This window comes from Lemur catta, chromosome 6 (genome assembly GCF_020740605.2).
Source record: "Lemur catta isolate mLemCat1 chromosome 6, mLemCat1.pri, whole genome shotgun sequence".
Lineage (NCBI taxonomy): Eukaryota > Metazoa > Chordata > Mammalia > Primates > Lemuridae > Lemur > Lemur catta.
In genome coordinates this window covers 75,654,896-75,943,253 of record NC_059133.1, presented here as the reverse complement: position 1 = coordinate 75,943,253, position 288,358 = coordinate 75,654,896, and the positions used below count along the sequence as shown (strand labels likewise).

General features: G+C 38.4%; 4 protein-coding genes, 1 non-coding gene and 1 pseudogene across 10 annotated transcripts; 5 read left to right on the top strand and 1 right to left on the bottom strand.

The window, feature by feature from the left end:
• Positions 1-3,671: 3,671 nt before the first annotated feature.
• On the top strand, positions 3,672-6,228 carry RFPL4B (ret finger protein like 4B). The gene has a single exon (XM_045554154.1). The coding sequence runs from the start codon at positions 4,315-4,317 to the stop codon at positions 5,125-5,127; it is 813 nt and encodes a 270-aa protein (XP_045410110.1). The 5' UTR covers positions 3,672-4,314; the 3' UTR covers positions 5,128-6,228.
• Positions 6,229-44,998: 38,770 nt separating this feature from the next.
• LOC123640905 lies at positions 44,999-45,051 on the top strand (annotated as a pseudogene).
• A 13,762-nt stretch (positions 45,052-58,813) lies between these two features.
• Positions 58,814-134,745, top strand: STK38L (serine/threonine kinase 38 like). Of its 3 annotated transcripts, XM_045554151.1 has the most exons (16): positions 58,909-58,995; positions 71,357-71,437; positions 81,247-81,356; positions 106,165-106,309; positions 109,800-109,851; positions 115,936-116,058; positions 116,303-116,386; positions 122,603-122,726; positions 124,338-124,492; positions 124,856-124,958; positions 125,149-125,210; positions 127,037-127,154; positions 127,595-127,718; positions 128,721-128,816; positions 130,869-130,960; positions 131,068-134,745. In XM_045554151.1, the coding sequence occupies exons 4-16, from the start codon at positions 106,176-106,178 to the stop codon at positions 131,193-131,195; spliced, it is 1,395 nt and encodes a 464-aa protein (XP_045410107.1). In that variant the 5' UTR covers positions 58,909-58,995; positions 71,357-71,437; positions 81,247-81,356; positions 106,165-106,175; the 3' UTR covers positions 131,196-134,745. The 3 variants fall into 3 exon arrangements, with proteins under 3 accessions (XP_045410106.1, XP_045410107.1, XP_045410109.1); XM_045554153.1 differs by lacking the exon at positions 71,357-71,437 and having other exon boundaries at positions 58,916-58,995; XM_045554150.1 differs by lacking the exons at positions 71,357-71,437; positions 81,247-81,356 and having other exon boundaries at positions 58,814-58,995; positions 131,068-133,879.
• A 5,897-nt stretch (positions 134,746-140,642) lies between these two features.
• On the top strand, positions 140,643-218,603 carry ARNTL2 (aryl hydrocarbon receptor nuclear translocator like 2). 4 transcript variants are annotated; one of them, XM_045554146.1, is made up of 17 exons: positions 140,756-140,813; positions 166,182-166,332; positions 167,962-168,063; positions 173,127-173,168; positions 175,871-176,028; positions 179,510-179,589; positions 181,090-181,182; positions 183,255-183,372; positions 184,193-184,336; positions 195,181-195,421; positions 195,883-195,989; positions 196,152-196,302; positions 197,600-197,658; positions 198,444-198,552; positions 210,356-210,434; positions 212,306-212,414; positions 215,695-218,603. In XM_045554146.1, exons 1-17 carry the CDS (start codon positions 140,783-140,785, stop codon positions 215,829-215,831), a joined length of 1,911 nt encoding a protein of 636 aa, XP_045410102.1. In that variant the 5' UTR covers positions 140,756-140,782; the 3' UTR covers positions 215,832-218,603. The 4 variants fall into 4 exon arrangements, with proteins under 4 accessions (XP_045410105.1, XP_045410102.1, XP_045410104.1 ...); XM_045554148.1 differs by lacking the exon at positions 167,962-168,063; XM_045554147.1 differs by lacking the exon at positions 173,127-173,168.
• Positions 191,920-192,103, bottom strand: LOC123640926. Its single transcript, XR_006736154.1, has one exon. It is a non-coding gene; the product is annotated as a small Cajal body-specific RNA 16 (non-coding RNA).
• A 43,164-nt stretch (positions 218,604-261,767) lies between the features above and the next one.
• Positions 261,768-286,479, top strand: SMCO2 (single-pass membrane protein with coiled-coil domains 2). Its single transcript, XM_045554145.1, has 8 exons — positions 261,768-261,901; positions 263,809-263,908; positions 265,873-266,009; positions 267,345-267,494; positions 274,446-274,533; positions 278,951-279,007; positions 280,044-280,222; positions 286,217-286,479. The coding sequence occupies exons 1-8, from the start codon at positions 261,768-261,770 to the stop codon at positions 286,413-286,415; spliced, it is 1,044 nt and encodes a 347-aa protein (XP_045410101.1). The 3' UTR covers positions 286,416-286,479.
• The last annotated feature ends 1,879 nt before the right edge of the window (positions 286,480-288,358 follow it).

Sequence of the window (288,358 nt, the reverse complement as noted above, 5' to 3'; positions counted from 1 at the left end):
ACATTTATCACTTCTATGGGTGAAGTGCTCATGAGTCTGGTATCTTTGAAAAATGGCACATGGCCAGGCACAGTGGCTCACGCCTGTAATCCTAGCACTCTGGGAGGCTGAGGCAGCCGGATCGTTTGAGTTCAGGAGTTCGAGACCAGCCTGAGCAAGAGCCAGACCCCATCTCTACTAAAAATAGAAAGAAATTAGCTGTACAACTAAAAATATATAGAAAAAATTAGCCAGGCATGGTGGCACATGCCTGTAGTCCCAGCTACTTGGGAGGCTGAGGCAGAAGGATTGCTTGAGCCCAAGAGTTTGAGGTTGCTGTGAGCTAGGTTGATGCCACGGCACTCTAGCCGGGGGAACAGAGTGAGACTCTGTCTCAAAAAAAAGAAAAGAAAAGAAAAGAAAAGAAAATTGGCACGAATTTCCTTAGAACAGAGCCCCTCCCTACATCTGATTATTCACTTTAGTTCTTTAAGTTTGGGTAGAACTTTTGTTCAGGGCTTACTTAGAAATCTAGAATGAGAAGTTATTTGTCTCAAAGCCAAGAGATGTATATATGGGGGTGGATATGTATATGTGTTTTTTTGTTTCTGAGCCACACTGTCTAGGAGAAAACAAAGCACAAACTTTAAGGGGACCTTATTATGAACAAAGTACTGTGCGAGATCCTTCACCAAGGTGCCATTCCTTGATCCCCAAAGCACCTGCATCCCATCTCACCTGGTGGAAACGTGTCAGTCCTTAATCTTGAAGAAAGCCTGGTCAGAGTAGCAGAAGTTGCTTTGATTCAACACTCCTTTGAATAGTGGGGAATCGGGTCCAAAGTCTCTGGAAGCCCGGCCTTCTGTGGGCTGTGTTGGGAATTGCAGCCATTCTCAGCTGCACAGCTTGTGGCTGCTTGTTAGCCTTTTCTCACAGAACATCCCACCCTTTAATACGTCCAGGGACTTTTACTACCTCACCAATTTAGATGTCCCTCAGATCCACATCTAGTAGCTGCCATGCCTACACACCACCCCATCATATTAGCTTCCTATTGCTGCTATAGGAAATTATCACAAACCTGGCAGCTTAAAACAACACAAACTTATTCTTTTGTAGTTCTGCAGGCTAGAAGTCCAAAACTGGTTTCGCTTAATTGGGTGACTTAACTGAGTTAAGTCAAACTGTTGGCAGGGTGCTTCCCTGCCTCTTCCAGCTTCTAGAGCTGTATTGCTTGCATTTTTTTTTGGCTCATGGACCTTTCCTCCATCTTCAAAGCCAGCAATGTAGCATCATGTTCAAATCTCAGTCTCTCTCTCTTTCCATCTTCACATCGCCTTCTCCCTTAGAAGAAACCTTCTGATTATATAGAACTCACTTGGACAATCCAGGACTGTCTCCCCATCTCAATATCCCCAACCTAATCACATCTGCCAAATTCCTTTCACCAGATATCCAAGTCACAGGTTCCAGAGTTTAGGACATGGGCCTGTGAATGTCCTTGGTCAGTGTGGAGGGCACCGTTCATCCCATCTGATGTTGGCGAGCTGCTGCATTAAACATGCCAGTGCCTCTCCAGAATACTTTGTAATATGTTAACACATATGTCAGGCGTGATTTTTACCCTGCAGGAATAGGACATGAGAGCTGGCAGTAGAACACTGGGGCAGGCTCTAGAGTCAGACTATCTGGATTTCAATCTGGGGCTCTATATCTTAACCACTTAGAAGCTATGTGACCGACCGAGGGAAAGTGACTTGTCCTCTCTAAATCTCAGTTTTCTCACCTATAAGACGACATCTGTTTCCCAGGGTTATTGTGAAGGTTAAATGAGATAGTGCTTGTGAAATGATGAGCACAGTATGTGATATATAGAAAAATATGCAATAATGATTAGCTCTTATGACTGGGATTAGTCTCCCTTCCTTCCTTTTGGATAAAAGCAAGAGGCTTAGAAATATTAACTGATTGATCTTAGCGTCAGCCTCTCAGCCTCAGAAGCTCTAGACAAGGCAAAACCCCGAGTGAGACACTGGACCTGTTTGGACCCAGTTGAGAGATCGCCTTCATCTCCCAGCCCAAATGCTGCTGCTGTCACCTTGCTGCCATTGCAATTGTCACTGCCACTGCAGTCCTCCACGCATTCTAGAAGGACCTCGGAAGCACTGTGCCTCCATTTCTCCTCCAGCCTCCTGAACCGATGCCTTGACGTCCCTGGTGCTTGTGTTCACACACAGGTCCTTGCCAGTGTCTTGCTGCGCTCCCCATACAGGCCCTCAAACCTCATCTCGGAACACACTTGCTGCAGTCACTATTTTTTTTTTTTTTTTTTTTGAGACAGAGTCTCACTCTGTTGCCTGGGCTAGAGTGAATGCCGTGGCATCAGCCTAGCTCACAGCAACCTCAAACTCCTGGGCTTAAGCGATCCTACTGCCTCAGCCTCCCAAGTAGCTGGGACTACAGGCATGCGCCACCATGCCCAGCTAATTTTTTTCTATATATATTTTTAGTTGGCCAGATAATTTCTTTCTATTTTTAGTAGAGACAGGGTCTCGTTCAGGCTGGTCTCGAATTCCTGACCTCGAGCGATCCACCTGCCTCGGCCTCCCAGAGGGCTAGGATTACAGGCGTGAGCCACCGCGCCCGGCCATGCAGTCACTATTTTGATGTATGGTTCACTGCTATAAATCTCATTGCTACTGCCTACTGGCTTTGGATGTCTAATTTGAATTTCAGGATTAACACCTCCAAGATGGAACTTTTGAATACTCCACCCCACCAGCTTCTTCCTAAGTGATGCTCATTCATCTCTATGAACGGCATCACCATTCTCCCCTGTCGCTCAGAACAAACACTGCAGTGATTCATCTTTCTCCCACACCTGTGTCCAATTGCACAACAAGACTTACAACTTCTCTCTTCAAATCTAATTTCTTCCCACTACCTCCACTGGTGCCAGTCTAAGGCACCATCACTCACATTTGTAGTATTGCTTCTTAACAACTCTTTCTACTTTCTCTCTTTCCCTTATAGTGCTTCTACAACATAAGTTAGATAATGTCACTTCACCATTCAACCCTCTCCATTGGCTTACCATGACTCTTAAACAAAAGCCAAAGTGTTTATTATGGCGTATAAGGCTCTGCGTGACCTGGCCTCTGCCTAATTCTCACTTCCTGCCATTTTTTTCTTTCTCATACCTCTTGAACCACACTGGCCTTCTTGTTGTTTCAGGAACACCACAAAAATGCTGCCTCAGGACCTCTGCATATGCTGTTGCCTTTGCCTAGAATATTCCTAGATAGCCACATGGTTTGTATCCTCACTCCATTCAGGTCTTTGTCAAATGTCATCTCCTCATAGAGGTCTTTCCTTACCACCCTAAGTAAAAAAAAGCATTCTCATCACTTTAATTTCTTTACAGTGCTTATTATTACATGACATTGTATTATATACTGTGTTGTTTATTATCTGTCACTCCCACCAGATGAAAGCTCCATGTTTACCATTGTATTTTCAGCACTTAAAAAAAGCATTTGGAGAGTAAAAATGGTATGTCCACCATCTTTCTTATCCTGTCCAGGAACTACCCCCAAGAGTAGAATTGCTGAGTCGAAGGACATAAAAATTGTTTTAGATCCTGACACAGTCCATAATTGTATCAGAGCTATTAACACCATTGATTGCATTAGCCCAGATTGGACTAGCTTTCAATAGTACATTTTTGTATTTGATCTCTAACACATTTTGCTTTTTAAAGTTGAGTCCTGAAATTAGAGAATTTTGTTCAGATGGCAGTAGATTTGCTTGTTTAATTCAAAGCGTTACTGTGAAATTTTGAATTCTGTAATATGAAATTTTAATGACATAATTGTGCTTGGATGGGTGGGGGTAATTAAGTTTAATTGATTGGATTTAAGTAGCACAATCTTTGGGGTGGAGCCTATGACCCTGACTGGGTGGAGACTGTGTCCCAGGCACTATAAAAGGCAGAGTATCTGAGCACGAGCTCAGAGGAGATCGGGTCACGAGCGGAAGAGTTGCAGACTTTGGACCTTCCATACCTGCACTGGAAGTCTCCAAGTCAAGCTGACCTACAAAGAAATACTGATTAGGGTGGAGACTGCCCTCCCAGATCCTATTAAAGACCCAACTGGGCTCAGCTCCCACAAGGAGAAGCTTTGTCACAGCCAACACATCTCTAGAAGTCTGCAGACAAGACACATCCCGATTACTGAAGAGCAGATTGTGTACTGAGGGATTCCAAGAGCTTCCAGAAGCTAATAAAAGATCATTTCAGCTCAGTTCACTGCCAAGGAGTGACCCTCAGGGACCATGGCCAAAAGTCTGCGAGAAAAGGCGACCTGTCCAGTTTGCCTGGATTTTTTCTCCAATCCTATTTCTCTCTCTTGTGCACACGTTTTCTGCTTTTATTGCATCCTAAATTGGGTGTCAAAAAGGGATGATTCAAAACTGACCTGTCCCTTGTGTCGAGGATCATCGGAGAAACCTCCCGTGGAAGAATGGCAAATCAGAATATTAACACTTCTCATCAAGCAGCACGGGCCCCTGCTGGAGCTAAGTCTGCAGGTCAGCAGTGAGCTCCAGTGGTTCCGGGAAGATATGACCCTGGATGCAGCCACCGCCAACTCCCTTCTTGTCATCTCCGATGATCGAAGGAGTGTCCAGTGTGCAAAGACCCATCATGACATGATGGAAGACCCCAGGCAATTCACCTACCTGACCTGTGTCCTGGGTATGTCCTGCTTCTCCTCTGGCCGACATTACTGGGAGGTTGAAGTGGGAGAGGTGAAGGAGTGGTCTCTGGGTGTCTGCAAGGAGTCGGTTGACAGAAAGAGGAAGAGCAATTTGTCCTCTAAACATGGCTTCTGGACCATCAGCATGAAGGCGGGAGCAATCCATGCTAACTCCATCCCAGAAAGGAGAATTCCCGCAAGCCCTGGCCTTCAGCGTGTGGGAATTTTCCTGGATGTTGAGATGGAAGAAATCAAATTTTTTGATGTTGGAAATGATGCCCTCATTTATACATACTGTCCTCTCTCCTCTTTGGAGCGTTTTAGTCCCTTCTTCTTTCTTGAGCTGCCAGGAGAAAGTGACAGCAGTGCTGCCCTGAGAATCTGCCCTTGAGAAGCTGAGCCCTTCCTAGAGGTTTCTAAGAAGTGAAGAGACCTTTGGCCTGAAAAAGGTCAGAATGCTTAAGGAAGAGACAGTGTGCTGTCGTGCAAAGATTTAGTAAATATTTTTAAAGTAGATTTTATAGACTTAGTAGCAACAATTGTATAGATTTGTTTGGGGTAAATTTTGTAGACTTTGTAGCTAAATAACTATGGGATTATGGGGGATGTTATTAAGAACTTCAAGCCTCAGTTTTCTAGTCTCTAAGTGGGGATAATTATATCTCTCAGCCAAATAGCTGTGTTGAGTAGAGGCAATACTGTACTAATATTTGTAGTAAATAACAAATGGAGAATAGTAGTTTGTAAGTTAATGAGATACTAGATTTTGTGGATGGAAACAATATCTTTTTTATTTCATGCTGTTTTCTATACAATTCCTGATAATGATAGCTGTCTGTGGAGAAAGAAGAATCAAACAGAACATTTGTGAGATGTTTTGATATGACGTAAAATTTCAGAGAGAGACAAATATGTCCTGAGGAAAACTAAGTTTCTCATTTTTATTTTCTCTGAAACACAGTTTCTTGAAAGACCAAGAACTTTGGCTAAGATATATTGTTAGTTGTGATTCATATACTAATGGAAATTATCCTTTGCCTATTTCAATAATTGACCTATTGTGTAGTTGTCAAAATGGTAGGGTATACATGATAGGCAAAAAGATGCCAATAGGCCTAATCAGAGAATGTCAAATTTATAAAATAGCAAAAGATTCAGAAACTTCTGGAGTCAATTATGTAAAAGAGGAAATAACTGTTTTGAAGACTGGATCCCTGAACTTCTGCCCACCAGGTGCAGTTTCACTTGCAAAACCCCCTGCACCTTCTGAGATGAAAGGATATCTCCCAGCAAGCCCAAACTTCTTGATTTGTAAGAATTACAAACTTTGTAATTTGTAAGAATTTTTATCAACTATGTTAACTCATTAACATGTATTCATCTAAAATTGTTCTTAAAGTTGCTTTTGGATTTATTATTTGTAGAATTTACATTTTCTTGCAATAAAATCTATAAAATGTCAAAAAAAAGCATTTGTTTCATAGTTGGCACTTGATATATATATTTTTAGTCAAAAAATTTTTAAATAAAAAAACTGCTTTCTGTGTGCTAGGCAGTGTTCTACATGCTTTATAAGTATTAATTATCTCAATTTTCCTAATAGCTTTATTATCTCTTTTTATTTATTTGTTTGTATTTTTGAGATAAGATCTTGCTCTTTCTCCAGGGCTAGAGTGCAATGGCGTCATCATCAAAGCTCACTGCAACCTCCAACTCTTAGGCTCGAGCAATCCTGTTGCCTCAGCCTCCCAAGTAACTGGGACAACAGGTGAGCACCACTAAGCTGGCTAATTTTTCTATTTTTTGTGGAGATGGGGTCTTGCTTGGGCTGGTCTCAAACTCCTGGCCTCAAGCGATCCTCCCCACATGGCTTCCCATGGTGTTAGGATTACAGGTGTGAACCACTATACCCAGCCTGTTATCTTTATTTTAAAGACGAGGGACAGCTCCCCTTCCAAACAGCTGGATCTGAAAGCTCCCATTGTTACACGATCACCTTTATAAGTATGCAGAGCATCATACAACAGGATCTCTTGTGAATATATCTGTCTATTCCCACCTACACGTGCTTTCCTTGGGGAAGATAACTTGGAGGATTGTGTAAGCTCCGCTGCTTCTGTGTTTGTAAGATTCTCCCAATAAACTGTATTTTGCATTTATACCATGTGGCACTAGTGGGGTGTTCATACCCCCTTTGCACAACAGTTAGATATTTCTGTATTGGATTTCCCATGTCATTCAAAAAGAAAGCATGACCCCAAACCAATAAACCATGCCATGAGGGCAATTATTGTCTTTATTTTCAGTCCACTGATACCTTGTGTCTCCTGCTCTGTGCCTTAGCCTCTAACTGGCATTCTACTTCTTGCAAGAGTAACCTGGTTAACACACCCCTTGGCTGGATTGCAAGACCACCTGTATCTGAGCAGACCTTGCTAAATCTCTAACTGCTTTGCTTCCCATCTGGGCTCCAGGGGGCACTAACTTCAACAGATGTTTGGAGGAAAAGTTAAAAATCTCCTTTCTGAGAGATCAACACATCTGAATGAGATACTGATATTCTTGCCCTTCCCATATATGCCAGCACCTCTCTTTTTGAAAATAACTTCTGCTAGTTCTAAGCCATTTGGTTTGTTTGGTTTTGTTCTCCTCACCCTCTTAGGATCATACTTAAAATTCTTTATTTTTACTTGCTATAAAAATATGGGTCAAAGAATTCCACATTCCAGTTTTTTCCCATCATCTCTTACATTTATTTGCTTCATGGGTGTGGGCCAGTTTGGGTTTGTTTGTTTTTTTCCCCCAAACACTAAGTCCTTTTAGAGGTGATGATATCATCTGTTGGTTTTTTTTTTGAACAGTTTATTTGGTATTTCTTAGAACCACTTAAAATTTCCTATTGGAGAAGATTTTGTCCTGCTGAAATTCTATTTGCAAAATTTTTCCCATTAGTTTAAAAATACACATATACACACAAGAGAGTCTTTCTCTTCTACCATCCAGCCTTCTTTCAGTTGTTTGTTAGCTTTGGCTTCGGAGGCATTCTAGGGCGGAAGACCTTCCAGCTCTGCCCTGCTGATTGGGATGTTCATGCTACAAGGGAAAAAGTCCTAGGAGATTAGCAACTGCATAGAGCTCAGCTGTAATGTGTGTGGTACGAAGTCAGGGGGTCCGAACAGAGGTGGCTGCTGCACTGGCATGTGGGTAGGGCTCTCCGTCTCCAGGAGGTTCTTCCGAGGTGGTTGTCTGCTACATCTGCAGTGCTGCGGGAGAGTGGAAGCAGGAGTAGGCAGGAAGGGGCAGTAACAGGGAAGCAGGACAGTTAGCAACCCAGATCCAGCCCCGGCCCAAGTGGCAATGGGATCTTTTACTTTTCTACCTTTCTTTTCTGTTTCCTCTCTCTACTCCTCACCTTTCCTCTTCTTGAACCTCACACTGTCTTATTAGCTCTCTTGTTTTATGTAGAAGAAAGTGCTGGTACAAAAATACACTATTCAAAGACCAGAATGTACAATTGCAACAGAAAATCTGGTGCTATTTGGGGAAAATGTAGCAGTATGGCAGAGCTGCCTTGTTGGGCTTTGCTGTGCAGGGCAGGTCATGACTGTGGTCTGCATTCCTTCTCCATATGCTAGTCCTGCCCATTGGGAGGAAGTAAGAGGCAGAGGAGGTGAGAAATACTGCTGGGATGTAAGTCTAGATGTTGCAGAGTCCATCTCTGCTTTCCCAAGCCTCTTCCGTAGGTAGGTCCTGGTTCTTTCTTTTCTTAATATTACACACCTATTATGTGCCAAGTGTTGTGCTAGAGATAGAGTGGTAGTCAATGTAAAAACAACCTTGCCCTCACGCACCAGCAAGGAACAAAAGGCATTGAAGTAAATATAAGTGTGATGAGCGTTACCCAAAAGCATATTAAGGAAACCATGGACACACGGTGAGGGAGCCCATCTGATTCCCTTTACCTGTAGGCTCAGCCCTGCCTGTGATATCAGTTCTTGATGACTCTTAGAATCAGACTTGCCAACAATGACCTAGAAAGCCCTGGGCATCCATGTAGACCCACCAGATACAGCCTTCCCTAGTTACCTACCATGTTAGCCAGGTAAGCCTAGGCTTTGATCTCAGTTCCATTGTCCTACACTCTTTGTTGGTATTTGGACACTTTCACTCTGCCTAGTCCTTGCCAAGTCCCTTCCTATAAGACCAAGTCCTTTCTTTCATATCTTTAGCCACTAACTGGGCTCTGCTAGTCCTGGCTGCTCTCTGTCCCCCTGACTCTGATTCCAGCCTGCCACTGGAACTCCCACTGTCACGCCCCACCCTCCACACTGGGCCAACCTGCCCCAACCACACCCAGAGTTGACCCTCAGTCCTTATTCTTTTGACTCTTGGTTTTTCCCTCCCCTATTTCATTTTGCTGTGACCCAACAGCCTTTGTGGCTAAGTCTGAGTTGTGATATTGTTACTCACTGTTCCCTGGGCTCGTTGGCAAGTGAATATCTATTGATTTGTTCTTTCTCTCTTGCACACAGTGTACGTATTGACTATTCATTCAGCAAATATTTCCCGAGAGCCCACCATGCACCAGGCACTATTCTGAGTACTAAGGAAATACCAGTGAACAAAACAAAGATTCCTGAACTTCTAAACATGCCCATTCTATGTGTACTCTCTGCGAATGCAGAGCTTGAAAATCAAATGTACTCTGAAGTGAGATCAGTGGGGCTCTCTACTCAAGACACAATGTATGATACAAGACACAATGTACTTCCAAACCTCCAAATTTCCCCAGATGAAGGGCCCAGGTATTGCCTTAATTCCACGCCTCTCACTTCCTCCACTGAAAATGAATCTCCATGTGGATCATTTCCAAACCACCCTGCTGAAAGCATGACATCAGCTCACAAATTGCTGCATCAAGTTAATAAACTACAACTGATAAATGAGTTTCAGGCTTGGAAATCAAATAATTGCTCTTTGAGACTTGCAGACCAGACAACACAAATTGCTCATCGCTGACACAAAGATTCCAAGCTAAGTTTAGCTAAGTTTTCTCATTTCAGAGACTTTAACCACGCTATTTTAGGGAATACAAATCTGACTTTTGCTCTGATTAAAGCCTGTAATAATAACATACATCACTGCTGGATAAATAGTCCTTTATCTGTCCTTCCAACAGTAACTGTAATCTGGTGGCAAACACACAAATACACACACACACACACACACACACACACACACACGTATGTGGGGCTTATAGTCCTGAGCATATGTGTAGTTGTCCTTGCAGTTTCTTTAGCTATTCTCTTCCTGGTTTCAGAGTTCATCTATTGGCTATGATTATTACTGAGCAAACAAATATTCCCTATCGAGAGTAATTACTATGAAGCAGAATTTTTAAATCGTGCCCTGGGACCGAACACTTTCCTTGGGCCTTGGGACAGATGTTGCCCCGCACGCTGGCTGAGTAGCAGAAGAGCTGAGGCTGGGATGGTCTCCCTGCTGCTGCCAGCAAGCACGGGAAGGTGCCAGTGACGTGAGGCAGTGCAGGGCAGACATCAGATAGGTGGAGTGAGGGACTGGCCATGTGGTGTGATGTGAGAGATTCCCAAAAAAGGTCCTGGACTGAGAAAGTCCTTCCTCTCTGCTACAGACAGGGGCTGTGACTACTGAGACGAATGTGAGGTCAGCGTCACACTCCGCCTCCTAGCCTGTGTCTGCCCACGTCTCATTCAACAGGATGTAAATCCAGGGAGGAGGACTCTGTCCTCAGGCCCCTGGCTACTGGTGTGGAGCGAAGCGATTTCATGGGCTATCCTGGGTCACAGGCTGATGTCTCTAACCTCCATGGATGGAATCTGCCTTCCTTTATTCCATCTTGCTTTTCCAAACATTTAGCAGTGCCTTCTAAGAGCAAGGTGCCACATTAGACCCTGAGAGCACAAAGCCAAATAATATGTATGTCCCTTCTGTCAAGGATTTGATGAGATTTTTTTTAAAGAAACACTTAAAAAGAGAGGCAGACAAAGAAGATCTTTGTAGTGATGGCATAGGTCTGTATTTTTTTTTTTTTTTTTTGAGATAGGGTCTCACTCTGTCACCCAGGCTGAAGTGCAGTGGCATAATCATAGCTCACTGTAATGTCAAAATTTTAGGCTCAAGCAATCCTCCTGCCTCAGCCTCCCAAGTAGCTGGGACTACAGGCATGCACCATCATGTCCAGTTAGTTTTAAAGTTTTTTTTTGTAGAGATGGGGATCTCACTATGTTGCCCAGGCTGGTCTTGAACTCTTGGCCTCAAGCGATCCTCCCACCTTGGCCTCACAAAGTGCTGGGATTATAGGCATGAACCACTGCACTCGGCCAATAAAAAGATTTTTAAAAGGATGTAAGAGTTGGTGCTCTCATTTCCATGTTTTACCCAAGAAGATAGGCTAAGGAAAATTTAATGACTTGGTCAGAGTGACAGAACTGAGTGTGTGCATTAAGCAAATGCATATTTGTGTCTGGAGTTCAGGGGAGAAATAGCTGGGCTGTTTCTATAGATCTAGGAGTCATCAGCCTTGGCAGGATAATTAAAGGTGTGGAAGTGGATGAGGCCACTGGGGAAGAATGTTGGAGAGCTCAGAACAGGTGTCCCTGAAGACATGAATAAAGAGACTGAAAGGGCATGGCCAGAAGGAAAGGAGGAAAATCAAAAGAATAGCTATCCTGGAAGCTCAGGGGAGAAACTTATCTGCAGAGTCAAATGCTGCTGAGAAGGCAAGAGAGATAAGGACCGGTGTCCTCTGACTTCTGCCACAAGGAAGTCTCTGTGACCCTGGCAAGGCGCAGTTACTGCACAGCAGTGGGAAACGGAGTAGAGAAGAGAGACTGGAGGCCACGTGTATAAGATGCTCTTTCAATAAACTACTGTGGTGTGAAGAAGAGGAGGGAGACAGGACAGTAGATGGAGTGGGAGGGGGATTCTAGGGAGGGCGGTTTGTTTTATGGTGGGAGGGAGGAGGCAGGAGAGACAGAGGTTGAACATACCGTGGAGAAGCTGGCCAAGCAGAGGGAGGACGGGATCGAGACTAGGCAGATGCTTGTCCTTAGATGGGGCAGGAATACTGCTTGTATTGGAGAGGGGAGAAGGGAGAAGTGGTGGGTATGGACGTGGGTGGGATGTTAGTGTCGTTGGCAGAAACTTGGCAAGTTCCTTTCTGAGATCTTCAATGTTACTCTGTGAACTAGGAGGGAAGGTCACCTGCTGAGAGTGAGGGAACAACAAAGAGCATCCAGGTTGGCAGGGACTGGAGGAATTTTGAAACAGTTGTAGAGAGGGAGGTGAAGGTGACAAGGGTACACAGTAGGGGTGCTGGGCCATTCTCAGGGCTGTGGCATATGCTGTTGGTGCCCCACCCATATCCCTTGGCACTCACAGTTCCGGAACAAATGCACTGATAGCTTTTCAGTGCAAGCACCTACAACTTGGCCTGAGAGTGTTCTCTGGCTGGGCGCTTCTGTGACCTACGCACAAGGCAGCCTGAAATGAAAGGGAGTTAATGTCACTGGGCGCAGTCCCCAACCAATGACAGAGAGCAATGAGTGTACCAGCTCACAGGAGGGGATCTGTGGGTCACTCAGTTCCCAGTGCCACTGAGTGCCCTCTGCCTGTAGTGGTGATGTGCTCATTATCACCCCTGCGTTGCTTCCCTTCTCCTCCCTCTCTTCCCTGTTCCCCTCCCCTTCCCTCCTCTCTCCCTAATCCCTCTTTTACTTGGGATTATTTCCAAAGAAACCACTTGCATTCAAATCCCTGTCTCAGGCTCTGCCTTTGTGGGAACTGAACCCAAGACAAGCACCCAGGTGCAATTAGCAAATCTCAATCGATAGCAGTACCGATCTGCCAGGATGAGATTCTCTAGCAGTGCTTAGTAGCCTGGGTGTGAAACAAACAAACAAACAAAAACCCAAAAAGGTAGGAGATTTTACAGCAGGTATAATGAGAATAATGAGGTAAAGATATTTAAGATGTTGGCAGGAGAACGTCTGAAATGGCCGATTATTACGTCTTAGATGAATGGGGAAGGTGGTGGATTAGAGGACCTGAAGCAGAAGGAGAACAATGTATTATGACAGCTGAGCAGGCCACTTGAGAGGATAGGAGAATGTGGTCAGAGAAAAGGAGATCTGATTTTGTAATTTTAAAGGTGAGGTAATTCGTGCATACTATGGCCGTGAATTTGTGACTGTGGAGTAGCAATCTGCTGTATTTTATTGTAAATCAAAAGTTCAAAAATTCCTGAGAATGGAAATTGGATGGTTTGTTCACACAGATACTCAAGGCACCTTGGATGACAGTGGTTTGGAAGACTATGACCAAGTGCCAGACTCTATGATTAATAAGGGTAGCATTATCAGACATTCTGCTGATGAGGAAGACTAACAGTTGATATAATTGAATGGATGGGCCTCAGGAATCAATAATTGAAGCTGGCTTTCTGCATGGATATAGATTTACATTGTTCTTTTAAAGGGCTGCGTAGTATTCCACAGATTCTTGGACCACAATTTACTTAGCCAGCCCCTCCTGAGGGACATTAAAGTTGTTTCCTATTTTTCAAAATTATAAACAAAGTGTGACTACATCTTTTCAAATTTGTGTATTATCTCCTTGGAGTAAAGTCCAATAAGTAGAATCGTTCCACTGAGGAGTATGCAGATCTTAGGTTTTGATACTTCATGTCTGAAAGCCTTTTGGAAAAGTTGTGCCATTTTACATACCCACAGAAAAAGCACAGAGTGTATGTTTCTCCCAACCTTGTCAATGTGTGAGTTTGATCAATCTTTAGAAATCTTTGCCAGCCTGATAGGTGAAAATTATTTCATTATTATTTTAATTTGCCTTTCTATTAGTGAACCATTTTTCCATATGTTTATTGGTCATTTGCATTTTTAATTTACCTGTTTGTGACTTTTGCCCATTTTCTTCTATTAGATTTTTTATTTTTCTTGTTTTATGCAAGCTTTTTTATTATTGTGGATATTAACACTTTGCCTTGCATAGTGTTGTTAATATGTCCCTTAGTTTGTCATTTGTCTTTCAGCCTTGTATATATATTTTTTGGCCACACAGTTTTCAATTGGTTGTACTCAAAATTTATTTATCATTTTCCCCTATATTCTTTTACTTTTATATTTAAAAGTATTTACATTTAAATCTTTGGCCTCTCTACAATTTATTTAGATACAATGAGGTAAGGATCTAATATTTTCTCTCTATTTACTAGCCAATTTTCCCAACATTTTTGAATGATCCCTCCTTTTCTTCAGTGAGTTGAATGCTACTTTTTATCACATAGTCACATAACTAGTGCCCAGTTCTCCCTGACTCCTCCACCCTCTGCAATCCTGGAGCTGGATCTAGCCTTTGAGACCCGCCCAGCCCCTAGTTCATCAGCAGCCAGGGGGGCTGGAGCGGAGTCCCAGACGGAGTCCGGGAAGCAGGGGGAGAGGGTGGGATGGATGCAGCGTTGCAGCAGCACTCGGGGAGCAAGGCTCTGACTCACACAGTGACTGGAACATTCATGGGCGGCTCCTTCGAAGTACAAAAATAAACGGGGATTTAAACAGCAAAGTGGCAGACTGCCTGGGCATTTATTCCCTGAACTGCAGTGCTAGGATGATGGCTCTCCTAGTCTGGCCATGCCAGGTGCTGGCACGATGGCCACTTGCAGCAAACCCCCTGATCACAGCACCAGGCTTTGGGTGGGGGGGTGGCGGAGGTACTGATCTCCAGGGGAAGCACAAGGCGCGTCCAGATCCCAGTGCCTGTGCAGACCACACTCCTGACCATTCCCCCTACCTCTGTGCCTGTTTCAGGCGACCATTGCCTTTCTTTTGGACACCCACCCTAAATACACTGATTCCTCCCTCTTTTAAGACAGTGGAGGTGTCGCTTCTCTTCTAAGAGTGGCTAGTCTACAAGTTTGAATGTAACCTTCTAAATCTTCACATTACTTTTTCTAAGGATAGCTTCTTTAAATCCTCACACAACCATACTCTTCAAAAGAGGGTTATTTTTGGTGTTTCAAAGGTTAAAAGAAAGGACACCAAAAAATTTTTTTATCTCTATCAAGGCATCCTGTTACATAAATTCTTGAGCAAAAAATAATGATGATGATTTTTTTTATTGGTAGAAACTTAACCACGCATTCTCTTCACTGTTGCTCTTTCTGTCATTCCAAGAACCTCCGTGATGCCAGTGCTGCTTCTGCTGGTGCTCAGCCAGGGGAGTTTGCTGCTGGGGTCTCCACTCCCTGAGATGCCTCTGTTGCTCCAATACCCAGAGGGGCTTGTCCATCCCTAGAGTCCTTTGAATTCAGCCGTTGTTGCTGTTCCTGCCATTGTCTTCAATTACCAAGCCCAGCCCACCATGTTTGCCTCACTTTTCCTAATGCTGGAAGTCCTTACTTCTGGAGATGGGCAGCCTGCCTACTCTACCTCGCTCTGGGTAGGCCAGGGCTGCTGTAGATGCTTGTGCAGTTTGGGCCTTGCACAACAGTTCCTGGCTGAGGGGCAGGTGGAGGCTAAAGTTCAGTGCTTAGCCCAGGTGTCCTGGCAGGGTGCTAGGGAGGTGAGTGGGTGCTGGGTCCATCTCAAGGGGTGGGGTACAGTTTTCTAATTTGCACAAAGGTCCTGTATGGGTTGGCAGCAGTCCTGGGGCACGGCTTGGAGAAACCACAAGGCAGCCCAGGGTTTTAGCCTTTTGTATTAGGAAAACAGACCAGACCTCTCACAGGATTTACTGGGAGGGTCCATTCCAGGTGTTACACATCTTAGGTGCTTCTTGGGAGTTTCTCTCAATGCCTTCTGTTAATGAAAAAAAGCCAAACTCTGTAAAATAATTTTAAGATTTATTCTGAGCCAAATTTGAGGACCATGACCCAGAGCCATGCCCAAGAAGCCTTGAGCAAGTGGACCCACTGGCTGGGTTACAGTTTGGTTTTATACATTTCAGGGAGACAGGGGTTACAAGTAAAGTCATAAATCAATACGTGGGAGGCATATATTGCTGAAAAAGTGGGACATCTCTAAGGGGGGGGCGGCTTACAGGTTATAGGTGGATTTAAAGATTCTTTGATTTGTAATTGGTTAAAGACATGAAACTTTTTCTAAAGCCTTGGAATGTTTTAAGATAAGGAGCTGTTAAACAGAGCCAAGCCACCTGGGCATAGATTTGTTGTGTAAATTGAGGACCTGCAGGTTTGTCTCGAATACCCTTAGGCCTGTTAATGGGTTACAAAGGTCTCCAAGGAGGGAGCAGGATATGATGAGGCACGTCTGACCTCCCTCCTCCTGGCAGGCAATTTAGTTTTAGGATATTGCCTTGGCCAAGAGGGGGTCCATTCAGTCAGCCAGTGGGCGGTGAGCCTTAAGATTTTATTTTAGTTCACAGTTCTGATGGGAAGCCTTTTGTCACTCACTGTACTTCAAATGAGTGTGAACAGTTACTTCTTGCCATTAGCTGGGAGGCACCTGTGCTGCCATGATGAACGTCTGTCCTCTGAGGTGAAGGTATCGCTCTATGTTAGCCCTCTTTTTCGTCTTTCCGGAATCTTAAAATGTTTTTTTGTAAATAGGATAGCCCATGCCCTCAAAAAGAGGGCAGAGAACATCTATGGAATTATCAATCCAGTTCTTTCTAGCCTCCTCTCCTAGGAGCTGTCTCTCCCCAACACGTTCTCTCACGTCCTGCCCCCACAGCTATGTCGGGTGTGGGGTGGGGTGGGGGAGGGTGGGCTGACATTTTTGTATATGCCCCTGTCTCCTGTTAGGTTTGATCCAACCCGGGCCCAAAGTTTTTCCCTGGAATTTTTCTAATTAAAATTAAAAGGGACTGTCCCTCTCTAAGAGTAAAGCTGTAAGATAAAAAAAAAAAGAAGAAGTAGTTGTGTGTGGTTAGGTTTCCTTCCTGGTGGAGAATTGTTGATGTACAATGAACAAGAATGAGGGTGGCATGTCAAGAGAAGCAGAGATTCCACATGGAGGAGGAGACAGCCCTGGCGGCCATCCAGTCCTTGGTTCCCATTGTTCCTGGGCCCCAGCTGCAACCCAAGTTCCCCCATCATTTGGTTATTCAGGTTCTTCTTGGGATTTTGTGAACCAGCAACCTCCACTCCCCAGCCCCCTTTCATTAGCCTAATTCAATCTATGTTTCTATCACTTTGCCACCAAGAACACCACTTTATACAAACGCAAATAAAGGACCGTAGGGATGCTTTGTTTTTCTAGTTAGACCCCACTGGGCCTAACTATAAATATCACTTCACATAGGTAAAAAACAAAGGTCTATTGGATCTTCTGTCAGTTGGATTGCTAAATAGGATTTACTTACCTCCTAAGTTTTGCAGTAAAGGGAACAATAGTTAGGGAAATAAGTCCAGAAAGGTATTCTGGTTCACAATAATGCTAATTTCCTGAGAAATTTGCTAGACTTCAGACAAGGCATTTTCTTTCTCTAGAGAATTGTTTTGTTTTGTTTTGTTTTTAAACAACAGAGTGCTATTGTATGGTGGGCATTCTTGAGATGACTTCCTTTCTGTACAGTATATGAGCAAATTAAATAGGTATGTAAGGAGGATAAACAGTATTGAAAACGTGTATGTGTGAAGCACAGTATGAAGAATCTCTGGTGAGGTTTTGTCCATGATTTAACAAGGTCAATGTTATTATAAACCTATTTTTCATGTTTGCCTTAATGACCTTCATTCAGTCATTTATCAATATCTACTTTGTGAAAACTCTATGGAAGCAACAGGGTTGAACAAAAGAGTGTCTCACCACAGGATGTTTATAACGCTGTCTGGAAGTACATTTGTAAAAAAAATGAATACAAGGCCAATTGAAATGGATGCTGTAACAGGGAGAATGAAGTATTCCGGCAGCATTGGGGCAGGAGAGACTAATTCCAGCTGGGGTGGAATACAAATGGTTCTCGATGTGGTAGATTCACATTAACCAAGCTCAGGGAAATTAGCTACAAATCTGCAATGGCAGGTTATTAGTTTTCAAAGACAACTGTTTCTGACAAGGGTCTAAATAGTTCTTTGGTTGTACCTGAGCTTACTATAGCACCCTTAAATTGACACCTGACACTTCCCAAACTGAGATTCTATTTTACGATGAATATTTTTCCAAATACTTCACAATTACAAGGCTTACAGATTTTATAAGGCAAGAGAAAAGGCAGTGAGTGGCTTAATGGATTCATTCCAAAGGACAAATTTCTTTTTTCATTAAAAATGAACAAGGGTTGGCAAACTTTTTCCGTAAAGGGCCAGATAGTAAATATTTTCGGCTTTGTGGGCTGTATGATCTGTCACAACTACTCAACACTTCTATTTTAGATTGAAAGCAGCCACAGGCAACACATAAATCAGGGGTGGGGAACCGACAGCCTTAGGGCCACTTGTGGCCTTGTAGATGCGTAAGTGAAGCCTTTTGACTAAATCCAAATTTTACAGAACAAATCCTTTTATTTTATTAATACATTTTTGTTCATCTTTTATATTTTTATTTTTTTAAGTGAACATATTTAAAATACCAAAGAATAAAATAAATTTCAATGAAATAACCCTCCCAGATTGACCAGCACAATTAGAACATTAGTAAGCCATAAGGGTTAAACTGATGATGGCTGCTAAGCTCATGATTTAGTTCTAACTTCCCCAAACTGACTGGCACCACTACCAGAAGAGGCTGATTGGTGAGAGTTTGTGGAGGTGGAGTACACCAGTCTGTTATCAGCTTTTGAGAATGGTGCACTGTGTTTCTGTTTGAAGTGGAATTTGTGAACAGTTGCACAGCTCGACAGTACTTTTTAATTCTGTCTGCTTAACAGCCCATGATGTCAAAGAAGACCAAGAGACCGCTGAAGGAATTCTCTTTAATGAGGATTGGGAATTGCAATATTATCTTGTTTCTGCTAAAGATAAGATGATTTGCATGTTTTGTGATACTGCAATATCAACATTAAAGAAAGTCAGTGCTCATCAGCATTATAACACTCATAAGGACCACAAATATTTTAAATTAGAGGGAGAGGCATGAAAGGTTACAGAAATTAAAAGATGAAAAGCAAAGACAATTCTTTCCAGTGGCAATAAGACCCAGAAATAATGCCACTGAAGCAACTTACAAAGTAGCTTATATACTCAGGAAAAAAGGGAAGCCATTCAGTGATGTAGAAATTGTGAAAGAATGCATTGTCAAAGTTGTAAGATGTTTGGACCCCAATAACGTTTCAAAGTACAAACAACTATCTCTTTCAAGGAGAATCATAATGATTGGCAGCATGAATTATCCTTTAACTTAACAGAATAACTTCATGCAATACTTTGACAGGAAAATATATATTATTCAATCGCTTTAGATGAATCAACTGATACTACTGACTCTGTGCAGGTTTTATGTTTCCTTTGGGGCATAACAGAAGATTTTCTTTGCTATAAAGAGTTATTCACTTTAGGCACTCTTGCAAACAGAACCTGGCGAATACATATCTTCAGAAACTTTCAAGATCAATGTCATGAAGTTGGACTGAATTTGGTAAATTTAGTGAATGTGTGTACAGTTGGTGCACCTTCTATGACAAGAAAACATGAAGGGTTTAGTGCATAGATTAAAAGTATAAACAGATCCAGATGCTCTCATTTCTTTTCACTGTATCTTACATGAGCAAAATCTCTGTGCTAAAGCTACTATTTTAAGTGACACTTTGCAACAAATTATAAGTACGCTAACTATATTCCTGCAAATGGAACACAGCATCGTCAGTTTTGTAACATGCTGAAGTCCAATGATGAGGTATTCAGTGTGGATTTGCCCTATCATTCTAAAGTGCATTGGCTATCACAGGGCAGGTGTTAGTTAAAATTTTATCTCTGTGAGAGCAGATAGTTAAATTTTATGAAGAAAAGAATCAGCAGTGTGAATTATTGAAAGAAGATTTCTACAGGAATGCAGCATTTCTTTGTGATATCATGTCAAATCAAAACGACTTAAATATTTCTTTGCAAGGTAAAATTAAGTCTATATATGGTATATGGCCAAAAAACAAGCATTTCGAAAAAAACTATCTTTTTTTCAAAATACTTCTTTGAAATGAAATTTCAGATGAACATTTTCGCCAGTTAGCAAAGATCATGATGAGCAGGATGATATATGTGAATCATTTGAAGAATACACAGCTGTTATAGACCTATTAATTGGAGAATACAATGAAAGGCTCACTGACATTGAGAATCATGACATCACACTCAAATTAGCATTTCAGCCTCACCTAGTTGATACCACCAAGGCAGCTAAGGAACTCCAGATGGAATTGATTGAGCTCTTAGTAGATGACATTTTGAAGTTTGTTTGATGCTAAGAAGGATACAATTGAAATATGGAAAAATGCAGTAGAATACCCACACCTTCAGCAACATGCCCAAAAAATGCTTTCTTGATTTTCAACTGCTTGCTTATTGCTGCGAATTTCCATTCTCCTACCTAACCCAAATCAAGACATCCTTAAAGTCACAAATGACTGATACCCATCTAGAGGATCAGCTGAAACTGCAGACCTCCATGCTGCAACCAAATATTCAAACACTTTCCAACAAAAGCAGACACAACAAAGTCATTAAAAAGTTAGTTAACTTTAAAATTAACAAACAGTTTTCATTTTTTGAAATTTATTAAGTACATAGTAGTTAGATTTTTACAAAATAATATACATTTTTAAGTATATCTAATTGAAATTTCTTGAATGCAGCCTTATTTGATTACAGCTAAATTAATGTGGTCTTCCAACATGAAAAGTTTCCCTACCCCTGACTTAAATGATGAACATGGCTGTATTCCAATAAAACTTTATTTATAAAAACAGGTAGAGGGCTACATTTGGCTTAAGAACTGTAGTTTGCCAATCTTTGACTTAAAGAGGGGAGGGGTTAGGAGCATTTAATAAAGAGAGCCTAGTAGCACCATGTTGTGTATTGTGGAGAGAGAGAAAGATACAAATGACATAGTCTGAAGTCCAGTACAATGGAAAAAATCTATAATCAAATAACCAGAATACAGGGTGAAATGAGTGTCTTAAGAGAGGAACAGGTAATTCTGGCTTAGAAAATCCAGAAGGCATAGTATCTGCTCCCTTGGAGAAAGGGAAGCGATTGTAGGAAGCAGGAAACATGTAAGGAAATGAACATGATATTGGGGCATGAGAGCACAGAGGACAGTTCAAAGCAAAGTTTGATAGATAGTTATGGGCCCACACCTTGTTTTCTGTCTTTGCCTTTCTCTGAATCCCTAGCTCCTTAACCAGAACCACAAGGACATTCCCCTCCTGAGAGCCTGCAGAAGGTCATTCCCAGCAAGACCCCAGGAACTGGGAATTGCCAGTTGAGATCATCTTGAAATGCAGTCTAGCAAGACCAATGCAAATAGTAAGACTGAACTCTCCCACTTTGTACTTTTATTCCAAGTGGACCTAAATGCCTTTTGTAGCCTAAAGTAACCAGAGTGAAAAAGACCCTGCACTGACATCCTCCCAGTGTCACCGATAGCTCATAAGTACCCTTGCCCCCAATAAGGACTTTTGCCCTTAGTGAAGATGAGAGGTACAGTGTAAGAAGTCTAGTCATTGCCAGGTGAGGCTATATAGCTCACATGATAGCCCCGGAGGCAGGAGGGCTCTGGATTCTCTAGGCAGGGTTCCGTATGGTGCTAAGAGTTTCTATTCCAGTAATCTCAGAGGCCAGTCTACACCAAAACAAAGGTTGGCTTTCTCTTATAATATGAAATAATTAAAGAAATGTAAATGAAAACAAACAAACGTGAAATAATTTTAACCATGAGATTAACAAAGATTAAACATTTTTTAAATGATCAGAGTTAGTAAAGTTATGGGGAATATACATTCTCATTTCCTTCTGATGAGAACATTAATCGAAACAACCTTTCTCAGGTGCAATTAGTACTTTGTATGAAATACCTTTTGATTAGGCATTTTTATTTTTAGAAAGTTATTCTAAAGAATGATTGGACAGGTTGAGCAAGGTGGCTCATGTCTGTAATCTCAGCACTTTGGGAGGCCGAGGTGGGAGGATCACTTGAGGTCAGGAGTTTGAGACTGGCCTGAGCAACACAGTTAAGACCTGTCTCTACAAAAAGTAAAAATTAGCCGGGCATGGTGGCATGCTCCTATAGTCCCAGCTGTTCAGGAGGCTGAGGCAGGAGAGTTGCTGGAGCTCAGGAGTTTGAGGTTGCAGTGTGCTATGATGCTGCTGCTATATTCTATCCTGGGCAACAGAGCAAGACCTGTCTCAAAAAAAAGAATAATTGAACAAACATACACAATATGATGATGTTGACTGCAGCATTTTTTATATAGAACAACATAAATGCTTATTTAAATAAACAATAGACTTATTTAAATAAATTATGGTACATCCAGATGATGTATATCAGTCCAGCAATAAAATTAATATTTTAGATAATATCTAATAGCATAGGAAGTATAATATACTGAATGTTTAAATAGTTTACAAAATAGTGTTATAGTATCATGATTTTATTACAAAATATAGTATGTATTTTATATAGATATTTATTTTTAAAGGATTGTATAAACATATATATATATTTCAATAAGGGATTGGAAAATAAATTGTGGTACATCCATACAGTGGAGAATTATGTGGCTATTAAAGAATGAGGTTGATCTACATGCTGATGGCAAAGATGTTCATGATATATTATTAAATTTAAAAAGGTTATGTAGGCCGGGCAAGGTGGCTCACGCCTGTAATCCTAGCACTCTGGGAGGCAGGTGGATCGCTCGAGGTCAGGAGTTCGAGACCAGCCTCAGCAAGAGCAAGACCCTGTCTCTACTAAAAAAAAAAAAAATAGAAAGAAATTAGCTGGACAACTAAAAATATACACAGAAAAAATTAGCCGGGCATGGTGGCACATGCCTGTAGTCCTAGCTACTCAGGAGGCTGAGGCAGGAGGATCGCTTAAGCCCAGGGGTTTGAGGTTGCTGTGAGCTAGGCTGATGCCATGGCACTCACTGTAGCCTGGGCACCAGAGCGAGACTCTGTCTCAAAAAATAAAATAAAATAAAAATAAAAATAAAATAAAAATGTTATGTAGTAATATACATAGTATAATCTCATTTGTATTTTTTTTTAAAGTTTATGTATGTATTAAGAAGTCTTTACAGGCCGGGCGCGGTGGCTCACGCCTGTAATCCTAGCACTCTGGGAAGCCGAGGCGGGCGGATCATTTGAGATCAGGAGTTCGAGACCAGCCTGAGCAAGAGCGAGACCCTGTCTCTACTAAAAAAAAAAAAAAAATAGAAAGAAATTAGCTGGACAACTAAAAATATATATAGAAAAAATTAGCCGGGCATGATGGCGCATGCCTGTAGTCCCAGCTAGTTGGGAGGCTGAGGCAGAAGGATTGCTTGAGCCCAGGAGTTTGAGGTTGCTGTGAGCTAGGCTGATGCCACGGCACTCTAGCCTGGGCAACAGAGTGAGACTCTGTCTCAAAAAAAAAAAAAAAAGAAGTCTTTACAGATATACTCCCAGCTAATATCTGTAGTTATACCTTGGGTCAGGAAAGAAGATATATCTAATGCTGTTTATCCAAATGTTGCATAACAACAAAATGTGGTGGCTTAAAGCAATAATATTCATTTATTAACACTCCCTGTTTATGTGGATCAGGGATTTGGGAGCTACTCAGCTGACTCCGGGATTCCCATGAAATTATAGTCAGACTGTGGCTAGGGCTGGGGAAGGGTTGTTCATTCACACTTCTGGTGCCTGGGTTGAGAAGGCTTGAATAGCTGGGGCTCCTGGGAATCTCTCTCTATCCCTATGTGGTCTTGCTATGTGGTCTCTTCAGCATGGAGGTTTCAAAGTAGTTGGACTTCTGACATGGCAACTCAGGGCTCCAAAGACACATGTCCAGAGAGAGAAAACCAAGCAGAAGCCATATTGCCTTTTATGACCTAGGCTTGGAAGTCACTTCTGCCACAATCTGTTGGTCAAAGCCTGTAAAGATCTGCCCAGGTCCAAGAGGAGGGAATATAGTCCCCACCTCTTGATGGAAGAGTGTCATCGCATTAGAAGTGTAAATAAGATAGGATGTACATTGGTGCAAACTTCTTTGGAAAATACAATCTCTGCCAGTATATTTTATGTACTTTATATTGTTTTAATTTTTACAGTGAACATGTATTATTTTGGAATGAGCAAAAACAATGTAAAATTACTTCAGTTTAAAAATCTATAAAATTAAAAAGGAATAAAATATTTCTTGCAACCTACCAAAGTGGAGAGATTTTAAGATCATATTACATTCCATCTATACTGTAGTATAGCGTTTTAAGTTGGAGCAACTACTCTATTGAAAGTAGAGGAGATAATATACCTTATAATTATCACAAAGGGATCTATTTCAAAGCAGCCCCCATTAAAGCTGCAAGTGTATTATGATGGCCTAATTTATGAATTAGCAGTTTTATTTATTTTCCAGCATTGTTATAGGCTATTTTAAATTTTAAAGTCAAGTAGCATTGGAGAAATGGTCTTAATTCTATACAAAAATGATATCACACAAAGTTTTAGAACAAGTAAATGATTTCTAATGTGACAGCCATACCAACAAGCAAAACTTACTTTAGCAGGATTTCGGGAGTACTAGGAAACTGGCTGCCCCAGAGAGTTTCTCTAACAACTGAGACCCAGAGTTCTACCCACAGTTTTGTTTCTTGATCTTAAATCTTCCTACTTTCTAAATTAAAAAAAAAAAAAAAACTCCATGAAAAAGTAGCACTTTAAGCTTCATTGGTAGTTTACAGCGGGGCAAACTGATTTCTGATCCTTGCAGGTGAGAAGGTTCTGAAGACCAAATATAACCTTTGCCTGGTTCATTGACCAGGGCCCACTCTGTTGGTCATTATTCCTGATTCAGTATAACTGCTGTTTTGCTATGCTGTCCTGTTTATTCTAAGGAGATAAATTCTCATGCATTATCAGTAGTTTTCCCCTTTATGTTTTAATACTCAGTAAAGTAATTCAATCACAGGGTTAAAAAAATCAAATGATACAAAATGATTTATATTGAGAAACAACAGTTTCCTGCCCTATTTCACCAAAATCCATAGCAACCTTTTAAAATAACAGGCATATTCAACTATTTATGCTTTGTCAATGTTTAACATGGTCTATTGACTTCCTATTACAACGAATGACAATATGGTTTGCTATCCCCCACCTTCCCCAATTTCCCCTCTGCTCTCCTTTTAATATAATTATATCACCATTTTTGTTCCCATACTGGTCACCTTAAAATTAATTATTAAAACAGAGCTAAGTGCCACAAAAGCAGTAAGATAGGAGACATTTTACATAAGGAAAAGGACCCAAAGCTTTAGGGTATAATGTTAAAGTGAGAAATTATATTAGAATTCCATTTTCTTGCCGGGTGAAGTGGCAGCTGACGCCTGTAGTCCCAGCTACTTGGGAGGCTGAGGCAGGAGGATCCTTGACCCCTGGAGTTCTGGGCTGTAGTGCACTATGCCAGTCGGGTCTCCACACTAAGGTTGGCATCAATAAGGTGACCTCTAGGGAATGGGGGACCACCAGGTTGCCTAATATGGGGTGAACCAGCCCAGATTGGAAACAGAGCAGGTCAAAACTCTGTGGGGATCAGTAGCAGGATCGCACCTGTGAATAGCCACTCCACTCCAGCCTGGGCAGCGTAGCATGACCTGTCTCTTAAGAAAATAATAATAATAATAAATCCAAGAACCTGTGGGAAGCCCCCACAAGCCATCACAGCCTGCACCATCACTGTGGCTGTCCCAGCAGCCACTGTTCTAAAGCAGGTGATTCCCACGGGTTGGTTCATCCAGACACTTCTGAGAACTTCTGGTCTAGGGTCAGGCCACATATCTCCACGGAGTGATAACTTCACCTTGTCTTGTACCTTCCACAGCTCACTTGAATGTTTCTCATTTGCAGATGTTACCCTGGAATTATATGGGGGAGGGGATTCCAGGAAATAGAATTCTTGGCTTCTGTTCTCCATTACAGAACAGCAAGGCAATGATGCTGACAACAGGCAATCCTCAGTCTGCACTAAGCTTTTGTGTTTTATTTTTGAAAAAGTCTTTCTTGTTTTAAAACTCTGTATATTGAAACTGGGTCACTCACATGTTGCTGATGAGATTGTAAAACAGTATTATCACTATGGAAATTTGCTTGGCAATTCCTTAAAAAACTAAACATGCAACTATCACATGACCCATTGCATTTCTGGGCATTTACCCCAGAGAAGTGAAAACTTATATTCACACAAAAACCTCTACACAAGTGTTCATAGTGCCTTTTTAAAAAATTATTTTATTTTTTTTAATTGACAAATGATAGTTGTATATATTTTTGGGGTACATAGTGCTATTTCGATACATATGATGTATGTTGATCAGATACAGGTAATTAGCATATCTATCATTATGGTAATTAGCATAGCCATCACCTCAAATATTTATTATTTCTTTGTGTTAGGAACATTCAATATTCTCCTTCCAGCTATCTAAACTATATATTACTGTTAACTATAGGTATCCTACAGTGGTATAGAACACTAGAACTTATTCTTCCTATCTAGGATTTTGTATCCTTTAACAAACCTTTCCTTATCCCTCCCTTCACCCCATAGCAGCTTTATTCACAATAAACTGTAGTACACTCATACCATGGAACACTGCTAAGCCATAAACAGGAATGGAATATTAATACATGCAACAACTTTGATGGATTATCAGGGAATTATGTTGTGTGAAAAAGGCCAATCTCAAAAGGTTACATACTACATGATTCCATTTATACAATATTACTAAAGTGACAAAATTCTAGAGCTGGAGGACAGATTAGTAGTTGCTAGGAATTAGGGCAGGTGGCATAGGGAGGGTGGCATCTGGGGCTGTAATGGGTAAGCACGAGGGATCCTTGTGATAGAACTGTTCTGTGTCTTGTCTGTGGTGGTGGAAACACAAATCTACACATGTGATAAAATTGCAAGGAACTAAATACACATACACACAAAAATGAGTACCTGTAAAGCTGGTGAAATCTGAATGAAGTTGATGGATTGCACCAGTATCCATTTTCTGGCTGTGATAGTGTACTGTGGTGATGTAAGATGTTATCATTGGGGGAAACTGGATAAAAAATATACAAAATCTCTCTGTATTATTTCTTACAACTGCAGGTGAACCTACAATCATCTCAAAATAAAAAATTAAAATAAGAAGTCTAGGTAACTCTGGGATATAGAACCTTGAGTACTGGATTTGAAGAAGGGATTTCAGCACTGAGCAGGAGGTGAGGCTAAATAAATCAATGCCAAGATTTTGTCCAACTCTTAAGATTCTTTTATTTCTTTTTTTCTTTTCTTCTCTCGTCTTCCTTTTTTCTCCCTTCCTTTTCATAATTCTTTCCATTCTCTACATATCAAGATAAGTCTTTGACTTCCCGCTGGAATCTGTTGCTGTTGCTTTATTGATAAAAACCAAAAGTGCCTCAGTTTGGCCCCAAGACCCTCCATAGTCTACTCTCTGCTTAAGACTCTAGTCTGAAAGCCCACAGTTCTTTGCAGTTCAGAAAACCAAACACTGGATGCTATTCTGCTTTCTACCCCCAAACCCCATCCCCAGCTGTGCTCTGTTGTGACTTGCCTTTTTCCAGAAGATTCCATGATGGTCCTGATTTCACTTGCTCTACTTTCAACTACCTTTGTTGAATTACTCAGCCAGCTGCCCAGGCATAAATCGAAAAGTGGCACAAAACATACCTGACAAGAACTGGAAATTTGGTGCCGGTAAATGTAGATTTATATACATGCATCTCCTTATTTCGTAAGTGGAAAAATTGAAATTAATCCGAATCTTATTTTTATGTATATAATAATCCATTATTTTGAATTTAAACATGTAAGAGGAAAGTTCATTATTAATAATCCCTCACTGACTTCTAAGGAAAATGGATCCTAATTAACTAGGGAGAGGATCAATCTAAAGGCCTTTGGCATACTGGCCTAAGTAGTAACAAACGGCTGTTGTGCAAGCTTGGAACGAGAGGCTGATACAGAGCTAAAGTATTTGGCATAAGAGAGACTCTGGGAGGGAGGAGGAGAGAGACCCAGGGAGGTAGGGATAGCTGTCAGGAAGACTTAAGGCTAGAGAGAGAAAATGGATTTAAGGTCAACGTTAGAGATTTTAAAAGAGGAGATGTAGCTAATGAACTTTCTTTTTCCTTTTCTTCTAAATGAAAAGCTGTTCACTATTGCCCAGTGGACTTTTCAGAAAAAATTTAACTTGAATCACTAACATTATTGTCCAGTGGAGCTTTGTTTTGGGGGAGTTTAAAGAAGAGGATGGAATAACAGTTAAAAACATGAAGAAACAAAGCATACAAAAGAAGGTCAATTTAGCCCTTCAATTGCAAAAAACAAAACGTTAAGGAAATATATTTAAGATAATAGTTTGAAGAAGCACTGAATGAGGAGTTTATCTAGTGCTCATAGTTATTATACCTTAATACAATCCCAACAGTACTTTTTACTATCTGTACATTGCTGTGATGTTTTACGTTTCCCACGCTGAATCTGGCTGAGGAATGACGAATTTTCAGGGATGGCACAGTTATTTCTGTTAATCAGTAGTTTATGTGGTTTTGAGAACATTTTAATTGTACTTTGCCCTTTTTATTTGATAAAAATGAATAGAAAACAGTAAACTGAGAGTGCTGATACCTGTGAGAAGTATAGATCCATTAAGTTAATATAACTGAGAAACTAGATCTAGGAAATAGAAGCTCCAACATAAGAAAATGGCAAAATGAAGTCCCTGGTTGTCAGCCTGTGCCTAAAGACCAGCCAAGATTGGAGGAGGGGTCTGGGGGCTGCAGAATGAGGTTCTTCAGGAAAAAAGTGTATTTGATTGAATAACCGATATGTTTGGCATTTGGAAAATAACAATTGCTAGAAGTACAGTAAATTGATAGGAAAAATTAAGGATTATGAACTTGAAAATTAAACCAATGTAAAAATGAGGCAGTGGTTAACTCTAGGAAAAATAAAGAGATATAAAACAAAAAACTCATAACGAGAATCATAATACATCACTTATTTCAACAGTAAACAATAATCACATAGTTATAATAATACTTAACCCCAAAATTGTGACCTAACTCTATTGAGTGAATGAAATTGTGGAAGTAGAGTTAGAGCTTTATCTTTCATAAAAAGAAATCAATAGATTTCTAAAATTGGTAAATCAAGAAATAGAAATATAAGCATACTATTTAGAGATATGCCAAAAGAAATAAATAAAAAATGAAGAGTTGACTGTTATGACATGTTTTGGGGATTGGTGAATGGTGAAGCAGGAACTGCTATTTTTCATTATAAGCCTTTTTTCACTATTTGATTATTTTTAACTGTACATGTATTGTTTAGATAAAAATTCAATTAACTCATTAAACTAATTTTTTTTGAGACATGGTCTCACTCTGTTGTCAGGGATAGAGTGCAGTGGTGTCATCATAGCTCACTGCAACCTCACACTCCTGGCCTCAAGTGATCATCCTGCCTCAGCCTCCCAAGTAGCTGGGACTACAGGCTTGTGCCATCACACTCAGCTCATTTTTTCTATTTTTTGTAGAGACAGCATCTTGCTCTTGCTCAGGCTGGTCTCCAACTCCTGACCTCAAATGATCCTCCCACCTTGGCCTCCCAGAGTGCTAAGACTACAGGGGTGAGCCACTGCGCCCAGCCGAAACAATAATATTTTTTAAAAGTAGGGACTGCCTCCATCTTTCACCTATGTTTTAAATAGTGTAAGCTATCACATGCTTTGTGACATGTATAATAAAATATATGGTTTTGACAGGTATCTTAACTGCAGTTCTGAGGATAACGCCAGGAGGCAGGGAGTGGATATTTCAAGACCTACCAGTGAGGAGGTGTGTAGGACAGCAGCCTACCTGTCGACAGCTAATTTTCATTTCTGCTACTGCCTGAGGACTTTTGCCCTTCTGTCTGACTCTGGCCGTTCAGTTTGTATACTTCTGTTAGCTTCAAAGTCCAGCCTTTTTTTCAGTCCAGGCTACTTTGGCTTAGCTCTATGAAAGTCTATATCCTTCCTTGTTCAGTCTAAGCTAAGTTTACCTTCTCATCTTTCTGGAAACCTGTTCTGCTTTCCAAATTTTCTTTTAAACTCTACTTCAACAACAACAACAACATACTTTCTTTACTAATGCATCCAACAAGCATTTTTGAAGCCAGTCAAATCCTATGGCACACCTGGAGACAAAGAAGAATATACAGTTCCATTCTAGCAAAGGAAACGATGTTTCATAACTTAATGTTTGGGTTTCTTTTAGGGGATTAGCGTGCCACTAACCCTCTTCTAGAAATGTACATGAAAAGATAACTAGGCAAATGGAAAGGATACAAACTTAATCCAGGCGGTAGCCACACATGCGCCACAATGTAAGGCTGTGATAAACTGCAGTGTTAGAGACTGAATTTTGAGTCTGGCAGAGGCTGCCGTGGGGATTCCCACTTTACACTCTGGTTAGTAGATCTTGGCACCTGTGTATTCAGCATGCTGCTATGAAGACACACGCAGGGCCTGCACAACACAACCTGAGTCCACTTAGGTGCTCACGTACGCTTGCCACTCCTCCAGGGAGTGAAATAGAGCCTGGGACCTGGCCTCCAAAGTGAATGAGAGGACAAGACAGTCACGGGCACTGACCTTTAGCCTTCAATATAGGTCTGATGGAAACCACCAGTGAAACTGGCCTGATGAATGTCCCCAACTCTAAACAGTCATCTCAGTCACTTCTAGGAGGAGGAACATAAAAAGGGGCAAATGGAGAGAGGGCAGGTAGGAGAGGTTCCCTCTTCTTTGGGCTAACACATGAGGAACAGGTAAAAGAAGGTCCTCCCTTCTACAGTCTTCCTTACTCATACGTCTTCCTTACTCATATGTCTTCCTTCTTCTTTTCTTAAAAAGAAGCACAAGAAATAGAAGTGGCTCAGTGTTCAACTGGATCATAATTAAACACACTTGCTGTTATTCATTCACATATGCAAATACTAATGCATCATATGTGTTAATCATAAATACGGCCACTCATAAAATGCACACATCAGGGAGAATTGACCTCAGCATTTGGGGCCTAGTGTTCTGGGCCTCATAATCACATCACATAATCCCACTGGATAGTTTAGAGGATTGAATGAGCTAAAAATCGATAAAGTATGTATTAATAGCACAGTGCCTGGCATGCAGACAGCCTTAGTTGTTATTGTTGTTTTATTATTAGTTTACATTTGTATAGCATATTATAGTAATTATCTTATTTGATTTTCACAACACCCTGTGAAGGAAGTAAGACAAGTCGTACTACCCCCTTTACAGATGACAGATGAAGTTACTAGTACACTAAGTCTACAATTCAGATTTTCTTTCTTTTTTTTTTTTTTTTAATAGATGGGCTCTTGTTCTGTCACCAGCTAGAATGCAATGGCTTGATCATAGCTTGCTGTAACCTCAAACTCCTGGGCTCAAGTAATCCTGCCTCAGCCTCCCAAGCAGCTGGGACTACAGGCACACACCACCATGCCCAGGTAATTTTTTTTTGTTTTTTTAGAGATAGGATCTTGCTATGTTGCACAGGCTGGTCTCAAACTCCTGGTCTCAAGAAGTCCTCCTGCTTTGGCCTCCTAAGTTTCCGGGAATACAGGTGTGAGCCACCATGCCTGGCTCCAATTCAGATTTTCTGATTTCTAATTCAAAAAACTCTTTTTCCTACCCCATGAGTGGGTAGCTGCCTGGTTTCCCTTATTCAGTAATTTAAAGGTTGGGTGTCTCCTTTCTCATTGGGAAGTCCCAGATGATAACAAGGTAGAAACTTGGAATTCTTCTACTCTACTAGAAAAAGAATCTCTTTGCTTAAATTACATATTTTGTTTTGTAGTTTCCTGGGCAAATCAACACATGTATTATACAATTCATAAATATTTGCCTTGCGCCTTGTACAAAAAAAATTCACATGCTGATTGTTTTATTCTTTGTGAGTTAAACCATTACGGGACAAGGAGAAGGGGGTGAACTGGCTGTCACGCCCAATTGCTTTACTACAGGGGGTCGATTTAGCCCACTTGGCTGGATAGGTAAGTATTACTTCCCCCTCCTCTTCTTAAGCACATCTTTTATCTTTATCTTTTATCTATATAAAATGTGTATAATATGTATAAAAACATAGATAAAATGTGTATATATGTATGTGTGTATATACACACCTAGATAAATAATTGGATCATGCTTTGCACACCCCTCTGTAACCTGCAACTTTTGCATAACAACATATCATGAATATTTTTCTAGGTCCTATGAATTAGTTAGGTTTGCATTCCACTGTAAAACTTGACATATTGAGGCTTAAACAAGTAAGGGGGTTATTTGTTGCACAAAATAAGAAATCCAGAGGTAGCCAGTCAAGGCTGGTATGATCTCTCCACAATGCCTTCCAGGACTCAGGCATCTTGCCGGTGTCTATTCTGCTATCCTTAGTATGTGGTTTTAGACCTTGTGCTTGTTACCTCATTGTCACAAGATGGCTGCTCCACCCCTTAAAATGCATCTGTATTCCAGGTAAAAAGAAGGGAAAATGCAAACAGCAAAAAGGTACATGTCAGCAGAGACTGCTTCCAATTAAAGAGCTTTCCTAGAATCCCACCCAACAACTCCACTTATATCTCACCGGCCAGAACTGTGTTACACGGCTGCCAAAGCCACAACAACAGCTGGGTGTCACCAGCTGTGTTTTTCAGGAAGCAGATGCTTGAGATAGAGTGAGACGTGCAAAAGGTTTAATGGGGAGTAACACCTGTGAAAGCAGCAGGAAGCAGAATTGGACAAGGGGAGCCATCATTCCTTGCTGCAGACCTGACAAAGTCTCTGCCTGCTCAATGTGCAGCTCCAAAGATAGGCAAAGACCGCCTATCAGGGGAGTCCTGTGTGGGGTGGAAACAGGTAGGCCTTTGTACTTGCATCTTCCTTGGTTATTGGCTGGGGGCTGCCCCTAGAAAAACATGACCTCAGCTTGAAAGTTGCCAGGAGTCAAACACTGGAGGCTGTCAGCTAACTACACTCAGCACAGTGGGTGACAAGGGGATCTGAGTGGCACATCTCTATATATGCCACCCTGGGAAATGTGATTTTTAAGTTGGGCACATTGCTACCCCAAAGAAATTTGGAGTTCTGTTAGTCAAGAAGAGAAAGGCTATTGTGTGGGCCACTGTCCTATCTGACACCCTTTGCTGTACTTCCTACTCAGGAGATAAGAGCAGTCTTGCCAGGGAGAGGGGGACTGTCCTCTGTAATGCAAATGAGATAAAAGGAAAAAAAAAGAGAAAGGGGAACTGTTTGTTGACAAGCTATTAGCAGTTGTGTCCCATGGTGGAAGCTTGTCAAGAAGCAGAAATGTCACCTTCAGTAGAGAGCACCCTGGCAGTCCATCTTCCCATGCCATCAAGTTGCCTGTCACGTTGGGTAATTCAGAGAGAAATGGGGCGAGCTCACAAGTGAAATGGTGGACACAGGTAATGGTAGAAATAAATGAACAAGAGTGTTGCTTTTCATCCTTGCTCCTAAATATTGTACTTCTCTAGAAGTCACTGGCATAATTAAGGTTTTCCCCCTTGGGCTTACACAGATTTGGCTTGTTGACATTTGGTTTGTAAACTGGGGAGAGACCAATTATTCCATCCTCTTTTCTGACGTTGGATAACGCAGAGGCTCTTTGGGTGATGCAAAATCTCATTCCAAAAGGGAGTTCTCCAAGGAAAACTGAAACAAATGGAGTAAGCGATTTAGGTTTGGTCATGTAGGATGTTTATGGTTCTCTATTTTGCTGAAGTAGTTTCCTCTAATCTGAATATTACTAACACCACTGAGAAAAGTTCCCCATCTCTAGCAGGAATGCATTTAGCTTTCCACAAATACATTCAGGAGTAATTATGAAGTTTAGAAAGGATAACCTGGATCTCTCCCTGGGCTGATATCTGGGCCTGTACTTCCAGCATGGCGCTGGCTGGCTGTTTAATTCTGAAAGGGTCAGTGGTGTGCACACAAATAAAGCCTCAAAATATGGAAATACAACATAATGGACAATACATTTGGGTCTTAGCTAATTTTAAAAAACTGGTGAATAATTTATTCTCCTAATTAGTTTCTTTAAAGTCTAACCAAAGTTTGCTATTTACCAGTAATTAGGACCTCCATTCCAGCTCCTTTTCTCACAGAGAGAAATAGCATGATCAGTTTTAAATGGGCAGTGATGAATTAAAGTTTTTTCAATAATGTTTTTAATTTTAAAAAAGATATAGTCATTGTAGAAAATAGAGAAAAGTACCAGAATGATTCAAATGACTTCTAATTTCACCAAATAGAAGTAACCAACATTATAAAGTATATTCTTTCAATCATTCATAATATTTATACATTATGTTTTATATAGATCAAATATGTATAATATGTGTAAAATGTGTATGAAAGGTATATGTACGTATTAATACAAGTTTTTTGTGTACACCCACACTCACATGTAAATAATTAATGGGGAGCATACTGTTGTTATGCCTAACAAGATCCCTTGAACATTTTTTCACATGATTAAGTTTTCCTCTACAACACAGTTTTCAAGGGCCGTGCAGTATTCTATTGAATCCACGTAGCTATTTATTCAACAAATCCCTTATTATTGAACATTTCAATTCTTTCTGGATTTTGATTGTTATCAAAAATTCTGTGAGTCATCACGCTGTAACTCTCTCACACCCCTGATTATTTCCTAAGGGTAAATACTGGAAGAAGAGGATGAACATTGTATTTTGATATCACTTGTTTCTGCCTGCCCAGAATCCCTTCCCTTTTTCAGATGCTAGAACTGGCCTCCCGCCCTACTCTCCCATTTCCTTTTAGGAATTGTCTCTCTCTCACCTGGTGGGACTTTTCATCCATGCTGGGATCAGAGTGTCTTGTCTCCTACCACCCTAGACACAGTGCCTGGTTCAGGAGCGGGGCCAATCAGTCTGATAATGATTTCTGGATAAAAAGATCTCTTTCCTTTTGGAATTCTTAAGTTGTACCAAAGATCATTTAAGATTGGGACCAACGAGGGCCATCTTGATGCCAACACAGAAGAAAGCAGAGCTGGGCTATGGAGCGACAAACGTAAATATCATGTTGGGGGACATGATTTGAGCTCCTGGTTCCAGCAATATGCTCTCTCCTGGATTTATCCAACTACTTGACCTAATAGATTTACCTTTTTACTTAAACTAATCTGAGCTGGCTTTCTGTCTTTGGCAACCAAGGCTCTTGACTAATACAGATATTTTTAAGGTTTTGATACACATTTCAAATTACCTCCCAGAACAATATTGCCAAATGTACTTGTAGAAATGTGGAATTTTAAATTGAATTAATGTTGATATTGCTGCAATGGGTCAGTGTAGAAGTACAGTATAAATCAATTTTGTCTCTTCTTTTCATATCCCCATACCCTTCTGACAACAGCAAAACATCCAGGCCGGGCGCGGTGGCTCACGCCTGTAATCCTAGAACTCTGGGAGGCTGAGGCGGGCTGATCGTTTGAGCTCAGGAGTTCGAGACCAGCCTGAGCAAGAGCGAGACCCCGTCTCTACTAAAAATAGAAAAAAAATTAGCCGGACAATTAAAATTATATAGAAAAAATTAGCCGGGCATGGAGGCGCATGCCTGTAGTCCCAGCTACTCAGGAGGCTGAGGCAGAAGGATCGCTTAAACCCAGGTGTTTGAGGTTGCTCTGAGTGAGGTAGGCTGATGCCATGGCAGTCTAGCCCAGGCAACAGAGTGAGACTCTGTCTCAAAAAAAAAAGCCAGTTAGATCAGTTGGTTATATTTGTTGTAACTTTGTCTTTCTAAAGGAAAGGAAAACACTTCATTAGCAGCAGCCCCTGTAAGATAAATACTTTTGAGATGCACACGTGCACTAGTGGTCAGCTGAAATTTCTCAGGTCAGTCTGGGTAGCCTGGTGCTGTTTCCTGAAAGTGAGTGGTTTGTTTTACTCACCCTTTCATATGCCTCCCAAAATGTTTTCTGGGTCATACAATTACAAACAAACAAAACTGAAGAGAGAAGATGAGCTTCAGAAAAATGGGAACCAATCACTACATTTCCTGTTCTTCGGCTTGTGGAAGTGAATTACTGAGAGAGTCTATTTCTACTTTGAGTTTTTATTGATTCAAAAAATAAGTTTCTCCCTATACTGACCGAACCAATGTTGAACGCACATTTGTAGGATATTTGCTTGCAGGGGCTGCTCAACTTGGCCCAGGCCTGCTGGGAGGTTGGACGTGGAGGGTAGGATAAGGCAACAGAGATATCCCCCCACCCCCAATTGCTACGCTGAAGGGATATCTCTCTAGACACAAGCTGCACAGCCAGAGTAGGAAAAGAGCAAAGTTGAGGACCATCCAGCTCTCCATTAGAAATTTTGGAAGCATTGTCCAGAGCCCTGAGAATGAAAAGACATCTCCAACCATCCCTGGCTGTTTGGGCAAAGAAAACACTGGGTAGGGTGGGAATGGGGGAGCAATAGGCAAGAATCAGATACAAAAAAATGGAAAATTGGTAAAGAAATTACCTTTTACACCACTCTGTCTCCCTTCCACTGGCCACCCCTTCCAGGTGCCTTGACCTGAACGTAAACTTTGTCTGAATTCTAGCTCTGCTCAATTCAGTCTGGGGAATCAGAGGAAAAACTGTCTCTGTTGACAACCCCCTCCCCCGGGGCCCCGTTACCCTACCTCTGCTGCTCCAACCACAATAATGGAAACAAAACACTGGTGTAATAAAACTTTAAAAGCTGTCTATTTAGAATATCTGAATCAACAAATTAAACTCCTGGAACTAGTGCAGGATATAAGGTCAATATATAAAAGGCAATTGCTTTCTTATATTCCAGCAATGAACAAGTGAAATTTGAAATAAAAAACACAATACCATTTACATTAGCACCCCCGACAATGAAATAGTCAGGCATAAAACTAACAATACATGCACAAGCTCTACATACTAAAAACTATAAAACTCTGATGAAAGAAAAAAATCTAAATGAGTGGAGAGATATTTCATGTTCATGGGTAGGAAGACTTAATATGCTCAAAATGTCAGTTCTTCCTAACTTGATCTACAGAGTCAATCCAATCCAACCAAAATCCCAGAAATACATTTTGTGAATCCGAACAAACTGATTCTAAAGTTTATAGGAAGAGGCAAAAGACCCAGAATAACCAACACTAACATTGAGGAAGAACAAAGTTGGAGGACTGACACTATCTCACTTCAAGACTTACTATATAAGCGACAGCAATCAAAACAGTATGATATTAGTGTAAGAATAGACAAATAGATGAATGGAACAGAATAGGAAGGTCAGATGTAACTCACATAAATATAATCAACTGATTTTTGACAAAGGAGCAAAGGCAATAAAATAGAGAAAAGATTACCTTTTCAAGAAATGGTGCTGGAACAACTGGACATCCACATGTAAAAAAAATTAACCTAGACGCAGACCTTACACTCTTCACAGAAATTAATTCATAATGGATCATAGATCTAAATGTAAAATGCAAAACTAAAAAACTCCTAGACAAAAGCATAGGAAAAAATCTTGAGTATGGCAATGACTTTTAAAATACAACACTAAAATCATGATCCATGAAATAAATAATTGATAAGCTAGACATCATTAAAATTAAAAACTTCTGGCTGGGCGTGGTGGCTCAGGCCTGTAATCCTAGCACTCTGGGAGGCCGAGGCGGGAGGATCGCTCAAGGTCAGGAGTTCGAGACCAGCCTGAGCAAGAGTGAGACCCCGTCTCTACTAAAAAATAGAAAGAAATTATCTGGATAACTAAAAATATATAGAAAAAATTAGCCGGGCATGGTGGTGCATGCCTGTAGTCCCAGCTACTTGGGAGGCTGAGGCAGAAGGATTGCTTGAGCCCAGGAGTTTGAGGTTGCTATGAGCTAGGTAGATGCCATGGCACTCTAGCCCGGGCAACAGAGCGAGACCCTGTCTCAAAAAACAAACAAAAAAAAAAATTAAAAACTTCAGCTCTGCAAGGGAATGAGAAGACAAGCTACAAATGGGAGAAAATATTTGCAAAAGATATATCTGATAAAGGACTGTTATCCAAAACATACAAAGAACTCTTAAAACTCAACAATTAGAAAATGAACAATCTGGTTAAAAAATGAGTGAAAGACCTTAACAGACACCTTGCCAAAGAAAATATACAGATGACACATAAGCATGTGAAAAGATGCTCAAAATCGTATGTCATTAGGAAAATGCAAACAGTGAGATACCACTGCACACCTATTAGAGTGGCTAAAATACAAAACACAGACAAAACCAATGCTGATGAGAATGTGGAGTAGTAACAGGAACATTCATTCATTGTTAGTGGGAATGCAAAGTGGTACAGCCACTTTGGAAGACAATTTGGCAGTTTCTCAGAAAATTAATCATACTCTTGTGTTCTAATTGTGTTCCTTGGTATTTACCTAAATGAGGTGAAAAGTTATGTCCACACAAAAACCTATACATGAATGTTAACAAGACCTTTATTCATAATTGCCAAGTCTTGGAAACAATTAAGTTGTCCTTCAGAAGATGAATGGATAAACTCTGGTACATCCAAACAATGGAATATTGTTCAGTGGTAAAAGAAATGAGCTATCAAGCCATGAAAAGACATGGAGGGACCTTAAATGCATATTACCAAGTGAAAAAAGACAATCTGAAAGGCTACATACTGTGTGATTCCAACTATGTGAAGTTCTGGAAAAGTAAAAAATTATGGAGATGCAATGAAGATCAGTGGTTGCCAGGGATGGGGGGTGAGGTGAGGTGAGGGAGGTAGGCCTGACTAGGCGGAGCACAAAGGATTCAAGGCAGTGAAACTATTTTGTATGATACTATAATGGTGGACACATGTCATCACACATTTTTCAAAACCCATGGAATGAACAACACCAAGAGTGAACTTAATGTAAACTATGGACTTTGGGTGATGGTGATATGTCAGTAAGGCTCGTCAATTGTAACAAACATGTCACTCTGGTGCTAAATGTCAATAATGGGGGAGGCTGTGCTTGTATGAGGGTACAGTGTATATGGGAATTCTCTGTACTTTCTGCTCAGTTTTGCTGTGAACCCAAAACTGCTCTAAAAAATAAAGCCTATTAAAAATGTATTAACTAGAAAAATACATAAGTGATGAGTCAGAGAGAGGGATAAAAGCATTGAGTAGCAGAGCCTAGTTTTCAACAATACTGCCCTATTAAGAAAAAGTTTGTTTTCTTCCCCGGCATTTCCCATTCCGCACTCCATCCCTGTGTTTACCCTTTTAAGCATTCAGTCACTTTGTTTTTCTCCATGTGCTCATTTTATCAAAGTATGATCTCATATTAGTATTTCCATATTTTAGGATGGATACACTTTACAGCCCAGACCATAGACCACCCATGCTGAGATAGTCACAGAGTAATGGGCTCATCTCAAGCTGAGCACAGTCCTGTGTCTAGTTCCTGTTTGCTCCCAAACTTTCCTATCCCCTCCCCTCCTTCCTTTCTATTCCCAGCTCACAGGAACTCTGGATTTAGAACCCTGGGGCCCATGATAGAGTGGCCATGCTGGGTTACACTGGTTTGCTCTGGCCAGTGCCAGTTCCAAGCCTCTGAGTTTCTTTTGCCTTCACCAACTCCCAGACATTCAAGCCTGGTCTTTTTGGTAGGAATGGGACTTCAAGGGAGATGTCAAATACTTCTTTTTACCCATCAGTTACATTCCACTTCAGAGGGCTTGACCAACTCCCAGGGTGAGTTGCTTTTGTAGAGTTTTTCAGTGGACATGTCATAGGTTACCAGTGGCTATGAGATGTAGATGGCTTTAAATTTTCATAGACTTTAAAAAATTTTAAACCATTTAAGAACTAATAACAATTTTACACATTTGAATTGGATACCCATATGCAGAAGAAAGACTGTGGATCCCTACCTGTCACCATAAACAAAAATTAACTCAAAATGGAAAAAACTTACACGTAAGATCTGAAACCATAAAAATTCTAGAAAAAAATGTAAGGAAAACTCTTCTGAACATAGGGCTAAGCAAAGAATTTATGACTAAGACCCCAAAAGCAAATGCAACAAAAAAAAAAATAAACAAATGGGGCTTGGCCAGGTGCGGTGGCTCACACCTGTAATCCTAGCACTCTGGGAGGCCGAGGCGGGTGGATTGCTTGAGGTCAGGAGTTCGGGACCAGCCTGAGCAAGAGTGAGACCCCGTCTCTACTGAAAATAGAAAGAAATTATCTGGCCAACTAAAAATATATGTAGAAAAAATTAACCGGGCATGGTGGCGCATGCCTGTAGTCCCAGCTACTCGGGAGGCTGAGGCAGTAGGATCGCTTAAGCCCAGGAGTTTGAGGTTGCTGTGAGCTGGGCTGACGCCACAGCCCTCACTCTAGCCCAGGCAACAGAGCAAGACTCTGTCTCAAAAAAACAAAAAAAACCAAAAAAACAAATAGGGCTTAATTAAACTAAAAAGCTTCTGCATAGCAAAAGAGTAAATAGACAACCTACAGAATGGGAGAAAATATTTGTAAACTATACATCCAACAAAGGACTAAAATCCAGAATCTATAAGGAATTCAAACAACTCAGCAAGAAAAAAACAAAAACAAACAACCCCATTAAAAAGTGAACAAATGACATGAACACACATTTTTCAAAAGAAGATATACAAATGGTCAAGAAACATATGAAGAGGTGCTCAACATCACTAATTATCAGAGAAATGCAAATTAAAATCACAATGAGATACCATGTCACTCCAATCATATTGGCCATTATTAAAAAGTCAAAAAACAATAGATGTTGGCATGTGGTGAAAAGGGAATGTTTATATACTGCTGGTAGGAATGTAAATTAGAATAGCCTCTATGGAAATCAGTGTGGAGATTTCTTAAAGAACTAAAATTAGATCTACCATTTGATCCTGCAATCCCAATACTGGGTATCTACCCAAAGGAAAAGGAATCATTATATCAAAAAGATACCTGCACTCATATGTATATCACAGCACAATTCACAATGACAAAGTTATGGAATTAACTAAGTGCCCATTGACCAATGAGTAGATAAAGACCATGGGGTGTGTGGTATACACACACACACACACACACATATATACATATACATACACACACACTATGGAATACTACTCAGCCATAAAAAAAGAACAATTTTTTTTTTTTTTTGCAGCAACTTGGTTGTAACTGGAGACCATAATCCTAAGTGAAGTAACTCAGGAATGGAACAGAAAACTAAATACTGCATGTTCTCACTTATAAGTGAGAGCTGACTACGGCTATGTGTGGTCATGCAAAATAGTGTAACAGACATCACAGACTCTGAAGGGAAGAAGGGAGGAGTGGAGGAGGGGATGGAAATTACCCATTGGGAGTACATTATTTGGGTGATGGGTACACTAAAAGCCCAGACTTCACCACTATGCAATTTATCCATAAAACAAAAGTCCACTTGTACCCCCTAAATTCATTGAAATTTTAAAAATTTTACACATCTGAAATTATTTTTGTATTTTTATAGATAATTATATCATACAAAAAAATACTAATAGGTTTTCACCAAGCCTCATATGATCTCTCCCAAATGCCTTCCAGGTTACACATGGTGTATGATGAATTGAATGACTAGCCTGAAAATCAGTACACCTGAGTTTAATCTCAGTTATTCAACAGTGTGTGACGTTATTCACATTACTTAACTCCTTCAGATCTTCCTCACATATATAAAAAGGGAAAGGGATTAGATGATAAGTCCCTGCTAGCTTTAAAATTTTCTGATTTCTTTATGTTAAATGCAAAAATAGATGGTGATTGTTTAAGCCAGCCCAGTTTCCTCATGTATCATGTTTCTCTCAAAGTGAAACTTGAAAAAGCTTCCTATAAAAGGGCACATTTCACATTTCATCAACTCCCAAAGCAGATTGTCTGTGGATCAGAAACTCTCATCTTGAACTGGGGCAAGTCCTCACTTGTACACATGTTCTTTCCACTCAAACGCAGACACTGTTCTTGTGGAAACAGTAGAGGAGGTCAGCCAGCCAGAGGCCTCATTCCGAGGGAATTGAAAGGTCTCCCAAGGCAACCACTCCCAAAAGCTGGTTAAGTTTCTCTGAGCTGCTTCCTGCCCAAACAAACAGCCCCTCCCAAACCCTTGAGGCTGAACTGGTTCAGGGACCACCCTTTGGGATTCAAGTCTACTGCCGTGGCCAGGGAGCCTAGAACAAAAATAAATGTGAGAAACACGGTCCTTGGGGTTTTAACTCCATGGCAGACCCAAAAACAACATGGTTTTCTTAGTCTGGTAATAAATACGCAGAGCCTGCGCCAAACCTGGAACACATTCCCTGGTCTATCCTGGTTTCAACGTGTCACTGTGAGACAGACAGGAATAGGACGGGCCATAGGGAGACAGGAGCCAAGACTATTTGTTAAAGTCTGGTTCTTGGCCAAACTGTGCCATGGTTTGTTTTAGAGTCCTCATACTTAGTTAGCTTTTGAATGATCTTCTCACTTCCCTTTTGGATGCTTTCTAATCTCCTGGCAAACCAGCCCCTCCCCCATCTCAGCTGCCTAACCAGGATGTCTTTGTGTTCAGATAAGGATCAAGGTTAGAAAAGATTTGATTAATTTGAACAAGTTAAAATGGAATGGAAGAGGGAAATAAAAAAGAATTTAACATGTCATTCTTCTCAAGAGAAATCTTATTTCATATGGGATTCTAAAAGATTATAAAGCCCTCAACAAACTCTCTAATAATGGAATTTCATACCTGCAGGAGAGAGAAATTTGGATGAAACACTTTTCTGTTAACTTCTAATCATCTCATGCTTTATTAGTTAAAGAAACAGGAATTTCATGCCAACCCTGTGCAGTCACTGTTCTATGTTAAGAATACTGACTTATTTACTCCTTAAAGCCATATGAGGCAGGTACTTTCATTATCCTCATTTTACAGGTACAATGGTATTTATTGATTTACATTAAACTAAAATGCTTTTGAAGTCAAACTAATATGTCTGCTATTAAAAAAATGTAAAGGCCCAAGTTCTCACGACAATTAATAGTTCTCTCCCCTCTCTTTATATCTCTGGCTCCTTCTCAGAACTCTGGGCCAGAACTTATAATTCTCGTGGTTACCTCCATTTTTCTAAATAATATGCTCATACTGATGTTTTTGATTGATTGATCAATTTCATACATTACCTATTGACTTCCTGCTATGATTATTGAGAATTTAGAATTTAGTTCCCTTCTAACACTATACTCACCTTTCTTGTTTCTTGCAAGCATATTTAACTAAATATTTTTAGTTTTATCTATTGCTTACTTTTGAAATTTTGAATAATTAAACTTCTATTTCTTGTTCTATTAACCTTATAGATATTTTGATCTCCCAACTCCCTGCTTTGTTCCTGCCTCACCCTTCTCCTTACTGTCTATATAAACATGAACTCTATCTTGCTTTTATTATATGAAGTAAAAGTCAATGAAAATTATTTATATTATTGTGTCGAGTTAAATATTTTTCAGTGGAGGGCCACGTAATATGCTACAATTAAAATTGATTTTCTTGAGCCTTTTTTCCTATAGTTTGAAATGGCCTATGATTTTTTCTTTCATTCTTTGCCTTGATCCTTAACAGATTCTATCATTCTAATTATGCCTTCTAGCCCATGAAGTCCCCCTTTTCCTCCTCCTTGCTTCACTGTCCTGCTTACTTCATTCTCTTGCTCAAAACCCTCTGATGACATGTTGTCCCAGCCAACATGGCAGAGAAGGCCCCTGTTTAATTCTTGGATATCATCTCCTACCACTTGTGTCACTCACACCATTCCTGCCATAGCTGGTGTTTCTTCCCACTCTTGAAACACACAAAGCTCATTTCTACAGCTGGGCCTTGTACTTACTGCTTCCTCTTCCTGAAATACACTTCTCCCAGTGTTTCCTATGGCCCAGTTCCTCATTTCACTCAGGCCTCAGCACAAGTGTCGCCCCTGGAGGCTTTCCTTGGCCACCCTACCTGAACAAGCACACCTCTCCTTGTTTTATTTTCCATCATGGCATTTATCACTACATATGATTAGCTTGCAGACAGCCTTATTTACTTCTTTTCTATCTCAGGCATTGCAATGTAAGCATTATGGTGTCTTTGTTGTTCTCTGCTGTATCCCCAGCACCCAGAAGAGAGCCTGGCATGTAGTAGGTGCACAGTAAATATTTGCTGAAAAAATGAAGGCATTTCTCTCTTAAACCTGCTGAATAGATGCCATACTGGTACTTCCCTTCATTGCTCTCCTTGATTGGACCCATGGATTTCCAATTTCTCCATTTTGCTGGAGAATATATTCAAATGCCTTTCTAAGAAAGGATGCTTTGGGAGTAAAATTTCCAAACCCTTACATATTTGAAAATGTCTTTGATGGTGATCTGTGTGTGTGTGTGTGTGTGTGTGTGTGTGTGTTTAAATTTTCTTTCTAGAAGCTTTTAGGGTTTTATCTTAAAACATTCTCAGTGATGCATCTAGGTTCATTATTTATTTCCTTCCTCCCTTCCTTCCTTCCTCCCTTCCTTCCTTCCTTCCTTCCTTCCTTCCTTCCTTCCTCCCTTTCTAACTTCCTTCCTTCCCTCATCCTGCTCTGCAGTCAACAGGCATTTTAAATTTGAAGACAGCTTGTTTCTCCATTTAGCTTTTCTATTATTTTGCTGTTCTTTCTTTCTGAATGTCAGTTTTGACTTTCTGGAATGATCCCTTATGTCTTAATTTTCTCTCCTATTTTTCACTTTAACGTCTTTTTATTCCATGTTTTACAAGATTTCCTTGTTTTATCTTCTAAGATTTTAAATATTTTTTGGCAGTTGTATTTTTAAATTCCAAGAATGAGATTTGCTCTCTGACTTTTCCAAAGCATCCTGTTCACAGTAGAGAAACACAATGTGCAGTGTTAACAGCTCTTTTAGAATTTGTCTAGGAGGTTTTCCAGTTTTCCCATGGGGGGAAGAAAAAAAGAAAAGAAACACAACGTGCATTAGTTTGCTAGAGCTTCCATAACCCAGTACCACAGACTAGGTGGCTTACTCAATAGAAATTTATTTTGTCACAATTCTGGAGACTAGAAATCTGAGGTCAAGTTCCTGGCAGGGTTGGTTTCTTCTGGGGCCTCTCTCCTTAGTTTGCAGATGGCCATCTTCTCATTATGTCTTCACATCATCTTTTCTCTGGACACATTTGTGTGCTAATCTCTTCTTATAGACACCAGTCAAATTGGATAAGGGCCCATTTTAACTTAATTACCTCTTTCAAGACCCTATCTCCAAATTGTCACATTCTGAGGTACTGGGAATTAGGACTTCAATTCAGCCTGTAACACAGTGTCATCTCAATTTCTCTGAGTGTCTTATATGCATTTTTTAAAAAGTTCTATCTTATTCCATGCATTAGTTGTTTTCTCCAGAGTCATCTTTGTAATTTATTTATCTTCATTTTTCACTTTCATCAAATGCCTGGTTCTCTATTCATATCTAAGAATGAGACAATAGAAAGTTTAACTGTGTATATGGGTGGGATTTGCTGACTGGCAGACTCCACTCCAGGAGCCAGCCATTACACCAGTGGGCCCCAAATTCCTCAATGTTAGGGGAAACACTGCAGAAGTCTAACACCTTCACTGGCTGCCCTTGTTCTCTTTCTATTAAAAAAAGTCCTTCATTTTGTGATCAAAGAGTAAGGTTGCCAGATTTAGAGAAAAAAAAATGGATACTCAGTTAAATTTGAATTTCAGACAAATAAATCATTTTCCAGTACTATAACCATGTTCCATGCAATACTTGGGACACACTTAACACTAAGAAACAATTCCTCATGTATCTGGAATTCAAATTTAACTGGGCATCCTGTATTTTATCTGGCCACCCTACCACAAGGGTGACATGGGTAGGGGGTAAGGGCCTGGCTGCTTGACATTCTGCCTGGTGGATGGAATAGGAGAGTAAGGACAGTGATGGTTCCATTTATAGACCTTCAAATAATCATGGATTTCCATCTCACTTCCTAAGCCCATGACCCCATGACAACAGAACTCTCAAGTTCTGGCCAGGCACTCTGGTCTACTTCCTCTCAGGCCATAGCCCCTCTGCATGTGTGAGATAAATTAGGTCATTAAATATGAAATGTCCGATATCCAATCAAAAGTGTAGTTTATTGTATCTCAAACAAGAAGCAGTACAATTAATCAAAGTATGTGCCTAAACTATCAACAAAGTTTTGCCATCTTAATGGTAGCTTGTTTATGCCAGCAGCAAAGAAGCCTGGAGAGTGAGTGGCCATGAAATTGCAAGAGGTGTTTTCCACAGCTTGTTGAGAATTGAATAGTTTTCCTTGCAAGACGTGGTCCAAAGCCTGGAAAAACTGGTGGTCAGTTGGTGCAAGGTCTGGTGAATACGGTGGATGACAGAGAGCTTCTAAGACCAGCCTCTATAGTTAGAGCAGTGTTATATGTGCAACATGTGGTCAAGCATTGTCTTGCAAGAGGATTGGCCTGTCTCTATTGACTAATCTCGGCTGCTTAATCTCAAGCATACTCATCATTTCATCCAATTGGTTGCAGTAGACATCAGCTGTAATCAAATGACCAAGTTTCATGAAGCTGTAGTGGATAATACCAGGGCCTACCAAATAGATACCATTAGCTTTTTTTGATGAACATTCAGTTTTGGACTGGAGTTTTGGCATTTCATCTTTATTCAACCATTGTGCCCAATGCTTGCAATTGTCAGAAAGAATCCATTTTTCATCACATATAACAATATGGTGTAGAAATGGTTCACCTTCATGTTGTGACAACAAAAAAAGGCAAGCTTTAAGAGGATTTCTCTTTTGAGCTTGTTTAATTCATGCAGAACCCATCTATCCAGGTTCTTTATCTTGCCAATTTGTTTCAAATGGTCCAATATTGTTGGAATAGTAACGTCAAACCTTGCTGCTAATTCACGCATAGGTTGAGATGGATTCACTTCCACTGTAGCTTTCAGCTCATCATTGTCCACCTTGGTCTCAGGTCGCCCACACGGCTCAATTTCAAGATTAAAATCACCAGAACAGAATCTCTCAAACCATTGACATGCTGTGAATTCATTAGCCACATCCTTCCCAAACACTTTGTTGATAGTTCGAGCTGTCTGCACTGCATTCGTTCCACGACAGAGCTCATATTTGAAAGTAACATGAATTTTCGACTTATCCATGGTTTCACAAAAATTGCTCTAAAAAAATTTGAAAGATAATCACAAGCCAAACCATGTATTTGAAAGAATGAGGATGTGCCTTCACAATAAATATAAAACAAGAAGTGTCAAAATGAAATGTCAGAGATATCAACTGTCAAACTTAGTACTTAAGGAAATTGGACATTTCATACTTAATGACTATATATATATTTGGCTTTTGTCTCCAGAGTCTGTTATTCTTCACAACATCTCTGAGAATTCTATTGTTTTTTGACATTTTACATTTTTCCTAGTGAACCTTCCCATTATGACGCTTCAAGCCTCTTACAACTTTAATAACTTCTATTTTTTAGTATTATGAATTTTAAAACTGGACTCACAAGAGGCTAGGAACAACATGTAATTCTGTTTTGTTCCACTATTTACATAGTCACTTCTTAAAAAAAATCAAGCTAAAATATTGGGTGGAGAATGCAAAACTCCACGTAAACTGACCCAAGTCTCATAGAACAAACTGAGAATTTAAGTTCACAAATCCAGTGGGCCAGTCTATAATTCATTGCTTATCTAATGGAGTCTCTGACTTTCATAGTAAATTTTTATTACTTTAACTTGAAATAAAAGCAGGAGGTATACTTAGGGTAACCAACTGTTCTAATTTCCCTGGAATTGAGAAAATTCCCAGGAGACAGGATTTTCAGTGCTAAATCTAACAAAGTCCCAGGCAAGCTGGGAGGAGTTAGTCACCCTATGTATACTACAAATGTAAAAATAAGTAAATAAAGAGATTAGACCTAATCCTAATGCTCAAAATTTTTTCTAATGTATTTTATATCCCATATAATAACACATAAACATTATATATGTGTTTATATGTATACATTTATCCATCTATCCTTTTAATTTTTCTTTACTGGAAACATCTTTAAAATGAGAATAATATGCAGCATTCTCACAGGAGTATTTGAATCACTTAATTAACGCTTATAAATTGTTTTGAGGTCCTTTGATGAAAGCACTGATTGTAAAGGTTTATAACAATATTATTCTCATTGTATACAGAGGAACGCAGCAGGATTCAAAGCACCTTACTGAGTGAACATAGATTATCATGTTATCTAAGTATCATTACTTAGATACTGTGATCCCCATGGAGGTTCACTGAATAATATTTACATAATATGGAACTAGTTCACAACAAATATTTTTTAAAAAAATATCAAAAATGGGATGTAAGTGATCCAGAGCTTTTGGACCTAAAGAACAAAATGCATAGGCAGGATGGAGGTAGTTGCCCAAGCCTGAAACAAGTAGGGTCACATGGCTTTTGTAAAAAGTTATAAGAAAGGGCCATTTTAGAAAATAGGATCTCTTCTCCTTGCAGGCATTCTAGGTAAATGTATTTTTCTGTGAGGTGTAATTAGTCCTAGTTACTGAAAATTTCATGTTCTCCATTGACAGATACTGAAATTTTTTCTAGGACAAAATTAGGAATATCTGAGATACAATTAAATAATATCATTTAAATGGAACATTTTACCTTTTTATGCTTATATACTGCTGTGTGTATTTCTTAAGAGCATAGATATTCTCTTGCATAACCACAGAATAATTATCAAAACCAGAAAATGTATGTTACTATTATCTAATTTACAGATTTTAATCATATTTTGCCAACTGTCCCAATTATGTCCTTTATAGCAAATAATAGTAATAAAAGTCTGGTCAAGGATTTAATTGGGGAGTAAATGCTGCATTTAGTTGTCTCATCTCTCTAGTTGTTTAAAGTTGGGAACAGTTTCTCAGTTTGTCTTTGCTTTTCATGACGCTTACTTTTTGCACAGTAGAGGCTGGTTAATTTGTAGACTATCCCTCACTTTGTGTTTGTTTCTTCATGATTATGTTGAGGGTAAGCAAAGTACCACAGAAGTGATGTGAATTTCGTATAGCACATCAGGAGGCAAAATGGAACAGTTTTAAAGAGCAGTGTTCGTGACTGTTTTATTGGGTCATGTATTATAATAAGCCTAGGATGGAGGATGAAGCTTTCAGTGGGCTGGAAGCGGATGCTGTGACGCACCACCCAAATCCACCTTTTAGGACTGCGGCTGTCACTACCACAGCTGCTTGGAAGTGTTGGCTTCCCTCTGCCAAGTGAGCTGTCTCTCCCAAATTTGACAGCTGGTTGAGATTGGGGTACAAATGCCTGGCTCAGTGCCTCAACTGAAACAACTCCCAGGAGCCATCCTGTCCCCAGTTCTCCCCATGGGACAAGCTGAAGCCTCTGCTGCAAGCGCTGTTACAACTCAACCTCCCCTCCCTCCGCCTGACCCTGCTGCCTCCTCTCCTCACCTGAGCTGTTCCAGAGGGCTTTCCCCAGTGCGTCTCCTGCATATTAATCGCAGAGTTTCAGGGTCTTTTTCCCAAGAAAACTGACCTAGGACTGGGCTATTTGTGAGTGGATCTCTTGATAAGCATTTCAAGGATTAAAATGGGTCTATTTGTAAACATTTTAAATATATTATAATTAATTATTATGGAAGTATGTATGTTAATCCTTTTTTAAGAATTTTACACCACCATAATTCCGCCATAGAAATTGCTGTAATCTGAGAGCAACAACACAAAGATGTTAACAAGAGTTTATGTCTACATAGCTCAGGATAGTCAGAGCTTGATACTTAGTTTTGCACATCTAGAAATTTATGTTTGTCATAAGTGAATAAATTCAAAGAAACCAATACAGAGGAAAGGTAATCTAACTGAGAAAAAAAGTATGTGGCAATTTAATATAAATTTGTGGGAATTTGTAATGAGAAATATAATTGCCGAGCAAACCAAAAATTTCTGTTGGCTAACTGGCACACTCTTACCCTGTAAGAAAATCTACATGGGAAGTCAAATCAGAAATTTACTTGATGAATAAGATGACTTATCTGACTTTACTTTTTTTTTCATTTTAGCATATTACAGGGGTACAAATGTTTAGGTTACATATATTGCCTTTGCCCCACCCACGCCAGAGCTTCAAGCGTGTCCATCCCCCAGATGGTGCATACCGCATCCATTAGGTCTGTATATACCCATCCCCTCCTTCCCCCTGACCTTGCCAACACCTAGTGAATGTTACTATATGTGTACATAGGTGTTGATCAGTTAATACCAATTTGATGGTGAGTACATGTGGTGCATGTTTTTCCATTTTTGTGATACTTCACTTAGTAGAATGGGCTCTAGCTCTATCCAGGATACTACAAGAGATGGTAGATCACCATTGTTTTTTGTGGCTGAGTAGAACTCCGTGGTATACATATACCACATTTTCTTAATCCACTCATGTATTGATGGGCACTTGGGTTGTTTCCACATCTTTTCAATTATGAATTGTGCTGCTATAAACATTTGAGTGCAGATGTCTTTTTTAATAGAATGTCTTTTTTTCCTTTGGGTAGATGCCCAGTAATGGGATTGTTGGATCAAATGGTAGTTCTACTTTTAACTCTTTGAGGTTATCTCCATATTACTTTCCACAGAGGTTGCACTAGTTTGCAGTCCCACCAGCAGTGTATGAGTGTTCCTATCTCCCCACATCCACCCCAACATTTATTGTTATGGGACTTTTTGATAAAAGCCATTCTCACTGGAGATAAGTGATATCTCATTATGGTTTTGATTTTGCATTTCCCTGATGATTAGAGATATTGAGCATTTTTTCATATGTTTTTTGGCCATTAGTCTGTCTTCTTTCGAAAAGTTTCTGTTCATGTCCTTTTCCACTTTTTAATGGGGTTTGATTTTTTTCTTGCTGATTTTCCTGAGTTCTATATAGATTCTGATTATCAGCTCTTTATCGGATGTGTAGCATGCAAATATTTTCTCCCATTCTGTAGGTTGTCTGTTTGCTTGTATGATAGTTTCCTTGGCTATGCAATATCTGACTTTAATTTATCCAATTTATCATCATCTAATAACCTTTGTAAAATTCAGTCCTGGTGGGACATACCTACAAGTAGATCAGATATTCATTTCTGCTTACCAAGGTACTCTTGCCCCAGATGGTTTACGATATACATCTTAACACTTGTAAAACTCAGCCTCCTAATGGTCCGTTAGTATCCACTCTGTAGTTCTCCAAACTAGTGTCAGAATATTTTTTTTCAAATGTAAATTTGACCATGACACCTCTCTGCTTAAAACCTTGCAAAAGCTTCCTGCTGCTATTATGTGAAGATAAGTCTTAGCCAGACAAAGTGGCACACACCTGTGATCCCAGCTATTCAAGAGGCAGAGGCAGGAGGATCACTTGAGGTCAGGAGTTCAAGGCTGTAGTGTGCTGATTGCACCTGTGAATAGCCCCTGCTCCACTGTGCTATGCTATTCACCATAGCAAGACCCTGTCTCTAAAACAAAACAAAACAAAACAAAACTTCACCTTGCCTACAAGACTCTGTGTGGTCGAATCAGAGAAAAAAAAAATCAATTCTTTGAAAGCCCTATTTGGGTAACTTCCTCCAGGAAACCAAATCAACAAAAAAATGCATGAGGCTAACCCTCTGAAAGCAGCAACCTGAGTCCTGGGAACGTTGGAGAATGTAGCAGAATGAGAAGCAGATTCAGTAACTTCTCCCCCACAACCTCTATCTCTAGGTTTATAAAATCATTGAGCAAAAAGAAAATTATCAGCACAGCAACCACTGACACTAGTAATGATCTTGCCTTCCCCAGACCCTACTAGAATTCTCTACGTTTAAACAAACCACAGGTTTTGTGACTTGCCTTCCTACACAGCTTTGTCCTCAACCTTAGCCCCAGAGCTGAAAGGAAGAAGAGGAACTTAGATTGCATGCCTGTGAAGTGGCCTATCTCCTTTAGTTCTCACATTAGCTCTGTCAGATGGAGAAAGGGTCTTCCTTATCTAGATATTCATTATCCAAGTCCCCATCCTTATAAGATTGTGCAAGCAAGCAAAAGTCATCAAAACATGAAAATACTTACTAATGAATTGACCTATCATAAGATGAATCTCCACACAAACTTCCTTTCTGTTTAACACTACGGTCTATCCCTAACTTCAATGCCAAGGTCTTAGTCTCTCTTTCTTTGGCAAATTAAAAATGTGGGCAAAACCTAATGTGAGCACATATGTGGGGAAACAGGAATTTTCTTGTACTGCTTGTTGGTAGCATGGAAATTAGTGTAACCTCTGGATGGTAGTTTGAAAATAGGCTTGGAAATGTAAAACATGCATTGGAAATGTAAAATGTGTAATTTTCCCTAAAGTTCATATTGTCTAGGGGGAAGAGATAACTGAGGAGGAAGTTTATCTGTTGTAACATAGTGGACACTGTTAACACTGTTGCAAATAGTGGTTTAAAATAGAAAAAATATGAAAGTCAAAAGATCTTAGGAAACATTTTTTCAAGAGCAACCCTCTATGTAATTGTGACTCTCTACATAATTGAGGGATGTCGATCCATAATATCATAAGAAAATTTATGCCAAAAAGTCCCTGATGTGATTCAGACTTTTTTGCAGTCTAAGTACTACAGGGCTGCAATTGTAACCTAAATTTTAAAAAATAAATTCATTTTCATAATTTTAAGTTTTATTTTTTAAGTGTCTTTCCCCAACACCTCCATCATTCTTTCCATATTTACTATAAAATACTGTAACAATTATGCTCTGATAATAAATTATCCCCAATACAGAAAAGTAAATGGAGGTTTAGAGAGTTTAAGAAACGTGCCTGAGACCATAAGACGAAGGATTCAGCCCTTAGTCCAAAAGTGGACTTCAATGTGATCATCTTTCCATTATATAATGTGACCCTCTGTTAGTAAGGACCCTCTGCCCTGCCTGCCCCCTTGGTCTGTCCTGCGTCTGCCTCTAAGGCGGGACAGTTTACTTCAGACAATGGAAAACAGATCTGTTAGTTGTCCCTGCATCTGACTTTCCCTCCAGGCTCAGACCACAGTAGAAGTGTCTACCAGCCCCCAGGAGTATGACTTAAGACATTCCCCTCTGGCCTATTCGTCTAGTCCCAGGAATTTCAACATCTAAAAAATAGAAATAAATAGGTAAAGCAGATAGCTGTTAGGGTAGGACTTGCGCTTAGGGTCACTGAATAGTGTGGCTCTAAGGAAAGGAAAAAAATCTCTGCTCCAAAAGATGGGAGGTATGAAAAGGAAATTTCCCTTTAAATCCTCTTAGTTTATAGATTTTCTGAGATCTGACACCCTCTCTGAAGAGGTAATTGTAACAATTCAAATGGACTTTGCTTTTTAAAGGTATAATAATTCTAAGTGCTAGAATCACAGAAAATGAACAAATAAAACAAGGTGACTAAAATAATTTTCCAAGATGTATGGAAATTATTTTATCTTTTTTGGAGCTGCCCACATTAATCATGCACGTGTTTGTATAAGTTGAATTTTACTTTTGTAAAGAAAAGCAGTCTTTTGAAAGTCTTCTTTCTCTTACTTGAGAAAATGAAAGTTTTGGACTCAATCCTAAAATTAGGAATGAGAAAGTGAGACTTAAGAAAGAGATGTTTTTTAGTTTTAAAAAGGAAAAGTCTTCTTAAAATCTTATCATAATCTTGGTAGTGAACTTTTAATGTCAATTACAATCATTTTCAGGAGACCAAAGACAGTAAACAGAAATTTATTTTTTTTTTAATTTGAAATTTAAAAAGTTTAAATCATATCAAATATAGCATATATTATCACAAAATATTATAGTGTCTTACATTTTGCTTTTGTAAAGAGCTTAACTGTCAGTTTTTCATTAAGAAAAGGGGGAAAATCATATAATATCTAGCCTTTGGACAGTTTTTTCACATATGCGATATCTGGTAGTCATTTGTACTATGGCCAAATACTTCTGGTTTTTCTCCTTTCTAGCACACACAAAGATTGTATCTCCTGCCTCTTTTTTAAAAAAATCACCAGACCGTCTTCTGCAAATCTTGTATGGGGCCATGTGATTTCTTCTGACCAATGGGTTGTGAGCAAAAGTCTCAATTTGGGGTCTTGTCTTTTCCTTCTGGCATAGAGATTAGCAGTGTTCAACATGATATTGATATTTTACAAGTAAGAAAATAGGGTTTTAGAGAACTTTTCTGGTCTGTGCAAAGTTATACAGCTGGTAGCAGAACCAGGTCCTTAAAATACAAATCCCATGTGGTTCTTTGTTGCCTTTGCAGAGTAATAAACATAATGCACAGAGAGAGTTATACAATGTATTTTTCACCTTGCCTTTATGCTTTCCTTCAGGCTTCTGATTTATGTAGTTATCTTTCACTTTTGGGGAGAAATAACCTAAATCTTGGGATGCTTTAAACCCTATGATAAATAGTTTGCAGTTCAGTCAAGTCAGTTAAAAATTAAAGCAGGAATCAATTAGAAGTAACCATTTGCAGGTTTATAAAGTGCTTTGCAGAAGACAGTCTGGTGATAGTTTTGAATGGATTGCCATGTGTACGATTAAATGGTCCACTGAAAGCCCTCTACAACTTACAGAATATAGAGTTTATTTCAAACAAACTCAAGTGCATTTAGTTGTCTGCTCTGGGCCAGAGCTCCTTTGAAAATCACAGCTATGAGAAGAGGAGCCCGGAGTCAAGCACTCTTAGTGTCAAACTGGAAAGGCCCATTCAATTTTTTTATCCCACCAACTTTACATTTTTTTCCATAGTAAAAAAATTAATAGGTTTCCATCAGGACAGCCTTCCAGGAGCACTGAAAAGCATCTATTCTCTCTCTCCTTTTTAAATCTACCGGTATAATACTGTACATAATAATTTTTTATGCTTTTAAAAATCTCCATATTTGTAGTTACATCCGTATTATTCCTACTGTATGTATCTTTTCTTTATCCCCCTGGATTAGGTTGCCAAAGTTTTTCCTATTTCCTTAACTCTTCCAGACAATCACCTTTTGGTTATTAGCCAAACTGTTTTTTTGTAGTTCAAAAAATTAATTTCTAAATTGATTAATCATTAATTTCTGCCTTTATCTATAAAAATATATTTGAAATTGTTAATCAGAACAGAATTTACATACATTTGATAAAGAGAGGTATATATGGGAATGACTGATTATATATTTGATTTACATTACTTGGTACACGTAAGGGCCATCAACCCCCTTCTGTTCTAATTTTTATATCCTTCTGCTTTCTTTGGATTTATTTTGTTTTCTTTCTTACGTTTCCTGAGTTGAAAGCTTGCTTCATCTATTTTTCATTTTTGTGTTCTAAAACAATAAATTAGCCTCTGAATACTGCTTTGGCTTTATCCCATAGTTGCAAGATTGTATATATAGAAAATCAGCTTTATTTATTCCATGAAAGTGTTTTATTAAAAGCTTTCCTTCTCTTATTACCTACTACAGCCACTTGGCATTCACTGGTTACTTACTATGTGGTAGCCCAAAGAGAGTGAAAGAAATACTAAAGAGGCCCTCTGGTCAAGGAGCTAACAATTTCACATGGTGAAAACAAAAATCAGATGCACTGAGTGATGAAAAGGTTTTCACCATGATTTTTTCACTCTTTCTGCCCTACAATTTTAGCTAATCTACCTATAATACATGTAGCATAGACTTGGAGAAAAGGGAATAAGTGGAGGAAGGGGATAAAAATTCATATTCGACTGTAGGTTATAGTTTAGCAATGGCCCTCATGTATATCTATTATCTGGGTTTATTATCTGAGCTTTAATTCTGTCTAAGACTGTTGGTGGTGTTTTGGAAGTCCCTACAAATGATCTGTTATTCAGGCCAGGCGTTCTTAGCCTGGGTCTGTGAACTTATATATACATATAAAATATGTATACTTACTTTTTAACATGTATTATACATATGTTTATTTTTTTTATTAAACCTAAAGTGAAAATTAGCATTTCTCCTGTTACGAATATAGGCAGCAAACCACAGTAATATTAGCAATACCTGTGACTTTGTCCTCAATAGTAATCACACATATTTTTCTACCCCATTAAGGTTGTTGCAGGTATCTCAAAATATCATTTATGTGTATCACTATTGCAAGATTATTTAGGTCTTGATCTTGTTATTTAATGCATTAATGAAGATGCAAATGTATAACTGTTTCAGTTGTCTATGGCTGTGTAACAAATTACCCCAAAAGTAAGTGGCTTAAAACAACAAATATTTATTGTCTCACAGTTTCTCTGGGCCAGGAATCTGGGCTTGGCCGAGCTGGGTCTGCTGGCTCAGGGTCTGGTTTCACAAGGGTGCAGTGTAAGAGTCAGGTGGGGCTGCAGTCATCTCAAGGCTCAACTGGAAGACAGTCTGCTTCTGAGCTCACTCATGTGGCTGTTGGCAGGATTCAGTTCCTCACAAGTTGTTGGACTGAGGGCCCTGTTGGAGTGACGGCTGTTGACCGGAGATCTCTCTCAGTTCCTTGCCATGTGGGCCTCTCCATCAGGCAGGTCACAACAAAGCAGCTGGCTCCCACCAAAGTGAGCAAGAGAGGACAAGCAAGATGGAAGCCAGAACCTTTTTGTAACCTAATCATGGAAATGACACCCCATCACTTTTGCTTAGTTTTTGAACCAAGTTACTAGACAGGGGAATTCCTCAAGGCAGGAATACCAGAAGGTGAGAATCACTGGGAGCCATCATATATGCTACCTACCACATAATTATATCACAAATTCACTTTTTAGTGTTTTGATTATATTAATATAATCAATTTCCTTTGTAAATCTAGGTAGTTTATTCTATGCATTTAAGAATGCTATTTTGAAAAGGGATTCACAGACTTCACCAATCTTTCAAAAGAGTACATAGTCTCATTTGTTTTAGTTGAGGTACCTTCAACAACCTCCTGGGGGAATTTGTTTACGATAATCTCAACAGAAACTATAGGTCAAAGCTTTGGCCTACCCCATATTAACCTTGACTGATTCTTTATACTAGTTCTTATTACCCTAAGTCATGAAAAAAGCATGGCACTTTTGAAAACATAAATTTGCTATAGAACAAATTATAAACTCTTCTCAATCCTACCCACTTGAAGTGATATGTGTATGTGCAGTACAGGGTGTGTGTCAAGCTTGTTTGTTTACAATTAAACCTCTTATGCATGTATATGACAACTGTTATTCCAGCCTCAAAATGACTTATGTAAGTGGAGCTCATCTCCCCAAGAATATACTAATTACCAGGCTAGTGCTTTTCCCACTACTAAGCTATGTATGAAAAAGCATAAAGTGTAAGAAAAGAGAGGGAAACAGTGTCATGATTCTTTCCTAAGTCTGCACATGTGACACCTGCTCTCCAAAAACCTAAAGATAATGGTTGGCATTTCTAAATGATGTTTTCTGCAAGCACAGTACCAGCCCCATATATTGTCTTACTGGCCTGAAAGTTTAGGGTATTTTATAAAACCTATGATATTCCCACTGAGGATAAATTTGTCAATAATAATTGGGAGTGATTCTCTTTTATTTATTTATTTATTTATTTTTGAGACATAGTCTCACTTTGTTGCCCGGGCTACAGTGAGTGCCGTGGCATCAGCCTAGCTCAGCCTCCCGAGTAGCTGGGACTACAGGCATGTGCCACCATGCCCGGCTAATTTTTTCTATATAGATTTTTAGCTGTCCAAATCATTTCTTTCTATTTTTGGTAGAGATGGGGTCTCACTCTTGCTCAGGCTGGTCTTGAACTCCTGACCTCGGTCTCACTCTTGCTCAGGCTGGTCTCGAACTCCTGACCTCGAGCGATCCACCCGCCTCAGCCTCCCAGAGTGCTAGGATTACAGGCGTGAGCCACCGTGCCCGGCCAAAGGGAGTGATTCTCTTAAGTGGCTTGCTCAAAGGCCAGTCTTATCCCCAAATGCAAATTGCATCATCTTCCCAAAGCCATCCCTTCTAAGTCATCCTACAGGGAGGTGATTTTGCACATAATTCTCAGATCCTAATGACAAAGATGCCCAGTACTGTCAGTTATTTTAGATTTTCCAGGAAAACCCAAACAAGTGTTTTGTGGCCTTTCTAAATCCTAGCTCCTGTCAAGTCTCTAGAGTCCAGTCATGGTGAAACGAAGAGTCAAGGAAATTGGGTGGCTTCTAGTTCCCACGGCCACTGACTAAGCAACTTGATCAGCCCATCCATCTTTGTTGACCACAGTTTCCTAATCTGCAGAATTTGTGGATGCGTGATTCTTTCTAAGCCCCCTTCCATTTCTAACATTCTTTGCATTGCATTGTGAAGTAGTGAGAAAAACTCTGATGACATTTAGGATGTGTGACATTTAGGATGTTGCAACACACTGGGCCATTCTCAAAGGAGGCCTGAACCAGTGTTGAGCAAACAGGGCAGTGAGGTGAGGCAGGTGAGAGAGGGAGAGGGGCAACAACCCAGCCAACTCCCTGAACCAGTCAGGACTTCACCGGGCGGAGGTGGGTGGGGCTGGAGCTGGGGCCGGCGTTGACGACAGAAGGCTACTTCCGGCTGTGGTGCGTATGACGTCAAGGCGAGTCGGGCCGGCCCAGCCACCAAGAAGCCGAGGAGGGAGGGCTCGCGAGAGTTCAGGGAGGCCGCCCCGAGATTCCGGCGCGGCCGCGGGTCCCACCTCCCGGGGGCGGGGCGAGGGCGGAGCGGGGAGAAGGGAGCGGACGGGCGCCAGGCCGGCTGCGGTCCGTGCGGAGGCTGAGCCGGCCGCGGGCGCGACCGGAGGCAGGTGAGTGCGCGGATGCGGCGCTCGGCTGGGGGTCCCGGGCTCGCGGCACCAGCCCCAACTCTGCGAGCAGGGGCAGGGGGAGATCTTAGGTGTGTTTGGGTGTCCAGGGGAAGCTGGGCTAATTTCGGGGCTGGAAACGTCTCCGGTGAAGCTGCGGCGACGGCCTTGGCCCTCTAATTCCCCGGGGTACTACTGGCCCCGTGTGTCCGGAGAGGTGGCTTGGAGCCCGGGGAGGAATCTTTGTCCTTCCCTGCGCCTTTCCCCGTCCACTCCTCGGCCCCGAGCACCCTGCTCCGGGTCCCTGCCTGGGCTCCATAAACAATAACAAATGTCGCGATCCTCTCCTGGTAGCCCCTGCTCTCCTGTCCCGTGCCCTCCAGCCGATGTCACCGAGAGGGAGGATTCCAGGCATGGCTCTTCAATTGTGGGGGCTGTTTTGTGTACCATTCCTAAAAACTGATGCGTCAGATTGCTAAACATTTCTCTGAGAGACACAGTAAAGCCTCCCAGCTCCCAGAAGCCACGGAGTGTTCAAAAGCAGCCTCAAAATCTGTCCCTACCATTGAAACAGCAGACCCTTCCCTGCAACCTCATTTTCTCCCACTCCTCTTTTCACTTTTAGTATCGGGGACAAACGAGTGCTGGTTTGGTACGGGAATAGGAAAGATTATACCCGATTTAGCAGGGTGCGTTTCACCTTTAAAAAGTTGCCAGTTTGACAGCAAACTTTATTTTCAAAACCAGTGGCCTCCCGTTTATTGGTGCAATTTTTTTGTTTTGTGGAATCGCTTTTCGAGTTCTAAGTTTGGAGGAATGATATAAAAAGAAATGGGAGGCGAGGGGAGGGCTAGTGTTGCTGGAAGTGGTGGCTTGTCCAAAAGTGTGATGCTGTTGTTCCTTAGTTGATAAAATGCAGAACCAACACTCTTGACTATTTCACATAACTTGTGGTAAGTTTTGATAGAAGCCACTTACTTGGAAATGGCCTTAGTGTTAGCTTTGTTACTGCTAAAATCTGAAAGAACAACTTTAAGTGTTTTAAGTTATGCCTCTTGGTTGTAAAAGGAGGACTGATTGAGCGAGAACTGGTTTTTTTTTGTGGCGGGGGGGGGGGCGGGGCGAAGGGGCTTAAATTTGACAGGTTTCCCTACTTTAAGGTAGGGTCTATTGTTTTTAAGTCCAGTTTTGCTTACTCAATGCAGATCTTTGAAAGTTCTTTGTCTCAATCGTATATGTATATAGGATCCTGGAAACCTCTTTGAATTCTGGCCTTTCTCTCTAAGCCTCAGGATATGTAAAACAATTAAGTTTATTATACTGTCTCCCCAGTGGGAGAGAGGTATTGTATGTGAATTAACTAACTACTCTCAAGACTATTTGAGGGGAGAGAAATTAGTCCAAAATATGATGTTAAATTATGACATTTTCATAATTTCATTGCATAGGTTCATCAAAGTACTTTTATTTGAGAACTCCTGATCTCAAAAAAGGTACAATGAATTAAAATAATTTTCGATTTGACTTCACTTACCTTTGTTTTCTTCTTGGTAAGATGGCTGATAATGTTTCCCATTTGGTTGGGATGTGTTTAGAATAAGAAGCAAAGCTGGGTGTAGTTTTTGTATGTTTTTGAAAGCCCTGCCATTGGGAATGAAAAAATTAGGCTTAGAAAAGCCACATTAAATAGGAGCGATTCTTCTCTAGACTTTTGGTTTTGAGTTTGTTTTAAAATAAGTCAAAGAATAGAGACTAAGATTATTTGTGCAAAAAAATAGGTGTCCCCGGTAGTTTTTACTCTAAAAATTAAATTTCTAAAGATAGGATGCTGTAAGGACAAAGGAAAAATTGTACTTTCTAGAAAACGATAACAAAGCAGTGGACTCAATTCAGCTGTTTGTTTTCAGAAAAGTTTTGCTTTTTCAAAGTAAGGGCAGCATCATGTTAGCGAAGTTGGGTAACATACTTTAGAAAGTGTTTTCCCAGTGATCCGGGATACGTTGGAGGCTTTTTTTTTTCCCTTGTGGCACTTTTTTAAGAGGGGAAAAAGAGGACACAAATCAAGCCAGAAAAATTTGCATCTCAATATAATGTTAAAATGATTTTATTTTGCACAAATTAGTGTAGGGTGAATCAAGCAAGTATATTGTCATCTAGGATCATATTAAAATCAGCAGATGGGCAAGTTATGATTAGGTTAGACTTGACATATGCAGAAATTATGATACTGTACTTTTATATTAAAACACCGTGGTCTTTTTGAATGAGATAATGAAAGCAAGTTTTTAAGACATTTAAAGATTTAAAAGATATCTTTGGTCAGTAGCTAAAAAACATTAAGTGAATCCTCCTTTTCTCCCCTCTTTCATCCCCTAAATTTTTGTCTGAATCTTAAGAGAATATTTAGCAAGATATGACCAGTACTTGGGTGCATTGGTTACATAAGCCTTCTGTTTCCAGGTACAGGTTTGCTAATTGACAGGGTGTTATTGTTCAGAATCTTTAGAGGAAGGGAAGTGAAAAGCAACAATGTTTGCTGCCCTGTACTCTGTCCTCAAGGAGATGTAATCTAATGGGAGGGAAATGTACTCGCCCAAATAACTGTCATACAAAATGCATTTTATGAGGAAGCAAAAGAGGGAGGGATCAAATCCTGCTAGACCAATTAAGGAAGACTGAGAAGGAGAAGGCATTTGTGTAGATGGTTTGGGTGATCTAGTCATATGATAATGATAATAAGCAAACGCTTTATACAGTGCTGCCTGCTTGCTGCTAAATCCTTTACATGTACCTGGGTTTAATTCTCATAACAACTGTATGGAGTAGGTATTTTTATTATCCCAATTTGGCAGCTGGAGTAACTGAGGTATCAAGGTTAGATAGCTAGTCAGTGGTTGAAGCAGGATTTCATCGTGGATGTTCTGGCTTGTACCTGTATTGCTGTTCTTAACCACTATCCTTATTTTCTCTCCCATTCGTGATGGTCTTTCTCGGGTTTACAGTTTCAAAGAATTGATTTGGGCAAATACATTTCTATGGCATCTAAATTTTGGGATCAGTTTTCTAGAAAGAGTTACAAAATAATGAAAACCCTGGTAAAAGTTATTTTGGCATGTTAGATATTTTAATTTATTTTTGGTATAAATTAAATGTAACTGTTGAGTGGGACTTTTGATAATTTTGCTTTATTACTTGTAAGTGCCCATAAGGATTTAGAAGTGAGCAGTTATATCTGTATTAACTCCTTTGCCTAATGGAATGATTGTGTATTTTGTCCTGTATTTTTTTTTTTTTTTTTAAAGACAGAGTCTTCTTATGTTGCCCAGGCTGGACTTGAACTCGTGGGCTCCATCAATCCTCCCACCTCAGCCTCCTGAGTAACTGGGACTATAAACGTGTGCCAGTGTGCCTGGCTTTGTCCTGTCATTTTTAAAACCACTTGGCACTGGGTATTTTTTGGATTGAATTATGAAGTTGGAATGTAGTTAATGATTGAATGTCAGTCCCACCCCTTTTCGTTTTTATTTCCACAAACAGCCATGCTTATAATGGCAGAAACAATGTTTTGAATAGAGTGTTGTACATGTATAAAATGAGAGAAATTCCATCCCTGATATTTTATGTTAGGGCAACTTTGAAAGTTCTTTGGGATTGTGAAACAAAAGATGCTATAGAAATTGACTGTGCCAGGTATAGACCTACTCAACACTCTAAATTATTGTTAAAAGAATGGTCCAGCTGGTTTTATTTATGAAGTTTCAGGTATAGTCCACATTTGTTATTGGTTATCTAAGAATTGGAACCCCAGTAGATTCAATTGGATTTAAAGGTTAGAAAAAAGTCTATGTAGGCAGAGAATACAGAAGGTGAGCATAGGTACTGCCTGCCCTTTCCTAACTGTCTAGCAAGATCTTCAGCTCTTTTGTCAGTGCCCTTGATTAAACCATACTCTAAGCAGAGCTCCAGAGTCATAGTCTTTGTGAACAAATATAATAAGTGTCCCCTCATTAACTGAGCAGGTGGGTTCTAAAAATCCCCTATAGTAAGACAATTTATGGTTGATGAGATTAAAGCCTAATGGGAAAAGAAGCAGAACTAAAGCCAGGATTTAAAGCACATATATTTACATTATTAAAAGAAGACAAAGATAGCAAAACAAATAAAAACCAAAAAAAAGTGTTTTTTGTTTTTTATTTTTAACAAATTAGTAGTGGTGGTAGACATGCCATTTCCATTTACCATCCCCTGATTGACAAAATCCTCAGGATCTTCAGCCCATAATTTCTTGGAGATGCTCAGATATCAACGTTGCTTTGTTATATAAAGTTTACAAGGTCCTCTAAGTACAGGTTTGGTTTTGAAATTGTTCTTAGTAAAAAGGAACGTGAGTTGGTCCATCAAAGGGAGACCAGACATACTCTTACCTCCTTGCTGATAGAACTCTTTTCCCACGATAGACCAGTTTTGTCTACGTTGAAAATCCACTGAGGCAGGTAGCGTCCCTCTTAGATGATCTCTGCACAGATCTTAGTTTGGAAGACCTTAGTGGTTACAGGTCCTATGGTGACCTGACCATTCACATTGAATATTGCAGGCCTCCAGCATTGGCAGTCCTCTGTGGCTTGTGATGGTAGCACTTGTACTATGCTTAGCTTTTAAATTCTTGAACAAGCTCCTTGCCTTCTCCTGAGTTAATACTAGTCCAGTTGGCAACCCAAATTCATGTTGGTTTTCTGGCCAACATCAATGGAAGGTTTCCTGTTTTCCCTGTTTTTTGCTGATTCTCATTGATTTCACAGGTATAGAATTTTCACATAAATCTCTGATCTCGTATGCACAGGTAGCAGTCATTGTTTTTTTACCTTTTTAAATTATTTACTATCTCTTCATCTGATTCAGGAGGGAATTTTATTCCTCTTTTTCCTACTTCTTTGAACACTTTTACTACTTTTGCAGTTTCTGAATAGGATTGAGTTAATAATGTTTAACACCTCAAATCAACTACAAATACAACACACTTCCCCAGAATAAAGAACAAGATAGCAGAAACTAAAATGACTGTGCGTAATTGCTAATACCATCTATTTTTGGCATGCAGAGTTGCTGTGCCTTTGCTATGGAGTCTAGCTTTCATTCTGTCTTTGAAAGTTTAGAAAATTGAGTTTGGGACAAAGAAGCTTCTGTGCACATTAATAAGCACTTTTTTTTGGTCTGGTTCTCCGATTACTATTCTGCTTTTATGAGTATAGTAATAGTTATTGCTGTTCTGCTTTTATGACTTGGAGATTTTGACTACAGTTCTCTAGATTCCTCAGCAATCCTGGAGACACAGTAATTTATACTTTTAATATGAAAAATACTTTGTGTAATCTATATTTCTCAAACTTCATCTCCCAATGGTAAAATATAGATTTAGCTCTCTGAATTTTATCTTTCCCTCTTATGGGTTCTTGGTTCCTTTTTTATGCCTGAATGTCACCCGTCAGGGTATAGGTCTAATAATTTTATCAATAGCAGTAACCATTTATCACTTACTGTGTACCAGACATAGTGCCAGGTACTTTATTTATATTGTCTCATTTAATCCCCACAGCAACCCTATGAATTATTATCTGTACCTACACATGAGGAAACTGGAGCTTAGAGAGGTGAAGTGACTTGCCCAGGGTCATATGGATAGATAGGAAGTGGTGGGGAAGTTAGAAATTGATCCCTAAGACTCAGGTTTGGTTTCTCTTGTATTGCATTATTTTATTATAAAAACTTCTCCTTTTCTCTTTAATATACTTCCCTCTTCTGGTCCCACGCGAGCTTTCTTCCCTTTCCTTCCCCCTTTTTTTTGTAATTTACCCTTTATGAGTTATTTATAATTTTGCATGTCAAACATAAATTCACTTGGGAAAAGTATACAGAAATAATTCAGGTATATTCAGATTTCCTATAGAGGGGGATTTGCTTTTAGCACTTATTTTAAGAAAATACTAGGAGCACCTTGTATTTGTGTTGTGCTTTCTAGTTTTATGAAGCATTTTTACACATTTTCTTACTTAATCCACATAGCAATCATGTAGTATAGGCACTTTATTTAACACATGGTCTTCCTGGGAAATTAAAAGCTACTACAGTTAGAGTGTTTACTAAGGGACTCTACAAAATTAGTTGATGAAACAAGGTTCTTGCCCTCAGCAGTTGTAATGCTGAAATAAACGGTATAATCCAATGTTCTGACTTCATTCAAGCTAATTAGAGCAGGTAAATATCATTATAGCACAGCATTTTCTTAAAACGTGTTATAGTTTTGAGCCTTGAGTTTTGTTTTGTTTTGTGAAAATTAAGAAGTTGAAATTTTAGTTCTGCATTTTTAATCTTGAAATGTTAAAGTCCTCAATTCTTAGTTAAGTTGCCATCTACCTCATCCTGCACTCAACTGCTTGCATTCTAACTAAAACAATTATGATGAAGGAGTGGGTGGAGGGAGGACAGATAGGAAAAGTGAAATTAAGAAATTGGGAATCCTAACAAGCGGTTGATGAGGTATCTTACGGTTAGCACTGCTGTAGGAAATTGGACGTGAACCTTACAGAATGGATAAGCTGCAGGCACTATTCACTTACGGAAAGTTGTATTATTTGATAGATCAGAGAGCTTATTTAATGATCCATTTTTGAAATATTATCGTATACTGGTAACTTGTTTTATCAAATTTAATTTTTACTAGCTGTGTTCATTTTTACTTAGTTAGGCATTTGCCCACTGACTTGCTCCCACTATGGAAGTGCCATACCATGTTTGCCCGCATGACTTTTCTGTATTTGTCAGCAGAGACTGGTTGCCTGGTTTATAGTGCTATGGAGTTGCCCTTTGTTGTGTTTTTACAATAGAGATCTGTTTCATTTGGACATTTTCAAATCTGGTTGAGGATGTTCTCCATATGTCTACTCTTGTCTAGCCAAGCAGAATAGACTTTTTCTATTTTTGTGGCTAGAGTGGAAAAATTTTAGTACTTCATTACGTATATTTGACCCATTGATATTCTTAATACTGGCAAAATGCTAAAGGAATCACAGACTCGTAATGTTTTTGTGAGGTTACTCATCATAATTCAACATTTATCAACTATTTGCAGGGCACTGTGTTAGGTACCATGGAAAAATAGAGATGGGTAAGATGTATTGCCCTTCCATTTAGAAAAGTTTGATCCAGTAAGAGGTATAATGTATGGGTACAAATAACTGTAATTCAAATAGAAGGTGATAAGCCCATAACAGGGCACTGTGAGAGCAGAGGAATGAGAGATTCCTAATCTCCCCTGGCTGGGGAGATTAGGAAAGCTTCCTATACGAAGTGAAATATGAATTGACCATTTAAGAGTGAAGGACATGCTAGGCAGAGGGATTAGCATAAATTGGGTATATCTCTAAAGCACCTGATAAATTATATGTTAATTATCTAGTTCTCTCTCTGCCCTATTGGATTCGAGCCCATTGAGCTCAGAGAATAGGTGGTTTTCGGCTTTTCATTCTCTGCATCATCACCGGCTCAGCTTGGTACATTTAATCAGAGTTGTACTTTAGAAACATTCTAGTGGCAGTAGTGTATATGGAATGGATTAAAGGGAAGAGAGACCAGAAATGGGAAGACCAATGAAGAGATTAATTTACATATTCTAAGAGATAGATAGTGAAGTTCTAAACTAGGTGAGATTGGAAAGGAGAGACTTGGGTGGATGGGTGTTGCCCCTTCATGTTGAGACCTAGGGAGCTCTTTCTCTGTGAGTTGCATATGAGACACATACAGTGTACCAGGAGATGTAGAGATGGGAAAACGTGGTTCTCTCGCAGAAAGCCGGCAGGTGACCACAGGGCTCCGTGCACTGGTATAGAAATAACTGCAATTGGGTGTAGCTGCTATAATGAAAGAGCAGTGAGAGGTGCGCCTCAGGGAAAGGAGCACCTGTTTGGGAGAGTGAGAGAAGCTTTCCAGGGGGGTGGGAGTGTTTGGTGAAGGGTGAGTAGGAGTTTTTCAGGCCAGCAGGCTACAGGAAGATGTTATCACATAGTGACGTCAGGGACTGAAGCACGTTCAGGGTGCCACAAGAACCTGGGTTGTTTTAGTGTTGGGACATGAGGCTGGATAGGATCAATGAACTTTTTCCTTGCTGTGCTTTTTGATGTTTATTTTATCCAGCTTGGCACTCTGAGCTTTTGTAAGGAAAAGTTTCTGTTGCCTCTTACAGCCCAGTGGAAACTCCTCTGCTCTGGTGCCTCCCACTCCCAGCTTGCAAGGGTAGTGCCAGTGATAAGTTGTCTCTCACTTCCATTTTGTGAAATTAAACAGTAAAAGTAATGATACCATCAGCTAGAGAGATAAAGAAAAATAAATCCACTAAAAACCTTTTCTTTGAGTGCCTAGAGCCGCTAGTATTGTCATATAAAGAGAATACTGCATCAAAACATACTTCAAGCGCACTTGATTGAGGAAGGAGGTTGTGGTAGGAACATCATTATTTACCTTTCCTGGGGAGTTTTATGGAACCCTTAAAAATTTCCCAGGATTATAATACCTAGTGTTGAAGTCTTTTTATTCTGGTTCTAGCCTTGATTTTTCCCCATCTACTCTACATTAACCCTTATTATATTTTAAAATAATAAAATTTAATGATTTAGCATGACTCTAAACTTCAAATGGTGCCAAACATTGTCTCTAGTCCCGGCCCACTGTCCTTTGTTGATCATTCAGAGACCTGTAATCTACACTGGACTGCTAGAGCTAAAAAGCACCACAGGTTTCTTTTTCACATAGGTTTACTTTCTGCAGAGGTTATCTTTTCTGTCCTGTGGATTAGGCCACTAAGACAGAATGTAGTTAAGTTGTTTTCTGAGGACAACCAGTTAATGATAGTCTCCAATTAGAATTATATCCATTGTATTTCCAGGCCAAGGTTTGGCAGCTGTGTTGGCTTTAGTGCCATTACGGGTAGTAGTAAAAGTTTATAGGCACTCCCAGGAGGAAAGTGAAAGACAAGAAAAGGAAAAGGAAAAGCAGGTTTGCAGAGAGATAGGAGAGGCATGGGGTGGGGGCAGAAAAAAAAAGTACATATGTTTAAAAGAGGTCAAGTACCTCTCACACCTGCTCCAGGTGCCACTTGGTGGGATCAGTGCCATACCTCAGGATTAAGTTGAGCTGCCAGCAGTCCTGTCTAAAAATACACTGGGTGTATTGTTATGCCAAAAATGGCAGTTTGTTTTAATCAACATTTCTGGCTTTAATGAAAAGAACTGTGTATGTACCTGTGTCTCTTTATTTTTAGAATTGAGCAGAAATGGAAACAGAAGCCAACATAGTTTAAATATTAGTGAAAAATTATAGACACATTTCTGAAATGTAGTAAAAGATTTAAGATTTAAATCCATAGATTATGTATAGCCTCAGTCAGGCAGAAGGTGGAAGCAAGTGAAGGGCAAAATAAGTAGGAACATGTGTTTGAGTTTTCACTAGTAGTAAAACTGCATTCTCCTACTAATCAACAGTATAACCTGACCCACGGAAGGAAAAATAGGGTAAGAAATTAGATCTAGAGCCCGTGCTTTCCTGTTCAAGAAAACCAAGTACTCTTTCTCTTTCAGAAAACATTATCAAGCAACAAAAAAAATTTCTTCTTTAGGATTTAAAAAAATTATTGGTCTAACAAAGCCACAAAATGAAAATACGTATGATTTTAGTTTTTCTGTAATGGTGGTAAAAAGTTATTTCTCAGAGTGTAAGAAATGCTGTATTGAAGTTTTTGATTCATTTTTGGAGTTGAAAGATGCTGTAGGGGTCACCTAGACCAATTCTCTGCGGTGAATTACCTCTACATCATCTCCAACAAGTGGATGTTTAGTCTTTGCCTTAAACTTTAAGTTCCTTGCCTATAAACAAGAAACTTAACAGATCACAGTATAGCTAACTTTTGCTCCTTTCAACGGTTGGTATTCTCCAGGCCTCTGCCCGCGGCCCTCTTTCCCTTTCACCCCACACACTGTGGGCCTGGGTGCTCTCATGTGCTCTGATACCTTCAGTGACCACTCTGCCATGGTGGCTCCAAACCTGTGCGTCTTGCTCAGGCCTCTCTCCCAAGCTTGAGGCTTCGTTGTCCATCTGTGTCCTAGGTATCACCGCCGTGGTGTGTTCCACAGATAACTTGGATCCAGCAACTTGCCCAGGGCTGACTTTATCTTCTCCCTTCCCGATACCTTTCTCGTGCTCCTTGCCTCTCTCAGTGCGTGATGTTATTCTCTATTTGGTTGCCTAAGCCATAAGCCTGGAAGTCTCCCTCGACTCCTTGTTTATCACTCAAGTCCAGTCATTTCTTAAGGCCCCCTTACTGCCTCTTGAACTCTGTCTTTGCTCGTTCTCCAGTGCCAGAATGTTCATTCAGGCACCAGACTACTGAACCACCCAACCCTCCCTGCCACCAGTATGCCCTCTTTCAATCTGTCTTCCATGTGGCTGCCACAAGGCTCTCCCAAAACATAAATTTGATCACATAACTCCCACCTTTGCAATTTCCAGTAATTCCCTGTGGTGTCCTCCAGACTCCGTGGCATGGCATAGGAATTCCTTTATGAAGCAGTGCCTTTTTAGCTTTCCAGCCTTATCTTCCGCCATTCCCAATGCTCACCCCTCTGATCATACTGAACCACTAGCCTTCTCTTACCTTGGGTCTCACTCTACTTTGTGGAATGCCTTTTCTACACTTTTTGGGTAATTCCTGTGCTTTTTTTAGTATTCCGCTTAGGCATTTCTTCTTTCAGGAGGCCTTTCTTGAACTCTCACCTCCTGTCAGTGTTAGGTGCCTCTCTGTTGGCTCTCCTGCAGTGACTGGTACATATTTCTTTTGTGGTTTTTTAATTTTAATACCTTAAACCACAATAATAGATAACACTGTTGAGCATTTACTATGTGCCAGGCGTGGAACAGTGTTAATTGGAAAGTTCTTCCTTATGTAAAACTTTCCACTGGTTCTTATCACAGAATTAGAGATAATTTCATACCATCGCAAGAGTGATATTTGAAGATGGCTATCTTATATCTTGTCTGTTTCCGGCTAAGCAGCTTCATTTAATTTGTTAAAAAATCATGGATTCCAGATCTTTTGCCCTCCTAGTCACTCCCATCTGCGTGTTTCATTTTTTTAGTTTTCTCACTTAAAATGCGTGGTTCAGTTTTAGATCAAATAGAGTTATCATAAAGAAAGGCAAGGCTTCTCAGATCGGTAGAGCCTTGGGTACAGATTGTCATTTTTAAGGTATAGACCTCATTTTTTCAAGTCCGTAGCTGTGAATTTTTTTCTTTGTGTCTAGAAGTCATCAGAATTATGAGAATTTACTTAAATTTAGAAAGTGACAGAGAGACTGACATAAAAAACAGAATGTCCATTAGTGAATTTATTAATTTAACTGTGAATAGAGTGGAAGCTTGCAATTTACTGAGCACACTCTCACCACTATGGGAGAATGTACGTGAAAGCCAGTCATTCTAATCAAACAGGTGATCTTAATGGGGAGCGTCACTAAGCCAGGATAACTGGTGGAGCCTCTTTAGGAGGATGCACCTGCCCAGCGCTGCTCTGGATGTGGTCAGCTTCCTTTCACCTCAGACAGTGTTGGGGGCAGGCAGGCAAAGTCTTGCTTGTTAAACTCCTGCTTCCCCTGCAACCCCAGGTTAATGGGACCCCCTTCTGTTAACAGTCTTTTCTTTAGCCAGCAGAAAACAACAGTTGACAAGGTTTCTGCCTTCTTACTTCCTGTTCCAATCCTGCCTCCCAGAAACTGTACCCTGCTCACTTTTGATTGGACTTGAGTATCCCCAGATCGTTTCAGTCACATGTTTTCTTGGAATTACTTACGTTGATGGCTAATTTCTACCACTCCATTTGATTCATGCTGGAGTTCCTCCCAGAGGGTGACTTAATTTTCAAATTATGAGGGCATTTACTTTGCCCCTTTGTATGACGACAGGGCATTGCCAAGTGTTGAACGCTTCTCCAGGTATGAGGCAACCAGTACATTACAGAGCGTGGGATTCATCTTCCTTGTTCCTGCCCTTGTATGTCTATCAACTCAGACTAAGATGAAGATTGTGTAAATTGGGGGGGCAGCTATTTCATACTTTTAATTTATGTCAGACTTTTATTCAATGAAAATCTTTAGTTGTTCTTTATGTATGTAACAGTTTGTCACAATGTATACATAGCATTTGATTTTTTTGAGCCCAAATATCCTTTACATTTTCTCGATTAAATTTCATTTATTAAAGTTAATCTTCTGTTAAAATTGTTTTGGTTTCTAAATGCTGCCCTACTTTTCGTGTTTCTCCCCAGGTTCCAATCATCCCTACATTTTAATAAGGATGTTGTCAAAAGCTTTATCCAGATCGTTGGTCACAGTATTGCCTAAGTCCAGTGAGTCTTACAGAACTTATTTATGAGCATTCTGAGTTTTGTTGTTTAATCAATTATAAATACATCTGTAATTCAGCCCTTATCTCCCTTCCTCCCTGAAAGTCCTGGAGAGTGGAGCTTGTGAAAAAATACCTTTCAGAGAGTCACATAGATTTGTCCTGTAGCTTTGCCAAAGAAACAGTTACTTGGCAAGGCTTGTGTCTGCTGAACCCATGCTGATTCTCAGTGATCACCCAACTCGGTCTATTCAAAAACTGTTTTGTAATCGTTCTAGAATTTTCTTCAGGCTGAATGACAAACACAGCAGCTAAGACTTTGTAACATTCATATTCTTTTGTAATGTTCATGTTTTTTCTCCATTTTGAAAGACGAGTTGTTTATCTCTTGTCCTTCAGCAGAGCTCTCTGGTCTTCTTAATTTGTCAAAGAGTACTTACAGCATTCAGCAAAATTCACATGCAAGTCCATGATATGCACCTCGCCAAGTCAGAAAATTTGCAGCACCTCGAGGGCAGCACTCTCATGGCTTTCTCACCTGCCCTGGGCCTCAGCCCTTTTGTCCCAACACTCCAGTTTTGGCCATCATTCTTGCAGGCTGAGAAGAGAGGCAGGGCTTGAGTGGTGGGCTGCACACTGAACCTGAGAGTTCTCTCTTTTTTTTTGAGACAGAGTCTCGCTCTGTCACCCTGGCCAGAGTGCCGTGGCGTCAGCCTAGCTCACAGCAACCTCAAACTCCTGGGCTCAAGCGATCCTTCTGCCTCAGCCTCCCGAGTAGCTGGGACTACAGGCATGTGCCACCATGCCTGGCTAATTTTTTTCTATATATATTTTTAGATGTCCATATAACTTCTTTCTATTTTTAGTAGAGACAGGGTCTCGCTCTTGCTCAGGCTGGTCTCGAACTCCTGACCTCGGGCGATCCTCCCGTCCCGGCCTCCCAGAGTGCTAGGATTACAGGTGTGAGCCACCACACCCGGCCAAGAGTTCTCTTTATAAAACAGCGGTGGTACCTGCCTCTCAAAGATATTGTAAAATAGACATATGTAAAAGGTCTTTGTAAACTGTAAGGTGGTATTCAAGTATAAGATTTTTAAAACGCAAAATAGAAGTGAAGGTTTTCTTTCTTTCCCCCGTCACGTATTAACTATACCATTTACCTTAATCACCTTACCCCCTAGGCCTTTTATAAATTTCCTCTTCTAGACATAAATTCAAAAATCCCTTTTGTAACCCTTCATGATTTTCTTACAATCAGTTCATTGTGGGCATTTTACTTCCGGATATCATCCTGTGTTTCTTTTATAGGCATCCGTGTTATGTGTCCCTCTTATCTTTTTCTGTGTCTTTTAAAATCTAAGTTCATTGAAGGGTTCTTTGTACAGCCAGTCTATTCAGACTCTTCCCATTTTCTGTCATTAATATCCTTGCAATTTATAGAGAATTCTATTTCTTAGACCAAACCATTTCAAATTTTAATCTTTTCTATGTGACTAGAAGAAATAGGAGCAATACTGTTTGGTTATACCTTTCTTCTCCATGTTTTTCTGACTCATTCTCTTTCTTTAATTGTCTGTCTCCTGCTTTCATTCTTCTTTCCTGGCTTCTTCCTGTGATATAACTTTGAGAATTATTTATTCTAAAGCCCAGAGTTTAAATCTGGTATTTTATCAAATCATGTACGGATATAGAATGTTTCCCAGGTTATTCTTTTAAATTCGTTTTCAGTTTATGATTTACTTTCAACAGAGTTTAAAATGGACACTGTCTTCAGAGCAGTAATCGTGTTTCCTAGTTCCTTTGTATTTTCCTCACAACAGCTAGTAAAATGTAGATATTTCACACAAGCATTTAGTATAAGAGAGTCTAATAAGTGTGAATTCTTACAGATATAATTAATTCATGAGTAACCCAAAGTCCTTACAGTCTCTACAGGGTCCTGCACATTCTGGCACCTGTTCCTCTCTCTTGCCACCCCCCCTCACTCTGCCCTTACCATAGCAAACTCTCTGCTGTTTCTTACAGCACACTCCTCAGGGCCTTTGCACTTACTGTTCCCCCGTATGGTACCTTCCCCCCAGGTTTCTAAATCACTGTTTTTCACCTCATTCAAACTTCCTTCTTAATGAAACCTCTCCTGATGACCTTATTTAAAATTCTAGTGCCTCTCCTAGCCCCTGTACTTTCTCTCCAGCCCTTCTCCCCACTACTATGTAAGCTCTGTAAGGGCAAAGTTTCTTGTGTCACCTGTGTATTTATATAGTGCCAAGAACAGTACCTGGCACAGAGTGGATGCTCAGTAAATATTTGTTGAATTAATTAATCAAAGCTAGCTTAACTAGACTTCTGTTCTTGAGAGCTTCCTAAAACAGATGACTCATCTTTCTTTTTTGAGTCTCAGGCAGGATTTACTTTTCTTTTCTCTGAACATTTTGTAATTTGTGTTCCCTAATGTGTCCCACATTTCCATTCCCAGCTATTGTAACAAACGTCAAAATTGTAAGGTTAATTGCTCTCAGATTTTCTAGCAATTCCATTTATCAGCTTATTTCTTCCCAGTGGTCACATTCATGCCCAGAATATTTCTTTTCCTATTTGAAAGATGGAAGATTAGCAAGGCATTTAATAGATGTGTTGGTTTTAGCTGTGGGAGAATTCTAGCAGATATCCCAAAAGTTGAAGTCCCCATCACAACTCTCTGTCAGCTTCAGTTTCTAGAATATCAGCAATTCTTTGTGCTTCTGCGTCCCTGCCATTCCTCCATTCCAGTTTAGAGTCCCATCTATCAAATCTCAGTGATGCTTCATGCTATCATATTAACTTATTTGTAAAGTGTCAATTTTCTTTCTTTGTTTAATACTCATATTCTGGGTATGGGGTTTTCAGGGACCTAAGACCACATTGTGGGTAAAACGCTTCCCATTTGTTTTTTTGCAGCAAGTAATTTCCTTAACCATTCTCATTACTGCAATTTTTTTTTCAGAGCATGCCCAGCTTCTTTCATTGTTACAGTAATATCTGAACTTTTTCCATTTTCAGCTGAAAGTCCACTTGATCAATGAATCAAAATTACATAGTGATTAGAAAATGCTCGAGATCCACCATTTTAACTGTATGACCTGGAAAAAATTAAATGATTTAAGCCCTCTAAACTTGTTTTTGTGTCTGTAATGGGGAGTGAGAAGCAGTAAAGGAATACCTGCTTCCTGGGGCATTAATCCCTTTTTCAGAATTAAATGATAATGAAGAACATGATGATAACCTTTTATGTAGAGTTTACTATTTGCCAGACATAGTTTTAAAAGCCTTACATATATTAACATACAATATATATGGTATACAGTGAGTTTATTATCGTGCTTGGCACATGGAAGCAGTTAGTAAATGTTAGTTTTTATTAGCAGCAACAGCAACAGTAGCAAATCTCTGGGTTAACATATTCTTTCCTTAGTTTTTGCAAGATATACCTCTTCTTCAGCAAAGAGTCTGTAACAGATACCTGTATGCTAAGGTATGAGCTGACCTTTATGTACCATTTATACCATTCTTTAACACTATTTACTTGCTAGAAGAAACCACACAATTGGAGCCCAGACAATAATAATATCTTTGTGGAGAACCCAGCCATTCTGCATTGAAATTGAATACAAATTGTGTCTTTTTTTTTTTTTTTTTTTGAGACAGAGTCTCACTCTGTTGCCCAGGCTAGAATGCCATGGCGTCAGCCCAGCTCACAGCAACCTCAAACTCATGGGCTCCCAAGTAGCTGGAACTACAGGCATGCGCCACCATGCCCAGCTAACTTTTTCTATATATATTTTTAGCTGTCCAGATCATTTCTTTCTATTTTTTTTTTTTTTTTTTGAGACAGAGTCTCGCTCTGTTGCCCAGGGTAGAGTGAGTGCCGTGGCGTCAGCCTAGCTCACAGCAACCTCAAACTCCTGGGCTCAAGCGATCCTACTGCCTCAGCCTCCCAAGTAGCTGGGACTACAGGCATGCGCCACCATGCCCGGCTAATTTTTTCTATATATATTTTTAGTTGGCCAGATAATTTCTTTCTATTTTTTAGTAGAGACGAGGTCTCACTCTTGCTCAGGCTGGTCTCGAACTCCTGACCTCGAGCGATCCGCCCGCCTCGGCCTCCCAGAGTGCTAGGATTATAGGCGTGAGCCACCGTACCCGGCCACAAATTGTGTCTTTAAAGTAAAATTTCAACTTTAAGAAATAGAAATGTTGTTGAAAAGTAGTTTTCATAATTTACATTTGGTAAATTACATATATTTCCATTGATTCAATACAGAATGGTAAAATACCTCATTAGAAGGGAGAAAACACTATAGAAATTTTGCTACGTGTTGATAGGTTATACATTCTAAAACATTACATTTTCCATGGAAGAAAACTCATAAAATTATTAAATAGTTACTTTCTGAAGTAGCTCATAACTTTAGAATAATACGGATAAGCATATTTGAAGTACACTCAGAATAAAACAAAATATTTGTTATATTTTTGACAGGACACTTTGTGTCTCTCTCACCTTGTGTTTAGAAAAGGTCAGATAGTAAAAGATAATGTATGTGGAAAGACTTTTGAAGACTCTAAAGTAGCGATCCCCAATCTTTTTGGCACCAGGGACCATTTTCATGGAAGACAATTTTTCTATGGACCAGGGAGTGGAGGCATGGTTTCGGGATGATTCAAGAGTATTACATTTATTGTGTACTTTATTTCTATTATTATTACATTGTAATACATAATGAAATAATTATACAACTCATCATAGGTTGGGGACCCCTGCTATAAAGAACTTTGTAAACATGGGGCACTACTACTATATGTATGAAAATATTGCTTATGGATTGGCGGTTACCATCAATTACCTAATAGCAGCAGTATGGCACCGCTTGAATTAAACTGAGACTCAGTGAGATTTGGTGATTTCTGTAATGTCATCTTATGAATAACAGGACTGTATTCAGGTATTTGGTTTTGTTATTTGGTTCTCTTAGGCAATTTCTCCAGTCAAAGCACTCTTTTAAAAGACGGAGTGCCTCTTCTCAGGGAGGTGGGAAGGTGTTTGAGATCTTTCATTATTATCCCCTTGGGAGATACTTTGAGACTCTCAAGAACTCTGTCTCTATTATCCCTGGTATGGGGCTTAGAGACCCCTCATTAGTCCAGTTTTGTACCTAAAGGGCCTTCATAATGTGCTTAAAGAGTCCCTTGTTACATCCCTTAGGATGGTGCTTGGCCAAATTGCTATGTACATGTTGAAGGGAGGCTAGAGCTGAAGTTGGTCACTTTCTGCTGGATCAGTCCACGAGATCTGAGTACTTTCTGTGTGCTCTGCATCGTGCTAAATACTTTGGGGAACAGAATAAGGTATGGCTCTTGCCTTCAAGGAGTATGGAATTTAATAGAAGATGACAACATACACGACTGTAAATCTGTCTACATGAGATTTTGCAATTAAATGCTTAATTGTGAGATTTGTAATAAGTGCTAGACAAATTCTGAAAAGTGAAACATAGATGAGGTTGCAGAAATCATGAAAAGCTTAGCAGAGGAGGAAACATTCATCAGGTTCTTTAAATACAAGTAGAGGAGAAAGGAAGGACCATTTTTAAGTTTAGATATTCCAAGGCTTGGCGGTGAGGTTGATTATGGCGTGTCTCTTGGTTGATTAGGGAGGAAACTGGTGAGTAGTGGAAAATAAAGTTAAGTAGTTAGGGTGGGGCCAAATTATGGGGTTTAATGAAGCCAGGCATAGAAGTTTAGATTGAAGTGGTAGAAAAGAGAAGGCTTTAGAAGTTTTTGAGCCAAGGAATGACATCATCTAAGTTTTACATAAGGAGCAGTGATTTAGAGATGGGAGAGAATGGCATCAGGAAGAACTGCTCCAACGCTGGTACAGTAATGTTGCTGTTATAATTCATGTGATGAGGGCCTGGGCTGATGTGCTGAGGAAGTGAGAATGAAGAGTAAGGTGGAATGAAAGAAATTTTGACATTTTGTTAACGAACTCGAAATGGGAAAGGGAGAGATGAATTAAGGCTGCTTTCCAAGCTTTCTAACTGGAAGAAAGGTTAATGCCATGGACAGAAAAGGGGTTACTGGAAAACTGGCTGTGGGGGAAATGTTATGCTTTTACTTTTGGGCATAATTAAATACAGTTAGTCTTTCATATTTATGGGGTTCTGCGTCTGTGGATTCAACCAACTGCAGATCAAAATTATTGGGGGGAAAAACAATTAAAAAAATAATACAACCAAGGCATGGTGGTTCATGCCTGTAATCCCAGCACTTTGGGAGGCCAAGGTGGGAGGATCACTTGAGGCCAGGAGTTCAAGGCTGCAGTGAACTATGACGATGCCATTGCACTCCAGTCTAGGTAACTGAGTGAGACCCTGTCTCAAAAAAAAAAAAAAAAAAAAAAGAAAGAAAGGAAGAAAACAATAAAAAAAATACATATGAAAAATAATCCAGTATAACAACTGTTTACATTGCCTTAGGTATTATAAGTAATCTAGAGATGATTTAAACTGTATGGAAAGATGTGTGAAGGTTATGTGCAAATACCACACCATTGTATATCAGGGACTTGAAAATCTGTGGATTTTGGTATCTAAGGGCCATCCTGGAGCCAATCCCCCAAGGATGCTTGGGATGATTGTATAAGTTGTCTGTAAGATGTTTAAGTTGAAATGTTTAGCAGATAGCTAGAAATATGAGACTGGCTGTTGGATGAAAAACAAAGGGCTAAGAAACTCAGGTGTGTTAGCCTTTTTGATTATCTCTTCAAGCCATGGGAAAGGAGCCCTGTGTGAGTTAAAAACTGGCATTCATGCATAGCTTCTAACTGATAAATCTGAAGAGTTCTTAGTATGCATGTTGACTGAAATTACTTTTTAAAAATTATTCATTTATTTATTTGACTGAAATTACTTTTGAAGTAATTTTTCCTCTAGTAAGAAAAGGCATGCAATGCTATTTTAGGAAATTGGAAAATGCAAAAAGGTATAATGGGGAAAAAAGGGCAATTTCTGTACTACTTCAATCAATAAGACTTGACTAAAGATTTGACTTTCCTTCTGCTCTTTTTCTTATGCATATAAAGAGAGAGGAAATATATACATATATTTATATATGTATGTGTATGGGATCATGCACTATGTACAGTTTTATAGCTTGCTTTTTCATTTAACATTGCATCATGATAATTTTCCCCAGCTGATGAATTACTGCTTGCAAATACTATTCTTAAAGGGCTGGCATTTTTTTCTTTTCTTTTTTTTCATCATTTGGACTTACCATTATTTAATTACCATTCTATTGTTGAACATTTAGATTACTTGCAAAATTTTTTAATCTTATTAATATTATAGTACACTTCTGTAAAATATATACTCTCCACCTGCTACTTAGATATGACCTCCCTGAAAGCACAGACCTCTGTATCCCTAGTACCCAGAAGACTATCTGGACATAGTAGCTGCTTAATTTAAAAAAAAATTGATTGAATGAAAGGAGACTATTAAATGTTCAATTTCTCTTATTTTTTTTATTCTGATTCCCTGTGTACCCAGGAATCTCTAGTTATGATTTGGCTGTGCATATAAGTCTGGCTGTAATGAAAGTATTGGCTGTTTATGGCCATAGACAGGCATTCCTATTTCTGTCACAGTTATATTTGTCACTTTGTATTTAATAATAAATCTGTATTCTGATTTTTGTTGAAGCTTGGTTAGTTTTGTTTGCTTCTTAACAATGGAACTACCTTATTCATGCTGATAAAAATCCAATTTCTGAACCAGTAAGGCTGAGGGTTGGGCCTAGGTTGTTGTGAATGGCCAAGGTAATAGATGCTACCTTGTCAAGAGCCCTCTGAAGAGGACAGTCCTCTGGCCTTCACCAGGGAGAAACTCCTGCCAATACCACATTTTTCCGTTTGAATCCCTGTGATACCTGAAGTGACAGATGTTTGACTTTTTCAAATAATATTTTAACATATTTCAAGATGCAAAGGCATTGTGTCTGACTACTTTTTTCTTAAAAATATATTTCATTTCCACTCAGAAGTTAGTTTCCAAGAGAAGTAAGCATGTTCAAAGGCTTATGATAGTGGTCTAGAGAAGCTTTTAAAATAAATGTGCAGTATTTATATACTTTCTTTCAAAGAGCATTTTCATTTTATTTTCCTATGGTAATAAAAGCACATTATGAAGAAGTTTCACGTCAAGTTCACAAAAATTCCTAATTTTATTAGGGAAAGACTGATGGAAAAGCTGAGAGATACAGTTTGAAACACAAATTTCTGTGCTGGAAGCTTCTATTGACCTCAACCTCAATTGACCTTCTGTCAGTCTACTATGACCCTAAAAGTTGTAGAAATTTTTATATTCCACCTAGATCTTTTATGTTGCATTTTATGCCTAAACCGTTCCCCCCCTTCCCAGGGAAATCTCAGAAAAGCTGTGTCCCTGTTCATAAAACACAGTGATTGTTCACTTAGTTCCTAAAGAGTTCTATTTGGTTATGGGGTTTAATCCCATCTGTCCAGGGCTTAGGTTGGACAGGTCAGCTACTCAGGGTTAGGATATCTGTGTACCCTTTATCGGAGTATCCATCTCCGGCTTTCACCTCATTCTTGAAGGCAATATTCTGTCTGGTATGGCTTGTGTTGTAAAATGTTTCCCAAATTGTGTTATATGAAACACAAATCCTAGAAGAATCAGTGTGTAACTTGCCATGTAAAAAAGATTCCAGAGTTGAAGGCTTGGGAAATTCTCTTCCTTTTTTAGGAGATTTAGTTGTTTAGTATTTTCCAAACATATTTTACTGCTAGAACCTGTTTTCCCTCAGACATATTTAAGAAAAAAATGTTTTGTAGAACATACTTGGACAAATAATGGTTTATATCATTACTTTTTGTTGATTTTTGCTTATGAATTCATTTGACTTAAAGTTTCAGTTGCAGGTTTTTTAAAATTTGTTTTTATTTATTTTTTATTTTTTTAAGAGACAGGGTCTCACTCTATCACCCAGGCTGGAGTGCAGTGGCTCAATCATAGGTCACTGTAACCTTGAATTCCTGGGCTCAAGTAATCCTCCTGCCTCAGCCTCCCAAAGTGGTGGGATTACAGGCATGAGCCACTGTGTCTGGCCTCTGTTGCAGGCTTTAAGTTTTTCTTATATCCTTTTTTCTAAAATAGTTACTTTCCTAGTCTGAAATCCATACATTGTTTCAATGATGAATTGGTTATGTAGACTTGCCCACAATTCATCTAAAGGAAATAAATGTTAATTTTTTTTATTTTGAAGTGTGTCATAAGTGAGAATATAAAGTGTATCTGTACAATGTAAAGAAAAATAGTGAAACACCTAAGTATCTACCACAGAGGTGAAGCAGCAGAACTTCACCAGTATCCCAGAGCTCCCTGTGTGCCCTTCTCAAAGCGTCTCCTACCCGCCCCCTCCTCCCAGTGGCAACTATGTATATACTGTCTTTAATTTTATGATAAACGTTCCCTTGTTTTATATATAGTTTCACCACCTAGGAATGTATCTCATTCAGTCAATATTATTTTTTAGGTTTGTGTGCTTTTGAACTTTATATAAATGGAAACATAACAGTAGGTATTCTTCTGTGACTTGCTTTTTTTTCAAGATTATGTTTCTGAGATTCATCCATGTAGTGGTACATTGTTCATTTTCACCACTGTGCAGTTTCAGTTATATGAATATACCACAATATTTTTTATTCCACTTCTGTTGATGGTTTTGTATTGTTTCCTATTTTTTTGTCCATAGGAACAGTGCTCCAGTGAACATTGTTACACACTGTCTCCTATTCCACGTGTGCAGGAGTATTTTCACAGTGTATGCCTAGGAGTGGAATTGCTTGGTCATTGAGTGTGTGTGTGAGTAGCATCAAACTGTTCTCCAAAGCAGTTGGTCCAATTTATACCTTCACCAGCAGTGAATAGTTGTTCTTCTTCAACAAAACTAGACATTGACAGTCTTTTAGGTGTTTGCCAATCTAGAGCATGAAATAGTATCTCTTTGGGGTTTTAATTTTAATTTCCCTGATTATAGTTGTAGTTGAGCATCTTTCATTATGTTTATGGGCCATTTGTGTTTTCTGTGAAATTCCTATATGGGTTTTTTGCCCATTTTAAATTTTGTTTATGTTTTTCTTATTGATTCATAGGAATTCTTAGTGCATGTAAGATACATGTATATTATTTAGAACAGTACCTGAAACATAGGAAGAACTAAATAAGAATAGCTATTATTATTATAATACCATTGTTGTATATAATTGTTTTTATGTATTGCAAGTATCTTCTGCTAGTTTGTGGCTTATTTTTCATTCTATGATGATGATTTTTTAACTTAGTATTTTATTATGTAGAAATTAGGTTTCATACACAATCTTGAATACTCTACATATTAATAACCATGACATATTCATGGTGCATATGTTATATTTCATAACCCATAACTTTCAATCTTCATTACCATTTTTTGCTACTGCTGCTATTTCTTTCTTTTTTTAAACCCCAGGAAAAAGTTAACCCATTTAATCCCCTTTATATAATTTTATTTTCTGTGTTGAAGCCTAGTTGTGGATACATCTGTCTCTCCAAATGAACAGTTGCCTATAAGAGATCCAAATAAATCTTAAACTGTAATTTAGTTAGGTCTTTATGATGTTAAATAACAGGCTTAGTTGTTTGGAATATGTAACTTGCCGACCAAACTGTCAATGTATTACTTAGCTTAGCACTTCAAGATCCTAATTATCTTTTCATAGATTTTTCCACATACTGGAAGGGTGGCAAGAGGGACATGTTAGCAGTATAATTATAAAGATAACAACAGTGATGATAGGTAGCAGTGATAATGATAATAATAGTTTCTTCAGATTGACCACTTACCATAAGTCAGGTACTACCCTCAGTGCATTACATGTATTAACTCACAAAAATCCTTTTGATTGATTAAAAAAAAAAAAAAACCCATCAGCTTAGACAGCTGTAGTAACTTGTGTTAGATCACACAGCTAGCAGGAATGGAATTAGAGATTCAAACTCAGGCAGTCTAGTTGTAGAGTCTTAGAAATAAATTCATTGATATTTATCAACTTGGTATATGAAGAAATATTAATTCTGTTTTAATTTTAAGAGAATAATTCGCCTAAAACTCTGTTTTTTAAATGTGAGGGCGAGAATATGGGAAAACACATTTTCAGTGTGGTAGGTGGGATCTAGTACTTTTACAGTAGGAGCAAAACGTGGAGCTGGAGTTGCCTGCTGGATGCATGTAGTAGATCAGGCTTCCATTATGATCAGTTTTGAATCTCCCTGAGTGGATGATGGCCTGTGGAAGATTTCAGGAAATTCATAGCCTTTCATTCAATCCCCCACATGCCATATGCAAATATTTGGAGGGTGGTCACTGGAGAATGGTTTTAAAAATACCACAGAGGGCTCTAACTGGTTTTTGAGCTTGGATAGTTACTGTCCAGTTGAGATACAGCCATCCTAAAAGACAGCAACATAGGAAACCCTCATAACTATTTGGGAAATAATTAAACATATTTGGGATAGTGTCCACTTATTAGCTTTCGGTGAAAAGTATTTTCCTCCTTCAAATCTTTTTTTTTTCCAATGTAAAACATTTTCATTGGTTGATAAAGCAGTTTTCTTTAGATTGCTGTTACTGCATTAGCTGTAGGCTGCTTTCAGATAATAGTTTTTAGTCAGCTGTGATTTATTTCTTTAGTTATAGATTAAGACTTATGTGAATTAAGGTCAATGCATTTACTCTAAAAATTATGGGATTAAATGGCTAAGTGAAAAGAATGAAACACACTCTGGCCTGCTGTCCATTCAGTTTTGAGTAGAATTAGCACAGACTTAGAATGACCATGTATAGGAAAGATAGCACTGAGGTGACCTACTGTAGGGTACTATGCTGGTGACTCAGCTAGGGTGTGTATATTAGTGGAAAAGTTTTTAAAATTTTGCTATGGGATTTAATATTATGCTTTTTCCTCTCTTGCTTTCCCATCAAGGAAGGGCTTGGAAGGCAGCTCTTTTCCCTCCTTTGTATGGTCATAACAAGGGATTGCAAATTAATTAGCTGCATTCAAGGCATCACACAGACTGAATTCCATATTTGTCTTGGAGGGAAGTCCAGACTTGTGTCTGGGGTGAGTGCATCTGTCCTTTGTGAAACTGGGTACAACTTCCGTGTATTCATGGTGGGATCATCTTGTCGACAGCCAAGTGCCTTAAAAGATGCAAGTCCCTCAGAAGAAATGAGCCCCCCAGTTTGTTTTTAATGTTCCTTTCACAGCCCCCCTCCCCCAACACACACAATACACCAGAGAAATGTTGCACCTGCTTGCTACTTGGCAAGAGATTCTGTGAGGATTAATTGTAGACATTGTTTTCTATGTGGGTTGGGGACAGAAAATTGCTCTTTAACATTTCCCCAAGTCTCTGATAAGTACTGAAAACTTTGACAGTTAAATGTGGACTGTAAAAGAAACACATAAAGAAATATAGGGAAAACAAAAGTAAACCCATAGATTAGATCGTTAAAATGCATTGTTTTCTAAAGTAGTTTCTTTTATGATTTGACTTAAAGATGGCCTTGATTGTGGCAAAAAGAAACTTTGTTGATTTTTTTTTCTAACATCCTCATGACCTTTATGCTATGTTGACACTAAGCCCTTTTGTGTTTGATTTTCTTTTCTTCTGTATTATATACGTGTATCTTTTTCTTTTAAGCAAAGGTGTGGATTTTCTACTTGGCTGATCCCTGTGGGTGGTTAAGATCTGTTTTGTGGAGCAGGTCCAGCATTAGAGGCAGAGTAGGAGGGGTCCTGGGCTGGGAGCCTAATAGTGGCTCTACTTCTAAATGTGTGACCTTAGCCAAGGCTTGCCAACTTCCTGAGCCTTAGCTTTTTTTATCTTTAAAATAGGGATAATAATGCCTGTCCACCTACACATAGTTTGGGAGAGGCAGTACTGCCTACTGGTGAAGGGTCCTTGTTTTGGTTTTATAACACTGAGTAAGATGCACATCTTCTCTAAGCCCCAGTTTTTTCCTGCTGCAAAATGGCAGTAGCATTAAGTACCACTTCTTTGGGCTCATGTGAGGATCAAAATCAAGTGAGATGATGTATATAAAGTGTTAAGCATATTACCTGGCACATAATTAGTGTTTGGTTAATTATTGTGAATTGCATATTATAATTATTGTCTACTTTCCTGCTCCAGCAATTCATGTATTAATAAAACATGGACCACATCATTTCCAGGCTTAAAAATCTTTAAAATGGCTTCCTTATCATTTTGCAAGATTCCTTCCACATTCCTTGGCATCACATCATGGTCCTTCTCAATCTGATGCCTACTTTCCTGTCCAGTCTCATCTCTTGCCACTTTCTCTCTCCCTCCTTCCTACAACATTATTTATAATTCCCAGCTCTCCCATACTGTGAATGCCTTTTGGTATTTTCAACTCCATGATCCCTGTCATCATACTTATATTGTACTATTGTCATTTGTTTATGCGTCTGTCTTCCATGATTAGACTGGATCTTAAAGGCAGAGATTTTATGTCATTTAACTTTGTATTCTACTTATATGTGACACTGCCTGGCACATAGTAGTCATTCTTTAGATGTTTGTCAAATAAATAAATAAATGAGGGATTAAAGTTACTCCTGTGTGGTCACAGTGTATCATTAGTAATATTTGCAGTTCTTACTGTATTATACAACTATCTATAAGCCAGTTCTATAAATCCAATAATCATGTTACAGCTTAAAGGGAACTTAGCTATCTCATCCAACCCATTCATTTTTTTCAATGGAGAAGCTCAAATCAAAAGAGATTGAGTCACTTGGACAAGGGCACACAGCTACTAGTGGTAGCGTCAGGACTAACCCTGGCTGCCTGATCCTTTTGCCATGAATAGGCCGAACAAATTGAAATGTGTGCAAGATTTTTCATGTGATGATAGTTAAATCATTTATTTTAGCTTTGGGATAATTTTTTAAAACTTTATTATGGAAAAATTTAAATGTATGCAGAAGTAAAAGAGTGTAATGTATTCCCATGTACACATCACCAGTTTCAGCAGTGGTCATCCATGACCAGTCTTGTTTCATCTAAACCCACACCTACTGCCCTCTGTATTATATTGCAGTAAATCCTTGATGTTATATTATTTTATCTGGAAATATTAATCTTTTAGTATGTATTAGATATGTTTTTAATCTTATAAATATGTGTCTTTCTGGTATCCTGGGAAGTCATGATAATTCAAATGAAATAGTGAAGCCCCATTGAAGATACAACTGCAGACAACTGGCAGCCTCTCTTGCTGGCCGCCTGTCCCTGCGCTTTCTCCTCCCTCTAGGCAGCTGTTCCCTGGACCACCCCTTCCACTGAGTCCATCTCCCTGAACTTCCTTTTGTTCATATGCCCTGGAGAGAGTTGTGCTTTGTTATTTAAACTCTGCAAGATGGAGATGTAAGAAAGAAAAGATGGTGATGATATTAATAAGGAGAGTAGACACTAGTTAGTAAAAAGCAAGGTATTCTATTTATATATAAAGCTAAGTAGCTTTAAAAAAATTATCCATAAGAAACCTTTAAGATTTATTGGAATCTTTGTCATTTTTTTTCTCAAAATGACAGTATAAACTTATAATTGAATTATTACAAACACACATACAGTTACAGAAAAAAATAATAAGGCCATACTTGCCTCTGATTTTATTTAAGTAACAAAACATTCCAGATAGAGTTGAGATGCCTTGGTAATCCTTCCCTTTCCTCTCTCCCCAGAAATAACCATTATTCTGGATTTAGAATATTTATTGTTCCAGTACCTTTTATAAAACATTTTTACCTCTTTCGTTTGATCTTCACAACTCTTAAGGTATGTAGGGAACTATATAGAGTATTTATTTCACTTCTAAAAATGTACAACCCACCAAATTATCCCAATTTCACTTAATACAAAGCAATAAGGTGTGAAGTGCAATAGTATTTTATGATTTACAACATATCTCATTAGAGTCCTGAGGCGTCTTTATGAAAACTACACACCCTGCTGTGTTCCTCTGTTTAATGTAAGGTACTAGTAATTACCTTTAGAAAGTATAAACAGAGTAACAGGACTGGAAATAACCTCAGAAGGTTAAATAGTCTTAACTCCCTTATTTTAGCAAACCTGCCTTAAAACTAACTCACAGGTAAGTTTTCTGTTCATTTTCAAAGAAAATACTTGAGAAAGGAAGGTCTACCCTCTCTGAGTAATATTTTCTGGCATGACATATTGGTGAAGAAATCATGGAGATGTCTTGCTTTGCATTATCTTATAATGCTTTAAAAATTAAATAATAGAGTTTGCATATAATTAAAAATTTTTAAAGCAAGTTTCCACCTTAATTCCTCCTTATCAATTTTCCCAGCTATGTTTAGCAGTATTTTTTTGTCCCTTGGAAGGAGATATACTGTGTTCATCCTGTTTATTCAACTAACCCCCCCACCTTTTTAAAAAAGAACCAAATGTAATGCTGGTAAAAATTTCTGACTCAGTAATTTTAGAAAGAACTACCTCTTTCCGCAAAAGATGAGCCCACATACTAGGTCTTCCAAGTGAACCAGTAAATTTCCATGATGTCAGGAAACTGGGTGGAGTCTTTATGAATGCAAGTCCTACGGAATAGAGAATTTTTCGGGTCGTGTATAGGGAGAGTAGGATCAGGTTCTGAAACATCTGCATGTAGCCACAAAGCATTGGGGATTTCCCATTGGGTTAGTCTGGTGCTGGCTACAGTTTATGCTTATGATTTGGAATAACTACTGCAAGAAAAATGAGAGACACTTGCTCATAGGATCTCTGCCTTTTTATTAGAATGCCACATGGATAGCCCAGCCTTGATTTATAAACCAAGTTGGGATCATCACTATTTCTCTTCGCATTGCCTTCTAAATAGCTGTCACTAAATTTTAATTACCACCAAGCTTTTAGTTAATCTAGAGCTGAGCTACCTAAGTTTTAGTTTTTATTGGGCACTGTAGCCCACACTGATTTTTCCCTGTTCTGAAGTCCTGCTTATACCAGCAAGGCCCACTCAGGCCAATTGTTTATGCACTAATTGTTTATATGAGTTAGTCTTACCTTTTTCCAATAATATTATAGGATCTTATCATATTCATATCTCTTACTATTTGGGCCTCTTCCTACTAGCATAGTGCCTGGTACATTGGCAGGTAATAATCCTGTAATTATTTCATCAGCCTTACCTAAAGCCAGTGGGACTGTTAACTTAGTTGGTTTCTTCTGTTTTTTTTTTTTTTCCTTCTTTGGTTATCCTGAAAGCCTAAATATATCTTGCAAACACTAATAGGTTTATTGAATATCTTTTGTTTTCTATAATGAATAATACTGTATGTTTGGCTGCAACTTTTTTTGAGGGAACTTTTAAAAACTTAACCTTCAGTTTGGATGCTTGTGCCCTGGCTGGCAGGAATACCTTGGCAAAGGAACAGAAATCAGGCCCTGAAAGTGAAATCAGCCAAGGCTGGAAAAGAGGCTTTTCCTCTTTTCAAAAGATGATACCAGATCAAAATCCCAGCAGAATTTTTAATTGAACTTTAAAAGCAGATCCTAAAATTCATATGAAAATGTAAAAATTTTGGGGGGAATACAGGAAAAAGGGAAGGGGCTTGCCCAACTAGATGTCAAAATACAGACTGTCCTCAACAATTTTTTGACTTTACCATGGATGGGTTTATTGGGACATAACCTTATCGTAAGTTGAGGAGCTCCTCTCAATTTCTGCTGAATGCATATCATTTCTCACCATCATAAACTTGAAAAATCACAAGTTTGGGACTGTCTGCTGTGTTGCCAGCAGTAAATGCAATTTTGACTTAAACCACATTATTAGGATGTAGCTCAATCATAAGTCAAGGAGCGTCTGTATATTATACAGCTATGAAAATGGTTTGGTTTAGCTGTGACAATAAATGAATAAATAGATTAAAGGAACAGAATCTCAAAATGGACTGTTTATAGTGCAAAAGTTCTGTAGTTGCTCACACTCATACTTCTAAGTCTTAGTGCATATATTCTTTCCCTTATTTGTTAAAAATGTTCGCTACATTGTTAAGTTTGACTCTCTTTAGTTTTGTGAAATCTTGGGGTGGTTGTTTTCCACAGTTTTATAATGGAAAGAGATGAGACAAATACAATTTATTATAAAGAACTTGATGCTTTCAGGTACAATGTACTCAATAAAGGGAGGCTTATTCATTTAAAAGTAAAGGTCTGATGAGAGACCATGTAGTTAAGGGGTTCTGTAGGCTGTTGTAAGAGGCAGACCAGCTTCCATTTACTGGCTGTATGTCTTGGAACTGGTGACTTAACTAAGCTTCAGTTTCCTTTCTTGTAAATGGGAAATACCTACTTCATGCAATTGTTCAAAGATCTAAGAACATCATGTGTGTTAAACGTTTAGCACTGTACCTGACGTAGAAGTGTGTGATAGCAGTTACCTACAGTTATTATTTTCATTAAAAAGACCTTTAAAAACACTGTGAAGGGTTTCTGTTTTTAAATTCTCAGATATGTAGCAGTCATGAAGATTTCAGAAAGGCAACTTTATTGTCAAATCAGTTTCACGGTTTTCTCATGGAATTAATTCTTTTCAGCAAAATGGACTCAAAGTTTAAGAACTTTTGATTATGCAATGAAAGAGAATCAAAGGAAATCATTACTGGTTCCAGCTACCTTTTTCTTATTCTCTGTGAGAATTTGAGCAAGTTACTTGCTGCAGTGAAGTTCTTCATTTTTATAGAATATGGTAAAAGTAATTGCATTCGGTTTGAATTTCAGTGGGAGAGAATTGCGTTAGATGTAAGAACTTTCTGATTGTAAGGCTGCCAAGCAGATAAGAGGGACTCCTTTGTCACCACTAGGAGACTGAGCCAGAGGAACTTTTTCTTTTTGGCCTCCTGAGGCTATTTTAGGGCTCCTGGGAACCCATCTAGCTGCAGCTTAAACCTGGACTTCAACTCTTGACTCCCTGCTGATGACATCTTTGCCAGGCTTCTGGCTGCCGTCCAATATTGGTTAATCTTCCTGCTCATACAATAAAGCATTCTGATACTTTTTTCCCTATTTAGATAAGTGAATGAGGACAGCATAGGATAGACAATACATTTTTAAAATAATCTGAAATAATTGCGCATATTCCCAACAGAGATTTTTAAACTCCTTTTAAAAGCTTATAGAAAGAAGAAAGGCTTATAGAGTTGTTGGGGCAAGAGGGCAGTTTAGGTGGGTGGAGGGTTAACACAGCCTTTTTTCTGTTGGAAGGATAGACAAGTTAATCCTTTTAGGTTTCTTTAAAACCAGAAATTGTATTAACACAATCATTTAAGATTTACCAAGAATAAATAAGGTGATCATGTAAGAAAAGACCAGTAATTCTCTTGAGTTGCCTTTAGGAAGTTACAGATATATTTTTGGCTTTAGCTTTGTTTGACTGAGTCTGGTCATGAGGAGTGGGCTTGGTGGCTAGAGCAATAGCTGTGGACTGAGGCAGGGTTCACATCCCAGCCCTGCCACTTTCCGGTTGAAAGGCTGCTGGCAGGTAACTCAACCTCCCTGAGCCTCAGTTTTTCATTTCTGAGATGGAGAAATAGCACCTACCTCCTATGGTTGTTGCGAAGGTTAATGAGATAATACCTGCAGTACCCTCTAGCATAGAGAAGGTGCTTAGTAAATAGTAGCCGTGATGATAACAGTGACGATAATGACAACGATAAGGACACTGCTTAGTTGATTTTCAGAGATTCATTATCTAAGCTGGGAAGTTTTTTGTTGAAGAGTGAATTGGCTTTGTTCTAAAAAAGAAATTATATATGCTGGTTCAAATAAATAACAACATCTTAATGTCACATCTGAATAATAGAAAATCTTAGTCTGGACAACTGTTTCTATTTACACTTACATTTTCAACCTTTGAGTTATATGACAATATTTTTTGTTTGATCCCGTTGATTTATAGGAAAGTGCCAGTTTCTAATGTAATAGCTGTAGTTCTTGCTTGAGCTAAAACACACTCTGCTTTTTTCTTAAGTCGTATAAGTGGAAATTATTTAAATACTGGCATTGTGATATGATTTCAGCGACTTAAAATGGGCTGTGATATATTGTTCAAGTATAGTCTGAATCTCTTAAAGAGTAAATTTTTCACTAGAAAATTAGGCAAAAGACTCAAATCAGGCAGCTTACAAAAGAAGAAATAATTATTTGAAATATATAAAAATATGCTTACTTCATTGTAATCAAAGGAATGTACAAGCAAAACTAAGATGTTCTTTTTAACCTGTCAGATTGGCAAAGATTAAAAAGCTGGACTGTGCCCAGTGTTGGCTGTCTCATGTAATTAAGGATGGTCAATTGGTACTATCTCTGGAAAGCAATCTGGCAGTGCGTATCGAAATTTCAGTTGTGAATATTCTTTGACTCAGCAGTGGCACATCTGGAAGTATATAGTAAGAGAAAGAGAGCACAGTCTGTGATCCAGTATGTTTATTGTGGCATTGCTAAAAATTACCTCCTCCTTAATGGAAACCATCTAAAACATCTGTTAGTGGACATTGGTTTAAAACTATGGCACTATAGAAGGTGCAGTATGCCATGATGACTTAGTTTCAGAGGAACTTAAATTCAAATCTTGGCTCCACCATGTCTAGCTGTATGATCTTGGGGAAGTAACTTAATTTAGCTAAGTCTCACTTTCCTATTCTTTAAATAGGAATAATAATATTATAGCACACACTTTTAGGGTTAGCATTAGTATTAAGTGAGATGATACTCATAAAGCACAGTGTCGAGCACAGAACAACTCACTATATTTTAGAAAGTATTATCAGTATATGTTCCTTATAAAGCATGAAGTGGATCTATTTTTATTAATATCAAAGGAAAGGTGTCTGCAAGATTGTAATGGAGAAAGCAAATTACAGAACAGTTTATATGAGTCCATTTATATTAACACTGTATGTGTGTGTGTTTATAGATGCATTAAAGCTTTGGAAGGATGTAGCAATAGTTAACATTTAATGAGTACCTTATTTAGTTTCAGGCACTATTCTAAGGGCTTTAACACATATCTATTAGTCACTTTATTAAAATTAATTAATATGTTTTACATGCTTGGAACAATGCCTACACTTTGTAAAGCACTCAATAAACATTACTAAATAATTTTTATACGATATCTTTATCTCTATTTTGTAGATAAGGACACCTGAGAGATTTCACAGTTTGTAAGTGGCAGAGCCAGAATTTAAATCCAGGGAGTCTAACTCTAGTCTCTCACTCAACAGTTAAAACTGGGTATTATGGGAGGTAGGATTGTGAAGTCATTTGACTTTGCAATTGATAAACTTCTGGATATTGTCACATTTTTACATGAAACATTTTACTTTTGTATATAGGAAAAAATATTTCCAGTTTAAAATGGAAAAAGTGCATTTTTATATTTTAGAAATATTTTTTTCTTCTGTTATTGAATACTTCTGGCAAATTCTAGAGATCTGAATATATGTATACCTAGGTTTGCCCTCATGCTCAGGTGCCTTTGGCAGGGAGTGCTCATGACCCCATACCGTGTATAAGATTTCAAGAACCTTACCATGGGGCACGTGATTATAGACAGAGCTAGGGTTCTGAGCTAAATCTACATCACTTAATGAGGACCAACTTCTGCAATCAAAATTGAATTCAAATTCTGTGATTCTAACAATCTTACCCCTTGGTGAACTAAATTTTCAATCTTAGATCTGTAGTAGAGTCTAGAAAAATGCTAAACAGAATTGAACTCATAAGCTGATTTATGGGAGGGTTTGCCAGTGTACTTACTTGAATTACAGGATATCCTTGATGACAATGAACTATACAATTTACTTTTCATTCCATTTTAAGTTTTTTTCCTCTCCTATATTTGTTTTCCAAATAATCCAGAATTGTGTTCTAAAGATCATAAGTCAATAAATATGGTCCAGTTCAATGCTTAGGGTAATGAGCTATTCAGGCATTAATGGTAAAACTCATTAGTGCTTTAAAATTTTTTTCCTCCCTTCAAGTTTTGTGTATTCTGGTGTCTTAATAAAGTAGATACCTTCTGGATTTTCTCATGGTTGTAGAAGTCAAATGGCCTGTTTATTTAACACAGTATCTGCATCTGATGAGTCACATGGTATGTCTGCTTTTAGTTGGGAACAGTTTTCTTTGGTCCCTTGTGATGGTCAGAAGTCTCTAGGGAGAGTTTAAATGGCTCAAAATAACTAAAAGTAACTCATAGCTACTTCGGTATTAAAATTGTAAACTTGGTGATATCATGTTTTAATTTTAGTCTTATCTAATTTTTAACCCCCCAAAGGACTGCCACTTTTGGCTCTTAAGTTGTTAAATTAGTATGATCTTTTTCAGAGGGTGGTTTTCATTTGAAAAGGAACAGCAAACAAAATAACACAGTAACTTTAAAATTAGGAACTATAAAGCTAGGCATGGTAGCTCATGCCTGTAATCCCAGCACTTTGAGAGGGCGAGCTGGGAGGATCACTTGCGACTAGGAGTTCGAGACCAGTCTGGGCAACATAGTGAGATCCCTATTTCTACAAATAGAAAACTTAAAAAAAATTAGCAGGGTGTGGTGGCACACACCTGTAGTCCTACCAACTCAAGACGCTAAGGCAGGAGGATCGCTTGAGCCCAAGAGTTTGAGATTGCAGTGAGTTATGATCGCATCATTGCACTCCAGCCTGGGCAACAGAGTAAGACCCTGTCTCCAAAAATAAAAAATAAAACATATTGGTACTATTGAAAAATGCATGTCTCTATCGAAGCTCTTCAGTGATGTAGAAGCATAGAAGCTTTGAATGTTTTGAATGAATGGGAAAATTAAAATATGAGTTCCTATTTGAAATGAAAGTCCTGTGCTAAAAGGAAGTACAAGATTGGACTAAAAAAACTCTTTAAAATTCCCCTCATTAATCTTCTTGTTTGTCTTTAGTGTTGTTCCGTGACATCCAACACTTTTTGCTGTTCTTCATAATCTTCCACTAAACCAGAACAGAGAATTTGGTTTATAGGAGAAAATGCAAGTACAGTAGTACCTGAAAAACCACCTCTTTCTACTGAGCAGTGCAAGTCGATTCCCTTTTACTGCCCTCACCTCCAGCACCCTCCCAGGATCACTCTTAAATACTTTGTAATGATCATAAATATGATTGTTTTCTCATTATGGAAAATTTGGAAAATTCAAAAAGTGCTAAGGTATAAAAATCATCTATAATTTCACACTGTTCTCGTGCCATAATTTCCCCTCCCCTTTTTTTAATATAGTTGAGTTCATATTGTACTTGAAGATAGAACTTTGTATCCTGCTTATTTACTGAACATTATTTCTCATGTTGTTAAAATTTGGGGGGAAATTTTCTTCAGTGTTCTTGTCTATTTTAAATAATACTTTGATTAAACTTTATATATCTTTGCTGCAATTTTGATTATTTCCTTAGGATAGATTCCTGAAGTTGGAATTATGATGTATGTCAAAAGATAAAAAGTATATTTATGGTTCTTGATATAAAAGACCATATTCTCTTTTAGGAAGGGTTACATCCCTACCAGTTAACACAAACACAGATGGCACATGAGAAAAGCATCTGATGACAAACTGGACCCCATTAAGAGGGTGTTTTCCCCCTTAATTGTTGTTACTTTGATATAGGGAACATATTGCTTTATTTTAAAGTTTCCATGTCTTTGATTTACTAGTAAAATTGAATATTTTTCGTATGTTTTAAGCTATTTTATTATCAATTAGTGTTATTTATTTATTATTAGGGCCTTATTTTCTCCTTACAGCTTTAATATAAAGAAAACTATGTATGAGCTTACATATATTAGAAATATATATTTTTTAAATATATGCTTTTATGTATACTTATAATATACACTATTATTTTGCAGTGTTTTCCCCCAAATTACTATATTTTAATCTTGTTTGATATACAGTACATATATGTATATTCCAAACGTTTGCATAATAAAACCTATTTTTCATTGTGGTGATTTCTTTTTAAGATAGTACTTTGCTTTCCAAAGATCCAGTAGTTATTCATATGTATTTTCTTATAATTTTTTTTGATTTATGGAACTTTGTCAACATCTTAAAATTTTTTAGGTTAATTTTCTTTTTACTTTTCCCTCCTTTCCTTTCTGTCTTCCTTCCTTCCTTTTTTGATGTTCACCTTTTTGAACCGTTTGGAATTTATTTTGCCTTTTGAAGTGAAATGAACATCTGACTTAATTTTTTTTTGAAGTACATACATACCCACTTGTTCCAGTTCCATTAATTTAATAATTCTTCCCTCTCCCTAGGTTTTCTCATAAAAGGCCAACACTTTTTAAAATCAAGGTTATTCTTAATGTATTTTATGATTATCATTCTTCATCTCCTCCTTGCTACTTTTGTTAACAGGATTATTTTTCATTTCTAAATTTATATCTTTAAAATTAACATTTTAAAGCATAAATTTTAAACTCTAAATTTTACTGTTTATTTAAAAAATAATTTGTTTTAATTTTCACTGACCCATATTCATTGTAACAGAAGTGAAAAATATAGAAGAAAACTTATGATAGTGGGTTACTGGATGTGACTGGAAGCATGGCTCAGCTGGCAAGGAAAAGGGAAGGATAGATCCTTCTTTGTTCATCTCGTTCATCCAGACCCCCAGTTCAGCGCCATAGGTTAAATCTGGTGGCCCAGAATTCTTAGATCTGCAGTCCCCAAACCCTGCGGACTGGTATAGTTAGCAGCCTGTTAGGGACTGGCCTCAGAGCTCTGCCACCTACCCCCACAACTCTGTGGAAAAATTGTCTTCCATGAAACTTAGGAACCAGGCTGCACAGCACAGGGTGAGCTGCAGGCAAAGACTGAAGCTTCATCTGTATTTACAGCTGTATTCACGGCCTGAGCTCTGCCTCACACCACCCTCCACCCACCCCTACCTGTGGAAAAATTGTCTTCCATGAAACTGGTCCCTGGTGTCAAAAAGTTTAGGGACTGCTGCTCTAGATCACTAATCTCTCTCTCTCTCTCTCTCTCTCTCTCTCTCTCTCTCTCTCATACTCTCTAAAATTTTTCTAGGCTACTAATCTCACATTTACAAATTCTATAAATTTCTAGATATATAAATTTTATATATAAATTAAATATGAAAAAAGATATGTCAATATATATTTAAATAGGAATAAAATAAAGATATGTCAACTTATATATAAATTAATGTTTTTTCCCTGTTGTTTTTGTTGTTTTATTTTACCTCTGAATATTTCCTCCTTTACAAATAACTTTGAAATACTCACTTTGGTTCCCCCCATTCCCCATCTCCTTTCCCCTATACTATATGACCCCTTCTTGCAAGTGGTGACTTTTTTTCTCTTTTAGCCTAATGAAGGCAAGTATGTTTCTGTATTTGCTCATGTGTGCATCAGTAAATAGAAGTTCATTTAAAGTTCTTTTAGGGATGCCTCTACTATCTAAAAATTGGTGTTGATTTTTTTCCCATTGAGGCGCCAAATTATAAATATTTGAAGTTGTTTGGAATTTCAGCTAAGGTAGTTTATTTTTTTTTAAGTTAACTATGACTTGATAGATTCAGCTGAACATCTTTTGCAGACAAATCGAATGCATTACCAAATAGGAGTATAGCAATAGAACAATTTCAATTTTGTAAATATTATAAGAAGAGAAATATTCTTTCTGAATATTTTTGAGAAAAATAGGATGATACCTTACCTAAACATTAAGATGTATAAATAGGCCAGTTTTTAGATAAAATTACTGCTTTGGAATGTTTATCTCCTAGTTTAATTGTTTATATTTGGTTCATAAGCACTTTCCCTTCCCATTGCAAGTTAAAAAAAATACTCAGTTTCAGAGGGATTTTTGGTAATTATTTGGATCAACATACTTAGGTAGTCTACCATTAATGGCATTACTATAGCCAAATAAGCTTTTGGGAACTCAACCGTTGAACTATATTTTTGTCAGTAGGAAAAGTATCAATTTCTAAAACAATTTTGAAAATAAAAATGATAATGTTAGCTTCAGCACCACTGTGCCATCATCACCAAGCTTTATGACTCACAAAAAGAGCAAAGGACAAGTGTGTCTGTTTATGAAATTCGTTCCTCTGGGCCAGCGAACAGGGCAATACACCAAATGGAGAGGGCCGTGCTAACTAAAAACAAAAACAAAAGCACTTAATACCAAACACAGTAAAGAGGTTATAAGTAAATTGGCTGTGTTGCCTCATGAGAATCACTCTGTTTTGTGAGGGAAGTGGTTAGTTTTTTCTTCACTGAAATACTTGATTCTACCCAGAGTTCCACCCCCAAATCCCTGCTGACTTCTAGTAAGGCTTTTTATCAAGAGTTTCTTTTATTTTTTTTTTACTTGAAGTGTTTCTGTTTTGGAAACTGATACATACTTTTTGATACATATCTCTCCTCTGTCCATTAAGAGCAATCTAATTTGTCAAATCAAGTAGGTTTAAGACTAGGAGAGAGAGGGAATATCTATGAAAGACTACATTTACAAACTAATTTACTAGGAGCCCAAGGCAGGAGGGATGAGGAGGAAGGTTGAACAGAGAAGAGAACATTTTTATCATTTGATAAAAGCCAGGGGATATTTTAGAAATATTTTTCACTTATTTTATTTATTGATTTATCAAACACATGACATATCTCAACGCCAGGCACTGTTTGTAAGTCCTTTTACCAACACTAATTTTCATAATTCACATTAAGTCTTATAGTAACATAACAAGCACACACACAGGTTGGCCATTATTATCTTTATTTAGCAGGAGGCTGAAGAACAGAAAGTAAGTAATTTGCTTCATGTCACACGGGTAGTGAGTGGCTGGGCCAGAATTCAAGCCCAGGCAATCTGGCCTTTTGTCCTGTGCTCTGCTGCCATTGAAGCAGCTCAGCAGCCCTGTCGGGCTGGCATTCGTTATTTTAGAGTGGACCCTGAGGCGGGCTAAGTCACTCAGACAAGGATCAGCCTTAACCTTATTTTCTTTCCCCAAGTTAACTCTTCTTCTACTTTTTATCTTTATTGACGGTATCATCATTTACCCACTCATCCAAATCTGAAACGCAGAAGTCTTTCCAGCTGAGTGTCTGAGCCCTTTTTTCCATCTCTTTTCCTGTCTTAATTTGGGCCCTCATTATTCTGCACTATTCTGTAATCTCCAGTGGTAAAGGAACCAGGCAGGTAATAAAATGAGTGAAGGCTGGACGTGAGGAGTAGAAAGTTAGTGTCCTGGCAGACACGGTGTTGTACGGGCTACCCGGCTGTTCTGCCTCAGCTGTCTATTTCCAGGCAGGAATGTGAGCTCATTGTTGACAGATTGGATTTTTCAAGAGGAACCAGAAATCTGGACTTTTATGTGAAATCTTCCATTTTCTAAATGATAGCACAAGCCAAACGAAATATGGCTGCAGGCTAGCAGTTTGTAAGCCCTGAGTATTCATTATTGAGGCCTCCTAACCAGATTTACTGCCTTTAGTCTGATCTGTACTTTCAGCCTTTTGGCCACCTTCCCTGTGCTGGCATAATCTATCCCTAAGTGCAAATCAGATAGGATTTTAGAGCTGGTTAGGAGGATTAAATGCATTAAAACACGTAACATTCTTAGAAAAGTTCTTGGTACTTGCGTAAATACTCAATAAATGTTCTGCATTGGCTGTTATTCACTTAATTAAAACCCTTGAATGATTCCCATTTATGCTCAGGATAATTTTTTAACATGGCAAAAAAAACTTTCTATCTTTATTTTCTGCCATTCAACCAAATATGCTCAACCGATCTGTACACTCAGGTGTGTCAGTCTGTTTCATGCCTTGCAGCTCTTCCTCTCTGCTGAGTCCATCTGACTGGTGAACTCTTACTACAGCCCCTCCCCTCCAAGAGAAGTTCGGGCATCTCCTCCTCTATTAAACCTCTGACTACACTTCTCTTGAACTGATTTCACCCTACTTTGTGTCTTCATAAGATTGTGAACTCCCTAAGGGCAGAAACTGTTTTATCAATCTTCATGTTCTCAGTACTTCATACAGTGCTAGCACATAGTATCTATCTGCAATAAATGTTGGTTGAAAATAATACAACTAGTGAAAGGTAATTCTGGGACTTGAACTCTCACCTGACTATGAATTTCTTTTTTTTTTATTTCTGAATATTACAGGGGTACAAACACTTTGGTTACATGAATTACTTTTATACAGTTTGAGTCAAAGTTATAAGTGTGTCCATCACCCAGATAGTGTGCATTGTACCCGTTAGGTATGAATTTACCCATCTTCTCCTCCTGACTATGAATTTCTTGCTCTTAGGACTATACCTCAAAGAAGAAGGAGGCTATGACTGCTCTATCATTAGGGACCCAGCATATACAGTATCCAATCTGAGGACTTGTAGCCTAGGGCATTATGGTTGCAACTGATGATGAATTTAGGAGAATTTTTATACTGCAAGGCAATACAGTAGCATTAAGGATACTCTTTCCTCTGAAATATAGTATGTGAAAATGAAGGTGGAATCACCAGTAAAATAGTTTGTTTTATAGTCAGGTGAAGCAGTTCTGTTTTTCTTCTTTAGAAGTTTGATGGCAAATGGTTAGAGACACCACATCTATTTATAAATGGCCTGAGTGCCAGATTTGTTATCTCCTTTCCCCAGGCTTGATAAACTAAAGAATGTTGGACTTAACGATTGGTAGTGTCTCCATTAATGAATAGGGCAGTCTGGAGAAAACACACGTGAACAGGAAATTCAAGGGCACCTAGTGTTGTTTTTATCAGTCCAGGAATTTTAGACTTGCAAATTGTATCCTGTTCTTTTTCTGGTTAAGAAAGGTCTTTAATAAAAGACAAAGAATAGTTTTAAATCCATTAGAGGAATAAATTTGCAGTATAATAAGCGCTAGTCTAAATCATTCTTTGTAATAATTTGATCACTTCTTAGTTTTGTATAGCTTAAATTTTTAAAAGCCTATTTGTGTCTGATGAGAAGGAAATAATTTTTTGTTTTGTTTTTAAAGCTAATCTCTGAAAAGATACTATTTAATCATGACTAAGGGTAGAATTTTTGGCTTTTTCTGCAATGTATTTCTTAATAAGATTTGTTTCTAAAGGTTAATACCTTTACCAAATGATTATTTTTTAACCAAAATGAAATTATTATATATGAAATCCATGTATAATTTAAAGTCCATTACATTTGAGTTGAGTTATTCACCATCATTTACAGAATGCCTACTGTGGTGCTCAGCCCTTTGCGAGGTACCATAATGCTTTTATTACAAAGATGACAGAATTTTCTCTGGTTTTTTGTTTGTTTGTTTGTTTTTTTGTTTTTGAGACAGAGTGTTGCTTTGTTGCCCAGGCTAGAGTGAGTGCCATGGCGTCAGCCTAGCTCACAGCAACCTCAAACTCCTGGGCTTAAGCGATCCTACTGCCTCAGCCTCCCGAGTAGCTGGGACTACAGGCATGCGCCACCATGCCCGGCTAATTTTTTCTATATATATTTTAGTTGGCCAGCTAATTTGTTTCTATTTTTAGTAGAGATGGGGTCTCGCTCTTGCTCAGGCTGGTCTCGAACTCTTGACCTTGAGCGATCCACCCGCCTTGGCCTCCCAGAGTGCTAGGATTATAGGCGTGAGCCACCGTGCCCCGCCGTGATTGGTTTTTAAATAAGGCATACACGTATGTGTAACTAGAATGGAAAGAGCATAGTAATTACGATTAAATTATGTAGTATCTAAAAGTAAGTTTTCATTACTTGACATCCACTTCTGGATTTTGGAGTAAAACTCATTATATCTTCTTATGATGGAAGAAACCTTATCTTCTGTTTATACCTATTTATTTACTTATTTATTTATGTTTTGAGCTAGAGTCCCACTGTGTCACCGAGGCTGGAATGCAGTGACCTCATCACAGTTGACTGCAACCTCAAACTTCTAGGCTCAAGAGATCCTTCTGTCTCAGTCTCCCAAGTAGCTGGGACTACACGCACACAGCACAACACTGGCTAATTTTTCTATTTTTAGTAGAGACCGGGTCTCGCTGTTGCTTAGGCTGGTCTCCAGTTCCTATCCTCCCACCTCAGCCTCCCAAAGTACTAGGATTACAGCTGTGAACCACCACACCCAGCCCACACCTCTTTTATAAAGACCTCAGGTCTATAGATATTTATTTCAAATGACCTCATGTTTACTTCTGTACTAGTTTTGTCTTTTTTTAGAGACAAGGTCTTACTATTCACAGGTGCAAGCATAGCACACTATAACCTCGAACTCCTAGGCTTAAGCGAACCTCCCACCTTAGCCTTTGGAGGAGCTGAGACTACAGGCATGGGCCAGTATGCCCACCTCTGTTTCTATTCTGTGAATGCAGACAACTTTTCTTGTTTGGAATTGTTTTGAATTCCCTAATACTTTTGTATGTTTCACAAAAATTTTCTCTGAAGTTGTGCTCAGTAATATTTCTCAAAAGTTTTGCACACCTCTAAGCGCCCAATTTTCCTTCATTCTAGGAAAGCTCTGTTAGCAGCAGAGCTTAATATTGGCCATCTCTTCCAGCTCTTTCCAGTGGGCAGAGACACCAGGCGAGATAGCCATCAGTCTTGTTTCTTTTAGATTCCACCTTCTATTGCAGCTATTAAATATTTAAACATTTAAATTGAGTAACAGTGCTCTTTGTTTTGATGCCATGCTCACCAAGCAATCTTCTCAAAACAATCTTCTGATCCTAATTAAGGCTTCACATCTAGCTTGCTTATAAAGATAGAATGCATTTGCCACAAGATGCAAGTATCTGTTCCTTGTTACTCAATTTCTCATTGTGTAAATCAATAAGTTGCCATTTCTGTCTTGTGTATCATTCTTTTGTGAACTTTGTTAGGATGAAGTAGCTTCAAGAATTGATTGCCCTGAGGCACTGGCAGCTGAATGCCAGACCTTGGCCTTTGGCAGACCAAGCTGGGCAGCCTGTTGTACAAGGCCCCTCGTTGGCCAGTCACCTCCCTTCAGGGCCACACCCTGAGTTCATCATACCTCTTTCCCTTTGACTTCTACAAGCATTTCTCATGAACCACGTTAACTCTGTAAGTAATACGTTATTTCTTTGAGCTTTTTTCAAAAGGCATTATAAAAGGGTTTTTTGTTTTGTTACCATTCACTTTTTGAAAGGAATATATAAGGCTTTGGATGACTAGAGTTTGGACAAGTAGAGTCTTGACCTTTTTTCCTTCTCAGACCTGGAAAACCACTTTGAAAATTGTCTTATCGGCTACAGATCTTCTAGACATTTCCCTGTTCATTAGTACCTCCTTGCTAGAAGAAAGGCAACACAAATCAGAAAGCACCAAAATCCTTAGATGTTGGTCTTTGTTGGAGCTTTTAAGCCCCCCACCAAATGTTTGTTGAAAAAAGTAACAGGCATTTGTTACTAAAGAGTGTTTGAAGAGAAGTATCTATGAACTTAAATTTTATATGCCTAAAGAAGGTTCCCTAAATATTGCTGCAAGTTATATACCTATCTCCTTTTGAGGATTAGGATGAATGTTAGCATATTAAAGATGCTGGGAAGTCTTACAATAAGAAATTTGTTTACCTTTGTATCAATATAATCTGGGTTTCTAAAATTTACTTGAATTTCTTGACTTCCAGGCCATCTTCCCTTTCTCACTCACAAGTCCCAATTGACAAATATGATTTGGGAGATGTTTGCTATATACCATCCTTGTTCTACTTTTCCTTCTTTGACTTTTCTGCATCTGATCCTAAAATACAGAACATTATTTCTAAAAAGGGTTTTGCAGCATTGCCTTAGGTAGCAATCTAGTAAGGCCATAAATAATGCTTATTTGTATAAATTACGGAGTACAAGTAAACTTTTGTTACATGCATAGATTGTGTAGCGGTGAGGTCAGGGTTTTTAGGCTATCCATCACTCAGATAATGTACATTGTAGCCATTAAGTAATTTCTCATTGTCCACCTCCTCCCACCTCCTCACCCTTCTGAGTCTCCATTGTTTGTCATTCCACACTCCATATCCATGTGTACATGTTATTTAGTTCCCAATTATAAGTGACAGCATGTGATATTAGTCTTCCTGTGTCTGACTTGTTTCACTTAAGATAATGGCCTCTAGGAAGATCCATGTTGCTGCAAAAGACATGATTTGATTCTTTTTATTGCTGGGTAGTAGTCCATTGTGTATACATACCACATTTTCTTTATCCAGTCACCCACTAATGGATACTTAGGTTGATTCCATATCTATGCTATTGTGAATAGTGCTGTGATAAACATATGAGTGGGGCTATCTTTTTGATATAATGATTTATTTTCCTTTGGGTAGATACCTACTGATGGGATTGCTGGAATAGTAGTTCTATTTTTAGTTCTTTGAGAAATCTCCATACTGTTTTCCATAGAGGGTTGTAGTAATTTACATTCCCACCAAGGGAACAGTGTGTAAGAGTTCTCTTTTCTCCCATCCTTACCAACATCTTTTGTTTTTGTCTTTTTAATAATAGCCATTCTGACTGGTATAAGATGATATCTCAGTGTGGTTTTAATTTGCATTTCTCTGATGATTAGTGATGTTGAGCATTTTTCATATGCCTGTGGGCCATTTGTATGTCTTCTTTTGAAAAATGTCTACTCATGTCCTTTGCCCACTTTTTAATGAGATTATTTGTGGGTTTTCTGTTGAGTTGTTTGAGTTCTTTGTAAATTCTGGGTATTAATCCCCTGTTGAGTACATAGTTTACAGATATTTTCTCCCACCTGGAGGTTGTCTGTTCACTCAGTTGATTATTTCTTTTGCTGTGCAGAAGCTTTTTAGTTTAATTAAGTCCCATTTGTCTATTTTTGTTTTTGTTGCCTATGCTTTTGAGATCTTAGTCATGAATTCTTTGCTTAGACCAACATCCAGAAGAGTTTTCCCTAGGTTTTCTTCTAGGATTTTCATAATTTCAGGTCTTACATTTAAGTCTTTAATCCATATTCATTGTTTTTAAAAATAATATTCATTATTATTAAGACATTTAGCATATTAAAAACACACTAGTGCCTAAAATAGTATCTTACATTTGTATAAGCCATTGTGGCTTACACTCCTCTGTATTTCCTGTATATTGTCTCAGATGGCCTTAGACTAGGCTTGTATCTAGGTAGAGCAAATATTATAATCCCTGTCTGGGGGAGAAGTGACTTGAGTTCAGATTGTCCTGGTGATTTGAATAAAATCAGTTAGCAGCAGGGTTGGGATTATTAGATCTCTGAAATTCTGACTCCTAGGTTCAGTAATTTCTTTTTTCCACAGTTGCTTAGAACTGGTTGGCTATAGCCAACCTTTATAGACTACTTTACTTTTTGCTAATTCTTTCAACTCTTCCCCCTTCCCCCACTGGATAGGTTATCTCATTCATTCATTAATGCCTGCAGTGTGTCAGATGCAGTGCTGTTGTGGTGAATGTTTAAAGATGAATCAGGGAAAGTTCTTGCTGTGAGGTACTCCTAGTTTAATAGGATAGGCAAATGGAGCAATAAGCACCAGTACCTGAGTCATGTTGCTACAAATGTTAGAGAACACACATGAAAGAATGACAAATGTGATGTCTCTTCTGGTAGAGAATGTCTGAGAAATCATCACAGTAAGACTTCAGCTAAACTGGGCCAGAAAGGATTAGCAGGATTCCTGTAAGCAGAGATAGTGGAGGGTATAACTGGTTCAGGAATAGGTCACGCGAGGGCTTGGAGGCATGAAAGAGCCCTGTATGTTGGGAAAAGAGTGAGTGGTGAGGAAGAGCAGCAGGTAAGGCCAGAAAGACAAGGTGGAGTTGGAGTCCTGACTCCACAGTTCGCTAGCTGTGCCTCAGTTCCCTACTTTACAGGGCTGGTGTCAGGATGAAATATAGTCATGCTTGGGAAGTGCCACTATCTTAAGTCCCTAGAAGGAAAAAAAAGGAGAAATCAATGAATAAAATATCATAAAGTTCCTGATACATACTCTCTCTCAGTGTATGTGAGTTGTTGTTGATCTTGCTAAGCTAATTTCATTTGCTGTAGGTAATAAGGAGCCATGGTTGATTTTAGACAAGTGACATGATCAGCTTCTTGTTATGAAAAGATTTAAAGTAGTCAGCAGAGGAACAATTTTGTAATGTCAAACAACAGATTCAGTTTTAGACATAATGAGTTTGAGGCTCAAGCAGTACATTGAGGTGTAAACTCAGTAAGACAACAGTGGAATTGTGACTTAGTTAAATTGTTTACTTTCAAACTATCCTTGACTTGCTTGACATTGAAGAACAAGAAAGGTATTTTGGTTCATTCTGTCATCCCTGGAATCTAGTCTAGTTCAGGTCTATACATCTAGGGGTCAGTATCTTCATGTCCAAAGTGGGTGTTGGGTGTTGGTGGAAGTTTTGGGGGAGTACTTTTCAGCTAAGAATGCAACTTTGAATGGTCACTATTAGCAAGCTGGGTTATCTTTGGAGTGGTCTGTTGTGATCCTCACCTACATAAGCAAAAGCCTCTTTAATGTATGAATTGTTCTAGCCTTTTTAGTCCAGATGTGGCTGTGGTAGGCAAGTCTGTTAGGGTCACTGCCCACATCCATATCAGCCACCAGAGTTCAGTGTATCCCCCTGTGAAGCAACCATTTTGCTATACTCCTTATCTATCTGTCCAGATTATCTTCCTCAAACCAGAACTTTGTTTGGCTGGCCCTGTGGTTTTTAAAAGTTGGCACATGAATGCCTTTAAACAGACATACACTATCCAATTAAGGCCCCCAGACTTCCCTATTGTTACCCAGCTTGATTCATACATTTGTGTTTCCTGCCAGAGTCCTGTAGTCATTTGAATTTCATTTGAAAATGAAATGAAACTCACATTCTGGAGAAGTATACTACTCCTTGTTGTAGCGTTATCTGGAATGACACAGAATTCAGAATGAAATGGGACAGCTATGGACCCCGTCCAAAAGGGCCTGTTTCTAAAAGTAGTTTTCCCCTAAAACACATACCTATGAGAATTGCTTTAGACTGACGTTTGTGTAAACATTTGATACAACACTTCATGTTTCATAGAATTTATATGGCAGAAGCTAGTTCTTACATTAACTCTTAGGAGACTGACATTTTGTCAGGGATGAATTAGCAATATCTTATGGATTTTATTTAGTAATCAATAAAAAAATAGATCGAACTTTTCTTGTTTTGAATGCTTGTTCAGCATGACCTTTTATATATAAATGTATTATGTTTGGACTGCTACTGGCACTTGTTTACTGTAATTCACCCCTGTTTTTGCCAGTACAATATTAATTTCTCTTGTTTTGGGAATAGTGCATCTTTTTCTTTCTTTCCTAGCTTTGTATTATTTATAATATGAAAGACTTGGATGTGTGAACTGTTAGGGTAGAATCTTTCTTAGCAAAAATTAAACATGTCCAGAGTTTGTTATAAAAGGTAGACAGTTTTTTTCTACTGAATAATTTGTTTTTATATGTTGTTTCAGTTTCTGTTACTATGGCAATGACGGCAGGGACTACAACAACCTTTCCTATGAGCAACCATACCCGAGAGAGAGTGACTGTAGCCAAGCTCACATTGGAGAATTTTTATAGCAACCTAATTTTACAGCATGAAGAGAGAGAAACCAGGTATAGTAAAGGCTAGTCAAAATTTTGTTTAGTTAAACAAGCTGTTATGTTGTAAGTGGAGTGTAAACCTGTTTTCCATTAATAATATGAATATTGTAGATCTTTGCATGCTGTTTTTAAGTTTCCTGTACTGACACTGTACCTAGTTACTTGTTTTATTTTCAGAGTAGTTTTCCTGAGTTACCCCAAGTCTTATATCACATGTTAATTGATATTTTACATCTTTTCCAACCACAAAATTGTGATATATCTTTATACTTTCTTTTAGAGGGATGCTTTATGACTTTAGTCTAAAAACATTTACAGTGTTATGTGTGTATCAGTGGGAGTAGAAGAATAAAAAAAGAATGACATGTTGTTTTGCATTCAGGAAACTTATCGTAAGAGAGATAATGTGCATAAATATTATAGGAAAGACTGAAAAATATCACTAAGAGAAGGACAAAGAAGGGAAAGATTGCTTTTGACTAAGGCAACTGGGAAAGCTCCATAAATAGGGGTGGCATTTAAACAGGGCTCTAAAGGAAGAGTCCTATTTATACATGCATAAAAGGGAGGAGAAAAGAGGTAAAAGAGCAGGAGGAAGGATATTAGAGATAGAAGAAATCACCTTCAGGTCAGGCAATGTCCAATTTAGCTCAAGCACAGGATGTGCTAGATTTTAACATCCTAGGAGCCTTGGATTCTTTGTTAATGTAGCTATTTTCATGGTAGTGGAGAGCCTTGAATATTTTTGAGCAGAAGAATTAAATGATGACAAGTGTTTCTGTGGAAGAGAACTTTCATTGTGATGGGTAGAATGGTTTGGGGGCAGGGTGGGAAATTAGAGACAGAAAAGACTAGTTATGTAGTCCAGGCAAATGAAAAGGCAGCTTGAATTTGGATTGTGATGACAACAATAGAGAAGAACTGAGAAGTGAGGAAGATTGACAAAATAGGGCAACTGGCCACTTATGAAATATGAGACAAATAAATCAAAATTGGCCCTGAAATTTTATGCCTGGGCAAACTGAGAGTGGTACAATTTAGTGAAATAGGGCTAGAGAAGAAGACTCAGGTTTGGAACTTCATTTTGGACGGGTTTAACTGCAGATTAGACACAGCTGAGGAGAGAATTAGTGAACTAGAAAATAAAATTTAAGTAATTATTCAGAAATCAACTTAGAGTGTGGGAATATATGAAGGAAAGGAGAAGGAAAGTGATCACCAATAGCAGATCTAAATGGTAAATAGGTGGATAAATCTCAACAAAAATTGTGTAAAACAACAAAAATAATAATACCTTATGAAATTTTAAAAATAGAATTAAAATATTTTCCAGCAGCAGAATATAAGTCAGGAGAGAAGTAACTGGAATTAAAATGTGCTTAAAGATCTTTGTAGACAAGGGGTAAAGAGCAATTAACTTAAGACTTTGACAAATTAGGTATATATGTTGTAATTTCTAGGGTAACCACTGAAAGAATAAACATAGAGTTGGTAACTTCCAAACTAGTAGAAGGAAAAATACAAAATGAGAAAGAAATCAAGTTCAGAAGAAGGCAAGGGAAAAAGAAAAGCTGAAATACCAAAAACTGAAAAATTGAAATGCAAAAATAGAAAGCACAAAATGAGTTAGAAATAAATCCACATATGTCAGTAACTACATTAATTATAAATGTCATTAAGTCTCCAGAAGTGATTAGATCATGAGAGGGTGAATAAAGTAGAATAGAACCAAGGAAAGACCTATGTTGTCTTCAAAAAGCAGGCTCTTTAAAAATTCCTCAGAATTTTGAGGGTTCATAGTCTTTTCTTGCTGAAACCTTGAGATAATTCAGTTTTGCCCTCTATTTCCAGACAAAGGAAAGTAAGAATAAAATTATCTGCTGTTATTAAGGGGGAAAAAAAGCAGTCTCAGCTTGGTGCCATGAAAGTCAAATTAAACAGCTCTTATTTTCTAAAAGTTTATACATGTGTGATGTATTTTTAAGGCTTACCTAATTGGATAAATGCATAAGCCTAATAAAGTATTAATCAAGGCAAAGTGCAAGAGCATTTTAAGAGGAAAACTATTTTTAAAAAAGGTATAGGAGAAATCATGGATCTTCCTGTTTCCATATGGTAGAAATGGATAAATGTTACTGTATCTCTTCCCAGAATGAGGGATGGTTTCATGAATTGTTAGTCTTGGCAAGGATTGAGGGAAGGGGGCAGTGGAGATTTGGGAGAAGAATAAAGTTGTTTGTGTATTGGTAGTTCCTCCTAGAATAATGATCTCTTACTCTCTGGATGCCTTCTGCAGAGAAGAAAACTGGAAGTCATTCAGCAGGCAGCTTTGAAGTGCCTAAGGGTACATTGATGTTATGAGCTTATTCCATGCTAAGGGTTGGAGGTGTAAACAAAAGATGAAAATCAGTGTGATAAACACCCAGGTGCCTATGACAAGAGCTGAGGAAGTGTGTGGGTGGGACAATATGTTATTAGGTCTCATCCTCACCATTAGGGTGCTCATTTATGCACAAGCTTGAGATATTTTTGTTAGAAATTTTCCATAAGAAAGAAATATAAGTGATCTTACTAATGGTTTAGATACTGAAAAATGTGTATGATGGTTTCAGTCCTCAACCCTTTTGATTAAATGCTGAAAAATTAGTGTTATTCTGACACACTCCAAAAATAATTAGGAGGCATTCTCCCAGGTTTTATATTTAGGAAAAACCAATACAATAGATATAAAATACTAATATTCACTTGGAAAGGAGTTATAAAATATGTTCCACAACCATCTCTCTAGTTTTGGTGACTTCAGCCACCTTGCCCACCCCCACCCCACCAAATGCTTAGCTTAAGTAACTTTAAGGGTGCCATTTAAAAAAAAAAAAAAAAGAATAACTGAACTTGACTGTATCTAGAAAAGCAAATGTTCTGGGAGTCAGTGGGGTTTTTAAAATATGTATATATGACTTTCCAATTTTCAAAGAATTTTAATAGAATAAAATAAAAGATGTTCAGTTGTATTAAACATATTTCCTTGATTAATCAGGAAAATCAAGCTTAAGAGGACTTAGACAAGCTCATTTAGCCAATAAATGTTAGAGCCAGGAGATACAAACACAGGCATATCCACCTTAAAAATTTATGCTTTTAGTCACTATAGTTATCTTTTTATACTTCTAGTATAAACATTGAGAAATATTAGTGATTTTGGTGGATTGAACATTAGATAATGGAGTTTTCCATATTAGAACATTAGTTATCTTTACTATTAACCATTTAGGCAGGAGAGTGAAGTAAGCTTTAGAAGTAAATTATTCATTTGGCCAATATGAGAAAGTGAAATCTGGGTTTATATTTTTAAGAAAGAAAACTATTAGTGATTATTTTGATCCAACTCGAATTTTTTTTTAGCATAGCAAACTGAAGTGGTTAACTCGAATAAATAAATGTATATTTCTTAAATGGAAATAGAAATGTATTTAAAATTTAAATTATTTTTTCCTTTGAAAAGGCAAAAGAAATTAGAAGTGGCCATGGAAGAAGAAGGATTAGCAGATGAAGAGGTAATGTAATTACTTATAATGACTGTACTGTAGTGACTTTTTCAGTTATTGATATCAGATGATTTTATAACTTAGATAATGTGAATTTTATCATTTGAATATGGGCTTCTTACTTTATTGCTATCATGGATATCTTTAGAAGGAAGTAGTTTTTTTTTTATTCTAAGAACATATATTTAGTGAAAATTACAGTATTCTAGGTTTGTGGAACAAGAACAGCAGGCTCTAGGAGTAATCAATCAATTGCCAACTCTTTTCAAATTTTTTTCTAAATATTCTTTTAAAACTATCTACTTTTCTAGTTCAGTGCTACTACCCTAGTTTAAACTACCATATATTTCAGCTGAAGAATAACTGTCCCCAACGGGTGTCTCTACTTCCTACCCCCAGTTTTTCTACATCCTGCAACCAGAGTAATCTGTCTAGAAAGAGGTTTGATCACATCACTCTTTTGCTTAATAACCCTTCACTGGCTCCCAAGTGCTCTTGGGCAAGGGCAAACTTGTTCACACTGGTCTATAAGAACCTTCACCAGCTGGCCTCTGCTTATCTCTCTAGCCTCATCTCTTGTCACCCACCCTGCTGCCTACGCTGACCTACGTAAATTACTTTAATTTCCCCCTCTCTCGTCTGTGACCTTTTCACATGCTGTGTCTGCTACTTGGAACTCTTCCTTGCTCCTGCCCAATTCCCATTCTTCTTCAAGAAGCTTTAGGTATTACTTCCACTTAGAAATCCTCCTGAAGCTCTCAAGGAACTTCTCCTGCATTCTATTATCCATAACACCATTCCTGTCCCTTTGGTAGCCTTAAAATACCATCTTTCCAAAGACTAGAAACTCCACGATGTCTTATTCAACATTACATCTCCAGAACTGGCAGAGAGCTAGAATAAATACTTGGTAAATAAATGAACAATGGATTTTGCCTTCAAGTAGTTTATAGATTAGAAGGAGAGATTGTGTGTGTGCATGTGAATGTGCGTGCATATGTATGTATGTATGTATGTGTGTATGTAAAAATATGTATACATGATAGAATGTGGCAAACTTTGAAAATATAGACAAGATTTTTCCCCCCTAATTCAGGGAATCAGAAAAGGTTTTATCAGAAAAGGAAGAGGAAAGAATTGATTTGAATTATAAAGAACTGTTAGAATTTACAGTAGAGATAAGAGGTATATACAAAATAATGAATATATATACAGAATAATGGGTAATTACATTTGAGCTATAAAGGGAGCAGTAAAGGAAATAGCAAGGTAAATTGACAGCACACAGTGGAAAACTTGGTTTAGAATAGTTTACTAAGGAAGGTATACTTTATTTTCTGGGCAATAGAGAGCCACAACGTAGATTAATTAGTTTAACAGTTTCAATGATCAGAAAAGAGTTTCTACATTTAAAAAGTAGACTGTCAAATGATGACTTGCAATCAAACCCTTATCTAACCTTCCATGCACCTTTCCTAGGACTGTACCTGTATCCTTAGAGTTGCAATGTTTAAATCAAATAGAATATTTTGTGATTTATACTAAAGTTGGTTACTTTGTTAATCACTTGACTCAATTCAGAAAACTAAAGTATTCTTACATCTAAAATTATTTATTATTATGTAAATGAAATTACCATAATAAATTTTTTAAAAGTTCATTTCACTTACATTCTTTAAATTTTAGTGAGAAAGGTAATGATTTAAATCTATATTCTGATCTCTAGAGAAAAAATAAGACTGAGTACATCTTTCCTCATTTTTTATTAGTATAACTTTCTTATAATTAATAGCCATGTAATTATCATATTAATATATATTATACATCATTATATTGACAAATCTTAAACATAAGATCTTAATTTGAAGTGTAGGGGATGCCCCAGGTCCAAGTAGGTAACATAAGTGAGGGAAGTTGGCCAGGTTGGTTTCATGATGTCATCTTGGGTTGTATTCTTTTGATCCAGATGCACTCTGTTTACATATGCAACCTATAAGAATACTTTTCTTACTTCCACAAAGATACAGATTCTTATTTTTCCTGTTTCTAAAATATTTGATCCACGCAGCTTATCTGTTGATAAGGACATACGGTTTTGCATATTACTGTAAGAAAACAAGAGCCTCAGCCCACTTAGACATGTTTCCTGGTGACCGGCATCAATGCTGGAGTCTGACAAATTAGGAAATAGTGGCCCACCTAAAGGCGATTGCCACTGTTGGGCTAATGTGGCCAAGTTCCTGTTTTTCAAGAGAAGGTGGATATCCAGACTTTTATTCAGAATCACCTGCTTTTTAAAATATCAGCAAGTAATTAAAATGTTTTAAAAACAACTTGCAGTCCAAATCAAATATGTCTGTAGGTTGAATACAGTTTTTAGCTTCCCGTTTACAGTCTCTGGTCTGCATCAGCAAATACTAACTACATTTATGGCTATTTTCTTTAACTTTTCCAAATAACTTGTAGAAAATGTGAGATGATTTTGCCCATAAAAATAGTCAGTGGCTCATAACATCTATTTATAAAACTTCTAAATTTTTTCTGTAAAGATATTTTTAATCCCACAAATGTTTATTATTAGGCCCCACACTACGTCTGGATTATGTCAAATTCTATAAAGTAAACAAATTCTCTCAGCCTTAATATAAAATATGTTAGAACTATCTTTATGTGGGGTGGAGTTTTTTAACTAAAATTGTTTCATACAAACAAAATAGATGAAGTTGGTAGCTGAGCCCTTCCATATCTCAAAACTTTGTCTACTCTGTCTTTATAAAAACTGGGCACCCTACAGATTGAGAGTTTGAAGAACACCCATATAAAAAGGAATGGAAAAAGGAAGAAAACAATTTCTAGTTTCATCACACTTAAGAAAATCCCATCAAACATGGAATATTATTTGTTCTAATGGAAAACCAAAATAGGCAAGTTCAAACTACAAAAAGAGAGCCATGAAATGTGAAGCCTGTCCACAGATTTCTCTTGTCTTCTTTGGAGAAGGAAAGAATGTGATTACCACAAAGATGTTGTTTGTCTTTCAATGCTACTTAATCTGTACAAGTTGTGAGCAGATATATCAACATGCTTTTTCATGAATTTTCTAAAAAAAATGTGAACTTGCTTCAGTTACCTCTGGGACCACAGCGCTGATGACTACAATCATGGAATAGATTTTTTAAAAGTAATGTAACAATGTTATAGGTGATTTCTCATTTTTGTAGAATTATGTGTTCCATACGCTTGTGATTCTCCCTGTCTGCTATGAAATGGCAGTGCCCCAAACTACATAAACATTGTTTACTTTCTGCATTATACAACCCATTGGACAAGTAAAGAAACTGTAATGAGGTCATCTTTTCCATTCAGATTAGACAGGTTTCTGCAACTGTACCAAACTGTGCTCTGTTTTATAAGCCATAAAGGGAGAGACTTAATTTCAAATTCTTATATTTATTCATTTATATAATAATAATAAAAAATAAAAAATAAAACAAAAAAACCTCTTCACGGCTTTGAAGGACTATAGTGCCACCAAGTGGCCTTTTAAAAATTAGTCTTTTTTTTTTTTTTTTTTGAGACAGACTCTCACTCTGTTCCCTGGGCTAGAGTGCCATGGCATCAAGCTCACAGCAACCTCAAACTCCTGGGCTTAAGCAATCCTTCTGCCTCAGCCTCCCGAGTAGCTGGGACTACAAGCATGTGCCACCATGCCTGGCTAATTTTTTTCCATATATATTTTTAGCTGTCCAGCTAATTTCTTTCTATTTTTAGTAGAGGCAGGATCTCACTCTTGTTCAGGCTGGTCTCGAACTCCTGACCTTGAGTGATCCTCCTACCTCAGCCTCCCAGAGTGCTAGGATTACAGGCATAAAAATTACAGTCTTAAAATGTGAAATAAGCTTTTGGGGGCTATCTTTTCCTTTACTTATAATTCAGTTTTTTTACTTGTACTTTTTAATTATTCAAAAGGTATTTTTGAACACCTATTACATGCAAAAAAGGGAATTTTTCATTGTATTTATGTAGAAAGAAGCAAAAAATAGTCTTCAGTATTGCTTTAGGATCCATCTTTGTTTTTGTAATTATCTAAGTATATTTTTAGCTTCTTTAAACTGATCTTTAAACGATGAAAATCAGCCATGAAAATCCCATGATTAGGGAAGTCTATTTTTTATTTTATTTTATTTTTTTTATAAAGAAAAGAAGTTTATTTGACTCATGGTTCTTCAGGCTGGGAAGTACAAGAAGCATGGTGCCAGCATCTGCTTGGCTTCTGGTGAGGGCTTTTGTGCTGCATCATAACATGATGGAAGGTCAAAGGGGAAGAGGACATGTACAGCAGGGCAAAACCTGCCTCATAACAACCCACCCTCATGGGAACTAATCATTCCCACAAGAGCTAATCCAGTCTAATAGGAGCAAGAACTCACTCACTACCACGATAGTGGCACCAAGCCATTCATGAGAATCCACCCCCACGACCCAAACACATGCCACTATGCTCCACCTCCCAAAACTGCCGCAGGGTGATTGAATTTCACCATGAGTTTTGGTGAGGACAAACCATATCCAAACCATAAGTAATACCTAAGCCCAGAAATAAAAAATGTTTGATGAAAAGCAAGGCATATTCAAGATGGAAGCGTATTACTATTTAAAATATTAATTTAGCTAAAAGGGAAGTCTATTTTTTAAATTATTACATAACCACTAGATCTGGATAGTTTTAGGTAAATAGAATAATGATTGTTATATCTTCATCATAGTTACTTAATTTCTTTTATTGCCTCACTTCTTACCAAGAAAAAAAATCCATGGTTGCCTACTTATTTTTTCCATAGTACCATTGTATTTTATAATCAATATCACATGTGAAAAAGACAATAGGCAAAGCATTTAAACTTGTGTGCTTGACTTTTATCTTCATACTGCCCTAATTTCCACCATTGATATACCTGAGTGTGCTTAGCTATTTGAATTAAAGATATAATTTCTTGATTTCATCCTTTTAGATTAATTTTGTTGGAAGTGTCAGAATTCCATTGCATTGATTATATGTATTTACATAATTACATTATTACATTATTAATAGTTCATCTAACCCTTTTTAAAACAGATATACACAGGAGTAGGGAGGGACTATTCAATGGTTGTCCCTTGAGCTGCATTTAGAAGCAATGTCTCTGAGCTGTTACGGTCATTTTTGACTTATCTCTTCCTCAAAACTGAACAACTGAAAGTTTGATAGGATTTAGTTGAAGATGAACAGGTAATTTTTTCACTGATTTTGTTTATTTCCCCACTCTGTTTTACCTCTACAAGGAGCTAACTGTGTCAAAAAACAGACTTCGTCTGGTGAGGGGAAAAAATGAGATTTAGAACAATGAAATAAATGCCTGTTCCAAATGTAACCTTCAGGTGTTTCATAATGTTGCTTATGGATGGTAGTTATTTTTTGTGATCTTTGTAGAATCGATTATGAAATTACTGACTTGGATATCTTAATGACTTCTTGTGATTTTTTTTTTGTTGCAATTTCATATTTTCAGGAAGTTGTGTACCAAGTCTCAAGCAGTTTATCAAAATTTGTCCAAGAATAAATTTTACCATAAGTAAATCTCTATGGAAACACTTTGTTATTTTGTTGTCACAAGTCTTAGTAGTTGTGATAGAGCAACCTTGTAAGTTAGAGAATTGAAACAAAGTAGATTTTCTGATAATAAAAATCAGTATCAGAATACTATTAGTATTTCCTAAAGTTTAATTTCTATTTATGGAATTAAGTTAGCATAGATAAGAAAGAATAAATTTAGTATATATAAATATGATAGACTAGGTAAGATGAAATATTTAATGGAGTCCACTTCAAGAGTAAAGATTTATCACTTGGTAAAAATAAAAAGTTTCCTTTAAATTGCTGTACTCTTTCCATGCTTAATAAATATTTGGCTTTGGTAAATAAATTATAGCACTAGTATGTACTGTTTAAGATACCTTACCTCTCTTTTTATGTGGATCATCTTTTAATACTGTAAGCTCCTTTGAAACAATCTGATTATAAAATCATGCTTTTAAATTGTCTTTTTTTAATAGAAAAAGTTACGCCGATCACAACATGCTCGCAAAGAAACAGAGTTCTTACGGCTCAAGAGGACCAGACTTGGCTTGGATGACTTTGAGTCTCTGAAAGTTATAGGAAGAGGAGCTTTTGGAGAGGTGCGCTGCTTTCTTAAAGTCACTGCTGCTGAAAATATATTATCTTAAGATAGTTTAAAATATGTATTAAAATAAAATTCCTGAAATAACAACACTGGCAAATTCCTGCTTTCTTTAAGGGAACATGCTTTGCACTTATGAATAAATAGCAGTGATTGTTTAACACTTATAATACTTATTTTTTTAACTTCTCAGCCTTTTGGCTAAGATGAAGTGTAGCATAATAGTTATTTTTATATTCTAGGTGCGGCTGGTCCAGAAGAAAGATACAGGCCATATCTATGCAATGAAGATATTGAGAAAGGCTGATATGCTTGAAAAAGAGCAGGTACGGGTTCTTCAACACATATAACATGACGGAACATCCACTTACTAGGCGTTAGAGTAAGCGTTTATACTGGAATTTTTAAAAAGACATTTATACACCTTACTACATAATCTGTTAATTTTTTAATAGTCTGTTGTAGTGTTTCTCAATTCTTATATTTCAAATTTCTTCCAAATTCATAATCTGTGTATTAATCTGCTCAGACTGCCAAAACACAATACCACAGGCTAGGTAGCTTAAACAACAGAAGTGTGCTTTCTCACAGTTCTGGAGGCTGGAAGTCAAAGATGAAGGTTCTGGCAGGTTTTGGTTTCTGGTGAGGCCTCTCTTCCTGGCTTGCAGATGGCCACCTTCTCACTAAGTCCTCTGCAGCCTTTCCTTGGTGCATGTGGGGAGGAGTGAAGGAGAGCATGCATGCTCTCGTGAGAAGTCCCTGGTGTCTCTTCTTGTAAGGACACTAATTCCATCCTTATTACCTCATTTAACCTTGACTGCTTCCTTTGAGGCCCCATCTGCAAATACAGTCACATTGGGTGTTAGGACTTCACCATATGAATTTTGGGGAGACACAAACATTAAGTCCGGAACAAAATACCTTCTGAAATACTTCCTTTTCTGACGTCAATGAAAACAAAGAATAGTCCTCAGCGCCCTCTATCCCTATCATATATGAAATAATTGAAACTAATCTCTTGAGAACTTGCTGATTTTCATATTTCCAAAATCTATAACTACTTTTTTTATACTCCTGGGCTCTCTTCATGTTTCCTGTAACTTACTGCAGTTCCGTGGGGTGGCCATAATGTCTGAAAACATTGATAGTATTATTTTATGTGCTCACTTGTGTTTCCAGTGTGGGTGGATGCTCTAGAACCCTAAATTGAATACCTATTCTAGTGAAAGACTCAAGAATGAAACTATGTAGGAGATAGCACTTCTCTGTTCCTTGTGCTTCATTTGCCTTTTAGTCCCTATGAAGCTTACTTTATTATTATTGCAACAATATAATACATTATGTTAATAATCATAATAATGTGTGTTACACATTAATAACCATTAATAAGTTGATTTTTGTTTAACTATGACCCAATTGGATTTTCACTGCATTCTTTCATTTTGCTATTTCATTCATTCAGCACGTATTTATTGGGTGCCTACTTGTATTGTATGTTCTGGGAATACAGTGATTAACAAGGCAGACCTGATCCTTGTTCTTTTTTAGTAGTGGAGACAAGACAGCTATTTCACATTGTCATCATAAGTACTATGAAGAAATTTTTTTAAATGATAAGGTCATACATATGATCTGAGTTTAGGAGGAAGAATTAGATCAGGGAAAGTTTCTCTGAGGAGGGAATATTTGATGAGAGACTGAATGATGGGAAAGAATGACATATAAAGATCTAGTAGAACAGGCCAGGCACAGTGGCTCACGCTTGTAATCCTAGCACTTTGGGAGGCCAAGATGGGAGGATCGATTGAGGCCAGGAGTTCGAGATCAGCCTGGGCAACTAGCAAGATGCCGTCTCTACAAAAAAATTTAAAAATTAGCCAGGCATGGTGGCACACACCTGTAGTCCTAGCTAGTTGGGAGGCTGAGGACAGGAGTTAGAGGCTGCAATAAGCTCTGATTATGCCACTGAACTCCAGCCCAGGTGACAGAGTGATACCCCCTCTCTAAAAAAAAAAAAAAAACATGTCTGGTAGAACAGTGGTCTGGGTGGCAAATGCAGAGGGCTGAGGCAACAATAACCTTGGTCTGCTCAAAGAAGAGAAAGAAGCCATTATGGCTAGACAGAAGTGAAGAGTGATTAGAGATGAAGTGAGAGATAAGCTGAGTTTGAAGGCTGTGGTCTAGAGTTTGGATTTTATACTAAGTGCAGTGGGAGGACATTGGAGGGGTTTTTTTTGTTTAAACAGGGGAGTGGCATGTCTGATTGATGTTTTATATGGCTTATACTTTGGTTGTGACAGTGCAGTTGGAAGAAAAGTTTAACAGATTATATGTTTTGAAGGAAGAGCTAGCAGGATTTGCTCTAATAGACTGTTGTGGGGTGAGAGGATGGACAAGAGTAGCGAGGGAAAGGGAAGAAACCAGGTTAAAGTAATGGGACATGATGAAATTGCGTAAGAATCAAGTATAGAGAAGAAGAAGACCTGGATGGAAGCCCTGGGGAACATCAGGCAGAGGGGGAACCAGCAATAGTGACCAAGAAAGAACATTGTATCAGATAGGGGAAAACTAGACGAACATGGCATCCTGGAAGCCAAGAGAAGAAAGTGTTCAGAGGCGGTGAGTAGTTACCTATGTTGAATGCTGCTAAGAGAGAGAAAAGAGGACAGGCCACAGCATGGAGATTTTGAGTAACTTGGCAAGGACAAGTTACAGTGGATTGGAAGGCAGAGGCCTAACTGAAATGGTGGAACGGAGAATGGGGAGCAAGAAGTGTAAAGAGTACAGGTAGATCTTTCCCGTGAAGCAGAACATAGAATAGATTGGTAAGGTAAAAGTTTGAGTCAAAAGGAGGTGTTTTTTTTTTTTTTTTTTTTTTAAGACAGGAAAAGTTTCAGTACTGATGAGAAGAGTCCATTAGAAAGGGAAAAATTAAAGATGCAGGAGACAGGGGAGATACTTACAGGACTATGCTGGAAGACAAAGGAGCAGGAAGAAAAAGCAGAGAAAATGGGAACAAATAGAATGGTTGATCTGGCATTGGAAAGTTTCAGCTTCCTCCCTGAGTGCAAATAGCTATGGCCATCTGCGGGGAGTAAAGGAGGAGTGGCCTGTTGGAGGCTTAAGGAAAGAGAAGTTGTGAAATCTTCATCCTGAAGTGTGGAAAAGCAGACTTGCTAGGGAAATGCAGTCGAATGCCTATTGAGATTTGCAGTCAGGAATTTAAAGTGGAACCAATTGGTATAGTTGGGTGATTTTTCTCCAGTAACACTTAGTTGCTCAGGGGCAGGTGCAGAATAGACAGAAATTTGGGTTTAGTCATGGTTGGTGTTTTCCTAGGCAAATACAATGGAGGGAGAGAAGGATGAAGGAGTTCACGTCATTTGCAAAAGAGTGATCATAATAATGAAATCTATGATGGGCAGAAAAATAAGTGAGGTTATGAGGAGGGTAATAGAGAAAAAGTGATAGGGCCCATGGCATAGAGATTGAAGTACCAGAATAAGAGACCTGGAAGGGTAGAGAGATGGACATCAGAAAGAGAGTTCCTCAAAGTTGAGATTTTAGAAGAGAGTACAATCACTGGTGATGAGGAGGACCAGAATCTTACCACGGGTGGCTGAGGTGTGGTGGAGGAAAGATCACTGAAGGGGAGGAAGAAGTCAAGGAACTGTGTGGATAGGGTACTCTTGGTTCATCCTGTGGCTGTTGAAATCCATCCATTGGTGGAGCGGAAGATGTTGAGCCATGAGTTGAAGTCACCAATGAGTGAGGGGGATTGATCAGTTCTGTCAATGAGCTATAAGGATGATGTGGTCTCAGAGCATATGCTTCAAAGGAGCTAGAGAGAAGGAAGGCATCAAAATGGTTCAGAAGCAGCCATGACAGTGAGGAGGAAACCTTCCCCCTCACCAGGCAACGTATGAGAGAAAAGCAGGCCTTTCTTGAGAAGGCTGCAGGAAGATGGAACCCTCAGTAAAGGCGTATGAGGAGGGATGGCTTGTTTAAGGAGAGAGAAGTTGGGAAAGAGTCATCCTGAAGTGTGGGAAAGCAGACCTAGGGAAATGCAGTTGAATGCTCACTGAGATTTGCAATCATGAAAAGAAACCAGTTAGTATAGCTGGGTGCTTTTCAGCTAGAGATGAGGTTATAGGGGACTTTGTTGATGACAGACTGTGATTCTCCAGAGGGAAAAAGGCTGGAAGACAAGGAAGGTTGTTGAGATACTGAGTTGGATTGATAATTGTAGATAATGATGAGAATAAGGGTAAATAAATTTAAAAATAAATAAATAAAGGTAAAGATGTATAGCCTCAGAGACAAGGAAGGAAATAGGACTCTAACTTAGCCATAATGAGATTAGTCCTAGATGGGGTTTTAGAGGAAGGCAAAAGGCAGCAGTTAGTTTAAGCTATGTGTAGTCTAGCCACTAGCCACCTGGGGCTGTCTGTTGGGCACTTGAAATGTAGCTAGTCTGAATTGAGGTATGCTATAAATGTCAAATACCCACCATGTGAAGACTTGCTTCCTCCAAAAAGTATAAAATATTTCAATAACTTTTATATTGATTACTGAAATAATATTTGGGTATATTGGGTTACATAAACTATATTATTAAAATTAATTTTATCTGTTTTATTTTTTACATGGCTACTAGAAAATTTAAAATTATTAATACATATGTGGCTTGCATTATATTTGTATTGGAGAGCCTGGTCTAGAGTATTTTGCCAAAGTCGAAGAGCCTCTGGACCACTGTTCTTTTCTATATTGGGGGCAATCTCACTGGAATCCAACATTCAGTCGATTTTGTGTTTTGGGGTTATTTTCCCCCTACATAAGTTAATCTGTATTTGTTACCACTGAATTTCACTTTAGAAAACCTTCTCCTACTCAATTCTAATACATCAATATTTTAAGTTGTATCACATTTACTTTAATGCTAACCACTGTACAAAATTAAGTAGCAACTCATCCTCCTACTACTGTGGTACCAGATTACCATATGTCATACTTTCTAACCTTTGGATCCCATTTTGGAAACATATTCTATAATCTGGATTTAAAATATGTAAAGCCAAGTATGTTGCAGTTATTTTTTCTGACAACACTAGATGCAGCACCAAAAGTTTAAGCCTTTTCCTTTATGACCTGAAATTACTTCCTAAAAGGTAATAGGTAAGAATGTTTGCTACCATTTTTCACTTAATGAAACAGATCCAGAGATATTATAAAGTATTTTGATGCCAGAAAACAAATTCTTACCAACTCTTGTGCTTTGATCTCAGAGTATTTATATAGTATAATATAGTATTATTATATATAGTATTATAATTCTAAATATGATATTTTAAGCAGATAATATTTTATTATCATGAAAAGGTTTACAAATATGTGTTCTTATGTGCTTTGGGCCAGAGTTCATAAAGATGTACATTGAAAATAGCAAAAACATAAAAATCAAATCTTACTGTTAATCTTTGAAGAAAGAATATATAAATATATTAATGCAAAAACATCTGAAAACTGACCAGTTATGCCAACCCCATGAATTTTTCAGTCTGTAAAATTTTCACGTAATACAGCATCCCTAGTAATTATGTATCTGACATATCAGTAGCAAAGTCTCCAAAAGTTACACGAATTTGCTGTAGCTAATGTTTATAGATATTTAGAGGTTTTATATTATAACAATAACTTAATATAAATGTAAAGTTATTATAATTATTCCTACTTAAAAAAACACAAACAAATAAAGATCAAGCTGGGCCCATTGTTTAACAGTTAAAAATAGTTTGCTATTTTTAGAAAACCTTGGCTTTGCCATACCAATCTACAGGGCATTGTTTACTGCTCTTAACTTTAAAAGTCGGAGTAGGGCCCTAAATTTACATGACAAAGCCAGGATATTTGGCTGTGTAAAGATTCTGGTTAGGGCCAGGTGTGGTGGCTCACGCCTGTAATCCTAGCACTCTGGGAGGCTGAGGCGGGTGGATCACTCGAGGTCAGGTGTTTGAGACCAGCCTGAGCAAGAGCGAGATCCCATCTCTACTAAAAATAGAAACAAATTAGCTGGCCAACTAAAATATATATATAGAAAAAATTAGCCGGGCATGGTGGCGCATGCTTGTAGAGGCTGAGGCAGGAGGATCGCTTAAGCCCAGGAGTTTGAGGTTGCTGTGAGCTAGGCTGACGCCACGGCACTCACTCTAGCCAGGGCAACAAAGTGACACTCTGTCTCAAAAAAAAAAAAAAAAGGATTCTGGTTAGTTTTTAGACTATAATCATCGCTTTACCTCAAAGGCCTCGGCTTCCCATAACAAACCTGTTGATCTCACCTTTTCAGGCCTAAAGATATAAGCTAAAATAAACTATTTCCTGAGGTTCTCCACATTTAATGAGAATATGAACATGTATGTGTTTCAAATTTTTTCTAAAACTCCAGCTTTCCTTCATTACTGTTATGGTTGGATACATATAAGAGGTAAGCCTAAAAAATGAGTAATGTGTTACAATTATATTTTCAAAATATATTCATCTAGGTGGCCCATATCCGAGCAGAAAGAGATATTTTGGTAGAAGCAGATGGTGCCTGGGTAGTGAAGATGTTTTACAGTTTTCAAGATAAGAGGAACCTTTATCTAATCATGGAATTTCTCCCTGGAGGTAAAAGCAAACATTGTAGCAATGACACACTGACACAAGCACATCTTCATATGTAATAATAATTTTATTGAGTAGGTTTACTTTTGTATTCCTAGCTCTGAGGCTTTACATACTCACAGCTTTTCAATATTTACTTTCATAATAATGCTAATTTTGACCATAAATCAGATTATTTTGAAGGAATGATAAAGTTGGCACATTTTAAATATTACCATTCTGGGTAGTATTGAGTTCACTGTGTATAATTAGATTGTTATAAGTCTAGAATTAAGAAATAAGTCGATAAAGAAAAAGACAACCCAATGGGCAAATGGTAGAAATGTAAAGAGAAACTGGCTAGTCTATAAACATATAGGGAGATGTTCAACTTCATTGATATTTAGGGAAATGCAAATTAAAACAAGAATGAGATACCATTTCACACTCGTCAGATTAGCAAAATCATTAAAAATTTAATGATGCTGAGTATTGGTGAAGTTGTGGGGAAAACTGGCCTCTTGTAAATTGACCTCTGACTTTTATGGAGATCAATTTAGAGATATCCAATGAAGCTAAAAATGCATGTGTCCTGTGATCTAGCACTTCCACAACCAGCTTTTTATTCCCTAGAGATTCTCCCCCACATATATAAAGGAGACCTATAAAAGGATGTTCATTGCAGCATTGTCACAGTAGTGAAAAATTGTATGCAAGATGTTCCTTGTAGCATTGTCACAATAAAATTGGACGCAAGATAAATGCCCACCAATGGAGGAATGGATAAATAAAATCTGGCATAATTATATGATAAAATATTTTACAGTAGTCACAACAGTTAAGATTTCAGAAACAGAGTAGAGTGAATAAAGCAAGCTGTGGAATTACACCTACAATTTGCCAAAAATGCAAAAGAGTATAAATTCATAGATAAATATATGTGTATATGAAAACATATTTAAAATGTAAAACATTTAAAAAATAAGGTGAAGGATATCCAGCAAACTAAATCCATGATAATCATTGCTTTGCAAAGAGGGAACAGGGAATAGAATGGGAATGGAGGAAAAAGAATATTTCTATATGTTATTTTTTTTTTAAAGACTTGAAGCATATCTGAAAAAATGTTATCAGTTGTCAGTTCTGTTTTGTGAGCGCACCAGTGTTTGCAGTAGTTAATATTGCTTATTTGCCCCTTTTTAAAGAAAAAATTCTTTAAACATAAAAGAATGTCTGGAGGTATCCCTTTTAGTGGAATGATGTCCTGTTTTTGTTAGACTAAAGAGCTTAGGATGTTTTTGAAACTTTAATTTAAAAGAATATATCTGGTTTCCAGGTGCACTATTCTTGTTTGACATATTTTCCCCAGCAACTTATTCTGTGTGTTGAGTGGTGGATATTACTTCATTATCAGCTTTGTCCTTATTTGACTTCACATACTTTCTACCTTAAAACCATTAAATGTCATGTTTGCTTATGCAGTGACACTTTTATTTGTCCCCAGAGATGGTTAGTTATAGTGTACTGGGTGATGCAAAATCAGGCATGCATTGTATAGATAGAAAAAAAACTCTTAGAAGCTAGTCCCCTTTTAAGGCATTTTCGATAACATGATACTTACTTTACTTTATTTAGGTGACATGATGACATTGCTAATGAAGAAAGACACCTTGACAGAAGAGGAAACACAGTTCTACATTTCAGAGACTGTTCTGGCAATAGATGCAATCCACCAGTTGGGTTTCATCCATCGGGATATTAAACCAGACAACCTTTTATTGGATGCCAAGGCATGTGAATAAACTGGTGGATTATTAGCTTGCTGATTATTTTATAGCATAATAGAGCTGATTTTGTGATTGGAAATGGGTAACTGCAATTGGGATTATTGTTAAATTACATGCTTTCATAAAATGATGCACTAAGAGAAGACTGAAATGAAATAACATCAGGAAATATGGATGTCTTTTGTTTCTTCCATTTTCCACTTTTAAAAATCATCTTCGAATATTTATAATGTTACATTTTCACTTGTGTGAATTCCAAGCTAAGAATTTTTTACAATAATTGTATTTTAAAAAGGAGTTTATAATAAGGCCTTTTGTTTTCAAAATTAATATAATCTCCTGATTTTACTGGATTTTTTTCCTTAGGGTCATGTAAAATTATCTGATTTTGGTTTATGCACGGGATTAAAGAAAGCTCACAGGACTGAATTCTACAGAAATCTCACACACAACCCACCAAGTGACTTCTGTAAGTTTGATTCTTTTTTTTTCTAGTTAAAATATTATAGCCGGTTTAATCCAGTACTGTCGAGAACTGAAGGTTCTCTCCCTTCCTCTCCCCCCACTCCTTAAACCGATGTGATTTAGATGTATATGTGTTTTTGTTTTTTGGTGAGAGTTTTTCCCTCATGGTTACAATTCCATATTGTTGAAATTAGCATTTCAGAACATGAACTCAAAGAGGAAAGCAGAAACTTGGAAGAAGAACAGGAGACAACTGGTGAGTCAGCCACATTTTTAAAAAAGAATTTTGTGCCCTGGTCCTAAAAGTCTCATCTGGTTTTTACTCGATTATTTTGTGTCTTCACAGTGAGATTGGTACTTACTTCATAGCAACGAAAGCGCTTGTTCTGGGATCACACAGTTTTTGTAGTTTTTCTGTAAAGTTTCCTTGCCTGTGAAGCAAACAATTGATTTTTACTTTATGATTTAACTTTAGAGTACTTTATTGAGCATGCCTATGAGTAGGTAATCTGTTTACTAGTAATTAGCACTTTTAAAATAAAACTCACTGAGTGTGATTATAATGAATGTCTTGTGATTTCTGTTTTTCTATTTTCCATACCTGTGGTATAAATCCTGATACAACAAATAGTCAATCAGCAAGCAAGGTGGTTGTGAGTTTCTAAGAACTTCTTTATAGACAAAGTAAATAGGAAGTTTGGGATGTAAACAATATTATAATAAAATAGATAAAATAAAATTTGAAAGCAGACTTTACCACAGATAAACTTAATTACACCTTTAATGTAGAATTACACCATCTATTTTTCACCCTATACTATTTCCCCCCTATTACTGAGCAAATATAAGAATCATTTCCCCCTTTTCCTCTTTCCCTTTATCTTGTTAACAAAGTCCATGAACATTCTTAAGGTTAGGAATGTGCCTTTTGACTTTGTTTTCTTAATTTCTTACACAATGCCTGGTACATATAGATACTCCTTAAATATTATTCAATTCCACCAAGTGATGAAAGGGAAACTAATTCAGCATTCCCTCAGAAAAGTAAACAGACTGAAAAGTAATATCTGATACCTTCTAAAACCAAATAAAATGACCTTTGCATTATTGAGCTTATTCTCTCATTAAAACCCAAGTAATTTCAAACTTCCTATGCTTGTAAAACAAAACATAATGTATTGAACTATGTATGTATTAAGGAGAAAAACTTCTACTTTTAAATATGTCACTTTTAGATCAGATTTTACAGTTGAGAAAATAATTGCAATATTCCACATTGTTAAAGGGGGAAAAATGAATACTGTTTGAAAATATGGTGGGAGAATTCTGTGCCCCGATTTACAGAATATTTATAGGTGACTACTCGTGTGTGTTTTACTGTTCTCATGTCCAAGAGTCACCATGCCTTATGTCAGTGTTTTCCAAGGGGGAAGTGGTGGGGACTCTACTGGTATTTGGGGCAGGAAATTTCTTTAGCATCTGGATCCCCTGTTCTCTAAATGCCAGTCATGTCCTCCCCCAAGCCACTGAGATGACAAACTCTGCTGTCACACATTTTCAAATGGCCCCTAGGTATTACCCCTGGTTGTGAACTATTGCCTTAAAGAAATAGTTTTTGTAAGATTTTATATGACTTAAGAAAGAAAAACTGCATAACTTCCCAATGAATAAGCAGTGTCCTGGAATTAGGTTTATAATGGAAATACCTGATGCATATTTAGTTAGTTTGTAGTTTACAAAGCACATTCCTTGTTATTGTCTCGTCTTCATGTCAACCCTTGTTAGGGCAGGTATTATCACTCCAATTTTATGTAAGCAAAAGTTGAGGCTCAATAACTTGTCCAAGAACCCATTAGTGGTGAGTGGGAAGCCAGGCCTACTGGGTTTAACTAACTTTTCATTCTTTTTGAAATGAACTTGGGGCTATATATATTTAACATAAATAACTAAATTGAGCTTCTTCGGGGGGCAGGAATCATGTATTCTGTAACATATTATGCTTTTTCCAGTAGTAAGCCATACTCAGATATGTGTTTTTTTTTAATATTAAGAATACTGGTTTGACAAACTGCTCCTTTGTAGGCATATTCCACAGTTGGGACGCCAGATTACATCGCTCCTGAAGTATTCATGCAGACTGGTTACAACAAATTGTGTGACTGGTGGTCTTTGGGAGTGATTATGTATGAAATGCTAATAGGTATGTTTTATCATTCAGTTATGTACATAATATATACTTTTCCTTGAGTGCCATTGTTTGAACATATTGCAGCTACCATGGGCTAAAATAGCTGAACTCTTTTAAACCTATTTCTGACATCTCCCAGAGTTACATACATAGTGATAAATACCAGTGAGCTCTCCAGGGATCCTGTTTCAGGAAGGGAGGTATTTAACCCAAACTCCATATAGCAAAATTGTACCTGCACAGCTTTTCAGGTAAAGTGGGGAGGCAGTGCGTTAAATCCTTGACTTTATTGACTTTATTAGCAAGTTTATTATAATTTGATGAATGATGGCATTTTTTAGTGTTAAATAGAGCACTCAGGGTTGTTTTGTTTCTCATGGCACATGTTTAGTAGGTATAACTTAATTGATCATAAAAGCTAATAAAACTTTTTCGGTTTCTTTGATACATAGGATATCCACCTTTCTGCTCTGAAACACCTCAAGAAACATACAGAAAAGTGATGAATTGGAAAGAAACTCTGGTGTTTCCTCCGGAGGTACCTATATCTGAGAAAGCCAAGGACTTAATTCTCAGGTTAGTGGTTAAATTAGAGCAGTTCATGGTGTCTTAGAATTTCATAAGGACATAAAAGACCCATTTCACTTTTGTCAGGGGAGAAAGAATACCACTGATCTATAGAGTCAAAGAGGTCAATAAAGAAAAGGCATTTTAAAAAATGTAAACTCTTAAAAGGAAGTATGCAGAAAAAAAAGTAGGAGTTAAAAAGAGGGAAGAGGTTGTTTCAGTTACCGATATATATAAAAGTAAAAGGTCACCCCTGTTAGAATGCAGTGATCTAATTTCATTAAAAAGAAAAGGGAAAATAAATTGTTAGTAGCAAAAATTCCTATCATGACAGTCTATATATGAAATCTTATAAGCAAAAGATTCCTTTCTGTTCCTCAGTTAAAATGAAATGTTTTGATACTGTTGTAAATGACTGGAGGGAATATAAATTGGGACAACTTGTGGGAACAACCAATTGGCAGCTTATTAATAAAAAATGCTTAAACTGTATATGACCCTTGACCCAGCAATTCTATTTCTAGGAATTTTGTTTCTGTAAATAGATGTACGTGAAGATTTAGGTACAGTATGTTTATCGTGGTATTATTTAATAGTGAAAAATTAGAAACCATTTAAATGTTCAACAATAGGGGACTGGCTAAATAAATTATAATTATCTCCATATATAAATTTTAGAAAACAAATTCATAGAAAAATATTTAATGACTTTGGGAAATTTTCCCATTATAAAAGGTTAGAAAGAAATGACTTCAAAATATTTATAGTAGTTATTAATATCTCTAAATAATGCAATTACAGATGATTTTTTTTTTTCTTTTACCTGTCTTATCTGCGTATTGGGGCAGATGATTTTTATTTTCTTCCACATTTCTCACAATTAAACATAGTTAACTTTAGTAAAAATAAAAACATTGTAATGCTTTTTTAAAAAAGAAAATATTTGAAATAATGCAACTAGAGTACTTTAGATGTAACTTGTGTATGATAATTTCTGTTTCCATGTTCTAGATTTTGTATTGATTCTGAAAATAGAATTGGAAATAGTGGAGTAGAAGAAATAAAAGGTCATCCCTTTTTTGAAGGTGTAGACTGGGGGCACATAAGGTATGTAGCCTACCCTCTGAATGGAAGAGGTCTGAGTGAAAATGAATTTCTAAATTTAGTGATTAATTTAACTCTGATTCTACTAGATTAGATACAAAAAATGACACTGTTAAAATGTTATTAAGTATTTTCTGTATAATGTAAGTGAGTGGGACTATAGTGGCTACAGCTAAATGACTCGTTTTAGGCTAATGTCTACTTTAAGGGGGAAAAAACACACATTGTGCACCTGTTTAGATTCTTACATTCATACTTACACAGTGAAGGCTGTTAACACATGAAAGATGTACTGACGATTCACACTGTGATCCCTCATTTTTGCCCTCTCTCTAATATATCACACTGTGTCCTTAATTAACTTATAATAAGGTACAAGTCCCTTCTTTAAACATTGTGGGGAAGTTAAACAATGCAAGTAACTGTTAAGAATCTGCTTATAGTTGTTAATTGTGAGCCTTTGCCTTTTTTCAGTTTATGGCCAAACTACCTTCAATAGTTCTGGTCTGTTCTCCACACAACAACTTAGAAATATAAATCTGATCATGCCACTTTCCTCCTTCTCTTTGCACTTAGAATTAAGAACCCTTAACTGCTTTTTTAGGTCTGCAGGACATGGCACTTGCCTCATCTGCACAAGTTGCATCTTGGATGGCCTTTCCTACTCCTTCCCACCTCAGAGTGTTGTCATTTGCCGTTCATTCCAACTGAAATGCTCCTCTCCTCCCTGCCCTCGTTCTTGCCTCTACCCTACCCTGCCTAGCCAGCCCCTTTGCATCTTCCAAGACAGCTCTTCACTGGAAATCCAGCTCTGTGCTAGACACTCTACCTATTATAACAATAGCTAATATTTTTTATCATTTATTATATCTCCAGCACTATTCTAAGTACTTTACTTGCATTTCTCATCTTAGTCTCATAATAAACCCTATAAAATAGTAACTGTTATTATCCCTATTTTACAGATGAGGAAACTAAGGCATAGAGAAGTTAAGTAATTTGCCTACAGTGCTGTAGTTAGTAATTGAACGAGCTAGAATTGGACCCAGGCAGTTTGAGTCTGGAGACCTAACTCTTAGCTGCTACACTGTATTATATATACTGTACATACATCATCTCATTGAATAGAGCTGTGACACCCCCCTTATTACAGTTGTCGAAGAATGCTTATAAAACATTCCAATGTTTTATAATGAGGAAACAGTCACAGAGCAGGGGCTTACCTGCCTAAGGTCATACTGCTATTAATAGTTAATGACAAGAAAGGTTAGATCTCAGGGCTTCAGGGTCTATGGTTTTTTCCACTAAACTAGGTGTATTAAGTTAGTATATTAAGTATAAATAAATTGGAATAATTCTGGTAAAAATATACACATGCTTTTACATAATTTGGTAAACTTAGAACCTACTAGACCCAATAAATATTTGTTGAAAAAAAATAGAAGAAATAAAAACTGACTGCTTCTTTTAACTATTTCTATAGGTAAAACATTTTTAGCATGATAAAAAGGCATTTTCATGACTGGTTTCTTTTTAACTGAATATCTCTGATTCTCTTAAAATGTGTGTGTCTGAGAAGTTTTTGCATTCAGATTTCAAAACAAGTATGTAATCCCTTCACCCTTCATGTCCCTTTTTTCCCAAATGACTTTTCATTTATGAACCCTTTCCTAGCAGAATTCTATTCCAAAATCAATTATGAAGGACCCAGTACTCACAATATCTCACATATTTTATGTAATTACAACATCTTTTAAATAAAATCTCTTCTGTTTTACTTTTCCTTTCATAAGCAATTGTTTTTCCACTTTAAAAAGTAGCATGAGAAAGTCTTGGTACAAAGATATAACAATTATAAGTAAATGAAAATAATTTTAATAAAAAATTGTACTCAGCTATTTTGAGATCTACTTAGCTATTCTCAAATCCATAGTAAATTTCCTTGGCCTTTCTAATGTTTATAGAATAGCATGTAGGATTTGCAAATAAAATTATTTGTTGGAAAAATTAAGAGTTCAAGAAAAGTTACCATGGTTGTTCAATACCTTTTTATAGGGAAAGGCCAGCAGCAATCCCTATAGAAATCAAAAGCATTGATGATACTTCAAATTTTGATGACTTCCCTGAATCTGATATTTTACAACCAGGTAAGACACTGAATAATATAAATTACACTATTAAAAAAGTCTGTGAAAATGATGACATTTCACTAATGAAATTCCTTTGCTCTTGGTTAATTTTTCTATCTCTCTAGTGCCAAATACCACAGAACCGGACTACAAATCCAAAGACTGGGTTTTTCTCAATTATACCTATAAAAGATTTGAAGGGTTGACTCAACGTGGCTCTATCCCCACCTACATGAAAGCTGGGAAATTATGAATGAAGATCACATTCGCCCACAACCAAGAGAACTCAGGTAGCTGCATCACCAGGCTTGCTTGGCGTAGATAACAATACACTGAAATACTCCTGAAGACGGTGGTGCTTATCGACTACAAGAGGAAATTCTACAGGATTAGGATTTCTAAGACTACTACAGGAATTGGTTGGCAGTGCCAGCTGGCTTTTTTTTTTTTTTTAATATTTTATTATTTTTGTTAACTTTATTATACGAAGGTACTGGAATAAAAGGAACGTACATCCCTTTCTAACTGCACTGCCTACATGCGTATTAAGGTCCATTCTGCCTGTGTGTGCCATGGCTTTGAACTGTAACACCTCTAATCAATTCAGGAGAAACACATATCATATAAAGCAACATAGGCTAACCTGTAGGTAACACTGCAGTATTGCTGTTTTACTGCAAATCTTATGGGTCTACATAATCAGTAAAAGCCATCTTCCATAGTTGGTGTTAGAACATTTGCCCTGTTGGTTGAACATCTGTAGAATATATATGATGACAATTTCTATAATGATTTTAAGAAATTTAAAAAGAAATACACTGGTTCTTTAAAAATAGAATTTATCATCAAGTTATTACATAAACTCCACAGTAGGGAGTGACAAGGTTATAAGGAAGAGAAAGTTGAACACCTTCACTCAAGCACTCCACTAATATATTTACTTTGCATTCAAAAATACTGACGACCTTTATATACGTAGTCTGTATACGCATAGGGAGATGTACTGTATTATATAAAATGTAAAGTTGCTTTTCTTGTGACAAGAGGAATTCTCTTTTAACTAGAGGACATGGCATTATTTTAATTTGATTATGATGAGTTGAATTTAAGAAATGACCATGAAGGCTGCTTGTAGAACTAGTGTATTTTTATTAAAGTATTTTTTTAAATGTCAAACTTCTGATCATGTAAATGGACTTGTAGAGAACAAAATGCTATTTACTTTGGTTTTCTAGAAAGTTGTTACATATCATGGCTGGTTGACTTTTATTTCTTTTGATGAAAATTTTTCCTTTAATAGTACTTGTATTATTGTGCCATTATTTTCTTATGCTCTAAATGTACCAAAGATCCTGAACAGAGTGGATGTTCACAACTGAGTAGAATTTTACTTTCCTGTGAGAATGCTGTATTCAGACGTGATAGATCTTTGATCAAAGTTAGCTTATTCAAGGGCAATATTGTTCATGTTTAGCTACATCACTGTGGTTAATCTAGATGGAATGAAGGAAGAATAAATGCAGGCCAGGGGAGTTGTGATGAGAGGATATGGGAGATAATGTCAGCATCAAATTCTTTGGGTATTTCCCTAAGAATTAAATAATCTTTTCTAGCTCAACATTTTAATTCTAATTTAAACGACTCTCTGAGGTTTTGGTTTCTTAAGTACTAGTGGAGGAATAATACTTTAGCAAAGAATGGCCTAATGTTTGTCTTAACTGTTAATTGATAGAATTTTTTAAAGATACAATAATTATAACCATGACAAATGATCTGTGATCAAAATCTAAAGTGATGATTTATTTGTAGGAATGTCTTCCTAATGGGGAAGAATTGCATAGGATCGTTATGCAAATCGACAAAAAGCTTTTATAAATGTTGCTGCTAGGTAGCTCCACAATGTTTTAATAAGGCCATCCTGTCTCTCCCAGCTCCCCACCTTCCCCCCCCCACATATGCTTTATTTTGGTTTATTTCTTTTTAGGTATTTATTAAGTACTTACGATGTGTTCATCTAGTAGTTCATCTCCATTTTTCCAGTGTGGATCATGTGACTTGAGTATTTGGGAAAGAGAGCTATTAAAACTCTGGGGTTATCTCAATTTTACTAACTCTAATTTTTCTAATTATAACTGCCTTTAATTTTTTTTTTAAATCTTTAACTTCTGCTGGAGTTTATGAGATTTTTCACCCCACATCAACCCCTTTTTTGAAAAAAAGATTGTTTTGCTAGTGTGATAATGGATAGGTAAGCTATGAGGAAATTACAACATTCTGTAGTTCTAGTGTGGTAACTATTCTAGTGCAGAAAAATATTAATTCAAGATGACAGAGGGAGAGATTGAGATTAATATTAAGGAACTGAATTATCTAAGTTTACTTTTTAATTGCATACAGCTAGAGCATTTTAGTTTTGATTTCCCTCATTCTTATTATCAGAAAGAACTTGGAAAATAGTTATAATTTCTTGGCAATGGAAGGGCAGTTCTGGAAAGCTTACTTTGTTTGGAGTCTCATTCTTCCCTGGAGTTAATAGAGTGATTCACAATCTTTGGGGTTTTCTCCTCATCAAAAGTATTTCTTAAGTGCCTATCTAAAAGCAATTAAAGACTGTGTTTGCCCTTTGGAAGCTAAGAATTTGATTCATGATGCAAATTAACTAGATAATTTGCAAGCACCCTTGAGATTGAATTTTCTCTATTATACACATCCCATATTTCAGGTGAATCTTTAATTTAAATGACAAAACCCTATCTAATCAACTGGGCATAATGACATTTTCTTTAAATTAGACTCTATTTTGAATTAAAAGAGTTTTATTATAAACTGTGTGTTTTTGGTTTTTCTAACTATATAGAAAGCTTGTATAATTCAGATTTATCAATTTCCTGATTTAATGTAGACTTTGGCTTTTTTATTAAAAACCTTTATATTAAAGCAAGTTATGTTATTTTTCTTTTATGCATTAACATAGCTTTAAATCTTTAAATGTATTGAAGCATTGTGCTGTATGAAAATAAGGAATCGCTTATAAATCAGCCACTTCTGAATGGAATATATAGCTGATTCAATAAGCTAGTTAGTTGAATGGAAAATATGAAATGTGAAACATTAAAAATATTCTTTGGTTGCTAAGGCTTGAGATAGGGTCTCATTTACATCTGTAATAGCATACTTTTTCTGTTTTTTAAACACCTGCATATCTTTGTGTAAATCTTTAAATTTTAAAATATTTTAAGTAACATTTATTTTTGATGTTTGTAGAAAACCTTTAGACAATCAGTCAGTCTCTACTGATAGGAGAAACAGCTATCTTTTGATGATTTATAAATAAATGAATTGAGATTTTAGTAAGTAGAGGTCCCTGGCTACTAAACACATTCTTTTTTTGAATTGTTAAAATTCAGGACATTGAAAATTACTGTTTTGCTACAACCATGATTATTTCCCCCTTGTCTTTACTTAAATTTTATTTTCTCTTTAGAAGTGCACTTATTTCTGAAAACTCTTAATGAAACAAACACTTAGAACAAATATAAATACAAGACACTTGGGACTACTAGAGATATTTTAGATTTTTATGAAAAAAATGTGAGGGGATACTGCTGCTTTAAAAGGGGATAAAGTAATAAAAATATATCTTCGCTATTTTTTTAAAAGCAATATAAGCCAGCAATTGTCTAGAAAAATAATCATCAGGCTATTGAGTTCGGTGTTCAGTTACTGAGTTTCATAAAATGTTTTGGTGGCATGAGGGCTTTTTCATTGAAGGTAAGACAAGAATAAAAACTATGTTTACAAAATTTCTGTTGGTGAGGTTTTTTTGGTTTTGTTTTTGAGTTTTGAGATAGGTGTTATCCAAAACTCAAGAAAGACTGTTTTGTAATTGTAAATTACTGAATAACTTTTACACTTGAAAAGTCACATCAAGAAATAAATATTTGAAGTTTATATTTAAAATCTCTGTTTAAATCTGTAGCTAAAAACATATGGCTACACAAACCATAAGTTATAATTTTAGGTACTTGCTGGGTATATAGCTTATATACAACTACCCCACTTGGTCAAAGCCAATTAACAAGCAGTAAATTGCAAATGCCTCAAATAGCATAGAAATTTATTAATGTAAGTGGCCCAGGTACCGCTATGTCATGTTCCATAGAAGATGCTGACAATCAATCATAACACTTTTTCCACTGAGCCTACAAGGAGCTAGTGAGAATCCCATTCAGCCTTGTTCTGTTCCAGCTGTTCCCTGACATCATTTCAATAATGCCATTGTAAGACAAAACAGTGAGAACATCAAATGACACAATTTGGGTATTAAAGCCCAAAGACTCTAAAATCTTTCAAAAGCATGTAGTGATACAAAGAACTTACATTTGTGTACACAATACCTCTGCTTACATTATTTGTTTTGTTTTTTACAACTACTCTGTAAATAAACACAATTACTATCATTTGGTAGAGGATGAACATGAGGCTGATTATGACTTAGCCGAAACACAGGTAATAAACTGCTCTTGAAGTCTAGTGCTCCTGCTCCCCCAAACCATGGAGTGTGCCTCCCTGACAAATTACCTCAGAAGAACACAAGGAGTGACAGTGACAGTTACTACTTTGCATACTTTTGACTACAAGTGACAGAAAACACAAGTAAAAAGGCTTCAACAGTAAGGAAAGAGAATATCTCATGTAATTAAAACACAACATAGCTTCCAGGGTAGTCAGTTTAGCATCTCAAAAACATTACCAAGGAAGCTGGTGTGGTGGTACGTGCCTGTAGTCCCAGCTGCTCAGGAGGCTGAGGGTTCCTTGAGCCCAGGAGTTCAAGGGTAGCCTGGGCAACAGAGTGAGACCCTGTTTTCCATTTCTCTACTTTGTCATCCTCAGAGTGTTGGCTTTATCCTTGGTTTTGTTTTCTAGGAGAAGCTAGGCTACTATAGAGACTCTTTGTTTTGTTTTGACTTGTTTTGTTTTTGAGAGAGGGTCTCGCTCTGTCACCCAGGCTGGAGTGCAGTAGCATCATCATATTAAATAGCTCACTGCCGCCTCCAACTACTGGGCAAGCGATCCTTCTGCCTCAGCCTCCTGATTAGCTGGGACTGCAGGCATACGCCACCACGCCCTGCTAATGTTTCTATTTTTTATAGATATGGAGTCTCGCTCATTGCTCAGGCTAGTCTTGAACTCCTGGGCTCAAGTTATCCTCCCATCTCAGCCGCCCGAAGTGCTAGGATTACAGGTGTGAGCCACTGCACCCGGCCCAGACACTCTTAAGCATCAATTCCTCACACATGTAAGGCCTTCAAGAGAGGAAACTACTTGTGCCCTCTTTTTAAGACCAAGGAAAATCTTTTACAGAAGCATTCTAAGCAAGTCTTACTGACCGTGCCTAGTGCCTGGCCTAGAAATGGACTTAAAATTAATCAAGATACATTCACATCCCTGGTACCAAATTCAGGTTCTTTTGATAAACTACAAGGTAACAAAAGGGTGCCACATAGGTTTAGAGCAATGGTTCTTGCCCGAAGCCGCTGCACCTAGATTCTGTTGTTGGATCTTGCCATTGCCTACATGTGAACTGAACGTTAGTCCATTAACACCTTTCCTGTCCCATCTGTAAAACAGAACTGCTCTGCTCAGCTGCTTGGATCTAAGGTTTCTTGTCATTTGTAGGATCACAGGAATAGGGTTGGGTTTCTGGACACATAGAGAGGATGGATAGATGGCCCAGTGACCAGGTCTTGGTTTCTTTAGTGCTTTTGTGATCCCTCTCAGCCCCTATTCATCAGAGAACATAATCTCTTCATTGGTCCCTCTCCTCTAAAGTTCTTAATCAGAAACAGGGACCCTCATCAACTTATTTCCTCCCAAGACCTGGCCAGGGGTGGCGTGGCTCAATTGCTTTGTCTAAATTAAGAAGATGGGCTTTGACTAACGGAAATAAAAACATTTCTCAGGTGAGGTTCTAACTAACACCAACTTATCCCTGAATTACTTTACCTTTTTATTAAAACATTCATGATCAAAGTCATAAACATAGGATGACTTTTAAGCGTCTTCCAAAGAAGAATTTCATAGCAGGAAAGATAAACTGTCAATGTTTGGCTTAATATCCTTTTCTTTGTGCTCTTGGGTAAAATAGTCCTGACAAGAACTTGAAGGACCCTCCCGTCCAATTCTATACAATACTGGGAGGACTGAGGAGGACCTGGGACACCATGCCTGCTTTAAGAGTGTCCAAAACCTGCAAGAGTAAATATTAGTTCAACTTTTGACATTTACACACACACACACACACACACACACACACACAGCCGAGGGAAAAATAACAAAGCAGTAACTCCACATATCGAGAGATATCTGCAAAACGATCCCCTCCTTCTTGACCTAAGTTTTGTTTCTCCCTGTAGTTTTCTTGAAATTTTGCTGTGTTGCTACTCCTGTCCTTTGGCTAGTGGAAATACTGCCCACCCCACCCTCCTTAACACACAAAGTGTGTGCATATTCCCTGCAACAACCTAGCCTTAAGAAAATTCATTTTTGACAAGTTAAAACAGTATTTCCTAAAGTAGAGTACTTAGCAGCTGTTTTGAAATCAACTAAAGTGTTTATTTGAAATAAGGACTTAGATTGTCTCACTCCAATCCTACTAAATCAGACTCTTTGGGGGTGGGTCTAAAATTCTACATGTTCTCATTCACATTGAACTTTGGGAACTACTGAGCTAAGGGGAAAAGAAAATAATACCTGCTCATTGGTTATTGTGAGACCATCTATATAAAGTAACTGAGGTATAGTAGGTAAAGTACAAAAGTGAGTGCTTACAGCAATGTCTGGCACATAGTAGGTGCTCAATAAATATTTGTGAACAAATGAATTAAATGACTGCATTTTGTGGGCAGCCCTACTTTCCACCTAAAGCCAATCTCAAAATGTTTTCACCTTTAATAAAAACATAAACAAAACTCCAAAAGTATTGAAAGGATGTAGTTTTTGCTGAAGTTGTTATTTTCCAGGAAAATAAGAGGGTTTGCATTATACAATGAAGCTCCCTAAATACCCTTTTAAAAGATCTCAAATTTCCACTCACTATGGCTGCCTCTCCCTTTCTCTCTCTCCTTCTCTCCCATGGGTACACTCTCCTGCAATTACCTTCTCTGCTTTTCCCCCTTTTAATGGCCAAGCTCAAGCTGAATTTTCCTATGCCAGAAGCCCACCATAGGTCTATCTCTCCCTCTAAACACATAGGGGTCTTTTGGCTTCCTTGTTTCTCCAAACTGCAGTTCCACTCATCAGTCTGCTCAGCAAGTCCAAGCATCTTCCCCAGGATTCACCCTCCATGGGATGCTGGAGGTAGGGGAGGAGAAAGGGTAATTTTAAATATTAATTTATTTTCCCTAGTCACTGAGGAACTCAATAATGGGTAGTTGTCATTTATTTTTATGCATCTTTGGAAAAAGTATCTTTAATTTAACTACACTCTGAAGCAGGTGGATTTTTTTTTTGTCCTGGATCAAATAAAATATCTAAGTGGCCCGAAGAGAACCCCCAAACTAAATTATATTGTTACAATCTCAGCAGGAGGCTGAAAAGGATAGGAGTTTCTAGTTTGTGAGGCAGTGGTTCCTAATTCTGGGTGGGCAAAAGAATCTTTGTCCCACCTTGAAAATAGTACTGTGCTTGCCTGAGTACCTGGCAGTGAAACAAAATTAATGAACAAACTAATTTCACTCAAGGGTAGGCAATGATTCCTGGAGAGCAAGGCTGCTTCTGGGCTTTTGGCAGGAGAATGGTGTTGACCAGAAGGAACTGTACCATGCATTCTGCAAATCAGGTTTCAAATCACTTTTCTCACATTTTCCCCAAGGATAAAATATGAGAAAATCACTGGCTGGAAATAAGAGATTACTTTCCTAGCCATCTGGCAAGATATTGTGTGGCCCTCTGCCTCTGCCTCATCCTTGGGAGTATGTTAAGTATTTAAAAAAACAAAACAAAACAAAAACATGTCTTAATAAAGCGCCTGAACATAAAAAGAAAAAAAATAGCAACTAGGGTTTGAACCTGAACAATAGGGTAACACATCCTACACAATGAGAGTGATTTGCCCCATGGAATCCCACGGCTCTGCCGTGTTTTTGCATTGTGCTTTCTGCCTTCGTATTTTAGATGCTGGATCCCTCTTTTCTTGCTTTCAGGCTTTTGGTGGAAGTGAATCATCGTTTCTAAGAAATGAGGAGTGCAATGATTCACAGGCAAGCTTACTGCACACCACCATATGAACGCCTAAGAAGGAGGCCTGACTTTTCATGGTCTTGCTTCTACTATGGACTGAGTGATTCTGGCCAAAATACTCATCATCTCTGAACCTCTGTTTCCGTACTGATAAGACAGGAATTAAGAGGTTGTTTTGAGGCTCACTGAGACGATAAAGGGGAAAATGCACTGTAAGCAAGATGTGTAGAGCAGTATCGTACATTTTAACCAGGGCCCTAGCAATTCTGCTTCACCATCAAGGTAGTGTTTAACACAGGCCCAGGTCTAATAGATTCTACCCCCCTTTCCACTTGGTAAACCATCTGAGAACAGTGTACGCTTGTCTGGAAAGCCAGCGTTTGAACACGTTCAGGAAGCCCTCTATGGGACTGCTCTTTCTGAGCGGCCAGCAGAAATTGGTGTTGGTATCATTTGGGGTGAAGTTCCAAGTCAAAGGTAGGAGTGAGATGTTTCAAGAATGGTTTTGATGAAGGATGTGTCTTGGTGTGTGTCATTTAGGGCAGCACAGCTTTTAGCAGCTCTTTCTACCTCTAGCTGTATAAAGTCCCAGTCCCCACTTAAGGCTGCAAGTTTTTTCCTGTCCTGCCTACTTCTGCTTGGGCGCACACTCCGCCCCGCCCCGCCCCAGACTCTGACAGTGGCTCTAAGCACTGCCCTCGAGGCGCATAAGCAGCTAGTTAGGACGCTGTAACTGACTCCTTGTAGGAAAATTATTGGATTTAGGCTGGTTGATGCAAAGCTTCAGTGTTTTCTCTGCAGCTCCCTTCTACTTCCTCTCCTAGGCACACTGTAACCAAAGAATCAGTCTAGGGACCGGTGGGAGGGGACTGAACCAACGTATTCTAGAAACGTCGTCATAGGCTGTAGGGCCATCAAGTGGTCCCCAAAGGATCTAGCTTCTGGGTTTACGCAACTGTTCCAGCAGGCAAACCGACTTCCTCGGTGACCCTCTCTCTTGTCACCTACATCCCCGTCTTTGCAGCTAAGCCCTTCTCAAAGCAGAACATGGCAGGGCCCGTGGAAGTCGCTCTTCCAGCACGACACCCCACCCCGCGCCCTCTGCTACCCCACCATGCATCGATCCTCATTCATCCTTTGCCTTTCCCCGCAACGGGCTGCAACTCCACTCTCCGAAACGCTCAGACAAAAAGACTTAACGTGAACACGGAAGCCTGTTTTCAACAGGCCAGTTTCTAGAAAGCCTCAAGCCGGCTTTCCGCGCTTGGCCTCTGCCCTCCCCGGCGGGGTAGGCGGGGCGGTGCCCGCTGTGGCTCCGCCCCGCGCCGAGTCCCGTTCTCCCGCCGGGGCCCCGCGGCGCGCAGGCGGCGGGCGGGCGCGCCCCAGTCCGCGTGCTCGGTGGCCGCGGCCGGCCGCGCGGCGGGACGGCCGAGTCTGCGCGCCCGGGGGCTGCGGTGGCGGCCGCCGCTGCGCCGGAGACAGCCCCGCGGGTCCCCGCGGCCCCGCTCCGGGGCCGCCGCCTGGGCCGGGGGAGGGGCGCCCAGGGCTCCTCCATGCTGCCGGCCCCGGGGCTGCGGAGCCGGCCGGGTGGCTCCTGCGATGGCGGCGGAAGAGGAGGCTGCGGCGGGAGGTGAGTTGCGGGCGGCGGGCCGGCTCCAGGTGGGCGCGGGGCGCATGACCTGCGGGGGACACCCCGCCCCGGCCCGGGCTCGGGAGCAAGGGCCGGCCCCGCGACGCCAGGTCTGCGCGCCGTGCGGTGGGAGGAGGGCCCGCGCCGTCCCCCCGGGCCCCGCATCACCTCCAGGGGGCTGGAAACGAGGACGTCCCTTGGGGCGCAGGTGCGGCGCGTCCTCCCGGGGAGCCGGTCGGGGAAGCCGGGGGCGCCGCGGGCTCCCAGGGCTGCGCGCGTGGGCGGGCGAGGGGACACCCGGCCTGCGCCGGTGAGCGGCCTCCCTCCGCCCACCGCGGCGTCCGCACGCCCTGCTGCGTGGACTTCTTAGGTGTTTTTCTTTCTTTTGTATGAAACAGTTGTCATCAGCCGTGGAAGGAGCTCGGGTTCTTTCTCCGAGCCCATCCCCTGTGAATTGGAAACACCCGCTTCCATTCCCCGCTCCAAAAACCGCCCCGTCGTGGGCGGACAGGTGGGCGCGTGCGGGCAGGTCCGTCGCGCGTCCCGCACTCCGGAATGACAGCCCTCCGTCAGCGACAGGCGGCAGTCTGCCACCTTGGCAGCTTCCCCAAAGCCCTCAGTGGAGTTAGCGTGTTTTATTTGATATTTTTGAGGAATTTTTGTGAGTCGAGTTGGAATTTGTGCTATGCCTTTTTCTTCTCCCTGGTGCTCACTGGCGATAGTCTGTGGTTTCTTACATGGGACCATTGCGACCACGACGCACAATTATGGGATGATTATAAAATAGCTGTTATTTAAGACAAGTAGCAGGCAGGAAGACGAGAAAACCAGATACCTAAAGGACGACTGGCAGAAAAGTTCAGGGAAGCAGTTGATTCCTTTTGGAATATGGTGATAGGGTTGTAGAGTCTCCTTTGAAATAAGGCAATGAAAGAAGATGGCTTTCGGAATTCTAATACAGCTGTGCGAATTTAGATCACGAGGAAATCTCAAAAATCCTTTCATTTGAGTATTTGTAGTCTTAGGTAAACCCTTTGTTGGAAAGAGAAGATGGTGTATGTAGTGCTAAGCTCAGACGCCCTCTCTGCTCTGGCTTGTGACTGCACTCGGCCCTTTACAGACTGTGTCACGCGGGTTATTTAAAATTCCTTCCCCTTAGTTTCCTCATCTGTAAAATGGGGACAGATATAGCATCTGCTTTAGGATCAAATGAGATATAAATGCATATAAAATGTTTAGCCCAGTCCTTGGGAAATAGTAAGTGCTCCCTAAGTAATTTACAGCTCCAGTTTGCTTTGTGAAATTAATGAGTCATGTCTAGCCCATTATGAAAGTGTTGTCCCATGTGAATTAAAATTGGCCAACTGAGAGAATATGTGGACTTTTCTGAAAAAAGAGAAAATGCACCTCCTAATTCAAAAGGCAGCTTTTCCCAGGTAAGTCTTATGGATTTATGGCAAGCTTTTAGATAAATAGTTTATTGCTATTTAGCTGAATACCTAATGTGAAGTTGGGAATGATCAAAATTAATTTTTCTTAGTTAAGGACAGCAATGTTTCTGTGGGGGCTGGGAGAGCCAACATGTATTGAGGACATACTATGTCCCAGGCATTTCACAAGAGGTGCCTTTTTTAGTTTACAGCAGCCTTATAATGTAGGTGGTACTGTCTCCATTTCACAGATGAGAAAACTGAGGCTGGCCCAGTTACACAGCCAGCAAGTGACAGAACTGGAATTAAGATCTGTGGTTCTTGCCCATGCTACTCTCCTTTCTTTCCATCTGACCTGGTAATGCTAATGAACAAGGGTACTCACTTCCAGACACCCCTTTAAGGAGTGGTTAAAAATATATGTATTTTACTACTTTTCCCTAGTCCCAAAGGGAAAACAAAAACAGGCTTCTATAGCAGACTACAGGGCAATGTACTTCTTACACAAAACCTCTGATGATTCTTTTTCCTAGGCAGTTTGACATTAGGGCCTCATGGTAAAAGTAAAAATCTAAAACTGATGGTAGTGGTGTGGGGTGGGGGGAACTCATAGTATGCCTTACACTGTTAAAAAAAAAAAAAAAACAACTTAGAGCTGGTTTTGAAGGTGGCCACCAACAACTAGCTGGCGCTGAACATAATTGCCTGCTCGCTTACGTTTTTCACAGACTTATGGTAAACACTGAGATTGAGCATGCTGCCAAGTGACTGGGCGTCCTCCGGGTAAATGATTCCAGAATCTTTGGAGTTAGGGAGAGGGCCTTCTTGAGGGAGGAACACATTTTCAAGACTGACTGCCAGAGATGGGCTTCAGCGTAGGCATCTCTGGGGCGGCTTTCTCACCTTGCCTTTTCTTACCATCCCACAGTTCCACCTGTGGCATTATCAGATCCAGCTCTTCTTGGTGTAGTTCTGCAATTATAGTGGCTTACATTCATTTTTGTTACTGAGAAATCAAGTCATCGCCCAATCAACTTTGCATAAGCTCTTGTTTCATGGCCTGGAGCCTAAGGCAAGATTTCAGCCAGAAATTCATTACTCAAGATAAACCAGGATGGGCTAATTACTTTTCACAGATTTAAGGGGGAGGGAAGAGAAAGGGAAAGAGAGAAGGGAGGGGAGAAGGAGTGAGAGAGGAGGGAGGAGAAAGAAGGAGATGGGAGGAAGGGAGGGTAGGGACTGCCACCCCATCAGTGATTGACTCCAGGGAAAACAAATAAAAAATTAATGATTAAAATATATAGGGAACGCCAAAATAGTAGTAAAGATAATATAGTGATTTCACTTTACTTTTTTCCTATTTCTAAAAAACACGATGTCGTTTTGTGCTGTGCACATCGGTCATAGCAACCTTTTGAAATCTCTTCCTTTATGCAATGGTCAGGAAATCACAAATGAGCTAATAACATTACATTCTGGTAGCCCTAATTTCAGTTGTCTCGTTTGATTGAAGACCTCCACTTTTCCACGGTGACAGCTGAGTTACTCAGGTGCTCGGGATCTGGGTCGTTAGTCAGTATCAGCATCATCAACTCAGAATGTGGCAGGTGCCTAGCAGGAGGTGAGGGTCCTTGCGACATCTGCTTGTTTTCTGAGACAGTGATTTCCTGTCCTGGTTTTCACAAGTTTGCTACCTGGAGTGGCTCCCCTGGTTCTCAACATCCCAGCACTCTGGAGCCCCCTGCCTTCCCCAGTGCTTCTCCTTCCCAGCGGCAGGAGGCTGTGAGCTGGGACCACAGGTGGAATATATTCTCTGTAGTAGCCTAGTATTTCTAGGTATTTACTGATAATTTAGAAAACGCTTAGCTATGCATGCCTCCCACCTTGTTTTCTTCTCTTACTTGGGTGCTGTCACATTTACTGGTCCCTGATACATCCTGTTTATATCGCATTAGGTTATAATACCTCATTTATCCACCCAATTTTTAACTTAAAATATTTTTAACTTTTTAAAATCAGTCCAATTGTATAATATTAAAATTTTCATCTGGAAATACTTAAATGTTGGTTGGCATGATAGGAAATTTGCCGTTTATGTAAGTCAATTATTGGTGTTTAGTTTCTCTAGTCTTGAATCTTACAGTTTAAATCTCTAGATAGTGTCTTTACAGAGAGATTAAAAACAAAGAAGTCTAAAGGAAAGGGAAATGTAGAGAGAATCATTCTTCCACTCCATGGTTTGCATTAAAGGATATTTAGAATTGAAGGTTAAGAGTATTGCCATAAAACAATAACTTACGTTCACAATGGTTGTTTTTGTTTTTTGCTTTTTTTGAGACAGAGTCTCCCTCTGTTGCCTGGGCTAGAGTGAGTGCCGTAGCATCAGCCTAGCTCACAGCAACCTCAAACTCCTAAGCTCAAGCGATCCTCCTGCCTCAGCCTTCTGAGTTGCTGGGACAACAGGTGCATGCCACCATGCCCGGCTAATTTTTTCTGCTTTTAGTAGAGAGGGGGTCTCACACTTGATCAGGCTGGTCTCAAACTCCTGAGCCCAAGCAAACTTCCTACCTCAGCCTCCCAGAGTGCTAGGATTACAGGTGTGAGCCACGGCGACCAGCCCCCAGAATGTTTTACTTACACTATTTCATGCATTTTTAAGTAGATAAGAAATAAACTTTATCATATTTTGTAAGCATATGGCCGGGAAAGTAGAAAATCATCTCCTAGCCTTCTCTTCCCAAAACACCTCCACCTTGTCCCCCCAGTACATCCCATACTCGGTTATGTGAGGGGATCTACCTTTCCCCAATATGGTTTATACTTTTCCACCCCCAGGTCTTTGCTCCAGCTGTTGGCTGTTCCTGGAATGCCCCTGCCCTTGCCCCAGATGGCCTGTATAATCTTACTAATCAGGCTTGAAGGGCTGAGTACAGGTGTCATTTCTTTTGTATGTCTTGGCGGAGGAGATCTGGTATAGGAAAACCAGCATGAGTTTTGGAATCAGGCTGCTGGGCATGTGATTTCCAGTTTCACTATTTATCGGCTGTGTGACCTTAGCCAAATTATTTAACTTCTCTGAGCCTTCATTTTCTTCTCTGTAAAATGAGGGTAAAAATACCTAATTTCGAGGGTTTTTGTGGTAGCTAAATGAGATAATGATTACGAACTGTTTAGTGAACTCTGGCCTTCAGCACATGATTTTTCCCCGTTTCCTCATGAAATCTTCCTGGAACCTTCCCCTGCCAAATTGAAATGATTCTGGCCCCCTATTTTCACACTGTGTCCAGGTGTGTCCATGACAACATTTGTGCCTGTTTGCCACAAGTTTTTTTTGTAGGTTTCTTAGCTCCACCCTTAAGTTGCACATTCCTAGGAGGGCAGGGTTGGTTCTTACTCATCTTTACAATCTCCAGTTCCTTGCACCTATTAAGTGCTTAATAAAGGTTTGTAGATTTTGAATGGGTGATAGTTTGTTTAAGGTGTGGACAGGGTTGGTTCATTCAGAAAGGATCCATTAGATACATACTTACTATTTGCTAAGCAAACAGAGATGGAAAGATGGACAAAGCAAGAGAAGGGGTTAAAGAGCTTACAAAATCTGTTAAGCTGGGTGAGAAATGCAGCCAAAAAATTTGTAGTACAGGGTGGAACATGGTACAATATGTAGGCTAACTGCCAAGAGTTAGCCTCGTCTCCCAAAGTCGGGAGACGTTGTATCCAGTTCATGAAGGAGGGGAATCACAGGTGGCTTTCTGAGGAGGTGCTCTTTTAGTCTTGATGGAAAGATAACTATTGGAGAAGCAGGGAAGAAGAGGGTCTCTGGGGACAGATAGGCATAGAAATGGAAAACTCACCAGTGACGCACTTGGAAGAACTGATGCTGGTATCCTCTGGCTTTGGTTAGGAAAGCTGAAAAGGGAAGAATTGGCCTCCCAAAGTTGTATTGTTAGTGATGTGTTGGCTTCCCCTTCCAGGTCTGACGCAGCATGGACACTTTACACAGAAAGCCTGTCTTGCAAGCAGGTGATTTTCCTGCCGTTCAGAAGGAAAGGTACTTGCATCTTCTTTTGGCTCCAGGTGGGCAACAGAGCTTCTGAATCACCTTGAAGGCTAACGATGGCATATTTCTGATCGGTAGGAAAGCCGGAAAGCAGAGGTCCTGGTTCCTGCCGGATAAATTGGCTCTCAGGTCATAGCCTTCACTCTAAGACCGTCCGGGCCCTTTCTTTCTTTCATCCTCTTTTCTTTCCTGAAAAGGCAGCTACTTACAACTTCAAATCCACTTCATTCTTTCTTCTGGAAAGCACCACAGGTACTATTTCATTTATTCCTAGTACAGCCTGTTGGGAAGCAGGTGTCTGTACTTTCCACATCCCTTCAACACAGTGACTTGTGTTTTCCCTCTGACTCTGTCACTCTTGTGCCCTCGATGTGGGCATGTGTTCCAGGCATATTCTTGGGGAAAAATGTGCCGCGCTCATAGACCCTTCCCAGGCAGTTCCATGGGATAAAGGTGAAGACCCTTAGCCTTGACTGCAGATACAAACACCCAATGGAAGTTTATAAACAACAGGGAATCCATAGCCCTGCATGTCAGAACATGCTCCTCATGGGAAAAGAGCACTCACGGAAGCACATAAGTGTGGTGACATGAGATGTTCTTCTTATTTTAATTCCAATACAGTACAGAAGAGCTCTGGCTTAAAAGGTACTTATAAACAGAAGTTCTGTATACATCAAAATACATCTTCATTTTTTTTTTTATTAGGAGAACAGAATAGAGGGAGAATATATTGTTGTGCCTAGAAGGTCCCCATCTATAAGTATATTTTATAGAAATACATATTTTAAAAGATCAGTTTATGGTAGATGGGATTGAAATTGCATACTTGATAGAGAAGGTATCAGTAGATGTTTAAAGGAATCAAAGATTGTCAAAATTGTTTTGTCAAAGATCTAGAGAAAAGTTTTGATGAAATATTGAACACGATCTCAGCTCTACGTTTGCTCCCTGAACGGTTACCATCTCCCTGGTTGGAGAATTATATTTCTTCTCTGGTTTACGTGGTACCCAAAGGTAGGCTATGCTTACTCTACTGTGGACACAAAGAATATTGCATTCCAGATAGGCCGTCTCTTCTACAGTGAGTTACCCAGGCAACCGCACTGACCTAGAAAAGAGAGACCCAACCCAATTTTCCATGCATCATGATGCTAGTGGCTTCTTTAGGACAATTCTCCTTTTCTTTAGTTTTCACCTTGAAATGCTAGCACTTTTGGCTTATCATTTCCTTTCAACAATAATCATACCTACCCCTGGGACACATGGTCATAAGCAAAACTGCCTGATTTGAGAGGGATGTTCAAATTCACACATCAAGTTTTAGAAGGCACCTAGGGCAATTTATTTATTGGAAGGTTTAGAAATAATTTTTGTTAGCTATTTGTCTAGGAAGAGCATGAAACCAGCATTAGATTCTGATCATCATTGTTACTATGGCATGTTATGCCTACATAGTATTAAAGCCATAATTGTCACTTTGGGATTTATTGCTTTCAAAATCCATGTTGTATTTCATTTTGTAAAATTTTAACATTTGCCTGTTGCAGTGTTATGCTGCCTTTTTTAAAAGTCTCTTTCCTCCTCCTATAATAGTATAATCACCATTCAGTAACAAGATACACAAATATTTTTATGAACACTGATGTATTCTTTTCCCCAAAGTTAAACCTAAGGTGTCTTTTCTTGCTGTTACCAATTGTCAGGAACCATGTCCCTTTTACAGGCTCTGTGTAGAATTTGGCGTACCCAACGTGCCTAATTAACATTAATCATGACAATGGCATGCATCGTGTCTTCCGTTTACTCATAACCTGCAAGAATTGTATTTTGGGGGGCTGTATTTGCCCATGTATAACAATGGTATGGGCGTAGACCATCCAAGTCTAAATATGTTTTTGTCCCTTTTGGAAAAATCTGCTGATGTTGAAAATGTTAAACCCTGCATTCTTCTTTTTCATGGGGATCAATCAGGCCTGGAACAAGTTAAGGGACTTTTCTGTTTCGATGTGGAAGTGAAATTCTGATGAACTGTGGTTTCTTGCTTTCATCCATCCCTGGATTAGGTATAATGCCTATGAAATGTTGGCCTTTTCTGGAATGGTCCTAGTCAGGGAAACATTCTTCAGTGCTTACATCACTCATTATATTCTGCATCACAACTGAGTGGTTTCCCATGACTCCGATTTCCTTATAGTCATCATGGGCGTTTCTACCCCTTCTTTGCCCTATTTCAGAAGCTTAGCATGTATCCTTCTCATTCTTTGGTTTTCTGAGTAGTTAGTAATATTTAATCTTTATTGAGTGTTTACTCTGTGCTCAGTGTTCTAAATGCTTTAGATGGTGTCATTCATTGAATCTGCAGCAACTCTATAAGGTAAGTACTATCATTAATCTGTGTTTCAGATGAGGAAACTGAGGCACGTTGCCTAAGGTTAAGGTTGCAGAATCAGGGTTTGAACCCAGGTCTGCAGAGCTTTTATCCTTTTACCCTTTCCCTGGGTTGCATTCCGTCGATGCCTGCAAGGCATTTGGATGTGGGGGCGTTTCTGTGAAGTGCCGGGACCTAAAACTGATCTGTTGGTAGGGAGTATGGAACACTGGCCTACTTAGGCTTTGAGAGAATCTGAGCTCTTTGACTGAATAATTGTGTGATGTTTGGCACGTGTATTAGTCGGGGTTCAACCAGAGGAGCAGAACCAGTAGGAGATGTGTATTAAGAGAGTAATTGCAAGGAATCAGCTTATGCAACTGTGGGGGCTGGCTAGGCAAGTCTGGAATCCCCGGGGCAGACTGTCAGTAAAGGCAGGTGGGAACACCCTGGCACAGGCTGAAACTGCTGTTCACTGGTGGAATGTCTTTTATTTCAGGGAAGAGGCCTTTCAACTGATAAAATCAGGCCCACCCGGATTATCAAGGATAATTTCCCTTTCTTAAGGTCAACTGATTATGGACTTTAATCACATCTACAGAATCCCTTCACGGCAACACCTAGGGTAGTATTTGACTGAATAACTCAGAACTGTAGCCTAGCCAAGTTGACACAGCAAAGTTATTTTATTTCTGAGCCTCACTTTCCTCATATGCTAACTGGGACAGTAAATGCCAGAGGATTGTTGTGAGGATTATATAAAATAGGATGTGTAAAGGGTTTACTGCCTGCATGTCAGGATTCAGTAAGATTATTTTATTTGTAGCAGTGGTGGTGGGGGTGGGTTGTCAGCAGCTGTGGTCCCAGCTGTGATAGTGACTTCATTTCCATTTTTGTCATTCTCCTGGTCATTCCCATTCCCTGCAGTGGTTGGTTTCCTAACTGGTATTCCTGCCTTGGTCCTTAGTCTCTTCTTAATCCAGCTCCATTTTTTTCTCAAGGCTATCACGAAGGGCTTAAAGTAGCCCACACTCTCCATCTTTGAAAAACGTCTTGCTGAAATCCAGACATACTATGTTTGTAGCTTTCCTTGATATATCCATGCAGTACTACAGCTGCCTCCCCCCAAATTTGCCCCCCCCCACCCTGCTTGCTAAAAGCTGGTGGGAGAGAGGACTGGATTCTGCAGTGACACTGAAAATCATTCTGCGTGACTTTTGTTCCTTTTCAGCTTTTCCAAAAGAGGCTTTGGTATTTAGGTTCTAGGTTTTTTTTTTCTTTTATTTAAACTGCAGTGTGTAATACACAGCTGAGCATATTATTTTACCTCTCCAAACCTCAGTTTCCTGAGCTGTAAGGTGAGTGAATTGGACAAGATAATTACCTCTGTTCCTTTTCCCTCCTTTTTTTGCAAATTAAGAAAACCAGATATATTTTTAGGGTTTTCTCCAAATATTTTATAGTAGCTTTTTATCTTTAAGAGTGAAACTAGTTTATTTTTTTCCATATAAAATCATATATTTAAAAGGTAATAATTACAATTGAATCAAATAAAAAATTAGCCAAGAAAATCCTTCACTTTCCTACTCCATCAGATGAGAAACAATGTGGGAACAAATGAACTTGCGAACTATTATAGTCTATTGGACTCGATGACTGTTTTTGTCCTTCTTCTGAAATGTTTGTCCAAATCTAATTCAGTCTAAAATCCCCGGCATGTAAACTTTCTTTCTGGCTTATAAACTTTGATTTACCTTCTCACTATTTTCACTTTATCTCATCTCTTGAATGTGACGATTAAACTTTTGTTTTCAAAGTTTTGCTTCCACACTTTACCGTGGTTCTGACTTCTCCTTTGGTTATGTGGCTATTGTCAGACTATGGCTCCAGTTAGTGTGATGGTTTTTAAAGATACATTTTAAGATTCTTCAAATTCAAAAGACAGGTGTGTAGTTGCTGTGGTTTGGATGTTTGTCCTCGTCAAACCTCGTGTTGAAATTTGATCCCCAGTGTTGGAGGTGGGGCCTAATGGGAAGTATTTGGGTCATGAGGGCAGATCTCTCATGAATAGATTAACGCCCTTTCTTAGAGGTCAGTTCTCACTCTATTAGTTTCCTTGAGAGCTGTTGGTTAAGAGGAGCCTGGCACCTCCTGCCCTCTCTTACTTCTGCTCTTGCCATGTGATCTCTGCACATGGCTGGCTCCCCTCTGCCTTCCACCACGAACAGAAACTGTCTGAGGTCTCACCAGATCCAGATACCCGATCTTGAACTTCCCAGCCATTAGAGTCATGAGCCAAGAAAATCTTTTTTCTTTATAAATTACCCAGTCTCAGGTATTCTGTTATTGTAACACTAAACAGACTAAGACAATAGTCAGGCAAGAGGTAAATCAAACACTCTAATAACATCCTTGGCATTGATTGTCACACAGGCAAGTTAACAATGGCCATGAACCCCAAAGCTTCAAGATTATGCAATAGATTTTCTTTACTGATATGCATAAACCATACCATGTCTCAATAATTTGGGCCTTCTCTTTCATTTCCCCACACCACCAGTGGCACTAAAGCCTTTGGTTAATACCTGGTAGAATTCCAAGATACACAGATGTCCCATTAGATTTTAAGTCTCATGAAAATGAGCAGTCTCTTTCTTTTGTCACCGTTGTATTCCCAGCCCCTAGTGCAGCATTTTGTTTATAGTAGGTGCTTGATGAATATTTACTAATTGAGTGACCTACAGGACATTATAGGACCACAGCTGACAAGTACCATTTGCCAGGTGACCATCCAAATAGGGGAATAGGCTTACTAATTCTTCACCTACTGTATCCTTTCCACCAGGTTGTGTTGCAAACTGGAGAACTGGTTTTGAGTTTACTCTAGGGGTTTAGAGGTCTTAAATGTCATTTCTTTCTGCCTCCAGCTTCTCCCATTCACACCCATACAGTTGCTTTGTGTTTCACCCTGAATGCCATGCCCTTGTGCTGAGAGAGGAAGAACTTAGCATATATTGTGAAAGAGATCCAGGGCACCTGCTGATTTTTAAGGCCATATGTAGTACACATTCCAGTGTGAGCGACATAAGCAGATCCACATTTTACCACAAATATGCTCTGTAATATATGTGTCTTTGTTCTGACCAAGCCTGGGAAATTCCTGGCCCTTCCTTACAGGTAGGAGGGATGTGTCATATGATCCCCTCTGGCTCATTTTAAGTCACAAGGCCCAACATAATCCATGCCGCTAGCAAGCTTAATCCCTGGGCTCTCTGACACCCTGGCATTGTTCACAGTCTTACTCTCAGACTGCTTTTCCCAATCCAAACTAGTTCAGTTTTCCCACCTGCCAAGTGATTGTATGAGTCCATTCCAACCATTCACATCTCTTCCTTAGTGTCAGCCTTTTACTGTGCTTTATAACTCTGCCTTGGGCTCTCACTTTGCCTATGCTGCATTTGGCCACAGTGAGTAAATTCCCTGCTGTTCTCTCTTTGGCCTCAACACGACAGCCAGTCATTTGGTTTGAAGATGTAAATGTCCTGCTGGCCACTTTTGCATTTGGCGTATTTTGGGAAGGTGTAGGGAGGAGTTAGATATAATCTTAATCCAAAAGATATTGTTAGAAGTGATACCAAAGAAGATTAAACTTAACAGCAAAAAAAAAGGCCAGCACTTAAGTATAAAATAAAATGAAGACACATGAAATGGTACAGGTTTGGCTTTACCAACAGCCTGTAGAAAAGACGGATTTGGGTTAAGCTGAGCAAAGCCCAGTTTGGAAGGCAGGAGACCTACACAGTAGTTCCTCTACCATGATTATCTGGTCGAGTGATAAAAGGCAAGTGACTTAACCATGGAACTCTTTTGGAAAAAGAGGGAATTATATTAGACCATCTGTAATGTCGATTTCAATTCTAAAATTATGTGAATGAATGATCAACAGTATAAAGTGAAAGCCTAATAAATAAAAGCTACTGCAGTCCCATAAATGATGACAGTGTAATTTTCAGAACACTATCAACAACCTCCTCTCTGTAAACTAGACACCTGGTTGTTACATTTCACTTGCACTTCACATCAAAGGATTTTTAAAAAAAATATGGCCAGAAGAGAGCAATTAGGTTGGTGATAAGGTATCCTATGAGTCATGTTTGAAAGAACCACAGGGTTTGGTTTAGGAGAGAGAAAAATTTGGGACAAATGTGTGGTGTGGGTTGTTATTCTGATTAGTAAAGAGAGAATTATAGTGAAGTGGGGTGAACTCAATGATGGCATCAATTACAAAGCACTACCATCACATGTAGAAGGCACCCAGTTGGGTGGCAGGTGTTGGCTTTTGGGGACAGTGATTAAAAAAGATTTCTTATAGGAGACAACATCTGACTTTGTCTGACAGTTAAGTTCGTGTTAGCCTAATTTGGGAACAGGGCATTCCAGGCAAGAGAGGAGCATGCCCAGAGAAGCAGAGCCACGGGGGGTCATGAGATGATTGAGGACATCAAGTAGTGCACTGAGGCCATTGCCTGGGTTAAGAGTAAGAGGGCAGCAGAGGATGAGGGTGATGGGCAGGCTGTACTGGGCTCTTCAAGACCTGGTATTTCATGCCATCTTAAACTCAGTGGGGAGCCACAGTTGGATTTCAAGCAATGGAATGAAATAACCTAAGCTCTTGTGCAATAATTTCACTGTCAGTGGCTTGCATGTGGAATATTCTCATAGGACACTATTTTTAACTCACAGCAGTGACCACACTTTTGAATTATGTGTCTGATTATTGATTCATGTCTCATATTGCCTTCTTCAGAAGAGGTGGGAGAAATTTATGTTTCACTAATTATGTGAGGAGTTTCATGTGGGAATCTGAATAATCTGGCGCTATATTTCTGATTTAATCTAGCTCCGTCAGTCTGACCGTTTATGTGAGGGTGGAAATGCATAGTGGTGTCTGTTGGATCTTGTAGCTGGCCAGAAGCCCACTATACTCACTTCACATAAATAATTAATGTACTACTGAGTATCTGTCCAGCATCATAGATTCCAAAACACTTTGACATTTATCTGTTTTCTTATGGAAGCTCTATGAGGTAGTGCTGCTATGTATTATGACCTCTGTTTTGTAAATGGAGAAGTGACCACAGACAGTGTAAACAACTTACCTAGAGCCACACAGTAAGTTAGGGGGACAGCTGGACGAGAATGCTCTTGCTGTACCTGGTGTCACATTATTGCCCTTCAATCTGTGGTCAGTGGAGGTGGTTTGCGGTGTTCTCATTGTGGCAGGGGCTTGAGCTTGGGCTAGGAGTCCTGACTGGTAGATATTTTATGAAGTCCATACAGTCAGGAAGTTTCTTCCTTTAGAAAAGTCCTCAAATCAGTACAGGTTGTCAGGCTCTACTTAGTCAGTCCTGGTGAAAAAGCAGGTGCCTTTGACAGACTATGGGCTATTCCCTGCCACCAGCAACAGCTTTTGATGGACTCTCTGATGCCACAGTTATTTTAAAAGCATTAGACATGGCACCTAACTGATGCTTTCAGTCCAGTGTGGCATGCAGATTTGGTCAAAAATGTATAGCTGCCACTTTCTGAAATCAGTACAGTTACTCCTCACCCACAAAGGGAATCTTCTCTAAGCAGGTAATGCTTGTGGAAGGCTTTTCCCTCGTTTTCACTCCAGTATAGGACAAGGGTCAGTCTGGAATCTTTTGCATTGCATTAGAAACCCCCTGTTGCTTCTGTTCAGGAAAGCACAAAGATGTTCCATGGAAGTGACTCAGTATGTTCTTATATCTTTAGCAACACAAAGTTCATGGCATCAGCAGTCCGTAGTTGTTCTTTGAGTTTAAAAAACAATATAAGAAGGACTGCATACATGATTCTTTGAATAATGATATAAATTTATCCTTTGAAAGAAATGCCCAAGGTTGTAAATAATACAAGAAAACTTTTTGTTATGTTTATTTTTTTCTGAGCTAAAAAAGTACTATGTGTTAGTTGTAGAAAAAAATTGGTAAATTCCAGCCTGAGCAAGAGCGAGACCCCGACTCTACAAAAAAATGGAAAAATCAGCCAGGTGAAGTGGCACATGCATGTAGTCCTAGCTATTCAGGAGGCTGAGGGAGGGGGATTGCTTGAGCCCAGGAGTTTGAGATTGTATGAGCTATGATGACACCACTGCACTCTAGCCCAGGCATCAGAGCGAGACCCTGTCTCCAAATTATTTATATATATTATATAAACGTATTTATGTAAATATAAATACATAAATGTATGCATATAAATATATATAACTGTATTAATTAACCATGTTTTTTATTTTCTGTATTCTGATGCTTTTGACATCTAGAGCCTTGCTGCACCTAGAGGGGACTGTCCGCCTCAGGGTTAGCCAATTCCTAGAGATAGTAAACAACTCGCCCTTGAATGTACTTTTCAAATACAAACCAATCAATCCAGAGCCCACAACCCAACCACCTCTTTTGTTAGGCTCTTGCGGTCTGAGCAACTGTCCACCTGCCCTCATCACCCCAGGGCTAGGTACACGACAGGCTAGAGACAGACCCGTGCCCCAGAGTCTGCTGAAATTATTCTAACTCACCAACCCTAAGCTTGCTTAGCCTGCCTTGCCTGCTCCTGCAGAAAGTACAATCAGAGCTTTTGCCCATGGCTCTGTCTCTCACTCTGCTCTCTGACCAACCCCGAGCTTCCCCTTGGGGCCACCCCCACTTGGGAACTGGGAGTAACAATCTGTTTTTTCAGTGGCAGTTGTCTCCTGGTCTGTTGGGCCTACTGTACCTCAAATTTTCTATTAATACACTATATTTTAAAACAATTCAGAAGAACAAAAATAATACAAAATTTAGTGTTTTGTATAGCATTTATTATTTCATAAATAATTCGAAAATATATTTAAAGGCAGCATAGTAGTCTATCACGTGATTGCACCTAATTTTTTAACTGTTCCCTTGTTTCTTGATAACTTTAGGTTATTTTCAAGTTTACAGTGTTGAAATATTTTTATGAATTTCTGTGTACAAAAGTCTTTATGTACGTCTTTAATAATTTTAGTATAAGTTCAAAGGAATAGAATTGCTAGATCAAAGAACAGCGTATGTTTGTGTCCCTTGATAGAATTTTTTCAAATTGCGCTCTGGAAACGTTATCCAGGTTGAAAATCCGAAATCTGAAAATCCAAAATCTGAAGTGCTCCAAAATCTGAAACTTTTTGAGCACTGATAGGATGCCACAAGTGGAGAATTCCACACCTGACCTCACATGAGGGGTCGCAGTCAAAACACAGTTAAAACTTTGTTTTGTGCACAAAATAATTAAAAACATTGTATACAATTACCTTCAGGCTATGTGTGTAAGGTATATATGAAATACAAGTGACTTTCACGTTTAGACTCGGGTCCCATCCCCAAGATATCTCACTGTGTATATGTAAATACTCTAGAATCTGAAATATGACACACTTCTGGTCCCAGGCATTTGAAATGAGGGATACTCAACCTGTACAGATTTTCATTCCTATCAAAAGTGCATGAAATTATGAGGCTGTCTTCTCTCCTCCTCCCCTCCCCTTCTCTAAGGCCCCTTTGCCAGTACAACAAATTATTAGTATTAATCCGTGTGTTAGGCCAAAAAAAAAAAAAAAAGCATCTCTGCTTTTATAATTCAGAAATTCTCAGATTATTTATAATGTGTTTAGCCCAGATTTTAAGGAAGTAACCAAAGGGGCATTGTGGGAGCCAGTCATCCTCTTGTGTATTTCAGAACTGGGAAGTGAGGGTGACATTTCTTTGAGCCTCATGGCCATTTCCAGGTGTCATTCCCCACTGTCATTTAATTGCCTTCATCTAGATTTTCTGTTTATTGCATCCTCTTCTCATCCTTGTTTTAATCACTCCTGACCTCCAGGATGCTACTGCCTCTTATTCTTAGAGACATTTTCCTCTGCTCCTCATCCCCTGATGTCATCCTGGCCAACGTGGGTTTTTCTTCTCTTTCAACACGTTCCATCCTCACTTCACTGCAGATGCCCCCTTGGGCACCTACTCTATAGACCCTAGAATCAGCTGGAAATGGTTCACCTCTGAATCCCCAAGCCTGAGCTTCTCTCTCCGGACCATGGTTTCATATTTTGATGACTCTCCCACTTACATAAAATCTGTTTTTCACCCTAAAAGTGTTATTTCCAAGCCCTCCATCCACCTCCCAGTTCTTCTTTCAGCTCTTTCTGGATGGTTCTTGCTTTCCTGCCCAGCTGGTGCTCTGTGATTCCCCGTTTTACGATGTTACACATACCACTCATTGATTTGTCCTTTGAGCGTCTGCTTACTTCCCTGGCAAGTGACTGGTCTTGGGTAACCAAAAACATCTATTTTCTCTGCCTCAGTTCTCCAGCTGTTATGTGATCATGGATAAAGTCACATGCCAGCAAAGCTCTGTGTCCCTGGAATCTAGGAATGTATGGTTTTCTCTTTATTATTTGGAACTCACAGAAATTAACAAAGAGTCTTTTTTTTTTTTTTTTTTTTTTTGAGGCAGAGTCTTGCTCTGTTGCCCGGCTAGAGTGAGTGCCGTGGCATCAGCCTAGCTCACAGCAACCTCAAACTCCTGGGCTTAAGCGATCCTACTGCCTCAGCCTCCCGAGTAGCTGGGACTACAGGCATGCGCCACCATGCCCGGCTAATTTTTTCTATATATATTTTTAGTTGGCCAGATAATTTCTTTCTATTTTTTTAGTAGAGACGGGGTCTCGCTCTTGCTCAGGCTGTTCTCGAACTCCTGACCTCAAGCGATCCACCCGCTTCGGCCTCCCGGAGTGCTAGGATTACAGGTGTGAGCCACCGCGCCCGGCCTAACAAAGAGTCTTAAAATAGAAACTGACAGAGAAAATAAGCTTAAGTACATTTTAGTTTATGAAGCCTGAGATAGTTATACTTTGTTCCAGGTATTTCCACCTGGGTTCTTGTCTTACCATATCTGAGCCTTCCTTCCCTAAAATGATTTAATCTCAAGAATATGCTCAGGACTTCTCTTTTACACATCTTGCTACTTTTGAGGTCAAGGCCAGCAAGATCAAATTTCTTCCCTACAGTCTAGGCAGGACAGGTGGATCCTTCTGTGATGTTTCAATTTTGTATCTGAGATATGCTGTGGGACCTGACCCCTGCCTGAAACTGTTTGTGGCTTTCCCTGTGCAGGCTTAGCAGCAAAGCCGTATTTCCCAAAGTGGAGAGGGCTCAGAGTATACAGCTCGGAGGACAATTTTCTTTACAGAAATAAGCAGGAATCCAGATGAGGGGCCAGTCATTTTGGTTAGGCAAAGGCAGAGTACATTAGGGTGAAAGCTGTAACTTTTGCTAGGAAGACTAATTCAAGAACTGATCTGCTAGGAGGGACAACATTGTATTATATTATAAATGTTCCCCCTGCCTTGGTGAGGATTGGCTTCAGAAATGAATGATGCTGAGCGGCAGTTCTAGGCAACTACATTAGCTCCCCACTACCTGGAAATCAAGGTCACACTCCTCAGTGTGACATCCAGAGCCCTCCATCAACCAGTGCAATCTGCCTTTCTAGCTTGATGTCACAATATCAGTTTTACACTGTGTCCGGCTGTACTGATCGTCTTGCTATTTCTTAATAGTCCATCTGCATTCTTTTTTCTTTCTAAGTTGTGTTTATGTCTTGCAGAAGTAAGACATGATACTCAGAAAATTTTGGAACAATACAGAAAAGTAGAAAGGAGAAAAATTCTTTGATTAGCCACCCAGATGAAATACCTAAAAACATTTCATTGTGTTTTTCTTTTTTTTCCCCTCCCTTGCAAACACATTATTTTTGTTTCTTGTTTTTCCATAGTTTGTATCTTTCATCCTACGTTTTTTTTTACTAAACATTACGTAAGCATTTTCTGTATTTATAAAACTCGTAAATGTCATTTTTTAATGATGGCTTAGGATTTTACTGAATGCACTTGCTGCCTCCTATTCATGGTGTTCTCTAAGCCTAAAATGCCCATCCAAAAAAATGCTTTCAAATGTTACTCCCTCCCCCAAAACAGAATTAAGTGCCTTTCCCTTGTATTTTTGCAGGATAAGCTAGTACCTCCATCTAGGTCTAATTTCATTCTGATTTTGGTTTATATGTCTATTTATCTCTACATGCACAAACATACAGGATTATAAGATTCTTAACTTTGAAGATAGATCCTCCACCTAGATTAGGCTCTTAATAAATTCTGAAAAATCGTAGAATATTTCTACTCTGCTGAGCAAAGAGTTTTTCATAATTCGTGTACAATCCCAACTATAGGTGGCATTGTTTTTGAATAGGGCCGTTTAATTCTTCATTTGTATGGGTCCTGTGACCAAGCATCTTGAGGTGACGTGTCAATGGTAAGAAACAGTATTCAGTTTCCATTGTAATGCATTAGCACAAACCTATAAAACAGTTACTGCTTGTTGTTCTAGAAAGCTTTCCAGGCTGCCAGATCCCGTGCCACACAGTGCGTGCTTCCTAAAGCAGATAATCAAGTGTCTTTTTTTCTTCTGTGGAGAAAAAATGGTAAAAATGAAGCAACAGTAGGAAGTAGGCCTACCTGTTTGTGAAGCAAGGACCTTTGGGACGTCCATATCCCGTATTGTGGGAATGATGAGAGGCGGCGTGGCCCCAGCAGCCCAGGAAGGTAAATCCAGAAGTTCTGATTTCATGGCTTTCAGATTCTATTCTCTTGGATATCTGGGGTAATGAAGTGAATGTACTAATAATTTATTCTTTCAACAAACCCTAAACACTTATTATGTGTCAGGCCCTGTGCTAAGATTTGGGGATGAAGAGATGACACGGTCCTTAAAGGCTTCCCAGGATTGGAACTGACAGCCTTATCGAGGATCTCATCAGTCTTTCCTCTGCCATGTCCGCTGATTCCGTGAGCTGAACACCGTTTGGAATCTTGAGGGGTACGATCTTAATGAAGCAATAGAAAGTACTAAAGCAGTAAAATTCAAACGTGCAGGCCCTTCGCACTGAGGATACAGCATCATTTCTGTGGTGTTCTTGAGAAAAGTGCACAATCTAAACTTAGTCATGAGGGAATATCAGATAAACTTTAAGCAGAGGACATTCTACAAAATAACTGCCCAGTATCCTTCAAAAACCTCAAAAAAGACGGGAAGACTGAGGAACTATGACAGATGAAAGAAAATGGAGGACATATGACAGGTGCTAAATTGGTCATGTGGTCCCAGGTTAGATCCTAGACATTAGGAGGATAACTGGCAAAATTTGAATAAGGTCTGTGAATTAGATAATAACATTGTATCGTTGTTAATTTCCTGGTCTTGCTAATTATACTGGGGTTAAGTAAGGCATTCCATTCCGGGAATCTGAAGGGTATATGGGAATTCTTTGTACTTTTTGCCTGCCCAGAATTACTTCAAAATGAAAAGGTTGACTCTTTTTTAATTAAAAAAGTAGATAGGCCGGGCACGGTGGCTCACGCCTGTAATCCTAGCACTCTGGGATGCTGAGGTGGGAGGATCGCTCTAGCTCAGGAGTTCGAGACCAGCCTGAGCAAGAGCGAGACCCCATCTCTACTAAAAATAGAAAGAAATTAGCCGGACAACTAAAAACATATAAAAAAAATTAGCCAGGCATGGTGGTGCATGCCTATAGTCCCAGCTACTCGGGAGGCTGAGGCAGGAGGATTGCTTAAGCCCAGGAGTCTGAGGTTGCTGTGAGCTAGGCTGACGCCACGGCACTCTAGCCTGGGCAACAGAGGGAGACTCTGTTGCCAAAAAAAAAAAAAAAGGTAAAGCGAAGGCATTTACCTTGGTGCCTTTTCCTGACTGACACCTTAGGCATCTGCAGTGGCTCACCAACAGTGTCGACTCCCTTTTGCTGGACTAGTTACTTAAGTTAGCATCAGTAAGCTTTTGATTTTGAAACAGATTTCAAATACATTTTCTTACTTGATTCCAAAACAAACAAAGGTAGTGTGAGGAAGGTACCTCCTCTTAAAAAAAAACAGGTTTGGATATGATAAATGATTTGTCCAAAAAAAAATTAGTACCAAGAAGATAGTGGGTAGGATAGACTAAGAAGAGTTTCTGTGTATGATTCTCAGAAATTAAGAAAGCAAAGGCCTCTTTCATTTTTTAAGGGAGTAATTTAAATGTTTATATTGAGCAAATAATTTTTAACAAAAAGTTATTCACAAGACAAAATTTTACATAAGTTTTAATATGTAGCACATTATTGGCAATAGAAGTAGGTCATGGAACAAAAGTTTTGAAATTGTATGAAAAGTGAATGTTGTCCATTCTGCCATGGCTTTTGTGAGTTTGTATGTGTATATTCTCTTTCAAGCATAAGGTCAAATTCTAAATTCAAATCCTTTTGTAACTATGAGCCTAAACCAAGTGGCCTAAACCTGGCCTCCCCTGCTTATGACTTTCAAACAGATGCTCATTTCCCACAATTTATTTCTGGCCGTGAGACATTGATACTAAATGGTAGACCTTTAAAATATTGTGAGATTGATTGCCATCAACAGGGAGATGCACCCAAAGTGGAGTGAGATTTTAATGCTCATCTCATTTTAAACAAAATCACAAACTTCCTTTGTAAAAGACAATCACAATATCCTTGTTCAACCTAAATTCTGAATTATTTTATTGAGTGTTAAATAACACATATTACGTTTGCCATTGAGAAGTGACTCAATTCGGCATGAGAGAAGACAGTATCAAAATATTAAATTATACACCTCCAGAGCGAGCTATATAAAAGCAGAGCTGAATTTCAATTTCTAACACATGGTTTCATCTTCTAAAGAAGTATATGTGGAGGCTGAAAGTCAAGCCAACTGGAAGGTTAAGAATGAAATCTTTGCTCTTTAAATTATGAGTCACCTCCTAACAGATAAGAATCCACTACATGAAGGTTAAATTGTTTCCAAAGAACAAATCCTTTCTTCTAGAACTAGGTAGTCCCACTAACCCAGATTGTCCTTTTGTTTACAGAAAGCACTCTGTTTTGAATATACTTCTACTGACAGCCAGACTTGATAGAGCATAGCTAATTATAGGGGGTATTCCCCACCCATTAAGGAACATAAAGACACTTAAAACGTCAGATTTCGATTCTATGAAAAGATTATTCTGCCTGCCTAAAGATAATCTATTTCTTATTTTAAAGGTTAACAAGGAAGTAGGATAAAACATGTAATGATTATGCCTCCTAGATTTGATTTGATTTCTTTCTCTGAATTTATGTGAGGGAAAGAATGTACTTGAGTGTGTGTTGGAGGGGTGGGTGGAATGGTCAGGAGTCGGATATATATTTCAGGGTGTGCTGTGGTTGGTTCAATGTTAGTGAATTTTTCCTTTTGATTTGCTCTTTGATATAAGAAGTTTCCTATATTTTTCCTGTGGAGACAGATGGTGTCCTGCCATTCAAAAGCCCTTAGAATGAAGTCTAGGAGCTGAAACCATATTTAATCTCATGTGGTATGTAATCCTGAGTCAGTCCCATTTAGAGAGTCCAACCCTGGAAACCTTGGGATACCATACATTGGAAACTTAATTCCCAAGTGGCCCATGATCACTGGTAAAATTAGTCTCTCTACCTCTTTATTGTGAGACCTATTATGCCTACAGAGGATGGTAAAAATTATGTGTGTTGTTTAAAGAATAAAACCAAAATAAAAATTTCCAAAAGAAGTAGAACATGAATTCCTTAGACAACCCTGTATGTCCCTCACTGGTTATACCTGCCTTTCTTCTCCCAAAGACAACCACTATTCTGACTTTTGTATTAACTGCTCCCTTGCTGTTCTATATACGGTGGCAACCCATGTAGATACCTCTTAAAAACACATTGATTAGTTTTACTTTTTTTTGTTCTTAGTTTTACTTGTTTTTGAACTTTGTATACATTTTTTTTAATGCTATATGTTTTTGACTATGACTTTTTTCCCCTCAGCGTGATGTTTTTTGAGATTCATCCATGTTGATGAGTATAGCTGGACTTCATTCATTTTTGCTGCTGTTAGTATTCCATTCAGTGACTAGACAGTTTATCCATTCTGCTCATGGAAATTTTAAAAGTTTCTGTTTTTTTCAGGTTTTTGTTTTTGTTGTTGTTTATTTACAAGTAATGCTGTTAATGTATTTCTCATATACCTCCTAATACAGAATTTTTTCATATACCTAGGAGTGGAATGCTGAGTCATATGATATGTATGTTTTCAACTGTATTAGGTCATGCAAAATGGTTTCTAAAGCAGTTGTAGCGATTTTCATTTCTACCAGCAGAGCATGAGCGTTCCCATTGCTCCACATCCTCATCAACAGTTGCTATCATCAGACTTTGCAGTTGTAGTCGTCATGTATTAGTGTATCACTATAGTTTCTTTTGTATTTTTCTGATTACTAATGAGATTGAGTATCTTTTAATTTATATATTGACAGTTGGAATGTCTTTTATGAAGTACCCATTCAAGTATTTTATACAGTTTTCTGTTGGATTGTTGGTCGTATTGATTCCAATAATTGAATCTGTATAATCTAGTATTAACCATTTGTTGTTTATATATGTAACAAGTATCTTTTCTCAGTTTGTGGCTTGTGGTTTCACTGTCTTTATAGTGTATTTTGATCAACATTAACTTAAAGATGGTCGTATTTATCAGTTTTTTCCTTTATTGCTTTTACTTTTTATGTCTAGGGAAATTTCTTTCTACTGCAGTAAGATCAAGATATTCTTTCTCTTCTAGAGTTGTCTTAGCCTGTGCAGCTATAACAAAATGCCTTAGCTTGGATAATTTATAAACAATAGATAGCTATTTCTGCCAGTTCTAGAGGCTGGGAAGTCCAAGGTCAAGGCACTGGCAGGTTCAGGGTCTGGTGAGCGCTCGCTCTCTTTGCTTCTAATATGGCGCTTTCTCATGGTATCTTCTCATGGCAGAACAGATGGAGGAGACGAACTTGCTCTCTCAGCTCTTTTACAAGGGCACTAATCCCATCCATGAGGGTGGAGCCCTCATGGCCTAATCACTTCCTGAAGGCCCTACCTCTTACTACTGTTGAATTGGGGATTAAGTTTCAACATGAATTTTGGAGGGATACAAATGTCCAAACCATAGCAAAGTATTCTGTATTATATTTTTGTTGTTTACATTTAAGTATTGAATCCAGTTGAATCGATGTTTATATATGGTATAACACAGAGTGTCCAATTTCATCCTTTTCCATGCAGAAAGCCAGTTGGCCCAGGACCACCATTTATTAAAAAGCTGTTTTTCCCACATTGATCTGAAATACCACCTTTGATATTTAGCAGATGTCTGTATATACATGTCTGGGCTCTCTGATTTTCCAGTGGTCTGTCTATTCTCACACTAGCACCACACTGTCTTAATTACTATAGCTTTATAGTTAGTCTTGATATCTGGTAGGGCCAATCCTCCCACCTTTTCCTTGCCCATTCATGACCCATTGCACTTTCGTATACATTTTATATTCAGCTTGTGAAATTCCACCAAAAAATTAAGTATTTTGAGAGGAATTGCACATCTATCTATTTTAGGAAAGTTTACATCTTTATTATATTGAGGCTTCCAATCCAAAAGCCTGGCATATCTTTCCATTTATTTGGATCTTTTAAAATATTTTATATAAAAGTTTATAAATTTTTTCATAAAGATATTATACATTTTTTAGATTTATTCTTTAGACACTTTATTGAGGTTATAAGTTATATCTTTTTAATATCATTTTCATAGTGTGTATTTGGACAGAAAGGCAATTGATTCTTATATGTTGATTTTACATACAGCCAACTTGCTATCTCCTCTAATTTTAATGATTTTTATAGGGTTTGCTATATGATCAATTATATCATTTCCCAGTAATAGCAAAAAAGATAATTTTCTTCCTTTCCTATTTTTATAGTTCATATATCTTTTTCTTGCCTTATTCCATTGGCATGTCTTCTAATATGCTGTTGAAAAAGGATGTTTCTGTTTCTGATCTTAAAGAGAATCTTTCTTCATTAATATTTCTACATTGATTGCGATAGTCATTAGTTTTTCCATTCATTATTGTGGCAAATTATATTCATTAATATACTGATATTAAACCACTCTTGCATTCCTGGGATAAAACTGTCTTGGTCATGACAGATAATTCTTTGTATACATTTCTGAATTTTGTTTGCCAATATTTTGTTAAGATTTTTGTGTTTTTGTTCATGAATGAGCTTGGCCTATAATGAGATGAAAGGATTTTTAAAAATCATATTTAGCAATTCAGGGTTAAAAATATTCATGTCCCTTGACCCCATTAACCCATTTCTGGGGTGCTATCCAAAATTACTAACAAGAAGTACATAAAAAGCTTTATGTATCAAAATACACATTTATGGTGGCAAAAAAAAAAAAGCAAACATAGATTCTAACAACAGGAGAGTTGTTAAGTAACTATAATACATCTACATTATGGCATATTATGCAGCCATTTGAATCAATACAAAGAATTTGTAGTAACATTGGAAAATTATTATTTTAATATGTCACAATGATATGTAAATATAGCAGACTACAGTTCCCCCCAATCCAGGGGGGGATACATTCCAAGACCCCCAGTGGATGCCTGAAACTACAGATAGTACCAAACCCTATATATACTCTGTTTTTTCCTATACATACATATCTATGATAAAGTTTAATTTATAAATGAGGCACAGTAAGAGATTAATAACAGTAATAACATAGAGCAATGATAACAATGTGCCAGCCTCACTACTATTGCACTTTGGGGCCACTATTCAGTAAAATAAGGGTTCCTTGAGCACAGCACTGTGATCCTGCAACAGTGGATCTGATAACCAGGATGGCTGAGTGACCAAGGGGAAGGTAGTATGTACACTGCACAAAGGAAGGATTCACATCCTGGGTGGGGACGGACTGGGATGGTGTGAGATTTCATCATGCTACTCAGAATGGCGGTACACAATTTAAAACTTATGAATTGTGCATTTCTGGAATTTACCATTAATATTTTGAGACTGAGTTTGACCATTGTAATTGATACTGTGGACAGCAAAATCTTGGCTAAGAGGGGACTACTGTATACTCCATCATTCCAATTACTTTAGTGATAACTATAGAAAAAAATTCTAAAAAGAAACATCTCAAAATTGTAACTTTGGTTGGTGAAATTTGGTTTTTCCCCTTCCTTTCTACTTTTTTGTGTTTTCAATATTTTCTACAATATTCAAATTTCTTTTTACAGTTAGACGGGAAAAGTAAAAATACAGACTAACATTTGTAACTAACATTTGAGTCTAATTAGTCTTTCATTCTGTTATGTTGTCTTTGACTCGTATCTTTAAAATGTCAAGATAGGAAAGTCACAGAAATCTGTGATATGGATACGTATAAAATAAAAGTTAACGTTGAAAATGAACATCTGATTGTGCTTTATCTCTCACAGGCAAAGTGTCGATGGAGGAGAACCAGTGCGTTGCTCCTGGGGTTCCCAGTCACGTGAGCCCAGGGACAAAACCAACAGCTGTTGGATGCTTCAGCTCACCTGTGACAGAGTTTCCAAGAAAACGCAAAGGAAGTGATTCAGACCCATCCCAGTAAGTGTCTTTTTTCCTCCAACCCCATGAAATCTTCGAGTCTAGAGAGAAGAGAAAAATATTCCTTTTTAAATCATTAATTATTTCTAAGTACATGCATTTCAAAAGTACACGGGCAATTATTTATCCACCCAACTGCTACTTCTGTCATTGTTTGACATGGAACTTTTCCATCCAACTCTGAAGATTATTAGGTATCCGGGAGGGTCAACTGGAGTCCAAAAGAGATGTAGGAACATAAGGCTAATTTGCTTAATGTTTGTGGTCTTGGTAATATACTTGCCTTCCTTATCAAAATACTTAACCATGAGGAAAACATCTTACGTGTTCGGATTAAAATAATAATTGCTTCTTACCTTACTCATCATGTATATAATAACCAACCCTTGGTTGTCGGTGGTCAGTTTAATCGTGTAAGTCTTGTTTTCTATATTTATTAAGCCAAGTAGATAATAATGTTGAGAATACTTACTATTTCCTTATTTATTTTTATTGTTTTCTGTAGCTTGCAACCCCAAATATTCTTTAATGACTTCCCAAAAACTAGGGCTTATATGTTGTAAGGATTAGGGCAAGCTGGGCATGGTGGCACGCACCTGTAGTCCTAGCTACTCAGGAGGCTGAGGCGGGAGGATCGCTTGAGCCCAGGAATTTGAGACCAGCCTGGGTGCCATAGTGAGATCCTGTCAATCAATCAGTCAGTCACATCAGGGGAAAATAATGATAGCAGTTTAGAGCAACTCATCTTAGGCTTTTGCTTTACATATATGTGAAAGTTGATGATAATTCATCATGAATGAAGGGAAAAGTTCTGAGCTGGGGGTTGATATGAGGACATAATGAAACATCCTAGTTCTTTTTAACTTAGTTCTTCCCAATACACTTTATAATTTAGCTTCAATTCCCAAGACAGCAGAATCAGTGTTATTCAAATGTAAATACCAAAGCACTTCCCAAGCCATGTATAAGAGATTGGGAGATTGTTTACTGTTTTTGGTTGTCTGTATTAGTCTGCTTCATTATCTTGGATGCTCATGAAAACCACAGTGGATCAAGTGACTGTCTAGAGCTGTTTTCTGTTTTCTATCCTAAATTATCAGTTAAGAGTCCCCACTTACCTTGAGCTGGAAGTGACTGTTAGTCCTTTTTATTTTCTTCCTTATTCTTCAGAATCATAAGCAGCACCGTTCTTTCTTAGTATCTAAATAAGATTGTGGCAGTTGAAATGGGAACAGTGAATGCTAGAAGTAGCACAGTTTTATGTCTCATGGGGCCATGGCTGAGACCTTACACTGGTTTTGGGGGTCAATGTGATGATGTGGTCAGTGCTCAGGGAGATATTAGAAGCATGCAAGGTACTGACAAATGATTATTTTTTGGCAGCAAGCAACACACTAAAGATTATGTAGGTAACCTCCCACATTATAGAAAATGAAGAAGCAGCTTGTCCAACATCACACAACTAGTTAAAATACTTGATTCCTGGTGTGGCATTTTCTTCGCTGCACCCAGCTTCCTGTCTCTCTGTAGCTGGACAGGGAAGATACTTCTTGTACATGAGGACAATCATGCTGTCCTGTTTCCTAGAATGTCTGGGTAGGGGGTGACCCAAAGCCTCCTTCCTTCCAGGTCAGGAATCATGACAGAAAAAGTGGTGGAAAAGCTTTCTCAGAATCCCTTTACCTATCTTCTTTCAACAAGGATAGAAATATCAGCATCCAGTGGCAGCAGGTAAGTCCTGGACCATCTTTGACATATTCCGTCCCCTATTTGAAGAGGGCATAGATGGTAGTGGAAAGAAAGTGTACATCCCACTGGTTTGCTCATTATCTATTCCAGAGCCTCTCCGTTCTGCCCAGTCCTCCTTTTATCTCACCATTTTCTATTCCTGTTAATGAGATTTTGGATGTCAAAGTACTTTAAGGATTTTACAAAGTGCATCATTTAGTGTCCTTCCCAGAGGCTCAGGGCACGAAAGCCAGTCCATAGATAAGAGGCTGACTGCACTCATGTAGCCTTTTTTAAACAAAGAGGGTGTATGAAAATGTTCACCTTTTCTGTGGCACTGTTGGTTTTGAGTGGAGAGCTGGTTCTTTAAAAGGGTCTTTGATGAAGTTCTGTGGAATGGAGTCATTAAACATTTACTAAGTACCTACTGTGTGACACTCAGTAGAATTGGAGGAAGAGAGATAGATAAGATATAAAAAACATATACAAGTGGGAGATAGTTATGATACATCATGATAACTGCTATAATAGAGACCCTGTGTACTACAGCAACAAAGAAAGTTGGGCATTTAAACAAGATTGGGATCAGGAGTGAAGCTTCCTGGAGAAGTTGACTTAAGCTCTAAGTGTTAAATGAAGACTAGAAATGAGTCCACAGAGCAGGAGTGGAGGAGGTATTTTAGGTAGAAGGAACAGTTGTGCACAAGGACAGGTAGGCAGTTTGGTACCGCTGATGAGGAGACAAGTGGCTGTCACAGTAGAGCAGAGGGTGCACTTAGAGATGGGTGATCTATGAGATTTCAGAGATAAACATGAACTAGGCCGTGAAGGTCTGCTGAAGTAGAGAATCCGAAAATGATCTTGAATGCATTAGGAGAACTGAAGGATTCTAAGCATGAGAGGAACTTGATCAGATTTATATTTTTTAAAAAATTGCTTGCTTCTTCCCTTTTTTTTTCACCTTTTTTTGTTATGGTAAATTATATATATCATGAAATTTGCCATTCAAAGCCCTTTTAAGTGTACAATTCATTGGCTTCAATTATGTTCAGTGCTGTGGACCCATCGCTACCACCCATTTCTAAAATTTTTCCATTACCCCAAACAGAAACTATGAATTTGCATATTCTAGATATTTTATATAAGTGGAATCATATATTTGTCCTTTTGTGTCTGGCTTATTTCATTTATTTCAAGGTTCATCCGTATTCTAGCATATATCAGAATTTCATTCCTATTTATGGCTGAATAATATTCCATTGTGTGTATACACCTTATTTTGTTTGTCCGTTCCTCTGTTGATGGCCGCTTGGGTTATTTCCACTTTTTGACTATTGTGAATAATGGTGCTATGAACATTGGTGTACAAATACCTGTTGGAGTCGCTGTTTTCAATTCTTTTGGATATGTAACTAGGAGTAGAGTTGCTGGGTCATATGATAATTCTGTTTAGTTTTGTAATTCTGTTTAGTTTTTAATTCTGTTTAGTTTTTGAGGAACTGCTAAACTGTTTTCCACAGTGGCTGCATCATTTTATGTTCCCATCAGCAGTGTAGAAGGGTTCTAGTTTTCCCACATCCTTGCTGATACTATTTTCAGTTTTTAAATTATACCCATCCTAGTAGGTGTGAGTGGCACAGATTCACATTTGCAAACAATCGACCTGGACACAGCATGGAGGATGGGCTAACAGAGGAAAACTCAGCAAGCAGAGGGAGCAGCTACACAGCTTTTGCTCGGGATTAGGTTTTCTGGACATTGGTCAAAGAGAGTGGCCCTGAACAGGACAGGCAGGGAAAGGAGGGGACATGTGACACATTTAGAAGACAGGATCCCTAAGACTTCATGACTGTTGCTTGGGGGGAGAAAGGATATAAAAAGCGTCCAAGTTTTCCAACTTGGGCTTCTCCAGGGAGAGTGGTATTTTCACTCACTGAGATTGAGGGAAAGATGATGAGTTCACTTGTGGACACACTAAGAATGGGATATTTATGGAACCTTCAAGTAGGACACAAGAGTTTAGAACTCATGGTTGAAGCCTGGCCTGGAGATAAAGTTTCAGATGTCAGTAACGTACAAGAAGCACTTGAAGTGACGGGTGTGGGCGACATCTCTGGAAGAGGCGTATGGATTGGGAAGACTGGGGGCTGAGGGTGCGCTCTGGAAGTGCAGTGACTTAAAGTAGAAGTAGTAGTAGTAGAAGGTGGAGGGGAAGCCTGCCCCAAATGAGAGAAGGCGTGACTCTGAGGTGGGTGTGGCAGCTCAGACACCCGAGGGAGCAAGTTCAGAGACAGGGACTCATGAAAAGTGGTGAATCTGGAGACTATTTTGAGATTGTATCTGCTTCTGACTTCATTTGCCTTTGTTTGGTTTAGGAAGAGTGCCTACCTTTCATTCAAAATGCAGTGAAAGTAGTTTTCAAGGAGACCTTGCACTGAGTTTTGGAATAATTATTATGTTACTGTAGTGTAAGATGTTATACTAAGAAAATGTGTCTAAATAATGTGGATATTATTAATATCAGAAAGCTTATTCAAATCTGTTTGTAAAAATATGACTATAGACCAAATGCCGGCATGGAGAAAATATACAAATAGCATATTTGCTAATTATCTAGGTTTGTGCTACAAACAAAGAAATGAATTGTTTGATTAACAAGATCATGCCTTTATTCTATTCTACCAGGGACCGTAATATAAAAGGGTCTTTGGATTTCATAAGTACAGTATATTTAAATTTCATTAAGGAGGCAGGTTCACTCAGTGAGTTCGTTTGCTAAAACACTGACAATCAAAGCAAAGGCATGATTTTAAAAAGCCAAACTTTACTTTTCAAAAGTAAAGTAATATATATGTATACAGTCAGCTCTCTGTATTGGTGGGTCCCACATCCATGGATTCAACCAACCAAAGATTGAAAATAAAAATTGGGTCTGTACTAAACATGTCCAAACTTTTTTCTTGTCATTATTCCCTATACAATATAGTATAACTACTATTTACATAGCATTTACATTGTATTAGGTATTATAAGTAATCTAGAGATGATTTAAAGTATACAGGAGGATGTGCATGGGTTATATGAAAATACTGTGCTGTTTTATATAAGGAATCCTTGGAGTTTGGTATCCGTGGCAGGTCCTAGAACCAGTCTTTCCCCCACCCCCCAGATACTGAGGGATGACTGTGTATAATTCCAGACCATTAGGAAGAAAATCATTCACTTGCATAATTGTTTTCTGTTTTATTCCCTTAATATGAAGTCAGGCTAAAAAGAAGCTGACTTAATCTGATACTCTCTTTTGCTTCAGAGAAGCCCTTTAATTTTATATGTGCCAATCACACAGCAGACTGACAATGGTGAGAGAAATTGCAAGGTGTAGTGGAAGGTACACCAACCTGCATAGAGTAAGTGTCACTTGGCCTCCTCTTAGTTACATAACCTTGAGCAGTCATCCACTTTACTGGGCCTCAGTTCTTTCATCTGTAAAATGGGCATAGTAATAGCTGCATCACTATGTCCTGAGACTCACATAACATATGTGAAAATATTTTTGATAAAGTGCCGTAAATGTGAAAACTCTTCTTTATTTAGACAGTGAGAAGGAAAAGCACCGCCTGATTAAGCTTATATCTTCGTGGTCCTTTTTATTTGGAATATTTATGAGCATCTCTCCATAAATTTGATTAAATTTTCTATAAACAGCAATATCTTTTTTAAGTAAAAAAATTATTAAAAACTCAGAGTTCAAATGAATAAAATAGTTCAAAACTAGGCCAACTTTTTTCAAAGCCTGGAAAATGTTCATTTTAAGTCTTTCAAGAGGGAAATTTGGTAACATAAATAGGAATCCTTAAAATAGTTATCCATAAGTTGTATTTGTAGAAAGTTACCCTAGAGTACAAAGATGCATGCACTACAGTTTATTAGCCATATCATTTATAATACTGAAAATATTATGATATTAAAGTATCCAACAGTAGCAAGTAAATAAATTAATTATGGGATAGCTAATCAGTGGCCCACTATTTAATCATTTTAAATCATGTTATCCAAGAATATTTGAAACTATGGGAAAATTAAATTATAAATTCATGTTACAGTTTTTAGTGAATAAGACAAGACATGAAAAGTTATACACTATGATCTGAATTTTGTTTATTGTCTATGTAGAACATAAATATCCACACAACTACACACACACACACACACACACACACACACACACACACACACGTGCACACACACACCGCCCCCACCATGGCTAAGTTAAATAGTTGTATCTACATGTTTAGGAAAGAGACTGGAAGGCGGCACATTAAAATGTTACCTGTTATTATTTCCAGGTGGGATTATGGGTGCTTTGCCCTGAATTTTTCAAATCCCTTACAAAATGATACATTTGAAATTATATTTTTTAAAAACTTAATTTTTTAAGAAAACTAAGCCTGTGTAAATTTTTAATGTTGAAGGTCTTCTATCACCATCATTGTATTTCATATCAGTACTGGTCTGGTGAGTACATTTCTGATGCTGGGATCTATACTAATGTGAAAATTAATATTATTGGAAAGTGATCAGAGTTCTCAGTTTTCAATATTTCTTACCATCCAGATGGATTTTTTTGGCAAAATAAATTCCTTTTGATTAAAGGTCTGAGATTCTTATTCCATTTTCAGGCTGTTTTAATATGGCTGTCACAAAGTTTTTGGTTAAGCCATCAGTGGTTTTAAAAATATTTATTTTATTTAATGTTAATTCTATGAAAATTTTATTCTTAAGATTGGCACGAGAGCATTTCTAAATAGAGCACTAATTATTGTTCATTGTCAGTTAACATAGGTTTTATTGCCCTTATGGGAATGATGTTACCTGTCAGCATTAATAGAACAGCTCATGTAGACAGTAATAATCATTTCTGGTCATTAGGTGCTCAAGGTAGCATTTACAGCGCAAGATTTAATAGGAATTAGCATGCTTGGACTTAATCTCACGTTTATTTCTCTCTCAAGAATTACAGAAAAGCTATTTCCAGTAGTTTGATATTTTATCCTGCTTTTTTGTAGAATGGAAGATGGTGACCAACAAGTAAAAATGAAGTCCTTCAGGTACATTGACTTGTTGAGATGGCACCTGGTGGGTGGACAAGGTTGCACACACAGGCCCTTAGCCAAAGGTAAAGGTGACGTCAAGATAGGATGGGTTGGTAAATATTAGGCTTTTCTCTCTGGTGATGCTCTGAGAAGCAGTGTTATCAGGCACTGTTAAGATACTTTTCTAGCTGCTTGAATAACATTTTGGCTTTTATGCCTTTAAATTTCTCTTCGAGTAGCTGTTTATTAAAAATAACTACTATTTTCTTTAAGTGCGAAAGAAAAACTGATTCATGATATAAACAGATCAGAATTACTTATGAAGGGTATCCGATTATTAGAAATCCATCATCACACATTCTTTGTCAGTTGTTTTAACACATTCTTTCAACAACAACAGTAATTTTTTCTGCATCTGACAACTTGGCCAAATCTAAGTTTTGCTTTTTCTCCATTTATTCTGATTTCTGATATGGTTCTACAAAACACAGTCATGGTTCAAAGTGGTAGTAACTGAACAAAGAATTAGGAGCCAGAGCCCTGAGGAATTATTAAGCAGAGAACAGGCTTCTGAATAAACATGCCCTTCCTTAATAAAATCCTCTGGAAATCTTTTCAGTTGCGGCTCCTTCAAGCAAAGCAGCTTATGCAAATGCTGGTTGTTTCACTTTCCTCTGGGTTTCCTGGCTTCCCCCATCATCATTCACTGTTCTTGAGAGAAGTCTTAGTCCCCACCTTGCTCTCATCTCCCTCCAAATCCTGGCTATGGGAGAGACCCCTTCCCCCATTCTTCTGCTGTTCATTCCTGGAATCGGGCGTCTCTGTCCATGGCAGCTGTCCGTGCTGGTGGGTGATACTGGTAAAAAAAAGAGGTGACCATTCTAACAGGAGCGTAACTCCAACATTCCTTTAATCATACAATTTTAATCTAATCGCTGATAAATAGACCAAAGTATGAGTAGAGAGCTAAATTTTGAGTAAATACACATGTGATTTGAATTCCATCCTGTTTGCCCAGAAGTACATATTTCGTTCTAGGAATGGCATTGTCGGGGTGACTGGTCGGGGAGGGCAGGGTTGTTATAGCTCCCTCGATCTCCGTTGGTGCTCCTCTTACCCACACACACACTCTTTTATCTGGGAAAATTATCTTTTCTTTCACCTAATTTAAAGTCTCTATAAAAACAGATCGGGGCAAGTCTCCCACTGATCACACTTTCCTATCACATTGCCTCGCTAAGCTCTTCTTGTATAGAAATTCTGGAGTTGCCATGATCTAAGTGTTGTGGGAGAGGGAGACACATGTTTACAGCAAAGCATGAGAAGTGCAACTGCATAGTTCTTGAAATCTCAGATATACTTTTTTCCTCTACATTTTATTGTCCGTGGAAATGTCTTGTCTTCAGTGGCATCTTCCTGTTAATTGGCAGCATTTCTTTCTCTAGGGATGCATTAAATAATAGTGCGTCTTAACAATTGATGGCATCTTAGATTTGTTGAGATATGGTAGAGGTATAAAAGGTACCGGTGTAGCTTACAGAGGGAAGTGATTAATCATGTGGTCATCAGAGAAAGCTTCCCAGGAGACTAACTGAGCTGGGTTTTGAAGAAAGAATAAGATTTTTCTAAGAACATAGAAAGGAAGGACTTTCTAAGCCTAGTAAAGGTTAAGGCATAGAGATGTGAGAGAACATGGCATGTGTGAGGACTCGCAAGTTGTTGGGCTTTGCTGCTGTGTGGAGCTGTTGGGAAAAGACATGGAGAGATGATGAAACTGGAGATTGGGGCATGTAATTAGGGACTCTGGCGGTTCCTCACAGGCAGCAGAAATGCAGTGAACAGTTTTGTGCAATGGGATTAGATGGTTTGATTTGTTTTAGAATAATTCTAAAAGTTGCAGGATAGACTGGGAAAGGAAGATACCAGAAGGAGCATCCGTTTGAAAGACTTTCGGGGTAATGCAATGGGCCTAAATTAAGGCAATGACAGAGCAGATGGGGAGAAGGAGAAGATGTATTTCAGAAATATTTTAAGAACTAGAATCTACAGTTCTAGATTTCTACAATTAGAGCTAGGATTCAGCAGAATGTCAGCAGGGTCAAATTCAAGGCCAGGATCAGTGAGGGATGGCGAGAGAGAAGATGATCCTTGCAGCATAGTGTCAGCGGGACGGGGCTCGTGGGAGGTTGATTTTGTAGGTGGAGACGCACCTGGGAGTGGAGACCGCCCTCTTTCAGGGACCTTAGTGAGAATGGAAGGCAACTAGAAGTAAGGAAAGTGTATTTTTTCAGAGAGAGGAGATGCGAGCATGTCTGTAGACCCAGGATAAGGGGCTGTGAAGAGAATGAGGTTAAGATGCTGACACCTGTTTACACAGACACTGGAGAGGAGCTAGCTGGGAACAGAAGGGCACCCATCTCTTCCTCTAAGACTGGAGGGAGGCAGGAAAACCACCCTGGCTCTCAGACACATGGCTTTGTTCTGGAAAGCTCCAGGAGATAAGGTAGGGTGGGACTGAAGGGCAATGAGTTTTATGAGTGCTGTTCGTGCTCCCAGCAGCTCTTTCCTCGTCCTTCGTTGGCACCTGCAGGGCCCGAGCTGAGAGGAAGAGCAGTGTGTGCTCGCGGGGCCAGCCCTGCTCCAGCCAGCCAGAGCCTCTGGGGGGACTGGGGGGCTGCTAAGTGTTACGTATAAAGGAGGCGCTTTTTCCCTTGTAGAGAAGCTCATAGCCAAACCGAAAAGCGGCGGAGAGATAAAATGAATAACCTGATTGAAGAACTGTCCGCAATGATTCCTCAGTGCAAACCCGTGGCACGTAAACCGGACAAACTCTCAGTTTTAAGAATGGCTGTTCAGCACTTGAAATCTTTAAAAGGTGAGTTTGAAGATGGCTTCACACTTGGGTTTGTGAAGTCTTCTCTGTCATCGAGGTCTCTGGTTGATTTTGTTGTTATCGGCTGTGGAGATTCTGTACAAATGTATCTTTCAGCTTTAAAGGCATTAATTTTGACACGTGTCCATAGTCTGTGGAGAGAATCCTAAATTAGATGTCAGAAAACTTGGTTCTAATAAAAGCGAAGCTTTATGCAAAGCTTCCTATGTGACTGACCTTAGAAAGTATTTACATTTCTTCTTGTTTTCCCACGTGTAGTATGAAGAGAATATTTCCTGCCCTTCATACCTCTCAGTACCGTAGAAGTTCTGAAGTGAAGTATTATTGTGATTTTAAGTTATTGGAAGATTTCTATTCTTTGGGAAAAAAATCTTCTTAACTTCAGCAATTTCTCTTAAAACTTCAGATTCACGTATAGTGCCTTAAAATGCATTATGCCTTACTATTCTAAGGAATCTCCCAAGTGTGAGATGTTGGGTGAGGGAGGTCCCAGCCACTGCCTCTGGGTGTGTGTGTGATCATTTCTGACTTTAGCAGTTCCCCGACCTGAGTTTGAATTTTAAACAGATGTGTAATAAACCATATGTGTGTATATGTAGTAGAAATCACATCTGGTTTGAGGGGGCCGGGCCTGGTGGCTCATGCCTGTAATCCTAGCACTCTGGGAGGCTGAGGTGAGAGTATAGCTTGAGGCCAGGATTTCAAGACCAGCCTGAGCAAGAGTGAGACCCTGTCTCTACAAAAAATAGAAAAATCAGGCAGGCATGGTGTTGACACCTGTAGTCCCAGCTGCTTGGGAGGCTGAGGCAGGAAGATCGCTTGCACCCAAAAGTTTGAGGTTATAGTGAGTTATGACGATGCCACTGCACTCTAGCCCAGGTAACAGAGAGAGACCCTGTTTCAAAAAAAAAAAAAGAAACCGTATCTTGTTTGAGAATAGTCGCAGTTCAGCTTGGGGGAGGGTACTGGAAGTTGAATTGAGTTTTCAGTTTACTAATGTTTTTGATGTAAATTTGTATGGAGAAGACGAGACCTGGCAGAGTAGCAGGCTAAGGACCCCAGAGGAGATTCTGAAAGTTAAGAATTATAAAGACCTAAAAGATTATAGTGGAATTTGGCTCAAAAAGTATAAAAAGGGAATGAGCAAAGGATGACCAAGGGTCTGCAAAGGATGACCAAGGGTCTTAGTTTAGATCTCTAACACTGCATGCCAGGACAAGCAGAATCTGTTTCAGGGAAACGGACATTATATGGGCACGAAACAGGGACCTTGCCAAGTCGGGTCAAGGTGTCTTGTAGGAGAGCAGCAGTAACCTGGACTCCTGGTGTTTCCTCTTGGGAGCATGACAGGAGATCTTATTTTCCTAACAGTCTATTGTGAAATGAGCGTCTCTGTTACCCACAACTGAGGCTTGCATAAGCTGTATGCAATATTTTCCTTAAATCCTTTAGCAGTGAAATTCTGCAGGTTCAGCAGAGGTCATTTGATTGCAACCCTAAAATTCCCCAAGTGTTTTCACATGAGCAATGTCTTAGGAAAGGAGGACCTAAGGGAAAAGCCATAAATCAACTAGTTCGATAAGTATGAACTGAACATCAAGTACACTCCTGTGCTGGGGACGTCAAGATGACTGAGACGAGGTCTCTGCCCCCTAGGGGTTCATGGTCTGACGAGGGAGACGGACCTAGGAAGAGTTCATTAGAACCTCGTGTGACAAGTGTCATGGCAGAGGTGTGAGGGAGAGGCACTGTCTAATCCAGCGAGGACTCCCCGGAACAGCGTGTAGATTTCCCCGTCGCCCTTCTGAGCAGAGGTGCAGGGGTCACGTGCCCGTCCACACCGCCATCCTGTCTGGTGTGCACCGACAGGGTTTCCCCAGCTCACTTTGGCTGTGTGTGCTGCGCCGGCCTTGCTTCAGACCTGGAGATGTCACTGCCTTGCTCAAAAGTGATCTATTCCTTTACCCTGGCCTAGCGCGCAGAGTCGGTGCCTTTCATCCCTTCCTCAGCTGTAGTCCTACCGGGCTGCTGTGTAGTAGTTATAACACCAAGAAATGGTTTGGGAGAATTCTTTGAGGCCTAGAATAGAGGAGATTTTCTTTTGCCTATGCCAGGCTCGTAGGGAGTGCTATGAGTCTGAGAAAGCTTTGCCAAATCATAGCGTGAGGGGTTTTTGACTTTTCTGATGCCCCCCCTGCCCCACCCCGGCAACCCCACTGCCCATCTTCCCCTCACCACCACCACCACTTAGTTAGCTGGTGAGTTTGGGCTGCAGATCCATCCAGGGGCCAATTTGTGGTTAAAATGTGTCAGAGTGTTATCCCACCTTTCTCTTGCGAGAGCAATTTTTCTTGCAGTCTCTCAGAAGAGGGGACAGGGGTTAGCAAGGTTGGGGAATAGAAGGGAGGGAAAATTGATTTACTTCTGAATTGTACCCTGGGGACTGTCCCCTACGCCCCCTCTGTGGCCATGCAGGGCTCTGCATGTCCGGGTTGGTGGATGCCCTCATGACAAATGTGGTTTCCGTGTTTCCCTCACTCCTCTCAGGTCAAACATTTACCTTGGTTTTGGCCTGATGATTCCTTATCATTTTGACATCTCTTCAGTTGCTTTGGAGACTTTCATTGTAATATAATAACTTGGTGCTTAGGGCTTAAAATGAATTATTTTATTTCTATTATATGCATTTTTGCATGTATCAGAACAGTGGTCTCCATATGGTCGTTAAAGGGGTTTTCTTACGGGAAAATCCCCTGAATCCATAAAATTTGTTTAGAATTTCCCCATTTAGGGTAATTCATACAGTCAGTTTTAATAAGCGAAGAAATTACCAAAATAACCATAGTAGTCCCCCCTTATCCATGAAGCATATGTTCCAAGACCCCCAGGAGATGCCTGAAACCTCAGATAGCACTGAACCCTGTACATACTATATTTTTTCCTATATATACATACCTATGATAAAGTTTAATTTATAACTTAGGCACAGTAAGAGATTAACATTAATAATAAAATAAAACAATTATAACAGTGTACTGTAATAAAAGTTATGTGAATGTGGTCTCTCTCAAAACATCTTATTGTACTGTACTCACCTATTTGTAGACCGTGGTTGGCCATGTGCAACTGAAACCACAGATAAGGAGGGACTATTATACATAGATTCTTAAATATTGTTCCAAATACATTTTATTATAATGCTTTCTTATATACAGCTCTTACTCTGCACATTTGAGTATAAAGTTATAAGGAATTCTAAGAATTCACAATCTGAAAGTAAGAAATCTTAATCTAGTAATGAAGAAAGAAAATGATTACAGAAGACTCTTAGAATGTGCTAAAAGAGAAAATATCATCCTCATCGTCAGCGATAGCAGCAACAGTATTACTAATGTTCATTGAGCACTTAGCACATCACCCTCTCTACTATATTTTCAGTAACTTTTGACTTGTTTCTTTTTAGGCATGACAAATTCTTATGTAGGAGATAATTATAGACCTTCATTTATTCAGGATAATGAGCTCAGACACTTAATCCTTAAAGTAAGTAAAGATATATTTGGCTAAGTTGTATATATGCTTTCATTTTTATTTGAATGGGAAACATTTTCTTCAGTTTGCTTGCTGTTACAAACATACAGAACTTTCTCTATATTACATCATATTTCATTTAATATAGAAATTTAAAATATAGATGTAGCCATGTCTCATTAGTTAGGGCTAATGTACGTGGAGAAAGAGAATAGGCACTTTCCAAAATACGGAGCAAAGCTTGTCTTTAGTGCTTAGCTCTTTCTACTCCCTAATGCACTCATCTCTCACCACTGATTTATTCCCCACTGTTACCACCTCCTTCAAAGCCTAGTATCCTATTCCTTCTGGATCATGGTCTCTGCAGGAGCCAGTCACTGCTTGCTTGATGAGTTGTTAGTGAATGCTTTGACATTTCTGTCCCCATCACTTCATATGCATGGCTTTTCAGACTCCCCTGTCTAGAGGTTTATTTGACATGGAAAATATGATCATGTAGTTGGTCATATTTTTATTGATATGGCTTATCCTGCCCCCACGAGGTGGTACGTGTCTTGGTCATGTGCTGTCTGACGCACTGGGCTTTAAGCCATAGTCTGATTAAATAGAAAGATTCTTCATATACATCTTTGTCCATTTTTCTTTTATTTTTTAAAAAAGCTACTCTTTTATTTGAATAGCTTGATTAAAGTATAGTATTCTTGGCAGGAATATAAAGAATATTTTGCAGATTAAAAAAAGATTTTTAAATATTTTAATCCTTAAATGCATGGTATGCTTTTGAAGTTTTCTCACCGATCTTTTAGTGTTTTTTTCAGTCATTACTTCATATAACCCTGGTTCTGCCCTCACAGAACACAGCTGCCTAATTCACCTCATGTTTGTTTCCAGTTGGCAAAAATGAGTCCAGGGAAGTGTCAGGTGGGAGTTCCAGACTTATCCTGTGTGTCCATACACATCTACTGCCATGAAGGTTGCTTCTCCAGGGATTTGCTGGGTAACCTTATGGGAGTAGGTGATATATGAGCATGTTAAAAATTTAGTTTAGAATGAGTGACACCTTATCATTATTCCAAAAGTATAAGAAGGTACACAGTAAGTGGTCTTCAGAGCTTCCTGTTCCCAATTTGCACATTCCTTCCACCTCAGCACCTCCACAAGCAGTAGTTGTTATTGATATGTTTTGGTATCTTTACAAAGTTTCTGTATGCACTGTGGTAGAATTTGGTAAAGATAATTTTGATTTTACTATTAGAAAATATCTCAACTAAATATTCCATGGCTAAACTTCCCATGTCAAAAACATTAGTTTATATTGTGATTCAATTTGACGTTCTTTATAAATCTTTTTATGTCTTAAGAAAATTTCTTAAAATTAATTTTACTAGCTCTATGACCGACCACTCTGTTACTTGTATTGCCACAATAATTTCCTCAAAGTCTGAATATGTATGTGTGTGAAAGAGACAGAAGATATTTTAAAATATTCACTTTTCTTTTTTTAAATCCTAGACTGCAGAAGGCTTCCTATTTGTGGTTGGATGTGAGAGAGGGAGAATTCTCTTCGTTTCTAAGTCGGTCTCCAAAACACTAAATTATGATCAGGTATCTAACACTGAGGATATTTTCCATACAATGTTTAATTTTTTGAGCAAACACATATCTTGAAGCTGTTTTGCTGAACTCTTCCTGTGGGGATGTCATATTAGGTTCTGCTAAATTAGAACTCCAAGAGAGATGGGAAGATGTGTGGGAAGAGTATGGATTTTTATTACTGACATTAGTGTTCACTTTCTGATCTTCAGCAAGTTATTTAATTTTACTGGGCCGCCTCACCTTCCTCTTATGTAAAAAGTAGAAATGATGATTATACTTCTTTCTCAAGATGTAAAGACTAAATAAGGTGTCATGTTTGGGATTGCCTGGAAAGTGTTAGTTGCCCTTCTCTGTTCCCTACAAGAGATAGCATTATTGTTTATTAAGTTATATGAATTGCATAACAGCTTTGAATCTAATCTCTGACAACAACCACTGAAATGCACCATTTATTTAACTGGTTTAGTAATTATTATAATACTTTACCTCCTAATTACTGAACACCACTTAATTTAAACCAGCTACTCAAAAACTGAAGCATTGAAACTAATCCATCAGAGTGAATAAACCAGCAATAGAAATCATAGATTACAGCTTTGATCTTGAATAACTCTTGTTAGTTTCAGCCTGTTTTCAAGTTTGGCGGGATATAAGGCATTCATAGATAACGAGTTAAATAACAGAGAAAGAGGTATTAATGAGCTTACATACAGAGGCATTGAAAACCAGTAAATCATGCAGCTGGTTATAACTGGGGAAACAAGACTTAATGATTTAAGTCTTGTTAAAAGACTTAACAAGGCTTTTAACTTATTAAGTTAAAAACTTTAAAGACTTAAGTTTTAAGTCTTTAAAACTCAAGACTCTTGATAATTCCATCTTCTGACTAGAGATGGAAAACACCATACACGTACACACACAGAGATAACTGACAGTTCAAGGTAGCACTTAAGTTCCAAATGAGTGATGTAGAATTAGTGACTGAACACTGACTTTGCATATCAAAGGCTATTTAAGAGAATCACTGGCTGTGCAGGAGGATGTTGAGATTCCCACGATGCAGGGCTTGTCCTCAGCTTTTCAGATTCAGAAAACTGCTTTGCTTTAGAGAATTCAGGATATAGACTTATATTAACCAAACATAGAATAGACTGATGCATAAATCTTTCTTAGGTGCTAGTTTTTTTTTTAGTAGGAGATATCTAACTGCCAAATAGTCCAGGCTATTAAATACTTGTGTCAGCTTGTCCAATTGTTCTGTCTTCTATAGGAATGGCTACTTGGGTAATACAGTTGTTCAGAAGGAGGGGTGATCATTGTGGGTCAGGGAGGGCTTCACATGTGAAGCAGAATGTCTGCGAGGCTCGTCAGAAGGGAGTCTTTAAAATGAGCAGAGAAGGGAAGGAAGACACTTCCAGCTGGGAGAGGGAATCTAGGGGGTCCAGGGAGTGTAGGGAGTAAAAGGCAATTGGCTGGCACGGCCAGGGAATTGAGTTTATGGACACGGGGTAATGAATTCTGGGTGATGAGACTGCGTAAGCCAAGGCATAGACCTAGACCTAGACCTAGACTGTGCATGTTGGGAGAGTTTAACGGGAAGTCAGAGGTATTCTGAGTTGGATTTTGTTTTTCAATGGTGTGGTAATTTTTTTTAACAGTATGGTAAATCTCTGAGTCATATGATAAAATCACAGATACTTTGTGATTTCCATATTATATTATAATTTAATATCTTTCCTTTTACCAAGGATAAAAATGTTTAAGTCATAATGACTTAGAAGTAACATGTGAATTGGGAGATGTTAACACGAGTAACAAGATTTAACAGAATATTAGTGATTAGTTGTTTGTAATAATGTGTATATATCCAGGCACGGTTCTGTACACATGTATTTTTTTCAATCTACAAGTAACACCCTGCTTCCAGTGACGAAGCTAATGTTATGTAGTGTAGTGGATGTATCTTTGAGCTTGAGAAAAATCAACCTTTAACAAAAAAAGACCATTGATCATATGTCTGTATTAGGAAATGTAGAAAAAATGTGGTACTGATATTAAATAAATGTCTACCTTATGAATAGGCTAGTTTGACTGGACAAAGCTTATTTGACTTCTTACATCCAAAAGATGTTGCCAAAGTAAAGGAACAACTTTCGTCTTCCGATATTTCACCAAGAGAGAAGCTAATAGATGCCAAAAGTAAGTATTCATTTCACCATGCTTATCATTTTATGTAAATATAATTATTACCTAAAAGTATAGTACAGCGTTTTTAAAACAGCTAATTCAAGTTTTATCAAGAGGAGGATTATTTAGTATACTTTACATTTGTCACCCTCAGAGTTTAAAAAAAGCACATAGCTATATAGAGAATTTCTGTATTCATACAAATACATAAAAATGAATACATTCATATGAAGATGCTTTTTAGGGGGAATATGATTGCTTCATATTGCTATATTTCATATAGAAATAAAGTCTTTACAAGAAAGTATCATTTCGGATAAAATATTGCTGAAGTTTCCATTAGCTATATGCTGAGAGACAGTTATTCTCTTTCTTATATGGGTTAGGTTTTCTCAGTACGAAAGATCTTGTATAATTGTGCTTGGGAAGTGTAAGTAGTCTTCACCTTCTCTGAAAATACTTATTTTCTCTGAACATGCTTAGTGCCAAATGATTATTATACAAATAATGATGTGCTATGCCACTGGTTACTGTCATAGTTGAGGGTTTTTTCATTTAATTTTTATTTCATTTCATTTAAATTAACGTTATTATCCACCCTCTGGGGAAAAAATAAATTGCAAGTGTTTATAAGTTGCCAAAATGTGATTGCTTGATCAATACATTTTTGGTAGGTTTCACTTCATGGTTTACTGTACAATCATGTCATCATTTTAAATAATCATTTCTTTTTTCAATAATAGATCATCAGAAAATATTTAGGAGATAAATTAGAAAATTTTTTGACAAAATTCTTTTCCACCTCTTTTCTTGTCCTCTTCTGCTGTGAAAGCTGGTTTGCAAGTTCACAGTAATTTCCACACTGGAAGGATGCGTATGTATTCTGGCTCAAGACGATCTTTTTTCTGTCGGATAAAGAGCTGTAAAATCTCTGTCAAAGAAGAGCACGAGGGCTTACCCAACTCAAAGAAGAAAGGTATCATCATTTTGAAATGTCAAGTAATTTAAAGCATGGATATAAAATTAATGTCCTAAGTATTTTCTATGCAGAAAAAACAAAATGTATGGACATGGCAAATATTTGAGACCAAAAGCACCTAAGAAAATATCTTTTTTAACCAAATTACTTAGATTGGTTCGTCATATCTTTCAAATTTGTTAAATATTAGATAATTACATATTTTCTTTGTTGCTCAAGATTTTAATGGTGCTTTTGAAATTGCAGTTTGGAGGCTGTCAAATGGGGAAAAAGTAGCAAGAGATACAAATAAAATTTTTATATGAAATTCCATTATTTTTAAAATAGAAAAGTTAGATCTTTATAAAAACTTCAATAGTACAAGAGCCTGATTTAATTAATTTTGATAAAAGTTTCTTAAGATGTTTCAGATGTGGTTTTAATTTTCATGACATTGTAATTCTTTGGTAAATATTTCTATTTCTGTTTTCTTGTGATTCTTTGCCAGATTTGTCTCACAGATATTTACTTTTTGAATTGATTAAACACTCATCTATTTAACTTAATTGGGAAATTTCAGGGATTGCAAAATGTCTCATGGCATTTTTGCCTAAGAGCATATTAAGCTATTAGAAATAGGATTTCTTATGTAAATGTCAACATAAGATTTGCTTTCCTATCCTATAAAAGGATATTTATGTGGAGCTCCAAGATTCAATTTATTTATAAATTTTGGTCAGAATCTTTTTTGACAACTACCTAAAATGACAATTGCTAATACCCTGTGCCAGATACTGTTCTAAGTGTTTTAATCTTCATGAAAACACTATTCTTATCTCTGTTTTATTTTTAAAAATTTTTTATGTTTTTTAGAGACAGGGTTTCACTCTGTTGCCCAGGCTGGAGTGCAATGGCACGATCATTATCTCACTGCAACCTTGAACACCTGGGCTCAGGTGATCTCCTGCCTCAGCCTTCTGCACAGTTGGGACTATTAGGCATGTGCCACCATGCCAGGCTATTTTTAAAATTTTTTGTAGAGACGGGGTCTCCCTATGTTGCCAGTTCAAACTGGCCTCAAACTCCTGGCCTCAAGTGATCCTCCCACCTCAGCCTCCCAATGTACTGAGATTACAGGCATGAGCCACCACACCCAGCCTTATCTCCATTTTAGAATCAAGAAGGAGAGACTTGGATGGGTTCAGTAACTTGCAGAAAGTCAAAGAGGTAAAACTCACACTCCAACCTAAGCTCCCTACTCTATATTATACTCTAAAGAAACAAAAGTGGAAATGAATAACAGTCCTAAGGGTGGATCTGTTTGTAAACCATCAGGTGCTCCCCTGTTGCCCTTGGCTCTGAGAGGTGGAGAGCTGTCGAAAGTCACGTGGTTGGCCTGCTCAGGGTTGAAGTCACAGCTGAGCTGGAGGTAAACAGGCTGTGGATTCCAGCTGATGGGGATCAAATTCTAGTTCTACCACTTGTGATCTGTGTGATTGGAAACAGGTTTCCTAGTCTCTCTGAGCTTCACTTTCCATATCTGTAAAACAGGGATGCTCACAGGGCTCTGTGGCTTAGTGGAGTGAGTGAACATATAGGTTCTAGAGCCAGACTGTTCCGGTTTGAATCCTAACTCCACCAGTCATTAACTATGTGACTTAAGATAAATTACTAAATCCTCTGGATCTGACTCTCCTCAACTGTAAAATGGGAATAATAGAACCTCCCTCATAGGGTGGTTATCAAGATTAAATGAGTTAATACCTGTCATGTGTTTAGCATGGTTCCTGGCATAGTAACACTCAATCATGTTAGAAGGTGTTGTGAATGCTGTTGGAAATAATGCACCGAAACTCTTAGGACAGTGCAGAGCAGATGGCATGTGCCTGCTCTCCCTGCCTTCCCTGCCACGTCAGTCATCTTAGTCTTATCAGAGCGACCAGCCGGGGCACCGCCATAGAACGTGGAAATAGTCTCCAAGGGCAGGAATATTCCTTCTGCATGGATGATCCAAGGAGTCATAGTCCAAGTAGACTCTGGACCGTAGTACATTTTACTGTTAGAATTTAACAGGAGGTTAACCAACACCGTGTTGAGCAGATCCAACCACAAGCAAATCATTGAAGACACAACACTGTGGGAGAGGAACATGGCAGCCACTGTGCAGCTGCCTTAGAGTGGCTGAAATCTCTGTCATGTTGGATATAAGTTTTAAATTTAGTAGAGGCTATAGCATGGTCAGGTTTTGTAAGTGTTGTAAAGATTACCAGATTGATCTGTCTTTCCTCCCGGGAGGAGGAGATTTTCCACATGGGCTTATTTTAGTATTTTAGGCATGTTTGTTGTGCCCAGCTAGTGCCCAGTATAACAACTCTTTACTTCTGGGAAACCTGATTTCACCCTCTGCCCCTGCGCTACCATCTTACTCTTTACTGATTTTCAACCCCTCTGTTCCTTCCCTTCTACCCTAATCTAATTCTGTCTACCAGTTCTCCCAGTTTAGTTCTCCCTTCTGACATGAATACATTTACCCAGCCTTCTCCACCTCAAATGCATATCCACATTTGAACGCATTTCTATTCTTGAACTCGAAAATGCTTATCTAGGCTGAGCCTTCTACTCAGAACCCCCTTGACAAACCCTCCTTGTTCTGTGGCCTTATTCTCCACCCAAACCCGTCACCATTTGAACTCCTCCCAGTGTGCTGAAGAAATAACATTTTTAAGTTTTACTTTGAGACCAGTGATTATCAAACTTTTAGCCTGCATCGGAATCAACTGGAAGGATTTTAAAACCACTGATTGAATAGGTGTGAGGGGGATTCTGAGAGCACATTGCTGACAAGCTCCTAGGTGCTGCTGATGCTGCTAATCCAGAGCACCCACTTTGAGAACCACTGCTTTAGACTCTTAAGTGTAAGGCTCTCTGGGATGCAGGAGGAGGGGAGGAAGGAAGGTGGAGAAAGAAAGGACAGCCTGAGCGGCAGTGCTCAAGACTGGAGCTGGAGTTGTGTTGGGGGTGACTCCTCCCGCCCCTTGCATTTTCTCATAGCTTCTGTCACAGTCTTGTTTCTGAAAGGGCCCCTGCACGTTGGGTGTGCCGAAATAAAGTGACGGAGATAAATCTGAGATTGTTGTCTGACATTGTGGGCTCTAGTTAAACAATAGATGTTGGTCAGTCAACAATTATCTGTTGAGTGCCTGCTGTGTACCTGGTACTGTACCAAATGCAGAGGATACACTGGTGAGCAGGCAGACAAGTCATTGCTCTAGTGGACCTTATCCAGTAGGGACCTTACGTGATAGAGGCAGCCAATAAACGTCAGGTAATAAATACTTTAGGTAGTGGAAAGTATGATGTGATTGACTTCTTTGCCGAATTGATAAGTTTTTGAATACTGGAGTATTATTTACTCAATTTTTTGTGCTGTTCACTTTTTAATAACTATAGACATAACACACTTTTAAGTTGAAACTGCGTTATTAATATAAAATATTTTACTCATCACTTTCTTAAGTCTAGTTGATTTTTTTTTTTTTTTTTTTTGAGACAGAGTCTCGCTCTGTTGCCCGGGCTAGAGTGAGTGCCGTGGCATCAGCCTGGCTCACAGCAACCTCAGACTCCTGGGCTTAAGCGATCCTACTGCCTCAGCCTCCCGAGTAGCTGGGACTACAGGCATGAGCCACCATGCCCAGCTAATTTTTTTTTTTTGTATATATATTTTTTAGTTGGCCAGATAATTTCTTTCTATCTTTAGTAGAGACGGGGTCTCACTCTTGCTCAGGCTGGTCTCGAACTCCTGACCTTGAGCAATCCACCCGCCTCGGCCTCCCAGAGCTAGGATTACAGGCGTGAGCCACCGCGCCCGGCCTAGTTGATTTTTTAAAGGCAAACGATAAATAAAGCCCTGATTTGTAGTTTTGCCAATTTCTGTGGTATAAATAGTCCTTCTGTGGCTAATTACAAGCTACCAACATGAGGTCATTGAATGTGGAGTAGGGAAGGGGTGCAGAATAGTACACCATGATACGGCATCACATTCAAAAAGAAAATTTCCTTCAACAAATATTTAAGTACACACTGTGTGCCAGACACTTCCTATATGCAGGGCCAGAGCAGTGAACAAAGCAGAATTCTTGCTGATGGTGATAAGTACTATGAAGAAAAAGAAAATAGAATAAGAGGTTAGATGTAGAATGAGACCTTCACATCACTATTTCACAAAGTGTTAAAACAAGGTTTTTTAAAAAATACAGCATAATTATATTGTTCTCACTAATAGGTATAATTTTTAGAGAACAAAGTTTTATCAGTAATAAATTAAAATTCTTAAAACAGTTATTTTCATCTTTTTCTCTTATGTTTTTTATTTCAGTTTTATGTCTTGTATAAATATAATAATAGATGTATATACAGGTATAATTTATACATAGGAAGGGTGCTTAAAATGTTTTATGGCATACAAAATAAATAATATTTGAAGATCATTGCTTTAGAGACTAGAGAAATAACAGATGAGTCTCAAGGATGCCCCTGGGACATCACTGAACTTTTAGTAGACCCCCTGAGCTGACAGTACGGAAGAATGTTTTCATGTTGTATTAGGCCCCTGGGAGCTAAGTGACTATTGCCATGACTGCAGTCGATTATGAAGTACTAAATCAGACGCCCCGGACTTTATATTAATACTGCAGGAGGGCCAGGACATGTAGACCAGCTGAGGGAACCTCCAGAAACATTTCAAAGGCTCCATTCCCCAATATGGCAGCCCCTGTAGGGTGATCAGTGGAGACCTGAAAGATTTGAGAGGGCAGCTTGGTGACATGCTTCTCCACCATAATGAAAGTTTAATTCTGAAGTGGTAAGTGCCCACCGTGGAAGCCTGGATTGAGCCTGAGAAGCCTGTGGCTCAAGCACCCACCCTGAGGCCTCTGGACACTTACCAGACTCAAATGTCCATGACAGAATCCCAACAGCAGCCTCAGGCCACCCAGCCGGGAGGAATGGAGAGTGCAAGTTGTCAGCAGACCCTGGACCATAGAGCACAGGCATCACCTCTTTCCAGGAAACCTTCCCGTATACCAAGTCCCCACTCTGGTTGGCTTGAGTCACAGGTACCGACCTTTGGTAATCCATCAGTAACCCTGACCTTCTGTCATATTTGCTGCCCTTTCCAAACTATTAATATATTGAAATTAATTATTTTTTTGTAATACTAGCCTCCCTCACTAGAATGAGAGCCTCATTTCTGTCTGTGGTCTCGGGCACATAGTAGACACTCAGTAAATGTTGACTGAAGGCATAAATGACCACCCTCTTGTCCTTTGTTCCTGGTTGACCACATAACCACTCTCAGATCCACAAGAATAATTAAGAATTCAATGAATGAATATACATTATAGTGTTTTTATTTCACCCAAGGAAGAAATTTCAGCATATTTTTAAAATTTTATCCCAAGAAGTTTTTAGCATGCTGTGGACTAAATTGTGTCCCCAAAATTCATTTGTTGAAGCCTAATTCCCAATGTGATGGCATTTAGAGATGGGGCTTTTGGGAGATAATCAGGTTTGGATGAGGTCATGAGTGTGGGGCCCTCATGAAGGGATTAGTGCCCTTATAAGAAGAGACACCAGACAGCTTGCTCTTTCTCTGTGTGCACGCACACCCTGATCTCAGATTTCTAGCCTCCAGAACTGTAAGAAAAGAAGTTCTGTTGTTTAAGCCACCCAGTTTGTGCTATTTTGCTATGACAGCCCAAGCTAACATAGCAAACAAGCTGGATCATTTTCTGTAACATAATTCTGATGAGAAGTAACTCTGAAAAGGCTCTGTTGTGAGAACCAAAGGAATCAGGGCCTTGCTGAAAATAAATGTATGTTTATTAACTTGGCATTTTAAATTTTGGCTTGAAATATGGAACTGTAAGTCACAAACCAGGCAGGGTTCTGCTTTCTCTAGGCACCTTTTTCTTTCTATTGCCTTAGATTTTTCATCTCACTTTTCATGAAATTCTAGGACAACACATGACTGAATATACACATCCTAGGAGGATTTTTCTTAGATATGGGAGTCCAGGTCAGTCACTGATAATTATCTTGGAGCACAATAACTTCTGTATCTGGTCTTTTAACCCTTTGCAAAGATACAAAGAGGGAAGTGGGACATCCCCTGTGGAGCTGCCCAGGTCTGCTATAGTGAGTATTGAATTTTAAACAAAAACATATGTGTATGGTCAGAGGTTAAAAAAAAAAAAAGCAGCATTCTTGAAGAATGTGCTAATCAAATTTTAGTACTTCCATGTGGTTTCTAGAAGGATTTCTTATAAGTTTTAGAGATTTATAGAAGTGGTAGGAATAATTTCTGTCCTTTGAAATAAATGATAATCTTACCGGGAAAATAAAATACTTCAAGAATAGCTGGCAAATGGTAAATTAGAGATAATTCACAGTTGAATTCTGAGATGAACTAAAGGAACTAGTATAGTTTTTAGTCTGATGTTCCAGGTTCTCCCGTTAGGCTCTGCCTCACGACAGCCACGTGGTAGGACAGGCTTCAGGACAGAGTAGAGAGGGCTTGGGCTCTAAATTCAATAGAGTTTTAGTGTCAGGTATTTTGTTAGTCTGGTGTTTTGTTATGGCAGCCCTAGCAGACTAGTACAGTGGATATAAATAATAACAGCATCTTATGAGTGTAGTTAGGATCACATGTGGCTCATAGGGTGCTTGGCTCGTAAGCACTCACTAAATGGGTGCTCTTGGTGATTCATAAGAGAAAGAAAAATGAAAGACAGAAAGGAATGAATTATTAAGAATCTGCTGTATGCCAAGAACTTTGCATAATTATCTCATTTAATCCACCTAACAATCCTGTGCAAAAGCATCCCTGTCTTACAAATGAGGAAACTGAAGCTTTAAAAGATTGTTTGGTTTTTTGAGGTCACATAGAAGGTGGCAGAATCAGAAATCTGCCTTTAAAAATCTATATTCTTCCTATTATGCCATGCCACCTACCAGAGTAGCTTCCCTTGCTGAGGGTTATAAATGAAAGAGATGCATTCTGGATGATTTTCACAGCTGACACACGCAAGGGAGTTGGTTTCTGTTGCAGGAATGTGTTCTGCCCACACGAGGATGCTCACTCCCACGCCAGGCTGGGCCACACAGATGCCTGCACTCAGAGTCAAATCTCTTTTCAAAAGGAGTTTTGAATCTGCTCAAGCACTTGAACCAAGTATTCACGTAACACAGCAGAGCTCTGTACCAAAGGCATGAGACTGATTGGGCCTAAGGAGCGGTAAGGGCCCTTCTCACAGTGCCTGGTGTGAGGAGACCTGCCAGGGGAAAGTGACTGCAGAACGTAAATGCCCATTGGCCACATGGATGACTTCCCCCATGAGATTGTTTTGTATTCTCCTTTAACCAAGGAAAGTGTCTGTCAAGGAGAAATGGTTATATTCTGCATATAGTTGTTCATTCCAATAGTAATTAGCCAATGCCATTCTCTGTGTTTTAAGACCACACCCTAATAATGATGAAAGCCTATGGTTAGTAAGGGTGTATTTCTTCCCTGTTACCATGATGTCAGGTACATTTTTTTTGGGTCCTATTTGCATTATCATACATGATCATCAAACTGCCACTAGAATGCTCACACCTGTTACTGCAAATTCAAATCCCAGGAAAGACTTCTGGGAACTTACTTTATGGTGGAGTTGGGCTACCTGGTACCAGGCTGCACCCACAACTGGGCAGGTTCAGCAACACGGGAGCCTTTCCCCAGACCATTGGTTACATTTAAATTTAAAGGAAGAAAGACTAGGAAGAAGCCCTTTTCTTGCTAATTGGAAATTGAATTTAAGATTTATGGAAAGGCCATTTTTCAAGATTTCTCAAGATAAGTTACTGAAGTGGGACTTCATTATATTGTTCCGATTTTATACATGTTTGAGATTTTTCATGATAAAAGATTTTTTTAGAGATAAGTAACATTGACATTAAAATATTATTACTATCCTGAATCAAACATTAGTGTCATGGATTCAAACTTTGAAAAAGCTTCTAAGGTAGGGATAGAATTACTCGGGTATCTCAACTTGTGAAATTAGAGATTGATGAAGATGGATGACTGCTACTAAATGTCTCAGGTGTTTCTTAAATTTTTCCTAATAAAGTAATTGTACACTAGAAAGAGATCCAACAGTGTACCCAGAATTCATTAGTTTCTTGTGCAGGGATAGCAGGTGCTGTCTGCCAATGCCCTCAGCACCTACCACTCCAGGCAGGGCATGCCACTGGCTTCCAGGATCTAGCACCATGACTCTTGGACCTCTTTCTCTAGTCTTTGGAGCCAGTTCTGCCTATGACTCCAAGCACTTGCAGGTCTTAGGTGCTTTTTTAGCTTCCTCTCCTCCCTGTCTCAGTTCCCCACTGTCCTATCAGAATTCCCTGAAATAAACTTCTTGTGTTTGAATCTTTGTCTTGGATCTGCTTCAGCAAGAATTCAAACTAAGACAGTTCATTGGGTGCAGTGGCTCACACCTGTAGTCCCAGCTACTGGAGAGGCTGAGGCAGAAGAATTGCTTGAGCCTAGGAGTTTGAGACCAACCTGGGCAACATAACAAGACCCCATTTCTATTTTTAAAAAGAAAAGAAAAAAAAAAGAAACATAATTTGGAAATACAGATAGTAACTCTGTTGTAAGAATCAAAGCAACAGGCTCCGTTCTGTGTGATGTGATTCCATACATAAATACAAAATACATTATTTTAGTCTATATTTTCAGTTGAGTAGAATAGTTTTAGTATCATTTGTAAATTTGCAGAAATGCCAAACTTGGTGTATAAACCTTTTTATCTTTGATTGCCATCTAGTTTTGTTAACGTGAGTGAGAAGCTTGTATTCACGCTTATCCCAGTTTTGATTCCCATGAGCTATCTTGGATGTTGGGGTGATGTAAAGGGAGGAATCTAGAATGACTCCCAGGTTTCTCTTTTAACTGCCTGGGTTGATCGTGGTACCATTAAACATTATACAGAATAAGTGATAAAGACTAGGTTTGAGGTTGGAAGAGATAAGAAGTTTTGTAATTTAAGGCATCTGTGGACTGTGGAGAGGGTGGTGTCTGGTAGGTGTCGTATCCGAGGTCCTGGGCATGGCTTACAAGGCCTGAACTGTCTGTCCCCTGCTCTGTTCTCCAGCCACCTCCCTGCTGCAGCCTGTGCTTCATGTCTCCCTGCCCTCTCTACTCTCAGTTTGGACTGGCTGTTCCCTCTGGCTGGACCACCCTTTTGTCCCCCTCCGCTTCCCCCACCCAGGTGACTCCTGTTTGAACACCTTCGGTGACAGCGCTCACCGTCATCAAATGGCACAGTGTTAGGGGTTCAGAAATTGAGCTCCAGAGCCAGCCTGTCTCGGTGTTACCTCCAGCTCCTTCCTGTATCTGCTGTGGCCTCCGCACTAACTCTTTCCTAAGACAATGGAGATAAGATTAGAACATCTCATAGGACTATTAAGATTAAATGAGTTATATGTTTAAAGCACTTAAAGTATGGCACGTAAAATGTTCTGTAAATCTTTGCTATTAGTATTAGCTGCTATCTTATAGTTCATATCTAATTTTTAAAAATGTTTTTAAAGATTTGTTGTAGTAACAGTCTTAACAAATAGTGCTAATGTAAAACAATGATTGTTCTGGTCTGTTCTAAATCTAAATCACAGACAACTGTTTGAAACCATTTTTATCAGGCTCTTTTTCCTACTTTTTAACCTTTAAATCACTGTTTTTGTGGCATGTCATAATCTGTATACTGCTCATCTTTTATGCCTGTGTTATATTTGTTTTCTTAAGCATTTCCTGATGTTTGAGCATGTAGATTATTTCCAGTTTTTTGTTCTTCTGGTTGGACGTGCTTGACAAGCTTTTTCCTATGAGTTAATTGGGATTTCTCAGAAAAGTGAAATTTTTGAGTAAGATTTTATTTTTATACCTTTTATTATAAATTTCTCCAAATGTTCTCTAAAATGTTACTGTAATCTGTTATAACCATATCTATTAACCATTATAAGTGCTAACACAAGAAATTTAAAGATGTATACATAACGATTTAAATGTCTTTTTTTAAACTTTAGAATATAATATACAAAAAAATTAAATAAGCCAAAAACAATATGAAGTTTAACTTTTTCTAACAGATAGAAACTATTGTAATTTTAAAAACTGATTTGGAAGTATGTTAAGCCATAGACCTAGTTAATCCCAAATTAAAGCAATCTGTTAACTTTTTGATATGGTACCTATAATTTAGTTGCTGAGGAAAATAACCTGTTAAGAATAAAGTCGTTGGCCAGGTGTGGTGGCTCACGCCTGTAATCCTAGCACTCTGGGAGGCCGAGGCAGGAGGATCACTCAAGGTCAGGAGTTCGAGATCAGCCTGAGCAAGAGTGAGACCCTGTCTCTACTAAAAATAGAAAAAAATTAGCTGGACAACTAAAAATATATAGAAAAAATTAGCCGGGCATGGTGGCGCATGCGTGTAGTCCCAGCTACTCAGGAGGCTGAGGCAGGAGGATCGCTTGATCCCAGGAGTTTGAGATTGCTGTGAGCTAGGCTGACGCCATGGCACTCTAGCCTGGGCAACAGAGCCAGACTCTGTCTCAAAAAAAAAAAAAAAAAGAATAAAGTTGTTAAATAAATAAGATTGATGATTTTTTTTCAGTGTCACACTATTCCCCTTTCATATTTAAAAGCACATTTAAAGAACATTTTATAACACAATTATAACTATTATAAATATCAATGTAAGAAACTTAAGAATTTATTCATAATGATCCAAATGCCCTTTTTTTTTGAATTTTTGAATTAGAGCATAGAAAATTTTATACTATCCACTGCACTGGATACTTGAGAAGCTGGCCTCCAAATATTGTTGGAATGGAAGAAGAAAGGGACAATAAGAAAGATAACAGTAATTTTACCTGCCTTGTTGCCATTGGAAGATTACACCCATACATTGTCCCCCAGAACAGTGGAGAGATTAAAGTGAAACCAACTGAATTTATAACCCGGTTTGCAATGAACGGAAAATTTGTCTATGTAGATCAAAGGTAAACATTTATGTGTCATAATGACTAGAGTTCAGTGGGATATTTGAGGTTATTAAAGACATGGCTTAGTAGCATTGCTGGATTTTTTTTAAGGCTTCAGAACTGGAAATACAGTTTAAATGAAATCAGGACAGGGATGTCAGTAAATTTGTTCAAGCCAAAGTGTAAACTTCGATTATTTCTTAGCCAGTGGTGCAGAAACTGGGCAGGGTCTGTGGCCACAGTTTTACTGGTGAATGCAAATAACAGCACTCCCTGGGTTGGGTGGGCGGCTTCATGCCTGGGTATCCTGTGTTGCAGGTCTAGTCTGGGTCTAGGGCAGCCATGGGGAGCCCAGCATGCACATGGGTTACTCATCCCCCAATCCACTTCCCTGCTGTCCTGAGCATACACTGACCTGCAGTATTCTGGGAGGGAGTACACCCACCAAGTCTGAACTTTATTTTCAATTTCAAAACTAGGGCAACAGCAATTTTAGGATATCTGCCTCAGGAACTTTTGGGAACTTCTTGTTATGAATATTTTCATCAAGATGACCATAGTAATTTGACTGACAAGCACAAAGCAGGTAGGTATGCATTGAATGGTGTAATTTTGGGGTCATTTTTAATTACACTTTCAACTCTTTAATTTCCCATTCTTATGAAATCTAAAACCTGAATTAATCCTCACAGTATTGATTTTTGTTGGTGGTAGACTATTATACTGATAACTATCTTTTCTTTTTAAGTCCTACAGAGTAAGGAGAAAATATTTATAGATTCATACAAATTCAGAGCAAAAGATGGCTCTTTTGTAACTTTAAAAAGCCAGTGGTTTAGTTTCACAAATCCTTGGACCAAAGAACTGGAATATATTGTGTCCGTCAACACTTTAGTTTTGTAAGTAATTTTTTTATGTTAAGACCTTTATGTTAATTTCAAATGAGTACTTTGCTTTTCTCATCTTGTTAAACCATCAAAACTGTATGATCCTCTGGCCTTTTGTTACAACTTGAGATATATCTTCTGAGTGACTCATTTACTGTTCATTGCCATTAGTTTTCAGAATTAAGCTAAAAGTTTGCCCTTTTGTAATATATTCCTTTTTACTAGGTATAATATATGATAGTAAAGCCATTTATTTAAGCATTTCCTTCCTACCCCCCATGGCTACCCAGTGAACGATGTGGATGTGGCATTGGACTGTATATCAGTGTAAGATAATTGTTTCGTCCCCCATCACTTTTTTTTTTTTCCTAGAGAGAGGGTCTGGTTCTGTTGCCAGGGCCAGAGTGCAGTCATCACTCACTGTAACCTCAAACTCCTGGGCTCAAGCGATCCGTCTGCCCCAGCCTCCAGAGTAGCTGGGACTACAGGCACATGCCACCATGCCTAATTTATTTTATTTTTGTAGAGGCAAGGTCTCACCATTGCCCAGGCTGGTATCAAACTCTTGACTTCAAGCAGTCCTCCTGCTTCAGCCTTCCAAAGTGCTAGGATTATAGGCATGAACCACCTCTCCCACTGGGCACCTCCTGCCCCATCATTTTTATGTGTACTTCCAAGCCTGGGGTGCCACACATGACTGTGTAAGGCGTTCCCAGCACAGGGGTGCTTGGCTGAAGGGGGAGCAGAAATCCAGCCTGAGTGTGGCTTGGCAAGCCTCGTCTACAGCTGTGTCAGCCTCTGAAGGAAGAGCCAGCTTTTCCTGACTTGCACAAAAGGCTAGCATGGCCGTGTTCTAAGTTTTATTGTTTTTCTATAAGGTTCTCTTTAAAAATTGCTATTTCATCAAATCAGTTCTGTTTCCTTAACAATATTAAGTAAAAAAAAAAACAAAACAGAGTTTAGTACCTCCAGTATTCTTTGTCACCCATCCCAATAATCCTTGCCTTCTTACCATTAGTGAACTGATAATTTGTTATTGTGAGAACACATACTTTATAGAGGACTTAGGGCATTAAATGCCCTGATACTTAGCACATCAATACCTTGATCCCTGGTGGTGATATTAAAGATATGTTTGTAATAAAACACATGGGCCAAGAATGGACAGATTAAACATACAGAGTATTTAATATAATGCAGTAACATTTTTTTAAATAACACAATAAAAAAAGTTAGGCAGTGGACATGTAGTTGCTTTAACAATTTCACCTAGAAAATAAATCGCCTATGGTGTTTTTTTTAATTGTAGGAGGCACAGTGAGACTCGAGAAGCATCATTTTTTCCTTGTAGCTCTCATTCATCAGAAGGTAAGCTTAGTTTTAGATGATAAAAGACTGATTACTAAGACATATTACTAAGACTATTACTATCTGTTTTGTCTCAGGGTGGGAAAAATTTCAAGGTGAAGTTGAAAAGAGTTCTATGGGTGGAGTTATAAGAATCCCAATTTTGGTTTAGAAGTAAGAGACTAAGTTCAAAGGGAAACATAGCCCATTTGAAACTCCCATATCTCCTGACAATTTCCACAACACTCTGCTCACACTTTTGTTAGAATCTGCCATTGTACTGGCTTTCCACTGGACTGAGTTGTTCAAGAGCAGGAGAGTGGTGTTTCATCCGTTATTTATCTCTAGCAGCCAACACTGTCCATTGTGGCATACACTAAATAGCTGTTGGACAAATTAATGAAAAGTATTAAGGGAGGCAGTTTTATTATCTATTAGTTTTTCACCATAGGAATACATTAATGTATTATGTATTTTAAAAAATAAAAAGATTAGGAAATATTAAAAATAAAATAACATGGCTCTGGCTTTGGTGTGAGGATGAAAGTGGGAACAGACTATACTCAAAGGTTACTGAACAGATCACAATGGTGCCTTCAGTGACATCCTACATATTTGATTCAGGTCACTCTTCATAAGTATCTTAGAGCATCATGAGTTATGTTTGTAATGCAAGGATGAATATTTTCTAACATTTTAAGATACAGCTAGTCTAAGGAAAGAACTAGAAAATTATTTGAATTGAAAGAAAAATATTAACCAAAGTTATATACTTTAATTGAATTTTTCGTTTTGTTATTACCTAGAATCCTCTAAACAGTCATGTACTAGTGTGCCTGGAATGTCTACTGGAACTGTACTTGGTGCGGGTAGTATTGGAACAGATATTGCAAATGAAGTTCTGGATCTACAAAGGTAATGTTTTATTGCTGCAAATATTTTCACAAGTAAAATTATTATCGTATTTAAAAAATTGGTATACAGAAATCATAGTTTTCCTACATGCAAGCAATAACCAGATTAATAATATAATGGAAAAGATGATTACCTTTATGGTAGCAATAAAAAATAAAATATTTAAGATACAAATTTTACAAGAAGTATAAAAAGAAACCTTTAAAATTTGCAAAGGTACAAAGATAATCTGAATAACTTTCCCAACATAAGCTGTTTTTCATTGGGAAGACTCAGTATTATAAGAATGTCGTTCCTTAAACTAACCAATTCAATGTGAATCTAGTCAAAATACCACCATGCATTTGTTTTTGGGATCCAACAAATTATACTAATCATATTAAAATAGTCATAAAACTTCTGAAAAATAAAAGTGATAAAGTGAGACTAACCCTATGAAACATTAAAATGTTATAAAGCTGTAGTCAATAAAACATTTTGAAACAAGCCCCAAGTAGATCAGTGTAAAAGATTAGATTTCAGAAATAGACTCAAATGCATGTGGAGATTTATTATATGGTAAAAGTGGAATTTTAAATCAGTAATGGAAATGAATTAAACATTAAAGGGCATTATAGTAACCCTTTGGGGAAAAAAGTAAAGCCAGACCCTAACTTTATTCTTTACACTAAAATAAATTCCAAATATATCAAAGAGGTCAGAGTATTTCAAGAACACATGTATGGATTTTTATAATTTAAGTTTGAAACGTTCTTCTAAATATCACACAGAATCCAGAATTCATTAAGAAACAAATTTGATGAATTTAATTATATAAAAATCCAAAACTTAAACGTAATCGTTACAGCAAAGTTATAAGCTGGGCACAGTAGCGTACACCTGTAAGCCCAGTGATGTAGGAGGATCATTTGAGGCCAGGAGTTTGAGATCAGCCTGGGCATCATAGTGAAACCTCATCTTTAAAAAAAGAGAGCCAGGTGTGGAGGCATGCACCTGTAGTCCCAGCTAGTCCGGAGTCTGAGGTGGGAGGATCACTTGAGCCCAGGAGTTGAAGGCTGCCGTGAGCCATGTTCATGCTACTGCACTCCAGCCTGGGTGACAGAGTGAGACCCTATCTCTAAAAATAAAAAAAGAAAACAGAGTGAAAAGATAAATTATAAACTGTGGAAAATGGGTGCATTTCATATGATAAAACAGACTATCTTAATATATGAAGTTTTATAGTACAAAGAATAAAGTTATTAAACTTTACATATCTTTATATATATATTAAACTTTAGTATAAAGAATAGTTATTTTTAAAGTAACTCATTAAAAATAAGTTAGTAGACATGAACAGAAAAAAATACAAATGGGGAAGAAACTTTAAAAATTGCTCAACTCTACTCATAGTTAAAATATTAATAAATACAGAGATTTAGAAAATAAGATACCTTTTTTACTAAGAAGATTATCAAAGATTTAAAAGTTTAATAATACTCAGTATTGGTAACACAGGCACTGAAAAACTCTTTGTGGGAGTTTAAATTAGTGCAGGGCAATTAGGCCATACCTATCAAAAATGTAAATGTATATAATCTTGGACTCAGCCATTCTACCCCAGCAGCAAAATTCTTACACAACTGTTCAAAGATGTATGAATAGGACTGTTCATTGCTGTATAGTTTACAGTGTGATTTCAATGTTTAAACATTTTTCATAACCATAACTTGTAATGGTATATCTATACAGTGGAGTACACTGTAACTATTCAAAATGAGGTAGCACTGGGCGCAGTGGCTCACATCTGTAATCCTAGCACTTTGGGAGGCCAATGTGGGGGATTGCATGAGGCCAGGAGTTCAAGACCAGCCTAAGCAAGGGTGAGAACCCCATCTCTACAGAAAAAAGTAGAAAAATTAGCCAGGCATGGTGGCACACTTCTGTAGTCCCAGCTACTTGGGAGGCTGAGGCAGGAGGATCACTTGAGCCCAGGAATTTGAGGTTGCAGTGAGCTGTGATGGCACTACTGCACTTCAGCATGGGTGACAGAGCGAGACTCTGTCTCAAGAAAAAAAAAAAAAATGAGGTAGCTCTATTTATGTTAACATGGAAAGATCTTTAAAATAGAAAACAGAAAAAAAACAGGAATAGAAAAAAAATTATATATATAATAATCCACTTGTATAGGGAAAAAGAAAGATATGTTTATGTGTGGATATGTATGTATACAGGCCCATCTAAAACCCTTAGGACCACTATGTTTTGAACTCAGAATTTCTTTGAACTTTAGAAAAATAGTGTTTTGGAATTCAGTTTTATAAAGAGATATGTGTAGCATCCCCAGAGAACAGTTACTTCATGGGCAGCATGCCAAAAGCAATTGCACCAGTATTTTTGCAATGAGAGGTATTTACCAATTAAATGGGAAAATATCTAGGATATGCTTCCAGATGACCAGTGGGGGAAGGAAGGAGGTAAGATTTGGGAAGTATGTACATTAAACATGATTGGAAAATAATTATTGATGCTGTTTGGTAGATGTATGAGATTTCATTTATACTATCTACTTTGATATCTGTTTGACATTTGGCATAATAAATGTTTAAATATATTTCTGAAGTGTGTAAATATTTGTATTATATTTACAGGATAAAGAGAGATATAAATAATAACATCCTGTCAGTTAAGTTCAGGTTTTGCTGAGTTCAGAGTAATTGAGATTTTGCTGACAAATGAATTAGGGAAAATCTTTCAGTTTTCAGGGTGTTTTGGGTTTTGGAATTGTAGAGAAGGGACCTATAACTCTACAATATAAGATATAACAGTACAAAACATTTGTTCAGTCTAGTTTTATATTTGAGACTGGATTTATTGAATACTTGCTATGTACTTGAAGTATTGGAAGTATGAATATTATAAAACATATACACAAAGATATATATATGTGATCCATCGTATGCTTTGAACATAAATCTCTTCACAAGACTTAATATGTAAAACAAACTAACATATAGTACATTATTAAATGCTGAAATGCATGGTTTGTACATTTTGGGCATCTAATTCTAGAATGAGTTTCACTACAGGATCCAACTTACCTTCCAAGTTTTAAGGCTTTACAACTCAATGACCTAGGTAATGAAAAAAAATCAGTGGATCTAGAAGTGCATTTTTTAATTATGAGAAAATGTACATAACAAAATTTACCATTTTAACCATTTTTACTATTTTTAGGTGTACAGTTCTATAGCCTTAAGTACGTGCACATTGTTGTACAGCCATCACTGCTATCCATCTCAAGAGTTTTTAATCTTACATAACTGAAACTATGTACCCATTAAACAACAAGGCCCCATTTTCCCTCCCCCAGTCCCCTGCAACCACCATTCTACTTTCTGTCTTTATGAATTTGACTACACTAAGTACCTCAGATGGGTGGAAACGTACAGTTATTTGTCCTTTTGTGACTGGCTTATTTACCTTAAGGGTTTCAAGGTTTGTCCATGTTGTAGCATGTGTCAGAATTTCCTTCTGTTTAAAGCTTAATAATATTCCATTGTATGTCTATTCTACCTTTTGTTTATTCATTTACTTGTTAATAGACATCTAGGTTGCTTATACTTTTTGGCTATCCTGCTATGAACATGGTTGTACAAATTACCTGTTTGAATTTTTGCTTTTCAGGTTTCTTTGATATATACTCAGAATTGCTGAGTCATCTGGTAATTCTATTTTTAATTTTTTGAGGAACTGCCATACTGTATTCCATAGTAGCTTTACCATTTTACATTTCTACCAGTAGTTCATAAGAGTTCCAATTTCTCCACATCCTCATCAACACTTGTTATTTTGTTTCATTTTCTTTTTGATAATGGCCATCTAATGGGTATAAAGTGGTATCTCATTGTGGTTTTGATTTGCATTTCCCTAATGATTAGTGATGTTGAGTATCTTTTTCATGTGCTTATTGGCCATTTGTGTTTCTTTTTGGAGAAGTATAAGTACACATTCAAGTCCATTGCCTATTTTATAAAGCAGGTTGTTTGTTTTGTTGTTGTTGAGTTGGGAGTTCTTTAAATATTCTGGATATTAACCACTTACCAGATATGTGATTGGCAAATATTCTTTCCCAGTCCATGGGCTGACTTTTCACTCTGTTGATAGTATCTCTTTGATGCACAAAAGTTTTTAATTTTGATGTAGTATACTTTATCTATTTTTTCTTTTTTTTGCTTGTGCTTTTGGTGTCATGCCAAGAAATCATTGCCAAATCTAATGTCATAAGAGTCCAACTTCATTCTTTTGCATGTGGATATCTAGTTCTCCCACAGCATTTGTTAAAAGGACTGTCCTTTCCCTATTGAGTGTTCTTGCCACCCCTGTTGAAAATCATTTGACCATATGTGCTGCAAGGACATTTTAGGGCAAGTGTAAGTGGAGCCAGACAGTGGATACCCAGACAGCTGGGTATCCTGAGAATGTTCAGGATGTAGTAAAAAGGGCATTTATATATGGAGGCACCTCAGCTAATGTATGGAGGTGGGTGGGAGAAATCATGGTGATTTCAGAAAACAAGGTGACTCAATAGAAAGAGGAGTTGGATTGGTGAGTAGTTGGGAGTCTTAACTAAATTGAAGTCAAAATAGCAGGTTTCTGCCCAAAGGACTAATATGAAGGAAGCCATGATTCAGAAGATTAATCTGGTAGTAAAGAGATGAGAGAAGGGGTAGTTTTCATCATTAATTTAAGGATTGGTGAGTAGGTAGTGATTTTAAAAACAGGGACCAAGAGTGATGTTAGTAAGATGTCAGAGTAGGACTTCCAGAGTAAAGAAAGACCACAGGATACCATCAAGCAGCCAATATACACATTATGGGAGTCCCAGAAGAAATAGAGAAAGACTGAGAGGCAGAAAGCTTCTTTTAAGAAATAATGACAGAAAATTCCCAAATTCAGAGGGGGAAATGTTCACTGAGCCCAGGAGTTCCAGATCCAAGAGATCCAAAGGACCCCAAATAGATCAAATATAAACAGATCTTCAGCAAGACACATTATAATCAAATTCTCAAAAGTAAATTTTGAAAACATGAAGAGAAAGGTAACTTGTCACATATAAGGGAACCCACATAAGCTTCCAGCATCTTTCTCAGCAGAAACCTTGCAGGTTGGGAGAGAATGGAATGATATATTCAAAGTGCTAAAAGAAAAAAAAAACTGCCAACCAAGAATACTATATGAAGGCTGGGCACAGTGGTTCCTGTAATTCTACCACTTTGGGAGGCCAATGCAAGAGGATCTCTTGAGGCCAGGAGTTCAAGACCAGCCTGAGCAAGAGCGAGACCCCATCTCTACCAAAAATAGAAAAATTAGCCAGGCATGGTGGCACACATCTGTAGTCCCAGCTACTTGGGAGGCTGAGGCAGGAGGATCACTTGAGCCTAGGAGTCTGAGGTTGCAGTGAGCTATAATGATGCCACTGCACTCTAGCCCAGGCAACAAAACAAGGCCTTGTCTCAAAAAAAAAAAAAAAAAAAACACTGTATGAAGCAAGAAGAACTTTACCAGACAAGCAAAAGCTGTGGGAGTTTATTACCATGAGACCTGTCTTACAAGAAAAGCTAAAATGAGTTCTTCAAGTTGAAACAAAAGGAGGCTAACATGAAAACATGAATGTATAAAAATCAATGTTAATGTAAGACTATAGTCAAATTCAGAATACTCTAATATTATAAGGGTGGTGCATAAATCCTTTTTAATTCTAGTATAAAAGTTAAAAGACAAAAGTATTAAAAAAACTGTAGCTACAATAATTCTTAATGGATACGTGATACATAAAGATATAAATTGTGACATCAGTAACCAAATGTGGGGAGAGGAAGTTAAAATCTAAAGTACTGTATACAGTTGAAGTGTTATCAGCTTATAATGGCCCATTATGTTTTATGTAAGCCGTGTGGTAAATACAAAGAAGTTCTTTTTTACAAAAGAGAAAAAAAGGAATAAAAGCATACCACTGCCAAAAAAGGCATCATATCACAAAGGAAGACAGCAAGAGAGGAAGGATGGAACAAAGAAGCTACAGAAAACAATTAACAATATGGCAATAGTAATAAATCCCTATCAATAATTACATGTAAATGGAATAAATTCTTCAGTCAAAGACATGGAGTGGCTGAATGGATTTTAAAAACAAGATCCAATTATATGCTGCCTACAAGAGACTCATTTTAGCTTTGGGGACACACAGGCTGAAAGTGAAGGGATACAAAAAGATATTTCATACCAATGATATCCAAAAGAAAGCAGGGGTAACTATATATTAGACAAAATAAACTTTTAAGTCAAAAACTAAGCCAGGCATGGTAGCATGTTCCTGTACTCTTAGCTATTTAGGAGGCTGAGACAGGAGGATCACTTGAGCCCAGGAGTTCTAGGCTATAGTGCACTAAAATCACTCCTGCAAATAGCCACTGCACTCCAGTCTGGGCAACACAGTAAGACTCTGTCTGTCTTAAAAAAAAAAACAAAAAACTGTCATGAGACAAAGGAGGTCATTATATAATGATAAAGGGATCAATTCAACAGGAGAATATAATAATTGTAAATGTATATGTACTCAACACTGGAGCACCTAAAGCAAATATTAACAGAATTGAAGGGACAGATAGACAGCAATACTATAATAATAGGGGACCTCACTACCTCAGTTTCAACAATGGGTACAGCATCCAAGAAAAATCAGTAAAGAAACAGTGGACTTGAACCACTATGGATCAAATGGACCTAAAAGACATGTATGACATATTCCATCCAATGGCAGCAGAATACACATTCTTTTTAAGTACACATGGACCGTTCTTCAGAATATAGGTTACATGTTAGGGCACAAGAGAAGTCTTTAAAAATTTAAGAAGATTGAAATCATATTAAGTATCTTTTTTGACCACAATGGTATGAAACTAGAAATCAATAACAGGAGGAAAATTGGAAAATTCACAATTATATGGAAACTAAGTAACTAACACACTCCTGAACAACCAATGGGTCAAAGAAGAAATCAAAAGAGAATTTAAAAAATTGAGACAAATGAAAATGGAAACAACATACCAAAACTTATCGGATGCAGCAAAAAACAGTTCTAAGAAAGAGTTTATAGTGATAAATGCCTACATTAAGAAAAAAGAAAAATCTCAAACAACCTAGATTTACATATAACTGAAGGAACTAGAAAAAGAAGAACAAGCTAAGTCCAAAGTCTGCAGAAGGAAGGAAATTATGAGAGCAGAAACATTTTAAGTAGAGATTAGAAAAACAATAGAAATGATCATTGAAACTAAGAGTTGGGTTTTTGAAAAGATAAAAGATAAAATTGACAAACCTATAGCTAGACTAAGGAAAAAAGAGAAGACTCAAATAAAATCATAAACAGTGACAGCATGGGTGAACTGGGAGAACATTATGCTAAGTGAAATGAGCCAGACAGAATATAGAATGAAAAACACTATATCATCTCACTTATGTACAGAATCTTCAAAAAAGAAAAAAAAAGTTGACTATAAAAAGAGAGTAGAATGATGTTTACTGGAGGAGGAAGAAATGGATAAAAGGGTATAAATTTTGCAGTTAGATAGGATGAGTAAGTCTAGAGATCTAATGTACAGCATGAGAACTAACTATAGTTAATAAAATCGTATACTGAACATTTGCTAAGAGAGTAAGTTTTTGATGCTGTTAACACATACACACAGAGGTAACTGTGGAAGATAATGGGTATGTAAATTTGTTTGACTGAAGTAATCATTTCATTATATATATCAAAACATGTACACTCAAATACAGTTGTCCTTCAGTATGGGAGGAGGATTGGTTCAAGGAACCCCTGCAGAAACCAAAGTTTCCGGATGCTCAAGCCCCTTATGTAAAATGACATGGTACATGCATATAACCTGTGCACATCCTTTCATATACTTTAAATCATCTCTAGGTTATTTATAATATCTAATACAATATAAATGCTTTGTAAATAGTTGTATCTTTTATTTGTATTTTTAAATTATTTTTATTTTTTTAATATTTACCATCCATGGCTGGTTGAGTCTGGATGCAGAACCCACAGATACAGAGGGCTGACTGTCTATATGAAAGAAAATAAATTTTAAAAAACTTAAAAATGATAAATGAAAGAGGAAACATTATAACTGATACCACAGAAATACAAAGGACCATCAGAGACTACTATGAACAATTATACACCAACAAATTGGATAACCTAGAAGAAATGGATAGCTTCCTAGAAACATAAAACCTGCTAAGACTCAATCATGAAGAAATAGAAAACATGAACCAACTAATACAAGGAAGATAATTGAATTAATAATCAAAACCTCCCAACAAAGTCCAGGATTAGATGGCTTCACTGGTGAATTCTACTGAACATTTAAAGAAGATTAATGCCAGTCCTTCTGAAACTCTTCCCAAAAATTGGAGAGAAGGGAATACTTCCAAACTCATTTTATGAGACTGGCATTACCCTGATACCAAAGCCAGACAAGGACACTACAAACAAAGGAAATTACAGGCCAATATATCCCCGATGGACATAGATGCAGAAATCCTCAACAAAATACTAACAAACTGAATTCAACAGCATATTAACAAGATCATATACAATGATCAGGTGGGATTTATCCCTGGGATGCAAGGATGGGTCAACATATGCAAATCAATAAATGTGATACACCACATTATAACAGTGAAGGATAAAAATCATAAGATCATTTCAATAGATGTAGAAAATGTTTTGACGAAATCCAACATTCTTTTATGATAAAAACTCTTAACACATTAGGTATAGAAGGAATGTACCTCAACGCAATAAAGGCCACATATAATAAACTCAGAGCTAACCTCATACTGAACAATGAATATCTGAAAGTTTTTCCTCTAAGATCAGGAACAAGACAAGGATGCCCACTCTCACTACTTCTATTTAATATAGTACTGGAAGTCCTAGCCAGAGCAGTTAGGCAAGAAAAAGAAATAAAGGGCATCCAAATCGGAAAAGTAGTAGTAAGATTGTCTTTGTTTGCAAATGACATGAATTTAGCTAGAGAAAACCCTAAAGACTCCACCAAAAAATTTATAGAATAAATGAATTCAGTAAAGTTTTAGGATACAAAGTCAACATATAAAAATCAGTAACATTTCTATACATTAATAATGAACTATCTGAAAAAGAAATTAAGAAAAGCTAAATAGCTAAAAAAAAAATAGCTTCACAATAGCTAAAAAAAAAAAAAAAATACTTGGGAATAAATTTAACCAAGGATTTGAAAGATCTCTACACTGGAAATTATAAAACACTGAAGAAAGAAATTGAAGATGACACAAACAAATGGATAGCTACCCCATGTTCATGAACTGGAAGAATTGTTAAAATTGTCTCTAATCTGCAAAACAATCTACAGAGTCCATGTAATCCCTATCAAAATTTCAGTGACATTTTTCACAGAAATATTAATAGAAAAACAATCCTAAAATTTGTTTAGAACCACTAAAGAGCTTGACTAGCCACAGCAATCTCAAGCAAAAAGAACAAAGCCAGGTGCATCACACTACCTGAATTGAACAGCTACTACAAACTTATAGTAATTAAAGCAGCGTGGTACTGGCATAAAAACAGACACACAGGCCAATGAAGCAGAATAGAGAGCCCAGAAAGAAATCTATGCATTGATTTTTGACAAAGATGCCAAGAACACACAATAGGGAAAGGACAGTATCTTCAATATAAGGTGCTGGGATAACTGGATATGTACATCCAGAAGAATGAAGTTAGACCCTCATCTCATACAATATACAAAAACCAGCCTGAAATGTATTAAACACTTAAAAGATCTGAAACTATAAAACTAAAACAAAATACAGGGGAAAAGCTCCATGACATTGGTCTGAGCAATGGTTTTTAGATATGGTCCCAAAAGCACAGGAAACAAGCAAAAATAGACACGTGATTACATCAAACTAAAAAGCTTCTGCAGAGCAAAGGAAACAGTTGACAGAGTGATGAGACAAACAGAATAGGAGAATATATCTGTAATCCATATATAGAAATTAGTAGTCTCATAGGAGACTAGACAACTCGATAGTAAGATTAAAAAATGAACACAGGACCTGAATATAGATAATTCTCAAAAGAAGGCATACAGATGGCCAACAGGTATATGAAAAAATGCTCAACATTCCTAATCATCAGGGAAATGCAAATTATAAATAAAACCACAATGAGATATTAGCTGTTAGAACAGCTATTACCAACATGACAAAATATAGCAAGTGTTGGTGAGGATGTGGAGAAAAGAGAACTATTAAACTGTTGCTCGGAATGTAAATTAGTACAGCCATTATGGAAAACAGCATGGAGATTCCTCAAAAAATTAGAAATGGAGCTATCATATGATATGACCCAGCAATCCCACTACTGGGTATAGATCCAAAGGAAGTGAAATCAGTATGTTAAAGAGATACCTGTACTCCCATGTTTATTGCAGCAGTATTCACAGTAGCCAAAATATGGAAGCAACCTAAGTGTTCATCAATGGATGAAAGGTATTTTCTTTATCCTTTCATATATGTGTACACATAGTATAGTTACAGTGGGATATTCTTCTACTTTAAAAAAAAAAGAGTTCCTGGCATTTGTGACATGGATAAATCTGGAGAACATTATGCTAAGTGAAATAAGCTAGGCACAGAAAGACAAATACTATATGATCTCACTTGTATGCGGATTCTAAAATAGTTGAACTCATAGAAGCAGAGAGTAGAATGGTAGTTACCAGGGGCTGGGGAGATGTTGGTCAAAGGCCACAGAGTTTTGATGAGACAGGGAGAATAAGTTCTGGAGATCTATTATATAGCATGCTGACTACAATGAATAATAATGTACTGTACACTTGAAAATTACAAAGACAGTAGATCTTAAATGTTCTCACCACAAAAAAATGGTTAAGTATGTGAATGAATATGTTAATGAGCTTGATTTAATCATTTACAGTGTATACATATATCAAAATATCATGCTGTCCACAGTAAATATATACAATTTTTATTTGCCAATTCTACCTTAATAAAGCTGGGGGGCAAACATGAATCACAATAAAAATCTGACAACATAAAAAATATTTATATTGTCTGTCCTTTGGAAAATCCCCAAGACAGGTCACTAATCTTTTCATCTCCAGGTTTTCCTACTTAAGTCATTTAATGTCTCTGTTTCAGTTCTCCCCCTATGATTTCTTGTCAGCTGCCTTCTTTGGAATATATAAAGACAAAGTTACATTTATGCCATTTTATTCTTTATGTATATGTTTCATTGATTTTTTTTAACCTGGGGATGACCTATTACAGTACAAATATGACATATTCTTCACATTAAAAGGGTTCCAGAATGTCAGTACATCTTTCTTTATGCTAAGTTCTGCGGTTTAGTTTCTTGATGAGTAACATTCTCGATGTGACTGCCTGTTTTAAACAGCATCGTGTTATTTTATTACTTTGCCTCGTGCTGTGTTGACAGATAATACAGTTTGCTTAACAGCTTTTACCTCAGAGCCCTATTTTTCTATTTACTATGGAGTCTTTTTCAATACTCTATAGTTAAAAATAAGTCTGGCACCTGGCAAGTCAGTCTAATTGTGAAAACTGTTATGATATTTAGTTTCAGGTTCCTTGCTGTATTTTTATCAGATTATTATATATTTAGAGGAGAAAATTTCCTTCTATAATATATAAAGAGTATTTTATGTATCACTTTTTAAAGGTTACGGTCTTCTTCATCCCTTGATGATTCAAGTCCAACAGATTTAATGAAAGATACTCCCACTTTAAACTGCAGAAATGTAAGTATATTCATAAATGATAATATTCATAAAATAAATGAACAATAAAATTTGTTCCTTGTTGATTAATTTCTTTTGAGAAAAGAAGCCATTCTGTAAAAAAAATAAATGAACTCTTTCAGGCCACTCTGGTTTCTAAGCGGCAATGTTGAATAGTAGTTAAGAGCGAGTTGTTGGAAGTGTAGTATCTGGGTCCAAGTTACGACTCAGATACTGCTACATAACCTCAGGCTTGTTACTTAATCTCTCTGTACCTCAGTTTCCTCATCTATAAACCATGGATGATGATGTCACCCATCTCCTGGAGGAGTGTGAGAATTAAGTGATTTAATATAAAAACAAACACAAACTTAAAACAGTACCTGGCACACAGTAAGTGTTCAATAATAAATGGTAGCTATTTTTATTGTTATTTGAATAGGTTCCAATTCAGTGGATTAAAATGTATTCCTTGTGGTTTGAAAGAAAAGTTTAAATAATATAAGCCACAAGATAAATATCATATACTATTTAAGTCAGTTGAATAAATGTTAGCTGTTTGAAACACATATACAGAAATGACTAAACCTGTCTACAGCTATACCACCCCAAACGTACCCGATCTCATCAGAAATGACTAAACCTAGTGCTATCTGGAAGACTAAAATAGAGTATAATTCTAATATGGAACAGACAACAAAAAGCTCTAAAGTAGGGATGGGAACTAAGTAGCACAAGAATACAGGAGAAAAGAGGAATTTTATCTGACCAGGGCCAAACAAACTTGAGGCCGGGCGCGGTGGCTCACGCCTGTAATCCTAGCTCTGGGAGGCCGAGGCGGGTGGATCGCTCGAGGTCAGGAGTTCGAGATCAGCCTGAGCAAGAGTTGAGACCCCGTCTCTACTAAAAAATAGAAAGAAATTATCTGGCCAACTAAAAATATATAAACAAAAAAAATTAGCCGGGCATGGTGGCTCATGCCTGTAGTCCCGGCTACTCGGGAGGCTGAGGCAGTAGGATCGCTTAAGCCCAGGAGTCTGAGGTTGCTGTGAGCTAGGCTGATGCCACGGCACTCACTCTAGCCCGGGCAACAAAGTGAGACTCTGTCTCAAAAAAAAAAAAAAAAAAAAAAGAAACTTGAAAACACAAATATGATATGTATTTTTACAAAAATATCATACGTCTTCTGATCTATTTATTCATACATTTAGCAAACGTTTACTGGGTGCCCATTTTGTGCAAGGCAATATGCTAGAAACAGATTTAAGTTGTAATAAAGTCTCTAAATAGTGCACATTATGTAGGCATTCTATAGATAAAGTACATCAATTTAATGAGACAGTGTAGGTAAATGATTTCTTATTTTATGAGCTACATTGATTGGCCTGTAACTGTGTGACAGTATAAGAACTTTTTGGTAAAAGCATCTGGTATAATCTCTTCCCCACTCTAAAGCAGTATTTCCCATAGTAGTTTTATATGAGGTATAGTTTTGTCATCATTTTTTTTAAAACTGATATAACACTGACCTCAAGCATGAACTTTTTCTTCTTAATCCAAAACTTTTCCTTAGAGTATGTACTTTCAGTTATTAAGAATGTGGACTTTAGAGTCAGGTAGACTGGGGTCAGAATGATGGCTTTAACACCTTGGGCAAGATACTAGCCTCTTTAGGCTTCAGTTTCATGACATGTAACACAGCTGCCTCACATCTGAAAAGTGAAATGAGATGGTGCATGTGGTGAGCCTGGCACATAGTACACAGTACGTACAGGCTGCCACGTTGATGGTGGTAGCGATGGTGCTGGTAGCTGCCTCGTATCTAATAACTGCTGCAAGGTCTTTATTTCATTCAAGTAGAAACCTCACTGTTTATTATCCTGTCTTTTCAGATGTCAAATAAGGAGATGTTTCCACTGAGTCCTTCTGAAATGGGGGAGCTAGAAGGTACCAGGTCAAACCAGAGCACTGCTGCTGTCCCCAGTCATGAACCACTCCTCAGTAAGTTTTCTTTGGAAACTGCCTACCATTTCAGTTTACCAAAAACTCCCTCTTAATCGCTATGTTTGCAGGCACAGGAGATTTCTAGGGAAGAAAATAGTTTTAAAACTAAGATTTTTTTCCATTCAAACTTCTAAATACAATAATCATACTCTTAATTTTAAAATGTTATGTTCTTTAATGGACCTGTCATTAAGAATCCAATTATCAACTGAATCAGCTATCAGTATTGCTTAATACACACAATTTAAATAAAACTAAAGTATTCCCTATCTAGGAAAAAAGGTCCCTTCTCAGGAATTACTAAGAATTTTTAAAGGGTACAAGTCATAAAAAGCTTAAGATGTAATCATTCATTTTAGCAATGTTTATGCAAAGTCCAAATTAGGTAAATTGAAATGACATGGTGTCTTAGTCTGTTTATGCTGTTGTAACAGAATCACCACAGCCTGGGTAATTTATAATGATCAGACATTTATCTGGTTCACAGTTCTGGAGCTGGGAAGTCCAAGAGCATGGTGCAGGCATCTAGCAAGGGCCTTTATGTTTCATTATACCATGGCGGGAGATAGAAGGGCAAGAGAGGGTGAGAGTGAGAAAGCAAGAGGTGGCTAAACTTGATTTTATAGCAAAGCCACTCTCGAGATAACTAACCAACTCCCACAATTATGACATGAATCCATTTGTAAGGGCAGAGCCTTCATGACCTAATCACCTCTTATTAGGCCCCACCCCTCAGTACTGTTGCATTGGGGATTGAGTTTCCAGCACATGAACTTCAGTGAACACATTCAAACCATTGTACATGGTTTCAAATCCCCCATAACTGATACTGCTCTGCTGAAAGCATATGTTAGAGAATCAAAGGACTTGAAGGAACTTGGATATCAGCTTCACACACACACATAGAGCCACATTCAATCATCTCAAATTCTATTGTACTTTGAAAGATATATAGAAGCCTTCGGTTAATCTTTATCTACATTTTAACCCTTAATTTCTAGAACCTCTTCTTATCTCTAATTTAAATCTCATTTCCATGGTTCCTTGTTTCCTTTTTCAATCAAAAATCTAGTTACCTTTGTAGAGATCTTTCACCTCCTTGGTTAAATAACTACAAAAACCTGAGGAAGGAAATTGCACATGATGTAAACAAATGGCAAAGCATCTCATCTTCATGGATTGATCGGCAGAATCAACACTGTTAAAATGTCCATACTACCCAAAGTCATTTACAGATTCAATGCAATCCCCATCAAAATACTGTCATTTTTCACAGATCTAGAAAAAATAATTATACGCTTCCTTTGAAACCAAAAGAGAGCCCAAATAGCCAAAGGAACCTTAAGCAAAAGGAACAAATCTGGAAGCATCACTTTATCAGACTTCAAGCTGTACTACAAGGATATATAACCAAAACAGCATGGAACTGGCAAAAAGAAAAAATAGAGACATAGACCAATGGAACAGAACAGAGAACCCAGACATAAAACCATCCAAATATTGGCATCTGATCTTTGACAAAGTAGACAGCAATATACACTGGGGGAAAGAATCCCTGTTCAATAAATGATGCTGGGAAAATTGGATAGCCACATGTAGGAGATTGAAACAGGATCCATATCTCTCACCGCTCACAAAAATTAATTCAAGATGGATAACAGACTTAAATGTAAGGCATGAAACCATAGGAATTCTAGAAGTAAATGTTGGAAAAACTCTTCTAGATATTGGCCTAGGTGAAGAGTTTATGAAGAAGACCCCAAGGGCAATGACAGCAACAACAGAAATAAATAACTGGGCCTTTATTAAATTAAAAAGCTTCTGTACAACCAAGGAAACAACCAACAGAGCAAGTAGACACGGAATGGGAGAAAATATTCAAATGTTATACATCCAATAAAGGCTAATAACCAGAATGTACAAAGAACTGAAGCAAATCAGCAAGGAAAAAAATCAACCCTATTAAAAAGTGGGCAACAGACATGAACAGAAGCTTTTCAAAAGAAGACAGACTGATGGCCAATAAATAGATGACAAAATGCTCAACATCACTAATCAGAGAAATGCAAATTAAAACCACAGTGAAATATCACCTAACCCCAGTGAGAATGGCTTTTATCAAAAAGTCCCAAAACACTAAATGCTGGTGAGGATGTGGAGAGATAGAAACACTTATACACTGTTGGTGGGACTGCAAACTAGTGCAACCTCTATGCAAAATAGTATGGATATTCCTCAAAGAACTACAAGTAGACCTACCGTTTGATCCAGTAATCCCACTACTAGGTATTTACCCAAAGGAAAAGAAAAAGTCATTTTGTCAAAAAGACACTTGCACTAAAATGTTTATTACAGCACAATTCACAATCACAAACATGTAGAATCAGCCCAAGTACCCATCGATTCATGAGTGGGTTAATAAATGTGTATACCATGGAGTACTACTCAGCCATAAAAAATGAATTAATACCTTTTTCAACAATCTGGATGGAACTGGAGACCATTCTCCTAAGAGAAGTATTGCAATAATGGAAAAAAAAAACAAAACACCGTATGTGCTCACTATTAAACTGGAACTAACCAATCAGCACTCGTGCGTAGATGGAAGTAAAACTCAATGGAAAGCATGCAGATGGGAGGGGGAGCAGGCCATGGGTGAAATCATACCTAACAGGTGCGATGTACACTATCTGGGTGATGGGCACACTTATAACTTTGACTCAAGCAGTACAAAAGCAATCCCTATAACCAAAACATTTGTACCCCCATAATATTCTGAAATTTAAAAAAAAACTTAAATCTGGTTATCCCCCTTTTATAAGAAAATTTCAGATTTTTAGAAGATGATGCTTTTATCTCAGGCTTCTCATTTTAGGATTGAACAAATAGAGTTTTTTCAAAGGCAGATTAAAGCTAAATTTCTCCTTCCAGACTCTACACACACACATACACCCCATCCCCTAGCTTCCAACTCTCTGGGAGTCTATCCTTTAGTGGTGTCATTTTCTGTTAGAAAACTAATAGACTAGCTCACTTCTGTGCATCAGATGAAATAAATGCAATTTATCTGACAGCAGATTGTTATAAAAATAGGTGAACCATTTAAAAATATATCAGGCTTCTGTGATTTAAGACATATACTTTGCCTTCAAAAATACATTTTATGCTATTCTAGCCTTGCTTTGCCATTTTGATGGCAAAGTAATCGTTTTTAACTGCCAAATGTGTGTCTTTATTGATCACCTTTACTTACCTGGGCCTATATTTTAATCCACAGGTGATGGTGCACAGCTGGATTTCGATGCCCTGTGTGACAATGACGACACAGCGATGGCTGCATTCATGAATTACTTAGAAGCAGAGGGGGGCCTTGGAGACCCTGGGGACTTCAGTGACATCCAGTGGACACTCTAGCATTTGTTTTTTAACTCCAAAAATGAGAAACGTTTTAAAGCATTTCATTTACAAAAAAAAAAAAAAACCTGTCTATTCTTCCATACTGTATTGATACTGTTTTTATCTTTTATCAATGGTCTACCAATTTTTATAGATTTGTACCTTACTCTCACCAGGGTGTGGGGAAATACTATGTTTTCCTCCCAAGGGAACCAGAATTTATTACAGATCCCTTTACTCAATGTAATGGCTTAAAATCCACAAATTGCCATATTTTTGCTAAAATATTTCTAACCAAGAATATCACATATTGTTTTGTTTTTATTTTTGATGCAGTTTTTTTGAGTTTGAGTAAGGTAATATTTTGACATTTTCCCTTGTGTCTAAGATTCATTTGTAATAGATTTATAGATTTGTGTAATCTGTACATTTCTATTCCTTGTGCATTTCCTTAATTGAGGATGGATAGGGCTTACACACTTTAAGAAAATGGTGAGTACTTGAACATTTAAAGGGACAGTGCAATTTATAGTCATAATCACAGTGAATACTGTATTCAATCTTTGTAGACTTAGGCAAGCACAGAGCCAGGATATCTGTGCTTAATTGAGCACTTTAAGATAGATTTTAAGTGAGATGATTTCTTACTTAAAACTCAGAAAATGTCAAAAAAAGTTTCAACTTTGCTTATAGAAAAGGAAGGATCTTGGGCCCTAGATCTTGGTGATTAACCTTTTCATGTAAGATTTAATATAACCACTGAAGATTTTCATTATAGATGGAGGTTTTTAATATTGAAAACATACTTAGCAATACATTAGTCCCAGAGGAAAATACAGGCCCAGGCAGATTAAATGTCTTGTGTAAAGTCACACATTCAGTTCATATACTTTTTAATATTTAATGTATATAAACCAGACACATTTGGGAATGCAGTGGTCTCATTGGTTAAATGATTAATTAACTGACCCAAGAACTAGTTACAGCCTTCTAGATTATTAGGCAATTAGGTGTTATTGCCTGTTACCAAAGGTAATGAAATAAAGGGCAAGAACATTTTTTAGATCATGAGGCAATGAGAAATAATTTAAAAACCAATTTTCTAATTATAATTTTAAAAATGGGGAGCATTTTTTTTAACAATAATTAATCCAAAGGTGGTTCACATTTAGTGTAAGTATTATTTAAAATACTGAATACCTTCTTGGGGATCATACTTTTATAATACTTTGTTTTAATAGCTCTTTATGGTTTACCAAGTATATTGCCATATATTCTCTTTTGTGCCTCACAAATGAGAGAAAGGCAGGCTGAGAAACTAATGGGGAAGCCCTCAGGCTTTGATGTGGGGTTCAAATCCAGTTTTCTTTTTCTAGATGGTGCTACACCTTTCCAGCAAATTTCCCTGAGAGCCCCTCATCAGAACAAAGCATTATTTTGACCCCACATGCTATTTCTTTAGCTGTAGGTGACAGTTTGGAACTTTCCTAAGACATGTTAATGACAAGCATACCAACAGGCAATAACCAAAAGCAAATGTTTCCTTCCAGTGTGAAATTTGCAGTGGCTGTGTGGGCAAGGATGTATTGGCACATCCTCTTGAGCTGATACAGTATTCTAGCAACATAGAGTCAGCACCATGTCCGGTCTGACACTTGAGGACTTGAGTGACATCCAAGTTCAGAATAAGCCAAAGAGGTCCTACAAGATGGAGGGGATTGGTGTGCAGCAGCCTAAGCGTTGCAGTTAAGTCTGAAGAAGCATGAAAGATCATATCTGTGCTCTAAGTCAGGCCTGCCTACCAATATAACTTTTTAGGGGACCGAACCAGGTTGAGCTTAGCTTACAAAGAGTCTACCTCGGCCAGTGGTAGCGTGATAGGTCATCGTGGCTGGATGGCCTCAAAAGTAGGTGGAGCAAACCCCGATGGTGTAAGGATTCTAGAAGCAGAGTTTCTAGAGACAGACCAATGCTGCCTTGCACAGTGGCAGGTTTTTTCCTTGCAGGAGAAGGGGTTGTTACACGGACCAGGGAGCAGACAGCCAGTTGAATGCTCTGTGTGTGATTTGAAACTTTATTAGTCCGCTCTAATATTTTTCTGCAGATCCCCTTGTCCTGGACTCAGAATCCAGTCCATGCATTGTGTGTTACCATAGCTCTCTGAATGTAGCATCTTCTTCAAAATGCATTCCATTAACTAAATTTGATTGCTGTTAGGAGTGACACATTTTTATGGCTTACACTATATTACTTTTTCCTCTTACAAATCAATTTCTCAGATTTTTTTGTGAGAAATACATCTACAAATTGCATGAAAGTATCACAAAAAACAATACTCATTTTCTTTTTAAGAATGACCACTACAATAATGTAGCGGAGTGGGAAAAGTGCCTCAAATCCGAAGACCCTTTCTGGTCTGAATTTAGCTGTGTGACCTCAAGCAAGTTATTTAAACTCTCTGTGCCTCAATTTCCTCATTTCAAAAAAGAGGTTGGATCTCTAAGTTTACTTCCATCTCTGATTCTTTGACTCTAATCCACAGGACTGGAGCATTAATTAAGGTGGCCCTTAGAAGTGTGCTGTCTGGTGCTGTAGCCACTAGCCACACGGGACTACTGAGCACTTGAAATGTGGCCAGTGCAAATTAAGATGTCAATGTAAAATACATGTCAGATTTTGAAGATTCAGTGTTACAAAAAGAATGTAAAATATCACATTAACAATTTTACACTAATTACATGTTCAAATGATATTTTGGGTATACTGAATTAAATAAAACTTTAAAATTAATTTTACTTGTATCTTTTCACTTTTTTAATGTGGTACAAGAAAATTTAAAATTGCACCTGTGGCTCACATCATATTTCTATTGGACAGCACTGCTCTAGAACATTTTATTAAGTGCATATTATTGAAATAGACCAAAGGTTATACCATAAGGATATTTTTCTCTAAATATTATGTTTAAAGAACAAGAATTACTGATCTTTGACTCAGTATAGTCAGATAACTGAGTCTCTATCCATGTACCAAATTTAAAACTTTTTTAAAAATAGTAAACTTAAAATTGTTGTATTTTATTATAGGATGGTAGCCTAAAATCAAATAAAACGAGTTATATGGTCATCATTGAATTTGGAAATCTGAGAAAGACAAACAGGAAAATATAAAATAGAGACTTTCAGTAAATCAATGAAGTTAAAGGGCAGTGTTTACTTATAGTGTCAGAGCAGGAAAAAGCGGTATTGGTTGTCATAGTCTTGGAGAAATCTCTTTAGAAGCTGGGGCACAGGTGTATGAAATGGCCAATATCTGGCTACCAGACCATGTTTAGCAGTGTCCAGTTTGAGATCCTACTGTCAAGGGGTATCTACGACTCAGGTGGGTCATTACTGGGTTCTGGAATTGGAGACTCAGATTTGCCCAGCAGTGTTGTGGGCAGAGAAGGGCTGACATCTAGAATTACCTAGAAGCCATAAAGAAAACTGCTAACTGGCCACTAGGTGCCACTTTTCCATTTAGACAGTGCTTTGTTTTCATGAGTGGATTATTTCTTCCAAGCTCTGCAGGACCTGTGAGAAGCATTTAGGAGTTTTTTGGGCCTAGAATAAGTCAGCCTGTCTGGTGTGCGTTGTTTTATGAGAAATGCTTTCCAAGGGCAGTCTAGGAAGATCTTTCTCACGTAATATAAGAACTTTGGCTTAGGGAGCTTTTCAGATGTGGTGCCAATAAAAGCTGACCTAGAAAGAAAACCTATCCAATGCAGAAGATGCTTTCTGAATTCATTCTAGAGTGTGTGGTGTATGTCACTGTGCGTATATTCTTGAGTTTAGTCTTTTATACAGTTTTTTTTTTTAGCTCTTTTCCAGTTTGATCTTGTCTGTATATTGGTATTTTTTAAATTTTGTGGTAAAAATTGAAAAGTAAAATTAAATTATATTTTATAATAACTATTAGTTTGTAGTTTTTTTTTTAATTTAATAAACTTCCTCCAAAATATGTCCTTAACTACTTTCTAGTGTGGAAACAGATGAGGGAAACCATCTCAAACCACTGGGCAGAGAGGTGCATTGAACTATGTTGCTATATACTTCTTGAGGTGTGTTCATTGGGTATCCTAACCGCTCTTAACAACTGCACAATCTCAGTGGTTTCTCCCAGTAAAGGTTTCTTTCTGCTCACATCACCAGGCAATGTCCTCATGCTCTCTGTCCCTGTGACTCTCCATCCTTCTCTGCCTCCTCCTCTCTCCACCTCTCAGCTTTGCTGTCCCCTAAGCTGCTTTTATTCTCTGGTGGACCCTTTCCCCATAATGACATTCAGAACCCACACGTATTTATTATTCTTATATCTGGCAATCTCAGTGGAAAGGGAGCGTCTCTATCTCCTAGCAATTCACACACATACGTCCACTGATTGGTCCGCATGGACTTTGCTGTGGTCGGCAGGCTGGACTACACAGACCGGCCAGGCTTTGCTCCCGTGCCCTAGCCTGGGTTGAAAGGTGATGAGTCAGGCCTGTTGGAATCCCACAAACACCACACTGGACTGTCCTCTCCCCAGGTTTACTGCTGCCGCCCTCCAGTTTCAAGATTGTTCTTTTTTAAGCACCAAAGGAGGCAAAAAAAGCTTTCTCTGCTCCACCCCTTTTAATCTTAATAAAAGGATTTGTTCTGTAAAATTTGGATTCGGTCACAAGGCTGCATGTAAAGACCTAGAAGGCCACATTTCACTTGAGGCTGCAGGTTTCCCCACCCCTGGCAGATGGCAGCAGGCCACAGCAGTGTCCCCCTCGGAGCTTACTGCAGTAAACCTGGTGGGAGACTGGGAGGGCCTGGACCAAGGTGAGGATGAAGAGAAGGACACAGACTCAAGAGATAGCATTACAGAGGTAGGGCGGCAAGAACCTGAGAACTAACTGGAGTGGGGAAATGTAGCCAAAGCAGTGAATAACAACTCAAGGTTCTGGCTACCCGAGGTCTGGACTGCAGTGCTGTTCAAGAAGGTAAGAATTATACCAAGAGAAACAGCACTGGGGTAGAAGATTCAACAGTTCTGGACAAATTGTGTGTGTCCAAGAGATGTTTAGTAGATAGCTGGGTATGTGAGTTTGAGGATGGAACAGAAACCTGAGCTGGACAGCAGACTTAAGCTTTCCGAGCCTCAGTTTTTCATTTGTAAAGTAGACTTAGGAATACTTAACCTTGCAGAGCTTGAGTGAAGATTAAACTGGGTTACATAAAGTGCTTAACACATCATCTGGCACTTAGCAATTGTAACAATGATCCTTGTATATTAATTTATAAGATCTACAGTATGACAAATGTTGGGAATTAATGTCATATAGAAGCTTCATCAAGTTAATGAGAAATTCCTGAAACTATATATCAAACAAATATATAAAGTAGTTTATAGTTTGAAACTATATATCAAACAAATATATAAGTTTTTCAGAAGTTTAACCCAGATAACAGTAGAAATTCGTAACCCATGGGAAAGTGTGAATACGAAGAGGTCAGGTGTTAGGGAAGGTGTAGCGAACAGCACAAACAAGTGAGATCAAGTTTGCTAAGGAGGAGATCTATATAAGGCATTTTTTAAAGAAGGTTCAAATGGTTCCTAGTAAATGACACCATTTGTTTCAATTTAAGCACTCATCATCCTGTGCTGTGCTCTCAGAGATAAATGAAAAAGCGGCAGAAACAGTTGGATGGAAAAACAAGGAAAGCAGTAACTGTAGAACCTGACACTTGCTACTTTACAGTTATGTGCAAAGTATTTAGTGTGGGGGAAGTCAGGCTTTAACTTTGCTTGTGAAAAATCCCCCAAATATGTTAAACTCTTCCTATTCTTCCAGACTGGTGGGTCTCCAATTTAATTGCCTCAGAATCTCTTGGAGGACTTTTTAAAACACAGATTTTGGGGCCCCAGCCCCCAGAGTTTCTGATTCAGTTGTTCTGACTTGAAGCTCGAGAATTTGCATTTCCAGTATGTTGCCAGGTGCTCCTGAGGCTTCCAGTCTGGGGACCACACTTTGAGAACCACCAGTCTCGCCATTCACAAACAACAAATAGGCATGTCCACAGACCTCTCATTCTAGGGCTCTTAGTGAGACGGGGAACTGGCAGGCACTGCTTTGGGCATTGCTTAATTTTGTGGGCATTAGTTTAACTGAGTCAGGAAGTCTCAAAACAAAGTTTCAAACTACCCTGATCAAAACAAGATGGAGGCAGGACACATTCCGACCCATTAGAACCAAGATGGCAGAGAAATCCACCACTTCTTGACCTTACAGCATCATTATACACTTCATTACCACAAATGCTACTGAGGAAACATCCCATTCCCACCATACACCTGATACCATGGCACTTCCTGTTTGACCATATGTAGTCAATAGGAGGGCATCACCTTAATTCCAGGAAAACACCTCTGCTTCCCAAGAAATAACATGAATATTTCTCCCTTTATTTAGCCTATAATTAAGCTGTTACTTAAACAGAGGGACCCAAGATACCATGGGGGCCAGTTCCCCTCCGCAGGGAGAACTAGCTTCTACTCTGTCTCTGAAGTAGATTTTCCATACCTTCAGACTAAATCTTGCTTTCACTTTATACTGTCGGCTTGCTCCTGAATTCTTTCTCGCTTGAAGCCAAGGACCCACTTGGACTTCAAGTGGCTCCCAGCATTGGGAGTCACTTTCCTGTGTCACTAGGAAGGTGGAGTAGGGTGCAGAGGGTCTCAAGATGGAAGCAGAACCTACTACTTATTTTCCCTTCTCTTTATAACATTTTAGTTCTGATCAAATAAATTAAAATGAACTTTAAAGTCATCGTTGAAGGGGAAAAGATGTCGGAAATAACCAAGAGCCAGACAGTGAGCGTGAAGCCAGAGGAAGGAATGGGGACATGTACAGAAGGGACAATGGAAAACTTATAATTAGTTATGGTTGATTTCCTAGGCTTGTGGGTATGTGAGCCTCACCTCTTTTTGTTTGATGATTGGTTGTTTTTGGTGGGGGGTAGGCAAAAAGTAGCAAGTCATGTCACAGCATTTTAACCGTGGCCACCTTTTTCGTTTAATACTCAGCCACCAGTTACTGTGGAGAACTCTGCCCACTGCTTATGGTAATTGTGTTGAGAGTCAATAAAGAGTTTTCTTAAATTCTTATCCAGATGTGTTTCTGGCTTTGGATTTACAGTTTCTTAGACACTCCTAGCTCTTGGCTGACTTTTAGGCCATATTTCCCACATTTGCTCATGTCCAGGAGGAGCTCTGTTGCATCCTACCTTGAGAGTAAATATATCAAAATCACTTTTCATTTTTTTAAGAAACTACACTGAGAAGCCTAAATTATATAAATTTATAACTTAAATAAAGTGAGCCACTGCGCCTGGCTCTAATGATTTTCTTAAGTTAGAATCCTGTTTATACAAAAAAATACAAATAAAACTGTACAAAGTAACATATATATTCGTTAAAAGTCATATAGTATTTGAAGGCATAAAATTACAAAAAAAGTCCCCACCTTAGCTGTAATTCTTGTTCTCTAGAGCAACCACTTAGAACTTTTAGCCAATTATGGTATTTATAGTTATGTTTCTAAGTATCATTTTATTGCCACTTCATGATTTGCCCAGAATGGGTATAGAATAGAAAGCCAACAATTTATTTCAATATTTCTTTAGTATGGAACATTTGGGATGTTTGGAAAGTTTTACTATTATGGATAATATGTTAGTTAAGATCGACTGGGCGCGGTGGCTCACGCCTGTAATCCTAGCACTCTGGGAGGCCGAGCCGAGGTGAGTGGATCGCTCGAGGTCAGGAGTTCGAGACCAGCCTCAGCAAGAGCGAGACCCCGTCTCTACTAAAAATAGAAAGAAATTATCTGGCCAACTAAAAATTTATATAGAAAAAAATTAGCCGGGCATGGTGGCGCATGCCTGTAGTCCCAGCTACTCGGGAGGCTGAGGCAGTAGGATCGCTTAAGCCCAGGAGTTTGAGGTTGCTGTGAGCTAGGCTGATGCCACGGCACTCACTCTAGCCAGGGCAACAAAGTGAGACTCTGTCTCAAAAAAAAAAAAAAAAAAAAATCCTTCCATACATATTTGCTATGTACCTCTGATTTTGTTTAGGATGAATTTCTTGAAATGTAATTTTCAGGTAAAAATTGCTCAATTGCCATGAAGAAAGTTTGCATTTTTTAAAAAAATTAGCCAGTTGTGGTAGCACACACCCATAGTCCCAGCTGCTCAGGAGACTGAGACGGGAAAGTCATCTGAGCCCAGGTGTTCAAGGTTGCAGTGAGCTATGATTATGCCACGGCAGTCTAGCCTGGGTGACAGAGCAAGAGTCCATCCCAATCAATCAATAAAGAAAATTTGCATTCAGTGTTCTCTGCTGAGTTAATTTGATGCTGTTAAATATGTCAATCTTTTCTTACTTAGTTTGCTTTTATGCTAAGAACAACTTCTCCACTCCAAGATCAAATAAATACACACCTAAGTTTTCTTCTAGGTGTCATGTAGTTTTATGATTTTCTACTAAAGTCTTTGATCTAGCTGAAATTTGTTTTGGTCTATAATGATACAGAAGTCTATTTTTCTTTCCAAAACATTATTCCTTTGTTCAATAACTCTTCAGTGACTAGTCCTTCCTTTTCTCACTGATTTGAAATGTTACCTTTACCCTCTATTAAGTTCTTATAAATTCTGGGACCTATTTTGGAAGGAGGTCGTGGTGGTTGGCAGGGAGGGGAGGGACTTCTGTTGAATTGATTGGGTTGTCTATTCTTTTACTAGAACCTGTTTAAATTAATTAAATATAATAGAGTTTGTTTGTTTGAGATAAAGTCTCACTCTGTCACCCAGACTAGAGTGCAGTGGCAGGATCAGAGTTCACTGCAGCCTCGAATTCCTGGACTCAAGCGATCCTCCTGTCTCAGCCTCCCAAGTAGCTGGGACTACAGGCATGCACCAGCACACCTAGCCATTGTAATAAGAGTTTAATATTGATCTTTCCATTGTGTGATAGTGCATCACTTTTTCTTCTCTTTTTCTGAAAAGTTTTTAAAATATAAAATATAGTGCTATATAAACTATAAGATAGTGGGGGAATACTGGCCTTTTCTGACTTTTAAACTTTCCTTTTAAAGTTTTTAATTTATCCGACTACTTATAGATCACGTCAATCAATGAGTTACACTAAGTCACACTAAATCTTTCAGGGATCATTTAGATGTGTTAGCTTTCTTTTAGGCTTTTGTTTTTTATAAAATTCATTCCTATATGTTTATTTTTGGAACAACCTGCCCAATGCTACAATTTGTATTCTCTTCAGTTGAAGTTTCGAGGGAATAAGAATAAAGTCTAATCTTTATTAAATTCTTACGACAGGCACAGATCCTAAGCCATTTTCATGTGTTAATTTAAGCCTCTTAACCACTCTGAAGATAAATGCTGGTATTTCCCCCCATTTTACACATGAGGAAACTGAGGCTTAAGAGTTAAATAACTCGGCAACGTTACTCAGCTCATAAGTGGTGGAGTCAGAATCCAGCCCCAAGCAGCCCATACACACACTTTTAACCATGCTTTTGATTCAACCCTTTTATTTATTGTGGCACTGTCTCTCTCAGGGTCTTGGAACCTTTTCTTCAAGCCCCTAAACTCAATGCACACAGCAATTTCTTTTTTAAAAAAATATTTTTAAATTGTAAAAAATGCGTAACCTAAAATTTCCTATTTTAACCATTATGTGTACAGTTCTGTAGCATTAAGTATATTCACATTGTTGTGCAACAGATCTTTAGAACTCTTTCATCTTGCAAAATAAACTCTGTACCCACTGAACGACAACTCCCATTTCCCTCTCTCCAGCCACTTGCAACCATCATTCTGCTTTGTTTCTATGAGATTGAATACTTTAGATACTGTATGATTCTGCTTATATGAAGTATTGATATTTGTCTTTAGTGACTGGATTTCATTTAGCATATCCTCAGTGTTCATTCATGTTGTACCATGTGACAGAATTTCCTTTTTTGAGGCTGCATAATATTCCATTGTATGTAAAGACCACATTTTCTTAATCCATCCATTGACGTACATTTGGGTTACTTCTACCTCTGTTAAGAATAATGCTGCCTTGAACATGGATGTGCAAACATCTCTGAGATTCCACTTTCAATTCTTTTGGATATACACCTAGAAGTGGAATTGTTAGATCATATGGTAATTCTGTTTTCAATTTTTTTTGAGGAATCTCCAAACTTTTCCACAGTGGTTACACCATTCTACATTCCTACCGACAGCACGTAAGGGTTCCAATTTTTTCATATTGTTTCCAACTCTTGTTATCATCTGTTTTTTTGCATAGTGGCCATCTTAATGGGTTTAAGGTGATATTTCATTGTGGTTTTGATTTGCATTTCTCTAATGATCAATGATATTGGATATCCTTCATATGCTCTTTGGAGAATTGTCTATTCAAGTCCTCTGCTCATTTTTAAATCAAGTTATTTGGGTTTTTGTTGAGTTGCAGGAGTTTTTTTAATGTATATATTCTGGATATTAAAACTTCATCATATACATGATTTTCAAATATTTTCTTACATTCCATAGGTTGCCTTTTTACTCCACTGATTGTTTCATTTGATGAACAGAAGTTTTAAAGTTTGATGTAGTCCCGTTTGTCTATTTTTGCTTTTGTTGCCTCTGCTTTTGGTATCTATTTCCATCTCAGTTGCTGAAGCACATGTTCTATTTATTTGGGAAAAAATATATTAAAAACTTTTAAAGAGCTTAGTGAAACGAATTTTGAAAACCTTAGGAAATTTCTTGAAATATGTAGTATGGAAATTGTACTTACAAATCATAACTGAGTTCAGCATTGGAAATATGAGAGACTCATTTATACAACCATATAAAAAGAAATGGGAGACAGAAAAAAGAAGTATCCCTCTTGATATCTAGAAGAGGGATATGAAGTATATGGCATTTGTGTCACATTTTCTCCACAGCCCTGGCAGACATGGCCAAACAAATATCACATTTTTTTTTTTTTGGTTAAACCCAAATGGGCTGCAGAACGCCTCTCAACATAGAACTTCAGGCGACCATTCACAATCAAATGAAGTGATTCACAATCAAATGAAATCTATTTGTCATCCTGTCCTTGAAAGCACCTCCAAAAGCATGTTAGTTAAAGCGGAATTCCCCGAACATGCCACACTGAAAAACAATCATAGCTGCAGATTCATACTGATTATAAGCACATTGAACTCACTGAGAAACCCTCCCAGACAGAAATTATTTCACCGATGAATCCATCATTTCCTAAATTGATTTGGCCACAGCTCCCTTTTTGTCACATTCTTCCTATTAAATACTACAAAATTAGATTTGCATGAAACAGTATTATTGAAACAGGTCTCCAATCTTTCCCATAGAATGATCATTTATAACATTGCTGTCAGTTCTCTGGAAAATGTTAGTCAACTTTAGTTTATTCTATATCTTATCTGTCTTGTGGAATTTGGTCTCCACAAAATGTTTCATCTTTAAAGGCTAAAAAATAAGAATTAAAAAAAAAAAAAACCTAACAGTATCACCATATTCTCAACTGGGAATGAAAATTTCAGAAGTAGAGGAGGGGCCGGGCGCGGTGGCTCACGCCTGTAATCCTAGCTCTGGGAGGCCGAGGCGGGTGGATCGCTCGAGGTCAGGAGTTCGAGACCAGCCTGAGCAAGAGGGAGACCCCGTCTCTACTAAAAATAGAAAGAAATTATCTGGCCAACTAAAAATATATATACAAAAAAATTAGCCGGGCATGGTGGCTCATGCCTGTAGTCCCAGCTACTCGGGAGGCTGAGGCAGTAGGATCGCTTAAGCCCAGGAGTCTGAGGTTGCTGTGAGCTAGGCTGATGCCACGGCACTCACTCTAGCCTGGGCAACAAAGTGAGACTCTGTCTCAAAAAAAAAAAAAAAAAAAAAGAAGTAGAGGAGAAAGGGAATTCTAAAACACTACCCAACTTTTAGTGATTATTTTAAACCAAAGTGATTAAAGAGATGGAATAACTAAGCCAAAAAAGGATGTCATTATTAATAGGATATCTACCTGGTATTTTATACAAATGAGGAATCACGGCTGCTTAGGCCTACTGCCTCGAGTCTGCTTCTTTATTTTATTATTATTTTAGCATATTGTGGGGGTACAAAAGTTTAGGTTATGTATATTGCCCTTGCTCCCCCATCCCCCCAAGTCAGAGCTTCACGCATGTCCATCCCCTAGACAGTGCCCATCACACTCATTATGTATGTATACACCCGTCCCCTCCCCGCCCACATCTGCCTGACACCCGATTAATGTTATTCCTGAATGTGCTCTTAGGTGATGATCAGTGAAACCAATTTGGTGGTGAGTACATGTGGTGCTTATTTTTCCATTCTTGGGATACTTCACTTAGTAGAATGGGTTCCAACTCTATCCAGGAGAATATAAGAGATTCTATACCCCCATTATTTCTTATAGCTGAGTAGTACTCTATAGTCTACACATACAACATTTTATTAATCCACTCATGTATTGGTGGTCACTTGGGTTGTTTCCACATCTTTGCAATTGTGAATTGTGCTGCCATAAACATTCGGGTGCAGATGTCTTTTTTACAGAATGTCTTTTGTTCTTTTGGGTAGATGCCCAATAATGGATTGCTGGGTCAAATGGTAGGTCTACTTGTATCTGTTTAAGGTATCTCCATATTGCTTTCCACAGAGGTTGCACTAGTTTGCAGTCCCACCAGCAGTGTATGAGTGTTCCTGTCTCTCCTCAGCCATGCCAACATTTATTGTTATGGGACTTTTTGATAAAGGGACTTTTTGATGGGACTCCATTCTCACTGGAGTTAAGTGATATCTCATTGTGGTTTTGATTTGCATTTCCCTGATGATTAGAGATGTTGAACATTTTTTCATATGTTTGTTGGCCATTCTTCTGTCTTCTTTTGAAAAATTTCTGTTCATATCCTTTGCCCACTTTTTGATGGGGTTGTTTGATTTTTCCTTGCTGATTTTCCTGAGTTCTAAATAGATTCTTGGCCGGGCGTGGTGGCTCACGCCTGTAATCCTAGCACTCTGGGAGGCCGAGGCGGGTGGATTGCTCGAGGTCGGGAGTTCGAGACCAGCCTCAGCAAGAGCGAGACCCCGTCTCTACTAAAAAATAGAAAGAAATTATCTGGCCAACTAAAATATATATATACACAAAAAAAATTAGCCGGGCATGGTGGCACATGCCTGTAGTCCCAGCTACTGGGGAGGCTGAGGCAGTAGGATCGCTTAAGCCTAGGAGTTTGAGGTTGCTGTGAGCTAGGCTGATGCCACGGCACTCACTCTAGCCCGGGCAACAAAGTGAGACTCTGTCTCAAAAAAATAAATAAATAAATAAATAAATAAATAGATTCTTGTTATCAGTCCTTTATCGGATATGTAGCATGCAAAAATTTTTTCCCATTCTGTAGGTTGTCTATTTACTCTCCTGACAGTTTCTTTGGCTGTGGAAAAGCTTTTTAATTTAATCAGGTCCCATTTGTTTATTTTTGTTGTTGCTGTGATTGCCTTTGGGGTCTTCTTCATAAATTCTTTGCTAGGCCAATGTCTATAAGAGTCTTTCCCACATTTTCTTCTAGAATTCTAATAGTTTCACACCTAAGGTTTAAGTCTGTTATCCACCATGATTTGATTTTTGTGAGAGGTGAAAGATGTGGGTCCTGTTTCAGTCTTCTACATGTAGCTATCCAGTTTTTCCAGCACCATTTATTGAATAAGGATTCTTTTTCCCAGAGTATGTTTTTGTCTGCTTTGTCAAAGATTAGATGGCTACATGAGGATGGTTTTATATCTGGATTCTCAATTCTGTTCCACTGGTCTGTGTCCCTGTTCTTGTGCCAATATCCCTTATGAATATAGATGCAAAAATTCTCAATAAAATCCTAGCAAATCAAATCCAGGTGCTTATCAAGAAAATAATTTGTCACGACCAAGTGGGCTTCATCCCAGAGATGCAAGGATGATTCAACATATGCAAATCTATAAATGTAATACACCACATAAATAGAAGCAAAAACAAAGACCATATGATCCTCTCAATAGACGCAGAAAAAGCATTTGACAAAATTCAACACCCTTTTACGATAAGAACACTTAACAAAATAGGCATAGACAGGGCCTACCTAAAAATGATACAAGCCATATATGACAAACCCACAGCCAACATCATACTGAATGGGGAAAAATTGAAAGCATTCCCACTTAGAACTGGAACCAGACAAGGTTGCCCACTGTCCCCACTGCTATTCAACATAGGGCTGGAAGTCCTTGCAAGAGCAATCAGGCAAGAGAGCAGAATCAAGGGTGTCCAAATGGGGACAGAAGAGATCAAACTCTCACTCTTTGTTGATGATATGATATTGTATCTAGAAAACCCCAAGGATTCAACCAAGAGACTCCTGTAACTGATAAATGAATTCAGTAGAGTCTCAGGATACAAAATCAATACACACAAATCAGAGGCATTCATATATGCCAATAACAGTCATACTGAGAACCAAATCAAAGACTCAATACCCTTCACAATAGCAACAAAGAAAATAAAGTACCTAGGAATACATTTAACTAAGGAGGTAAAAGACCTCTGCAGAGAGAACTATGAAACACTGAGGAAGGAAATGGCAGAGCACGTAAACAGGTGGAAAACCATATCATGCTTGTGGATCGGAGGAATCAACATTGTTAAAATGTCTATACTACCCAAAGTGATCTACAGATTCAATGCAATCCCTATTAAATTACCAACATCATATTTCACAGATATAGGAAAAATAATTTTATGCTTTGTATAGAACCAGAGAAGACCCCATTTAGCAAAAGCAATTTTAGGCAATAAGAACAAAATGGGAGATATTAATTTAACAGACTTCAAGCTATACTACAAGGCTGTAGTTATTAAAACAGCTTGGTATTGGCACAAGAACAGAGTCTGCTTCTTTTAACTCTAGATTCTTACGTGTTTACATAGATACAGTTTTGGTGAGCATTTATTATTAAATTGCTTCTTTTCAAGAGATCAGAGAAATCAAGTCATTAAAAATCATACCAACACTTGCTCTGAACATGCAACATTGCAGAACATCTTAAATGCTTAATGTTTGCCACTCTCAGATGTGTTCATGGGAACACCCATTAAAGGAACTAAACCTAGCCTTTCTCCTACAGAGTAACACACTATGTGATGCTGAAACAAAGAGCTCATTCCTTAAATATAACCTAGCACACAAACAGAATTCATTTAAAATGATGTAAAAACCCCAGTGATTCTCAATATGTGGTCCTGGGACAAGTAAATTAGCATCACCTGGGAGCTTGTCAGAAATGCAAATTCTTGGACACCACCCCAGGCCCCTGAATCAGAAACTCTGGGTATGGGACCCAGCAACTTCAACAGGCCCCCTAGGTGCTTCTGATGCACCACCTGCTGCTACGTCTGAGCACTATTGGTTGCTCCAGCTGGTGCCTGGTATTAGGTCCATTTGACCTTGACTCGTTGAGGCTTCTTATTCTGTGTGATCTTGACAATAGGAGAATTTCCCCACATTTGAGGAGAATACAGAGACAGTTTTCCAAATATAACATCTAATGAGCAATCAGACAATGATCCTCCCTCTGTAGCTAAATAAGATAAATTGTCTATGTATTTTTAGAACACAAAAAGAAAATTTGCTAGCATTTTCAGAAAAACCAACTAAAAAATCCATTCTGTTTTATCATTAGATTTAGATGACTGGTCTATAAATAACAAGGAAAAAACCAACAGGATAAGGGTGTAGCTACAAAGTTGACTAATATTATCTGTGGCAGCTATGAAAACAATCCCAACTTGTATAAATAGAAGAGGACATTTTAAGGAGGGAGGTGGGAAGTTGCCTCCAAGTCAAATAAGAGGGCATGGAAGGAGTGTCCCACACCACAACGCAGAGGCAGGGCCCGTGGGAGGCTGTCTTCCACACAGAGGTGGCACCTGGCACCAGGCCATGGTGGGTGGCTTGAAGGCTCCAGTCACAACCACCACCTTTCCAAGGGGCTCTGAAATCTGCCTGCCCTCTTGGAGACCTTCACACTCACTTTCATAGTGGTGTAAACTGTGCTGAGAAACTGGGGTTCCCTAGCCAGGCACATTTAAAACTCCTGGGTAATGTTTCCATTGAAAAGTGTATTTCGCAGTTTTCAGATTACAATGACGCACTTTCTAGAGCAGGGTTTCTCTACCTGGGCACTACTGACATTCTGGGCTGGGTAATTCTTTGTTGTGGGAGTCTGTCCTGTGTGCTGTTAGATATTCAGGAGCATTCCTGGCCTCTATCTACTAGATACCAGTAGCAACCCCCAACTGCGACAACCCAAAGTGTCTGCAGATATTGCCAGATGTCTTCTAGGAAGGGAGCATGCAAAGTCCATATCCTACCCCAACCCCTGAAATTGAGAACCGCTGCTCTAGAGAGAGATTTTTCCTCTCTTTTTGCTAACATGAGCAAGGAAAAAAATGCTTCCTCCTGTTCTTTATCTTTGTAAGACCACCACTCCTCTGATTCCAGTCAGGTTTCCTTACTTAACACCTTCATACACCCATATACCCATACACACACACACAGTCCTTACTTCTTTCCCTACCCGCACCGGTCCTCTAAGGCTATTATTTATCACTTATTCTTTGTCAATGTTCTCAGCTCCCTGCCCTCATTATCTTCGGGGCCTCACTTAGTCCCCCAAATCCCAGCCCAGGATCAGTTGACCTCTCCAGTGACACCACTCCTACACTCAGATGCCAAACCTCACCTGAGATAATCGCAGGTCTGCATAAATTCAGTCTTCCACCACCAAGCCAGTGAGCAGCATTATTGTTTCTCCTCATCCACTTCAGTCTTTTCCAGCTCCCTGTCCTTAGTCCATTGGGGCTTATAACTAAAATGCCACGGACTGGGTAGAGCTTAAGAAACAAATAACTTATTTCCCACGGTTCTGGAGAGATCCCATAAATTGGAGTTCTGTAAAAATCATGGCGATGATTTATCATTTGAGATGTTCAATGGATTTCTTTAGGTGAAGCAATGACTGCAAAATCCTACTGTATTTTTGGTTGTGGGGTTTTTAAATTCAAACTTTTACACTTGTTTTGCCCACACCTACTTTGACACCCTCCCCCAAAAAAAGTAGCAACTCACCTTTTAAAAGATTTTTCCTAAGTTTAGCTTTCATAACAATGATTTTATTTTAAACTTAACTCCTTCAGTTTACATTATTAAATACTGTAAGTGTAACGGGCATGAACAGGCCACAAGAAGAGAGTTTCTTTAGGGGAGAGGATCTATGCACAGAGCTCCTGCAATGTCTCGGTCTACTTGCACCCAACCTGCAGCTCACCTTCTCCTACAGCCGTGCCCCCACCCTCCCTCCTTCCGACAGGCAAGGGGGCTCCGTCGTCCCATGACCCCTTCCCCTGGGCTCCCCAACACCTCAGGCACCTCAATCTGTGCCCCCCTCTTGTACCTTCAACATCTCCCTCTTTTCCAACCCCCTCTCTTGGGCATTTAAACCTCTGCAGTTGGGTTTCTGTGAAACTTGCCCACGCTCCCCGGCTTCCTGTTTCCACTTCCTTTCTTCCAATTTGATTCACGTCTCTCCCCCTCCACAGAAGAGTTTCTCTTCAAGGTCACCAGCGACCTCCTTGCAGCCACCAGCGTTCACTTCTCCGGAATATTTGTCACTGCAGACCACTTCTCCCTCAGCCTCTGTGGCATCTCACACCTGGCTTTTAACCCTCTGGCCATTCAAATGTTGAGATTCCTTCCCCCTTACTCCTAGGCCTCCTTTCCATTTGCTCCATTTTCTGCGGTCTCCTCCACTCCTACAGCCTCACTGCCACCCAGTCTCTGCTGATTCTTGGATCTATGATTCCATTCTGATCTTAGGTCCAGACCCACACATCCAGCAGCCCACTGGTCATATCTATCTATATGTTCCAGAGAGGACTTAGCCTCAACACGTCCAAAATGCAATTCACTTTGCCCTTCCCCCTCAGTGTGCTTGTCCTCCAGTGTCCCTTATTTTCCTGAAGGATACCAAGATTTGCCCAGTTTTCCAAGCCAGGAACCTGAAAGACATCATTGACTCATCTCTCCCTCTCACTGCGTATATCTGATCAACCACATTACTCATTCAACAAATATTCTTCTGTCTACATTAATAGATGGTTAGGGTGGCAGTTTAGCAAATAAAAATACAGGACACCGACTTAAATTTGAATTTCAGGTAAACAATCATTTTTTTTAGTATAAGTATATTCCATGCACAATTTGGCACATACTTATACTAAAAAAGTGTTTGCTGTTTATTTGAAATTCAAATTTAACTGAGTGTTCTGTAGTTTATCTGGCAACCCTATTTATAAGTTTTAAGTGTCCATTACCAGTATCACTGCCTTAGATTAGGATACTAAAAAATAAAACAAAAGCTGCAATTTCCAAACTGATAACTTGCAACACAAGCTACCTAAGTTCAATTTGTTACAGCTGCAACTCATTCAGACTCAGGTGTTCCAAGACAAGACCACAGACAGATTAACTTAACAGTAACTCCAGGGAACCATGTGTCCCACCAAGACCACTCACCATTCCAGAGTGCCTTAGCTCAGGCTGCCGTTACAAAATACCGGGGACTGGGTGGCTTAAACAACAGCAATTTATCTTCTCACAGTTCTAGAGGCTAGAAGTCCAGTAAGCATGGTCTGTTTGTGGTGAGGGCTCTCTTCACGGCTTGCAGATGGTGGCTTCTTGCTGCATCCTCACATGGTAGCAGTTGGAGGGAGGGGAGGGAGAGAAAGAGGCAGAGGCAGGAGGAGAGGGGGAGAAAGAGCGAGAGCTCGCTGGTGTCTCTTCTTATAAGGGCCCCACCCTCATGCCCTCATCTGAACCTAATCACCTCCCAAAGGCCTGATCTCCAAATACCATCACGTGGGGGGTTAGGTCTTCAACATATGAATTTGGGGGGAAAACAATTAAATCCATAACCCAGAAACTTATAGTTTATAAATTGGAAGAATTTCTGCCAAAATGTCACTAACTCCCACCCTGAAAGAGCACCATGACTAACCAGCATCTTGACCTCCCCGCTTTGAGACACTACGGGAACTCTATCAAGATGATGTTCTCTCTTGATCACTGAGGTTAATAAAACTTGATGTGCGCTCTGCGACCACATCATCATCCTCTCTCTGCTTCCTGATTAGTAAAGTGGTGCCTCCCTCTCCCCTTCTCTCTCTAATCCAGTGGTTCTCAAACATTAGCTGCATCCGAGTCACCTGGGGAGCTTGTTGAGCCTCAGCCTGCTGGGCCCACCCCCAGAGTTCCTGCTTCAGTAAGTCTGGGCTGAGGCCTGGGAATTTGCATGTCTAACAAGTTCCCAGATGATGCTGGTGCTTCAATCCAGGGCCCATGCTTACAGAACCTCTGCCTTTGAGGTTCTGGGTGGGGGGGTGACCCCTGGTACTTTTTAAAGTGTCCCAGGTGATGCTGACATGCAGACAGGGCTGAAAACACTCTCCTGATGCGTTTCCACACTGCAGTCCCTGTGCTTCTTGGAAAGCACAGATGGGATAAAGGAACTCATCAGCTTAAAACAGTTAATGGCATCTCACAACCCTCAGTTAAGGGGAGACACAGCCCCTCAGCAAAGCTCAGGGCCCTGCCTGAGGGGCTTCCCACTTGCTTGTTCACTGTCGCTGCCAGCCCTTCCCAGGCTACCTCACCTGATGCGCTACAGTCCAGGCTTACTGGGTTAACAGCCGTGCCCCCACGTTGACCTTGGTCTTTTTCTCCCCAAGTCTTTGCCCATTCTGCATCCTCATGGGGAAAATGCTCACCAGCACACCTCTTTGCCTGGCTCCCCGCTTCTTGCCCTTTAGAGCCCCTGATTACTAAAAAGTGTGACCCATGAACCAGCAGCAGCAGCCTCTTCTGGAAGCTCCTTAGAAAGGCAGAATCTAGGGCCTCCCCCCAGACCTGCTGAATCGGAATCTACATTTTAACAAGAGCCTAGAGTGATTCGTATTTACAGTGAAATTTGAGAAGTGCTGTTTTCAAGCTTCTGTAGATTTACTTTCTCTGGATTGATGCCTCTGAGCTCAAAAGACTCAGCCAGGTGTCCCTCATCTGTGTCCCCACAGTGATCGTCCCTCGCACTTAATACACGCCACCTGCCCAGCACCTATTAGCCTGCGAGCTCCGTGGGGCAGGGAGTGTGTTTATCCATGGTCGTGTTCTCCACCTCACACAGTACCTGGCACACAGCAGAGGCTCAAAAATAGGTGTTGATTAAATAAACGTTTTTGGAAACAAGGAAAGAATCACCTTTCCAGTTAGGGAAATTGGGACTCTAATACCTGCTAGCTGTAAGACCTTGGACAAGTCACCCTCCTCTCAGAATGTGTTACTCATTGCTCAGGTGAGAATAGCATCAGCTACCCTACAGGGCGGTTGTCAGAATTCATGACATAGCAGATATAAACCCGGAACACAATGTGTGCCAGCTCACAGCTGCATGATAAATACGAGTGGCCCTTCTAGTTCTCCCAGCGACAAGACTTCCCTGAGTCTAGCAGAGCACTACTACTTGATGTAGAAAGCGTGGCCATACTTGAACTTAATACCATTTTTCTTGCTGTTTTCCCCCCACTGCATAAAAGCAAAAAAAAAAAAAAAAGTGAGAATTGACCTGAAACCCATGTTTTCTCTGCTTTGTGTCAGAATAACACAATTCCAACCTGGGCCACCCAGACCCTTGGGCTCCTTTCAGGGCCTGTGCAAGGATTCCAGCCAGGCTATCTCTGGGATTAAATGTTTTTTTTAGATGCTCTCTGCAGTCCCAAATAAAAGTAAATGAGGAAAACCTTTTATAATGTGATTCAAGTTGAGGCAGTAAAAAAAAAATGACCTTTAAATAGAATGATCTGCCTAACATGTGCTAGCTGGAAGTTAAAATTTGCATGGAGAAAGGTCTTACATCTTTTTGACAGTTCACTCTGAAGTCTCTCTAACCGCCTCTACCTTCATTCTCCAACCACGTGATTTTAAACGCCTCCATCTCCAGCTCCCACAGCTAGTCTACCAGTTGACCAAACAATGGGGGGTGAGATCATCAACCCCAGAGTCAAAGGGGTAAAAGGACCAAGGGGCTTTGAAGAAGAGAAAGAGAAGGCAAAGGGAGGGAAACCTTCCGTCCACTGCAGACTTGACTGCATTGCATGTTGGCTCAAAAAGTTGAGGACTAAGGCCACCCCAGGTCTCAGCCACCCTGTGGGCTTTGTATGCATCAGAAAACTGTCTTGCTTGACCTGAAGGTACATTGGCCTAAAGCATTGTGCTAGACTGGCTATGCTGAAGGCTGTTTTATTGTAAATCATGCCACCTCCACTGCCCCCACTTCCAGGATCAGAAACAGGGGATTGTGCTGGAGTCACTAGTTAAGCCATGGAGGTCATAAAGGGGTTTCTTTGAACTGTTCTACCCAAACCAAATACTTCACTCTGGTCTTTGCATAAACAACATTTGGATAAACAAACATTTCACGCTTTAGTTATCTTTATCTGTGTAAAGGACAAAGTAATCCATCACCCATTGCATACTTCCGAAAACAGTAGATAGGAACAAGTTGACATGCTTTCTCAACTGTAAAGCATTTCTGTGCAAAAAGTAAGTTGTTAAAATTAATTGCATATAATACAGAAAACTGCTTTTGGATTCGGAGTAAGAGGCTGACAGAAGGGAGTGATGAGGCTCTTCTCCCCCTGTTTCCTTCTTGGAAACTTTTTCTACATGGAGAAAATGTGGTTTAAAATCTATTGTGCCTTGTACTGAGTTAAATATAACCCCCGAGGATTTGTGCCGATTTAGTTCTCATCTGGTCCCTTGAAAGGGGGAAAAGTTAAAATATCCGATATAAATCTATGGAGTAATCCACTGGTAACACAAATCTGTCTCACTCTTCTTTTTGTACATTATAATTCTATTTCTCTGGCTGAGTATTTCTATTTGCCCTACAGTAGAACGACAGATTCTTAAAAAGCCAGTCTTACACGCTTGGAGAACCAAAAGAAGGAGATGAACCCATTTCTTGGGTTTCAATGCCTGGCTCCCTGTGTCTGAAATCTCCAGGCAGGACACTTCTGGGGGATTTTTCAAAGACCCAGCATTGGCTCCCTGAGGTTGTCGCTTCCCTCCTCTCTTTCTCACCCCGTCTGTCCGTCCCACGGCCAGTTTCAGCTCATGACCTCTACTCCAATCACAACAGCCTCCTCTTAAGCCAGTCTTACCAAATGCTGTGAGCAATCAATTCTGTGGGCCACGTGCAGGAACGCAGTGTGCTCCAGGGCTCAGCGCCTTCCTCTCGGGAGAGAGGTCTGTGAGGTTACTGTCCCCTGGCAGCCTCAGCCTGTCTGTCCTGTCCTGGGGATCATACCCGGTCACCTAAACACTGTCCTCATGGCTGTTGGTCCTCTCCTCTTGATTCAATCCGTCCTGTTCCTTCCCTGGGTATGGGGCAAGCACCCTGTTTCTTTAGCACCCCTGCCTCCCCCGCCCCCCCCCCCGCCCCCGCAGACTGGGCTGAGCCGCCTGACAAGCACCTCTTGACCTGACCTGTTTCTTCTGATGCCCGGTTTCCACTGAACCACTTGTGTGCTTGTCACAGATGAACTTTATCAATGAGCCGAGGCTTCTTCTTACCCACATAGTATGTTAGAATCCAACACTAGTAAGTCTAAGACTATTACTTCAGTGCAAACGGTGTGATGATCTGTGTGTAAGTTACCATTAATCCACACCCCAGGGGCTCTTGGGAAGTCACGCTTCGGTCTGGTCACTCAGCATGAGCAGGACCAGAATCCAGAGTCCTCACAGAGAGCAGCTGTTCAGATCTTCATCTAAACCAGGAACAGGGACTTCCTTCATTGCCTAGGGAATGTTCGAAATTACGCTCATTGGTGAAGGGCTTTCCTATAGTTATTTAGAAACTGCACTTCAGGAAAATTAGCCTGTCATGTAAAAAATATGCAAATTATAGGCGAATATTAAAGTATTATAAGACAGGCTCAATCCTGTTAGGAGGTGGTTTCTTGGCCTTTTTGTATTGCTGGCTCCGCACAGTGAGTGCTGCAAAGGTATGTCTGGGAATGAGGTTACCCTCTCAGGGAAAGAATTGCTGCCCTCAATAATTCCTTGGGGGAAGTGAAAGAAATTTTAGAATCTTTAGGAGACATTGATATAGTCCAAGGAATTCTAAGACTTTGATAAACTTTACAAATTGCCAAGCTGAGGCTCTCATTATCTTTTCTCATGTAAATAATAGAAACATACAAATACATGTGTCATTTATTTTACTACCAAACATACTGTATTCACCATTTGCCATTTGTTCTCCTTCCAAAATTTCAGATGACACTTGATTCCCATTATTCGTGGTAGTATGTTCTATAAAGTCGCTGTGGACATTGAATTAACAAATACAGCACTGCTGCTCCCAAGGGAAATCCAGGCCTGGGTTCCTGTGAGCCTCTGGTCACATTTGCATCAATACAACTGATCAATACAGAGCCTTGTTTTATGTGTGTTTCTGTTTGAAGACTCTGTATTTAATATTTATTGTTGATTCATTAACATTGAATTATGGGCCAACAGAATTATAACACATTCGTACCTGAACAAAGTTTGTCTAATACATATGTTTTCTCCACGAGACACCCCAGAGTCCTCCTGTGCTTAGGAACACCAGACAGCACTTCAGGGCTGCCCCTAGAAGCCATTTTAAACGGATGTGAGTTTGATGATTCAAATTTTTGCCACTCTGAGCATGTCTATAAATTACCTTGAAAACACTAAGAGTATTTATTTTGAAGTTACAAATAGATTTTACCGAGTATGTGAATTTGAAAATATGGAATCTGTGAATAATGAGGGATAATGAAGATTGTATATATTCTTGGTCCTGTGGTCACCCATCTCTTATATACTCTCATTCTTGGCTTTTTTTCTAGAATCCTCCTGGGCCTGTCTTCCTGAGGTAGAGTCCCTGACAGGAACCTTTCCTTGCCCACTCTTTTTTTTTTTTTTGAGACAGAGTCTCACTTTGTTGCCCGGGCTAGAGTGAGTGCCGTGGCGTCAGCCTAGCTCACAGCAACCTCAAACTCCTGGGCTTAAGCGATCCTCCTGCCTCAGCCTCCCAAGTAGCTGGGACTACAGGCATGCGCCACCATGCCTGGCTAATTTTTTCTATATATATATATTTTAGTTGGCCAGCTAATTTGTTTCTATTTTTAGTAGAGATGGGGTCTTGCTCTTGCTGAGGCTGGTCTCGAACTCCTGACCTCGAGCAATCCACCCACCTCGGCCTCCCAGAGTGCTAGGATTACAGGCGTGAGCCACCACGCCAGGCCGCCTTGCCCACTCTTAAAGTCCCCTAATATCTGTCCCTCTCTGCAGGGAATATTTGTGAACTAGTGGGAACTGAATGCAATAAATTCAATCACATTTAAGAGGCCATAGCCGATCGGATACTTGCTCCAGGGATATTTACAATTTTGTAGGGATCTATTATTTAATCATATAGAGGAGTGAAACTTTAACAGAAGGATCACAGAGTGGTAGGGTGAGTACCTGGGCAAATGAGGTAAGGAAGGCTCATTTCTGATATCACATAATGTAAGGGGCCACTTGCTCTGAGAATTGAAGCTCTCTTCCTAGGCCCTGTGGTTGTAAAATATGTCCTGTAAAGTCTAGTTCTGGAGTTCTGTTTGATGCCAACAATCTCAGAGCATTAGAGCCCACCCCTCCTCCTGGGGTCTTCCTGAGCATTTCAAGCTGCCATCTCAACGTCCAAGCAGAGACATACCTGTAGATTGGCGCCAAGTTTTTAACTAGGTGATCCTGGAGTTGAGCATCCATCATGTCATACCAGATCCCTGGCCCCAGGGATGCCTCCTCCAGGAACAGGCTGGTTGGGAAAACATGTTCCATGACAGCCCTCCAGATGTGGTCAAGATTCCTTTGTGTGGTTTGGGTATGCTGCCTATCGTTTAAAGGTTTATCATCATGAAAAGACTATTCTAACCAGAGCCTGCAGAGATAAAAGCCGCTGCCCCATCCTGTGCTAGGGAATATGAGTGTTATTTCAGTGGCTGTGTACACAGCCCTGAAAATCTATACCTTGGATGAAAGCCCAGCTAGAAAATGGAACATTCCCCTACATATATTCTTTGAAAAACAGTCACATATGCTCAGACATGAAAGAACACAAAGCAGACCCTGGCAGCTCCCCATGCTGCAGAATTTCAAAAATGCTGCGGCCTCACTAAAACGGACTGCCTGAACAAAAGGAAGTAGAAAGAGTGAGAGGAGACTGAATGTTGGCTGATTTCTTACCCTCTCCTCCCTTCCACCCCCAGCCTCCCCCTACAGATGTTTTCATTTTCGATGAGCTTCTGTTAGTCCTCTGGGCTTACCCCAGGGAGCTGCATTCAAGCAAGTATGGCAAATGTTGCACGAATCAACACAAAAAGGTGGCTTTTTTCTTGTTAATTAACTTTAGTTTTAGTTTATTTTAAAAACAACATTTTTCTTTTCCTAATTATGTTTGTGAAGCTCATTGCAAAAAAAAGTTGAAAAAGGCAGATAAGCAACAAAACAAAGAACAGAAATCAGGTATGATCCCATCATCCAGATATCACCACTATTGACATTTTTGTTTCTTTTAGCCTGTCTCTATGAATCAATATGAATAAACATGTTTTCAGTAGGATTATATCGGAAATATTGTTTTATATACTTCTCCCCCACCCACTTGGTAATATATTCTAATCATATCTTTAGACCACCATTTTTAATAGCTGCATGGTCTTCCATTATTGTAATTCTCTTAACCATTCATAATTCCTATTGTTGAACTTTTACATTATTTCCAAGGATCATGTTGAAAATACATGGAAAGCATTTAACAGCCAGGACAGGGACCAGCCAATCAGAATGACCAGCCTGTTAAACCAGAGCTGGGTTCTGGAGGCCCCAGACTGTTGCAGTTATCAATCTTGGTTTGGTGTTTGAATGGTAGGAACTAACTCCAAGGGGAAGACCCCGGAGGCAGGTATGTCCTGGTACTTGGGGTGGGGGAGAGGGCTTCAAGCAGCATCTATTTATCAATCACAACAAAAGATTTTCAATATTTTAACAATCTATGGCCATATTGGTGCAAGCCTTCTGAATATGAAAATATTTGTCATAATTACAAATAGAATAGGTATGGACATCTTTATAGAGAGGTATCTTCGCAAGGATCCCTGATTATTCCTAGAGGCACATTTACTGAGTCAAAAAATATGATAGACTTATAGGGCTTTTAGTGCATAATTCCAAGTCATTTTTTAAAAGTTAAGATAATTTATACTTTTACGAAGTTTATTATCTTTTTAACCAACTTTACCATTAAAATCTGTGTGCCATGGAGTAGGATTTTTTCATCTCAATTCCTCTTAATCCAGCAAATCTATTTATAGGTAGCTATAAAAAAAAAAGAAACTCTTGTATGTGCAAAAAGAGGCACAAACAAGAGCATTCATTGGGCACAATGCGCCCCATCTGGGTGATGGACACACTTCTAACTTCTACTCAAACCATACAAAAGCAAATTATATAACCAAAACGTCTGTATCCCTGTAATATTCTGAAATTTTTTTAAAATTAACAAAAATAACACTAACTAAAAGCATTTATCAAAGTTTCAGAACTCAAATAATAACTATGATTATCAATTATAATCCAAACTGTAAACTAGAAGATGCTAATTATGAAAACCCAATGTAGGCAAAATCCTACAAAGAATAGTATAAGAAAATTTATGATATTATGCATGTAATGTGTGTCCTGAGAAAACTGTTTGTATCTTTGACTCTCCCAACCCAAATAATACAGTTTTAGTGACAAAATTAAATTATAATAAAATTCAGAAATAGGAGGAATCAATAGCTTATATACTGTATGGTAATTCATATTATGAAGAAATATTATGCAATGACTAACAATAATGAGGAAGGTACATAAGACTCACATGGATTGTTCTTTTTTTTTTTTTTTTTTTGAGACAGAGTGTCACTTTGTTGCCCTGGCTAGAGTGAGTGCCGTGGCATCAGCCTAGCTCACAGCAACTTCAAACTCCTGGGCTTAAGCGATCCTCCTGCCTCAGCCTCCCAAGTAGCTGGGACTACAGGCATGCGCCACCATGCCTGGCTAATTTTTTCTATATATATTTTAGTTGGCCAGCTAATTTGTTTCTATTTTTAGTAGAGATGGGGTCTTGCTCTTGCTGAGGCTGGTCTTGAACTCCTGACCTCGAGTGATCCACCCGCCTCAGCCTCCCAGAGTGCTAGGATTACAGGTGTGAGCCACCGCGCCCGGCCAAGACTCACATGGAATGTTCTAAGACAAATTAAGAAAGAAAAGCAAAGAATATGCAGCATGATCACAGAAATGTATATAAAACTGTTGAATAAATAAAGATGTATATGTACAAATACATAAATAAATGTCTGGAAGAACACACATCAAGATATTGATGCTTCTGGGGTAAGAAGTGGGATTATATGGCAAGTAGAAGTTTTTTTTTTAATTTTTTAGTCTGTGTATTTTTATGTTGTTTGAATTCTTATAATGAAAAACTTTTCTTATTGTGTGATTGTATTTTTTTAGAGACAGGGTATCTCTATCTTGCCCAGGCTAGACTCAAACTACTCCTGGGCTCAAGCGATCCTCCCATCTCAGCCTCCTGAGTAGCTGGGACCACAGGCACATGGCTAATGTGTGATTTTTAATAACATTCTTTAAGATATAAAACGAGGACGGGCATGGTGGCTCACGCCTGTAATCCTAGCACTCTGGGAGACCGAGGCAGGTGGATCGTTTGAGCTCAGGAGTTCGAGACCAGCCTGAGCAAGAGCAAGACCCTGTCTCTACTAAAAAAAAAAAATAGAAAGAAATTAGCCAAACAACTAAAATATATACAAAAAAATTAGCCAGGCATGGTGGCGTATGCCTGTAGTCCCAGCTACTCGGGAGGCTGAGGCAGAAGGATTGCCTGAGCCCAGGAGTTTGAGGTTGCTGCGAGCTAGGCTGACGGCACTCTAGCCCGGGGAACAGAGTGAGACTCTGTTTCAAAAAAAAAAAAAAAAAGATATAAAATGAAAATATTGAAATCAGTCATTTTCCTTTTTTTTTTTTTTTTCCTAGTAGAAGAATCCTTTTTTCCCAAACTGAAGTGAAATTCCAAAATACATAAAACCTAAAATCAGTGCTGGTCTAGAAGACAGTAGTTGGACCCTAATTAGTTTCTCTGCCCTCTTAGAGTGGCAATCCTAACAACCCTGTCCTTGAACCCTGGTTCTCCAGGGAATACAAAGTACAAACCAGCTTTGAAGGCCTGAGATGTATGCCCACCCAGGAGCCCCACCCTTGATTTAATGGTTCTGCTGTCACTGTCTTGATATCCTTAATAATTTTTAAACAAGGGACCCCACATTTTCACTTTGCGTTGGGCCCTGCAAATTCTGTAGCTGGTCATGGCACTAGACTGGACTTTCTGAGTTCCCAGAGTCTTTTGTGAGCTTTCACAGCACCAGAACCACTCACTTGCCAACCAGAGGATGGAACCTTGGAAGTCTCAGCCTCCCGAGAAACATTCTGAGCAGCAATGAAGGTCTTGAAATCATAGCTTTAAATGACTGAGGGTTTCAGGCAATATATGGGCTCAAGTCTTTGCAGTCAAAAGCATGTTAATGCTAGGTACATCTGTAGCACCTTCATTGTACAGCATTTCTTTCCAAATGTCTTCCTGATTTCTGTAGAAAGTCCCTAAGAGTGCATAGCTTAAGTCAAAATCTGCATATGACGTAATAATTGAAAACTTTGTAACCAGTACTTCCGGTTAAAAATGAAATGTAATACCTTCTTGTTTTCTCGTCTTAGGGGCAGCAGGATGGTTGATGTTTTAGCTAGAGGAAGAATGTGAGAAAAACCTGTATTCTACCTCACTGGGTTTTATCTGCTTGTTGTTTCCATAATGATTCCATTTTTCTCATCCTCTGTCAATTGTACTGTGAAATGTCTGAGAAAAGATTTTGTCCGCAGAAAAGACTATTTGCATCTGCTTGTGCTTCAATTAATATGCAACTTACTTAAATTATAAATTTAAAAACCTAGTTTTTATCTAAATTCAACTTAAGCACATGCATATTCTATTTATAAATTGAATAATTTTTATTAAAAATAAATGAACTGTTACTTTCGCACATTGTGTGATTAATGAATGTTCAGTTAATGGCTAAAGGAAACGGATTAAATTCCTCAAACAATTAACCTCATTTACCAACTCGTTAATTACAGTTCCTGAAAGAGTTTAAATTAAGTTCATAAATTTTACATATTTTCCTCTCAAACACTTCAAGTGCCTGAAGGACTGAGGTTCAAGCATAAGTAAAAGTTTCCTGAGCACCTATGCACCTCTTATAAATGTATTAAGTCAACTTCTAAATATGGTAAATGAAGGTTTTTTGAAAAGTTTAAATAATGTTACAAATAATTGAATTTAATATTATCTATGTTTAATTTTTATGAGTGGATTAATAACCCCTAATTAACAGTGGCTTAAAGATAGAGTTTTATTCTTATATATAAAAATTCCTGAGTTGGACAGGGACCATGATCCTTTCAGCTGTCTGATCCACTAACCCACTGGGAGTCTCACTGATCGTGTGAGACTCATTGTTATTGCCCCAAATAGCTGCTCAAGCCATCACACACACATCCCCATCGACAGGGAGGAGAAGGGGAACAAAGGACATATACCTCACTTTAAATGCACACAACACTTCCACCTACATCATATTGCACAGAATTTAGTCACCTGTAGATGAAAAAGAGGGAGGAAAATGTCGTTTCTATTTTGTGCGGGTCAAAAAACTTAAGGTTCTATTATGACAGAAAAAGGGGAGAATAGATATTGGGAAATAAGTAGCATAAGCCTATCACAAATTCTCTTCTGACTTTAAAGATCACAAATCTAAAATTAATTTTTTTAGGTGAGTAGTTTTTATGTTCTGAGTATTGAATTGAAATTAGTGCTGTCCAATGGAAGAAGAGCATAACATCAAGGTAGAATTTTGCAATGGTCAGTTTTTGTGACCCAGTACAATCTGTGTAATTTCTGACTTCCAGCATTAGGGTATTACAATAAAGATCAAATGCCTATATTTTAAGAATGTTCTTGGTAGCTTTTTTTCCCAGAATATTATGGGGATACAAACATTTTGATTACATAAATTGCTTTTGTACCATTTGAGTCAAAGTTATAAGTGTGGCCCATCCCCCAGATAGTGTGCATTGTACCGGTTAGGTGTGAATTTACCGAACCCCCTGTCCCCCCACACCTGCTTGATTTCCAATGAATTTATTTCTGTATGTGCACATAAATGTTGATCATTAGTTCCAATTTAATGGTGAGTACGATTTTAACTAATTTTAAAATCCTAGTTAAATCATATTTAATATATACTACCACTTCCCAGCTGTGTTGACTTTTTGTGAGATTCTCCTCATCTGTAAAATGAAGATAATAATACTAACCTTGTGAGACTGTTTTGAGGATTAAATGAGTTAATATATGCAAGGTGTTTAGGACAGTGATTGGCACTAATAAAAAGAGTTGACCTTTGAATGACGTGGGAGTTAAGGGCACCAACACCCCCCTCCAAGCTGCACAGTCAAAAATCCATGTATAACTTTTGACTCCCCAAAACTTAACTATTAATAGCCTACTGTTGACCGGGAAGCCTTACTGATAACATAAATGGTCTATTCACACATAATTTGTATGTTATAAGTATTATATACTGTATTCTTTTTTTTTTTTTTTGAGACACAGTCTCACTTTGTTGCCCAGGCTACAGTGAGTGCCGTGGCGTCAGCCCAGCTCACAGCAACCTCACACTCCTGGGCTTCAGTGATCCTACTGCCTCAGCCTCCCGAGTAGCTGGGACTACAGGCATGTGCCACCATGCCCGGCTAATTTTTTCTATATATATTTTAGTTGACCAGCTAATTTCTTTCTATTTTTTTAGTAGAGACGGGGTCTCGCTCTTGCTGAGGCTGGTCTCGAACTCCTGACCTTGAGCGATCCACCTGCCTCGGCCTCCCAGAGTGCTAGGATTACAGGCGTGAGCCACTGTGCCCGGCCAGTATTCTTACAATAAAGTAAGCTGGAGAAAAGAAAATGTTAAGAAAAATCATAAGGAAGAGAAAAATGTATTTCCTATTCATGAAGTGGAAGTGGATCATCATAAAGATCTTCATTCTTGTTGTCTTCACATTAAGTGGGCTGAGGAGGAGGAAGAGGAGGGGTTAGTCTTGCTGTCTCAGGGGTGGCAGAGGTGGAGGAGGTGGAAGGGGAGGCGGGAGAGGTAGGCACACTTGGAGTAACTTTGACTGAAAAAAATTCCCCAGAGAAGTGGACCCTCAAAGTTCAAACCCATGTTGTTGAAGGGTCAAGTAATCTACAAAGGCTTTAGCTCTGTTATGCAAACGGAAAAGAAATGAGACTCAGAGGTCTTGTCTTGGAAAACCCGTATCAGTGCCCAGAAACCACTGCTTCCTTTTCTAACAGACCAGAATTGTGTCTTCCCATCAATTTCAGGCAAGGTTTTAGACAGGAAGACGTGGCTTCTGTGCAAGGGCGTGACACGACCCAAGTTAGCCCTGGCACAGAATCCTCACTAACTCCCCACTGCTGGAGGGGGGAGAGGGAGGGTTGTCTGCCTTACTGCCTTTTTTCCTTTCTTTCCTCCCTTCCAAAATCTGTACGGAAAACTCACAAAAATTTCTAGTACCCCCAAACAGCCACTTTTAACTTTTAGGTGAACATCCTATAAATTATCTCACCATGTAAAGAAAAAATACAAATGTCCCTTGGTATCCTCGAGGAACTGGTTCCAGGAACCACTCCCCATGTTCGAGTTCCTGATATAAAATGATGTAGTGGTATGTGCATATAATCTATGCACATCCTCTTGTATACTTTACATCACCTCTAGATTAGTTATAATACCTAATACAATGTAAATGCTATGTAAATAGTTGTTGTATTGGGTTTTGTTTTTTTGGTACCCAACAGAAATTTATTTCTCATAGTTCTGAAGACTGGAAAATCCACAATCAAGGTGTCAGAAGATTTGGTGTCTGGTGAGGTTCACAGATGCCTTCTCTCTGTGTCTTCATATGGTGGAAGGGGCGATATACTGTCCTGTTTTTAATTTCTATTATTTTTATTGTTGTATTGTTATTTTTATTTTTTAAAAATATTTTTGACCCATGGTTGGCTGAATCCACAGATTCAAAAGCCACCGACACAGACGGTTGACTATATAGTTCTGGATGTGAATGTGTATTTGTATAAATGTATCTTCCACCATTGCCTTCTTTTCTGTTTAACTGGTTAAAACATAATTAAATTATAATGAACTTTATACGATGAAATTTGTCAGAAAAACCATCTTCTCATCAACTTCTATATAAATTCAAATTTCTTACCTTGGCATTTAAAACAGTTCCCATTCTCTGGAAAACTCCTTTCCCTATTCTTCATTCATCAAACAATATTTGAGTCAGGTCCCGCTTACTGTGTGAAAGTCTTAAAAAGCGTGAGAAAAGCCACCCTACTCCCCTGTAGGCATTCTTCCTGTAACCCTTTCTCTAGAATCCTGTAGCACTTACATCTGCCGCTCCTTTGCACTCAACAGCTAACCGCTGTTGTTATTCATCTTTCTCCAGACTCAAGGTAGACTGTCTTGGGCCTCCTTTCATCCCTGCTTACTTAGCACAGTGCCCTAGATTCAATAGGCAACTGATGAATATTTGATAACGGAGATGAGGTCGCTGTTATCACCACATATGGAGACTTCACGCTGACGTTTTGCGCCCAAAGATCTGTGCAGCTGTAGGTACCACATCCCCTAACCTTTCTCATTCAATGGCTAACAATTTCTATATTTACAACTCTGACATCACTCTTCCTTAGCGTCTAATGCGAGAGTTTCAGCTTCTAAGATCTTTCCTTAATATTGTAGGACACAACACTTTCCTTCCCTCCCCGTACTCCTTTTCTTTCTTTTTCTTTGAACTCCATTTCCTTAAAAACAATGATTTTCTCATTTTACTAAAGGGCTAGAAGCCAGGGACTTCCCACATGTAGAATGAATAATGTTCTCCATCTGTTAGTGGTCAAAATCTTTGCCACCTGAGGTTTTACATATTTTATTCCTCCAGATCCGTCACTTCTCTTTTTAGTGCCTGCTGTATTCCAGGTATTCTGTGCACAATTAACCCACTTCATAGCCACAAGGAGCCTGTAAGGTAGACACGCTCCCCCTGTGGTTGATGAGAAAAGGAAAACTCAGAGACATTAACAGCGTGCAGATATGTCTGTGTCTTGGCACAGTTTAAAAAGAGGCGAATTCAAACCAGATTAGCCTACCTAACGACTGGTTTCTCAACAGTAATTGAGAGTAAATTAAAATATTACAAATGCCTCCAAGGAAAGGTGCTCATTAAAAGGTTCAGATTCCTGGGAGAATAGAAATAAATACATATTTACTCCTTTCTAAATGTAATCCCTGAAATCTCTGGGGCCTCAGTGAGGCCTTTTGCTAACACATTCAAGGCCTGGGGTTTTTACAGGGATCCAATGTCCTTCTTGGTAGTGTCACATCTCAGGATGCGCTGGGCTGGGGGTGCCCTGGTGACGGGCAGGTAGGACGAGCTGGTACCACAACCAGGCCCTCCTGCTGGGGTGGGGCAGGTGCTGGGGTCAGGCCCTCGGCCGGCCTGGGAGGAAGTCTGTTTCTGCAGCACCCAGAAATGACAACACTGCATGAGAAGAGGTGGTTCGGGAAGAGCTGTCAAGGTCATGAAATCCAAGATGCGACAACAGCGATGCCCTGTGACTGTGGTTGCTGCTGCCACATGTGCCTCCTGTGCGCCTGAGGCTTCACTTACAGTATCCACAAATCTTTAAGATTTACAGCTTTTTAAAAGCACAATCCATGAAACACAGTGCCTGGAGCACAGAATAGTCTCTGGGGTCAAATAAATAAATGTGAGAAATGAAATACACTATTCCCACCCCACCAAAGAGATCAGATTATTACAGGCTCTAAAAATACAAAAAGAAGTAAAAACAAAACAAACTTTGCAATCAAGAAGCCATACCCCAAGCAGTTAAAATATGAATGCATAATGAGCAGTAGCGATGGCAACTATAGTCTGAAATTTTGAGAAATTCTTCTTAAAAGGAAGAGAGAGATGAGACAGCAACTCAAACACACTGAGTGAAGGAATTTTTTTTCCTAAAAGAGAGGAAACAGGAGCAGGTTTGCATACAGAAGCAAAGCAACGATGCAGAGGCAGAGCTTGAAGATGTGAGAAATACATTTATACATCTCTGGGCCTCAAAGATATTGGGAGCCCCTAGTGGGATATTAGAAGAGGCACTCAAAAAAAGTTTTTGAAATTGCAAAGAGAATTAATAATTAATGGAATATGATCCCCAAGAACCCACAAGGGTCTGAATGAAGGGAGCCTAGGGAAAGAAAGTGGACTAGCACTGTCTCTGAGATGGAAGGGGAGTGGGTGGCGGTGAGGGAAACACGGGTATTTGAGTGGAGAAGAGGCTGCACAAACAGTTGCCTGGCAGCAGAGAAGACTCACATCAGCTGGCCTCGATCAGGGCAGTGATGTGGGGGCGAGGTCCCTGCTCACAGAGGAAGCCACCAGCATCCGGGAGCTGGGCGGGGTGGGAAGGCCAGAGCAAGGCAGATACCAGCTGTTGGGGCCCATGTGTTTTGGAGTCAACAAGAGATGCAGAAAAGTTCCCCTGAGTGAGAACCCAATGTGAACAGTGGTTGTATGCAGTGGTGCTTAAAAGGGCATGGTCCCTGGAGCCAGAGTAACTGGCCTGGGTTTGAATCCAAGATCCCTTCCTTTTCAAAAGATGGTAAGAATTTAATTAGACACATTCATTAGAGTGTCTGGAACATTAGTGAGCACTCAGTAAGTATTAGCTATTACTGTTATACTGTGGTGGAGCTAGTCATAAGAATTTTGTGATTTTTCTTAAAGAATCATGAGGTCACCTGGGACAACCAAGGTAGGAGCATAGTCACAATGTGAAGTCACAATGTGAAGCTGAAGATGGGCCCAGCAGGCACTGGGAGGGCAAGTGATGGAGTCTGGGGTCCAAACTGGGTGGGAGGCACAGTAAAGCCCATATGGAGAAAGGTAACACATCTGAACTTGAGCTTTTGGCTGAGGAGATTCTCAGGGTGTTGACAAGATCTTAAATGTTGCCGTAAAAATCATGGCAACCACATATACATTCACTCCACTGTTTGACAACATTGTTTTGAGCACCTACTGTGCATCAGCCACTCCGCCTGAAACTCTCCGTACATTATTGCCTTAATCTTCTCAACAAACCAATTAGGTAGGTATCATTAAACCAATTTTTTCAGACAAAGAAATTAAAATTTGCCCCAAACCAAAAAGCTAATAAATGGCAAAACCAGGTTTCAAACACTGATGTGATTCTAAAGTTCACATTTGTAAGAACTGTTCTTTATTTTATCTCCATGCTGCTGAATAATTTTTGTTGGTGACAAGGAAAATCTTAAGAGTGGAGGGGCTTAGGACTTGTAAGGTCAGAATGTTAGGCCATTCCCATGGGAACCGAGTTCCCCAGGAAAGATAGGAGAGGATGAGGTACGGAGGGACATATGAACTTGGCACTGAAGTCCTGGAAGAAGGTGAAGGTGTGCGGTCAAAGTGTGAGAAGAGGAAGTGTGGACTTTGAAGGAGATGAGGTGACAGGGTCATAAAGTAGGAACATCCCGGGTTTGCAAGACGATCAACTGCTTGCTGGTTCCTGCTGGGTGGGGAAGGAGTGGGAGAAGTCCTGTCCTGCATCGTAGAAGCTCTTCCAGCCTCTGGGAGAGAGCCGGATGCCTGTTCAGGCAAGAGACGGCAGGGTTAGCATGGTGGGAGAGGCTGAGGTTGGCAGAGCATCCCAGAACACCATGTCAGAGGCCAGCGTGTGGGTAGACAGAGGGCTGGGGCAGGAGAAGGGTTTAGTTTCCAAAGAGTTGGCAGGAGAAGCAAGGGGGCTGGGAGGCAGGCTGGAGGCCCAAGGTAGAAGACAGACACTCGTGAGGAGGGGGTTGATGGGTTGCATGAGCCACATTCCAAGTGGAATGTCAGAGAAGGAAAGTCCAACTGCAAACTTACCTGCCTATGTATATACCACTCTTAAATGTCCTTCTCTCTGCCTTTGGTGCTAGAGAAAGGAATCACCAGAACTTTCCAAGGAAACTTAACTGTTCCTCGTCTGCCCCGCTAAATTCAGAGGTGTTCGTGATTACCAAACTGGGAAGAGCAAGGCTGTCACCAGGTATACACAGTTTCACAGCCATGCCATCTCATTATGACCTTACCGGCCTATGGTGACATCAAATCCCTGATTATTAGAACCAAAGCTTTGGTAAATTTCTGAGATCCCAAACTGTCCGTCCAGCTAGCAGGGACTGAAGAGGGTAACCTGGGTGGTCAAGCCTGGAGAGAAAATTCCCCTGAAAAGGTAAGTTAGTGATTTCATTAGCTTTTTTTCCCCCAGAATATTATGGGGGTACAAACATTTTGGTTACGTATAATGCCTTTGCCTGGCCTAAGCCAGGGCTACAAGCATGCCCTTTTCCATATAGTGCACTCCGCATCCATTAGTTGTGAGTTTACCCACCCCCATCTTCCCCCCATCTCACCTGACCGGCACCCAGTGAATATTACTACCATGTGAGCACCTGAGTGTTGACCAGTTAGTACCAATTTGATGGCGAGTACACATGGTACTTGTTTTTCCATTCTTGTGATACCTCACTTTAAAGGATGGGCCCAAGCTCTATCAAGGATAATATAAGAGGTGCTAGTTCACCACTGTTTTTTGTAATTGAGTAGAACTCCATGGTATACATATATCACATTTTATTAATCCACTCATGGGTTGATGGGCACTTGGGTTGTTTCCACATCTTTGCAATTGTGAATTGTGCTGCCATAAATATTTGAGTGCAGATGTCGTTATTGTAGAATGTCTTTTTTTCCTTTGGGTAGATGTCTAGTAATGGGACTGCTGGATCAAATGGTATTTCTATTTTTAGCTCTTTGAGATATCTCCAAATTACTTTCCAAAGGAGTTGTATTAATTTGCAGTACCAAGAGCAGTGTACATCAGCTGTCTTTTAAAATAGTTGATCTGTTCCTTTAGACTCAAACTTATGCTTCTCCAAATTTGTAACTTTAAAGGTCTTTATGGGATATGGGGGAAGGAGGAGGGATTTGTTGCAGTTGTACCAAGCAATCCTAGAGGCCAATGGTGTAAACATATAGGAATAAAGAAATGGGGTGTATGTAGGGAGGAGAAGAGGGATTCTTTTTGAAAAGGTCTATTATAGCTGGGCATGGTAGCACACGCCTGTAGTGCCAGCCACTCAAAGGAGGCTGAGGCAGGAGGATCACTTGAGCCCAGGAGTTTGAGATTGCGGTAAGCTGTGATGACGCCACTGCACTCTAGCCTGGGTGACAGAGTGAGACCCTGCTGCAAAATAAATAAATAAATAAATGGATGAATGAATTAACGAATTAATAAAAAAAGCCTAGAGTATGAGTACCTCCAAATTTTCATATGTGTATGAACTACCTGAAATCTTGTTAAAATGTAGAATGCTGATTTAGTGGTTCTGCTTGTTTAGCAAGCTCCTAGGGATGCTGCTGCTGCTGGTCTGTGGACCATACGTTGAGCAGCAAGGACCTATGCTATATAACCAGTCAAAAGTTAGCTTCAAAAGATGGATTGTTTTTGAGGTAAGAAGGCTGTTAACCAGCCCATTAAAACACATCAGGCATTGATTTTATGTACAATAATAGGATGATTACGAAACTTGTCAGAATTTATAAGTTTAAATCCTGATTCTACCATTTTCTAGCAATAAAACTTTGAACAAATCATGGGCCATCTCTGAGTCTCAGTTTCTTCATCTGAAAAATAGAGATAATGAGATCTGGCTTGGCTGACTGACCACAGGGGGGTTGTGAGGAGCAAACGAAACGGCTCAGTGAAAGTGCTTTATTAACGGAAAGTGCTGCCTGTGCGTAAGCATTATTATTCTTACTGTGTTATTTGAAATTAAGAAACCTTACTAACGGCTCCCATTTCCCCTGCTTTTACTTTAATAGATAGGTAACACTGGCAAGTGTTTGCTATCTACCTGACACCATGTTAAGCACAATAAGGATAATTTGGTTTATTCCTCACCACTCTCATAACATTAGTAGTACTCAGGTTAGCTCCATTCTACAGATGAAAAAAAAGTGAGGCCCAGAACAGTAAGATTATGCCCAGCTGCTAGGCGGTGATGCTAGGATAGGAACTCAGACTGACTCTCCAAAATCCAAACTCTTATTCACTGTATTCAACTCATTAATTGTAGCAAACACCTAGCATCATAGAAAAAAGTGATAATCTAGAACAGGAGTTGGCAAACTTCCTCTGTAAAAGGTGAGATAGTAAGTATTTTAGCATTTGTATGCCAAATGGTCTCTGTTGCAACCATTCAGCTCTGTCATTGCAGTGCAAAAGCAGTCATAGTCAATACGTAAAAAAATGGGGTGTCTATGCTCCAATAAAATGTTATTGACTGAAACAGGTGGCAGATTGGATTCGGCCTGTGGGCCATAGTTTGCTGACCCCTGCTCTAGAAAACTCAAAGTTGTATAATATGGTAGTCACTAGGCACATGTGGCTATAAATTCATATCCTCAGTTGCATTAGCCACATTTCAAGTGCTTAGTAGACACATGTGGCTAGTGGCTACTATGTTGAACAATGTAGAAAACATTTTCATCATCACAAGAAGTTCTAGCGGAGAGTAAATCACACCATCTCCCAGAGGCTCAGTTAATGCACACATAAAGTGGGGATAATACCTTTCTAATTGTGTCATTGTGGGGACTGAATGAGAAAATATGTGGAAAGGTACTTTGTAATTCATAAGGGGCTGCACAAACACAAGCCATAATTAGGATTCTGTTATTTGACATGTGATGAAATATATGGAGGCAGAATTTTTGTAAGTGCCTGAGTTGAGAGAACCAGGTTTTCTTTTAAATCACTCTTGGGGAAGCTATTGAGATGTCAGAGAGTTATCAAAACAAGGAAATCTCATTATTTGTACAGTAGTCTAATTTTTTGGACTAGAAAGACACTAAATAAGGCAGATCTCAGTGTCTGTTCATCTTTCAGAGCTTAGAATTGCCTTAGCAATGCTTAACACTTCAGGAAACAACTGAACTATCCAGACAGGAGTTGTGACATGCAGGCAGGCCACTGTGACCTTCCTGAGGGAGATCAAAGGTTTATCCTTCTTTGTCACATTCAAAGTTAAAAAGGATAGCGCTATCACACATCAAAGGTTCTAGCCCTTTCCTGATGCTTCCCTTTCACAGGGGCCCCCTTTGCACCACGCCCACTGTGGATGACCACACAGGTCAAAAACGAAGCTCAATTTTGCCACAGAAAGATTGACCAGGCCCTTGGTTGACCAAATGGTTCTAATATCTCTGTGGTTCCCAGAGCTTCCCTCCTCCTCCATCCTTCCTTCCTGTTTCTGATCACCCTTCAAGGAAAATCCCTCTGTTACTTCTTTTCCCATTAGTCTGCCGTCCCCTCTGTCCTCAAGGGATTCTGTCCCTCAGGGTCCTGGGAGCCAGGCCACCCTTTCCTTCTAGGCCCATCTACTGCTATCACTCCCTTGAGTATACAGAGGAAAAGGTTTCCTTCTGTTTTGTGCTGGGTACAATCTTTCTGATTTCTGCCAGTACCTAGGAGTTATGTTTTTCATCTATCCTTTCCCTATAGCTTTTTATCTGAGCTTCCTAGAGCCTATCTCAGGCCTCTCCAGATTGTTCCTGTTTCATTTCCCCTTTATTTTTCTCACTACTTATGTACTCTAACAATTTACTTCTCTGCTCTCCAGCTAAACCTTGCTAACCATGCTGGAATGAAGGTGTCTGTTCTCACACACAGCTGGTGGTGGTGTATATTGGTTAAACATTTAGGAAAGGAATTTGGGAATATTTTTCTAAATACTTAAAAATCTGCATCAAAAAGATATCCCTAAAGGGGAACACCAGCTCTCTAGCAATGGATATCAACCAAAATGAAAATAGTGAAATGACAGATAAAGAATTCCAAATATAGATTGTAAGGAAGCTCAATGAAATCTAAGCAAATGGAAAACCAACTCAAAGAAACCAGAAAAACAATTCAGGAAATGAATGAAAAATTCACTGAAGAGATTGACATATTAAAAAAAAATCAAACAGAACTTCTGGAAATAAAAAATTCATTTAAGGAAATATAAAACACAGTAAAAAGTTTTAAAAATAGACTAGACAAGGCAGAAGAAAGAATCTCAGACATTGAAGACAACTCTTTCAAATTGGCTCAGTCAGTCAAAAATAGAGAACAAAGAATTAAGAGGAATGAACAAAACCTACAAGAAATATGGGATTATGTAAAATGGCCAAATATAAGAACCATAGGCATCCCTAAGGGTGAAGAAAAAAATGCACAAGGGCTGGAAATCCTATTTGAGGAAACTATTGATGAAAACTTCCCTGGTCTTACTAGAGATTTAGACATCCAGGGACAAGAAGCTCAATGAACACCTGGGAGACTCATTGGAAAGAGGCAATCACCAAGACATAGTCATCAGACTGGCCAAAGTCAACATGAAGGAGGAACTCCTGTGAGCTGTGAGGCAAACCCATCAAGTAACTTACAAAGGAAAACACATCAGGCTACCTGCAGACTTCTCAACAGAGACCTAAGGAGCCATAAGGGATTGGGCCTCCATCTTCAGTCTGCTTAAACAGAACAACTGCCAGCCTAGAATTTTGTATCCTGAAAAATTAAGTTTCGTATATGAAGGAGAAATAAAGCTTTTCCAGACATGCAAATACTAAGGGAATTTGTCAAAACCAGACTTACACTGCAAGAAATACTCAGAACTGCATTATGCATGGATCAACACAATAGACACCCACCAGTGTAAAACCACCCAAAAGCTAAAGCTCAGAGCTCATATAAAACAATAACACAAGAGGTAAAACAAAGCAATAAGGTACTACCCAACAGGATGAACAGAACAGTGTTCCACATATCAATTCTATCAATCAACATGAATGGTCTGAATGCCCCACTCAAGAGACAAAGGCTGGCTGAATGGATGAAAAAATACAACCCAACTATTTGCTATCTCCAGGAAACATATCTAACACACAAGGACTCATATAGACTCAAGGTGAAGGGATGGAAAAAAATATCCCATGCAAACAGAAACCAAAAGAAAGCAGGTATGGCCATTCTTATATCAGATAAAGTTGACTTTAAATCAACAATAGTAAAGAAAAACAAAGATGGTCGTTATATAATGGGAAAGGGAGCAATTCATCAAGAAGACATAACATTCCTAAATATTTATGTACCTAACACAGGAGCACCCAGATTCATAAAGCAAATTATATTATATCTAAGCAAAGAGATAAATAGCAGCATCATAATTGCCAGAGACTTCAACACCCCACTGACAGAACTGGACAGATCACCTAAGCATAAAATAAATAAAAAAACACCAGACTTGGCTGGGCGCGGTGGCTCACGCCTGTAATCCTAGCACTCTGGGAGGCCGAGGTGGGTGGATTGCTTGAGGTCAGGAGATCGAGACTGGCCTCAGCAAGAGCAAGACCCCATCTCTACTAAAAATAGAAACAAATTATCTAGACAACTAAAAATATATATAGAAAAAATTAGCCAGGCATGGTGGCGCATGCCTGTAGCCCCAGCTACTCGGGAGGCTAAGGCAGAAGGATTGCTTAAGCCCAGGAGTTTGAGGTTGCTATGAGCTAGGCTGACACCATGGCACTCACTCTAGCCAGGCAACAAAGTGAGACTCTGTCTCAAAAAAAAAACAAAAACAAAAAACCAGACTTAAACAAGACCCTAGAACAAATGGCCCTAACAGACATTTACAAAACATTTTACCCCAAAACCACTGAATATACATTCTTCTCATCAGCACATGGAACATTCTCCAAGATTGACCTTATCTTATGCCACAAAACAATGTCTCAACAAAGTCAAAAAATAGAAATCATGCCATATGTCTTCTCAGACCACAATGAAATAAAAACTAGAAATCACCTCCAAGAGAAACACTCAATTCTACATAAAGTCATGAAAATTAAACAACCTGATGCTAAACAATTATTGAGTAAACAATGAAATTAAGATAGATACCAAAAGATTCCTTTGAACCAAATGACAAAGGGGACACAAACTATCAAAATCTATGGGATTCAGCAAAAGCAGTCCTAAGGGAAAAATTCATAGCCTTAAAAGCCTACATCAAAGAGACCAAAATATTACAAATTAACAATCTAATGACACATCCCAAGGAACTAGAAAAGGAAAAGCAAACCAAACACAAAGCCAGCAGAAGAAAAGAAATAACTAAGGTAAGAGGAGAACTGAACAAAATGGAAAATAAAAAAATAATACAAAGGATCAATGAAACAGAAAGTTGGTTCTTTGAAACAATAAACAAAATTGATAGACCTCTTGCTATATTAACCAGTAATAAAAGAGAAAGGACACAGATCAGCTCAATCAGAAATGAAAAAGGAGATATTACGACTAATACCATAGAAATACAAAGTACCATCTATGAATATTATGAAAATTTCTACACACATATACTCAAAAACATACAGGAAATGGACAAATTCTTGAAAAACAAAACCTCCCAAGAGTGAATCAGGAAGAAACAGAACTCCTGAACAAACTAATAATGAGCAGCGAGATTGAAGCAATAATAAAAAAATCTTCCAACAAAAAAAGGCCCTGGACCAGAAGAATTCATAGGTGAATTTTACCAGACCTACAAAGAAGAGCTGGTACCCATACTGCAGAACTTATCCCATAACATCAAGAAGGAGGGAATCCTCCCCAATTCATTCTATGAAGCCAGTATCACTTTGACACCAAAGCCAGGAAAGGATACAACAATAACAATGAAAACTACAGGCCAATATTCCTTGTGAATATAAATGCAAAATTCCTCAATAAAATACTAGCAAACTGAATTCAACAGCACATGAAAAAAATAAATAAATAAATAATCCACCATGGCCAAGTGGGCTTCATCCCAGGGATGCAGGGATAGTTCGACAAACATAAATCAATAAATGCAATTCACCACATAAACAAAAGCAAAAACAAAGACCATATGATCATCTCAATAGATGCAGAAAAAGCATTTAACAAAATTCAGCCCCCTTTCATGATAAAAACCCTCAACAAACTGGGCATAGAAGGAATATATCTCAAACTTATAAAAGCCATATATGACAAACCCATAGCCAATATCATCCTGAATGGGGAAACATTAAAAGCATTCCCATGAACAATTGGATCAAGACAAGGGTGCCCAATGTTATCACTTCTATTCAACATAGTGCTAGAAGCCCTAGACAGAGAAATCAGTCAAGAGAAGAAAAAACGCGTACCCAAATCAGTAAAGAGGAGGTCAAACTATCACTTTTTGCTTATAATATGATCTTATATCTAGAAAATCCCAAAGACTCCACCAAGAGACTCCTGGAATTGATAAATAAATTCAGCAAAGTCTCAGTTTACAAAATCAATGTACACAAATCAGTAGCATTCCTATACACCAATAACAGTCAAGCTGAGAGTCAAATCAAAGACTCAAAACCTTTCACAATAGCTACAAAGAAAATAAAATACCTGGAAATATACTTAACCAAAGAGGTGAAAGATCTGTACAAAGAGAACTACGAAACACTGAGGAAAGAAATCGCAGATAACACAAACAAATGGAAAAACATATCATGCTCATGGATTGGTACAATAACATTGTTAAAATGTTCATAATACTCAAAGTGACTTACAGATTCAGTGCAATCCCCATCAAAATACCAACATATTTCACAGATCTAGGAAAAATAATTCTATGCTTTGTTTGGAACCAGAAAAGAGTCTGAAAAGCCAAAGCAATCTTAAGCAAAAACATACATGTATATATATTTAAAAACAAGACAAATGTTCACAGTATTCATCTGAAAGGGTTTTCATGTTCATGTGATATAAGAAGATCTGACCTCATTAAGAATCCAGAATTATGCATACTGTGCATATATAAAAAAAGAAATATTATCCAAAGTGCTGCATTGAATAAACAACCCTAGATGTTTTTTTCCTTATGAAAGGAACAAGCTGGCCTCGTGTGACATATAGGCCACATTATTGCTTCTGAAGGTAATATTAACGTGCTGAAGACAAGGGATGTGACCTGTTGAATGACCTCTAGAATTCAGTATGACGATCTTAAGCACTGACAAATTTTTTGACTAATCTAATGGCTTTTCTAATATCCCATCTTTTATACTTTCAAAATGTATACATCAATTATTGATAGCATTATCAGAATGACAAAATGTCATATAATTTCATTACATAGATGTCACATAAAAAAGATACACAACCTACTTATTCAAAAATTACCACTAGAATAAGCAGGCATTAGTTTGAGTCTGAAGAATAGAAACATGAACCTAGGGACAAACGAAGGGGTAATTTCTGTAAACATCTAACTCAATCTTTAGTATAAAACAATGAGAGGTCAACTGGGTATCTCAGAAAGGAGAAACCTTAAATAAGCTTATGATTTTGAATTTGAATTATTTAATAAATTCTATGATTTTGTTATTGCTAATGTTTACATAGAGTCAAGCACTTAGTATTAAGTAGCCAGGAAGCTTACATAATAGTAACATCTTAAAAATTACCATTTATTTTCTAGAATATTAATGAATGAATACTTCTTTATCTGAGAACATTTTACATACAGAAGTGATTCCAAATTTTCTTATCTTAGTTGATAAAGAAATCTGCCTGCAGAACACAAAATCTGTATACACTCTGATCCAGTAATTCCTCTTCTAAAGAAGTATCCTAAGAAATTAGAGAGGCACTGAAAATTATTAAACAAGGATATCCATGACTATATTATACTAGTGAACAATTAGAAACAACCTAGTTGTCAACAATGGGAAAAGAGTAAAACAATATCAAACTTAGAAGCAGAAATAAAATATACAAAATATTAAGAGTGGTTAAGTCTGGACATCTCTGGGTTTATCTCTGATCATTCCTAGAGTACCAGTGATTTTATTTGTTCTTTCACCTTTTTAATTTTTGCCATTTGAACATTATTATATAATCAGAAAGAGGTTATAAAAACGAAGGTTTCTATCTCCCGCCCCAGGCTGGCTCTTGTGTATTGCTCTATAGTATTCCCACTCAAGGATTTAAAACGCACACGTACAGGCTCAGATACTCTCAAATGAGGTATGTCCTTGGGGACAGACACACAAGACTTTCCCATATATGTCTGAGTAGGAAACCCAAGAGCTTGCTTTGTGGTCCTTTAAAAGGGACAGCCAGTTTGGAAGGGGAGGGGTTAAGGCCAAACTCTCTTGAGGAAGAAATCAGCCTGCTATCAGCAGAGAGGATGTAGTTGCCAATCCTGCCATAAAACCCTTCTTGTCATCATTGTCCTTGCAGTGCTGAAGAAATGGCTCTCTCACCCACAAATCTAAATGATGAGATGTCTCTGCAGATGAAGACAGACTGGAAGGAACAACAGTTGACTGAGAAAAATAATGGCTTTCTCCCAAACCTCAACGTGGCTGAAGGTGCAATGCAGAAGTAAGTCGGCATAGAGCTCGCAGGAGGGGTTTCTGGAGAGTTCCGACTAGAGACTTCCTCGGGCCAGGGGATACAAACGATGAGGTTTCGAAGTTCAGGGTGTGGGTTGACATTCTTCTCTACAATTGATCTACCTTTAGTCTCATGAATATTTACTGCGGTGGGCCTTCTGAGACCCTAAAGGGGGACACTACAGTCACAAATGAGGCAGATACCAGTTAAAAAGAAATTGTCGAGACTCATCAATTGGGAAAATATGTTGTTTTGTGGCCTCATTATCTTCACCTGCTAAAGATATAACCAACCCATTTTAAATACTTGCTGGAGTAGAGAGAGTACAAACAGTCATATAAATACATATATATATTTGTTAGTACATGATAAAAGTATGTACTAATATAAACCAATACTCTTTTTGAATAGGAAAAACATTTTTAAAGATTTTCCAAGAACCCCTCATATGTCAAGAAAGCTATCATGATATCAGAGATGTTCTTAAATGTATTTATAATTTGTTGAAGACAGTAGCATATGCATTTGGAAACTTTGGGCAGTGTTTACTCATACAAGCAATATTTATTCGGTCTATAGAAATGTATATAGATTCTGGGATCCCTTCCTTTGCAGGATAGATGTGGAGTGACTGCCCCCACTACCACCTCCAACCTCAGGGTTCAAGGCCTACAGACTGGGAGCTACTGCTATAGACCTACATCGCACATTTACTGTGATTCATTCAAAAGTATATGAGAGAGAGAGAGAAAGTGTGCATGTGTGTATACTCCAGCAAAATTACACCTGTCAAATAGGGAATGGGTGAAGGACATCAACACAATTATTACAGAAAAGGAAATACAAATGAGTTTTATACATATGATATGAGACTAAAACTAAAATGAGATACTAGTTTAAATGTACCAGATTGGCAAAGATCAAAACCTTTAATAATACTTGGTTCTAGAAAAGGAGTGGGAAAACAGGCACTCTCCCCATTTTTTACTGAGAGTGTAAATTGATTCAAACTCTTTAAAGTATACTTTGGGAAAAAAATCTATCAAAATTTAGAATACACATATCAATTGACCTAACAATTCTACTTTTAGGGTTATCTAATAGATATACTTATGCACGTACACAACAATAACATGTGGATGCATAAGGATATTCACTCCAGCACGGTTTATAGCAACAAATGACTAGAAACATTCTACACATCTGCTAATAAAAAACTGGTTAGAAAATTATCATGCAGCCTCACAATGGAATACCACATAGCCACTGTAAAAATGAGGCAGCTCTGCATTTACTAATGTGAAAGGGACTCCAAGATATGTTGTTAAAAAATAAATCCAAAGCGCAGAATAGAGTGTATAAGTATCTTCCCATTTATGTTTTAAAAGGTGCATACTGTATATGTATACATCCGTACATATATAAACATATCTGCTTATTTATGCAAAGATTCTCTGTGGAAAAATAAAGAAACTAGTAAACGTTGTGGAAAGGACGGTGTAGGCTAGAGATCAAGAAGACACTGTAGACTTACTCTGCCCAGAATCATACGACATTTTTAAACTCTACTTTTTAAAACAGGACATTAATTTACTTATTTTGCACACACATTTATACATACATATGCACACGGCTGTAATGACTTTGGAATTTGCAATCTCGCTGTTAAATAATAGATGAATTCAGTGAAAACTTATTTCTCCAGCCCCCTCTATTCCTATCTCGTGCCATACACTATGTGAGGCATCATTCACACAGAATGAACTCAGTACGTGGATAGCAGGTGCTCCCTGGGGCTGGGAAATATCTCAGCGTTCTCTCCTTAGAAACATGTAAGGCAGGCCTATGTGCTGGCCCTGTAATGACAGGCTCTGTTTGGATTGTGTGGCTTGCAGTTTGCTAAAGGAAATTACCATACTGGAAGACGTCTTGGACAGGTCAGATGATGAGGACGACGTTTTCTCTGAAAACCCTCAAAATGACTTCCTTCACAAGGTGGACGCTAAAACATGGGTAAGGGAGACACTCAAATGTCACAGTGGGTGAAGAGAGAAACTTCACATTCCATATCTCAAAGTGGTAAGAAAAATGTCTGAGGGTTTCCTCCTAACAGGCACAGAACTTCAGAGCTTAAAACCAGGAGGGAGGCGGAAGGTGGCATTGTTTCCACTGGATGCTGCTGTTACAACATGAGGGATTTACTAGTCTTTCCATGCAAAAAAAAAAAAAAAAAAAAGTGTATTATATGTTATTTTTTGTCTTTGGGGATTTCTAAAATAACTGTGACATTTTTTCACCTTAAAGCAAATCACCACATGTAAAATCACCCCCCCCCCCCCCCCCCCCCCCCCCCCGCTAGCACATTGTCTTCCAGTAGAATTCATCTGTTTACCCTTAATCTGTCTCCAGGGGAGAATCCTTCCTCTTCCAGCTCCTGGAGCTCCAGGCTTCACCAGCTTGTGGCTGCATAACTCCAGCCTCTGCCTCTGTCTTCACACAGCCTTCTCTGTGTCTGTCTTTTCCTCTTCTGTCTCTCATTAGGATATTCGTCATTGGATTAAGAACCCATCCAAGTAATCTAAGATGATCGTAACTCAAGATCCTTAACTTAATTACATCTACAAAGATTTCAAATAACATAATGTACACAGGGACCTAGTACTGTATTAAGACACAGGCATATCTTTTTGGAGGCCACCGTCTATACTCTATGGACCTTGGGCAAATCACTAAAAATGAATGGCCGAGAGATTTCAATACCTGCCTTTCTCCTACTCAGATCTATCATGAGAATGAAAAGAAATAATGCACATGAAAGCAATTTGTAAAGAGTTATGTGAATGTTAGTTATGCCTATTGTCTTGGCCAGTAGTTTATGCAGACATTTCAAAAAGAGACCGATCCTGTTCTCCCTACTCCAACTGTTTCTCCTTCTAGTTTAAAAATAGTTCTGCTGAAACACAGGAATTTCAGATCAAACTTCTTCAAAGGACAGAAGAAATATTTCACAATGTAGTTACTAAAGAAGAGAAATGTTCGAAGATAAATCATTGTCAATTTTCACATGCATAGAATTGAAATACTGGAAAATGCCTTGAATGTTTTTCTAGAACAAGGCAAAGAATAAAGAAACAGATAAATTTTGGTCATCAAACTCATGGAGTAGGCTTTTCTCCCAAACTCTTTGATATGAAAAAATAGAAATAAAAAGAGAACATAATATAATTAATTATCCAACGATCAACCATATTCCCACACCTAGATTTAAAAATCTTTAACATTTGTCACATTAGCTTTATCTCTATGTATATAAATAGATGGAATTTTCTGAACCATTTAAAAGTAGGTCAAAGACACTTCATCCCTGTTTACTTCAGAAAGTGTCTCTAAAAATAAAGACTTTATTCCATATAACCAAAATACTTTCACATTTAGGAAAATTAGCAATAATTACATAATATGATCTAACGTCCTCAATTCTCTAAATATTCTAATTTCTTCAATTGTTCCCCCAATGTTTTTTATAATCAGTTTTAAACCAGTATCCAAACAAGATCTATATAATTTATTCAGTTGTTACGGCTCTTTGAACTCTCTTAATATAGAACAGTCCCACCAACTTTTCTTTCCCATGACATTGATTTTTTTTTGAAGAGACCAGTCATCTTATTTGGGTGGAGTTTGAGAGTCCGCGGTCAGGTGGATTTCTGTCACTTGTCAGCAATGGAAAGAGCTCTGCATGTGGATGCTGATGTTCCACATGTCCCTGCCCCGGCCTTCCCCTGTCAACAGAGCAGAAGGGCATGTGTGCTCCTCTAACAAATGCATTAGAAAGCTCCAGTCTCAAAGAGGACTGTGCACTTGCCCCCAGAGAAGGGGGATCGGGTGGGGCTAGACGAACTCCCACCTCTTGTGATAACCCTTCTGTTCTGCTTTGCCTCCTTCATCATCCTTATCAGGATACATCAGAGGAGGAGTCTGAGTACGGCCAGGATCTGCAGAGCGATGAGCAGGGTGAGCAGGAAGCAGATATCGTTCATGAAGACGCTCAGGAGTCCACATCTTTGCAGTTTGCAGAGAAGAACAGCCCTGAATTGTAAGCCTTGACCCACGCAAGAGAGAACATTTAATAATGTTGTGTGGAGGGAAAAATGAAATTTAAGCAGTGAACTTAGGGAAAGCCTGGAATATTTAAAATCCGTATGTCTTGAACCGTAAAGCACCTATGTGCACAGGTTACTACATGTTCCAGCGAGAAAGCAAAGTAGGGACCTTTCTAAGGATGTAGACAGAGCATGGAGTTCTCTTTGCAAAGTTTTATTTGGAGCTTGGAATTAATACATATATTAACATTCAGATAATTTTCTAGATATGAAAATCATAATTATCATTAGAAGTATATTGTTGGCTGGGCAAGGTGGCTCACACCTGTAATCCTAGCACTCTGGGAGGCCAAGGTGGGAGGATCGCTCAAGGTCAGGAGTTTTGAGACCAGCCTGAGCAAAAGTGAGACCCCCATCTCTACTAAAAAATAGAAAGAAATTATTTGGACAACTAAAAATATATAGAAAAAATTAGCCGGGCATGGTGGCACATACCTGTAGTCCCAGCTGCTCAGGAGGCTGAGACAGGAAGATTGCTTGAGCCTAGGAGTTTGAGGTTGCTGTGAGCTAGGCTGACGCCACGGCACTCTAGCCCGGGCAACAAAGCGAGACTCTGTCTCAAAAAAAAAAAAAAAGAAGAAGTATATTGTAAGGCCAGGCATGGTGGCTCACGCCTGGAATCCTAGCACTTTGGGAGGCCGAGGCAGGAGGATTGCTTGACCCCAGGAATTCAAGACCAGCCTGGGCAAGAGCAAGACCTTGTCTCTACCAAAAAAATAGAAAAATTAGCCAGCTATAGTGGCGCGTACTTATAGTCCCAGCTGATCAGGAGGCTGAGGCAGGAGGAGTGGTTGAGCTTAGGAGTTTTAGGGTTGCTGTGAGCTATAATGATGCCACTGCACTCTAGCTCTCTAGCATAAGTGACAGAGTGAGGCCCTATCTCAAAAAAAAAAAAAAAAAGTATATATATTGTCAAGCCTTTGTGGATCCTTTCCCTAGTGTCTACCTTTCCTCCCCCACCATGATGTAACCACTATCCTGATATCAATATTTAACATTAATTCTATGCAGGGAAATTAAAAATATATCTTTTTTTTTTTTACCAAATAAAAAATATGCTTTGTTTTATTCAGCCTTTTAAAGATCTGTTAAAGTAGATATCAGATAAATGTTCACTCCTTTCTCCTCAGGGCCTAAGTGCCCACTGGCCGATTTTGGTGATAAGAAATGACTAAACAGGCCAACTGGCTATTCAAAGGAAGAAAGCTTCCGGCTATGTGAGATGTTTCCCACTGTCTACCTTGAAACTGATCCTAACATTTCTGCAGGTGTCAGGAGAGCATGTTCTTCAATGTAAACTACTGGAATACAAAGATGGACTTGCAACTGCAAGAACTCAGAGCTGATGACATAGGTTGGATGGACAAAATTAACAATATTATACAAAAAATAAACGTAACAGAAACCACAGTGAAGAGGTAATTGTAGAGTGTTGGGGTTGGTCAGAAAATAGTGGAATGTTTCATAGCTTCAAAAACTCAAGAAACTCTGGGTTTAGGGAGATAAAGTCTTTAGACTAAGGAGTATAAAGTCTTATGATTAGAAGTCAAATGTCACAAAATCTCAAAGCTTAAAATTACTTGCATCTTTGCTCTCTCTTAAGGATTTCTCTCATACACTCCTTTTTTGAATCTGTGTTAGTAGTTATCAAAGGGAGGTCTCTGGGTCACCAATAACTTGAGGGTTATTCATTATTGTCCAAACCAACCAGCAGGGCATGGAAAAAAAATGTACAGTATGTTGGCTAATGTGTCTCTCAATTTAAGTGGAAAGTTTTAAGATGAAACAAAAAAGATAAAATTAATTGTTAGTTATTTAGTCACTGGTATAAAGAGAGTGGACTTTGGAGTCAGAGGGACCCAGGTTTGATTCTTGACACTGACATTGCTTGGATACATTAATTAACCATTTTTAAGCCTTGACTTTTCTCTCCTATAAAGAGAAAATAACAACAGCCACTTCATTGGTTTATTGTGGGGATTCAATAAAATTCTGTATGCAAAGACACTAACACAGGGCCTAGTACATAAAAAAAAATTACTAAATGGAAGCTATTCTTAGAAATAAGTGCCCCTGGCCTTCTGAACTTTCCTGCCGCATTCCAAACTCTTTCCTACTGCAGGGCTACTCTTCTCCTAGCTATTTCTTCACCTTTCAGTTAAAGATCTCCTTTACCTTTCAGCTAAACATCTCTTCACAGAGGCCTTCTCCTGACCATCCTATCCAAAATGGGCGTTTTTTTTTCTTCCAAAGCATTAGTAATATTCTTTTTAAAAAGGATTCTGTGGTTTTATTAATTCAAACCCTATACATTAGCTTTTTTAAATTAAGGAACACTTTATAATGGTAAAATTATTTTTTTTAGTGTATAGTTCTATAAGTTTTGAAAAAATGCATGCAATTATGTTGCCACCACAGTGAAGATGCAGGACACTTTTGTCACTCCCCAAGTCCCTCATGCCCTCGAGCTGCAGCAACCACTGATCTGTTCTCTATTTCTATCATTTTGCCTTTTCCAGAATGTCACAAAAATGGAATCATAGAATACGTAGTTGTTTGAGTCCACCTTCTTTCTCTCAGTGTAACGCGTTTGAGAGTCATCCATATTCTTGCATGCATCATCAATAGTTTGTTCCTTTTTGTTGCTGGATAGTATATAAATAAACCACATTTTATCATTTCATCAACTGAAGAACATTTAGGAATTTTGGCAATTATGAATAAAGACTCCATAAACATTCATGTGTAGGTTTTTGTTAGAGCATACATATTTATTTTCCTTGGGTAAACAACCAGGAATAAGAATACTGAGTCATACAGTAAATGTATGTACCAGGAATAAGAATACTGAGTCATACAGTAAATGTATGTTTATATTTATAAGAAACTGCCAAATGGTTTCAAAGCGGCTGTGTCTTTTTGTTGCATGCCTTCCTACACTGTATGAGGGTTCCAGTTGCTCTACATCCTCATCAGCACTTGGTATTATCAACTTTTTTTTCTTTTCTTTTTTTTTTACTGTAACCATTCTAATAGATCTGGTAGATATATCTCATTGTGCTTTCTAATTTTCATGTAGCTAATAACTAATGATGTTGAGTATCTTTTCATGTGCTTATTTTCCATATGTACACCTTCTTTGGTGAAATGTCTTGTTTATATCTTTTGCCCATTTAAAGAATTGGGTTGCTGATCTATTTATTATTGAGTTTTAAGGGTTCTTTATATATTCTGGATAAAAGTCCAGATATTCAGTGTGTGATTTGCAAATATTTTCTCCCAGTTTGTGACTTGTCTTTTCATACACTTAACAGTGTCTTTGGAGGAGCAGTTCTTAATTTTACAAGGTTCTAGTTATCACCTTTTTTCTCTTATGGATCATAATTTGGTATGTGTGTGTAAGAAACCTTTGCCTAATCCAAGGTCAAAATGATTTTCTCTTCTGTTTACTTCCAGAATTTTTATAGTTTTAGATTTTATATTTTGAGCTATGATTCATTTTAAGTTTTATATATGGTATGAGGTAGAGATTGAAATTCTTTTTTTGACATATGTATATTCTTTCTTTCCTCTTTTCCTTTTTTTTTTTTTTGCATATATGTATCCAATGGTTACAGCAACATTTGTTGAAAGAGTTTACTTTCTCTATGGAGTTTCTTTATACCATTGTTGAAAATTAATGAACTGACTCTATTTTTCAATTCTTTAGTTTTTGTTCCATTTATCTATATGTCTATCCTTTCACCAATACCACCCTGTCTTGATTAGTATAGCTCTATGTTAAATCTTGACATTAGGTGCTAAGAATTGTTCAACTTTGTTCTACCTTTTAAAAATTGTTTTGGTCATTCTATTTTTTTTTTTTTTTGATTTTTCAGATTTTAGATTTTAGAATAAGCTTGTCAGTTCTGCTGGGATTTTAACTGGAACTGCAGTGAATTTATAGATAAATTTGGGAAGAATTAATACTTTAACAATATTGAATCTTCCAATCCATGAACACAGTATATCTTTTTATTTATTTGTCTGTGATTCCTTTCATCAGTGTTGTATAGTTTTCAGTGTACAGATATTTCACATATTTTGTTAGATTTATGCCTAAGTATTTCATGGTTTTGGTGCTATTATAAATAGTTTTTTAAAAATTTCCATGTTCAATTGTTAATTGCTATTATATAGAAATACAATTGATGTTTTGTGTATTGACCCTGGGTCCTGTGACATTGCTAAACTCATTTATTAGGTCCAATAGTTTTTGTAGGTTATTTGGGGTTTTCTACATATATAATCATGTAATCTGCAAATAGAGACAGCTTTATATCTTCATTTCCAATCTGTAAGCCTTTCACTTCTTTTTGTTGCTCTATCGTATTGCCTAGAACCTCCAGTAGGACGTTGAATGGGAAGGGTGACAGTGGGGAGCAAACATATTTACCTTGTTTCCAATCTTACAGGAAAAGTGTTAAGTATGATGTTAGCTGTTTTGTTATTTTAAAAATAGCTGCTCTTTATTCAGATTGATAAAATTTCTTCTTTTCCTAGTTTACTGAGGATTTTTTTTTTTTTAGAGACAGGGTCTCGATTTGTCATCCAGGCTGGAGGGCAGTGGCATCATCATAGCTTTCTGCAACCTCAAACTCCTGGGCTCAAGCAATTCTCCTACCTCAGCCTGAGTAGCTGGGGCTACAGATGTGCACCACCATGCCCAGCTAATTTTTCAAAAAATTTGTGTAGAGACAGGGTTCTTGAACTCCTGACTTCAAGCCATCCTCCCACCTAGGCCTCCCAAAGTGCTGGGGTTACAGACATGGACCAATGAGCTCAGCCAGAGGTATTTTTAAAATTAGGAATGACACTAAATAGCTATTGCTGCATCTATAAATAATTATGTTTTTGTTTTTATGTTTGTTTATAGTCTCTTGGTATGGTACATTAAAATGACTAATTTTTGAATGCTGAGCCAGCCTTGAATTTCCTGGAAAAACCCTACTTATTCATGATATATTATCCTTTTGTTATATTATTGGATTCAGTTTGCTAAAACTGTATTTTTGCATGCATGTTCATGACGGATTTTTATTATTTATTTATTATTGATACATAATTATGAGGTATTTATTATTGATACATATATTTATGAGGTACATGTGATATTTTGATACATGCAAACAATATATAATAATGAGATCAGGGTATTTAGGGTATCTATCACTTCAAACATTTATTGTTTCTTTGTGTTGGGAACATTTCAAATCTTCTGTTCTAGCTATTTTAAAAGACAATAACTTATTATTAACTACAGCCACCCTACTGTGCTTTCAAGCACTAGAACTTATTTCTTCTAACTAACCGTATGTTTGTACCCATTAGCCAACCTCTCTTCATGCTTCCCCCTCACTTTTGGTAGTTATCGTTCTACCCTCTATTTCCATGAGATCGACTTTTTTTTTCAGCTCCTGCATATAAGTGAGAACATGAGATATTTGTCTTTCTGTGCCTGGTTTATTTCACTTAACATAGTGACCTCCAGTTCTATCCATGTTGCAGAAATTGTAGTTCATTCTTTGTTCTGGATAATGTTTCATTATATAAATACAACCCCCAAACACACACACACCACGTTTTCTTTATCCATGCATCTATCAGTGGAAACATAAGTTGATTTCATATCTTGGCTATTGTGAATAATGCTGCCATGGACAAGGGGATGCAGGAATACCTTTGATATGCTGATTTCCTTTACTGAAATACTCAGTAGTAGGATTGCTGGATTATATAGTAATTCTATTTTTAGTTTTTTTGAGAAACCTCCATACTGTTTTCCATAATGGCTGTATTAATTTACATTCCCACCAACAATGTATAATAGTTCCGTCTTCTCCACATCCTCACCAGCATCTGTCATTTTTTGTCTTTTTGGTAAAGCCATTCTAATGGCTGAGATCTGTTACTGGAGAATTATTGCACTAATTTCTATCTTTCATATCCCTCCTAATGTACTCATGTTTCCCTCTACCTCCTTGGACAATAAAATATAGGTATAATAACTTTTAAAGTAACTTTATCTACTAATTCTATCATTAGATCTTTTATAAACCTGTCTCTATTGATTTTTTTTTCACTTTCTGCTAGATTGTAGTTTCCTATTTCTTTGTATGCCTAGTAATTTTTTATTGAATACCAGACATTGTGAATTGTATCTTGTTTGGTTTTGAATATTCTTGAGAGGGGTGTGTGTGTGTGTGTGTGTTTGTGTGTGTGTACTCTTAAATCTTGAGCTTTGTTCTGGACACAATTAAGTTACTTAGAAGTGGTTTTATCCTCTTGAGGCTTGCTTTTAATTGTTGTAAGGCAGGACCAAAGCAGTCTTTAGTATAGGACTAATATGGCTCCACTACTGAAGCAGTGCTTTCTGAGTATTCTATCTGATGACTTGTGTATTATAAAATTTTCCCACTTTGGCTGATAGGAACATTAATTATCCTCTGCACTGCATGATCTTTAAAGATTGTTCTCCCTACTCCAATCTGTTAGGATTTCCCCCAACCCCCATCTCAAGTAGTTGCATGTGTGTGACTCAGTTTAAGACTCAAGTGGGACTTTCTCAAGTGGGAAGATCTCTGGAGCTCTTTCTCTGTGCAGCTCTCTCCTCTCTGGCTCTCTGCCATGCAACCATAACCTCTGTGCCCTCCCTGAACATCTAACTCCGTCTTCTCAACTCATGGAAACCCCCAAGCTTCTCCTGAATCCCCCTTGTCTGACTTGAGTCCGGAAATTCTTTCCAGCAAATAAGCTAAAGTAATTGTAGAGCTCATCTCATTTGTTTCCCTCTCTGAGGGATTATTGCCCTGCACTGCCTGTTGTTCAATACCTGAAAACCACTGTTTCATATATTCTTTCGATTTTTTAAATTGTTTAAGGTGGGAGGCTAAAACCAATTCCTGTTACTCCATCTTGGTTGGAACCCAAAACATTAATAACATTCTAATTTTTTTTTTTTTTGAGACAGAGTCTCACTTTGTTGCCCTGGCTAGAGTGAGTGCCGTGGCGTCAGCCTGGCTCACAGCAACCTCAAACTCCTGGGCTTAAGCAATCCTACTGCCTCAGCCTCCCAAGTAGCTGGGACTACAGGCATGCGCCACCATGCCCGGCTAATTTTTTTTATATATATTTTTGGTTGTCCAGATAATTTTTATTTCTATTTTTAGTAGAGACGGGGTCTCGCTCAGGCAGGTCTCGAACCCCTGACCTCAAGCGATCCACCTGCCTCGGCCTCCCAGAGGGCTAGGATTATAGGCATGAGCCACCACGCCCAGCCTAATTTTTTATAGATTTTTTTGTCTACCTGCCACATAATATTTAACCTCCAAAAGGTAAAAGGCCTTGCCTGCATTGTTCTCTATTGTAATAATTAGCACTCATCATAATATCTAGCACATAGTAAATGCTGAATAAATATTTTCTGAACTAATTTTATAAAGAATTTGGGCCAGAGGGCTTTACATTTGGCAGAGACCTGTAGAACAAAAACTTAGGGGATAAGTCTGTTTTTAGTTTTAACAGGAACTGTCAAACTATTTTCCAGAGCAGCTGTAAATTTTATATTCCTACCACCAATGTGTAACTGATCCAGTTTCTGTACATCCTCATTAGCATTTGGTGTTATCACTATTTTTCATTTTAGCCATTCTGATAAGTATGTAGAGATATCTCATTGTAGTTATAATTTGCATTTCTCTAAAGGCCAATGGTGTTGACCATCCTCCTTTGTGTGTTCATTTACTATTTATATAGCCTCTTGGTGAAATGTCTATGCGTGTCTTTTGCTTTTTCTAATTAGTTTGTTTTTTAATGCTGAGTTTTGAGAGATGTTTATAATTCTAGATACAAGGCTTTTGCTGGATATGTGATATGCAAATATTTTCCCATGTGTGTAATTTGTCTTTTTATCCATTTAACAGTCTTTAGCCAAATAAAAATTTTTAATTTTGATAAGGTCCAATTATCAATTTTCCTTTGTACAGATTGTGATTGGTGTCAAGTCTAAGAACTCTTTGCCTAGTCCTTAGGTCCCATAGATTTTCTGTGTGTTTTTTTCTAGAAATTTTAGAAACTTATAATTTAATCATTTTAATTTTCAGTTCCTGTATCCAGTTAAGCCTCAAATCTCCTTAGTATTATCTAGATTACTTAGAGCGCTTTTTTCCTTCTTGAATTTCATTTCTAACTTCCCATTCCAATACAATCACTACCCAGGTGTCCTTTTATATAGGGTAGGCATTTCATTTTTGAAAGAAGAAAAATATCTCCTCTATTGAGTGATTTTTCCTGATCCACAGGACTTAGTCTATCTCGTTGTCTGTTTGCAGCTTATTAAATGAGGTGATATCCCTGGAGGAACAAACTGAGATGCTGGCGGACCAGGACCTTGACCCCAATCAGGGGATATACATCGAGGTGAGCTGGAGGCTTGGAAGAGACAGTCTGGGAGGCTCGGGATTTCTGCCACCCCTTCCCTCCCCTTCTATTGTTCAACAGGGTATAACAAGTAAGACCATCTCTGTCACAAGGGAGAGTGCTCTCTGGTGGTCAGTTCTGAGCACCTTTCTCCTGGGTAACACCACATGAGTGGTAACACAAAAAGCCTAGACTTGACTCCCACCCTAGAAACTCGGTGAGACAAATATGATAGGTTTCTATCTGTTGCCATCTTAAGTACCTTAAGGGAGAACTTCTTTTCTTAATCTTTATATCCCGGCACCTGCCAGTACAGAGAAAATATCCAGGAAATAAATATTTGTTGAGAACCGCATCCTTGGAATATAAGAGATCTACTTGTGTTTGTCTTTCATGTCTTCACGAAGAGTTCTTATGTTGTTTTCATAATCTCCAAAGTTTTCTTGATGGTTTTGTCTCTTTGCATTTGTTAGAGACTCTTTGCACAGAAAGGTTTAATTTTCCATCTTTTTAATAGTCATAGAATACTAGCACTGAAAGGTAGAGATCAACTTGGAGCACAAATTAGACTTCAGAGTCCTGGGTGATAGTTTTTCTGCTAAACGGTAAGTCAGGCCTTTGAAGTGAAGTCCTTAAAAAAAGAAAAAATTCTGTGTCTAACTACCTCTTTTTGTTGAAATTGCCAGCCTCTGCTTTAACTGATCTCAAATTTTAAATTAAGAGTTTAAGTGAATTTTGGAAGAAGTAAAGGAGAAATGTCTCCTTTATTGCAGAAAAGTATTATTTATTTAGACCCCTTGTATATTCAAAGTCATCTGCAGATCAGCACAGATTTATTGCCTGGGGAAAAATTACTTTTAACCATGAGATAGTCCAACATGTTGAGTCACAATTTCATTCTGTGTGAGTTGAAAAGAAAAGGTTTCTTTTCACTATCCTTGGGCTTTGAAAATTGCAAACTGTAAAAAAGGGAAGAGGTCAAAGTCTGCTGTGAGTATTACAGAATGGTGGATTTCAGCAGGGGGAGGGGTGGGAGTAGGGAGGGATGAATATCAAAAGACTGAGAAGAAAGAGGAGCACACGGATAAATGAAAGTGGGATTTTTTAAAAAGGAGGGGTTTAGGATAATATGAAAGGGGAGGACATCACGCATATGAAAATCCTCTATGCTGGAGATATGCAGTTTTCTATACACATTAAAAACAACCAAAAACCAGGCATTGGCTTAGAAACAACCCAAATATTCACCAGTTGCCACGTGGATAAAATGCAGTACATGTATGTGATGGAATGCTGTACTACTCAGCAATGAAAAGGAACACACTTCTGATTGACCCGACCACATGAATGAATCTCAAATGCGTTATGCTAAGAGAAAGAAGCCAGACCCAGAAGGCTACATATGTATTTTATGATTCTACTTATCATAAACACTCTGAAAAAGGCAAAACTATAGGAACAGGGTGGAGTGGAGAAAGGGAGGAACATTAACAAAGGGCTACAAGGAAATTTGCGGGGTGATGGAAATATTTTGTATCTTCTTGTGGTGGTAATTACACAACAGTACGCATTTGGCAAAATTCATAGAACAGTACACTTTAAAAAGGTGAATTTAACTGTATGTGAATTATACCTCAGTAAATGTGGCTTCAAAAGAAATTGCACAAGTTCTGTCCTCAGCCTATAGGCTGATGGAAAAGGCTACAGAAAATGAATGTAGTAATAAATAAAAATGTAAAACTTTAAATATAATTGTTCCAAAAGCAAAGTTAGTAGGAATGGCTGTGGGTTTTCTCTGGTGAAGGGAAAAGTGAAGACTGTTAGAAATAGATATAGGAACAGCAAGTAAAATATGAGAAAATTAAAGGAGAAATAAGTTAATAAACTTAAAATAATATCACATGTATTGGCTTATTTATTCCTCATGAAGAAATGGAGTGACTAAGAAAGGGATGAAAGGAGAAGGAGGGAAAATTGGTAAAATTACTGTTTTAAAAAAGCAAAACAGAAATAAATGTATTTATCTGTTTTGTTTTTTGAGACAGAGTCTCACTCTGTCATCCTGGAAAGAGCGCAATAGCGTGATCATCGATCACTGCAACCTCCAACTCCTGGGCTCAAGGGAACCTCCTGCCTCAGCCTCCCGAGTAGCTGGGACTACAGGCGCACACCTGGCTAATGTTTTCTATTATTGGTAGATATAGGGTCTTGCTCTTGCTCAGGGTGGTCTCAAACTCCTAACCTCAAGCAAATCTCCCTCCTTGGCTTCCCAGAATGCTTCCCAGAATTACAGGCATGAGCCACAGCACTCGGCCCAGAAACAAATGCATTTAGAACTTTACGCTACAGAACGGACTTGAGGTGACCTTTGGGTATTTCCTGATATTGAGCCCCCAAGTTCCCAAAGCTTTCTGAAATCTCCATGTGAACATCTAGACTTTGCTTTTGAGACTGACCCCATCCTAGTTATCTTTGATAAGTTTTATATAAAGATATTTACTCTATAAATAAACTAGGACACTAAATAAAATGTGATTATCATTGCATTATTATCTTTAAATAATTAAATGATTCGGGGGTTGGTGATGAATAAACTTGGCAAAAAATGAGGGTGGAGTATACATTTCCCAATTCATCTATAGGCTGTTTGAGGGTAAACACGCCTATTACTTGTATCCAACGAGCACAATGCCTGGCTCAATGGCCGCCTACATAGGATGTGGCCAGTAATATTTTGCTGATTTGATTTAATGTTGAACACTCGGGGGTGGGGGGTTGGGGGGGAACCCAGCTTCTATTAAATCCCAAATTGTTTTTTTTTTAATGATAAATATGCTTTCTCCTAAAAAATCAGTTGTATTTCAATTCCACCCATCATTTATTACAACTTTTGTTTTATACTCCCTTTTTTTAATAGGAGAAGATCATGGAAATTAGAAAGCAATTAGGAGAAATGGATAACAAATTTAACCAGGTAATGACAAAATAGCTTTATCACTAAGGAGGAAAACAGTTCTTCAAAGATAGCTCACATTTAGAGAATTTCAGGGAATGAAATCTTAAATTCGATGAAAGATATACTCAGAATTTTAGGCCTGGAAAGGAATTTATTGTCATTTAGATTATACCCTCATTTTCAGAAAAAAAAAGTGTGAACTCCAAAAGATGAAGTGATTTGCCCATATTTCCAGATGTAAAGAACCAGTCTCACTCTTGCTCTCACATACATTTCTATATTTTTTTCTTCTAATGAAAGTAATGCATGCTTATTTTAATAATTAAAATATTATGGAACTATTAAACAATGAAAAATAATCCCACTCCCTCAAAGACAAACACAATGAATATTTTAGTATATGTATATTCTTTCAAATTTTTTCTATACATATTTTTACACATTGTTGTTATTGTTTTAATGGGATCATATTACACATATTGTTTTACAACTTGCTTTTGCACTTAGCAGTTTTTCTTCAACAATTTTCTATGCTAGTAGATGTCATTTTACCTTTTTTCCCCTACTGCTATATAATGCATGCTTAAATTTATTAAAGTTATTTTGTTGGATATTTGGGACTTTATAATCAATGTTTGCCATTATAAACCATGTCTCAAAAAGCCATGCCTTTGCTCGCTCTTGCAAGTGCTATTTTTAAGAATCAATTTCTAGAAATGTGATTTCTCAAACTCCTCTTTCTTAAATCCCTGAACACCGTTCTTTCCTCTATAGCTCTGCTTTTCAAAGTATTCTGCAAGTCTATTATGGAATGATTAATTTAAAACCTCTAAAAGCATTCTTTACTAATGGCATATGTGCAATTGGCATTCATGTCTTAGAAGGTGATGGTTTGCTTTCAGCCTGTGTCTTGTTCTTCCTGAAAGAAACTGTCGAAATCATCTGTTATCTCTATCTGACAACCTATAGGGGGCTTGGGAGGAAAAGATGAAACAGAACTTTTTGTGGACAGCTCTTTTGCTAAACCATAGGGCCTGAATATTCAATATGACATAATGAGGACTTACATTTATAACTTATGAAATTTTAAATATTTAAAAGAAATCTTATTTTCTCAGAAACATAGTATGTTTCTCTAACTAGTGTCCTGATAGAAGTTTTTTTAAGGAGGAAAGACAGAGTAATGCATAGAGAGAAGGATGATTTCTAATATGCTGCTATTGTGTAAATGTGTACTCCTAAAGTCTTGACAATAATCTTGTTAATCTTTTGGTTATTCCTCTTACAATTTGCGATTCATGATTACACTATGAATTTGCTCTAAGAGGAAGGATTTTATGGAGTAAAAGTAAATTTCAATGAAGCCACTTTATAAGTGGTGTCCAAAATGAGTAAGAATGTATTGTATAAACCACAAAAATATAATTTTCATTTTACCTGGAACTGTGGCTTTCTCTTTAGGCAGGTGTTTGTAATGAAGCTCATGAATTAAAGGAGAAATTCATTGAAAGAATGGAGGTAAGATTTCACAGGCATACACAGTCAAACAATGATAAACTCAGGTGATCTAAATACAGGGGTAATTCTTTCCCTAGGATTTGAGGGTGCACCACATCCTGGTCTCTTTCTAGTCTTACTGTCTTTTTCTTCCCCTCCCGGCATCCTGCTTGGGGCCAACAGAGCAGCTCACGATTCTGCTGTCCTCCCAGGCTCTCACACCCCTGTGCTACATCTGCTTCTCATCCTGCCATCTGGAGCTTAGCCTCCGTGTCTACATATTGCCCATTCTTCAAGGCTCAGTTCAGACGTCATCTCTTCTTCCAGACCTCTCCTAATCTCCCTAGCCCAAAAAATGACATCATTTCTCAATTCATCCCACACGATCTTAGACATTGAGGTAAATGCGAATGGGTGAATGAAATAATGAATCAATCAATCAGCCTGTCACCTGCTCAGAAGTGCCTGCTCATACCACCTATCTAGAGTAGATGTCCCCACCGCAAATTACTCAAATTATTCTGTTTTATCACCTTATTTGTTTTCTCTTTAGCACATATCTTAATCTATAATATCTAATGTGTGTATATGTTTAGATGTTTATTACTTGCCCCCCTGCTCCTATAAATACACGTGTAATAGATTGCACATTCTTTCTCTATTTTGTTAACCATTGTATCCTAGAATAATGCCTGGTAGGCAGTAGTCTCTCAATAAATATGTTTTGCATAGATGAACAAATTGAATAGATGGATTTAGCACAAGGATGTCTTCCTACAGGAACAATCCAGTGGCTAAAGATTAGCATGTGGGTTTTGTTTCATTTTCTACCGTGGTGCTACCTTACACTGTGAATGTGTAAGCCCCCTGCTATGTACCTGCCAATGATCTCCTTATGTCCTCATGTGACTTACACATGATGTCTAACGTGCGCCCCTGAGGTATTCCAGAGGAAAAGCACTCTGCATTGTCTATAGTAAGACTTGGAAACATCTAGAATCTTCTTTTTCTTCTTCTTTTTTTTTTAAATAATTGATTAATTTTTTTTTTTTTTCAGGACTTTTGCAAGGACATGGCTCTGCTGAATAGAAAGCTGAGGATGTACCAAATGCAAGACGGGAACACAGATTCTGAGTACAGTCCTGAAGAAATGGACACTGAAGAAATGGAGCCGCAGCTTCTTCAGGCTCCACCCCCTGCGTTAGGGCAGGACTCTCCTCCCCGTGTTACCGCGTGGTAAGCCAGAGAAAGGGGCCAGTGTGGGCTGGACCAAAGCTCCAAAATGTATGAACTATAGGAAGATTGCATTTTGTTCAAGTATTGACTAAAATTTGGGGTTTTTTTAGTAAAGTATTTAAGTTCTTTAAAAGTCTATATGTTTATTGGAGTCATAGTATTTTTCCTGTTGTTTTTGAGGTAGATATATTGCATTAGGTATACAGATATAGGTTGCTTTCTTATCACTTTGGATAAATATATCTATTTATTTAGAAAGACATATAGAGATAGACAAATTTATCTCTATATATCTATCTAAACTTAAAGGATGGTATCTACAGACTATGTTGCAACCACCTCCATTAAAGGAACATAACTGAGAAGCAAATTTGAAAACCTTTGCTGGATGGGGTGCCTCTCTCTCGTACTGTATTGGAGACATATTAATATAAACCAGCAAACTCTGACTCTTTGGATTCCTTTCAGGAGATGCCACACCATCACATACACCCTGAGTAGTAGCCCCCTCTGTGAAAACTTTTCTGATTCTTTATCTCCAACCACCAACCCAGGTAGAATCTTCAGCTCCCTCTTTTATCAAGTCCTTTGCCTGTTTTCTAAATTGGGTTGTTTGTCTTTTTGTTGTTAAGTTGTAAGGGTGTGGGCACACTCCACCTTGCAAATAATCTCATCATAAAGCTTGTAGTATAGTATTGCAATTAAATTAATTCAAACTCATCTTCTCCTAATACTCCATGGCATACACAAAGGCAGGAATCTTGTCTTCTTCATTTTGGGACATGACATGTAAAATATGCTCATAAAGCTCAACAGATGTTACATTAATAAGTAAGTGAGGAGTGACATCAGTGAAAATGGTAAAGACCTCAGAAAATTTTCTCCTACATAAAATCAAAGAGAAACCTGCAAAAAAATTGTCAGAATCAACTTTTTCAGCTCTTAAAAAATTAAGGATCTACTGTCCAAAATATATAAAGAACTCTTACAACTCAACAAAAAAAAAACCAAATAACTCAGTTTAAAAACAGGCAAGAGACTTAGATAGACATTTCTCCAAAGAATTTCCACAAATGGTCAACAAGCACAAGAAAAGATGATCAACATCACTGGTCATTAAGGAAATGCAAATCAAAACCACAATGAGATACCTCCTTACCCCCATTAAGATGACTATAATAAAAAAGACAGACAATAATAAGCATTGAAGATGTGGAGAAACTGGAATCCTCAAATATTGTTCATGGGATTGTAAAGTGGTACAGCCAATTTGGAAAACAGTTTTGCAGTTTCTGAAAATGTGAAACACAGAGTTATCACATGACCCATCAATTCCACTCCTCAGTATATACCGAAAAGAATTGAATTCATATGTCCACACAGATACCTGTGCGTGGATGTTCAGAGCAGCATAATTCATAATAGCCAAAAACAGAAACAATTCAAACGTCCATTTACTGATGATAGACAAAATGCAGTTAGCCACACAATGAAGTATTATTCAGCTGCAAAAAAAGAATGAAGTACTAATACCTACTACAACATGAATGATCTTAGAAAACATTATGCTAAGTGAAATAAGCCAGACACAAAAGGATATGTATTGTATGATTCCATTTATATGAAATATTCAAAATAGGAAAATCCATACAGATAGAAAGTAGGTTAGTGCTTGCCAGGCCTGGAGGTATTGGGGAATAGGGAGAGAGTGATTGCTCATGGGTATGGGGTTTCTTTTTGGGGTGGTAAAAATTTCCTGGAATTAGATAGTGGTGATGTACAAACTTGTAAATAAACTAAAAGCCTCTGAATTGTACACTTTAAAGGGTAAGTTGTATGGTATGTGAATTATATCTCAAAAACAAATAAATAAGTGAATACCTTTCAATTATCACTTTGTGTTATTTGGGAGGATTATAATCCAGTTGAACTGGCCATCATTTTTTCACATCATTACATCCTAATTAAGATTGCCTAAAATTTTGCCAAGTCTCTAGGTAGAGAACTGGAAACACATTAATTCCATTAAAGCATATTTGTACACTAACATTTTGAGGAGGTCTAGTAAATAGTGATTTATTCATTCACAAAGTATCAATTTTTCTGTTTTTAGCTTCAGAAGGTGGCCTCTTCTTGGTATAGTCCCCCAGTCCTTTTGTACCTACTACAAATAATGTGAAAATTTTGGAAAAGATTAAAGGTTTTATGCATGGCAAGGTTTGAAAATTAAATAGTATTCAAAAGTTAAAAGAATATTTCTATTCTTTTATGTTTAAATTTTTTTTAAATTTCAAAATATTATGGGGGGGAGGGGGTGCTGGGGTGGGTAAACACAATTTATAGGTACGGAGCGCACCGTATGGGGGAAGGGCATGCTTGTAGCTCTGGCTCGGGCGAGGCAAAGGCATTATATGTAACCAAAATGTTTGTACTCCTCTAATATTCTGAAATTAAAAATAAATAAATAAAAGAAAAAAATATTATGGGGGTACAAACATTTTTGGTTACATGTATCGATTTTGTTATGCTTAAGTCAGGGTTATAAGTGTGCCCATCACCCAGATAGTACTCACTATACCCTTTAGGTGGGTTTTCGCTCATCCCCTCATCCGCCCTCCCCTCTGCTTGATTTCTTCTGAGTTTTACTTTCCTCTGTGCACATCTGTGCTCATCAGTTAGTTCCAGTTTAATAGCGAGTACATGTGGTGTTTATTTTTACATTCTTTATATACTTCACTTAGGATAATGGTCTCCAGTTCCATCCAAATTGTTGCAAAAGGCCTTAATTTCATCCTTCTTCATGGCTGAGTAGTATTCCATAGTATGCATATACCACATTTTGTTAATTTGCTCATGAATTGATAGGCACTTGTGTTGATTCCACATCTTTGTGATTATGAATTGTGTTGCAATAAACATTAGAGTGCAGGTGTCTTTCTCATAAAATGATTCTTTTCTTTTGGGTAAATATCCAGTAGTGGGATTGCTGGATCAAATAGTAAGTCTATTTTTAGTTTCTTGAGGAATCTCCATACTGTTTTCCATAGAGGTTGTACTAATTTACAGTCCCATCAACAGTGTATAAGCATTCCTTTTTCTCTGCGTCCATGCCAGCATCAATTCTGTCTGGACTTTTTAATAAAATCCATTCTAACTGAGGTAAGGTGATATCTCATTGTAGTGTTAATTTGCATTTCCCTGATAATTAGTGATGTTGAGCATTTTTCCATATGTTTATTGGCCATTTGTCTATCTTCTTTTGAAAAGCTTCTGTTCATGTCTGTTGCCCACTTTTTAATGGGGCTGTTTGTTTTTTCCTTGCTGATTTGCTTTAGTTCTTTGTAGATTCTGGTTATTAGCCCTTTGTCGGATGTATAGCTTGAGAATATTTTCTCCCATTCTGTAGGTTATCTATTTGCTTTGTTTATTATTTCCCTAGCTGTGCAGAAGCTTTTTAATTTAATCAAAGCCCATTTGTTTATTTTTGTTGTTGCTGTGATTACTATAAATTCTTTACCTAGGCCAATATCTAGAAGAATTTTTACAACATTTTCTTCTAGAATTATTATGGTTTCATGTCTTACATTTAAGTTTTTTATCCATCTTGAATTAATTTTTGTGGTGGTGAGAGATATGGATCCTATTTCATTCTTCTGCATGTGACTATCCAATTTTTCCAGCACCATTTATGGAATAGGGCTTCTTTTTCTCAGTGTATATTGTTGTCTGCTTTGTCAAAGATCAGTTGGCTATATGTGGATGGTTTTATATCTGGGTTCTCTGTTCTGTTCCATTGGCCTATTTCTTTATTTTTGTGCCAATACCATGCTGTTTGGGTTACTGTAGCCTTGTAGTATAGTTTGAAGTTTGGTAATGTGATGGCTCCAATTTGTTCTTTTTGCTCAAAAAAGCCTATTCAGGCTTTTTTCTGGTTCCAAACGAAGCATAGAATTATTTTTCTTAGATCTGTGAAAAATGATGTTGGTATTTTGAGGGGGATTACATTGAATCTGTAAATCACTTTGGGTAGTATGGACATTTTAACAATGTTGATTCTGCCAATCGATCCATGAGCATGATATGTTTTTCCATTTGTTCATGTCATCTGCGATTTTTCTTTGGTGTATTGTAGTTCTCTTTGTAGAGATCTTTCACCTTCTTGGTTAAGTATATTCCTAGGTATCTTATTTCCTTTGTAGCTATTGTGAATGGTATTGAACCTTTGATTTTACTCTCAGCTTAACTGTTATTGGTATATAGGAATGCTACTGATTTGTGTACATTGAGTTTGTAACCTTAGACTTTGCTGAATTTATTTATCAATTCCAGAGTCTCTTGGTGGAGTCTTTGGGGTTTTCTAGAGATAAGATCATACTATCAGGAGAATATTTCTATTATTTACAGAAGATAAGTTCAAAATGAATAAAATTATTAATGACACTAATTTTTGGTTCTATACAGGTGATAGGATGAAAAAACATATTTTAATTTAGTAGCTAGGATGTTTTCCAAAGAAAATTATGTCTGAATCTTTTAAACTAAATATTATACATGTTATTTGCTTAATAATAGAAAATTTAAATATTTTTGAAAAGTTAAATGATATTGATTTATAAATAAAAATCAAACGATTCAGTAGTGTTAAGAAATAAATATGAATGCAACTATACCTCGAATATTCAGTGCAGAACAGAAAAAACCGGAAGGCCATACTCTAAACAAAAGGAAAAATGAAATTAAACAGAAAACTAAAACAAAATAGAAAGAAGGGATGAAACGAAGAAAGGAAAGATTAATAATTTAGCTGGTTATATTAGGATGATGGGATTATAGTTTATTCATTTCTCTGTTTTCCAAATAATCTGTGATTTATAAAAATTGTTTTTCACTTAAAAAACTTAATGTTAAAATGTATTTCTGTGAAAATGTTGTAGTTTAATATTTCCAAAAATGACTATTTCTTTTTTTTACTTTAAAAAGAATAGTGTTTATTTATTAGATATGTTTTTGTAGTGAGTTGTTTTTCTTTTCATAAGAAAGAACAAACCTAGATTTAGTGCTTCTCGAGGGCGAGACATTTCTACTTCATGTTGGCAGCCCTCTAAGCGCCTTCCTAATAGAATATCTTGCTCTTTGATAAATGTGTAAATTAAAATCAATTATTTGTGTAACTGCCAAGAGCTAGCCAGTGGGGATAATGGCAAGAAACGTGGTTCAGGTTTATAGAATCCACTGAGTTATGTCACAAAATAGATCCATAGCTAACTTCAGCTATGCTGTAGAGTTTCTCTTCTGAAATGTATTATAAATGGTAATTGTCTGGGTTAATTGGATTATCTGTGACATTTCTTTTCTTTTCTTCTTTGTGTTTTTCAAAATTTTCCAGATTTTCTACCCTAATCGTATATGGCATTTATAATTGGAAAATAATAGGGCAGCGGTAGGAAGGAAAAAAAAAGAAAATAATAATGCAAGCACTTAGAAGCAAATAAAATATACCATAGGTATAGTCCAGGAGGAATCTTCAAGGATTTGAAAAAGCTTATATTACTTTATTAAAAAAAAAAAAAAAGTCTGGTGCCAGGATAAAAGCTAGCTGAATGCCATTTATCACATTATATTTTGTGTCCGGGGAAAATCTCACTGCCTGTGCCTTTATCTGCCCCAAAACAGGCATCATATACTTCACAAGTGAGGTAAAGATTGCACTAACCTGCTAGAATGTGAGAAGGGCATTTCAAAGGAAAAAGGGCCCCACGTTCTCTAGGGGTTTCATTGTTTCATGGATGTAGGATCTTGGAATTCCTATGCCAGCCCTAGCGCGGACTTAACCTGCGGCTCTACTCCAAGCTTCTTCCTTCACAGACACAAACTGAAGTCAAGAGAAACTCAATTACTTAGTTAAAGTTTTCGGGCTACCTGGGTGGAAGAGCTGGGATCCTGTCCATGTTATCTTGAGAATTTTCTCAACACAGATGTTTTCTTTCCTTGCAGGAAATGTGCACTGAGGATTTTCGTCATGTTTTACGTCCTCGTGTTCACTGGACTTTCATGCTACATACTATTTTTTGATGCTACATTTGTCTTTGAAAGGGTGCTCCCTAGAATGCTTGGGCGCCGCACGATGTGGGAGCTACGGGAGATCATTGCACCTTTCTTGAATTTGGAAGCGGAAGACTTGTTACCCTCCTAAAGTTACAGAACTTGCCCTTAACCCTACTGACTTTCTCCCCAATAAAATTCTGGCTGTTCCTGTATTATGGTGGTTAACTTATTTTTCAAAAAATAATTACAATGTTCTTTACAGAACATTGTATAGTATGTGGAAATTGGTTGATTACAGAAAAAATGAAAACAGGTGATATTTATCCTTACGACTCACAGTGACTTCTGGAATCATTCCATACATTGTTTGAAACATTTACTTCAAACCACTAGCCTTCTGCCTCCGCACTGAGTACACTGACATGATCAAGTATTAGGTCCCTTGGTTATTTTCCCCATTTTGATCTCAGATGTCTCAGAACAGCACTCACAGAATTCCTCTCCACTGTACCCAATTTTACTTCAATTGGACTGGGGCTCTATTTGGATGTAGTGGGCATTTCTTGGTTTTCCTCCTTAACATTCGTTTCTCCTTTTGGAAACAGCACCCCAAATTTGTTTTGAAAGAACTCTCTTTCCCCAGTGAGCATAATTATAGGTGGTCTTTCAGTCAAAGCCTTAGGTCTTTCTACTGATAAGAGTTGGAAATATGTTGCATCAGATACTCTCTAAAAATGAGAATTTTAAGAAGGAATCATACAAAACATGGAAATGACTGAACTTTGATTTTGTGAACTAGTGCAAATCTTTTTCTGCTTAAATTAGCCAGAATTGGTTCAGTTGCTTACAATTGAAGGAAGCCTAACTGATACAGTAGAGAATTTTGAATGCCAAACTGGAGCATTCTATCCCTAACTTTGTAGGTAATGGGGAAATACTAGCATTTATTTTTAACATGAAAAATAGTTGTAATTGAAATGTGCAAAATTAATAGAACCATAAAGAATAAATTGAAGTAGGAGGGCAGAGGGAGCACAAGAGATTGGTTAAAAGGGTGGGCTAAAGAGGTGGACGTGGGAATGCAAAGGGGACCATTTAGAAGCCAGAAATGTAAGGTAGAGCCAGGAAACCTGGTACAGCATACAGCTCACCATGCCAGTTTGTGTATTCCTCGAAAATAAACACTATGGCTCCCTCATTTTTGTGGTCTCTGAAATAGTGATTCCCAAATACTGGCCCATTGACTGGGTGTAGAATCTACTTGGAGAGCTTTACACACTAGAGATTTCCACCCCCAGATATTTAGATTCAGTAGAGCTAATGCAGGGTCCAGGAAAATTATTTTTTAAAATATCCCCAGCTAAGTCTGATATAAATCCAAATTTGGAAACTATGTCTTGGTACACTGTTGGAAAATGCTGTGCACATAGCAAGTACATACTCAATAAATATCTGTGAAGTAAATTTAACTGTGTTCTTACCTTTGTAGCCTATCACCGCACCCAGTGCTATAATCAATATTTATTTATTAAATAATTTCTGCCATAGTCATATTTGCAATACCTCTATCTTCTCAGACCCTTGAAGTAATTTTTAACTCCTTTAGAATCTTTTTGGTTTTACATTCTGGAAATCACTGGATCATGCCAATTCTTCTATACCAATTTTTCTTAGATCAGTCCCTATCCTTTGCATTTGTATTGTTACCATTCCAATAGGCCTTGTCATACAAATGGATTTCTGTTGGCAAAATTCATCCTGCTGTTTCTACTTCCACAGTACAGCACTACGCACACAGCCTTAGAAAAGAATGGACTCCAAATGTCACTTTTATCCTGATATTCTAGAGCCAGAAAACTATGTATATTGGTTGACAGAAATGTACACTTTGTCTGTGAGTGGTTCCCAAGCTGTGATATTTAACAGAATTCCAAAAAGAGGCATTTAATTATACATTTGTCTGAGCATCATCACCAGAAGTTCTGACTCTTTAGATCTGTCTCAAATCTCTGATATCCTCTATTTTATTTATTATTATTACTATTATTATTATTTGAGATGGGCTCTGTTGCCCTGGCTAGAGTGCAGTGG

Coding starts and splice junctions, on each gene's coding strand:
- RFPL4B (XM_045554154.1), top strand. CDS start 4,315: ATGGCCAAAAGTCTGCGAGAAAAGGCGACCTGTCCAGTTTGCCTGGAT.
- STK38L (XM_045554151.1), top strand. CDS start 106,176: ATGGCAATGACGGCAGGGACTACAACAACCTTTCCTATGAGCAACCAT. Junction 106,310..109,799: donor CATGAAGAGAGAGAAACCAG/GTATAGTAAAGG, acceptor TCCTTTGAAAAG/GCAAAAGAAATTAGAAGTGG. Junction 124,493..124,855: donor ACCTTTTATTGGATGCCAAG/GCATGTGAATAA, acceptor TTTTTTCCTTAG/GGTCATGTAAAATTATCTGA.
- ARNTL2 (XM_045554146.1), top strand. CDS start 140,783: ATGGCGGCGGAAGAGGAGGCTGCGGCGGGAG. Junction 184,337..195,180: donor ACCCAACTCAAAGAAGAAAG/GTATCATCATTT, acceptor TTTTTGAATTAG/AGCATAGAAAATTTTATACT. Junction 197,659..198,443: donor TAGCTCTCATTCATCAGAAG/GTAAGCTTAGTT, acceptor GTTATTACCTAG/AATCCTCTAAACAGTCATGT.
- SMCO2 (XM_045554145.1), top strand. CDS start 261,768: ATGGCTCTCTCACCCACAAATCTAAATGATGAGATGTCTCTGCAGATG. Junction 263,909..265,872: donor AAAATGACTTCCTTCACAAG/GTGGACGCTAAA, acceptor CATCCTTATCAG/GATACATCAGAGGAGGAGTC. Junction 280,223..286,216: donor CCTCCCCGTGTTACCGCGTG/GTAAGCCAGAGA, acceptor CTTTCCTTGCAG/GAAATGTGCACTGAGGATTT.